The sequence below is a fragment of the Dama dama genome, chromosome 13, assembly GCF_033118175.1.
Source record: "Dama dama isolate Ldn47 chromosome 13, ASM3311817v1, whole genome shotgun sequence".
NCBI lineage: Eukaryota > Metazoa > Chordata > Mammalia > Artiodactyla > Cervidae > Dama > Dama dama.
The window spans coordinates 36,269,819-36,515,594 of record NC_083693.1 but is presented as its reverse complement, the minus strand read 5'-3'; the positions used below and the strand labels follow the sequence as shown (position 1 = coordinate 36,515,594).

At 46.6% G+C, this 245,776-nt stretch overlaps 1 protein-coding gene and 1 pseudogene across 1 annotated transcript; both read right to left on the bottom strand.

The window, feature by feature from the left end:
• Positions 1-2,302: 2,302 nt before the first annotated feature.
• APBA2 (amyloid beta precursor protein binding family A member 2) lies at positions 2,303-136,312 on the bottom strand. The gene is made up of 15 exons (XM_061159624.1): positions 136,219-136,312; positions 105,963-106,066; positions 60,258-60,311; positions 44,172-45,158; positions 30,778-30,858; positions 29,309-29,345; positions 21,884-22,029; positions 21,143-21,178; positions 19,125-19,211; positions 13,624-13,809; positions 9,632-9,811; positions 8,617-8,829; positions 7,254-7,373; positions 5,959-6,099; positions 2,303-3,403 (listed from the first exon to the last, which is right to left on the bottom strand). The coding sequence occupies exons 4-15, from the start codon at positions 45,129-45,131 to the stop codon at positions 3,332-3,334; spliced, it is 2,259 nt and encodes a 752-aa protein (XP_061015607.1). The 5' UTR covers positions 45,132-45,158; positions 60,258-60,311; positions 105,963-106,066; positions 136,219-136,312; the 3' UTR covers positions 2,303-3,331.
• Positions 136,313-208,423: 72,111 nt separating this feature from the next.
• Positions 208,424-209,050, bottom strand: LOC133068385 (translationally-controlled tumor protein-like; annotated as a pseudogene).
• Between the last annotated feature and the right edge of the window lie 36,726 nt (positions 209,051-245,776).

Sequence of the window (245,776 nt, the reverse complement as noted above, 5' to 3'; positions counted from 1 at the left end):
AGAGGGCCTCCCCTGAGCCTCCAGCCTGCACCTCTTCATCTGGGCCTCTGTGCGGTGGCAGCCAGAGCTTCACAGGCTGCAGGGGGCTCACCTGGGTGGGCAGAAGGGCCCACATCAGGCTTGGGGGCTCACACAGCACGTCCCCAGGCCAAACCTGCAGTCTCAGATGTGGCTGTGGCTCGAGTGAGGCTTGACCTTGTGGGCGTCGGAACTGTCACTGAGCAGCCGGACAGGTGACCCCCCAGGAGGCCTGGCCTGGTGCTCCATGTCCTCTGCGTCCCCCCCCCCCCCACGCATGGGGACACATCTCCTGCCTCTGGACACCTGATGCAGCCTGTGCCTCCACCTGGATGCAGGTGGGCACTCTGGCCCAAAGCCCGTTATCCAGGTGTTCTCAATGCTCAGTCCTCAGGCACGTTCTCACAGTGTTTGTGGATGAGGACTCTGCACTGAGTCCTGCTCCACTGCACTAGCACCTCCTGAGGGCCTGGCGACCACGTGGACTCCCACAGGGCCCGGCTCCCAGCTTCCAGGAAAGGTCCCGGGAAGAGAGCGGTGCCTGGCCGCGGGCTGGGGTCTGACTCCCCAGCCCCAGCACCTCCAACCCCACTCTGATCAGTGACATCTGGGAACCAGGGTCCCTGCATCGAGCACCCTGAGCCCAAGGCCATGTGGGTGCCTGGCCACAGGGAAAGCTGGTTCCCCCGTTACCTGCACCCGCGCCCACTCGGCCCTGTGCTGCCTGCCCTGGTTAACCGCTAACAGGCGGACCACCAGGGGCTATGCTGGAAGCCGAGGCACAGGATGCCCCCTGCATGGGGTCTGGTGCCGCTGCTCCCTCTGACTCCCGTCCTTCCCCGGGGGGCCGGCTTACCTCGGAGCCAGAGCCTGTCAGGACACTGCCATCAGACTCCCCCACCCCCAGGGGCCACAGGGATGCTGAGATGGGGGCATGCTGGACCCCAAATCTTTGTCAAACAGCAGGGAGCTTTTCCTTCCCCAGGGACCACAGGGATGCTGAGATGGGGGCCTGCTGGACCTCAAATCTTTGTCAAACAGCGGGGACCTTTCCTTCCCAAGGACTTATGGGCCCCTTCAGCTGGCAACAGCAATACAAATTAAATTCTTGTAACAAACCATGGAAAAGAAATCTCATTTTAAATGGATGTTTTTCTCCCCTTGGCTGTACCGATCCACAGATGCTGCTATGAAGGCAGAATTTATAGCAAATTGTTTTCAAGCCTGTTTGTACAACTGGCAGGCTGTATTTAATGTACCTCAAGGTGTTTTCATAATGATCCGTGTTTTAATAAAAGCTATTTCTGGCCTCTGTGTCTCTGAGGTCTGACTAGGACAGACAGACCCTGAGAACCATATGTCACTGCTGGTGACCAGATCCCGAACCAGGGTCAGGCTGGACAGCCAACAAGGGAGCGTGACCACCCCTGGCCCCCTGACATGCATTTCCTAACATGCTTCTGGAGACATCAGGGACAAGACAGGTACCTAGACACATGTAAGTCCCACAGATGCTGGCCTCTAGCTGTCCCTCCGTGGGATGCACCCTGGCTTCTGGGAGGGATTGAAGCTGGCTTAAAGCCCTCTTTAATTTTTTTTTTTTATGTGTTACCATTTGATGGGGCACCTGTCCCCATGTCATTTGCTAGCCATGGGTTTCCCCGCTGCAGCCTGTTCACCTACCTCATGCTGGGCACTGCAGGGCCGGCCCCCTGGGCCCTCTGACCTGAGGCCTCTGCCCTCCAGCTCTCACTGCATAGTGTGGTCCAGCCCTGGCTATTAGCTCACAGCATGGAGCCAGGACCCCAGCCAGAGAAGGGGCCCTGCTCATCCAGTGTCCCCAGCTAACATGCTGAACACAGATCAGTGCTTCTGACCAAAGCCCAGGCTCACCCCACCTCCCCATGCCACAGGACACCGGGCCCAGGACAATGACCATGAAGTGCAGTCAGTGATGGTCAGTCCTGTTGTTACGCTAGGTGGGCTGCAGAGCGGCCACAGGCAAGGAGCCAGTGCTGCGAGTGGGCCAGCTTCCTTCTCTATCCACGCACATGCCTCTACAGAGGTGATTCTAATCTAAGCCAGGAGAAGCCCAAGACCCCCCGTCCCTGCTCTCCCTTGACCAATTCATGCCCAAAGCCCTCACACTCAGCGAGAAGACCCCCTCCCAGAGCTGGACAGAGAGGCACAGAGTCAAAGGGAAGCTAGGCGGCTGCGTCCCTGTCAACAAACCAGCCGCAGGACAGCTTTCCATCGTGACCTCAGGTTTATTAGTGGTATTAGCGAGTCTTCCCAAGGTCAGCGGCATGCAACACATAGGTTCACCCTCGTCCAGTGGTCCTAGAGCTTAGTTACCGCATGGTAAGGCTTCTTAAGTCACAGTGTTTTCTTCAAGGCCTGGGCCCAAGAGAGACTTCCAGACAGAACGACATCGGTGATCGCTGAGCTCTGCAGGCGGGGCTAGACTACGCTGCACTTGATCTACACGCAAGGAACGCTGCTGCTAACAGCGAAGAGACCAGGCGTGGAGCCCCAGGGAGCACAGGTGTCCAGGTGTCCGGTGTGGGTCTGGTGTCCGAGGCGAGAGCGCACATGTGGATGCTTGTGTGCAGACGGAGATTGTGACGAGGCAGCTGGCCCACAGTGGTGTGAGGCTGCCCAGGGGCGTCCAGGGACCAGTGGACAGGTGAGCATGGACAGCAGGTGTGGTCACAGATCGTCAGAAAACCCTACTGTCTGAAGAGTGGCTTGTTGTCGGATAAGAGTCAAAACGGTGATATTGTCTATGTGTGGAGTCTTGAGGTTGTGGATATCACCCTTTATGTAACTCGGGGACGTCTCCTTTCTCAGAAACACAATCACCCAGCTTCAGTGACCGGTCACATCCTGAGAGCTGGCCGCCCATGCTCGGCCATTGGGCACCCTCCCCACAGGAGCCTGAGCTCCTGCAGAGGGTGGGGGCACTGCCACTGCCCCCCACCCTGAGGTCGCTGTCCCCCCAGGGCTCCCTGCACGGCCGTGGCCAGAGGTCCCCACGTCCGCCCTGCACACTGGCTCCGCACCACACGGAAGTACAGACAAGCCCTCGCCCATCGCGGTGAGAAAACTCGGGATGCAGCAAAACACTGGACTGTTCTACAGAGACTGCTTCCTGGGACCCTCCTTGAATACAGACATACCCCTTTCAGTCCAAAAAATAAAAGTGGGTGGTGAGGGCATGCCCTTCAGCAGAGCTGGTGTCCTCGGGTGCGCTGTGGGGTCAGGGGTCAGGTCCTGGGTCTGGCTCCCGCTCATCAAGGTAGAGGCAGGCAGCCTAGATGTACAGCGGGGTCTCTTGGCCCGTGAGCAGTCTGAACATGGCGGCAGGCATGGTCTTCATGTGGATCTGCCGATGACAGAGAGAGGTGGGGGGCTGACCCGGCCCTCCCTGCCTCCACCTCTCCCTCCCCTCCATGCACCCCCAAAAGCAAGCACCGCAAAGCCAGTGGTGCCCAAGCACCCTGAGCACATCCTGTGTAAATTGCCAGCAGCCAAGGAAAGGAAGAATGACCTGCCCGAGGTCACCAGCCTGGATGGCGACTCAGAAAGCGTTTACTCCCCCTGCAGACGGAGATCTGGGCCCCCATCCGGGTCTTTAGAGGGTTTTCCATGAGGTCAAGGGCTGGTCTTCCCTTCACCTCAACCTGACACCGGCTGGGTGAAAAGCTGGACTTTGCCCACGGGAAGGGCAGGCCAGGGTGCCCAGACCTTCTTAGATACTGCAAGGGGCGCGTTTTGCCTCAGCAGGAGAACCAGAGGCTCACACACACAAAGCACATGTGCTGGGGGCAGGAACCTGGCCTCAGTCGCTGGCACCAAGGAGACTGGGCCACCCGCAACACAAAGACGGCTGCCCAGGGAGGCCCACCATGCGGGACACACACCCCAACTCCCACCAGGGCCCCGGGCTCTGCTCCTACTTCCTCTGAGCATCCTACCCCCCAAGCCAGCCCGGACCCAGCCGTACTCAGGCCCCTGTGGGTGGCTGTGGCTCTAGGGGCTGGGCTGGCCAACCTCCAGGAGAGAGGCCGGGGGTGCAGTCCACCCCTAGGTTGGGCAAGCAGACCTCAGGACTCGTCCAAGTGACCCTGATGGGCCAACCTGGCTGATAGGTTTTCTGACCACAGACTCCCACCGGCACCCCCAGCACTAGGATCTGTGTGATCCAATTAGCTGTTCTGTACTTTGTCAGACTGTGAGGATTTTTCCCATCAGAAGGTTCATTCTCTGTATTTCCTTAATCAGAAAACCCCCCCCCCCCCTCAAGGCCCAGCAGAACACCAGCTCTAGCTGATCAGCAGCTCAATTCCCAAACATGTTCAGCAATGATGGGAAATGCAGACAGACACTGTCACTCCCAGAGCCAGCCAGTCCAGCAAGAGGTCCACCCAGGCTGAAGGGCTTCCCACCCCAGCCCGCATTCCAGCCTCCCTAATAACCATCACTTTGGGTCTGGAGAGGCGGAAGCATTTCTCCGACTGCCTGCCTGCCCCCAACCCCTACTCCCCAACCTGCTCCCCACCCCCAACTCTCCCACACTACTGATTCCCTGCGAAGCGCAAGGCTGATGACTGCCCCCAAGCATCTACTTAGGAAAATTGGATTCTACTTTCTCTGAAGTCATTTGTAAAAGGTGGCCAGCGATGCCTACCTGGTCCCTCCTTCCTGAGATTCAGCATCTGCCCCTACCTGGGAAGGGTAACTGCCCCCTACTCCAAGCCTTGTGTGCCTAGTCGCTCAATCATGTTCGACTCTTCGCGACCCCATGGATTATAGCCCATCAGGCTCCTCTGTCCATGGGATTCTCCAGGCAAGAATACTGGAGTAGGTTGCCATGCTCTCCTTCAGGGGATCTTCCTGACCCAGAGACTGAACCCACGTCTCCTGCACTGCAGGCTGATTCTTTACTGTCTGAGCCACCAAGGAAGCCTAAAGACGCCTAAAGCCTAAAGAAAGAGTGGGTAGCCTATCCCTTCTCCAGGGGAACTTCCTGACCCAAGAATCAAACCGAGGTCTCCTACATTGCAGGGAAAGACCCTGGTCTGATTGTTTGGATTGTTTACCAGCTGAGCTACCAGGGAAGCCCCCTCCCCCCAGCCCTGGGACTTTCACAAAACCTGGGTAGGTCCCTGTGGCCCCAGGAAATGTGTCCTGACCGATGCAATCTGAAGACCCCCCAGGAGAGAGCACCCCATCCACCCACTTACCCCCAGGCTGTGAAGAGGGAGCCATGCCCCCACACTGCCCCAGAGCCCTCCCTCTGCACATGGCCCCTGGGGTCCCCACCACCCTCAGAACCAAACCCAAACTCCCCGCCCAGCACCTGCCTTCAGACCCATCCCCTGTGCCACCCACCTCTCTGCTCTGTCTGGTCTGCTCCTTCTGTACTGTGATCACCCAGGTTTCTCCTGGGGAGACCCTCACCTGTTCACCCTGACACCCTGCTACACACAGCCCTATACCCCCTCCCATACTGGGGAGGCCTCTGTGCCAACACTGGGCTGGCACTTCCCCAGCACCTACATCTCCCCCGAGGCACCCTGAGCACCCCCTCCCTCCTAAGCTCTCCCTTGAACCCCCCACCCAGTGCCCATCCTCACACCAGCCTCGTGCCTATGCCAGAGAGCAGCAGAAAAAGGCAGGGAGGGCTGAAGCCAGCAGAGTGGGAGGGGGCAGTGCAGCAGGGCCAGCCTTCAAGTCTCCACCCAGTGCCCACCCATCCTGTTGGCCGCACAGGTAACCAGAGCGAGGAGAGGACACTGAACCCTGCCTGCCACGGGCTCCCCTGGGAGATACAGCGCAGCTCAGCTGCACCTACATGCCCTTGGGAATTTGATGTCAGGTCCTAGAGACCTTTGGGTCCCGAGAGCCCAGTTCTGGCTTCAGGCAGTGATCTCTCACCTCTCCCACCGAGTTGGACAGCGCCTGGACGATCTTCTCGTGCGCGGTGGCCACCACGCTCTGCCCATTGATCTCGATGATGCGGTGGCCGACGCGCACACCGCCCCGCTCCGCGATGCCCCCACGCATGAGGCTGCAGATCTAAGTGACATGGGGTTGGATTGGGGTGTCCTGTCAGTTAAGTGTCCCTGCCCTGCCTGCCAGCCTCCTCCTGCCCTCAAAGGTGGGGAGAATTAACCACTGGAAGGATGAAGCCCTCAGGACAGATACTCCTACAAATGCTCTGCTGACTCACAAACGGAGAGGTTAATGATTTAAAATATGCTTGGAAATGGCTGTGAGAGAACCTGCCCCTCCATCCTGGGGCCTCTGCTCCTGGATCACGGTGGTACACAAGTAAAGCCCGTTCTGGAAGATTCTCCAGCAGCCACTCTGCTCTTTCCCGTGAACACAGTCACTGCTACCCTGGCCAACAAATTTACCTCCCCACACTCCTGCACCAGATAGTGATGGGGGAAACTGTCTCCTTGGCAGTCCTGTTTCTGGGCCGCTCTCCTGTTGTGTTCCCAGGGGGAGGGGACATACACATCCCCCTCACCTGACACCATGCATCCTACAACCTCCTCCTGGGCTGGCCTAAGCAACATGGAAATGACCAGCCTCCTCTCTTCTGTCCTCTGTGGCGAAGTCCCAGCCTACTGGGACCTCTGCAGAAGGAACCACCCAGGAAACAGAACTGGTACAGATCAAAGAGAAGGTGGGACTCTGGAGGGAAGAGTCCTGGCTGAGGAACAGGCAGAGTTTCAGCCAGACCAACATTCACTCAACCTAGCGTCTCCTACTCCTGGAGGGTCTCCTGTCCTGCCTCCAGTGCCTGGGGTCACGGCTGGCACAGTGCCGGAAGTGCATGTGAAGCTCTGAATGGGTGAGTGAATGAATGAGTGAATGAATGAACACAGGAATGAGCAGGTGTCTTTTGAACACCTGACTCTGACGCTGCCATTGGCTGTGTGCGGGTCCCAAATGCAGAGGTAAGAGGGCTCTGGCCTCCACTCCAAAGCAGGGGGTCTGCAGAGAACACCACCACCAGGATGGGGTGCCCTGGGGGGCTGGAGGGACCCATTCCACCTGCACACTGGCCCATCCACCTTGCCTGGCCTGGCTGCTGGCCGGGACCTGCTCCATCAGAGCTGTTCTGGGGCAGGGGGTCAGGGGGCACGCAGACAGCTTCCCCCGCCCCCTGCACCAGCCATCCACAGGCACGGCAGAGGCTGCCAAGGGCTGAGCGGACTCACGATGCCATTCTGCACGCTGAAACCCAGCTGATATTTGAGGTCCGGCCGCTTGATGAGGACAGTGGTGACTGGCGGGCAGCTGACGATGTTGAGCTTCACCTGAGTCTGGTTCTTCAGACCCTGTGAGCAGGAACATGAGGGTCTGAGATGCTGCTAGAAAGACAAGCTCTGGGGCCCGGGCTGGGAGTAAGCTGGCTGCAAGGCAGAGCCCTAGGCACAGAGAATCCAAGGCAGGTCCCTCTGGGCACCCAGGTCCCCCTGTGCGTGGATGCAGGCCTCACCCTGACCCATCCCAGGTGGCAGTGTGTGTTGGGGCTCCCTCTGCTCTGGTGTGCCCTTTGACCTGGGCAAGAACAAGCTCCCCGCAGGGACAGAGGCCAGGCTCTGAGCACCCCTGTGCATAGCCAAGAAGCTGGCACCTGGTCACTCTCAGGGGCCCTCACCAGGCTGCATGCAGGGAAGTTCCTGTTTGCAAAGACAAGGAGGGCCCCATCCAGAAAACATCCAGAGAAGGACCCTTGTGCTGGAAGGAAATCTGCCCCCGGGAGACTCATGTCTGCACTGAGACAGGCCAGTTCAATCCAAGGGCCACCTCAGGCCCCAGGGGACAGTGAAAGCTGCGGCCACAGTCCTGGGACTCAGTGGAGGGAAGGGGAGGGCCTGGCCTGAACATGGCTGCAGGGAGCTCCTCCCCCATGTACATGCATGCACACACACATACGCATGCATACACACAAGCCTCCATTACAGCCCAGGTGAGAAACTGGCCCAGGAGCTTCAGCCTGCAGAGGGAGGGTCCTGGCCGGCCCAGCCTCAGCACCTCTGATGGAGGCCTCTTATATGTCTCTCTGCCTATCTAGCTACATGATACCCACTGGGTCCCCAGGTCCAGAAGCCAGCTCACAGAACTTCATCTGTGAGTGACAGTGGGGTGGGGGTCCATCCTCCAGCCCCGAGACCACAGTGTATCATTTGATGAGACACCTGCGGGTCCTCCAGTCAGATGGGGAGAGCAACACCCCAGCTCAGATCCAGGCTGGGGACCCACCTCCTCAGGTGCCCAAGAGGTGTGACTGTCAGTGAAAAGTCCCAGGCAAACCAGGACAACCTGGTCACCTGACAGCTACAGGTCCTCGGGCCTTTCCTGGGATCACTGTGGTTTAGGAGCCAGCTAAGTGAGAGCGGACAGCGCCTCCCTCAAGACCCCCACTGTGGGGGTGGAGGGCAGGTCCCTCTTTGATGTCAGGGATGTGGTGCAGTCTTGGGTTCAAAGTCGCTGGGTGGGTCTCTCTGGGCTCAGCCTCCCTGTGGGTCAGTGAGGATTACAAAACATCGAGGATAAAGTGAGGGGCCCTGTGCCCACCTTGATGATGCCCTGGCAGGTGGCGAGTGGCAGCCCTACCAGGCTGGTGCCGTTGATGGACATGATCTGATCGCCGATGCTCAGCTTCCCCGAGCGGGCGGCCGGGCCTCCATTCATCATGTTGGCCAAGATCACGGTGGGCAGGATGGAGCCCCAGCCCGACTCCACCACCACCACACCCAGGATTTCACCCTTGTGCTTCTCCAGCTGCAGCTGCAAGGGAATCGGCAGAGTAAGAGAGGCCTGCCTGAGACAGCGCTGGGGCAGGCCTTTGCCCAGCACCCACAGAAGGACCAGCCCCACCCAGGCCCTCCAAACCAAGGCCACAAATCCTGGCCCACCCACCATCCCCCTGGCCTCTACCAGCTCCAGCTCCCAAGCCCTCTCAGGGCCCACCCCACCATCCTGTGAACCCAGAGCACAGACCACCCCCTGTCCCAAGCTTGGCTTCAGTGTCCAGGCTCCCCTCACCCTCCCAGACCCACTGAGGCCACAGGCACATTTTCAGAATACAGACACAAACCCTGCCAGGCCTCCAAACTCATCCAGAAAAGTTCTTCATTTTCTCTCCGCCTCTCAGATCACTCTCAGAGAGCTGCCTGTCAAGCACTCCTTCACTCAGCAACAAGCCAGGATTGTTCACCCATGCACAAGCAGGCAGGGTACAGGGCACCCCGGGATTCGCTCCTCTGTCTCAGGAGAACTTTCTAGAGAGCCCTGAGCAAGCCCATGGGAGCCTGCCAAGGCCCTACTACAGGAGGCTTCCTAGCCCACTCCCACACGCCTTCCAGAAACAACACCAGGGGCTGAGCCCTCGGCTAAGAGCAGAAGTAAAGGGCACACGTTCAGGGTCATTAAGACGGACTGTCGGCAGCTCCTCTGCTGTAACAGCACCACACTCTTCACACACAAGTACTCGCTGCGAAGGTGGGAGCCAGAAGGACACTGGCCACACACCAGGAAGGCTCTCCCTGGCCACCCACCCAAGAGCCCCTGCCCGTCCCCGGTCGCCCACCTCCTTGCAGTTCTCCGAGTTGGAGAAGTGGATGAGGTCGTCATTGTACATCTCCTGGGTGTTGATGATGTCACTGTACTCCTTCTGGCTCAGGTCCTCAGGGTTGATGCCGTTGGCCCGCAGGAACTCCTGGTAGGCCACGCTGAAGGCCTGGCCGATGGACTGGGCGATGAGCTGGGCCTGCAGGAGAGGGGAGGGGATGGAAGAGGGTCGGCTATTGGAGACAGGCAGGCCCACAGGCCTGGACAGGGAGGGGGGCCCTGGCTGGGCTCCAAGGAGCTGCAGAGAAATGTGGCCCAGGTCTCTGTAGGGGGAGCCCTTCTGCTGCTGGGCACCCTGCCTGCCCCCACCCGAGCTGCCCTAAACCTCAGACATCCTAAGACAAAGCCTATGTCCAATAAAGTCTGAGGAGATTATGAATTATTTGCTAATGACCATAATTCTGTTGCTTTCCCTGGTGACCATGTTGTATTTTTTTTTCAGTCATCTTATTCCAAATGCAGCCTAGAGGTGCGTCCTGTTGGGGAGCATCACAGAGGCTGTCAGTCATCCACCCAGTATTTACTTCTCACAGCAGCAGGACCCAATCCATTGGGGCAGGAGTGGGGGCAGGATGTGTGCCAGTCACGCTCATGGGGGTGTAGATGTGCCAAAGTGAGGCCAACGAGAAGCCGGGCCCTTGGGGGCAGGGCACAGGGCAAAGCACAGAGGAACTCACTTCTTTCTACTTCTCTTTTTCTAATATATATATATATATATATATATATATATTTTTTTTTTTTTGGTCATGTCACACAGCATGTGGGATCTTAATTCCCTGCTCAGAGATCGAACCCATGCCCCCTGCATGGAAGCAGGGGAGTCTTAACCACTGAACCACCAGGGAAGTCCCCACACTTCTTTCTACATCAACAGGACCATTTCTATGGACTGGGTTGGACCCCTAACCCTGCAGAGGTCTGGACGCTGAGCAGCGCTGCACGGGCTGACATGCCACCTGCTGGTGTGCAGATGAAGGGCCTTGAGAGGCGAGGGTAAAGACCCAAAGAGCTGGGGAGCCAGGGGAGAACAGTGCGATCCTCGGCAAAACCTCAGGTCAACATGACCCAAAACACGTGGAATTGAGGGTCTGGCCCAAGTCCCATTCTTGCTCTACATGCTGCATGATTCTCAGGCTGCAAACAAATAAGCGTTTGTGAAAACCCAGACTGGGTCAGGTAACAGAGCCAGAGCTCGGAGCCCTCTGATGCTAGACCGCACGGCCTTCCCAAATTGGGCCCCGAACAGTCTGCAGAAGAGAAGCCCACGTCCACTCAACAGGACCCAGCCCTGCTTGCCCTTGGAGCTGCGTCCTGGCAGTTTGGCCGCTCTGCTCAGAGGGAGGACTGAGTGTGCTCAGTTGCAGGTGTGGAGCCCTGGGGCCACCAGGTGGCGCCACTGGCCCAGATGCGTGCAGAGCCCAGTGAACAGCGCTTGGCAGAGGCTCAGGCCAAGCAGAGGATCCTGGCCTCCAGGAGGAGGCTGGTCGGTGGGTGGAGGGTGAGAGCGCCCCGGAGGCCCAGACCTGCCCTGACCCGCTGGGGTCTCAGGTTTGCTGGCACCGACCACCCCAAGGCCTCTGACTGGGGTCCAATGACTAGGAAGGGGTTGAACATCACTCGTGCTCCCCTCGCCCACTGCCCTGAGCCTGCCCTTTGAGCTTTACCTGGATGGCCCCCCACAACCTGGGGAGCTTCTGGGGAATGAGGTGGTACATGCCCGAGTTCCATGGGGCTCACTCCGCGAACCTCAGCATCTTCCCACCACCTGCTGGCTGCAGTCTCCCATCCCCCGTCTGCCCTCATCCTGGCAGTCGTCCCCCTGAGTCCCAAGGGCTCTCCCTTGTCCCGTCCCCCAGGTCACAGCCAGGGCCATGAGCCCAGAAGGCAGGCAGGTGTCGTGGGCCTCCCCGGGGGGCAATGGAGGCTGGCACTCAGAGGGGCCTCCTGCAGGTGGGTGAAGGTGGAGGGAGGCTGCCCTGCCCCCAGCACTCTCACCTCTGTGGCTCATCTGTGCTGGTTTCCACTTAACAGAGGGGGAACAGAGACTCTGAGGGGGCTACCAGAGTTCTAGCAGCCATGTTCCATTTCCCCCTTCTGCTTGCACGGGACCCTTGGATACTTCACTCACCCTGGCAGCCCACCTGGTGGGGCCATCATCAGGGCCCAACTCTCCAGAGGGCTGCTCTCCTCTCATGCCCCTCCCAGTCCATCTTTCCCACACACGTTCAAGGGCCACTTGGAGCCCCACACACTCCTGCCCTTGCCCTCCTCTGCCAGTGAGAAACCAAGACCACAGCAGCACCAGGACATGGCAGCAGCTCGGACACTCCTCCTGCTCCCGGCACAGGCAGGCTGTTCACCTGTGTCCTGCCTCACCCCCCATCAACCATGGCCCTTCTCCAGGACCCATCACAAACCCCCATGCCAAGTCTCTGAGATGCGTCAAGCTATGAGCCACACAAACATGTCCATGCAGGAGTCCACAGACATCTGTGTAAGGTGAAAGGAACACAAGTGTGCACTAGTGTGTCTGTATGTAAACTTCCTCTCCTATCAACATCATTGCTTCAAAGCACTCACACTTGACTTCAACTTCTTAGCAGAAACATCACTGCCCCCAGCCACCCTGCTCAAACCTGAAAACACCGGGACCCTACTCCATTGCTCCAGGTCCTAGAAACACCCTCAAGTCCCTTGGTGACTGAGAATGCCCCTTCCAAGTGTCCATGGAGGAGAGAGAATTTATTAAAGTCATACCCTGGCAACAGCCACAAGAACAGCTCAGCACTGCCTCCGGGGTGGTCCTGAGTCAGATCTGCCCAGGGTGTCCCAGAGACCACTCTCACTTCCTGCCCTCCTCCTCCCTTCCCCTGTCCCTTTCTCCCTCTTCCAGGCTCAGAAATATGCTCTCATCCCACCCAACACAGGAGTCAGCAAGATCATGGTCTCTTAGTGAGTCTGTAGTATTTTAAACATCAAAATTAGAGTTGACCTCTGAACAAAACAAAGGTTACAGGCCTCTGTAACAAAGGTTAGTGACCCTCTGAACAGTCTAAAAAAATCCATGTCTAACTTTTCCAGTCAGCTGTCTGTACCCAACCAGTCAATCCTATAGGAAATCAACCCTTAATATTCATTGGACAGACTGAAGCTGAAGCTCCAATACTTAGGCCGCCTGAGGCAAAGAGCCGACTCATTGGGAAAGACCCTGATGCTGGGAAAGATTGAAGGCAGGAGGAGAAGGGGATGACAGAGAATGCAATGGTTGGATGGCATCACTGACTCAGTAAACATGAGTTTGAGCAAACTCCACGAGACAGTGGAGGACAGGGAAGCCTGGGGTGCTGCAATCCATGGGGTCACAAAGAGTCAGACATGACTGAGCAACTGAACAACAATTTATAATCAGCCCTCTATACCCACAATTTCCCTATGTCTGCAATTTGGGATCCGAGGATTCAAGCAAAACGGCTTGTGCAGCGCTGCAGCATCTACAGCTACAAAGGTCCAGGTAAGTGAGCCCATGTTGTGCAAGGGTCCCACTGGATTTTCCAGCTTCTTATGGCCTGAAACAGCCATGAGCAAAAACAGAGATGCCTTCCTGTTACCAACCCTCCCCATACAGGGGTATGATCCTCAACAGAAAAGTGAGTTGGAGCTACTGTATTTGGGAAGAACAAGATTTTGCTAAAGGACCTAGTCAGAAAGCTCCTCAGCCTACTTAACTAGGGTTCTTCTTACAAACTCCTCAAAAACTCATTTCACGAAGTGAAACAGAGCTGTGTCCATGGTCTCTGCAAATTCCAAGAGTGTTACAAAAATCACTGCTTCTGCTGGGAGTGTTGTGATGGTGCACAGGATCCCCACCAGATACAAGGTTTCCTGGGACACTTCGGAGCCTGTGGGGCCCAGGCCGCTGGAAGGGAACATCACGCCTGCATGTTTACTCACGTCCTCGGACTCGAACACGTGGCAGATCATCTTATACTGCTTCTTCCCCTCCTGGGCCCCAGGGGTGGTCTCGATACAGTCCTGGGAGGCAGAGCGTGGCATGCGGCGTCTGGCCATCAGCACCACAATGTTCCCGATGTCTGCGATGTAGGAGATGGTGCGCAGGGCATGGTCCATCATGGTCTCCTGCCGGGAGAAGGGGAGAGGGCTTGAGTTATGGGGAACGAGCCCTAGAAACACCCAAGGTTGGGGGTCCCATCATGGTCTCCTGACAAGAGAAGGAAGGAGGGCCTGGGTTACAGGGATTGAGCCCTAGAAACACCCGAGTTAGGGGTTCTCAGCCTCCACACTCCTGACATTTGGGGCTGGACCATCCTATATTTTGGGGCGTCCTGGGCCTTGTCAGGTGTTCAGTCACACCCCTGCCCACTCCACTAGACACCAGTGGCATCTCTGACCTTTGGGGCTGGACCATCCTGTATTGTGGGGTGTCCTGGGCACTGTAGGACAATCAGAAACATCCCTGCCCCCCCACCACCAGACACCAGTGGCATCTCCTCATCCCAAGCTGTGATGACCACCAAGATCTCCATCTGAAGCCACTGGTCCCTAAGTGAGAGAGTCTCCCTGGTGGAGAACCACTGACCCCATGGACAGAGCACTTTAGGGTGGTGATTCTTCACAGTCAAGGTGATCTGCCTTCACCTTAGCCTCATAGCTTCCAAAATGATGCTCATGCGGGCGAGATGTGGGTGGGAGTCCTATTCAGGGGAAGAGCAGCAGCTGAGGCCTGTCCCCACACAATCAGAGGCTGTCTCTGTCTGTTGAAGGGTCCTCTCCTTGAGAGGCGGGTGCCCAGCCTAGACTTCCTGCTGAGCTGAGGAGGAAGGCTTCAGGGCCAGTGTTGTCCAGGGACAGTCCCTTCCATGGAGCTGAGCAGCCCAGGCCAGGCGGGGACCCCGAGGCAGCCCGCCTGACACTGCTGGACACGCCTCTGCAGCCCTTCAACTCTCCTCAGGGCCCTGAAGGGTCCATTGCTCTTGATGGCCTTTGCCACCTGGCAGGAATCTCCATGTCTCAGCAAGGCTGCACACAGAAGCCCTGAGAATCTAACCACCTGGTCTTTTATGCCTTTGTTCTCTTTCCATAAAAGAAAACAGGGTCCTTCTGTAGCCTCCATGGCCTCTGACTTCCTCATAGAAGGCACTCTACATACCTGCTCCCCGGCGCCACTGTGATTTCTGGTCAAGGCTGTAGGGTGTAGGTTAAAACCATAGGAGCCCCCTTCCAGGAAGGGACGCTGCAAGGGTATAGGTGGGGGTGGTTCTCGGCATATCTTGATTTCTGGCCACTTTCAGAAACATCTGAATCAACCCCCAGGTGTCAGAAATGGGCACCCCCCAACTCTGAGTGCATGTCAGCAGCCACCAGAGGGTCCTGCCCGGTCCCTGGGGCAGGAGTGTGACCACGGGTGTCCCAGTCAGCCCTCTGCAGAGTGTGTGGACAGAGAACAGTGTGAGGTGAACTGGAGGACAGAAGTGACAAAGCCCATGCCCTCCAGACAGAGCCCCTCGCCCATGGGAGGAGAAGATGCCAGGAGGCCCACAGTGGCTGTGATGTGGCCAGAACACTAGAAGAGAACTTAAGGACCGACATGGAGAAAATGGGGCCTCGGGAAGAGCACAATGGGACCAACATCCAGCAAAGACAGACACTCAGAACCACAATATGGGCCTGCCCCTTACCCAGGAGGTGGGCCTGACCAACAGTGGTCTGGGCAGTGGCTGCACAGAGCATGGCCACGATGCTGTGGCCACTGGGATGGGGAGCCCATGTGTATTAAGGCCTGACCTTGAGCGAGAAGGCAAAGGAAATCACGACTTCTGACCAGTCCACTCTCGGGAGCTGACGCCCTGTCCCAGAGCCCCGTTCAGACACCAAAGACCCAGCAGGAGGGAAGACAAGAGGGATGAAAGGGAGTTCTGAGCCTCCCCATCTGTCCTCCATAGGACCCCACACCAAGCTCTCCTCTGAGAGTCAATAGGGCTCCGAGATGCTAGGAAACGTGTCCAACCCTCAAGTTCTCAGGGATAGGCCCCGCTCCCAGTCCCCGGGACTGCAGTCCCCCGCAGCAGCATCAGCGAGAGGAGGTGGTGCAAAGATGGGCTGACGCGGCAGGACTGACACCGTCTGCAGAAAGGCCTGCCCACAGCTGGCCCTTGGCTCATCTGGAAACCTGGACTTCAGGAGGGTACCCCACCCAACGTGGTAAGAGAGGCTCACCACACCTGAGGCATCTGGTCCAGTGAACTCCAGCCTGAACCCCACTGCTGTCTGGAGTCTGAGACTTTGGTGGGTGGCAGGCAGGACAGGTGGCCATGTGACCAGCCCCCATTGAGGACCCTGGGAGCCGATGCTCTCTAGCTTCCTGACAACCCACACTTGACTCCTGCGGTCAGAGCTTGTGGCCAGAAAGTTCGGCTCATCCTGAGTGACCCCACTGAGAAGGACTCAGGGTTTCCCTGGGCTCAGCCCCAGGCATCCTCCTCTTTGCTGGCTCTGCTCTGTGCCCTGGTGCTCAGTGAACCTCAGGCTTGAGTGTAACCATATGCCGGATCCTGGGAGGCCTCTTATCAACTTATGGACCCTGTGGTGGTCTTGAGGGCCCTGACAGGTGGGTGGATGAGGGATGGGGCCAGAAGGAGGAGCTAGCCCAGCCCATTTGCCCACGAAACATCAGGAAACAAAGTCCAAAGCAGTGAAGTGTCCTACACCTGACCCACTCAGGTAGCTCCCTGTTGTTGTTTAGTTGCTAAGTCATGTCTGACTCTTTGCAACCCCATGGACTGCAGCATGCCAGGTTCCTCTGTCCTTCACCATCTCCAGAGTTTGCTCAAACTCATGTCCATTGAGTCATGATGCTATCTAAACATCTCATCCTCTGTTGTCCCCTTCTTCTCCTGCCCTCAATCTTTCCCAGCATCAGGGGCTTTTCCAATGAGTCAGCTCTTCACACCAGGTGGCCAAAGGACTGGAGCTTCAGCTTCGGTTTCAGTCCTTCCAATGAATATTCAGGGTTGATTACCTTAAGTATTGACTGTTTTGATCTCCTTGCAGTCCAACGGACGGACTCTCAAGAGTCTTCTCCAGCACCACAATAAGACACTTGCTCCTTGGAAGGAAAGCTATGACAAATCTAGCTGCTGCTAAGTCTCTTCAGTTGTGTCTGACTCTTTGTGACCCCGTGGACTGTACCTCACCAGGCCCCTCAGTCCATGGGTTTCTCCAGGCAAGAACAACTGGAGTGGGTTACCACGCCCTCCTTCAATAGATCTTTCTGACCCAGAAATCGAACCCGAGTCTCTCATGTCTTCTGCATTGGCAGGCAGGTTCTTTACTACTAGGGCCACCTGAGAAGCCCATGACAAACCTGGACAGTGTATTAAAAAGCAGAGATATCACTTTGCTGACAAAGGTTCATCTAGTCAAAGGTATGATTTTTCCAGTAGTCATGTAAGGATGTGAGAGTTGGACATTAAAGAAGACTGAGCACCAAAGAATTGATGCTTTCTAATTGAGTTCTCGCCAACTCACTCCCTGAGTTCTCACCAGGTGGAAGGCCCCTTGAGGGAACCTGGACTCAAAGATCAGAGGGACAAGGCCCAGGTCTGGCCACCCGGGGACAGACCCATGAGGAGGAAGGGCCTCCACGATCAATCAGCAAGAGCCACATCACGGTGTCACTCCTGCTCCAAGACACACATGCTGCTGCTGTTTCTGTCCCCAGACATCCATCAGGTTGTCCCACCCACTGGGCCTTGAGAAGTTAAACTTAAACCAGCTCATCCGCTGTGTAAGAGCCATCCTACACCCCCCTCAGCTTCCCAGCATGGACATGGTCCACGCTAGGAGAGAACAAGGGAGGCAGCACACTGAGGGTGTCGGGAGCTGTGATCCACACTGTGGACTGAGTTGTGTGCAGAATCGGGAGCCAGTGAGCAGGACCCTATGGAGCTGGTCTCCAATACGAGGCACATGTATAAACTCCTGGCTTTTAAAAAGAGTATTTTCCAGCTCAGTTCATTTCCAGGGCCCAGGATCAATGGCCTCTCAGCATCGACAGGCTCAGCCAGCACCCAGGTCTCATTTCTGTATGTCACTCCCCAGGGACATGAACCAAGGTTCCTTGGAGAGTGGCCGGTTCCAGGCATGAAGTGGGAGCAAAAGGAGGCCTGAGAACATCTCAGTGCCTCAGGAATGCCATCCAAGACCGAGTGCAGGGCTCCAGGATGGCGCAGGCAAGCACCCAAGAGAACAATAATGGTAGGGTTATGTGAGGTGAAAGTGTTAGACACTAAGTTGTGTCCGACACTATGTGAACCCCATGGACTATAGCCCCCAGGCTCCTCTGTCCATGGGATTATCCAGACAAGAATACGGGAGAGAGTTGCCATTTCCTTCTCCATGGGATCTTCCCAACCCAGGGATAGAGGCTGGGTCTCCCACATTGCAGGCAGATTCTTTATCATCAGAGGCACCAGGGAAGCCCATGGGGGAGGGCGGTTATAACACAAGTTTAAGAAAAGCTCAGAAGTCCACAGTGAGAAGGAAGAAAAGAGGGGGAAAAGAAAAAGGAAGCTCTTATACACAGAGCACACTAGATAGCAAAACTCAGAACAGAGTGAGAAAATAACTAGTTTGTGTTTCCGACATTGTAACCGAGTCCAACAAGGTCGTCACTGGATCTGACACCACTGGCCAGAGGGAGCTGGGGAACTGGCTGCCCACACACCTGGTGTCACCACCCGGACCACTTGCCAAGGGCAAGAAGCAGGGGGCTGTCACCCTGGCATCTGGCCGGCCTTTCCCGCTCGTTCCCAGAGTGAGCCGGGCCCTCCACGTCTGTCCACAGCTGCCACTCTCTCTCCCTCCTTCCCTTAGGCTCCGCAAAGCTCATCCACCCATGGCCCAGCTCCCCCAGCTCCTGGCCCCCTCCATCTGGCTTTCCTGTTCCCACAACAGCAGGCTCATGCAAAGACCCAGGCACAGGAAGAGGAGCAGAATTTAGTCAGACACGAGCTGGGCACATGGTTCACAGGCAGGAAATATCAGGACCCTCCTCGCTGGAGCACCGCCACGCTGGGGACCAAGGGTGGCCCGGGTCTCCGCCCTCCAGCTCCATCTCCCAGCCTGGTGCAGAGTCCTCAAGAGGGCCGTTGGGAACCCCGAGGGTGAGCACAGGACTCCTGCTCCCCCACCCCCAGCTCCCCTTCATCATGTCTCTATTTCATGCCCGCTACTGCTACGCCTGATCACCAGCCTCACCCGCCTGCCCGAGGCTGCTGCCCACCCCGCAGAGCTCACTCTATATTCCATGGCAGGGGCTGGGGGACTGTCCCGGGGACGTGGTCTCAGCCCCGCAGAGGGGGTCTGCAGCTCAACCTGGTTCTCCTGGGAGTTCCTGAGCACGATTTTAAAGCCCCCCATCTCCCCAGGCTCACCTGTGTATCTGCATTTAACACCTTGATCCTCTGGGTGGAGATGAAGAGATCCACTTCCGTCAGCGTCTGGGCATCTCCCTCAGAATTCTAAGAAAGGATGGTGGAGACTGTTATAAACCTTAGAAAAAAAACTAACTCAGACAAAGGCCTGACAATCTCATGCAGGACCCCGAGCGCCCCTAGAGGGAGAAGCTCATCGGCAGAAGCAGCCATGGGAGTCTAAACGCGGGCTTCCGAGCCCATCTCCGCTAAGTGAGCTCTTGGGGCGGTTTGCACAGGATGGCGGGGGGACTGCTTCCAGGAGGCTGAACAGGAGGGGGCCGGATGCCGGAGAGCTTGTGTTGCAGCATCCAGAGCACAACCCCCCACTCCAGGAGAAGCGAGCCTGCCTGCCCAACCTCTGGAACACAGCAGAAACACCAAGTCTGGTACCAGGGCTACATTTCTTGGATTCTGGATTACAAGTATCGCCAGGAAAGTGGGGGGGGGGGGGGGGGGGTGGGTGGGTTTTCCACACTGGTGGATCAGCATATCTGCATTTTCTTCTGGTTTAAAGGCACAGTCGTGTCAATGACTGTGTCAACTTCCCCGCCCTTCCCCCGCCATCTTCCAAAAACCGTAAGGGGGCAAGATCTCTACTGGACCGGGCGCTGCCCTCACCGGACACTGGAGAAGCCACCCCACAAATGCCCGTCCTCTCCTGGGTATTCCCATTGTATGGCCGCTAGTGATGTGTAAAGGAATGTTCTGAAAGCTGAGTACATGCTCAGGGGTTGGCCGAACCAAGACAGCTGGTCACTGGGGATTCTTAACTACTCCTGTGCATGGCGATTGCACTGGCAAGCCCCTGGGGTAGGGACTCTCTGCCAGGGACCCTGCTTCCTCACGGGGACCTTCCCATCATTGTTGGCCTGGCCAGCTGCAGGAAGACCAGTGTAGGGGCCCTTGGCAATGACCCTGAGCATCTTCCTGGCTGAGAGAAAGAACAATCCTTCATGGAGGTCATCACTGGCCTTGGCTGACCACTGAGGTCTGCTGTGCCTATGCCCAACCCCTCTGGGTTCTCTGGACCCAAAGAGAAGGCTGGAGTCCACACTGACCATCCTACTCCAGCTGCCCGGGGCCAGGGGTGGGCATCTCCTCTGGGGGAGCACATCCCACTGCAGGTCTTCAAGGCCAGGCCTGCTCTGCTGTGTCCAGGGAGCACCCAGCACAAAGGCAGCTGCAGCAGAGGGGTGTGTGTGAGGTCCTGCCTTTCCTGCAGCTGAAGGAACCCAAGGAGGGGCCACTGGGCAGACAGCAGGCATCATGGGGCAGGAGGGACAATGTCTCACTGCAGTGGGAGGAAGGCCATGGCAGGGTCCTTGGCCATGTCACCAGAATCTGATGTCCAGGCGGGCACAGGGGACTGACTCTCCTGATGCCCAAGCAGAGCCAGTGCCCAGCCAGCCCCTTGGACACCAAGCATGGGACACTTCCTGAAGTGGGAGGATGGTTAAAATACACCCAGCATTTACTAACCAACCAGACTGCTGATCAAAGAACTGAAGGTCGACCCGAGATTTTTAAAAGCCTGCCCACGCTCCAGAAACTTTCTCCATAGAGAAAGGGTCCCCTGGGCAGACAGTGCTTCTCTTCATCCCGATTCAGTAAATTAAACTTAATGAGTCTTTAAATATCAGGGTGATTTAATTAACTCTGTACAGGGGGCCTAGGCACTGAACACATCACACGGTCACATCAGAGCCACACTTTACAATGTCTACACAAACCGGCCACATCACACATGGCAGTGACCATGCTCTAGCTCACGGAGACTCAAAAAAGGAAAATGAAAAAGGGCAACAATTAAACGCTTCTGTGAGTGTGTGGTTTTTCATTCAAATGTCTAGCACTGACCTACCAAGAGAATAGAAAATGGGTTTGCCACATCATTTCTGCTCCTAGGGCCCTCCCCGCCCCCTCCCAGTGCACAGGACAAGCCATAGACACACACGCAAACCCCACATCCTACACACCGCTTTCTTCTTGATTTTGGCAGCCTTTTGCATCCTCTGAGCAGCATGAAAGAGAGAGAAAAACAGGTGGGCGCAAAGTGAAGGGAAGCTGGGTTGCTCTGTCCCCTCCTGACCAGCACAGGGGGCTCACGTCTGGAGCCCCTTTCCCTCGGTTGAAGAGCATGACCAGGATGGGGGGTGAGCTGCAGGGGCACAGACGTCCACAGACCCCCGACTGCCCAGAGGGGCACGTCCTCAGAGCACCCCTCCTCTCTCCTGACCCTGTTATCTTTGTTGACGAGGTCCTGCCCTCCTGCCCCCGAGCCTGGCCACACCCACACTTCAAACCCAGGTGATCCAGTCGACGGCCACCCAGAGCTACAGGTATATCAGAGCTTTTCTTGAGGTCATAAACTTAAATAAAACATACGATTTTGTTTGTTTGTTCCCCTTTCTGCAAGGACTCTGGCACTATAGATACACAGACTCAAAAAGGAACTAGAGGCTCCACACACACGTGACTGGAACACTTCGGAACAATCACATTTTACAAATCGCATGTCCAGGGGGCCCAGTGGCAGGTCCTCATTAAGGAGCCTCTGTGCCCCCAGCCCCCATCTCCCTCAGCCCCGCCAGGCACCTCAGATGCTCCCGCTCTTGCACCCAGGGCTGGCGGGCGGGTCACAGCTGGATAGAGGCCCGTGTCGCCTGCCCCCTCCAATGCTCCCTGCAGGGAAGCCAGCTGTCCCGGGCCTCCCATACCTTGACCCGGCTGACAGCCTCCTGGGCCTGCATCATTCTGATGTTTTTGGATGGGTTCCGCTCCGAAAGCAGCTGCGTGGAGCCCAGGTAGTTGGCTGCAAAGATGATCCCATCGATGAGGTCTTCTGGCTCACAGGGCCCTGGAACTGAGTGGGGACAGCTGTCAACTTCTGAGAGGACGCAGGGGCAAGGTAGCAGGGCCAGGGGCCTTTGGGGGGGCAGGAGTCCTGCCCCCATCACAGGGAACTGAGGGGGGACAGTTGTCAGCTTCTAAGATCACACAGGAGCAAGGCAGCAGGGCCAGGGGCCTCCAGGGGGTGAGAGGGTGGGAGTCCTGCCCCCATCACCCCACAGCGCACAGAGCAAGTAACTACATCACAGCCAGGAAACCCTGTACGCCCCAGGAGGACAACGCCAGGCCAGGCAGCTGTACCTCAGACACTCAGGCCTCCAAGGGGATAGTGGTGTGCTACAAGCCCAGGGCGCCCTTTCCCAAACATCTCCTGATCAGCCCCAGAGCCCTGGGACTCCAGACGGCCCACCAGGTTTCAGTGATGGGAATGCCCACCAGGCTCCAGTTGTGTGCCCTAGGGCTCTCGCAAGCCTGCAGCCCCTCACAAGCCGGTCTGGCTCCTCCTCCTCCACGTGCCCCAGTCCAGGCTGGGTGACATGGTCTCTGTTCCACCGGCTGCCTCAAGACCAGAGCTATCAACAGCAAGATCTGGAATATTCCATCTCTGAGCTGTTTAATGTGGGAACTGGTGGCCTCACCTAGCTTTTGAGAACTTGACCATGTTGGCTAGTGTGACAGAAGAACTGAATTTTAAAATCTATATGCAATCCTAAGTAACTGACATGTCAACAGCCACAGGAAGCTGTGGCTTGCATCCTGGACAGGCCACTCCTAGAGGTGTTCCAGCTTCTGCCAGTGTCTCCACCCCAGATACCCGGGGGCTGTGGATGGAGTGGGGGAGCACTGAGCAGGTTGTCACCCGAGACGAAGGTGCCACTTCACTGACCCGACCTCAGGCCGACACTGGACTCAGGGCACGTCTCCACACTCACTCTCTGCAACGTTTGCTCTCTTTAAACCTCAGGAGAAGGGCCTGCATGCGTGTCTGGAGGAAACCTGTAAGCTTCACTCTCACTCCAACAAACCAGCTCCACGGGCTTGAGATCAAAGCTTCAAAACTGGTCACAGTGAGTGCCCACTGGCCTGAGGACCCATAACTAGGCTCACCCAGCAGACACACACACTGGGAAACCACGGATGAAAAAGGGACGACTGTCTCTTCACACCAGAGCAGCATCTCCTGCAATAAGGCTGATTCTACGATGCACTTCAGAACAAGGTGAGGGTTCTGAAGTCTGAGAGGAACTTAATGTTAATAGGGGGTTTTCTGGGTGGCGCTAGAGGTAAAGAACCTCCCTGCCAATGCAGGAGGTACCAGAGATGTGGGTTCGATCCCTGGTTCAGGAAGATCCCCTAGAGGAGGGCATGGCAACCCATTCCAATATTCTTGCCTGGAGCATCCCATGGACAGAAGAACCTGGTGGGCTACAGTCCATGGGTCGCAAAGAGTTGGACATGACTGAAGCAACTGTATGCAACTGTATGCAACATTAGCATGCATACATGCAATGCTATTAGGTCCTGACTCAGGAATGCCCCAGGTCAGTTTCCGTCCTGATGGCATAGAACTGGGGGCCCCGGCATCATGACACACCAGGGACCCCCTTTCTCCCACTGACCCTGACATCCTCCCCTCAACAGCCCCCAGAAGATGCACCTAGGGGCCCCTGTGGCTTCCTCCAGGAAGTTCTGATTGCCTTTGTGGAAGCCTCAACCAGACCCTCTGAGAGTGGCTCCACAACTGGGGGTCAAATCAGGCTGCTTGTTCCATCTCAGGTGCCTTGGGCTCTGCTCTGAAGTTGAACAACCTTCTCCCAGCTGGGCAGGACTGGGGGGTTCCAGGGGAGGGGTGATGGGAGGGGGAGGGGTGGTGGAAGGGAGTGATGGCAGAGGGATGAGGAGATGGGGGAGGGGTGATGGGAGAGGGAGGGGAAAGCACTGGGAGAGGACCCCTCCTTGTCCATCCATCAGGCACTATGGTCCTTGCTCTGCAGATGAACAACCTTCTCCCAGCTGGGCAGGGCTGGGGGCTCCAGGGGAGGGGTAATGGGAGGGAGGAGGCACAGGGGGGTGGGGAGCACTCTTCCCTGTCCATCCATCAGCCACCTGGTCCATACACAGGCACATCAGGCTTGTCACGACCCAGGCATAGGCAGAAGTCACTTCCAACAGAGGGAACAGGGCATCCAGCTCAGGCATTAATAGTAGCCTCTGCCCGGACCCTCAGTGCTCCTGACTGGGGCACTTCCGTTTTTACCACCTCATGCCTCCTGTGCCCCAGTGAGCATGGTCCCCAGGGTCCATCTTATGAGTGAGTGAAGTGAAAGTCACTCAGTTTTATCCGACTCTTTGTGACCCCATGGACTATACAGTCCATGGAATTCTCTAGGCCAGAATATTGGAGTGGATAGCTGTTCCTTTCTCCAGGGGATCTTCCCAACCCAGGGATCGAACCCAGGTCTCCTGTATTGCAGGCAGATTCTTTACCACCTGAGCCACAAGGGAAGCCCAAGAATACTGGAATAGGTAGCCTATCACTCCTTCTCCAGCGGGTCTTGCTGACACAGGAATCGAACCGGGGTCTCCTGCATTGCAGGTGGATTCTTTACCAACTGAGCTATCAGGGAAGCTGGTGACCCCTCCCAAGTCACTCATACTCCCTGCAGTGACCATTGAAAAGTGAAAGTGAAAGTTGCTCAGTCGTGTCGGACTCTTTGCGACCCCATGGACTATACAATCCATGGAATTCTCCAAGCCAGAATACTGGAGTGTGTAGCCTTTCCCTTCTCTGGGGGGTCTTCCCAACCCAGGGATCGAACCCAGGTCTCCCACATTGCAGGCAGATTCTTTACCAACTGAGCTATCAGGGAAGCCCATACTGACTAGTAGATGGCGTCACTCTGTTCTCAGGGGAAGTCCAGGTGGTCCCAGGAGCCCTGGGGTCATGCTTGCCCAACACCCTCAGAGAGTGCTCAGGGTCTGATCCTCAGTAAGTGTGGGGTGGGTGGGGGGATCACATGATACTCTGTGCCCCACCATCTCTGGGGATGGAGATAGACCTGAAGTCTCTGTCTTTAATGCTCCACTTGCCAGTTCCCCAGGGTGGTCAGCTCCTGGACCTTTTCTGTCTCACCCCACACCCCAGGAGTAGCCTTACTAAAGGCTTGCCCCATCTGGGTGCCCACCAGATCTGGGGCCCATCAGGGGGCACAGACTTCTGATGTGAAGGCACCCCATACCAGGCTGCAGGGTCCACCAGCCACACCCATGGACACCTGCTCCCCGGGAAAAGGCCAGTGAAGGACTAGGGCCTTTGTTACAAGGCCAGCAGACAGTCCCCTTCCATGGGGGGTGGGGGGCGGTCATGTCACTCCTGCCTTGGTCTTTCTTCAAATAGGAAACACTACACACAACAGTGCTTCCCACACCTGCCCGCCATTCAGACACCCACTTAGCCCCACACGCATTAGGAAGCACCAAGGAGTGGCCAGTAGAAGGGGCAGTATTTCAGCTTCACAGACACAGCTCTCAACTCCAATCACCAAACACAGGAGCAAGGATTAACCAGCTTCATTCTAAGGCTGAAGCAGCTGGCCCTGTGTGTTTGAGTATAAACTGTCATTTTGTTCAACTCCTGAACGAACCCACAGCTGAGCCCACTAGAGGGAGACAGAACAACACAGGACCAGACGGAATCTGTGTCCCCAGAGGGAATTTCTCCACTAACTCCCTTTGCATGACGCACACGTACACGTACACGCATGTATCAGAATGCTGCTGCTCAGCCTGGATATGAGAACAGGTGCCCATGTGCTCCCTGCTGGAGGGAGCCTTCGTGTGAAACACCTGCTGGGGACCCCAGTAGCTTCTCTGAACAGGGAAGGGGTGGGAGGTGCCCAGAGCCATGTCTTGGAGCACCCGGCCATGTTACCTTGGAGGGATTATCCTAAAGGGAGGGGGTGGACAAGGCTTCCAGGGGCATGGCCCCAAGTCGTCTCATTCAGCTGTGCCTGCTGCCCCCAGAGGTCGTGGAGGGGGTGGCTGGGGAGGCCAGAGCACAGCCTCAGATGGGAAAGGGGGTGTGAGTACAGAAAGCCGCCAAGTGCAGCCCCCAGCCCAACACACTAGATCGCCTGCCCCATCAAGCCCCCATCAAACCTGTGAAGCGGACTTCAGTGTTCTAGTTTTACAAAGAAGGACAGTCTACGTGGAGTCAAATATTTTGCCCAAGATCACTGTCACTGATGCGGGCACAAAGCATTTCTAAGCCCCTGTCCACAAAGCCCTGTGCTGTGACAGGAGACATGGAGCCGGTTCCACAGGCTGACAGTCACACAGTCACAGGCAGGTGCATCAGGATGGCCCAGAGGGTCTGAGACAGCTGTCCTCTGAGCCGAGTTCTGGAGCGGGGGCAGGAATCAACAAGCCACAGAGGGAGAGGAGAGAGCTCCTCAGGTTGAGGCAGGAGCAGGTGCAAAGGCCCTGAGGTAGCACAGAGATGTGCAAATTGCTGGAGCAGGGGGTGGGCTAATGGTTAGGACAAGCGGAGGTTGTAGAGCAAGTACCACCCAGATGTGAGAACTCTGGGGGCACGCTCAGGACTGTCACTACAGGGTATCATTCAGGAAACCTTTGCAGAGTAACTAAGGCAGCAGATAGGCAAACAGCAGAGGGGAAGGAGGGAGAAGAGCTGGGAGGTTACTGCAGGAGTCCTAGCAAGTAAGTGATGATAATGATGGTGATGATTATAGTGGTGATGGTGGTGCTGGTAGAATGAAGATGATGGTGGTGGTGGGGTGGTGACGATGATGGTGGTGTGGAATAGGACAAATGGACAGCAACAGACTGATTCACCCAGGAGGTTCAATCAGCAAGACCTGGAAGGGGCCTGGAGGAGGAAGGCTGGAAAGCTGGCTATAGACAAGGCTGGATGAATGGAGCTGCTATTAGTCCACTGAGGAGAGAGCCCTGGGAGAGGGCAGCAGGGCTTCTGAGGAAATTTAGTGGCAGGAGTCCAGAGGCCCCCGAAAGAAACTCAGGAGTCCTGGGGAAGTGCATGTAACGTGCTGGGGAAGTGCCAAGTAAAGCTGCAGGCACGCTCTGTCCAGAAGTCCTTCTCTGTCTCAAGTAACACACACTTGATCACCAGGACAAACCCACAAGGCTGCTCATTGCTGTGCCAACCATAAATCCAAAATTGAATAACCATCAATCCATTAATCCAGGGGTCCTGATTAATACCCCATCATACAGCCACATCATTGACCCTGTGTTGCCACCTGAATAAGCAGGTGGAGCTACAATTGCTGTCTCTGCCAAGAAATGAAATCTACAAAGAAGTGAGGGAAGAAGTGCAGATCCAGGTGGCCAGTGCAACATCTAATTTAAGGAAAAGGTCTAAAATCAACTACACTTCAATAAGATATTATTTAAAGTTCTATATATAGACTTACTGGGCATCCCTGGTGATGCTAGTAGTAAAGAACCTGCCTGCTAACGCAGGAGACATAAGAGATGTGGGTTCAATCCCTGGGTCGAGATGATCCTCTGGAGGAGGGCAAGGGAACCCACTCCAGTATTCTTGCCTGGAGAATCCCATGGACAGAAGAGTCTGGCAGGCTATAGTTCATCGGGTCGCAAAGATTCAGACATGTTTCAAGTGACTTAGCACATAGACTTACATACACCCTGAAAATTTCTGGCAAGATTCATAAGAAATTTGACAGTGGCTTCCAGCACAGAGAGGGATTAGGGCTCTGGGCCATACAGATAGAAACGGGGAAGGCACACAAGGATTTCCGGGGTAGAAATAATTTTGCATTCTTATGACACTTGGCATGGTCCAAGCGCTATTCAGAAAAAGCTTGACAAACCTCTACTAGTAAATAAATGCCCCAGTTTTAAAACATGTCCAAGCCCCATTCACACTGACCAAACTGGAGACAAGATCTAACATGGTTTTGTCTGTTTCTAACAAGGACAAGTCTTTTGGGGATGCTCTGATCCCCCCTGACTCCCATCTTTCAGCCAACAGCACCCTGGACCAACGGGGCCCCCGTGTCCACCCAGGCCTGCTCTGGGCTCGGCAGTATTGCCCTGTCAAAGGCTAATGGGGAGGTGAGCGCTGCCTTTGGCTTAGGAGTCTTATCTGGAAAGGTTCACCCCAATTACTTATTTTAAGAGCAAATCAAGGCTCAGATCTGAAGTGCCCACTCTATGAAAACACCCAAATGGCTTCATCACCACCGTGAGGACCCCTCAGGTAAGGAATTTGAGGACTTCAGTTTCCCAGGGTTTTTAGTTCTTTATTTAAAAAGAAAACCAGGATACCAAAGGTTTAAGTTATTTATTTCTGACTATCAATTAACCTTGCTCCCATAAACATTCATAAAAATCAATTACCAGCTTATTGAAAGAATTAATAAAATTGACACCATTGATTGTAACCCTCTAGCAAGAGCAGGAATAGGCCTCCAGGCAAAGAGAAAGATCGTATTTTTAAGAGGTTCTTCATGTGGTTGGTCAGAGGGTATCCTAAAGGTGTTGCCAGGGGTTCCCTGATGCCCTTCAGACAAGAGCCAAGCAGGTATGTTCCCCACATCAAAACTGACACAGAACAGATCAGCTGCGGGTTTTCATTGAATATTAAAATGCGATCGTAACCTCCTCAAAAGAGACAGGAGAGGAGAAGGGAATGAAGAGTCTTTAAAAAAAAAACAGCAGCTTGAATTTGGATGCAATTATATCCACCCTAATCAGAAGTGTTAGATCACAATTAGCTGCTTATAAAGACACATTTCAATCTATTAATTTAAACATCAGTGTCATGTGTGAGGCCATTACTGAAGGTGTAATTAAATGGGATGTTCTATGTGTGTGAGTGCTAAGTTGCTCAGTTGTGTCCAACTCTTTGCAACCCTATGAACCCTAGCCCGCCAGGCTCTTCTGTCCAGGAGGTGTTCTAGGCAAGAACACTGGAGCAGGTTGCCATGCCCTCCGCCAGAGGATCTTCCCAACCCAGGGATCGAATCCATGTTTCTTACATCTGCATTGACAGGTGGGTTCTCTACCACTAGTGCCACCTGGGAAGCCTGAGATGTTCTACTGTTTCCTAATCAGTTGGGCCTCCCACAGATGACATGAGACGTCGCACCTTGCCTTATTACAGAACTGCTCCCCTGGAAGGGGTGCTTTATGCACAATCTTTGTAGGAGAAAACCGGAAGTCAAAGTCCCATTCACATTGACATAAAAATGCAACTGCTCCCTCATAAAGAAAATTCAACCACTTACCAGCCACAAAACTGGGAAATGATGCCACCTTCTTTGTCTGTTAGGAAATATGAAAACACACACACACAACAGTTGTAAGCAGTTGGCCCATAAAATCTAAGCTGACACCATTATGTGACAAGTTTGACCCATGACCAGTGACCAGTCTCCCCAAGAAATCAGCTCCTTACAGCAAAGCAGTGTCTTTCAGGCTCTGCGATGTTTGAGTGGGGTGTATGTTAACAATTCTCAATGGAAAACCTGGGGTACAGAAGGCCATCAGCTGAGACCTAGGGACCCCCAGACTAGCACATCACTGCTGAAAGGAAAACACCTAGTGGTTCTCCAACTGGTGGGCACGAGAATTCCCAGACACGTTTGTTTATCTTTTGGCCATACCACACAGCATGTGGGATCTTAGTTCCCTGATCAGGGCTCAAGCTTGTGCCCTCTGCAGTGGAAGGTCAGAGTCTTTACCACTGAAGGGAAGTCCCCACAGGCACATCTTTAAAAGCAAGATGAAAGAGGGACTTCCCTGGAGATCCAGGTTAGGACTCCCCACTGGCATCAATGACTCAGTGACCAAGAGTTTGAGCAAACTCTGGGATAGTAAAGGACAGGGAAGCCTGGCGTGCTGCAGTCCATAGGGTCGCAAAGAGTCAGACATGACTTAGTGACTGAACAATAACAACTTCCATTGCAGGGGGCACATGTTGATTCTTGGTTGGGGAACTAAGATCCCACATGCCGGGCGGAGAAGCCATAAATAAATACATACATAAAATTTTTTTTTAATAAAAGCAAGATGAAGGAGATCAGACACCACTGCATGAGTGACCACAGTTACTTCATCCAAGTTACAAAACCTCATCCAAACCATGTTTTCCAGATAAGGGAAAGAACTTGCTTGAGGCCTCCCTCATTCTAACAACCTCCCCATCAGGGCAGTGGGAGTTTACATGGGATTGTTTTTAAAATCTACATAGTTGGTTTAAAACAGTGCTTATGGCAATTTCTGCAGACATTTCTGGTTCTCACAACCTGAGGAGGAGGGTTACTACCAGCACCGAGTTTGGAGAGGCCGGGAATGCATCTAAACATCCTGTGGTGCCAGGGATATCCCCCCACAACAAAGAAGGATCTGGCCCCAGATATCCATGGTGCTACTACCCTTGAGTAATCCTGCTTTAGAACATGATGGTCAGTGGGGTGGACTGAGCCTCCATCAAATTGGGGAGCACCAATGAGCCCCGTGCACCAGAAGCAACACAGGAGCGCATGGCGGTGGGGGCCTGAGTCAATAGAAAAGGGACTTCCCTTCCTTCCTCAGGGCCGCCCCCTCCTGCAGGGCCACCTGGCTTTGCTTGTCAGGACCCCCTTCTCCTAGGCACTGGGTGGGACGAGAGCCCTGTCCCACCCACATGGAATGGTAAGCCCTTGGGGACAGAGCAGGCAGCTCCCATGTCAAGGCCCTGGGTCAGAACTCTCACCTCTGGGATGTTGTTATTGTCAACCGGTCCATTGAGATCAGAGCGCTGTTGCTTTCTTGGCTGCTCCAAACCGTTGCAAACCTGGAAAACGGAAAGTTAAAGATACAGATGAGGTCTTCACATGTTAGAAAAAATTTTAAAATGACTTTAAAATTACTTTAAAATAAATAAAATAAAAAATTTTTAAAAGAAATCAAGATACAAAACTGGAGATATGATACAATTTTGTAAAATTTATGTGTACATAGGTATGTGTGGGCGCACACAGATATAATTTAACTTTTCTGTCAGTAACATGTAGACTTTCTTACACCTCAAAAGTTATGTGAATCATAGTTTCTAATTTTATTGTTTATTATTATTTTCAATTGTGGCAAAGCGCATATGACAGAAAATTTGTGACTGTAACCATCTAAGTGTCCCAGTTCAGGGGCAACTAAGTACTTTCACCTAAATGGGCAACATCACCATCCATCTCCAGAACTCTCATCATCTGAAAAAACTGAAACTCTGTCCCCATCAAACACTAACTTCCTATTCCTGCCTCCCCCAGCCCCAGGCACCCACCAGTTATCTCTATGAATGTACTCAAAGGAACTCATATAAGTGGACTCATATAAGATTTGTATTTTTCATGACTGGTTTGCTTCACTGAGCATCATGTCCTCAAGGTTCATTCCTACTGAAGCAGGTGTCAGAATGTCCTTCCTTTTAAAAGCTGAATAATATTCCACCTTTTATAAAGACCACATTTTGTTCATCCATTCATCTCTCCATAGACACCTGAATAGATTCCATCTTTTGATTATTGTGAATAATGCTGCTAAAAACATGGGTGTACAGCTACCTCTTAGCGTTCCTGCCTTCAGTTCTTTATGTGTGTGTATATATATATATATATATACACACACACTCAGAGGGGCTTCCCAGGTGGTGCTAGTGGTAAAGACTCTGCCTGTCAATGCAGGAGATGTAGGAGATGCAGAGACGCAGGTTCAATCCCTGGGTTGGGAAGACCCCCTAGAGAAGGAAGTGGCAACCCCCTCCAGTATTCTTGCCTGGAGAATCCCATGGACAGAGGAGCCTGGCGGGCTACAGTCCATGGGGCTACAAAGAGTCGGACATGACTGAGCCTGAGCATTAAATGTGACAGATTAGGTACCAGCAGTAGGACTACAGAATCATACCGCAATTTTACTTCTAATCTTCGGAGGAACTACCATACTGTTTTCCACAGCAGCTAAACCATTTTATATTCCCAGCAAGTGTCCAAAGGTTAAAATTATGTTTCTAAAAAAACCCTTAATTCTTAGTTCAATGCAAATTCTAAAATCCAAATTATTTAGTTAGAGCAAAATAATCTACTGCAAGAGGGGAAAAAATGCCCCACAGACACATCATAAATCTTCTCTTAAAGAAGACACCCATCCAAAATTCTACTTAGTTCAATAAACAAAATTTAAAGTTGAGTGATATTTTCTCTATTTAACACCCTATGTTTACATATGTGCTAAGTCGCTTCAGTAGTGTCCGACTCTTTGTGACCCCATGGACTGTAGCCCACCAGGCTTCTCTGTTGATGGGATTCTTCAGGCAAGACTATTGGAGTGGGCTGCCATTTCCTCCTCCAGGGGATCTTCCCGACCCAGGGACCAAACCTGCATCTCCTGCATTGGCAGGTGGATTCTTTACCACTAGCACTAACTTTGGAAGCCCTCAGTGCCCCATACCATCCAGAAAATCTCCCCAGATCCAAGAACTGAAACTGCTGTCCAAACCCCAAAGCATGCTCTGGTGAGCCAGCATCACAAGTCAAGTTCCAGAACTTTCTTGAAATAAATTATCAAGCATCACTTCCCTGGTGTCTTGGCAGTAAAGAATCTGCCTACCAATGCAGGGGACACAAGTTCAATTCCTGGTCTGGAAAGATCCCACATGCCATGGAGTAACTAAGGCCCGTGCACCACAACTACTCAGCCTGTGCTCCAGGGCCCGTGCTCCACAACAAGAGAAGTCACTACCATAAGAAGCCCACACACTGCAGTCAGAGAGTAGTCTCTGCTCGCCACAACTAGAGAAAAGCTTGCACGCAGCAACAAAGACCCAGTGCAGCCAAAAATAAATAAAGTATCAACCAGTAGCAATATGATCACAAGGCAGTAATAAGTTTTATTTACAAATAAATTTATACTATGAACATACACATACATTATACTTATATTTATTTATGAATAGCTATCTTTTTTTTTTTTTTTAAGGAAGATGGCTGTTTAGGAAAGTGGGTTCTCACCAGACACCTAGCCTGCCTGCATCTTCATCCTGGACTTATAGCCTCAGCCTCCAGATCTGACAGAAATAAATGCATGTTGTTTCTAAGTCCCCTGGTTTATGATACTCTGATTTAGCAGCCTCAAAGGACTAAAAGGTAACACTCTTTCCACAAATGTTACGGTTTGGTCTAGAACCTAATTTTTCTGGCAGGAAGAGGACCATCATGTGGGGTAATAGACTCTCATCGAGGTGTCAGATATATGGTGGGGAAAGAGTACCTCCAGGACTGCCACCCACCTTGTATCGGGTGCCTCTGAGAAATGAAAGAGGTCTTCATTCTGGGGGATGCAGTTTGGGCTTGGCCAGGGAGCTCAGGCTGGCTGGGCGTCAGTGCCTCACACCATCCCGCCTCCACCCCAACACCTTAGCATAGGGCCGCAGCATGTGGTGACCACAGGCGACACAAGATCTCAGGTCCATGTCTAAGAGCAACTTCTCCCCAAAGCTCCCACAGCCTGTACCCTTCCTTCTGGAGCAACATTTCCTTTAACTCCCTTGGACCTCTCATCACCATGGCAACCACATCTCATGAAAAACAGCCAGAGTTGTTTCCAGAGAGGCAGGGGGTGACTTCTGCTGCTTCTCCTTGGGAAAACCCATCTGGTGCTCCCGTCATCATCTCATGGCAGGGGTGTGGGGCTTGGCAGCAGGTGACACAGCGTCCGAAATGAGCATGGTCGCAGGCCCATGTGGATGTGGGGTCCTGGCATCTTAGAGGAAGATGCTATTCAATTCTTTGTGCCCTCCCCATGCCAGAGCAGCCAAGTGCACCTCAAAATAAAATGCCAGCCAGGGTTATCTCTGACTTTCACAGCCAACATGGACAGCTGGGCCATATCCCTCATTAAGTAACTCCAGCGGACATTCTTGGTGCCACCCACTGGCACCCCTACCAGCCATCGCTGGTGAGGAGGGGCAGATGAACTGAAACATGCTAATGCAGCAGGACCCCCAAACCTGCCCTTCATGGAGCCCTGAGAGCAGAACACTATCTGGTGGCACAGGCTGGGCACAAAAACTCCAGGACCAGGGCCAGCTGTTAGGGGCAGAGACGACTTGCCTATAAGAAGAATGCACTCATTTGAATAAATGAATAAATACACCCAGGCTTCCCGGGTGGCTCAGTGGTAAAGAATCTGCCTGCCAGTGCAGGAGACATAAGAGACGAGAGTTCTATCCCTAGGTGGGGAATATCCCCTGGAGAAGGAAACGGCAACTCAATCCAGTATTCTTGCCTGGACAACCCCGTGGACAGAGGAGCCTGGTGGGCTACAGTCCACGGGGTTGCTAAGAGTCGGACGTGACTGAGCACACATGCATGCAGACAAAAACATCCTGGCTCCAGTTGGTGAAACTAAAGCTAGAGCTTTTTAAGCGTGTCAATTCTGATTGTGCCTGCTGGATTAAACTGAAGATCCGGTGAAATAACCCACGTGGCTTCGGATGGAATAATGGCAAACAAGCATATGCCTACTCATTCTCGAGTCATCCGGAACAAAAGCCAAGTGTTTCCAAACGTGGTCCTGGATGACATGGGGATGAGAGACGTGGAGGGGAGCTCAGACAGGGACAGAGAGCATCGACATAAGGCCAAGGAAGCCACTGCTTCCCACTGGACTGTCCCATTTCCCCCCAGACAGGACTCAGTGTCAGAGAAACCCCAGTGCTGCACTCAGCAAAGGGAGAGCCTTCTCCAGGAATCCTTTCTTGTTTTCAAAGGCATCGGTCAACTGACTCATCAGTCATTCCATCCAAGATGTGCCCTCCTCCGTCCTGCTCAGGGGAGGTGGGGGGGTGTGCAGCTGGGACAGCGACACTGAAGATGCTCCCGTGGGGCCAAGCTGGGGGCATAACCCACAGGGCCGCTGATGGTCTGATCACTGATGGTCTCATCAGTGCCCTCCTCATCTTCTCTCAGAGGCCCTTCAATCCATCCCCTGACAAATGGTGACTCAGAAAAATAATCTGGTTCTGTTCCTCCCATTTCTGTCAGCATTCAGACCACTCCATGATCTTCACCTGGAGGAGGAGAAGCACTGGATAAAGTCTTCACTCTTATCTCACTTATCCCTCCGGGGCCGATCACATCTTCTCAAAGCCACCACGGCTACTGCTTAGTCGCTTCAGTCGTGACCAACTCTGTGCCACCCCAAGGACTGCAGCCTGCCAGGTTCCTCTGTCCATGGGATTCTCCAGGCAAGAATACTGGAGTGGGTTGCTATGCCCTCCTCCAGGGGATCTTCCTGACCCAGGGATCGAACCCAGGTCTCCTGCATTGCAGATGGATTCTTTACCATCTGAGCCACCAAGGAAGCCAAATCTCTGGCTTAAGAGAATCATGATGAGATCCACTGGGGAAGCCACTGGGGGCCTGGCCTTATTCTCTGTGACTTGTCTGATAAAACTTCCTCCACCACCAACACTGGGCCCCTCTGGCACTTCTCCACTCCATCATTCACTCTCCTTTCACAGGGCCCCCCAGGAAGGGGTGGAGGGTACATTGGGGACAAGACTTTCTGAGTAGAACCATGTTTTCCTAAACTGGCCTCTGTGTCTCCATCCTCATTACTGTTTCAAAAATACACTTTGTGAGGCTGCCATAGTGATTCCTCTGATTGATCTGGGCAAAGTAGATTGAAACATTCTGTAAAGGATTCACCATTCTAGACGCCATCAAGAACATTCATGATTCATAGGAAGAGGTCAGAACATCAACAATGACAGGAATTTAGAAGTTGATTCTGACCCTCATGGATGACTTTGAAGGATTCAGACCTGAGTGGAGGAAGTAACTACAGATGTGGTGGCAACAGTAGGAGAACTAGAATTAGAAGTGGAGCCTGAAGATGTTACTGAATTACCGCAATCTCATGATATAATTTAAACACATGAGGAATTTGCTTCTTATGGATGAACAAAGAAAGTGGTTTCTTGGGAAGGAATCTAATCCTGGTGAAGACACTGCGAAGATTGCTGAAATGACAACAAAGGATTTAAAATATTACATAAACTTAGTTGATGAAGCAGTGGCAGAGTTCCAAAGTTGGATTGGATTGACTCCAATTTTGAAAGAAATTCTACTGTGGGTAAAAATGCTCTCAAACTGCATTGCATGATACAGAGAAATTGTTTGTGAAAGGAAGAGTCCATCAATTGAGGTAAATTTCACTGTCATCTTATTTTAAGAAATTGCCATGGCCACCCCAGCCTTCAGCAACCACCAGGCCGACCAGTCACCAGCCATCCACACTGAGGCGAGGCCTTCTGCTTGCAAAAAAATGACAACCCCAGAAGGCTCAGATGACGCTTAGTATTTTTTTAGCAATAAAGTACTCCTTTATAAAATAATTTTTAAATTTTATTTATTTATTAATTTTGGCTATGCTGGGTCTTCGTTGCTATGTGGTTTGTTTCTAGTTGCAGCAAGCAGGGGCTACTCTCTAGCAGAGGTATTCGGGCTTCTCACTGCAGTAGTTTCTCCTGTTTCAGAGCAGAGGCTCTAGAGTGCCATCTCAGTAGTTGTGGCACACAGGTTTAGTTGCCCCGAGACATGTGGGATCTTCCTGGACCAGGGATCAAGCCTGCATTCACATGAGGATTCTTTTTTTTTATTATTCTTTTTTATTAGTTGGAGGCTAATTACTTTACAATATTGTAGTGGTTTTTGCCATACATTGACATGAATCAGCCATGGATTTACATGTGTTCCCCATCCCGATCCCCCCTCCCACCTCCCTCTCCACCCAATTCCTCTGGGTCTTCCCAGTGCACCAGGCCGGAGCACTTGTCTCATGCATCCCACCTGGGCTGGTGATCTGTTTCACCATAGATAATATACATGCTGTTCTTTCAAAACATCCCACCCTCACCTTCTCCCACAGAGTTCAAAAGTCTGTTCTGTACTTCTGTGTCTCTTTTTCTGTTTTGCATATAGGGTTATCGTTACCATCTTTCTAAATTCCATATATATGTGTTAGTATGCTGTAATGTTCTTTATCTTTCTGGCTTACTTCACTCTGTATAATGGGCTCCAGTTTCATCCATCTCATTAGGACTGATTCAAATGAATTCTTTTTAACGGCTGAGTAATATTCCATGGTGTATATGTACCACAGCTTCCTTATCCATTCATCTGCTGATGGGCATCTAGGTTGCTTCCATGTCCTGGCTATTATATCACATGAGGATTCTTATCCACTGGACCACCAGGTAAATCCTAAAGTACTCTTAAATTAAGGTATGCACATTGTTTTTTAAATGCTACTGCACACCTAATAGATGACAGTATAGTGTAAACATAACTTTGGATGCACCGAGACATCAAAAAATGTGTGTGACTCACTTCATTGAGATATTCACTTAACTGCAGTGGTCTGGCATCAAACCACAATATCTCAGGGGTCTGCTAACACAGAAAGAGAGCAGATTTGTCATTACCAGGGGCTACAGGGAGGGGAGATGGGGGACTGACTGCTTGGTCCAGTGGCTAAGACTACTCACTCCCAATGCAGAGGGCCTGGGTTCGATCCCTGGTCAGGGAACTAGATCCCAAATGTCCCAACGAAGACCCAGTACAGTCAATAAATACAAATGAATATTTAAAAAATAATAAGCATGGTCTCCTTTAGGGTTGAGGAAAATATTCTAGAACTGAGTAGTGGTGGTTGTACAACACTGCAGTCGATGTCACTGAATTGTACCCTCTAAAACGGTCAAATCAGTAAATTTCATGTTATGTGTCTATAGCTACACTTTTAAAGTAACAGGGAAAGAAGGAGTAAACAGAGCCCTCAAATGATCAAAAACACTGACTCCGCCTTTGACATCCCTTTCAACTCAGCACTAGATTCCTGCATGGTGGTCACGGCCAGCTGGTATAGGACTAACCCTCACCAGGGACACAAGGGCCAAGGGGAGGATGCAGGCAGCCCAGATACAGTGATAGGACCACAGACACTTCTCCCTCCCAGACACCCGCCCCCAACCCTGGATGTCACAGTTGGATTCAAGATTCCTTCCTGGGGAAGGAGGCGCCCCAACACTCCAGGCAGTTACAGGACCAGGGAGCATCACATGTGATTTAGCTCAATTCTCAAAGGAGAAAAAGCCCCATGACCCCTGGGGGCCAGCAGGCTGCTTCTCCCACAGGTTTCCTAAGTTTGCTACAAACACACGCCTCCCTGCCAGTAACTGTAAGGTAAGGAGCCCTGTGTGAGCAGTTTAAAGACAGCTTAATGACAGTAGTTTAATGACAATTTAATGACCCTCCAGGGTGAAGAGCAATCTTTTAGTATTACAGCAGGTTCAGGCTGGGGGCTCTCGTGAGCCCAGAGGCCCTCCATACTCTCCCAACCACTCCCCTCTCAGCATAGAGCCCCTCACACATTCTGGGAAAGTGAACACGGCATCAGATAAGTGGATGAAACCAAGGCACCCAGGTCAGAAGGAAACCAGGTGAAGAAGCTAAGTCAATGTTCAACTTCCAGCTCCAAGACACTTCCCATATTTAGCTTGTCTGAAGAGACTGCCATTCCCCACCTAGAACTGCCCAAACCAGCTCTCTGTTCTCTGGACACGAGAAGGAATTCTCTGTTCCAATCAATACTTTTAGTCCTGGACTTCCCTGGCGGCCTGTCAGTGTAGGAGATGTGAGTTTGAACCCTGGTCTGGGAAGATCGCACATGCCATGAGCAGGCCATGGAGCAGCTAAGCCCATGCACCCCAACTACTGAGCTTGTGCTCTAGTAGCTGAGTTGAAAGGGATGTCAAAGGCGGAGTCAGTGTTTTTGATCATTTGAGGGCTCTGTTTACTCCTTCTTTCCCTGTTACTTTAAAAGTGTAGCTATAGACACATAACATAACAAGTGAAGTCGCCAGGTGAGAAGCCCATGTACCATAACTAGAGAGCAGCCCCTCACTCACCACAACGACAGAAAAGCCTGAGCAGCAATGAAGACCCAGCACAGCCAAAAATAAACAAATAAGTCCTAAATAATACTATTGGCATGTTTGTGTTCAGTCGTGTCCAACTCTTTGCAACCCCATGGACTGGAGCATGCCAGGCTCCTCTGTCCATGGAATTTTCCAGACAAGAAATACTGGAGTGGGTTGCCATTTCCTTCTCCAAATAATACTACTAGTCCTAAATAATAAACAACTCAATGTAACTGCCTACAGCTACCAATACTAAATCCTATGACTCCTAATTTGAAGAGCAAGTTTAACCAGGAGATCCCAATGATCTAGTAAACTTCTATTAAATCTACTGTTATGAATGTGCTGTACAGAACATCTAGTTTTCTTAAAGTTGAGGATGAGGAGAGAGTGTTTTCATAGTAAATTTGATAACATATTTTTCTTTTAACAATACTAACAAGGTACGACCTCAATCATTTCATGTAACCCAGTGGTCTGCATGATCTATGTGAAAGCCAAGCAGGAATAATAATCTGGGGTTCACCCCTCCTCTGCCCTTCCACCCCTGCCAAGGTGGGATCACATCTGTTAATGGACAAGACCCCAGAAGGAGAGAAGGGAAGGTGCCCCCTTCTCACTCAGGATGTGGTTGTCTACTCATGGCTCATCTTAATCCTGAATATCCTGAAAACTTCCAGAGATGTGCAGATCCACCCAGTGTCCACAGGCCCACATGAGTGTGGTCAGCTATCTCTCCTGTAGCTCCACCGGTCCTTCGGATAGACAAATAATGTTTTGTTTGTATGATATGGGTTATAGGTGCTCAGATAGGCTCAACTTGGTTTCAGATGATTCAAGTTGGCTCAGGCCAGTGAATGGGACAAGAGCCTTTTCTTTTTAGATATACATAAAATAAAATGTATAATTTTAACCAATTTTAGGTGGACAATTAAGTGGCATTAGGTGCATGCACACCAATATACAATCATCACCACCATCCGGCCACAGAACTTTTCATCATCCCCAATGGAAGCTCTGTCTCCATTAAACACTAACCCCATCCCCCCCAAATCCCACCAACCCCCAGTCTGCCTCCATCTCTGTGGGTTTAATTAGTGTAGGTACCTCACTTGCGTGAAATCATACAGGATTTGACTTTTTGTGAGGCTATTTTCACTCAGCACAGTGGCCTCAAGGTTCATCCCTGTTGTAGCATTTCCTTTCTTTTTAGCGCTGATTAATATTCCATTGTATTGTATGTAAAAGTCTTTCTTAGGTAACTGTAACTGTGGCTCAGAAGAGAAATCAATCTTCCCACAAATACTGAAAAGAATGACCAAACTGAGATCTCTGAATTTGTGCCAAGCAGCCCATATTTTAGGTGACTTAGAATCCTTTGGTTTAATTCCCTGTTTCATTTTTCCTGGCATTTAGAAAGGGGGTTGTACATTATATAAGATATCGGACAAGAAAAATCTCGGGCAGCAAGTCCACTTCATGACATCTCCCGTGATTTGCAAATTCAACGTAACAAGAAAAACTCTAACCCACCACCACTCATGTCTGGAGTAGGTTTTGAGGACCAGTGAATGACTACATTACCCCTCATTTCTTGAAATTAACATTCACATTTCTAAAAGTGACAAGCATGCTGTGTTTTATATTCATGGGTCCCCATGAATGAACAAATGAATGAATGAATGCAGAAGGGAATAAACAGATCACAGCAAGGAAGAGCATCTATTCTCAATGGCTTGCCTGGTGGCTCAGATGGTAAAGAATCTGCCTGCAATGCAGGAGATCCAGGTTTGAGAAGATCTGGGTTGGGAAGATGCCCTGGAGGAGGAAATGGCAACCCACTCCAATATTCTTGCCTGGAGAATTCCACAGACAGAAGAGCCTGGGGGCAGGGGTGGTTACAGTCCATGGGGTCACCCAGTTGGACACGACTGAGCTGACACACACAGAGAAGGAAGAAGCAGCCTCAGTGGCCAGAATTCCCCAGAAGCACCCAGAGACCTGGCTCAGGTAGGAGTAGTCTGGGTCTGAGCCCATCTGAGGAAGGCCCTGGGGTGGGTGAGTCTTCAGCAGAGCATAACCATCCACAGTCAGAGATCCAGAGGCTCCAAGAGTCAAGATCAGGGACATGGGTCTCCCAGCCGGCACCCGGGTCTGCTTTGAGGGGAAGCTTGAGACCCAAAGACTAAGAGGGAAGGGTCAGGGGGTGGGGCAGGGCTGCACCAGTGGTCAAAGTGGGCAATGGAGGCAGAATCTGAGGCCATGTGCAAGTGTTCGGGCTGATGAAGAAAAGGATTGACCAAGGAGGGTAAACAGGCAATGCCCCCAACAGCAATGTCCCTCCAAGCTGATGTAGTGTCCCCCCAGCACCGTCCTGAGCCACAGACCCTCATCCAAAGTCTAGCTCAGGCTCTCTGACCTATCCAGCCTGGCTGCACCCAGCACAGAGCAAGTGGCCAGCAGAGGGACAGACCCCACATTTGTGTCAGCACCAAGGACAGTGGATGGCCAGTTCAGTCACCATTCCTGAAGGGGACCATCTGTTTGCTGCTGGAACCAACCAGAGGGACCCGACAAGCCCAGATCCAGGCATCCATTCACTCCAGCAGTCTGGGCCTGAGCTTGGTCTCAGGTGGAGAGACCAGCTTCTCTCCTGTGAAGGCTGATGGTGGTCCTGGCAGGGTCTGGAGTCCACTCTCGGTTCTGGGGCACCCTCCTGTGCAACACCCCTCTCTCAGCCTTTCTGAGCTGTGCTGAGTTCTCCTGAGTTGTCCATGGCATGCACTAATGCAGGACTGGGAACTATTCTTGGTTAGCTTCCTATCACCACAGGGCCGCGTCTTTTTTAGTCACTGATTAGCACTGACCACGATCTGAGTGCTTTGGGGTGCAAACCCCATGGCAAAGCCTCTGCCACACTGTTCCATCTCTGAATCTCATGCTCGGCAATGTGGTCTTTCTCCCTGAACAGAAGCTGTTGCTATATATTCTCCTGTGGAGCCCTGCACTTTCTGGGGAATGTCATGAGATTAATGGATACCCTGGGATGTGTCTCGAGTTCCTGGAACATGTAGGGGATTCTGATAGTGTTCAGGGATGGAAGATGCAAGGGGGCCAGTGCCCTGTGCCAGTCCTCCACCCAGTTCTCTCTTGCTGAAATCTGCCCTGGACACACACTGCTGGCATATCCATGCCATTCAAGTCAAAGCAGTGCAATTCCAGCTCTACACATGGTAGGCGCCCTCTTCCCTGGCACCTGTTCTTATAGATGCTGCCAAACCCATCACCTCTGTCCCTTACACAGGAGCATCTTCCCTGGCCATCCACCTGAGATGCTCAGGGCCTTCCCGACGTCCTGCCCCTTAGCCCCCTCGAGGTTCCCAGCCCCCTGATGGCCCAGCTCTGTCCCTCTCACATCACCATCCTCAAGCCAGGTCCTTCACTTCCACTTGTCCTCCTGGCCTCGTCACAATCCCCGACCCCACGGTATGCTAAGGATACCCATGACCTCCAGGTTCAGCCCTGCCTGGTCAGCTAATTTCCCAAAGCCCCCCTCTAAGTCCCAGGGCCACCCTGCTTATGACCTACAAGGTAACCTGTCCCCAGGAAGCTGCCTGGGACTCGTGGGCTGGGTGGGGCCTCTGCTAGGCTCCCAGTCCCACCCAGATGGACAGGGAGTCTCTCCCTCTAGAATGAGGTTCTCCATGCAAGCTCAAGCCACTTTCATCTCTGCACACCAGGGCCTAGCATGTGGCAAGGGCAATTTTCTTGTGCCACATGGGAGGGTTTGCAGATGCAGCCAGCCCAGGAGATCAGGAGTGGCCTTAGTGGGAGAGTAGGCTCAGAAGGAATGCCAGTTTGGAAACTCCAGAGCTGCCCCCCTCAATGGGGGGGAGCTCCCCCACATCCGCTAATGCAACAACAGTTTATATATACACACTATCTATATATCTACACTATATATACACATATATACACTATCATCTATAAGATGGATAGCTAGTGGGAAGCTGCTGTATAGCACAGGGAGCTCAGCTCAGTGCTCTGTGATGACCTAGAGGGGCGGGATGTGGGGGGTGGCGCTCAAGAGGGAGGGGATACATGTATTTGTATAGCTGATTCACTTTGCTGTACAGCTGAAACTAACACAACAATGTAAAGCAACTATCGGTTCAGTTCAGTTCAGTCACTCAGTTGTGTCCGACTCTTTGCGACCCCATGAACCGCAGCACGCCAGGCCTCCCTGTCCATCACCAACTCCCGGAGTTCACCCAAACCCATGTCCATTGAGTCGGTGATGCCATCCAACCATCTCATCCTCTGTTGTCCCCTTCTCCTCCTGCCTTCAATCCTTCCCAGCATCAGCAAGTACATCCCAATAAAAAATATATGAAAGCAATTCATTTTCATTTGTCCACAGAATTAGCCAAATAGAAGTTCCTTTACATGCATCTAATAATCATATCTTCTTTTTATATACACAAGGTTTTTTTGAAAGGCAGCTTTTCAAAAGTGTTTATTACAATATACACTTTACTTTGCTATAATTAAAAGAAAATATAGTTACACTTAAATCCACTGGCCTTATTAGCATGCATTTCTTCTCCATGTCTCTGTCAAACCTTCAAATAATTACTTGCAAAATGGTTATTTACAGCAAATTTCTGATTACACCAAGGCCCTCAGGCTTTCAGAGAAGTGTCACCAGATTCAACCGCCCCTGTGAAATGCTCTCGGGTTGCTGCCCGTTGCCACTGGGCTGTCCCAATCACTGGCCACAGCCATCTGCACTTGCCGGCAGTACTAGATCCCTGTGACTGACCAAAACCACCCAGGGAGGGGCAACAGTCTCAGTGACCACACCCACACAAGCAGATCCACAGCAAGCAGGGGAAGGAACCAAGCTCTGCTGGGGGCTGGGTGTCTGCTGGGAGCCCTGGCTTCCAATCAGCCTCAACAAGATTTCCTCGGCAATTGCTACAGCATCTGATGGGTGAACAGGAGTGGCTGGGAAGTCCATGCATAACTGAACACGTGGAGAGCTGGCTCGCATTCTGATCTGTGGGCTGCATGGACACCTTTGCTCTCAGCCCCTCCCTCTGCTTCCCCAGGGCTGGTCAGAATCTTACCTCCTCTTGGGGCCACTTGGGCCTCTCCTCCGGGGTCCTGGTCTTGGTCTTGAAGCTCCTCTGAGGGTCGGTGGGGTGCTTGGCCTCGGGAGGGAGGTTCAGCGACTTGGGCCTGCCCTCATGTCTGCTGGGGCCACGGCTAGCCTCGGCCTGCGGGCAGGCCTCGGGGGAGTCCCTGGGCCCCGGCTCAGGCCCCCGCGGCGTGTGCTCGGGGCTGGCCTCGCCACCACTGGTGATGCTGCTCATGCTCAGGCTCATCTTGATCTCGGCCACAATCTGGTCGATGTCCTCCTCCTGGTCCTCTGGGTCCCCATCCCTGCGCCTTGGGCGGTAGGGCGACGTGCTGCCTGCATTCCCATTGGCTTCGGCAGGGTAGTAGTCCTGGTAGGCCTCCTCGCCGGGACAGTAGTGGACGCCCTCTTCCTGGTCCCGGGAGTCCAGGACCGAGGCCTCGTCCTCGGGGACAGAGAGGTGGCTGTCCCGGTAGCCAGGGCTGCCCGGGTCACTGTGGCCATGTGCGTGCGGGCCCGTGGGCTCCGTCCACTCCTCCACCGCCTCCTGGCACTCGTCTGTCTCCAGGTGGCGCGTGTCGTGAGTCAGGTAGCCCTGCCCGTCACAGTCCGTGCCCTGCAGGTAGCTGTCGTCCTCCGGGCAGTAGCGAATGTAGTAGGTGATGCCCTCCTCCTCTTCGGGCAGCCCCTCGTCGTAGTCCTCCTCCTCCGAGGTGTTGTTCACATAGTCGGAGCTGGAGTCCCCATCAGGGCTCTGGTCGGGGCCGCCCTGCTCAGCAGGCACTGGGCTTTCAGGCCGCAGGGCCGCCAGCTCCAGGTCGGTGGGCACGTACTCCTCCAGGGCCAGCTCCGCGTCCTCACTCTCGGGCTCTGGGCCCGGCCTCGCCCTGTGGTCCAGCAGGCTGCTCGCCACGCTCTGACGCTTCCGGTGGGCCATGGTGGGGCTCATACGGCCATCGTCACCAGGAGGCAGCCACTGCAGGGAGGAAGGATGACAGGAGAGTCAGAACCTGGCCCGAGGAGCACGCCCAGGAGATGTAACTTGTGTCCATTCAGATGACAGGACACCCCACCTCAGCTGACTCCGGTGTCAGGATCATTGCAAGCCCTGCCAAAGAGACAGGAGGGCACCAGGGCTGGAGGAGGAAAAGGGGACCCTGGCGACTCCCCAGGACACCTGCTGCTTCCCCACAACTCGCCACTCACTCATGACTTCTCTGTTCTATATAATTGGAGTATAGCTGATTTACAATGTTGTGTTAGTTTCTGGTGTACAGAAAAGTGAATCAGTTATACATGCATAAACATACATTTTTTTCAGATCCTTTTCCATCATAGGTTATCACAAGGTATTGAATATAGTTCCCTGTGCTATACAGTAGGTCTTTGTTGATTATCTAGATTATATATAGTAGTGTGAATGTGTTAATTCCAAACTCCCAATTTATTCCTCTCCCAACCCTTTCCCCTTTGGTAACCATAGTTAATTTTCTATGTCTGTGAGTCTGTTTCTATTTTGTAAATAAATTAATTTACATCATTTTTTGGAGAAGGAAATGGCAACCCACTCTAGTATTCTTGCCTGGAGAATCCCACAGACAGAGGAGCCTGGCAGGTTACAGTCCATGGGGTCGCAAAGAGTCGGACAGGGCTGAGCGACTAAGCACAGCACAGCACATTTGCAAGACAGTTATGCGGCAATTAAAATATTTACAAAGAGTTATTGCATAAAATATGCTGCTGTAATTTATTCACCACCCAACAAACAGAATAAACTGTGAAGAAATGCATTTAAATCCCAGCAGAGGTTTGATTTGAGGGATGAGACAGTGTTATTCACTTCCCTCCTTTATTCAGTTTTGAATACGGTATTTCTGGGGCTTCCCAGGTGGCGCTAGTGGTAAATAACCCACCTGCCAATGCAGGAGACATGGGTTCAATCCCTGAGTCGGGAAGATCCCCTGGAGGAGGGCATGGCAGCCCACTCCAGTATTCTTGCCTAGGAAACCCCAGGGACAGAGAGCCTGGCAGACTATAGTCCACAGGGTCGAAAAGAGTTGGATACGACTGAGCAACTTTCACTTTCACTAAAGTGGCATTTACCTGTGTTGTGGGACACAGGAACACGTAAAGACCTTGCAAGCCCCCACCCCAGAGTCTCAACAAACCCAATGGAGGCACCACCCAGGTGATCATTCACACCATCAATCCTTCATTCGTACCATCCTTCCTGCAATTCTCCCTAGGCTGTCTGCCAGTCCTGCCTCCCACCCAGAACATTCTGTGACTTTCTGCGGGTGGAGGGGCCCACCCTCCAGTGACTCACCCTCCAGTGATGGCAGCTGGAAGGGTGTAAAGGAAACTCCAAAAGCTGAGATGAAACTCCTGAGATAAAGGGCAGGATGCTCCATCACTCTGTCAAATGATTATCTTCTGAATAAAAAATCTCTCTGGGGATTTCTTTGAATAGCCAGCCTCTCCTGGCTTATTCAAAATGATTTAACTCTACTTACATGTAACTTCCTTACAAACGTTTCCTCTGGGAGAAGCAGGAGCTCTGGGGTATTTAGTGGTGTGGTGGGGGTGGAGGAGGGATTACAAAAGAGAAGATGCAGGAGTCACCTGTGGCAGCCCCCCTCTGGAGCACACCTGGGTTTCTGTACCCCTGAATTCCCCACACACAGGCTCCCTCGTCCTTGGCTGGGGAAGGGCTAGCCCCTGCTGACGGGCAGCTCCCCACCACCCCTGGGCTCAGCTGTGTCCTCCCCACTGTTGCTAACAGCGTGCATGACGATTCTCCTGGCAGGAGACCTGGCTGTGTGCACACACGCATTCATACACACACACACACACACACACACACACACTCCCCTTTGCCCCCACCTCCCTGTCTCCTAGAAACCTAGAAACCTCTGACCCTAGAAAAAATCTGAGGAGGGGATACACTGCAGGTACTTAACAAATGAGGGCCCTGCCCTTGACTTCTCAAGACAAAAATTAAAAAGGATGCCCAGGCTGTCAGCTGGCAGTCGCTGATGTGTGGCTGGCAGCTGACGGAGAAGTGGGGGGCAGGGTCCCCCTGTGCAGACTGAGTGAGGGATGAGGGACTGGGCAGCCTCTGGCAAGGATCCCCGGGCACTTCTCTAGCCTCCTGGGTCCTCACCTGCCCCAGAGGGTGTTCAGTTCAGTCGCTCAGTCGTGTGGGGCCGGCACCAATTTGGGGGTGGGTTGGGGGTGCGGTCACCAGCAGTCTCTGGTCTTGGCCTCCAGTTGAGGACAGAGATCCCAGAGCTGTCTTGGGTCCGGGGCAGGGACCCGCTCAGGGCCCGGATGTTCATAGTCAGTCCCAAGGCCCTGGCCCTTTGTCCCCTTGTGGCATCTCTGGCTGGCTTTGCATCGGGCAGGTCCTTCACCAGTCAGTCCCCACACTTCAGAGCCTAGAGCTCAGAACTCCGGGCTCCGCCCTTGGAGCTTCTGATTCAGGACATCTGGGTGGGGCTGAGGTTGTGCTTTGCTTCTCTTTTTTCTGACCAGTTGTTTATTTTTTCTCATTTTTCTGAGCAATTGTCTGATTTTTTTTTTAATTGAGGTATAGCTGCTTTACAATGTTGCATTCATTTCTGTTGTACAATGTGAATCAGCTGTGAAAGTGTTAGTTGCTCAATTGTGTCCAACACCTTGTGACCCCATGGACTGTAGCCACCCAGGCTCCTCTGTCTATGGGGATTTCCCAGGCAAGAATATGGGGTCTTCCCAACCCAGGTCTTCTGCATTGCAGGTGGATTCTTAACTGTCTGAGCCACTGGGAAATCAGCTATATGTATACATATATCTCCTCCCTCTTGGACCTCTCCCCACCCCCTATCCTACCACTCTAGGTCATCACAGAGCACCCAGCTGAGCTCCCTGTGCTATACAATAGCTTCCCACTAGCTATCCATTTTACACATGGTAGTATATATATGTTGATCCCAATCTCTCAATTCATCCCACCCTCCCCTTCCCTCACTGTGTCCACTCATCCATTCTCTACATCTGTGACTCTAACAGGTGTCAGAATTGGGCTGATGCTGCTGGTCTGAGATCAAATGTAGACCACCACATTGGACAGGAAGCCAGCCACTTGCCCACCCTCCAGCCATCGTATCTTTGAAATCAAGAATAAAAGTCCCAGGACTTCTTGGAAAAACAGGTTTGCAGGTTTCAGATCTGAGAGTCTAAACACAATTCATCGTAGCTGCCTTGAGGCCCCCTGATGGCCGCCTCAGCTCAGTCTCCTTCCTGAACAGGGAAGAGAAAAGTGGATTTCAAGGCCAGATCAGAGCAGGACGGCTTGGATAAAGATGGAAAATGCTCCCTCCAGGAACAGGCAGGTCAGACCTCCTCATGGTCCCACCTCGTCACAGCAGCTGCAGAGTGCCCACTGCCTGTGTTATGGTCCGGCATCTCTCTGCGGGTGCTGTCTAACCTCTCTGCAAGGCCCACTGCAAGGTGGAGCGGGCTGCCAACCCAGGGTCCCTGACCTCGGGGCTCCAGATCTGGAGATGGAGCACGGAGAACAGAACAGTATTGTAGGTACTATCAATGGGAAGGCAGATTTTGTCTTGGGTAGCAGAGGGCTCCCTTTGGGATGAAGAGTCTAAAGAGACAGATGGCTGGTCTCTGAAAGTGAAGTTGTCCCAACACAACACTGTAAAGCAACTATACTCCAATAAAAATTTTCTTAACATGGCCATTATGAGCTGACAATGAGTTTGTGAAACTCACCATGTTTCCTCTCTGAGTAGGCATGTACAATGGTGGGCAAGGGAGACCTTAAAGAGATAGAATACACCTGAATTTCAACAAGACACATGACAAGTCTTTCCTAACTTTCCTGCGGCTCAAACTGAAGTATGCTGAGTTGGATACGGCAAAATGAGATGGATTAGTGGCCAACTGAGTGATCAGACTAAGAAGTCATCAATTCGTGGATAAGCATCCATCTGTGGGGGTTTTCCAATGATCTGGTTGTGTTCAACCAGAGATGATGATAACAAAGACTGCAGCTCTTCAGAACTGCAGTTGACAGAAACCTGGAAGACATGAAGTATAGGGGTGGCAGAGACAAGGTTTAGCTATATCACGCATGGAAGATCTTACATATCCTGCTCGATCCAGTTAAAGCTGTGCTTTCACAGCCAGACATGCTCACGTGAATCACAAACCTCAGCCCTGAAGCAGTGCTCTTCTGCAAGCCCACTCTTAAAAAGGCAGAGAGGCTTCATTTCTTCAAGGAAAAACCAAAATCTTGCACCAATAATTGGACTGGCCCTCTATCCCCAAGACTGAAAAGCCCATTTCACACAGTTCTCCCATCTGTTCCTTTCATCACAAGCTTATAATAAAGGCTATTTTCTTCCAAGATCATTATTTTTTCCCTTGCCTTGAAGAGGAGGTGGAAGACAATCCTTTTATAGCCCTTGTGACAAAGGATAAGAACGAAGGAAAAGCAAAGAATGATTTATGACATATAAAATATGCATTACAGGGACTTCCCTGGCAGTCCAGTGGTTAAGAGCTCATCATCCAATGCAGGGGGTACAGGTTCAATCCCTGGTAGGGGAGCTAAGATCCCACATGCCTCATGGCCAAAAAAAAAATAAAAATCCAAAACATAAAAATAGAAGCAATATTATAACAAATTCAATAAAGACTTCAAAAGTGGTCCACATCAAATAAATAAACCTCTTGAACAAATATAAATAGATAAATAAAATGTGATATCTGATGTATGGCTACAAAGCATGTTTCAAGATATCATCACCCATGACACAGTGGGGAGAATAAAAAATGTTGTGCCTGAGAAAGTCTACTTCTGATGATGGTGCACCAGCTTATACCAGTCTAATCCCCACACCAGTAAAAACTAGTAACTTTTAATGGTTTGTTGTTTTTTTTTTTAAGTTTCTGTGGAAGCATCAGAGAACTGCCAAAGCAGCTAGGACTTGAGGGGCTGAGATCCCAACAAGCAAGAAAAAACACTGAAATCATCTCAGCATCCTGTGTGGCTTTTCTCTTCAAGGCAGCTGTGCACCCATAAATGGTTGAAAACTAGCAGAAAATGGTGGTTGCCAGGCAACAAGACCAAGCACAAAAGATTGGGAATACATGTAAATCCATGGCTGATTCATATCAATGTATGACAAAACCCACTGGGAAAAAAAAATAATAATAATAAAAATTAAAAAAGAAAAAAAAAACAAAAAAAAAACAAACAAACAAACAAAAAAAAAAAAATAAAGGGAAAAAAAAAAAAAAAAAAAGAAAGTGAAAGTCGCTCAGTCATGTCCAGCTCTTTTTGAAACCCCATGGGTTGTAGCCTGCCAGGCTCCTCTGTTCATAGGGATTCTCTAGGCAAGAATACTGCAGTGGGTAGCCATTCCCCTCTCCAGGGAATCTTCCCAACTCAGGGATCAAACTTGGGTCTTCACTGCAGGCAAGCTTTTTGCCATCTGAGCCACCACAGAAGTCCTACTCCATGCTCTGTGGTGACCTAAATGGGAAGGAAATCCAAAAAAGAGGGGATATATGTATCTATACAGCTGATTCACTTTGCTGTATAGCAGAAACTAATGCAATGTTATCAAGCAACTATACCCCAATAAAAATTCATTAGGAAAAAAGAACTTGAGGTGCCAAATTCCTGGAGAAAGGAAATAAGACTCTGACATTTTATATTAGACAAGGGTGAAAGTTGAAACAATCTGAACAATAAATAAAATAGTACTGTATAAACCGAAGTATAAAATAAATATCCTTGAGTTCACACAATGTAAACAATAAACAAGAGAAAAGCAGAAAACCCCTGTGCAGAATTCCTCCATATATTTTGTGCAGACACTACCCCCTCCTGGAGACGAGGCAATAACTCCCAGGTGATCAGGTTAATATTAACAGTGGTCAGTTGCACCCTGATCTGATAGGAGAACAGTACTGCTCCCTATGCGGTCTCCTGACCCAAAGCTTATAAGCCCTGACTAACCAGAAGGAGAGTATCAGACAAACCTGAGCAGAAGGATAGTCTAAAATACCTGACGAGTACTTCTCAAAACTGTCAAAGTCATCAAAAACAAGGAAAGCCTAAGAAGCTACCACAATCTAAAAGCACACTATACTTAAAATGGATAACCAACAAGGACCTACTGAAGAGCACAGGGAACTCTGCTCAGTGTTATGTGGCAGCCTGGATGGGGGGGCAGTTTGGGGGAGAGTGGATACATGTATGTGTATGACTGAGTCTCTTCACTGTCTACACAATATTGTTAATTGGCTATACTCCAATACAAAATAAAAAGTTCAAAAAAATAAAATAAAAACTAGATAATAAAAAAAAAAAAAAAACTAGATAATCAACAAGGACATACTGAAGAGCACAGGGAACTCTGCTCGATGTTATGTGGCAGCCTGGATGGGAGGGGAATTTGGGGGAGAATGGATACATGCACATATATAGCTAAGTCTCTTCACTGTCCACCTGAAACCATCACAACATTGTTAATTAGCTATACCCCATTACAAAATAAAAAGTTTTTTTAAAAAGTACCTAAAGAGACATGAAGACTAAAATTCAATTTGGTATCTTAAATAATGGAACAGAAAAAGGACAGTAGGTAAAAATTAAGAAAAACTTAATGAAGTATAAACTGTGGCTAATAATTATGTATTGATACTGTTTCATTACTTGCTACAAATGTACCACGTGAATGTAAGATGTTAACAATAGGGAAAAATCAGAATAGGATATATGGGCACTCTCTCTACTATCTTTTCTACTTCACTGTAAACATAAAACTATTCTAAAGTAAAAAAATTTACCTAAAAAAGAAAACTGGTGTAGTTGCATTAATATTCACAGTAAGAAAAGAAGCATTATTAAAGGAAAAAAATTAAAAAATCTTGATTTAAGGGCAACCTGCTAGGAATAAATTGTAAGTTTAAATTTAAGTGTATGAAAAAAAATTTTAAGTGTATGCATACTAAGCTATATGCTCTCAAACTTTATAAAAGGAGAAAAAAACCAAACTCAAAAAGACAACTCTGAAATCACTATGGGATACTTTTTAATACACTTCTTTCAGTAAATGATTTAAAATAAGCAAACAAAAATCAGAGTAGAATTAGATTTGAACACCACAGTTGCCAAAAATGTCCTCATTAACAGATAAAACTTACTGCAATGAGGAAATACATACAAGTGCACATAGAAAATTGTGTCAAAATTAATCACATGGTAGACAAGACTAAAATGAATCTAAACAAATTTCAAAATGTTGAAATCATAAAGAATATGTTTCTGATTACAGTGTAATTACACCAGAAATAAATAAAAATATAACTAGAAAATATGCAGATATTTGGGGATGAACCACTTCAAAATAACCTATAAACAGAGCAGAACATAATAGATAGAACACAGGGAATGGCTACCCACTCCAGTATTCTTGCCTGAAGAATCCTCTGGACAGAGGAGCCTGGTGGGCTATAGTCCACAGGGCCACAAAGAGTCAGACATGAAAGAGCAACTAACTAAAAAAGAACATAAATACAAAACTTGAAAACATTTTGTACTGGTCAATAATGAAAATACCACACGTTAAAAAATAGTTACACACTCATATTCATAGCTGGACTATTCACAGTATTCAAAAGGTGGAAAGAACACCTGTCCATTGATAGATGAATGGACAAAGAAAATGTGGCATATCCTCACAATGGAATATTATTCAGCCTTTAAAAAGGAAGGAAATTCTGATCCAAGCTACAATATGGATGAATCTTGAGGACATCATGCTAAATGAAATAAGTCAATCACAAAAGGACAAATACTGTATGATTCCACTCATAGGAGGTTTCTAAAGTAGTCAAATTCATAGAAACACAAAGTAGAATGGTGGTTGCCAGTGACTGGGAGTAAGAGGGAAAGGGGGGAGTCATTTTTTAACAGGTACAGTGTTTCAGATCTGCAGGATGAAAAAGTCCTAGAGATAAAGTTTTCTAACAATGTGAATATAGTTTACCCTATTGAACTGTACACTTAAAAATTTTTAAGATGGTAAATATTAATGTTTTGTGTTTTACCACAATTTTTTAAAAAAATAGATTCTGTTAAAGGAGGCTTATAAGGGAATGCATAGCCTTAAATTCATTTATTAGAAAACAAAAAACACTGGAAAAATAAATAATCTAGATATCCATTTACTAGGGCTTCCCAGGTGGTGCAGTGGTAAAGAATCTTCCTGCCAATGAAGGAGATGCAAGAGATATGAGTTCGATCCCTGGGTCAGGAAGATTCCCCTGGAGAAGGAAATGGCAACCCACTTCAATATTCCTGCCTGGAAAATCCCATGGACAGGGGAGCCTGGCGGGCTGTAGTTCATGGGCCACAAAGAGTCAGATGCAACTGAGCAACTGAGCACACAGACACTTTGAAAAGACCAACAAATTAAACCTCAAATAAAGGTAAAGGAAGAAAACGAATGTAGGGCAGGTAAAAAATAAAATAGAAAACAAATGTGCAACAGAGAAAAATCAACCAAGCCCAAATGATGACTTTTGAGTGGGGAGATTAAATATATAAAGCCTTAGCTAGACTGATAAAAGGTGAGAGAGAGGGAAGGCACACAAATTACAGTATCAGGAATGAAAAGGTGGATACCACTTGTAAAATATAATAATGGATATTATGAACAACCCAATAACAATTTATATGAAACGAACAAGTTACTGAAACAGAACTTAGCAAATCTGACACTAGAAGAAACAAAAATCCAAATGGTCCAGTATTTACTAAAGAAATTGAATCTACAATTTAAAATCCTCTTTCCTCTTATCAAATAACTTCAGATCCCAGTGGATTCCCAATTGAATTCTTCCAAACAGTTATGCAAAAACAAAATCAAACAACAACAACAAAACACCAGCACTACCCAAAATCTTTCAGGGAACATAAAAGAAGATACACTTCCCAACTCACTTTAAATGGCCACCATGACCTTGATACCCAAACCTGAACTTGATGTTATATGAATACAAAATATAAGGCAAGTCACTTTGAAACAGTTTACAAAGAAACAATAAAAAAACTGTCAAATCAGTTTATATATAAAAATTATATGTCACAATTCAGTTGCATTTAGTCCAGAATGCAAGGCTGGTTTAATATTCAAAAATCAATCACAGAACTGAACACTGACACCACACACATATCAAGAAGGTGTGAACTCAGAGAACTCAAACAGTGGCTCTGTGTCAACCTAGAGGGGTGGGATGGGGAGGGAGATGGGAGGGAGGTTCAAGAGAGAGGGGACATATGTACACCTATGGCTGATTCATGTTGATATTTGACAGAAAACAACAAAATGCTGTAAAGCAATTATCCTTCAATTAAAAAGTAAATAAATTTTTTTTAAAAGGTGTGAACTAAAAACAGTTGCACACACACCTATACACACATACACACACACACACACACCTCCATCCTGGTAAAACTACCCTAGACAGCAGCTGGACCAGACTGGAAGAAGGACAGAGACAGTGACAATGACATTGGGGGAGATGAGCAAGAGAGGCCGGAAACCAAGTCCCAGAGAGGTGGGGGCGGAAACTCAGAGCATGAATTACAGGGAGAATCTATATGCACCGATGTCTCCATGGCCGGGCCTGTTCAGTGAGTGAGTGTTTACCAGCTACATGCTGTGTCCTTTCTCTCTCTTGTTTTTTAAACTGTGGTTAAATAAACACAACATAAACCTTACCATCCAGACCACTGTCAAGTGCACAGTTCAGTGCCATCAAGTGCATTCACACCACTGTGCTACCACCACCCCATACATCCCCCAAGCTCCCTTCATCTCGTACAAATGAACCCTGTACCCACTAAGCTTCCCCCCTGCCCTGCCCCAAGTCCTTTACAGAATGAGAAAACAAAAATGCTTCAGGGGGCAAAGCAACTTTCCATCAGAGCAGGACTGGGCCCCAGGATCTCTCCGGGCCCCCTCCCTCCTAGGAACAGTAACCGTGACCTTGGGCAACCACAGCTGCAGGTGGTGGGTGCCTCGGAACCCACCTGGGAGGCCTGCTGCAGGCTCCCCTCATGACGCCATGCCCGGGAGAGCCAGCTCAGCCCGAGGGTCTAAGACCTCATGTCCACGAGCCATCTTCCTCTCTGGAAAGCAGGAATCAAGACCTCCACTTACAGAACTGAAGAAGCTCTGATTAAGCCTACTTCTACGTCTGCCTGGCACAGAGCTCTGCCCAGGAGAAGGGTGCACTGGCTACCTCTGGACCAGCTGAGGGGAGGCGGGAGGAAGAAGCAGCAGAAAGAAGGGGAATCACAGGCAAGGGGGCTGCTCCCAGGCTGCTCTGTGCATGCATAGGACCTCACAGAGGAGACCATGGGGGCTTCCAGAGTCCAGCGGAGTCCTTGCAATTAACATGGGCACAGCTGGAATGCTGCAAACTCCAGCCCAATCTACAACCACCCCCCAACCCCCACAGAAGCTTGAGAGAAGGAGAGGAAGTCAGGATTTATCCCAAAGCTAACCAGTCTGCACAGCTGATGGATTTTTCTCAAGTGCAATCTCACAGTCTCCCAGGCGAGAGTTAATTTTCTTTGGCAAGGGACAGGTCTCAGGCTGGCAAGCTTCGCAGAGCTCCCATCACGCGATGCCTCTGCTTGGCTGCAGGACCCGAAGTGGGGCTGGCAAGACTGGGTATCGACAAACAAAAAACAGACACACTTCCCAAAGAGCGTCGCTCTTCCTCAGCCAGGACTTAGGGAGGTCGCACAGATACGCCGGCGTCTTGATGGCTGAAACTAATACTGGTGGTCATCTCTAGGGACGACTCTCACAAGCAACCCAAGGTGAATCACAGCACTGTCCCAAAGTGCCCTGGCCACGCCTGGAGACATTCATTCAAAAGAGGAATGCAGGTGCTGGATGTATTTGCATCTCAGGGATTCCTTTCTGCGGTCTTGGGCTTGGCTCTACTTCCCAGAGAGAGGCGAGATCACAGCTAGAAACCCCTGGATTCTCTCCTCACCAGTCCCCTCTCCCTCCACCCTCCTCGCTGCGTCCTTACACCCACCACTTCATCCCTGGACCACAATGAACATAATCTTCCATCCTCACTGAAGAATATCTTGTTCCCACTGTTCACACTCTCTCCTCTCCCCGGTTTCTTGGGCAGCTTCCATGCAGAAGAAAAAGTCTACATTCACCGTGTCTTTTATAATCCTCCTCGGTCTCCGGGCAGCCACCACCTGGCCACAGCCAGAGAGTCCAGAGGCCCCTCCTTCTTCCTGGTTTCCTTGCACTTTCTGGCTAGTCCCCTCAGGCTCTCACTGAGTCCACCCCCACTCGTGGCCTGACTCTCTGCTTCCACCCACTGTTCAAAAACTCCCCCATCCTTCCTGAAGCTGGAATCCAACAATCCTTTCCCACCTCCAAAGTGACCTGCTTTCCCTCGAGGTCCCATCTCCTACCCTCATTGACTACTCTTTCCCTAGGACCCTCTGCACATTCCTCCCCAAGAAGCTCCCCTCAGGCCCTTCCTCCACCCTACAGCCTTTCTTTCAGCCACATCGTCTCCCCCCGGAGCCACAAGAGGCGTCTCTAGGGCCCAATTCACCCTGGCTCCCATCTTCAACACTCATCCCAAGAGTTGGCCCCTGGTGAAACTCTGCCAGGTTCCATGTCCGTCTAAATAGGGCGGTCTGCCCTGCTATCTCACCTTCCCATTCCTCCGTCCTTGTCAGGCCAGGTGCTGCCCCACCTCCCTCCCTCTCTGTCGCAGGAATGTGCTCTCACCCTTCAAGATGAGCAATCAAGAGGAACTTCCTCCTACACAACCAGCTACACTGACTGGTCACCTCCCCTGGGGTCCCCTCTTCACCTCCCTAACACAAAGATGCGTGGCCACCAGAGCACCAGACACGTCCTAGCTGATCACCAGAGGGCAAGGGCTCCCTTTGCCTCTCCCAGAAGGACCTTCCCAGGAGGACCTCCCCAGGAGCTGAGTCCCAGCTCTGAGCCCCGAGGTCAGGACATGGTCAATGACATGGCCTTCCCTGGAAGTGAGGGTCTCTGCCACAGAGGGGCCCAAGCAGGAGGGAGGAGGCACATCCAAGAACTAATCTTCATCTTGACAGCCCCCCTGAAGGGCTGGCATGCCATCCCCACGTTTCCCTGCACTTGTGTACACGACTGAAGGACAGTACCTGATGGTCTCAGATGAGTCTGTGGCAACCACGACTATATGAAAACACAGCCCTTTGCAGGACAACCTGCCCCATGAGAAGACCCCAGCAGTGTTGCTTGGGGAGACTGAAGGGCTGGCTCCATAAACATACACACCCTGAGGACTTCCCTGGTGGTCTAGTGGTTAAGAGTCCTCCTTCCAGTGCAGGGGACAAGGGTTCGATCCCTGGTCGGGGAACTAAGATCCCACATGCCACGGGGCACCTAAGCCCTCATGACACAGTTAGAGAGCCCGTGTGCTCCAGAGCCTGTACATCACGAAAACAGAAGCCCGCAAATAGAGAAAGTCTGTTTACTGCAATGAAGACCCAACATAAAAAAAATTTTAAATATAAAATAAAAAACTTAAAAGGAAATTAAAACAAAACCCAAACAACATATAAGTTATCAAGCAGTCTGAGCCCAAGCTAGGGTATTAGAATTGTTCTGACTTTAAATAGCATTTTCTGGAGGATCTAGGCGTGCACGTGGTATAAATAAGTTTGGAAAATGATGCGTTATGCAGAATTTAATGAGTTGCTTTCTTGCAAGACTAGTCAAGGCTTTTAATATGGCTCTCTGGGACCCGGGGTGGGGGCAGGGTGGGGGTGGGGTCATGGTACACACAGTGTGTCCCCAGTCAGATCTGAACGTGGGCCACTATTTTAGGGACCATCTCCTGGGACTCCACTGAGCACAGTTAGAGAAGGCCAGTGCAAACACTCATGTAATTAATTAGAAGTGGATATAATTAGCTACATCTGAACATCATTAATAAAAATTACATAGAGAAATGGCTAACTTCCTTTCATTTAATCACATAAATTATGTTGGGCTCTGAGTAGCAGCTCAGAGTGCTATTTTCTTGAAACATTTTTCATCTTTTAAAAAAAGGTGTTGATGAATTTTTTCTCTCCTAACGTGCAACTTAAAAAAAAAGAAAAGTTGGTGTCAGAGCAGGCGTTTCCAAGTGCTTGAGAACACACACACCAAGGCAGGGAAGCAATCGTAGCAGCTGCTCTCTGCCTCCTCTGAGAAGGAAGTGGCGGCAAGGGGAGCTTTCATGGGCTATGCCCTCCCCATCTGTCATGTGGTTCTTTCTCAGGACCATGCCCCCGGGTCATGAGTCCTCACTGAACAGATGAGGACAATGAGATTCTGAAAGTGTCAGAAACATGCAATCACAGACTTCCTGACCATCTATGATCCACGAGAAACTGGGGTAGACATTGCCAAGGATCAGACCAAGGGTTACACTCTGCAGTGAACAAGCCCACAGAGAGACCAGCGGTCAGGCAGTAAAGCACAAGGCAGGCTTCAGTGTGGCTTAGGACTTCCCTGGTGGACCAGTGATTAAGAATTTGCCTGCCAATGCAGGGGACAATGGTTTGATCCCTGCTCTGGGAAGATCCCACATGCCTCAGAGCAGCTAAGCCCATGCACCACTACTATTGAGCCTGTGCTCTAGAGCCTGGGAGCCGCAACTACTGAAGCCCTTAAGTCTAGAGCCTGTGCCCTGCAACGAGAAGCCACCACAAAGAGAAGCCCTCGCACCACAATGGGAAAGTAGCCCCCACTTGCCTCAACTAGAGAAAGCCCTCTCAACAACAAAGACCCAGTGCAGTCAAAAATAAAACAAATAAATAAAGAAAAATTTTAAAAAGCTTCAGTGCCAATTCTCTTAAAGAAGTTGCTAATATTAATGGTCTTTTCTGACGGACCTGTGCACACGTGTGTCTTACCTTTTCCTACCTCAAGGGCCTGTTGTATAAGTATAGGAATAGTGAGGCTCAGAATGTAATTCTCCAGGAGAAAAAAAATAGAACACAGCCCCCAACTTCTATTTGAGTGGAAGAACATTCACAAAGATATCTGTGAAAAGACAACAGGCACGCTCTTGAGAAGTAGTATTCTGAAGTTACAGACAGGATGGTTCCCTTGCAGTAGAAAAGTAAATACATCCAAGTCTCTTCTCTCTGCAGATCTCCTCCGAGGTTCATTCTGGCATAACTATCAGTTAAAAATATCTATCTCGTTGTACTTTTCTCTTGAAGAAGAAATATACTTTTCTGCAAAGAACACTGATCAGTGTATTCACTTAAATGACTGTCCTGAACACTGCAGGTGGCGGAATGCAATCATTAAGGGAGCTCAGCTTCTTGTCAATTGTCAGTATCATTGATACTCTAATGATATTTCAAGATACATAAATATTCCACTAGGTCTTTTATTTTCTTCAGTTTTTCAGCGCTCAGAAGGCTGAGCACCGAAGAATTGATGCTTTCGAATTGTGATGCTGGAGAAGACTCTTGAGAGTCCCTTGGACAGCAAGGAGATCAAACCAGTCAATCCTAAAGGAAATTAGTCCTGACTATTCATTGGAAGGACTGATGCTGAAGCTCCAATACATCGGCCACCTGATTTGAAGAGCCAACTCATTGCAAAAGACCCTGATGCTGGGAAAGATAGAAGGCAGGAGGAGAAGGGGGGTGACAGAGGATGAGATGGTTGGATGGCATCATGGACTCAGTGGACATGAATTTGAGCAAACTCTGGGAGATGGTTGAAGGACAGAGGAGCCTGGTGGACTACAGTCTATGGGATCCCAAAGAGTCAGACCAGCTGAGGGACTAACACTTTCACACTTCACACACAGACCCAACGACCCAGGAAGTGAAGAACCGGAGGGCTGTACAGCCCCACCTGCAGCAACCCTCCAGTAAAATGACTCGGTTTCACACAGGTCAGAAGCCAAACCCCACACACACCATGCAAGGTAACCTCTCAATTCTTACCGAAAACAAGCAGTTTGGTAAGGTCCTGAAAACCCTCCTGGTGATGAAATCTTTCTGGAATAAAACAGAAGAAAAGAGAGGAAATTACTTTGGTTTCAGAAATGACATGGGTGCCCCTACAGAGCGCTCCTTTGGGTGTAGAAATTTAAATGAGTGAGAGGCTTTGAATACCTGGGAAAGTGAACTGATTCTAATTCTAATGAGATGATCAGAAATCACCCTGAAACAAATAATTAAAGTGTTTCTTTGGCCATTCATCACATGATCATTGCCTTAACATCGTGTTGGACAAATAAAGCGATGGCTTATGTATCACTCTGGCTGGAGAGGCTGTCAGCATTTCAATGAAGCTCCTCAAAGCCCTCATGAATATGTATTTTCCCACAACAAAGCTTGACCCCACTAGTTGGCAGAAGCAGTATTCTGGGACACTCTCAGAAGAGGTGGGTGTGCAAGTGGAGGCTGGAGGGGGATGAAAGGAGATTAAAGGAATGAGAGAGAAGGCAGGCCACCTCTCCTCTCCCCTGCCCGGCTTCCCAGCCCACCCTTCCTCCTAGGCAGCACAGTTTCAGGAAGAGAACAGAAAAGAGGACTTCAGGTTTCATGGTCTCCTTGAACAGAGGGTGCTTCGCAAGTGCGAGTTGGAGAAGAAAGCCAAAGAGTCAAAGGCGTCAGGACCACCAGGCCATGGGTTGGAAGGGAGTTCATGTGGGGCAGGAGATGACTCGGGATGGGGAGCCTGCGGTGGGGCAAGAGGATGGGTTTCCCGGTCTGAAATGTCACATCCAAATGCCTTTTCTCCTCATTTGGCTGAAGTCAGAGTAAGTAATAAAGGAATTTCTTTGTTCCTTCCAAAACCATGGCAATGGCGGCTTCCTCCCTGGCACCCCACCTCCTGGTAGCATCTCGTGAACAGTTGCACTGGTCAGGGAGTCTACCTTCGCCCTAGCCTCAGGTCTGCAGTCAGGGGATGGTGTCCTTCTTTGGGGAAAACAGGAGGTATGGCCAATGGCTAACTGGGGATACTGGGGGTCACCCAAAACTGATCCAGTGCAGATGCCTTGATCTAGATGTAAAAGAAAATGATGGGCCAGCCCTGAGAAGGTTGCAGATGCTCCAATTGTGACCAAGATCCACAATGTGACCAAGCCACAGGGTGATCAAGTCACATGACCGTAAGCTGCTACCCTCCACCCTGTGCATGCGTGTATGCTAAATCGCTTCAGTCGTGTCTGACTCTTTGCAATGCACAGTCCCTGGCGGGACTATAGCCCGCCAGGCTCCTCCATCCATGGGACTCTTCAGGCAAGAATACTGGAATGGGTTGCCATGCCTTCCTCCAGGGAATCAACCTGATCCAGGGATCGAACCTGCATCCCTTACATCTTGTGCATTGGCAGGCGCGTTCGTTACCACTAGCACCACCTGGGAAGCAAGGATGTTTGCCTCCCTTATCTGTTTCTTTCCAAGGGCAAGTGCTTCTGCTGCCTCTCAAGTCCCTTCACAGTGTCGGCCTCAGCTCCATCATGTATAAAATGGGGGCAGTGGGAACCACCTTACAGGAGGGATGAAGGTGAAACCCCACAAAACCTGGAGAACACCACCTGGGGCCATGGCAGCCTCAACAGCCTGCCCTTCCTTCTGCCAACCACACTGTCCAACCCCTCCAGGAGGAAGTGACTTGGTGGTTAGTGCTCGTACTAAAGGTCATGTCCAGGGACTTCCCCGGTGGTCCAGCGGTTAAGACTATGAGCTCCCAACACAGGGGCCCTGTGCTCAATCCCAAGCCAGAGAACTAAGATCTCATGTGGTGCATGGTATAGCCAGAAAAAAAAAAGTCACTATATATTATGTCCAGCAGCAAGAACCCTCCCTGGGAGACAGGAGAGGGGCTTCAATTCCTTGGTGTGTTCCAGGTTTGCTCTGTGACCTCAAGCAGGTCACTCAGAAAGGTCAACAGTCCTCCCTGGGCATCCCCACCCCAGCTCTGCCCAGTTGGGACCAAGGAGGGCAGAGAAGGGCCTAGAAGCCTCCATCACAGGCTGGAGTCTCTTGCACCCATCCCTCCCTCCCTTCCCTCCTCCAGCCACCACCACCCCTGACACCACCGTCCGTGGAAGGGCCCCTCACCCAGAAGTCCAGCATCCCCCATCCCTCCAGGCCCAGAAGTACCTGGGGGACTCCAGAGCCCAGCTCTCCCTCCCTTGAACCCCTGCCTCCCACCTGTGAGTCCCCTGAAAGAGCAGTGTCATCTACCTGTAGCCTGAGCACCCCACCTGCTCCCCAAGGTTCCCTACAAAGACACCCAACCGTCAAAGTACTTTGGAAGGACAGCCGGCGGCACTCAGCTCCTTACGTAAGGAAGCAGGCCCACATCTCAGCTCAATTTAGCATCCGGTTTTAAGTGTCTATTTATAGACCTCACGCGAGCACCCCTTGTGGATGGCGGGGTGTCAGGGCTCCGGGCTCCTGGCCACCACTATTCATTAGCATTCCTTTCGTGTTTGTCTTCTCTCATTTTCCCAGCAGCATTGTAACTCAGCAGCAAGGTCACCTACAGCTTGGATCCAGCGCCACTTCTCATCTTCTCTAAAGAAAATATGAATTTTCTTTCCCCTGCGGCAGTGCCCTCTCCCCAACCTCTAGGGGGCCCTGGCTTGCGCCAGCTATAGCAGAGCTGTGTTGTTTTCCTGACCTGCGTCTCCCGACAGATGGCTCATCTCAAAGACAAGTCCAGCAAAGTTGTGGGTGGGGGCATCCAGGAAGGCCTCGGGCATCCACTGTCGCCTCCCTGGTTTGCCCTTAGTCCACCCGTCCCCTGGCCAGGCACAGCGGCCAGAATGAACCCAGAGGTTTGGAACATTCAGGATCTCCTCAGCCATGTATGAGCCGGCCACTCCTCCTTGTACCAAACACATGTCCTTGGTCTCTACCCATCCCGTCGAGATGCAGCCAGCACGAGTCACCTGCTCTGTCCCTTTAGGTCACGCGTGACTGGACAGAAATACCAGAATCTGCTCTTTTGGTAATTCACAGCCATTCCCGGAATAACCCCCTCATCCTCTTATATCATCAACCTCCAGGCTGGGAACTCAGGACACAGTTCTGAGTTCACAGTTCTGGGAACTCCCCACAAGATTAAAACACGCAGCCACTGTCGACATGGTCAGTCCAGGCACAGGCTGGTGGGTGTTTACGTCATCCTGAGGCCAGCTTCCCTGGTGAGACTAGAGACAGGAAGTCCCAGGAGACCAGGAGACTCTGTGGAGCCACTTCCTGTCCACATGCTGATGACCAGATCCTCTGGGGCCCCCTGCCCTCAGAACCAGTGCAAAAGGAAAGGCAGGCCCTCTGCCTGCCAGCTCTAGGCCCACAGCAGAATTCAGGCACAGACAACACTGCCAACCAAAGCCCTTCAGCCTCCTGACTTCAAACACCACGAGATTTGATGCTCCCGTGAATACTGGGGCTACAGCCGTAGGTATCTGGTTTGAGAAATAATTAATTTTCTCACAGATGCCACCTCACTGCCCTGAGAAGGGTCCCCATGATTCCACATGCACACTTCCAGCAATAAATTGGATCTCTGATCAAACAGGGTGTATAAAATGTCACATTTCCAGACGCTTGGGAATAAACAAATTCTAAATATTCCTGAGGCTCGATGGTTCACAGATTTGCTGATAAAGGTGATCAGCTGCTTTTGATAATATGGCAGGGGAATCAGTGGGAGAGTCCAGGTCCAGAAAGATCCTGGAGGCCTGGTGGTGGCCCAGGCGATTGGGGAAGGGGATCTGGAAAATGGCCATGGCCCTAGACAGGCCTGCTCACAGGAGCCTCCCCACCACAGCAGGAGAGGCTGCCCTGGGAGCCCTGGAAAGGGCAGTGCTGGTGGGAGAAGGATCAGAACCAACCTTCATAAGCTTTTTCTCGCAAAGTTAATGCAAATTCCACAGTTTCACGGACTCCCAGACCTGGGAGTTGTCCTGAGGTTCACCTGGGGACAAGGAGCAGGAGACGGAGGTCACCTGTCCACGACAGAAATGGAAAGTTTGCCTGGAAACATCGGCACAGCAGAACCACCAACCCACTGCCCATAATAAAATTTCTTTCTCCAGCTGACCCATGAGCTATGGCTAAAGGAATTTCCTTGACTTAAACTGGCAACATTGGGCTTTGTAAGGGGCTGCAGCCTGGGCACCAAGGTGCAGGGAGACCTGGGACACTATGGGGAAGAACAGGTGGGATGTGATGAGCAGTAATAATCCAGGCTTCAGGAATCACTTGCTGACAAAGGACTCCGGCCACAGTGAGTAGAAGCCCTGGGCGGGGGTTTGGGAGGGGTGTGTGCAGTGCGCCATGGCCAAGGTCAGGTACATCAGAGGCAGACGTCAGCACACCACAGTCAGCTCAGGTGTGACTCCTGCGGTCCCAGCCTGGTGGCTGCTGCTGCTGCTGCTGCTGCTAAGTCGCTTCAGTCGTATCCGACTCTGTACGAACCATAGATGGAAGCCCACCAGGCTCCCCTGTCCCTGGGATTCTCCAGGCAAGAACACTGGAGTGGGTTGCCATTTCCTTCTCCAATGCATGAAAGTGAAAAGTGAAGAGAAGTCGCTCAGTCATGTCCGACTCTTAGCGATCCCATGGACTGCAGCCTACCAGGCTCCTCCGTCCATGGGATTTTCCAGGCAAGAGTACTGGAGTGGGGTGCCATTGCCTTCTCCACTGGTGACTGCAGCAGCCCTTAAACTCAGGTGTTCGTAAGACTAGAAGGACCTTTGCGTGAGGGAAAGCCTGGAATGGAGGTTCACACCTGCACTGCTGTCTCAGGCCAGCACACGTGGACACGGGACTTGGCTGTACTCTGCTTCCTCAAAGAGCAGACAGTCAGCTGGCAAAGGTGAGCATCTGGCAGGTAAGCCATGGCTCAAGGTGGCTTCTGGGACCTGGCTCTGTAGCTCAGCCAAGCTGCCCTGGGGTAAGCAGCGAGATGGCCCGTGTTCCCTTGGGTGTGACTGGAACCACAGGATGGAATTGGGAAGTGGGGCCTGGGTGGGGCCTGGGGGTCTGCTGCTTCCTGGGGGACAGTGTCAGTCAAGCACAGCAGTCTCATATAGGGCAGGGAAAGAACTGGGACCCCAAGAACTGGCCACAGACCAGTGACTGTGGGGAAATAGGGGATGACCTCAGAAAGGGGCTCCAGGTCCTCTGAGCCAGATGGACGCAGGGGACACAGCCCAGGTCATTGCATGAAGAGGACTCAGGGCTGGGAGAGAGCGATGGTAAAGTTGAGATGCTCCATGGATGGGCACCAATGGGATGTTCACAAGTTAAAAATCTTAAATTGTAAATAACAGAGTCCTCTAGCAAGATGCAAGGGAAGGTCTTCAAATGCTAATAATTTATTGATAGAAACACCCACAGGTATTATTTTGCTCCTTCTGGGCAAAAAGTTGTGTCTTTAGAATCAAAGTTCAAACCTTAAGATTCTCATTTGTACAAATGTCTGGGGAAGAGACTGGCTTTGAAATCCATCTTCAATGGTATCCAAGTTTGAAAAGCAATTGTTTTGTTTGAGAAAGTGGCTTCTAAACACCCTCTTAAAATACTGAATTAAGGATAACACACAAATCAATACCATTAAAATAGTCACACCCTCCACTCTTGAAAGTTTAGTTTTCAAAGCCTGAAGGTGGCAGGCATCACGGATGCTAACATTCTGTCCCCAGATTCCTCACTTCCTTCTCCAAATTCCAACACAGAGAATTTCTATGTGATGAGTTTACTGAGAAGGGACTGTTCTCTCAAGAGGGTTTTTTGTTTCCCCTCCTGGGGCCTGAGAGACCACCCTGAAGGCAGAGTCGGCAGCAAAGATGTGTGGTGATTCTATCTGTGTCAAACCCCAGAAATCTGCTACAAACCCAAACTGGCTGTGATGTTCAGTATCTCTTTCTCTATGTTTGCTTTATGTAAAATCCTCCCTCGGGGTTCTACTAAATAAACCTGGGAGCTCCTTATACAGTCTAGAGCTAAGTGATTAACATTGGGGTTGAATTAACATGTCCTGACCCAACAGCACCCTCATCTTCCATAAAGTTGACCTTAAGCAGGAGATGGTGACCCAAGGACTGAAGCACAGCTACCCCTGCTCTTTGTGGTAGGGGTGTTTACAACTCTGTAATCCTGACACATTTCCCTAGTGATGCTTGATATTAAACCAGTCCTGTGTCATGGACTCCTTGCCTGGCTTTGGGGAAGGAAAGGACAATTAGACACCAAGGTATAAAAGACCAGAACTCAGTGCCAAGGCAGAAAGCAGTCCACCAGGTCTGCACAGACTCTGGCTGGCGTAGGGCGGAAGCAGGGGATTGAAACGAGCCCTCCCAGCCTGGGTCAACCTGGCCCTCCTCACTACTATTCCTTCCTAAGCAAAAGAGGCTTCTATTTTTGCTGCAAGGCACTTGATGCCTTCCAATCCCCTGACAGCCGTCCCTGGAGGGATGCTGGGATTTCATTTTCTATTCAGGCAGCTCAAGGATGCTGGGTGGGTGGGGTGGGGGCAGTCATCCAGACGCCAGGAGTCAGAGAGAAGCACTGCCTGCAGTCATATCAGAGGAGGACACGGCGCTCTGGAGGGCTCCAGGCAAGATGCTGGGATCTCCACACGGTCCGTGGGGCCTGGCACAGCGAGGGTTATTCCATCCATCCTGTGCTCACCAGGACAGGCACTCAGGCTTCACAGGGGGGCACCTTTTAATCCTCCCAGCACCACTGCAAGGTAGCGAAGATGATCATCAGCCCCATTTTACAGGTGGGGAAACTGAGGCTCATAAAAATGATTGAGGTCACACAGGAAGTGCTGGGGCTGGGGTTTAACCCCGGCACTTAGCCCCTAAGTCCATGCTCTTAGCTCCCACATTATGTCACCAGGAAGAAAAGGGGAAGATATTTATAATACATAAACCAAAAGAGGGATCACTAAGAAATCAGTAAGAATCAAAAAATGGGGACTTCCTTGGTGGTCCACTGGTTAAGAATCTGCCTTCGAATGCAGCAGACCCAGGTTTGATCCCTGGTCAGGGAACTAAGATCCCACATGCCACAGGACAGCTAAGCCTGAGAGCTGCAACTACTGAGCCCATGTGCCACAACTAGAGAGAGGCCTGAATGCCACAACGAAGAGCACGTGCACTGCAACTAAGACCCAACACAAATAAATATCTTTAAAAGAATTTAGAAAATGAATAAATGACATGAATCAGTAATTCACAGAATAAAAATACATGAAACATATATATATAATTTCATATAAATAAATGAAAAGATGTTCAACCTTACTGGCAGGCAGAGAAATGTAAACTAAGACCCCTTAGAGATACCACTTTCCCCACCAGACTGACAAAAATTAAAAACATCTGACAATAGTAAGTGTTGCCAAGGAATAGGACAAGCGGGACGCGCACACACACACATGCAAAACTGGCAGGACTGCTCAACAGGAGACACTCTTCAGAAAACAAATTTTGCTGCTTTTGCAAAACAGGAAGACTCGTGTACTGTCTCCTGCAACAATTACCAGTCTCGCTAAATATTCTAGGCAAATCTGGCTCTTGTAGAGACACACTGGGTATTCCTAACAGCCTTGTCTGTAACAGTAACAACCTGGGAAGCACCTGAACATCCACCAATGGAGAACAGACAGGTTATATCACATTCCTACAATGAAACCCCACACACCATTGAGAAGGTCCGAAATGACAGCTACATGTTTTCCCAGGGATGAATCTCACACACATAAGATGCAGCAGAAAAGGCAAGCTACAGAAAAAAACACGCACTTTGATATCAGTTACATCATACTTCAAGACAAGAAAACTCACAGGCATGGCTGCGCTGACAAACGCAGTGAGTGTAAACATCTAACTCTCACAGCAGTTACCTCTATGTGGGGACAAGAGGGTGCCAGCAGGGAGGGGATCTAGTTGCACAGCTCATTGTGGTGGATTCAAACATTCCACAAGTTCTTGCACAATCCCCTCAAAAGGGGGATCCCACTTCACCTTCCCTGGGCCGTCTCTAGTGAACAGGTCCTGAAAGGGATGCACTATTCTTACATCATTCACTCAGGGGAAAACTGGCCACTATGCTGTGAGATCACCCACAGAGCACCACAGAGAGGGCCACACAGCAAGGAACTGAGGCTCCTACCAACAGTCACATGAATCCTCCAAGGACTGCAGCCCCAGGCCACATCTTGATCTTGACCCTGAGCCCAGGGAGCTGACCCTGGGGTCTGAACTGCTCCCAGATCCCTGACACACAGACTTTATGTAGAAGATACTAGATTGGGGGGGGGGGGAGGGGGTTGACATAGAAAAGTCACTTCATTGCTGTGCCAGGCAAAAGGGGACACAGCAGGTTCATGCCCTCAAAACTGTGTGTCCCAACCCAGGGAGGATCTGGTCAGGAGTTTTATAGCAATGTTTCAAGGACAAAGTTGCTAATAAGGAACAGGGTGTGTGCAGGACCTGTGTTCCTTCTTTTTTTAAAATTAATTTTTATTGGAGTATAGTTGCTTTACAACGTTGTGTTAGCTTCTACTGTATGGCAAAATGAATCAGCTATGCATATATATATATATGTGTGTGTATATATATATATATATATCCCCTCTTTTTTGCTTATTTTAAATTTATTTTTAATTGGAGGATAATGTCTCTACAATGTTGTGTTGGTTTCTGCCATGCAACAACATGAATCAGCTACATGTATACATATATCCCCTCCGCTAGAGCCTCCCTCCCACTCCCTCTAGGTCGTCCCCTTTTTTTGGATCTCCTTCCCATTTAGGTCACCACAGAGCACTGAGTAGAGTTCCCTGAGCTATACTGTAGGTTCTCATCAGTTATCTATGTTATACATAGTGAAGATAACAAATGTTTATTGTTTTACACCACTACATGTTGGCATGAATGTTAACAGAAATAGATAATCGATACAGTAATACTTTTCATCTTAAGTTAAGTAGGTTGTGGGTACACAGGTGTTCATCACATTATTCTTTTCACCTTTTTGTATGCTGAATGCTTTACAATAAAAATTTAATGCCAGAGACTTGAATTAAGTCAATGTTGGTTAATAATTGCAAATAATGAATCGTAAAAGACAGGAAACCATGACAGGCACACCCTTCTTCCTTTTGGGTGACTAAAGAAAGGGGTCTCTTCTGGGGACATAAGTGTTAGTTGCTCATCTCTGACTCTTTATGATAGCATGGACTGTAGTCCACGAGGCTCTTCTGCCCATGGGATTCCCCAGGCCAGAATACTGGAGTGGGTAGCCTTTCCCTTCTCCAAGGGCTCTTTCCAACCCAGGGATCCACCTGGGTCTCCTACATTGTAGGCAGATTCTTTACCATCTGAGCCACTAGGGAGCCCACTCTGGGGACATAAGGAACTTAAAAAGCCCCCTCGAAGGGGTGGAGAGTCACAGTAAGTCGTGCCTGGGCAGGGGAGGAAGGGGCTAAGGATGTGCTCTAGTAACATATTAAAATAGGGAGATGTTTTTAGCTAAGAGAGTATGAGCCTGAGCCTGAGAGATTACCCCAGTGGGAATGAAGGATCAGGGATGTCAGCAGCACTAGGGGTGGCCCACCCGCTCACCTGTTCTCCCCACACCTTTCGGCCATCAGAGAAGGACAGGGCTGCCAAAAGCCAGGATCTGGTCATCAACACACCTTCTCTCCCCTGTCGGTCCTAGATAGCAGGACACTTTACTTCTTAGACATGGTTGAGCTGGTCAAAATCAACTGGTCCAGTTAAATCAGCCAGACCAGTCATGTCCAGCAGACCCATTCTGTCCCTGAAGGACCACCATAGAACTACTTATTTTATTATAGACCACTTATTTTATTATTTAACTCATTAATTAATTTGGTCGCACCAGGTCTTAGCTGCAGCGTGTGGGATCTAGTTCCCTGATCAGTGATTGAACCTGGGCCCCCCGGATTGGGAACTCGGAGTCTTAACCACTGGACCACCACAGAAGTCCCAACACCATTTATTTTAATCTTAATTTTTAAGGGCTTAAATCCAAAATCTCACACATGTTCTCTTCCTCAATTTGCTCATTCAAAGAAGAACTATGTCCAAATCTATTTAAATTGAAACAACCACTTTTCCTGTCATAAAGTGACAGCGGAAGCAACAATAATGCCTCATATATCCTGAGCCTGCTTTCCTCTTTCGAGAAAACACTCAGTTGAGGTGACAGAGGAGGTTAAGCTATGCTTTTAATGTTCTCCTTTTGACCCTGACGTGTCAGGAAAATGACCCCTGAGAATTTGGATCATTTGTGTTTGCTCTCATCACTCACGCTCTCCGGGTGGCCCCTGAGAAGAGGAGGAAAAGCACAGGGTGAGAAATGCAAATAGTGAAGGGGACCATGTGCAACGTCGGGGCTCTGCGACAGCACCAGAGGTGGTGCAGGTGAGGCAGAAGCCCCGCCCCGGTGAGGCTCTGTCCTCACCTTGCAGGGCGGGGCCCAGACAACCACACTGGACCACTGGGGACCAGGATGCCTGACCTCAACCAGTCACTGTCTCCCAGCCAGTCAGGGCCCCCCTCAGACATGAACTCAAAGGACGTGATGTCCCCAGACTTGCCTGCTGTGGCCACCTCAAGCTCGGCCAAGGTAGGTCCTGGAGAGCCAGGGCAGGAGGCAGCATGAAGTTGGACAGTACCCCCCCACCCCCACCGGCAGTTCATCCAGCCCCAGAGATGGCGTATGCTAACAGAAATGCTGGGCTTCCCAGGTGGCTCAATGGTAAAGAACCCACCTGCCAATGCAGCAGACATGGGTTCGATCCATCAGTTGGGATGATCCCCTGGAGAGGAAACTGGCAACCCGCTGCAGTATTCTTGCCTGGGAAATCCCACAGACAAGGGAGCCTGGTGGGCTACAGTCCATGGGGTTGCAAACAGATAGACACAACTTAGCAACTAAACAACAACTAAAGCCAAAGAATGAGAATGGTAAACAATAGCCAAACTTACTTCTAAACAGATGCAAAACCCTAAATAACACATGAACCAAATGTACCCAGCAGTTTCTAAGCAAACACATCACGATGAAGTATGCGTTTATCCCAGGGATGTCAAGTTGGTGTCATAATAGAATAGCTATTAATGCAATTGTTTGTCAGCACATGAACAGATTATCTCAGTTGATGTGGAAGAATCACTTCATAAAATTCAACAGGACTCATAATTAAAGGGAGGGTGACTTGTGAATGGATCACAAAGGGATGCTTAACAGACAGTGGGCATCTACCAAAAAGCCTGCAGTTAACATCCTACCGTATGGGAGACCACTAGATACCCCACAGGAAGGAACAGACAAGAACTCAAAGCATGGCTGCTTCTGCCTGAAGCTGTCCTGTCACTCCTTGGCAAAGAAATCAGAAAACAAAAAGAAATCAAAGGATGATGATTGGAATCAACAAGGTCCAATGGACATTATTTGCAGGGGACACGCTGTCCACAGAGAAAATCCAAAAGATTCTACAAACAACCCAGCAAGAGATTAAGACACATTTTCAAAGAGACACCCCCTGAATGGTAGCTAAAAATAGACACCAAGAAATCAATCTAGTATAAAAAAAGCAAGACCTTTTCAGAAAAATACTCCATGTGGAAGATGCCATAAAAATCTCAAACATGTGGGGTTCCAAGAGCATCCATGTACCAGGAAGGTGATGTACCATCTCTACAAGAAAGGAAGCTCCTGCCCTCAGGATCCCTCATACCTCACCCTATGCATCCCTTCATCAGGTCATTCATCTGCATCCTACATCATATCCTTTAATACACTGGTAAATGTAAGGAAGTATTCTCCTGAGTTCTATGAGTGGTTCTAGTAAATTAACTAAACTCAAGAAGGGGATCATGAGAACCTCACATAAGAACCATCAGTCAGAAGCACAGGTGACAACCTGGACTTGGAGCTGGTGTCTAAAGTGGAGTAGGAACAGTCTTGTAGGACTGAGCCCTCACCCCATGGGATCTGATGCCCTCTCCAAGTAGATGGTGCCAGGACAGAATTAAATTGTAGGACACCCAGCTGGAGTAACACAGAGTGGTTTGGTGTGGGGACACTGCACACATCTGGTATCAGAAGTACAGTGAATGTGGCAACAGCGTGAAGGTAAAAGAGAAACCAGTTCAGCTATCGGTTGTCCCAAGATGGCTTTTTATTTTGTTTTACTTTTCTGCTGCACTGCACAGTATCTGAAATCTTAGCTCCTCAAGCAGGGATTGAACCTGCAACCCCTGCAATGGAAGCACGGAGTCTCAACCAATGGACCATTTTTTAAAAGGTTCTCCTTACTAACATCTTATTTAGGAATTTTCCATCACTCTTCCTCAGTGAGATTGGTGTGTAGGCTTCTTTTATTGAATAATCTTGATGTTTCCACCTTTTTCTATGCTCCACAGTAATTTAAGTAGCATTGAGAGTATACATTCTTTAAAGATTTGATGGAATTCTCCTGTGAAGCTATAGAGGCTTGGAGATTTTTCTATTTGTTTCCATGGAAATTGGTTTGTTTACACTTTATTTGTCCACTGCGGTCAGTTTGGGTAATAACATTTTCCTAGGAAAGTACCCCTTTTTAAATCCAGGTGCACATTTATTTGCACAGCAATGCAAAAGTGGCTTATAATGATTTTTCCAACAGGCTCTGTTTTGTTGCTTATTTCCCCATTGTCATGTTTTATTTTGTGTCTTTGGATTCTCTCTCTCTCTCTCATAATAAGGTTAGATAGTGGTTTGCCCACCTGATTTTTCTCCTAAGAATCAGGATTCATATGTTTTTTAATAAGTTTTTTAATGTGGACCATTTTTTAAGTCTTTATTGAATTTGTTACAATGTTGCCTTGTTTTATGTTTTGTTTTTTTGGCCCAAAGCATGTAGAATCTTAGCTCCCTGACCAGGAACTGAACTCACATCCTCTGCTTTGGAAGGCAAAATCTTAACCACTGGACTACCAGGGGAGTCTCGGGATTCATATATTTATCAGTTCTGTCACTTTGCTCTGTTCTAATTCATGCATTTCTGCCTCTGACCTCATTTCTTCAGTCTGCTCTCAGCCAGCTTACTGGGTTGTCTCGTCCAACATTTTGAGTTGGATGTTGAATTCATTCATTTATTTTTATTTCAAGGCCATAACCACAGCTGTATCAGCACCCCCTAGATGGATGTATTTATTTTCATTATCATCATATTCTAGAAATTATGCAATTTGCTTTTATGTATTTCCTTTCACCCAGGAACGTATTGAATAGACTTTAATGCTCTAATTTCCCAGGCTGAAGGGGCTTTGTGTTCTTTATCATATGTTAATGAGTTTCACTGCATTGTGGTGACAATATGTTGTTTGTACCATTCCGTGTTATGGAACCTATGGAGGCTCTCTTTGTAGAGGAATGCACGTCAACTTTCATAAACATTTCACATATTCTTGGGAACAAGGGCTTCCCAGGTGGCGCTAGTGGTAAAGAATCTGCCTGCAATGCAGGAGACGAAAGAGATGCATGTTCTATCCCTGGGTTGGGAAGATTCCCTGGAGGACAAAATGGCAACCCACTCCAGTATACTTGCCTGGAGAATCCTGTGGACAGAGGAGCCTGATGGGCCACAATGCTTGGGCCACACAAAGTTACAGAGTCTGATATGCTGAGGGCATATGTCACACATCTCCATGGTGTGTCTGGGGTGGAGAGTGACTGCCTGGCCTCTGGAAACAGTACATTTCTCTCCATGCCTCTTGCCCCATGTGGTCTCTGCTTCATGGACATTCTGTGAAGCCCTGTATCAAGGGCTTCCCTGGTGGTTCAGATGGTAAAGAACCTACCTGCAGTGCAGGAGACTGGGTTCAATCCCTGGGTCAGGAAGATCCCTGTGCCTGGAGAACCCCATGGACTGAGGAGCCTGGCGGGCTACAGTCCATGGGGTTGCAAAGAGTCAGACACGACTGAGTGACTAACACTTCCACTTTCACCAAGATCACAGGACAAAAATCTCTGAAATTGACCAAGCCCCATAGCAACTGTTGCAATGAGCCTCCTAAGCTAAGCTGGCCAGTTCCCTGACACCCTATTAGGTAAAATATCCATGCTAATAGCCACCTTCTAGCAACCTAACCAAAAATCACTAATGTTACCCTTCTGGTAGGAATTTTCCTTATTGTTTATTTCTAAATCTACTATTCATTTATTATAAATCTACTATTCATTTATATATGTGTATATATATATATATATATATATATTTTTTTTTTTTTTTTTTTTGGCCAGGCTGGGTCTTAGTTGTGGCATGTGGGATCTAGTTCCCTGACCAGGGATTGAACCCGGGCCCCCTGCATTGGGAATACGGAGTCTTAGACAGTGGACCAGCAGGGAAGTCTCCAAATCTACCATTTAAATGCAGGAATATGCAGTCCCACAGAAGGAGCCTGTTCATGAGAGCAGCTTGAATTATTTTGAACTTCCCTGAATGGTGGTGAACTTACTCTCCAGATATATGTGTACCTTAGTCTATATATATCGAAGATGACTGTGAAAATGGCAGTTATCCAAGTTCACTGCCCTGTGGGATGCTACGTTTGCTAAAGCATAAGTAAATGCTGGAGGAGGACCCAGAGAAGATGTGGCCACCAAGAGGCCCAAGAACTGACCTGGGGCAACCACCCAGCTCCGTACCCCTCCCCACTGTTTCCACCTGAGAGCTGTTTCAAGGACGCAGCCTTGAGATGGTGGTTTCTGTTGAGACCATCTGGTCCGTACCCTTGACTGAACTCCTCGAGGGCCCCCATACAAACTTGAAGGTTTTGGTGGGCGAGTGTGGAGATCTCCTGATTTTCAGCCACCCAGGACAAGCCTCCTGTGTCAATTCCCTCGTCGTTCGTTAAACCTGCCTCCTGCACACCTGGAGTGTTTGCCTCTTTCTTGGTCTCTCCCTGCACTTCCTGTGTGCGAGGCGAGGCTGCTTTCTCCTTACACCTGGGGAGCTCCCAAGGTTATGAACTAATCATTGTCATGTCAGCCAGGAGATGGAAGAAATGGATCTCAGGAAAGAGGCGTGAGCAGGTGGGAACCCCAAGGTGGGTATGTCCAAAGATCTCGAGGTCCAAGCCGAAGGCACTCCCACTGGCCAAAGGTAGAACCATTTGAATGTCAACGAGGATCATGACTACAATGGTTTGAAATCTATCAAGTTTGTTCAAGCCCCTGAGTTCACAGTGAGGGTTTAAATTTTAAAAATCATACTGGAGAAAAAAAAAAAATCATACTGGAGGATCATGGGAAACACATTCATCTTTGAAATTGATGAAGTAAATGAAGTAAAATAAGGATGTGTTTGCCTGCCTTTTCTCTGTGAAATGTTGCCCTGGGAAACCCTACAGGAGATGCAGAAGACATCCACAGAAGCATTCCAGTTGATAAGTGGAAAAAAGAAATGACAATCAGAATATCATTTCATTTTTTAAAACTTTAAAAAAATTAACATCTCGGGGAAAGAGAGTCACTCAGTCGTGTCTGACTCATTGTGACCCATTGACTATACAGTCCATGGAATTCTCCAGGCCAGAATACTGGAGTGGGTAGCCTTCCCCTTCTCCAAGGGATCTTCCCAACCCAGGGATTGAACCCAGGTCTCCCACACTGCAGGCGGATTCTTTACTATCTGAGCCACCAGGGAAGCCCAAGAATACTAGAGTGGGTAGCTTATTCCCTCTCCAAGGGGTGGAACAGATGGTCTCAACAGAAACCACCATCTCAAGGCTGCGTCCTTGAAACAGCTCTCAGGTGGGAACGGTGGGGAGGGGTATGGAGCTGGGCGATTACCCCAGGTTAGTTCTTGGGTCTCTTGTTGGCCACATCCTCTCAAGTGACCAGTATTTACTTATGCTTTGGTAAATGTCATGTCCCACTGGGCAGTGAACTTGAATAGAAAAGAGTGGGATAAATTGGGAGACTGGGACTGACCTTTATGTAAAATACCCAATGAGAACCTGCCGTATAGCAGAGGGGGACAAAAAATAGAAGGTACCATCTGTTTGCAGGACATACTTTGTTGTTGTTGTTTAGTAGCTCAGTCATGTCTGATTCTTTTGTGACCGCACGGACTGTAGCCCACCAGGCTCCTCTGCCCATGGGATTCTCCAGGCAAGAATACTGGAGTGGGTTGCCATTTCCTTCTCCAGGGGATCTTCCCAACCCAGGGATCAAACCTGCATTACCTGCATCTTATGCCTGGCAGGTGGATTCTTTACCACGGAGCCACCTGGGTAGCCCGGACACATATTAAGTCAACCTTAAAAATACATTCCAATATACAGTAGGTACAGATGAATACTGTTTGATTCCACTTATATGAGATACCTAGAATAGTCAAATTTATAAAGTCAGAAAGTACAGTGATAGATGTCAGGGGCAGAGAGGAGCAGGTGGTGGGGAGGGGGGCAGTTAGTGTTTAATAAGCATAGAGTTTCAGTTCAGGAAGGTGGAAAATTCAGATGGACGATGGTGAGAGTTGCACAGCAACATGAATGTACTTAGTGCCACTGAGCTGTACAGCTAAATATGGTTAAAATAGTATATTTTATATTATGTGACTTTTACCACAATAAAAAAACATTAAAAAATAAAATAAAAACATGTCTGAGATCTCCCCAAGACTAATTCTATTCAAGTCTTCAGGAATGGGTCGCAGGCATCTGTATTTTAGAAATGCTCTCCAAGAGGCAGGAATGTGCAACCAGGGTTGAGAATTAGTGAGTATTCCTTCAGTGTCCTTATGTTCTCACCTGCAACAATCTCCTTCCTTCCATCTCAGCCACCCACCCACCCCTCCCCTAGGACGGGGTTCCTCCAGTTAGAATCCCCTCCAGCTGGAATCCCCTCCAGGGTGGAAGCCCCTCCAGGGTGGTCCCTCCAAGGCGGTCCCTCCTTAACCAAAGGCACTCCATCCTTCACATCCAGCTCAGAGCCTACTTCCTCTGAGAAGACCCCCATGAATTTCCACAGTGCTGAAATGCATGTTTTTCTACAGCTTCGTGGAGGTATAATTTACATACCACACAATTCACCCATTATAAGCGGTGAGGATTTTCAGTGAATGCATTCAGATGCTCAGCCAGTGCCACAATGCAGTCTTAGAACATCTCCATCACCCACAAGCAACACTGCCCTCCCAGCCAATCCCCACTTCCATCCCCAACCCTGGGCGACCACGAATCTGCTCTCTCTCCCTATAATTAGGCCTTTTCTGGAAGAATCATATAAATGGAACTGTACAATATGTGTCCTTTTGTATCTGGCATCTTTCACTCAGCACAGTGTTTCTGAGCCAGCTGGGTATTTTTAAACGTACATGGGGATTTGGCATTTAAAGGAATGCTGGCTGAATCCAGCCATAAGCAAATGAATCACTTCTCAATGTGACTTCTCCTCCCCCTCACATCTTTATCTTATAAGAATGGTGTTTGCATCTTGGTCCTCTCCAGCCAGGCTTGCTTTAGAGGTGGCCTGACTCCCCAACTCCTATCCATGTGACAGGTGTAGCTTGACTCTACCATACTGCATTTTTTTGTATTTTTTTGTAGGTTTTTTTTTCCTATATGTCAGGTGCCATAAACACTCCCACCTTTTTAAAAGTACATTTACAACATCAGAAGAATTCAGATGAAATGTAAACCTTTCTATTTACAATTTTTATACACATAAACCAAATCACAAATACCACAAATAAATGTGGGCTTCCCTGGTGGCTCAGATGGTAAAGAATCTGCATGCAATGCAGGAGACCCGGGTTCAATTTCCTGGGTCAGGAAGATCCCCTGGAGAAGGAAATGGCTACCCACTTCAGTATTCTCACCTAGAGAATTTCATGGACAGAGAAGCCTGGTGGACTACAGTCCATGGAGTTGCAAAGAGTCAGACATGACTGACTGACTAACACTTTCACAAATAAATGTTGTAATAATACATTGAATAGACATTCAAATGCTTAATAAAATTTTACTTTATTGTTTTTAACTTACCATTATACTAAGTAATCTACATAGAGTTTTGGGGTACAATACCTCCATTTTCCTCCATTTACACAGACTATCTCATGCCTAATGCCTTGGACCCAAAACCAGGAACCCAGGGGCACAGAATGATCCAAGGCTCGGAGAAATCACCCACTTGCCCAGCACTGTTGGGAGACTGTGTTATGTTTCCAATAATGATGTGCACAGAAGCCCTGGGTCTTGTCAACACACAAGTCACCAACAGACAGAACCAGCACTCACAAGGTTCCGTCCCAAGAACGCCAAGCAGAACAGGAATGTGACCCATGCCCACCAGGGCCCCACCCTTGGGGCGCCAAGTGGGAGCTGACCCAGAGTCACTCAAGGACAAGCACCCTTCCCCAGGCACCTGGGGGTGCTTTGGTGAACACCTCTTCTAATTCAGATCATTCATAGGCCCCTGAAAATAGAACCAACTTCTTTATTTAACTTCATTGTTATCTACAGTTAAATCAGTGACTGTAAAACTGGCTTCTCAGACCTTCTTAATTACCCAGAAGAAATCCCACAAAAGATGCATTTCCGTGAATAGAGCAGGTGGGCAGCCAGAATAAAATTTCTCTAATAGAGGTGATGTTCCTCCTGGGGTAATTTAAATAAGCCGCAACGGTACAATCATTAAAATTAATTATGAGAGGTTTAAAAAAAGCCACAGGATGGGAATCAGAGGACCGAGTGCTCATCTTGGCCCTTTGGCGAGTTAACTGATGCGACCTTGGCTAGACCTGTAACCATCTACGGCCCAGGCTTCTCACCCGTAAGATGTCATTCATGTTGCAGAGAGCTGTGGCTTACCCACCGCTGGGGACTCACAGGCAGATCCTGATTGGGCAACAACCAGAATTTTAAAAACAAAGTAGAATACTATAAAGAAGGCTGAGTGCCGAAGAATTGATGCTTTCGAATTGCGGTGCTGGAGAAGACTCTTGAGGGTCCCTTGGACTACAAGGAGATCCACCCAGTCAATCCTAAAGAAATCAACCCTGAATATTCACTGGAAGGACTGATGGTGAAGGTGAAGCTCCAATACCCTGGCTACCTGATGTGAAGAGCCAATTCATTGGAAAAGACCCTGATACTTTGAAAGACTGAGGGCAGGAGGAGAAGGGAGCAACAGAGGATGAGATGGTTGGATGGCATCGCTGATTCAATGGACGTGACTTTGAGTAAACTCTGGGAGATAGTGAAGCTGACAGGGAAGCCTGGCATGCTGCAGTACATGGGTTTGCAAAGAGTTGGACATGACTGAGTGACTGAACAACAACAAAAATACTATACAGAATGCACCACCTCAAATGAGGTAAAAATTGTTTCCTGAAACTTCTGTTTGAGATTTATAATACATATGTGTGTGTGTGTGTGTGTGTGTGTGTGTGTGTGTGTGTGTCTTGAATGGTGACGTAAAATGCCTTTTTTACTGTGATTTAAAATCAAACCATCTGGACTTCCCTGGTGGTCCAGGGGTTAAAAATCCACCTGTCAATGCAGGGGACATGGATTTGATTCCTGGTCTGGGAAGATCCCCCATGCTGTGTACCAACTGAGCCTGCGAGTCGCAACTACTGAAGCCTGAGTGCCCTAGAGCTCCTGTTCTGCAACAAGAAAAGTCACCACAATGAGAAGCCCACACACCCCAGCTAGACAGTAGTCCTCACTCACTGCAACTAGAGAAAGCCTGTGTACAGCAACAAAGACCCACAGCAACCAAAAATAAATAAATTTTAAACATTTTTAATATTTTTAAAAAATAATAAAATTAAAAGGTCTGAGAAAGACCTACAAGTCTATGTTCTGGTCAATGCAACAAACATTCACAGAGAAGGACAGCGTGAGGAAGGCCTGGGGACCATGCCAACCGTTGGTGACGGGGTTGGTGGTGGGTGGCCATGCCTATGGCCTATCTGTCTGGAGGAAACCAAGCCCAGTTGCCAGTGTCCCATGCATACTACCCTGAAGCCAGAATGAGACCCTTTCCTGGTACAAACCCAGAGAGGTCAAGCCATCTAGAACTTGGCAAGGTCCTGGGGTCCTGAGGACATGGTGGGCATGTGTGACAGGAAGTTGCCTGATTTTGCTGCTGGTGGGGCCAGGACTTGAATCAGTTCTAAGCCGGCCGTCCACAGCAGTCTTACGGACAGAGGATGTGTGGATCAACCTGTGAAGCAGGTGATGATGTTGACCAGGTATGTTCCAAAGCAAAGAGTTTGAGGAAGTAAAGTCAGGTAAGAAACAGGGGAGGAGGGGCCTCTGACTTTACTCAATAAGATCGAGGCAAGGTGGGCAGGGCACTGGAGGGTTCTAAAATGAAGTCACATGATCTAATTTAAGTTTTAAAGCAGTCATTGTAAATCAACTATAGTCCAGTAAAATTTTTCAAAAAATAAAATAAAAGGATGAAGACAGAGATTATCATACTAAGTGAAGTAAGTCAGAGAAAGACAGATATCATATGGTATCACTCATATGTGGAGACTAATTTTTTTAAAAAAATGATACAAATGAACTTATTTGCAAAACAGAAACAGACTCACAGACACAGAAAACAAACTTATAGTTACCAAAGGGAAAAGGGGGCAGCAAGGGATAAATTAGAAGTTTGGTACTAATATAAACACACTACTATGCATAAAACAGATAACAAACAAGGACCTACTGTATAACACAGGGAACTATACTTGATATTCTGTGATAAATATGGGAAAAGAATCTTTAAAAAGAATGAATACATGTATATGTGTAACTGAATCACTTTGCTGTGCACTTGAAACCAATACAGCATTGTACATCAATTATACTTCAATAATTATTTTTTAAAATAACAGTAACCCAGCTACTATATGAACATAGACCTGGGTGGAAAGGTATGGGTCAAGGTAGAAAGGGGAAGCGTGGAGGTGGGAAACCAATCCAATGAGGAGATAACAGGGCAGTGTGGACGGTGACCAGGGAGGGGATTCTAGAACAGATTAGATGTAGGATTTGAGAGAAAGACAGGAGACAAGGCTGACTCTAAGGTTATGGTCCAGGCACCTGAAGGATGGAGCTGCCATTTACTATGATGAGAGATGGAGGTTGGGTGGGGCAGTGGGGAACAAGTTGGCACCTGTTGTGTGGGGTTCATTGGACCTCACGGGGAGATGACAGACAAGTCAGAAGGAAGATATGAGTTTGGAATTTTTCAGCATATGATGGGTTTAGTACCACAAGACTGGGTGAGGTCAATAGAGTGTGAGTATGGATCAAGCAGAGGAGAGGTCCAAAGGTGGATGTCAGGACCCTCCAGCACTCAGAGGTCAGCAGAGGGACTGAGTCAAGTGGGAGGAAAATCCCGAGCAGATGGCACTCTTGGAGCCAAGGGATGAAGCAGTTCCCAGGGGAGGGAGAGGACGAATGTGCGACAAGTCTAGGGAGAGGAGGACTTGGAGGTCTTTAGTGACTGTGATGGGCAGTTTCATCAGAGTATGTAGAGGCGTCAGCAGAGCTGGGAACGTTGACTGGGGCAGGTTTCAGAGAGAAAGGCAGGGGAGGAACTGGGAAAAGCCAGTGGAGATGACTCCTCCCAGAATTCTCCAGGAAAACAAAGCAGGAAAATAGGACAGAAGCAGGAAGAAGAAGTGGGAGCAGGAGATATGCCTCTTTTCTCAGATGGGTGATAAAAGCAGTGTGCGTGCATGTGCAGAAGAGGATCCAGTGGAGAGCAGGAAGCAGAGCTGGGGGGCAGGGGGAGTTCCAGAGATGGCATCTGGCACTAAAACAGGGAGGGGGTGGCTCAGAGCCGGATACGTTATTTCCAGTCTCAGGAGGAGTGTGAAGGATGCAGGCACAGATGCTGGCAGGGAGTGATGTGATGCTGGCGGGAAGTAATGTGAACTACGTGAGTCCTCCTTTCTTCAGAAATTCTGGAGCCTGCAAAACCTGAATGAGGGCTGGGATTCCAGGCTGATGAAGCGGTCAAGTCATCCAGGCCAAGGGAGGTAAGGGAGTCATGCAGTGACCAAGAAGACTAGTTCATCTCCCCTTTCCCAATGAACCTCAACATCTGCATCAGAAAAAGACCACAAACTTCAGCTCTGACAATAAAAATTGAGTCCTTATTTTTTAAAATTGATTTCCAATGTTGTGTTAATTTCTGCTGCATAGCAAAGTGATTTGGTTATACAGATAGGGCTTCCCTAGTGGCTCAGACAGTAAAGAATATGCCTTCAATTCAGGAGATCTGGGTTCAGTCCCTGGGTTAGGAAGATCCCCTGGAGAAGGAAATGGCAACCCACTCCAGTAAACTTGCTTGGAGAGTTCCATGGACAGAGGAACCTGGCAGGCTACAGTCCACGGGGTCGCAAAGAGTTGGACATGACTAAGTGACTAACACATACATTCTTTTTTAATATACTTTTCCACCAAGGTTTATCATAGGATATTGAATACAATTCTCTGTGCTATACAGTAGGAACTTATTGTTTTATTATCCATTTTAATATCCATTTTATTATCCATTCTCTACTTAAAAGCTTATGTCTGCTAACCCCAAAGACCCAGTCCATCCCATTTTTATTAGCTGCTTAAAGTTGGAAAACAAATCATATCATTGCTGCAAGTCCTCAGTTTCTCTATCTGAACACCACAAGGAGTTACTTTTGCATTTTCTATAATACATACAGAAGTTCTCAGCTAATGAAAATTCAAGTTTCAGGAACACCATAAAATATAATTTTTATAGAGTTAGACACCATGCAAAACAGAGTAAAAATACTAACACATGCCCCCAAATAATAAACAATAAGTTTACTTTGACAGGTTTTACCAGTATTATTGGGAAGCCCATTTATGGCAGGTTGAATCATGTTTTTAGATCTTATTTCTTAAACTGGGTGGTAATTACCCAGATTTTCCTCTTGTTGATGTTCTATGTATTTTCTGTATACCTTGATAATATTCTTTCACCTTTCTAAGTCTTTTGTTGCATCCTGCTCTACACACTCAAGTGTCCAGTTTTTCCTTTCTACCCTGGAACATGTAGGGCTGGCTCTCCTGAGTGATCAGGGGACTGTATCCAGGGCTTGGCTATCAGATGAGGTCACATTCAAAAACCAAGGAGATGGGGATTTCCCTGAGGGTCCAGTGACTAAGACTTTGCCTTCCAGTGCAGGGGCTTGCAGGTTCGATCCCATAAGCCTCCTGCCCCAAAAACCAAAACATAAAACAGAAGCAATATTGTAACAAATTCAATAAAGACTTAAAAAAAGGTCCATATTAAAAAAAAATCTTTTAAAAAATCAAGGGGAAGATACATAGTTGTACATGGTTAATATACACTCTGCTTCTTGAGTCCATCTCCTGAGGGTCTATCTAGAAGCGGTGCCACCTCAATCACAATAAGCACTCTCAGCACACAGACCTTGGTCTCTAAATACCATTCTCTAATAAAAAGAACCAGGGATTCTTGGAGAAACAGTAGATTCCAGGGCTAGGCAGGGAAAATCTAAGTTGAGCCTGGAGCATCTTGTTGTAACAGAAAGTAAGGAAATACTCAAAAGACTAAAGGCTGGGGGCAGGTCAAAGAAACACAGGAGCCAACTGAAAGAGCTTCCAATGATCAAAGCTCAACAATTTAGGCAGCAAAATAAATAATGTAGGACTGCATTATAAACCAAAGTATAAAATAAACATTCACGAGTCCATACTGATACAAATAAAATTTGAATAAATAAATCAGTGAGGGAAAACAGACAGAAAACTTTTCTGATACAGAAAAGTTCTATGTAACTCATGTAGATATTCTCCTGTCAAGGAGGTTGAACACGACTGCCCACTCCTTAATGTGGACTGTTCATCTGACTTCTTTCCAGAGCAGAGTATGGAAAAGGCAACCTTACAGAAGAGAAACCGGGCAAAGACTACTTCAGCCAGTGATCAAGGTCAAGGTCAACAGTGATCCATCATGGTGACAGCTATACCTATGCCATAGGTTGAGAATGGCTCTTAACTTCTGTGGTCTTTCTCCCCAAAACCCCAAATCCAGTCTAACCGTAAGTAAAACATCAGATAAGCTGAAATTGAGGGAAATTCTACAAAATACCAGGCCAGTCCTCCTCAAAACTATCACAGTCACCATAAACAAGGAGAGTCAGAAACTGTCCCAGTCCAGAGGAGATTAAGGAGGCAAGATGACTAAATGCAATGCAGGGACCGGCATGGGATCCTGAGACAGAAAGAGGACATTAGGTAAAAACTAAGGAACTAAGTGGGCTTCCCAAGTGACGCTAGTGATAAAGAGACCACCTGCCAATGCAGGAGATGTAAGAGACGCAGTTCGATCCCTGGGTTCGGGAAGATTCCCTGGAGGAGGGCAAGGCAACCCACTCCAGTGTTCTTGCCTGGAGAATCCCATGGACAGAAGAGCCTGGCGGGCTACAGTCTATAGAGTCGCAAAGAGTCAGACATGAATGAAGTGACTTAGCATGCATGCAAGAAGGACATAAGAGCACATGGGGGTGGCCTGCGTGATGTGTAGGGTCTCCGGGTAAATCTCTGAACCTCTGCAAGCCTCAGGCTCCTGCTGTGTTCAAACCAACCCAGGGCTGTTGTGAATATTAAGTGGATTTAACACTCAAACACCCCCAAACACAGGACAACACTACATATGGAAATCACCACGCTATCACCTCTCCCCAGCATGCAGAAACCCAGATTTCCATGCACCCATCCAGAGAACTGTGCTCCCTGGCACCTCATTTGGCTATGCAACTCATTATACTAATTATTCTTTAAATCTGTGGATGTTCCTTGAAAAGCTGCTTTATTTATAAACAAGTTGCCCAACAGCAAACCTTGGAGCAGAAGTATTAGCTTCAAAAGCCGCCAATTCAAACATCGGCAATTCAGAGGAAAAACCCATAAATGGCCTAGTGCCTAATCCCAGTGCTGAATAATACATCCATCATTAGCTCGCAGCAACATCTATGACCGAGCTTTCTAATCTCTGGAGGTGAGTTTCTAAGGCAAAAACAGCTCGGATTTTAAGCCAAATTTTATGACGCTATGGAGCCAGGAGGTCTGGTCCCAAGGTGGCTGTGAGGCCAAGTCGTTTCATCCTCGATGTTGGGCCAGGCTACCAGACACCTTGCTGCCCGGCCATGGAGGTGGAGCTGGTTGGAAGAGGTAGAGAAGCCTGCAGAGCCCAGGCTCAGGGCAGCTGGCTCCTCTCGAGGCTGGGGGGCAGTTCCAGAGGCCTGGGTCTGGTGCCGAGAGATAGCAGAGGGGGCTCGATGACCACTCCCTGATGCTCTAAGGAGAGAGCACAGCCCCTCAGGAACAGCCCGGTCCTCTCTGCCTCTGCACACACACACCGGGCCATGCCCTTAGGATGGATGGGCAGTCATATCTCCAGCAGGGCGAACACACCCCACACACAAATGGGGTGCCCACTCATCACTCCCTGGGGAGCTGCCGTGCATTTCAGCAGATGTTTCCTGCTAACAGCACCGTGTGGATCATTCCCGAAGAGCAGCAGGCAGAACACTCACCTCCCAAAAGCTGCCAGTGCACTGAGGCAGGGAAGAGAAGGTCTGGTGCCCCAAACAGGCTCCCATTATTCACCATAGCGTGCCCCCCACCAAGTGAGTGAGCGAGGCAGGCAGAGGAGGTCAGTGGATCCATAAAGAGCCCATGGGCTTGCCAAGCAAGACCTTCAGGTTTGGAGTGGGAAGCAAGAGAGATGGGTGGATGGAGTGAGGGGTGCAGTCACACCCAAGGAGGGGGTGACGGAGGTGGGGCAGCAGATGAGATCCTTGGAAAAGCTTCTGACTGGGATGGAGGGGGCTTCACCCTTATGCCCAGCCCACCACCAGATGGATGTTCTCGGGTCAGGATGTGGTGGGCTGTTTGCAGCGCTGGACGCTCACCTCCCAGCTGTGGCCCCCTCTGAACCTGGACTCCTAACCCATCAGACAGGACTGATGGTGCCGCCCCAAAGAGCTCATCTGGGGAATTCACCAGACACATGGTCCCTGTAGGACACTGGGACCAGCCACAAAGGAGGCTGAGGGGCACCTGAGCCAGAATGGAGCCCAGGGCACAAGAGGCGTTCCAGCCGCCGAGCATCCACCTGGCCACACGGGCAGGCCAGTAGTCAGGAGGACTCGACACTCTCGAGGCCCACATCCTTTGGAACTGAAACATCCCAAAACTCGAGAAGAAGTGTGAAGGAGCAGACGATGTATACATTCTTGATTCCATTAGCTCTGCACTGTAATTCTGGATGAGTCACAATATTTACAAATTTGAGAACTGAGAACAGTGCAGACACTCCAGCAGCAGCTCTGTGTGATGGGTCCGAGTGCCCCGTCCCCCTCCCCCACCACCAGCATTCTGGGTGGGTCCTTCAGCATCCCTGTGCTAGGCTGAGCCAATCCAGGCCCACTCAGCCATCCAGGGCCATGCAGCCAGGATCCCAACACAGCCACCTACACCATGACCCGGGGGAGTTCCTGAAAAACCTGACCGTGAGCAAAAGTCTACCGACCCACCCAAACCAGTTTCTCAGGGACTCATGCTCAAGTTGAGAATCCACAGCATGTCCAGGGAGCTGAGAACAGCAGGGACTTTGACACAGACCCCACCCTCCCTGGAAGACACAGGCCCTGCATGGGCAGCTCCAGGCAGCTTGGCCTTCCTTGTTTTGTTATTGTTGTTCAGTCACTCAGTTGGTTTAGACCTTTGCAACCCCATGGACAGCAGCATGCCAGGCTTCCCTGTCCTTCACCATCTCCCAGAATTTGCTCAGACTCACGTCCATTGGGTCGGTGATGCCATCCAACCATCTTGCCCTCTGCCTTCCTCAGGCTGCACCTGACGCGTCCTCCCATCCCCTCCCTCCGGTCTGACACTTTCCCTCCCCAGCTTCCTTGCAGGCTGCTCCCTCAATAAGGTCCACACATATTTAATCCTGCCTTAGGTCTGCTTCTCAGAGGATCTGACCTAACCCAGTTCCTTACAGGAAAGAAAACAGAATAAAACACACACACACACACACACACACACACACACACACACACACACAAACTCCAATACACCCTTTAGAAAGCACAGAGCCAAAGATACAAGTCAATTTATGGATAAATTTACAATAAAAGTTCTAAGAAAATATGAGAGACAGCGACTACTGCCGCAGGAAGGGGAGAAGCTTACACCCCTAGGCCCAGGCTGGTTGCTCACTCTCATGACTTCTACAACTTCTTTTAATTTTTTACTATCAAAATAACCTTCATGCAAAACAACAAAGCATAAGACAAATAATTTAGCCTAATACATGACTATTAAACACCCTGGTAACCCCACCTTGGTAAGAAGACAGACTGTGCCAGCCACCCCAGAGGCCTCCTCGATGCCACTCAGAGACCAAGCACCCACTGTGTGCACCCTGACCACCTCGACTGTGTGGTCATCACTGCCTCACTTCTCCTTAACCATTTTCCACTGAGCACCCAGCCCTCAACATTGAGTACGTCACCTTCAATCCATCGGCCTCTACTGTTCTTTTTGTGTGTGTTAGTCACTCGATCGTGTTCAACTCTTTGTGACCCCATGGACTGTAGCCCACCAGGCTCCTCTGTCCATGGGATTCACCAGGCAAGAACACTGGAGCGGGATGCCATTCTCTTCTCCAGGGGATCTTTCTGAGCCAGGGCTCAAACCCAGGTCTCCAGCACTGCAGGTGAATTCTTAACCGTCTGAGCCACCAAGGAAGCTTCTTTGTACCCTTGTAATTTATTCACTACAGACACTGAATCATTTGTTGGAGAGCATTTCCCCTGACTAAGATTTTGATGACTGTCCCTACAGCTGAGGAGAGCATCACCCTCTGTCCTCTGCACTCCAGCAGATTGGTGGTGGGAAATTGGATTCAGGTTAGAATTTGGAGGCAAAGTACTTCCCTGGCAAAGTGGTGCCCTTCCTCAAGAGGCAGGAGCTCCAGATGCCACTTTCTGCAACATCACCTGGCATCAGCACCCCACCCAGGGTGTCCGTTCATGCAGCCACATGCTGGACCCCTTCTGAACACACACCCCTTCTGAAACCCCCTCACCTGCCACTGGGCTGCCCTGCTGTAGCTCATACAGGGAAGCAAGGTAAACAATTGTCTTTTCTGTTATTTAACAAAGTTCAAAAAAATCATTCTCCAAAGGTGAGCAATTAGGTTGTTTTGTTTTTCTTAGTATCATTCAGAAGTCACAGAAAACTCTAATTAGAAAAGATACATGCACCCCAGTGTTCATTGCAGTGCCAGTTACAAAAACCAGGACATGGAAGCAACCTAAGTGTGCATCAACAGAGGACTGGATAATGAAGGTGTGGTACATACACAATGGAATATTACTTGGCCATAAAAAGAATGAATAAATGAGACTTGGGACAACATGAATGGACCTAGAGATGATCATACTGAGATCAGACAGAGAAAGAAAAACACCATTTGATATCACTTATATGTGAAATCTAACAAATGATTCAAACTTATTTACAAAACAGAAGCAGACTCAAAGACAGAAAACAAGCTTATGGTTACTAAAGGGGAAAGGGAAGAGGGATCAATTAGAAGTTTGGGATTACTATTTAGACACCACTAAATACAAAACGGATAATCAGCAAGGACTTCCTGTACCGCACAGGGAACTCTACTCAATATTCTGTCATAACCTATAATGGAAAAGAGTCTGAAAAAGAATAGACATATGTACATGCAGACCTGAATCACTGTGCTGTACATCTGGAACTAACCAACACTGTAAATCAACTATACTTCAGTTTTTTAAAACAAAGAACTCCAGATTTAAACATCTTAAATGCATTTCAATCTGCTGCAGCCTTTCCTCTTACTGATGTTCAAACTGTCCCATTGTGGTCTCTTCAAATCCCAGGTCCTTTTAATACCATCCCAGTGGGTCTGAAGGTTCCTCTGCTCTGACAAAAATGTTCCAGGTACAACTTGTACAGTTTCTATTCTTGACCAAGAATCTGCCTTTTGTCCAAGGAGTCCTAGTTTCTTTTAGTAGAAAATTGAATTTCAAGACCACCATCAGGGGCCTGGGTATCTTCCTGCTGTTGGTGAGGCCACCATTTCCAAGTCTCTCTGGGCAACACAGCTGGTTAGAGGAGCTAATGTTTAATGGGAAGAGAGTCCGGTTTCACAAGATGAAAAGAGTTCTGAACATGGATGGTTGTGATGGCTGCAAACAACATGAATGTCCTTAATGTCACAGAACTGAACACTTAAAAATGGTGAAAAGGGACAATTTTATGTTGTGTTTATTTTACCATAGTTTTTTAAAAAGCACTGAATATAACTGATTTATACAATTTTCACACAACAGTAGGATACAAATTCTATTCAAGTTCCCACAGGCCATAAACTAGGAGACACTGGAACATATCCAGGGACATAAGACAAAGTGCAAAAAAATTATGCTGAATTGGTTCATAGTGCTTTTCAGGTCTATTTTATCCTTCTACTTCTCTGTATATTCATTCTACTAATTATTGAGAGTTTGATACTGAAACCCCAGCTAAAAAAATCTTAATTTATCTACTTAAAAAATAATTGTATATATAGTAAAAACTATATGTAACTTTGCTCTATATTTTCCAAGTCTCCTGTAAATGTGTTATCATACTTTCATAATTTAAAAATTAAAAAGGAAAGAGAGAAAAATAAATAAAAAGCATTGAATATTTTTTTCAGTAATCAAGTCCCACACAAAAGACAACACTGACCAGGAAATCCGGATGGTACATAAACACTTCTAACAGAACTGCTCACAGTTCACTAGTGAGCAACTGTGGGTGAGGATGAATTAAACTTGTTTCAGTGTTACTTTTCAATCAACTTCAAAGATTTTAGGACATAAATACATCATTCAGCCCTAACTATTTAATATGCAGAGCTAGACACTGTGAAATTAAGGCAATATCAAGGGTGCTATGATCTGAGAAAGTTTTTAAACTTTTAAACTCTAAACTGGTGGATCCTAAGGAAGGTTCTGGTTTCTTCTAATCACAACTAACTCCACGTCTGTATAATCTAGCAATCCCACTCCTGGGCATATATCTGGAGAAAACCATTCTTCAAAAGGATCCATGCACCCCAATGTTCACAGCAGCACTATTCACAACAGCCAGGATATGAAAGCAACCTAGATGTCCACTGAGAGATAAATGGATAAAGACATGGTACATATACACAATGGAATATTAGCCATTAAAAAGAATGAAATAATGCCATTTGTAGCAACACAAGGCACCTAGAGATTATCATGCTAAGTGAAATAAGTTAGAGAAAGACAAATGCCACATTATATCACTTGCATGTGGAATCTAAAATATAACACAAATGAACTTATCTACAAAACAGAAAACAGACTCACAGACCTAGAGAACAAATTTGTGGTTGCCGAGGAGGAGGAGGAGGTAGGGAAGGGATGAAGTGGGAATTTGGGGTTAGCAGATGCACAGTATCATATATAGGATGGATAAACAGTAAGGTCCTACTATACAGCATAGGGAACTACATTCAATATCCTGTGATAAACCATAATGGAAAAGAACATGAAAATAATGTATTTGTATTAACATAACTGAGTCACTTTGCTGTACAGAGAAATTAAGACAACATTGTAAATCAAAAAATACATCAATAAAATTTAAAAATCTTAATAGTAATAACTCCCTATCCTCTGTGGTTTCAGGACCAGTGGCTCAGTTTTACTGAGATTTATGTGCGGGACCCAGGACGGTGTAGCTCCAGGACCTAGTGCAGTGCCCTCTGGGGAGCAGCCCTCCCGGGGCCCCAACACTCCATCCATCTAGCCAGCAGTGGGCAGAGCCAGGCAGCAAACCCACTGTGTGATGTGTGAGTCCAGCCATGGCGGTCACCTGGAGGGGCTGCCGTCCTGCGGAAGCCAGTGCACCTGAGCTTGACCATCTGGACGCAGCCTCAGACCCCAGCCCACGCAGCTGGGGAAGGAGACAGAATGTACCAGACAGACAGATCCCAGCTCAGGTCCCCCGTGTTGACCACACCGCTTCTGACACCCCTGCAGGCAGGACCCAGCTGTCCCCTTGGCCGGGCACACTGGGCACAGGCTCAGACGGCCTCGAGGCCAGCACCTGGCACACGCAGGTGTGACCTGTGCACACCGGAGCTTGCTCTCCTGCAGGCTCATCCAGGAGGAGCTGAATGGCACTTGGCCGTTGATCAACTGCTTCCTCTTTCTGCATAAACATCCTTGTCAGATGCACACTGCCGTCATGCCCATTTCACAGACAGGAAGGAGGGGAGACAGAGGTTCAGAGAGGTGGGGGCTCCCAGGGGTCACCAGAGTCAGCAGCCTGACAAGTCAGGATCTGTCTCCACCTCTGGTCCCCCCATCCTAGCTCTGCCACCAGCTCCCCACTCCCGCTGCTACCTGCCCTGACTCATCATCACCTGATCCCCAACCTGCCCCCATCCAGGTCCCTCTCTGCCTCTCTTTCACTCCCCTCGGATTCCACCCGCCAGCCCAAGGGTTCTGTGAACATTGGCCACTCCTGCCCCCTCTCCGCGCCCTGGCTCTCGTCCCCGGGCGCTGAGCTGTGAAGAGGAACTCAGGAGGCATCTGGTGCCTGGCATGTTCTGAGCCGTGGGTGTGATTACCTTGTGCCGGGAGCTGCCTGGGACCCCAGGGGACAAGGTGGCCTGTGCGCTGAGCCAGTCACCCACCGTGTTCACACAGTCCTGAGATCGGCTGGGGTGCCCTGCTCTGCAAGACTCAGGATCCTTCTCCTGCCAATGGTTTTGTGTCCCGAGGGAGGGGAACCCCAGCCCCCAGCCCCCAGCCCCCAGCACAGAGCCGACGTGGAAGGTAACAGAAGGCCAGCTGCCTGGGGCCCAGAGCCCATGGCTTCTACCTGAAGCATCTTCCTCAAGAAAAAACTGCGCAGGGGGGGTTGGCAGAAAGACAGCCATACGGCAAACCTGGAGGGGCCCGGTCAGGACACTGCATCCCCGTCATACACGGGGAGGCTCCAGCAGACCCATCAGGATGACTGCCAGAGATGCCGGGATCTCTGCAACACCAAGTTCTCTATTTCCAACTAGACTGAAACACCTCCCAGAAGGAAAGCACTTCCCTTCATTTCCCTACAGGCAATCAGATAAACAGACAGCAGGCCAATATCAAGACCTCCAAACTGACCTGAATGCATGCCATGCACAGCAGATCCTGGTCTGGGAACAGAGGCTCCAGCATCACATGGGGTTAACAGAGCCGTGCTCTGTGTGAACTAATGAAGCTTTAAGATTACACAGGCAACTTACTTACAAAACAGAAGCAGACTCAAAGACTTAGAGGATGAATTTATGGTCATCGTGGAGAAGGGTGGGGTGGAGGGATAGATTGAGAGTTTGGGACTGACATGTACACATGGCTTTATTTAAAATGGATAAACAACAGGGCCTATTGTATAACACGGGGAACTCTGCTCAATGTTATGTGGTGGCCTAGATGGGAAAAACATTTAAAAAAGAATAGATACATGTATATATAGAACTGAATCACTGTGCTATACACCTGAAACTAACACAACAGTGTCAATAACTATACTCCAATATTAAATAAATTTTTAAAAAATCCTATGACAAACCATAATGGAAAAGAATGTAATAAAAAAGAATACATATATGTAGAACTGAGTCACTTTGCTGTATGGCAGTAATTAATCCAACATTATGAATCAACTATCCTTCAATTAAAAATTTAAAAGCTATTAACATTTTTTTAAAAGCATATGATCTAACACTGTATCAAACTAAGCTAAACAGAAATTACTCTCTTCTCTTGGATAAGTGGGGAGACCTGAATAAGGAACACCTGGCCAGCTCCCACCATCAGCAAAGACCATCAGGGTCTCCTGTAGGGGCCTGTCCACACGGGAATCTACCTGAGCTGGACAGAGGCTGTGAGGACTGCTGACTCCCCCACATCTCCACCCCAGCTCCGTCTTCAAGACCCTGCACTGCAGCCTTGACCTTCTGCCCCCTCTGGTAATGAACCCCCGGGAAGGCCTCTGCCTGTGCCCAGAAAGGGTCACAGGTGGCCCTAAGCTTTGCTGGCCCTGGAATCCCTCAGGGGTGATTTTAAAGCCACCTGCCTGAACCCCAGGCTGCAGATTCCCAACCTGACTGTGCAAGCGAGATGTTATAGAGCCTACAACCAGCAGGGCTGGGCATCATCCACACCACACCTGCCAGAGTCCACAGATGAAGGAAGGCAGGCTAGGAGGGCAGCAGGACCACAAGGCGAGTCAGATGACAGAGGACCCAGGAGTCTAGGCCACCACACAGAGCTCTGCTTTCCTTAAGGAGACCTTGATGTAGGGAAACATCAACCAACATAAAGGGTTTCCCTGGTGGCTCAGACAGCAAAGAATCTGCCTGCGATGCAGGAGACACGGGTTAGATCTCTGGGTTGGGAAGATCCCCTGGAGAAGAGAATGGCAACCCACTCCAGTATTCTTGCCTGGAGAATTCCATGGACAGAGGAACCTGGTGGGTTACGCTTCATGGAGTCACAGAGTCAGATACAACTGAGTGACTCACACACACACACACACACACACACACACACACACACACACACACACACACACAAAACCAACATAAAAGTTCAAAGCAATACGGAGTTGGAGAACTAAGTCTTCCTCCTTCCAACTCAGCCTGCATGGGGGAATAGAGAAACACTGCTTTCTTCCTTGGTGATGACAGTACTGGGTCTGCGTGGAGCACAGCCCTGGATGACCCACTAGATGCCTGCCGTGCCCTGTTAGGACCTCACTGTGTGAGCAGCTGGTCAGCGCAACAAGGAGGTCACACCGCCGTCTTCAGCCTCCACCCCATTCAGAGGCCTGCCTCCCCGCCACCTGTTCTTCTGCTTGGGACACACCATGGACCAGCCACAGCAGCATCCATGTAGCAAAGCTAGCGTGAGCCAGGCCCGTGGGATCCGTGATTCCTCTTTGTCATATTCATCTGTGACTGCCATACCCAGCACGTGTCTGGGGAAGAGAAGGGGAGGAAGAAAGGCAAGCAAACAGGCAGGCTTGCTCCAGAACCCACAGCGCAGCCAGGCAGTCATTCTTGAAAGGACTATTATGGTGGGGACTGCCTCCCCATGTCCATCTCCATGATCTTCCTTAGAAACGGGACTTGGATTTTAAGGTGAACTACAGCTCCTCCCATTCACCTAACTGGGGCAGTGTAACTAGCTTCTGGCCAAAAAGATACAAACAAGACTCCCTAAAATAAGCCTTTAAGGCAGCTTGCTCAGCTTGGAGACAGACTCCTTTTGCTCACCTTTCCTCCTTCTGCTGCCTGGAACACAAATCTGATGGCTGGAGCTCCAGCAGCCATCTTGGGCCACAAGATACTTTGCAATGAAAGCCATGTCTTAAGACAGTGGAGCAAAAAGATACAAGAGGTCACTATCGATAATAATCTCATGAAGCTGCCCACCTCTGGGATTCTTTTAAGTGAAGCACTAACTTCTTTCTTGTTAAAGATACTGTTACTTTGTAACCAGATTTAATCCTAAGTGATATAACAGAACAAACCTCCTATTTCCCAGAAAAGGTCCTATTTCCCAGAAAAGCAGGTTAGGGCACTCTGCTTGGACATTCTTTTCCCTTTCCTCTGGCCTCACTCTCTGATAGCAACACTGTGACTGGACAGCCCTGGGCAGCTCAGCCACCAGGTGCAACTTGGGGCAGTCCTGCAGGTGTGACCATCTTCTACAGTTCTGGGGGTGCCTCTGAGGACAAAGCCCTGAGGCTGACAGGTGACAGCTCTGAGCCACCATGGGTCCCCACAACAAAAAGACTTCCAGTCAAGGATGAGCCCACACAGGTACCCAAGAGACCATGCCCATCTGCACCCTAGGGACTTCACTGGTCACTGCATGGCCTTTGTTTTGCCTCAGAAAAATTTCCCTCTTCCTTATCTCATCAAGATCAGCATTTCACCCACCAGTCCTCAACAATAGGGTCTACAGAGCAGACAAGGATGGCTGGACTCCAAGTATGTGGGCACCTGCTTTGCACAATTAGAGCCAATCACTAACCCCCGGTCTTCCCCCGTGCAGGGCTGTGCATGGCTTCCGGTACACCTCCTATCCCATGTGTGTTTCCCACACTCAGAATCAAAGGACAACCTTCGAACAGGTTTCCCTTGCCCAAATCCCTGCCAAGGCCCCACTGCCCCAGGACACAGTCCAAGCTCCTTACTTTCATCCCCAAAGCTGTAGAGAGCTGGCCACCTGCCTGTCCCACCCACCTCCACTCCCTCACTTTTCCCCAGCGCTGCCTCTCCCTGAGTTCACGGGCCCTGCCTGGTCCCAGCACACAGGCAGGTCTCTGCCCACACAGAAGCCACTGCGTCCTGCATCCCTCCAGGCTGGTCTCCTCCTGCACATGCCTCCGTGCATAACCAGTTCTTCCAGAAGAAGCTTCTCTAGTACCCTGTGCTGCAGCCCACATAGGACCCCCTCCTTGGGCTCCAGCATCAGATCCCAGGTTTTGGGCTCTCTGGGGGCAGGAAGTGTCTGTCAGTAGTACCTCCTCTGCAGAAGATGGGCTGATACACAGCTGGGAGGGGCAGGTGCGCTGGAGAAAAGGGCCCCACAGGCTGACTGTGTAACCTGTCAGCCCCACCACGGGCCCCAGGCCAGTGAGCTATGGGCTCACAGACTCCACCCAAGGTCAGCAGACATGAGGTCTTCACAGCTGAGGCTATGGGCAGGGCTTGCCTTGCTCCAGACATGGTTTCCCAGCAGACAGGGCCGCCCCAGGCATCCCCTCGCCATTCCCTCTCTTTCTTTGTCTGAAGAGGCTTCAATTTCATTCCTGCTGCAAGCAGGGGGTGCCTGGCCTTACTGTCCAGGACCGAAAGTCACAGCTCTGCCCCTCAAGCATGTCAGTCACTGCTGCTGGGATGTCCACTGCCCTCCAGCTCCAGGGAATTTTGATCCTCCTTCCACAGGCCCCTGCAAGAAGCTGAGACAGGTCTCCCCTGAGGGATAAGAGAGAATGTCACAAAGCCCAGGTGCAGTTCCATGGCCAAAGCGGCAGGTCCCAGACCTTCAAGGTCCCAGACAGGCCCTCTGCCCTCACCGCTGCACGCTGCATGGTCCAGCTGCTGTCACAGCTGCTCACCTGGGGTAGGAGCGCCTACGCTTTGAAACCACCTTCAGTGCGATGGGACTCTCGGCCTGCAGCAGGGAGGCAGGGGCCCCCGCTCCACACTCCATGACTCTCCAGCTCCCGCCTGAGAGCAGAGTCCGCCTGCCAGGCTCACTAGGCTCCAGACATGGGCAGGACCTCTGTGCCTGGCCCAGCTCAACCTAGATGGCCCGTAAGCCGAGGTGCATCCTCAGCGATGCTGCTCATCAGCATATCTGGTAAAACACCTTGTGCCCGGAAGTGCCACAGACAAACATCTACAAGCATCACTGTGAGTCCTGCCTGGGCCACCGCAGCCTCGGGAAGGATCGAGCAGGTCCTGCCTCAGGATCGGGCAGGGGTCTCCCCTCGGATGAGCTGCCCCCGCCCGGCGCTCTGCAGGATGGAAGGAGGAGGGACGAGCAGGGACAGCCCCCCCAGGATGGCCAGCTGGAAGTCAACAGGGACACTGGGGAGAGGCCCGCTAGGAGGCTGCAAAGGCCCTTAGGTCACTCCCCCACCACAGGACAGCAGGCCCGTTGCATGCTGGTCATGGCAGCCACTCTCCCTCATGCCTGCCCACAACTGGCAGGTACCCACATCCAAACCTAGCCCTGGGGGCTCGTTCTTTCTCCACCCAAATGACCCATCAGGGAGGCCCTGAACTTTCCGCTATTCCGAGGCAATAACATGTTCTCGGTGACTTTTAGCACTAGGAGCTGTCTCATTTCAGGAAGAAAAGGGAGTCATCTTGGGCCCTCTGGAGCATCTTCCATCTCTCCGGAGCCTGACCCATCGTGAGAGTGGGCGGTGCAGGGAGGGTTGTGTGTCCCCTTTCCACAGAACTGTTGCAGGAAGGGGACCCCTTCCAGGGCCTGAGAACGGACTCTTGTCCAACACTTGAAAGGCATCATCAGGAGGGTGGATCAGAAGAAGCATGGTACCTCTGCTCAGTGACACAGACCGAAAGGGGTGACCTCGCAGCCTTGTGTGGTCGGGTTCAGGTCATCACCAAACAGCAGCACTGTTGCTTCAGGAGATGACTGGAGAGACACCCTCACTTTGCAAAGTTGGACAATTAAGACAGCTTCTGGAGTTTGCTGAGGGAGCATCATGCATTCCAGGAGCTGTTTCTCCCTGTGAGAGGCCAGAGTGGTCATTTCTGGGGTCTGGTGGTGCCTAAGAGTTAATTGGGATGTTGTTGTCTAGGTTTGGCTTGGAGATGAGAAAGCTTTGTGTTTCTTCAAATTAGCACTAATTTAAAATTACAGTTTTAGTCTTAATTGTATGTATTTGGGGATCCCATTGAAGCCTCTGGAAATAATTGCAGGGTAATATTTTGGGAAGTCATATTAAAATGCACAGATGTTGTCTAGAGACAGGCCTCTGGGGGTGGGCACAGCCCTGGTAGAGAGGAGTCTGGGGCAGCTTTCACGGCTGGTCCACGTCCCCTCCCCCCCTCCCCAGTCTGGCTCTGGGAGGGGCTACAGGTAGAGCCCCTCTTAATGCAGCATGAACTGAATCCATTCCTCCTGACTGAATCTGGCACTGCCAGGACCCAGGAAGTCAAGGCCACAGCCTGAGCTGCTGGCATCAGGGTGGGGGGAAGGGCTGGAGGGATGGGCCGGCAAGGTCCTGGAGCATCCCCTGCCTGCAGGGTGCAGAGGTGGTGCTGGCAGGTGCGGGTGTCATATTTACCAGGAGCCCTTCCAAACCCTGGGGCTCTGGGTGGGCCCCATGTGAGCCTAGGCTCTGTGCCCAGGATCGGGTGCACGGTGAGGGGTCGACCCATCACAGAGGGGTTTATGATCTGAGAGTGGTCCTACCCAACCCCCCCCCACCCCTGGAATGTCTGGAAAGAGCCCAGAGGGCCTCTCCCCACTCTCGCAAAGGATGTGGGCACCTGCGAGCACTGCATTTGTCCTGAAGACATACCCTGAAAGCCCTTTTCCACCTGTGCTGGTGGGGCTGGAGGCTGGGCCCTCAGAGAGGTGGGGGACAGGGTCTTTGGGGCCACTGTAGCACTTCCTCCTCCTCCTAATTCCTTGTTCTACAGAATACAAGTGGGCCAATATTACCCTGTAAGTAAACAACTGAGACAAATGCTTCCATTTGAGCAAAGAAGCGACATCATCTTTAATGAGTGGGCGATGGAGCCAGGCTGCCTTGTACAAGAACTCTGGTCTTTAGGAATACATATTTTTCCCCTTCCCCTGATGCATTTAGGAAAATAATATTTTTTTACACTTGCAATTAAGAGCAGAACAGATGGCAACGGTTTAAAAATCTGTTCATGAGACTTGATACTTGGGCGGGGGGGGTTGTTGACAAGACATGGAGGATGGGGTGACTTTTTCTTGCTGCATGGAAGGCCCACTATTGTGATCCCCAAAACATAGTACTGGGGACTTAAAGAAAGGGGTGAGAAAGAAGGTTCATCCACAGTAAGAGGGCAAAACGGCTGGCGATTTAGAAGTGACAGCAGGAAAGCCCACCTGCTTCTGTGTGGCTGGGCCCGCCCTGCTGCCTGGCAAGGTTGCAACCCCAGGACCCCCACAAGCACCATCATCACCTCATGTTCCTCATGGCAGTGCTGGGCCATTTCCTCCATCCACTGAGGACTTTCAGAGCCTCCCGGACATGGGTTCCCTCGTCTGTGCTTCAAATTCACCAAGACCAAAACACAAGAGAGAAACCCTACAAACCAGCCATCACTGTGGCCAGGTGGCTTGGCCTCTTAATCACCTTTGGTTTATTCATTCAGAACCTGCTGAAACCAAACTGGATCCTGTGGGGCTCCTGGGCATGGAAGCCTTGCTCTGTCCCCCATTTCTTGATTATAGGAAATAAGTTTCATTCAGCCCCCATGACCTTCCCTGGGTTCCAATGGACAGGTTCAAGCAGTTGCTAATTAGGGATGGGAGGGGAACAGGAGACAAGGGAGAAACAGTCAAGAAACAATAGTGCAGGGACTTCTCTGGTGGCCCAGTGGCTAAGACTCTGTGCTCCCAAAGGAGGGGGCCCAGGTTTAATCCCTGGTCAGGGAACTAAGATCCCACAGGCCACAAGTATGAGTTCTCATGCCATGACTAAAAGATCCCGCATGCCACAGCAAAGATTGAAGATCCCCGTGCTGCAACTAAGACCAACGCAGCCAAATAAATATATTTTCTAAAAGAAGAAGAAAGCAGATATTAAAAAAAAAAATAAAAAAGAGCCAGTAGTGCAGCCTTGGGGCAGGGTCCTGGTTCCTCAGGGGATACACATAATATTACACCTTTGAGTTCTGTAAGAATTAAGTCACTCCCACCCAGATGGAGGATGGAATGAGGATATGGACCCTCATGACTTCAGTCAACTAAAGATGGACTCTGTTGATTTTTGACCCAGTTCTATGCTGGATTCTCCTCTGCTCAAGCTCCCTCATGGATATGCATGTACCCTTAGCTTAAAACTTCCCATTTTGCAGAGATGCTGCTTTGGGAAAGATCCCTGGTGTTCTCCTCACTTGCTGCAGGTAATAATAAATCCTTCCTTCTCTCGATCTTTGGCTTGGTTGTGTATATTGGCTCAAACCCACAAAGACGTGAACCTAGTTTTGGGGTGACACACCCCTCCCCCCACCTTCTCACCATACCAACAGGCTCCTGCTGATAACAGTGGGTTCCAGCTGAAAGAACTCCAAGACCAGACTCCCTCTGAGACTCAGGGCTGAGAGAAGTTCAGTGTCCAGAGGGGAGGTGAAACGTAGGCCTCTGTCAACCTACAACTTTAGGAGATATGACACACAGCCCAGCTCCTACTGCATCCTCAGTCACTAAGTCATGTCTGACTCTTTGCAGTCCTTTGGACTGTAGCCCATCAGCCTCCTCTATCCATGGGATTTCCCAACAAGAATATTGGAATGGGTTACCATTTCTGTCTCCAAGGGATCTTCCCGACCCAGGGACTGAACCTCCATCTCTTGCTCTCCTGTACTGCAGGCAGATTCTTTACTCACTGAGCCATCGGGGAAGCCCCACTTCCTAATGAGATTTACACAAACTCATACAAGAAAGTCCTTTTACCTCAGTTCCTATTTTCCATGATAACATATCTGACTTTCAACAACAAATTAGAAAGCATGTCAAAGGCAAAAAAAATAATTTTTAAAAACCCATACGCTAAAGAGATAAAGCAAGCATCCTAACCAGACTCAGATATGACACAGATTTTGGAATGAATAGACTGGAAATTTAAAGTAACTATGATTCATATGTTACAGGCTCTGATGGGAGAAGACAGCATACAAGAACAGATGGGTAATATGAGCGGAGTTATGGAGAGTTTAAGAAAGAATCCAAAGGAGATGCTAGAAATTTTTTGAAAACTGGTAATAGAAAGGAAGAATGTCTTTGATGGGCTCATCAGCAGACTTAATACAGCTGAGGGGAAAATCAGAAAGCTGGAAGACAGGCCAATAGAAACTTCCCAAATTGAAATTTTGCAAAATGAAGGTCAGTCCAGGGGTGAAAGCAGAGACAGAATAGAGCATCCAAGGACCATGGGACAATATTAAAAATATAACATGCATGTAACTGGAAGACCCAAAGGAAATAAATGAGGGAATGAGGAAGAAAACATATTTGAGGTAATAATGGCTAACAATTTTTCTAAAATTAACAACACATACCAAATCACGATCGGGAATCTCAAAGAACACCAAGCAGAATAAATACTTTTAAAAGAAAAACAACATGTGATTAACAGATGCAAACTATTATATATAGGATAGGTAAACAATAAGGTCCTACTGTGTAGCACAGAGATCTATATTCAATAGCCTGTGATAAACCATAATGGAAAAGAATATAAAAAAGAATACACATATAACTGATTTCACTTTGCTGTACAGTAGAAATTAACAAAACATTGTAAATCAACTATACTTCAATAAAATAAGTTTAAAAACAACAACAACAAAAACTACACCTAGGCATATCATACTCAAATTGTAGCAAACCACAGACAAAGAGAAAATCAATATATCAATACCCATTTTAGGAACTTCCCTAGTGGTCCAGTGGTTAAGAATCTGCATGCCAATGCAGGGGACATGGGAACTAAGTTCCTGGTCTGGAAACTAAAATTCCCCATGCCATGGAGCAACTAAGCCCATCCGCCACAGCTACTGAGCTGCATGCTGCAACTACCAAAGCCCAAGCACCCTCTAGCCCATGCTCTGCAACAAGAGAAGCCACTGCAATGAGAAGCCTGTGCACCACAACTAGAGAAAGCTTGAATGCAGCAACAAAGACCCATCGCAGCATAAGTACATAGATAGAATAAATAGAAGACAGAGTTTGTCAGAGTGGATAAAAACACAAGACCCAACTGGATGCTGTCTATAAGAAACCCATGTTAAATATAAAGACTCTGATAGGTTGAAAGTAAAGAGATGCTACATAGAAAACCCTAAAGACTCTACCAGAAAATTACTAGAGCTAATCAATGAATATAGTAAAGTTGCAGGATATAAAATTAACACACAGAAATCCCTTGCATTCCTATATACTAACAATGAAAAAACAGAAAGAGAAATTAAGGAAACAATACCATTCACCACTGCAACAAAAAGAATAAAATACTTAGGAGTATATCTACCTAAAGAAACAAAAGACCTATACATAGAAAACTATAAAACACTGATGAAAGAAATCAAAGAGGACACAAACAGATGGAGAAACATACCGTGTTCATGGATTGGAAGAATCAATATTGTCAAAATGGCTATTCTACCCAAAGCAATCTATAGATTCAATGCAATCCCTATCAAGCTACCAACGGTATTTTTCACAGAACTAGAACAAATAATTTCACAATTTGTATGGAAATACAAAAAACCTCGAATAGCCAAAGTAATCTTGAGAAAGAAGAATGGAACTGGAGGAATCAACCTGCCTGACTTCAGACTCTACTACAAAGCCACAGTCATCAAGACAGTATGGTACTGGCACAAAGACAGAAATATAGATCAATGGAACAGAATAGAAAGCCCAGAGATAAATCCACGAACCTATGGACACCTTATCTTTGACAAAGGAGGCAAGGATATACAATGGAAAAAAGACAACCTCTTTAACAAGTGGTGCTGGGAAAACTGGTCAACCACTTGTAAAAGAATGAAACTAGAACACTTTCTAACACCATACACAAAAATAAACTCAAAATGAATTAAAGATCTAAATGTAAGACCAGAAACTATAAAACTCCTAGAGGAGAACATAGGCAAAACACTCTCCGACATAAATCACAGCAAGATCCTCTATGACCCACCTCCCAGAATATTGGAAATAAAAGCAAAACTAAATAAATGGGACCTAATGAAACTTAAAAGCTTTTGCACTACAAAGGAAACTATAAGTAAGGTGAAAAGACAACCCTCAGATTGGGAGAAAATAACAGCAAATGAAGAAACAGACAAAGGATTAATCTCAAAAATATACAAGCAACTTCTGAAGCTCAAGTCCAGAAAAATAAATGACCCAATCAAAAAATGGGCCAAAGAACTAAACAGACATTTCTCCAAAGAAGACATACAGATGGCTAACAAACACATGAAAACATGCTCAACATCACTCATTATTAGAGAAATGCAAATCAAAACCACAATGAGGTACCATTACACGCCAGTCAGGATGGCTGCTATCCAAAAGTCTACAAGCAATAAATGCTGGAGAGGGTGTGGAGAAAAGGGAACCCTCTTACACTGTTGGTGGGAATGCAAACTAGTACAGCCGCTATGGAAAACAGTGTGGAGATTTCTTAAAAAACTGGAAATAGAACTGCCATATGACCCAGCAATACCACTTCTGGGCATACACACTGAGGAAACCAGATCTGAAAGAGACACGTGCACCCCAGTGTTCATCGCAGCACTGTTTATAATAGCCAGGTCATGGAAGCAACCTAGATGCCCATCAGCAGATGAATGGATAAGGAAGCTGTGGTACATATACACCATGGAATATTACTCAGCCATTAAAAAGAATTCATTTGAACCACTCCTAATGAGATGGATGAAGCTGGAGCCCCTTATACAGAGTGAAGTAAGCCAGAAAGATAAAGAACGTTACAGCATACTAACACATGTATATGGAATTTAGAAAGATGGTAACGATAACCCTATATGCAAAACAGAAAAAGAGACACAGAAATACAGAACAGACTTTTGAACCCTGTGGCAGAAGGTGAGGGTGGGATATTTCAAAAGAACAGCATGTATACTATCTATGGTGAAACAGATCACCAGCCCAGGTGGGATGCATGAGACAAGTGCTCCGGCCTGGTGCACTGGGAAGACCCAGAGGAATCGGGTGGAGAGGGAGGTGGGAGCAGGGATCGGGATGGGGAATACGTGTAAATCCATGGCTGATTCATATCAATGTATGACAAAACCCACTGAAATGTTGTGAAGTAATTAGCCTCCAACTAATAAAAAAAAAAAAATTAAAAAAAATAAAATAAAAAATAAAAAAAATAAATTATCTCCAAAAAAAAAAAAAAGAAAGTAAAGAGATGGAAAAAGATATACCATGCTAATTACAGTTGAAAGAAAACTGGAGTATCAATATTCATTTCAGACAAAGCAGACTTTAGAACAAGGAAAACCATCAGGGATAAAAAGGAGGCATTACAATGAGATGCATAATTCAATTCAGTTCTCCAATAAGAGATCAAAATTGTAAATGGCTATGCACCTAACAGAGCATCAAAATATATGAGGCAAAACTGATAGAACTGGGAATGGAGATGGGCAAATCCATTATTATAATTGGAGACATCCATATCCCTCCTCAGTAACCAAGAGAATAAGTAGGCAGAAAATCAACAAGGATTGTTCCCCTGGACAGCACTGCCCATCAGAATGGAATTAAACTAAAAATCGATAAAGGAAGATGGGTGAAATCCCCAAATATCTGGAAATTAAACAACATCATTCTAAGCAACACATGGGTCAATGAGGAAATACCAGAATAATTTTTTTTAGTTTTTTTAACTAAATGAAAATTAAAATACCACTTGTCAAAATTTCCATAGTGTAACAAAAGCTGTGCTTATCAGAAATATATAGTATTAAATGTACACATTAGAAAAGAAGAAAGTATAAAATCAATAACCCAGGCTTCTACCTCAGGAAACAAAATGAAGGGAAACTGATGCCTAAAATAAGCAGAGGAAATATCATAAAATTTAGAGCATAAATCAATTAAGTTGAAAACAAGGAGAAAAGAAAGAAAATCAATGAACCTGAAATCTATTTTATTGACCAGTTGCTCAGTCGCTCAGTCATGTCTGCTTCTTTGCAGCCCCAAGGACTGTAGTCTGCCAGTCTCCTCTGTCCATGTAATTTTCTAGGCAAGAATACTGGAGTGGGTTGCCATTTCCTACTCCAGGAGATCTCCCCGACCCAGGGATCGAACCCATATCTCTGACATCTCCTGCATTGGCAGGTGGGTTCTTTACCACTGTGCCACGGTATTGACCAGGCCAACTAAGGGATACAAGATACAAACTACCAGTACCAAAAAAGGAAGAGGAGTCATCAACACTGACCTCATAGAAAAGGATAACAATGTAACATTAAAAGGATGATTTGATTACATAAAAGAGTACTACAAAGAACTCTGTGCCCCCAGATTTGATAATCTAGATAAAACAGACTGATCCCTTAAAAGACATGTACTGGCAAAACTCACAAGAAGAGAAACAGACAAACAGAACAGCCATATGCATTTTTTAAATTGAATAAATAATTAATAACCTTCTTAAAAGAAATCGACAGGCCCAGATGGTTTCTCTGCTGAACTGTACCAAACGTTTAAGGAAGGGATGATACGATTCTCTACAATCTATTTCAGAAATCAGAAGAGGGAGAACGTGTCCTAACTCGTTCTCTGAGGCCAGCACTCCCCTAATATCACAACCTGGCCCATCACCACCCTAACAGTAAGGAGGCAACAGTGCCACTCAGACATCCCCACCAGCAGAAGAGGACCCAGTGGGTCTGAGAGGAGAGAGAACAGGTGACAGGACATGCATGTCTGCTCTGTGTGGCTTGTTCTCTGGGAACGCCCAGAACTCGTCTTTCTCATCAGTATGTCAAAACAAAATAGTGAGAAACAAGTGCTAGAAACTGTCCTAGAGCTTTTGCTGGAGAAAGATGGAAGGGAGGAGGCACCTGGGTGTCCCCCCTGCCCTCAACAGGCACATGAGCACAGACACTCAGATGCACTGGCACGTGGGACCTGGCAGGCAGCGTGGTGACCCTACTGGTCCTACTCACCGAGAAGCTACAGGCACCCCTGGACCCTGGGCCATCCGCAGGTCGGTCCTGGTCTCGCCGTGGGCTCCCCCCACAAGATGCAGAGATGATGGATCCTCTGGAGACTGAAATGGAAGAGCACATGGGCATCAAACAGCTGAGCACACACAGAGACTGCTCGGGTATAAACAGAAGGAAGTTCTCCAATGTGGGTGCCGATCATGATCACATACTCAATAAAGGTCCCTATTGTCGTTGTTGTTTAGTTGCTCTGTTGTGTCCAACTCTTTTCAACCCCATGGGCTGTAGCCCGCCGGGCTTCTCTGTCCACGGGATTTCTCAGGAGTGGGTTGCCATTTCCTTCTCCAGGGAATCTTTCCAACCCAAGAATCAAACCCATGTCACCTGCGTTGCGGGTGGATTCTTTACCACTGAGCCACCAGGGAAGTCCTCCAAAGGATTCCTTAAAACAGGAAGAAGCTAACCAGACATGGACACAACCAATGAACCAGTAAAATAAAAGGTTGGTAGTCTGTGTCATTATGCTTTGGTCAAGACCCATAGAATGTAAAATGCAGAAAGTGAACCTAACTCTAATTCAGTTAATAATAATAATAGTGCATCAATATTGGCTCATCAGTGGTAACTAATGCACCATACTAACATTAATATGTTAATAACAGGGGAGATGAGGTGGGTAGGGGTATCAGGCCACCTGGAAACTTTCTGCTCAATTTTTCTGTAAATCTAAAACTGCTGAAATGATTATGTCTCATTTTAAAAGATATGCTGGTTGATATTCAGAAGGCTGAATGGAAAGATGGATATAACTGAGCAGCCGATGGGTAAACTGGAAGATGGAGCTAAGAGATTTTCCCAGAATGCAGTGCAAATAGACCATGGGCAGCAATCCCAGGGCATGTTTCTCCTGACTTTGATGACAGCCACTGGGCTCCGGGAGCATCCTTCCCTACCCCCAAGGGCTCGCTCTCTCTCTCTCTCCCCAAATTGGGGAGCTTTAGCAAATTCTCAGGCTTTTGGTTGTTCATCTCATCTTTCCCCAAGACTGCTTTGGGGAAGGCGGGGGGACAGCACAGGAAACCTTAGAAACCACGTCAACCTTTGCCTGAGTCCTCAGCCTCTGCCAGGCTTCCCTAGTGACTCAGATGGTAAAGAGTATGCCTACAATGAAGGAGACCCGGGTTTGATCCCTTGGTCAAGAAGATCCCCTGGAGAAGAGAATGGCAACCCACTCCAGTATTCTTGCCTGGAGAATCCCAAGGACAGAAGAGTCAGGTGAGTTATAGCTCAGAAGGTTGCAAAGAGTCAGACATGACTGAAGGACCATTTTGACCTCTTCCAGACTGTGGTTTTCCCAGTTCATGGCCTGAGGGAGAACCACTCTCTCTTTATTTAGTTATTGGTGGTGAATTATTTCTTCGCTGGTTTTCACTTTTTTAAAAAAATTATTACTTTAGAAGGAGTCCTAGTAAAGTCTTTCAAAAAAGCAATTCTGCCTTCTCTATCAAAATTTAAATATGCATATCCTTTTACCCAACAATTGCATTTCCAAGAGGACTCACATATATATGAAATATGTGAGTATAGGGATTTTCCCTGCAGCAATCTTTTTAAAAACTGGAAGCAACCTAAGTGCCCATAAATAGGAGAATGGTTAAATAAATTAGAGCAGGGCCCACAAGCTGGAGTACTCAGACTTTTTTTTAAAGAGGTAGCCAACATGCACCTACCCAGAGAAATCTTAAAAGCCTAAAGCTGAGTGAAAATGGCAAGTTAACTAAAAAGTATGTGCTGTGTGTGTGTGTTTCTGTGTGTGTCTGTGTGTGTGGATTCCAGTTACAGATGCAGCAAGCCAGCTAGACAATGTATACACATCTGCAAGTCCAGGTATGGACACAAAGGCAAACAGAACAGCCCAAAAGGGCTTCCACCGATGCTCGCCAGCACTTCCTCCGTGGGCAGTGGCATGGACACAGAAGACAAGGCCACGTGGGCATCGCTTTTACTCTATTATACACATGCTTCCTGGTTGGGTCTTTCACCAAGACGCATTTCTCATCCAGCAGCATTCAGATGAAACCCACAGTCTGTGCACTTGAGAGTTTCATATTCTAGCTGGGAGGTGCTGGCACCAAGAAAACCGACCTTGGGGAAGGGCAGCCAGGAGGGAGGGAAGGAAGCAGGGCTTCCCAGGGGGATGGGGGAGGAGCACACAGACACCCAAGATTCCTCGGGAAGGAAGGTCACCCATGGGCAGCAAGGATGAGAACACACACAGCACAGAGGTGGGAACAGAAACACAGGGCAGGCAGGCAGGGACCAGAGATGGCAGCATCCTCTACCGCTCTAGATCCAAGCACCTGCAGCCCTCACACACCAGGCCCATCACCCTGCTGCCCTGCCCACCCTTCGGTGTTCCCCACAAAGGGCAGGGATGCTGTCCCAGGAGGGACAGCCGGGGTGGACCCATGGGATTTAAGCCTGGCCTCTGAGCAGGTGAGCAGAGCCCACCCCTATGTCTGGAAGGTCCTGCCTTCAGTCCTGGCCCATAACACAGCAAACTGCAGTGTGAAGCATCTAATTTATACGGGACAAAACTCAGCAGTCCTGCCCCCAACGGTGCTGATGTGCTGGGTACCAGAACACTAGCTCCATGGCACATGGCAGGTGGTGGCTCGGTCACTGTGGAGTGTGGCACGTGGTAGGTGTTTCAGAAGCACTTGTTGAATGATGGGTTAATGGATACATGGATGGATGTTACATGTCTTTGAAATCTTACAAAACACCTAACATACATTTTAAAAGTAAATGCACACACAAGATACTCAAGGTACCTGTGAGCAAAAAGCCCAGAAAACAATAGATAAAGATCCAGAGACACTGGACCGAGGGCCCATCCTCTGACATCCCTGCAAACTGGGAGGACTAGCCTGTAACTGTATGACGGTGCTCAGATGAAGTGAAGCCGCCCCCAAGTCCCCAGAAATCAGAAGAGTAAAGAGAAACAGCCTCCAGAGGGTGCCAGACGGGAGTACCCCACCCACCCAGCTACCCAGCCTCCTCACCCACGCCCACCTGGGTCACTAGCCGTCAGCTGGAACTTGGACTTCTTATGCGGCTTCACCTCTGCAATGCTGGGCGGTCTAGTTTTGGACGTGAGTTGTGAATGAAGCCGGGAGCCTGGCCCGCCCCCTCCCAGGTTCCAAATCCTCTTGTCCCTGAGGCCACAGCTTCTCCCTTCAGACTTCAAAGCGCAAAGGACAGATCTGTGCATAACCCATGCTTCCTAATCTGGGGATATTCTCAGAAATAGCAAGCCTCTTCTCTGGCCCTTCCTAAAAATAGCCTGGCTCTTACATGTGACAAAAGGATGCAAAGTGGTGTCTCCGTGAGCTGAATATGAACACTGGAAATACTTCCAGGTCTTCCAAATGGCAATGAAAAATATTTTAAATAATTTAATGTCAAGTCCATTTAACAGAATTCGAGATAGCTCAAGCAAATACACGAGGAGAGGAAAGAGATGAGCAATGAAAAATTCTAATGGATAGAGTGATATAAGTAGGACTGAGGGGAAAATCACTGCACAGAATTCCCAAAGACGACACTCTTGAAATCTCTTTTAAAACAGTATGATCCCAGCATCGCACAACTCCAAAACACTCTAGCAAGGCCTGTCTTCAGCAGCTTGCAGAAAACATGCATGCTCATTATCTTCCTTGGAATGGCAACAACAAGGGAGCTCTGATTCTATCTTTCCAGCACGGGAACTGCCAGGAATCTCCCATGCGCACCGCTGACAGCTCCCTTTTACATGAGAAGCAGTTGTTGTTGTTCAGTCGCTCAGTTGTGTCCGCCTCTTTGTGACCCCACGGATTGCAGCACGCCAGGCTTCCCTGCCCTCCACTATCTCCCAGAATTTACTCAAATTCATGTCCATTGAATTGATGATGCCAGCCAACCATCTCACCCTCTGCCACCCCCTTCTCTTCTTGCCTTCAATCTTCCCAGTATCAGAGTTTTTTCACAATGAGTCAGCTCCAATGGGAAGCAGACTCACATCCAGATGGGCTCAGGGCAGCAAGCAGACTGCCCACCAAGCTGCGACGGTGTGGGGTGGGCAAGGGGACCATCGTGGCAGCCACCTTTTGTTTTTTCAAGTGGGAAACATTTCTGAATGGCTTAAGCAGGATGTATTCTGACATTTAAAGCTCTATTAAATTGAAGAAAGAGAAAGAATCCATACCCGGCTCCATACGGAACCAGGGAATATCACTAGCCCCCAGAATGTCGATGAATTAAACTCCTTCCCTGATCCTGCAGAGCAGCCCTGGGTCTGGGTATCTTATCTCTGTCAAGCAGGCTGATGGGCAAGCCGCTGCCACACAGCCCCACGTGAGCTGCAGATGTCAGCAACGCACTATCTTCTTTGTTCAGGGGACACAAAGCAGTCCAGCACTGATGGCTGTGTTCTTTCTTCCCAACCGGACCTAATTGGCACTGTCCTTCTCTGGTGTCTGGTCTCCCTGGACAGAGCAGGAATGCAGCCAACAGAACCCAAACTACGCAGCTCACAGGCTCCTCCCTGGCTCAGTCAGGCCTCAGTGCACTAAGCTCCCAGCTCAGGATGCAGAACCCGGGCACAGAGGGTCTTCTGCATCTAAAGGTCTTCATATGAAGTCATAATTTTTATTTTTTGGCTGCGCCACATGGCATGTGGGATCTTAGCTCCCCAACCAAGGATCAAACTCACATCCCCTGCATTGGAAGGCAAAGTCTTAACCACTGGACCTCCAGGGAAGTCCCTGAAGTCAAAATTAAAATCACATCTTTTTACAGTCCTATTAAAAATAATCAATGCTTCTCACTGAAAAACCAGAAAATGCAAGTTATTGATTTAATGACTTCCTTTTTAGAAAAGAATCACATATATGAAACTTGAGACAGTCCCTAAAAATCAACATGTATGATCCTTGAAACTCTAAATATCTGAATTTGAAATCATTTCCTATCAAACCCATTCAATAGAATGCAAACTATCTCAAGCATATACACTATTGTTAGTGTATAATAGAAGGAATATAAAACTAAAATTTCAAATACATGCAGCTCTATAAAAATGAAAAGAGAAACATTGTTTCATTGCTATATGCAGAATCTCCAAAGATGATGTTTTGGAAACCAGCCATGGTTTTGACATTTATGTAAACAAATCAGTGACTTCTGTGGTGGTCCAGTGGTTAAGACTTCACACTCACAGTGCAGGGGGCTCAGGTTCGATACCTGGCCAGGGAACTAGATCCCACATACTGCAACTAAGAGTTCACACACTATGCTAAAAAGATCCTGCATGCTGCAGCTAAGACCTGGCACAGCCAAATAAATAAATAATTTTAAAAAAAGAAAACAAATCATTGTGATGTACTGGGACAAGGTCTATGAGAGGATAACGGTGGGGAAACACAAAACAGATAAATAAAGTTGGAAAACTCATGCTGCCTGGTTTCCAGAGTTACTGTGAAGCTACAATAATCAAAACAGTGTGGTGCTGGTGAAAGAATAGACAGATAGATCAATAGACTAGAGCAGGGAGCCCAGAAATTGGCCCACGTAATAATAATCTACTTATCTTTGACATATGAACAAAGGCAATATGATGGAGAAAAGATGTATTTTTTTCAACAGACAGCCACGTGCAAAAAAATGAACCCAGACACAGACTTCAGATCCTTCACAAAAATCAATGGATGCAAGACCTAAAAGTCAAAAACCAAAGCTATAAAAACTCCTGGAAGACAATGCAGCAGAAAAATCTAGATGAACTTGTGTTTAGCAATGACTTTTTTAGATATGACACCAAAGGCATGATCCATGAAAGAAGGAATTAATAAGCTTGACTTCATTAAAAGGTAAGGTTTCTGCTCTAGGAAAGACACTGTTAAGAGAATGAAAAACAAGCCACAGACTGAGAGAAAATATTTGCAAAAGACACATCTGATAAGGGATTTGTCATGCAAAATATACAAAGAACACTTAAAAGTCAACAATAAAAAAATAAACAACTCAATTATAAAATGAATAAAAAATGTGAAGACACCTCACCAAAGAAGGAAACAGCCAATAACCATATGAAAAGACGCTTTTAATTTGGGCAGTGCAAACTAAAACGGCAGTGAGAAGACATAGAGAACAAACTTGTGGGTGCCGGGGTCGGGGGTGGCGGGGGGGGGGGGGGGGCGGGCGGCGGGGATGCACTGAGAGTTTGGGATGAGCAGATGCAAACTTTTATCTATAGGATGGATAAACAAGGTCCTACTGTGTAGCACAGGGAACTGTACTCAGTATCCTGTGATAAATGATAATGGAGGGACTTCCCTGGTGGTGCGGTGGTTAAGAATCCACCTTTCAATGCAGGGGACATGGGTTTAATCCGTGGTCAGAGAACCCACATGCCACAAGGCAACAGCTTGCACGCCCCAACTACAAATCCTGCACACCAGAACTGGAGAGGAGCACGAGCAGCACAACAGAGATCCTGTGTGCCGCAACCAAGACCCGACACAGTCAACTAAAGAAACATTCTTTTAAAAAAAGAATGTGCATAAAAATAAATAAATAAATAAATTTTTAAAAAATAAATAATAAAAAAAAAAAAAAGAATGTGCGTGCCAATGCAGGAGACACGGGTTCGACCCCTTGTCTGGGAAGATCCCACATGTCACAGAGCAACTAAGCCCATGCACCACAACTACTGAGCTCGCACTCTAGAACCAGAGGACCGCAACTATTGAGCCCACATGCCACAACTATTGAACTGCGTGTGCCCTAGAGCCTGAGCTCCACAACAAGAGAAGCCACCACAGAGAGAAGCCCTTGCATCACAGCTAGAGAGGAGGCCCCTCTCGCCACAGCTAGAGAAAGCCCACACAGCAACAGAGACCCAGCACGGCCAAAAATAAATAAATAAATAAAATGATTTTAAAAGGAGACAAAAGCTGTTGTTAAATGAATAAATAACTTTTACCACCGCCATCAACAACAAAAAGCCAACAAAGAGATACTACTACATATCTAACAGAATGGCCAAATCCAGACACTGGCGACACCTCGTGCTGCTGAGCATGCAGAGCGACAGGAACTCTCGTTCCCTGCTGGGGGGGATGCACAGCGGTACAGCCACTGGGGAAGACAATTTGGCAGTTTCTTGAAAAGATAAACTCACTACTCTTACCACAGATCTAGCAATCTCACTCTTTGATATTCTACTTCCCAAAAGCTGAAGATGTGTGTTCACACAGAAACCTGCACGTGGTGGTTTACAGCAGTTTTATTCGTAACTGCCAAAGGTGAACATAAACAAGATACTTCAGTAGGTAAATGGATAAAGAAACTGAGGTCCACCCAAGGCAATGAAATATTATTCAGCACTAAAGAGAAATGAGCCAGCAAGACATCAAGAGCTTCCCTGGTGGTTCAGTGGTAAAGAATTCGCCTGCAATGCAGGAGACCTGGGTTCAATCCCTGGGTTGGGAAGATCTCCTGGAGAAGGGAATGGCAACCCATTCCAGTATTCTTGCCTGGAGAGTTCCATGGACAGAGGAGCCTGGCGGGCTAGAGTCCATGGGGGTCACAGAGAGTCAGACACAACTGAGGTCTGAGCACATAAGCACATAGCTCAATCACTGTACTACCTGAAACGAATACACTGTCAGTCAACTATACTTCAGCTGAAAAAATAAAATGATGTATGTGTTTTTCAAAGCCAGACCTGAAGGGAAAAAAAGACTGGTAACTCTCTTTTCCAACCAATGTGAGCGGTGTGCTGTCGAGGACTGGGGCACAGTCCAGGCGCCCCGGATGGAAAGTTCCTTCACAAGCAGCTCTGTGGACAAGAAACACCCCCCAATCCCCTTCCTTTTGACAGACTCTGACAGCTGCTGTTAAGATGCAAGTCACATAGGCCGAGGCAGCACTTTAATTTACTGCCTACCATTAAGGTTTCAGCAGGAATTACTGTGCCAGATACTGTTAACCCGCCAGTCCCTGAGCTCTTCTCATTTCCTGCCGGGTGTTGTTGGACACCTTCTGCTGCAGCTGCCACCCCGCCCCCTGCTCCCGTGAGGACAGACACCTCGGACCCCACCTATCACAGAACTACACGGATTGGTCAGTCACTGGCTGTTGCCAAGCCCTGAAGAAATGAGACAAGTCTTTCACTCAGACTGAGTAATACACTACTGCAGGGGCTTCAGATGAAAAGCCACATTCCCTGACCCCGACTTCCTCACGCCACTGCCCAATCTTTTCCCTTATTTCTGACTTTAATTCCTTGGGTGAGGACTTACCTGGTGGTCCAGTGGCTAAGAATCCACCTTGCAATGCATGGTATGTGAGTCCAACCCCTGCTCAGGGAACTAAGATCCCATGTGCTGCAGGGCAACTAAGCCCGTGCACCACAACAAGAGAAGCCACCACAATGAGAAGCCCGTGTGCCATAACTACTGAGCCTGCACACCACAGCTAGAGTCTGTGCACTGCAGCAAAAGATCCCACTGGATGAAATGAAGGTCCCCAAGTGCCACAATGACTCAACATTCTGTAATAATATATAAGGAGAAAAATCTGAAAACGATGGATTATATAGTATAACTGAATCACTGTGCTATCCACCTGAAACTAACACAACATTGTAAATCAACTATACTTGAATTAAAAAAAAAAAAAGACAAACCCTGTAGGATTATGCTTATATAAGGTCTCTAGAGTAGTCAAACTCAGAGACAGAATGTAGAACCCTGGATTCCAGGGGCTTGGGGTGGGGGAAATAGGAAGCTGGTGTTTATGGGAACAGGGTTTCAGTTTGGAAAGATGGGAGTAGTTTTGTATGTAGATGGTGGTGATAGCTATACAACAAAGTGAATGTACTTAATGTCACTAAACTGTACACATAAAATGACTGAAGTGGTACATTTATGTTGTGTATATTTTATCACAATATAAAAAACTAGAACAATAGATACCTTTGATGTCAGAAGACAGGAAGAGGCCCATCAGCCATCTCAACAGCTGATTCTCACAGGATGTTTCTTCTGCCCACAGAGAAGCCCCAGGCCTGGGGTAACCCAAAGAGAAGCCTCTGTCTAAACAATAACCTTGGTGGAATTGATATGGAGCAGGGCCCTGTGGGGCCCTTGGGCACAAAGACTTTGTGGCCCCCATTTCCTTGATTATAGGAAACAGCCTTCATTCAACCTCCATGACCTTCCCTGATTTCCAAGGGGCATATTCAAGCAGTTGTTAGTCAGGGAAGGAAGGGGATGCAGGACCAGGAAGAAACAAACAGTCAAGAAATAGTAGTGCAGCCTTGGAGTAAGGTCCTGATTCGCCATCAATGGATACACACAACAATAACTTTGAGCTATTCTGTAGATACTGAAATCCCTCCAGGTGGGAGAAGTTAACAATTAGTGATGGTACACTGCCCACAAAAGCATGTAGACTCCAGAACATTTGGGACCTGAAGGCCGATGATGCTGACTCCTGCTTACCTCACCACCAGCCCATCAGAAGAATGTCCAGGAGCTGATCACACCCTCTTTTACTATAAAACTTCTCACTCTCCTCTCCAAGTTGAGACACACGGTTTTGACAGCATGAGCCTGCACTATCCCCCTTTGCCTGGCAAAGCAATAAAGTTCTCCTTTTCTACTTCACCCAAAATTGTCTCCAAGACTCAATTCAGCACCGGTATTCAGAGAAGCTGAGTCAAGAAGCATCACTGTCAATGAACAAGCAGTCAGAGTCATTCCAGGAGGATGAGGTGGGAAGCAGAGCTCTGAATGGTGAGGAGCCAAATTTCTTGTCAAAATCAGGAAGAACTACAAGAATCTCACCGGAAGCACCATGCAGGGGGTTCTGGAAAATCCAGGAGCTCCAGCCTCATTCAGGAGCACAGTCCTGCACTCACAGGGCACCCGAGAGAGGCCAGAGGTATAATTTATTCATTTTTCATATTTATTTTTATTTACTTATTTATTTGATTGCTTTGGGTCTTAGCTGTGGCACGAAGGATCTTTAGTTGCAGCATGAGTGATCTAGTTCCCTAACCAGGGATCAAACCTGGGCCCTGCGTTGAGAGTGCAGAATCTTAGCCACTGGACCACCAGGGAGGTCCCCAGAGGCATAATTTATGAATGCACAGGAGGATATTTTTACCAGTAGTAAAGTGGATTTTTTAAACAACATTAAGACTTTATAACAGGCTTGGAAATGAAAGGGTTCTTGTCTGTATGGGTCAAGACAAGATTATCTTTCTGACACTTCTGAGGCTCCACCAGGATTGGTTCAAAGAGAAAACCCACTGTCTCCAGCATCTGCTCCTCAGGAAAGGCAGATTTTATGGCTGAAAGGGCCATCAAGCTCTCCTGAGTTGAGATACCACGCAGTTCATATACACTTTAACCCTGGAATATTTCACGAGCCAGCTATGGGGAGAGATGATGACCGTTGACCATGGGATCAACAGTTGACCGTGGGATCCCTATGCTCCAAAGTCAATGAAAGCAGTTTTGTTACAGAGAATGGCCAGGCCCTGCCAGCTTCTCTGGGACCTGTGCCTCTATCCCACCTGCCTCCGCATCCCCACCAGCATCTCTGGCCATCACAGCAGCCCATGAAATACCACTCTGCCTGGCCAAATCAAAACAACTTGGCCCTGCACACAAAATTTTTGTGGACAAAATGCAGCAAAATAGAAGCTGCACAGGTCCCAAGTCCAACCCAGGCCCCTCCTTCACCCTCCTTGCCTGGGCCACAGTAGGCCTTTCCCTTGGAGAACACAGGTGGCTTCAGACCTGAGCCAGGATATACCACGGGGCCAGAACCATGAAGCAGACTTCAGTGACACATCTTCCACTAAGCGAAAGAAAAGTGGGCAATTGTGAGCAGCCATATATGAATGTAGTGAAATGCTGTAACAGTCCAATCACTGGAAACAAAATCCATCCCATTTGGAGCACTGTCATTGCAGCCCATTGTGCTCCAGATAAGGCCGATGGTCAGAAGAAAAGGGCTCAAAATTGAAAATCAAAGAGCTGCTCCTCAATGATTCCCAGGAAACGGGGTGCACACAAGGTTTTACAGCCACCCACACAAAGACCTGTCCCCAACCCACACAGAGAATCCTAAAGTCACCTTAGATTTCAAACTTTCAAGTAACACACAACGATATAAGTAAGTCCTTAACAGTATTGCACTAGTTGAGTTGTTGTTGTTCAGTCGCCCAGTCGTGTCCAACTCTTTGCGACCCCATGGGCTGCAGCACGCCAGGCCTCCCTGTCCCTCACCATCTCCTGGAATTCACCCAAGTTCATGTCCACTGCATCAGTGATGCCATCCAGCCATCTCATCCTCTTACACCCTCCTCTCCTTCTGCCCTCAGTCTTTCCCAGCATCAGGGACTTTTCCAATGAGTCGGCCCTTGGCATCAGGTGACCAAAATACTGGAGCTTCAGCATGAGTCCTTCCAATGAATATTCAGGGTTGATTTCCTTTAAGATTGACTGGTGTGACTGAGTTACCACACTTTAAGGACCCCACCTCTCCAGGTCAGGGGGGGATCTGACAAAGCTAACCCCACCACCATGAAAAGCTGCCTGCCCCTTTCTATCACTCAGAGTACAAGTTCCAGGGACTTCCCTGGTGGTCCAGTGGGTTAGGGCTCTGCACTTTCACTGCAGGGGGCATGGGATAGATCCCTGCTCAGGGAACTAAGATCCTGTAAGCCAAGTGGTGCTGCCAAAAATAATAATAATAACAGCTAGAATACAAATTCCAGAACCCATCCTACATTGGAAGGATCCCAACAAAATAGAACTCCTATCACAATAATCAGGGAAACACACTGTTCTCAAATAACAGAGCCCACCAGCCCCCTGGTGTCACCTCACTCACACTTATCTCCCACCCAAGGCCTTGACTTGTCATCCATTCCCACATTCTAGGGGCCACTTTCTGTCTACAGCAGATGTCCCAGTCCTACCCCTTGCTATCCTTCCAACCAGAGTTGCTGATACCCCAGGGAAAGAGTGGGTCTTCTTGCTAGTTGCTCCCCCATGAAAATATGACATGGCTGGCCTGGTTCTGCCTCCTATGGCTCTGAAGACACCACAGAAAGCCCTGCCGATTCCTCCCACTGGACACCCTCCTGTGAGTGGAGGAAGTGATCCTGAACAAGGCCAGAAACAGGGTGTCAGGGACTATAGTGGGGGGCAGGTTCCTGGAAGATGGGGCAGCAAAACTCCAAACACTCACAGCTCCAGCAGGCTCTAGACATGCAAGATTGTTATTTGAAGGCAATATTTGAAAACCAGAGATGCTGTATCTCTATATTTTAATTATAAAATAATAGAAATAATAATGAAATAATACACAGAAACTGCAACTCAGAAAACAGCATGTAATCAAAGAAGGTTCAAAACCATTCCTGAATGTCAGAATTTTAGCAGTGGGGACTTCTCTGGTGGTCCAGTGGCTAAGCCTCTGAGCTCCCAATGCAGGGGGCCCAAGGTTCAATCGCTAGTCAGGGAGCTAGATCCAACATGCCATAACTAAAGATTCTACACTCCACAACTAAGACCCAGCACAGCCAAATAAATAAAATAAATGAAAACAAATAAATAAATGGAGAAAATAATTATTTTTAAAGAATCTTAGAAGTGACAGAGACATTCACGCTTGTTTACACAAAGTGCCGCAGACCTAGAGGAAGGGAACTGTGGCAGAGAACAGCAGGCTTCTCAGCCTCCCCCATTCGGACTGGACCTCCATCAGGCAACTTTCTTTCCGTCTTTTAAGACTCTCAGGATTTGAGAATGAGGCTGAGTACATGAGCACTTTAAAATTCATTACCAGGAGGTTCCCACAGACTTTGCTTTCATGCACAGGAAACGGTCCATTTTTCCAAGCCCTTGCCTAAAAGTCCAATTTGGGGGAACTGATGTAAATTGTTCCATTTTGGGTTCTTCAACCGGAGGAAATTTTAAAATTCTTCCTTCCAGCTCAACAGAGCGAATCCATGAGTCCGCTGCCTCTGAGAAAGGAGGACAAAGACCCCCATGGGGCCTCAGAATTGGGCAGCAGCTTCTCCCTGGATTCTCAGGGCGGCCAGCAGCATCCACGGGGACAGAACATCAGCCAAGCATCTCGCAGTGGTGACCACCCTGACCCATGCACTGGGGCAGTCCCAGATGGTTCAGGGAGAGGGTAATGCATCAAGCCAATTCTCCAAACCAACAGAAAAATAAGATTTTCTTTTTTAAATTTTTGGCCACATCCTGCAGCATTTGGGAACTTAGTCCCCAGACCATGGATCAAACTCACACTTCCAGCACTGGAAGTGCGGAGTCTTAACCACTGGACCATCAGGGAAGTCCCCAAAATAAGATATTTAAAACATAAATAATGACTGGTGGACACGGAACAACAGGCTAGTTCAAAATTGGGAAAGGAGTACATCAAAGCTGTATATTGTCACTCTGCTTATTTAACTTAATATGCAGAGTATATCATGAGAAATGCCAGGCTGGATGAATCCCAAGCTGGAATCAAAATTGCTGGGAAAAATAACAGCAACCTCAGATATGTAGATGTTACCATTCAAATGGCAGAAAATGAAGAGGAACTAAAGAGCCTCTTGATGAGGGTGAAAGAGGAGAGTGAAAAGCTGGCTTAAAAACTTAACATTTATAAAACTAATCAGAGCATCCATTCCCATCACTTCATGGCAAATAGAAGAGGAAAAAGTGGAAACAGTTATAGATTTTATTTTCTTGGGCTCCAAAATCACAGAGGATGGTGACTGCAAGCCATAAAATTAAAAGATGCTTGCTCCTTGAAAGGAAAGTTGTGACAATTCTAGACAGCGTATTTAAAAAGTGGAGATATCACTTTACCGACAAAGGTCTGTATAGTCAAAGTTATGGTTTTTCCAGCAGTTATGTACGGATGTGAGAGCTGGACCATTAAAGCAGGCTGAACACCAAAAAATCGATGCTTTCGAATCATGGTGTTGGAGAAGACTCTTGAGAGTCCCTTGGAGAACAAGGAGATCCAACCAGTCAATCCTAAAGGAAATCAACCCTGAATATTCATCGGAAGGACTGATGCTTAAGTCGAAGTTTCAATCCTTTGTCCACTTGATGCGAAGAGTTGACTCACTGGAAAAGACCCTGATGCTGAGAAAGATTGAGGGCAGGAGGAAAAGGGGTCCACAGAGGATGAGATGGTTGGATGGCATCATCAGCTCAATGGACATCCATTTGCGCAAACTCTAGGAGATAGAGAGGTCTTCCCTGTAGCTCAAATGGTAAAGAACATGCCTGCAACACAGGAGACCCGGGTTCAATCCCTGGGTTGGGAAGATCTCCTGGAGAAGGGAATGGCAATCCACTCCAGTATTCTTGCCTGAAGAATCCCATGGACAGAGGAGCTGGGTGGGCTACAGTCCATGGGGTGGCAAAGAGTCAGACACGACTGAGCGACTAACACTACTACTAGGAGACAGTGATGGACAGAGAAGCCTGGCGTGCTGCAGTCCATGGGGTCATAAAGAGACAGGACTTAGAGACTGAACAACTACAACAACAAATGGCTTGTAAGCCCAGGGGTTCCAGTCCCTGCCTATGGGGTCAGCATCCCAGCAACCCCTGCCTGGGGTGAGGAGCTCCCAGGGAAGGGATTTCTCTCTGGAAGAACATCATCACACCTCAGTATTGGCCTGTGTGTCCTGGGGAAACCTCTGAGGCTCTCCACAGGCTCCCCCATTGGTTCTTGGTTTCCTCTCAAAACCCACAAGCAAACCCTGGACAAGGGTCCCCAAGGAGCCTGTGAGCTGGGAGGTCCCAGACATGTAGCTGGAATGGTATTTGCTGGACGCTGCTCAATGGTGCAGCATCACAGGAGGGAGTAGGGATGGGGAGGAGCAGTGTGAGGGCAGGGGTGGGGGGAGAGGACAGGAAAGGGGGAGGGAAGGAAAGCAGGCCCCACACGCACACCGTCTGTGGGCATCCGAGCCTTTCTAGAGGTCAGTCTGCAGTCTTCACCTTCAGCCCAGCCATTCTACTTCTGGAAATGTATCATAAAGAAAGAATCAGGGGATCTGACAAAAGAGCAGAGCAGAGCTACAGGGTATTTATCTCAGCATCCTTCAGGGCAGAAAACACTCTAAACAATCCCAGTGTCCAAGTGAGGGGCTGGTCAGTGCCTGATGGACAAACTCCCATCACAGCAGGTGGAAGAACAGCCGAGAGGAGGCATGGGTGAAGAATGCACATGCCAAGCTCATGGAAGAATCCCTCCCTGCTCCCCGCCATTAAAGGCGCTGTCTAGCCCTCAGATTGGGAGAAAATAATAGCAAATGAAGAAACAGACAAAGGATTAATCTCAAAAATATACAAGCAACTCCTGAAGCTCAATTCCAGAAAAATAAATGACCCAATCAAAAAATGGGCCAAAGAACTAAACAGACATTTCTCCAAAGAAGACATACAGATGGCTAACAAACACATGAAAACATGCTCAACATCACTCATTATTAGAGAAATGCAAATCAAAACCACAATGAGGTACCATTACACGCCAGTCAGGATGGCTGCTATCCAAAAGTCTACAAGCAATAAATGCTGGAGAGGGTGTGGAGAAAAGGGAACCCTCTTACACTGTTGGTGGGAATGCAAACTAGTACAGCCACTATGGAAAACAGTGTGGAGCTTTCTTAAAAAACTGGAAATAGAACTGCCATATGACCCAGCAATCCCACTTCTGGGCATACACACTGAGGAAACCAGATCTGAAAGAGACACGTGCACCCCAATGTTCATCGCAGCACTGTTTATAATAGCCAGGTCATGGAAGCAACCTAGATGCCCATCAGCAGATGAATGGATAAGGAAGCTGTGGTACATATACACCATGGAATATTACTCAGCCATTAAAAAGAATTCATTTGAATCAGTCCTAATGAGATGGATGAAACTGGAGCCCATTATACAGAGTGAAGTAAGCCAGAAAGATAAAGAACATTACAGCATACTAACATATATATATGGAATTTAGAAAGATGGTAACGATAACCCTATATGCAAAACAGAAAAAGAGACACAAAAATACAGAACAGACTTTTGAACTCTGTGGGAGAAGGAGAGGGTGGGATGTTTCGAAAGAACAGCATGTATATTATTTATGGTGAAACAGATCACCAGCCCAGGTGGGATGCATGAAACAAGTGCTCCGGCCTGGTGCACTGGGAAGACCCAGAGGAATCGGGTGGAGAGGGAGGTGGGAGGGGGGATCGGGATGGGGAATACGTGTAAATCTATGGCTGATTCATATCAATGTATGACAAAACCCATTGAAATGTTGTGAAGTAATTAGCCTCCAACTAATAAAAATAAAATAAAATAATGAAAAAAATAAATAAATAAAGGTGCTGTCTATATCACAAACATCTGCCATGAGACCAGCGAGAGGCTGACTACAGCTGCAGAGCCTGCTGTGCCAGGCCAGCTCCCAATGGGCCCAGAGGGTGAGGGAAGCACCGATGCACCCATGCCCGGACCCCAGCCTCTGCCTGGACAAACACACCCCTCAGACCCCAGCCCTGATCCTCGTACCACACAGGAGAAGCCAGCATGCTATCCCAGCAGCAGGTCAGGGATGAGAGTCCATCCATGAGAGCCAGGAGCACGCCCAGAACCACTGAGGCCACACGGTGCTACCCCACCCATTTCGCATCTCCATGGACCACCTCGGAAGAGACCACTGTGCTGTGGATCTCGTCTATTTCAGATGGAGCAAGAGCAGAGACCACATGGGCCCAGTGCAGATGTGATGACCACACGCAGGATACAGCCCATGAAGCCAAGTGGTCACTGCATGGGCAGCTGATGGACAGTCTCCCAGCATAGCTGGAGGGGTATGAGGGGCCAGGGAAAGTTGTGGGCACAGACAGCAAGACCTCTAGGAACTTGGGCAGGGTGGCCTGGAAAGTGCCAGGCAGGGGGCCCACAGAACACCCAACTAAAATTTCTAGGCTGACCCAAAGAAGTTGTACACATACACACACACACCCCGCTGACCCAAAGGAGTTGTATACACACACACACACACACACACACACACACACACCTGGTCTCTCTCTGGTTTTCCACTCACCGCAGAGCACGTGATCCTCAAATGTTCAGGCTGTTTGTGTCTGGTTTTCCTTAAGGGCTCAGCTTCTTTGTGCATAAGGAAAACTTTCATGGAGAGAACGAATCTGTATCAATTACTTGAGCAGAGATCTCAGCATCCTACTTGGGTTTATGGACTCTGATTTCATTTTGAAAACACAGTGTGTATCTGCATATTAATAAGCACTTGTTGGAATGGCCTCATTTAATCATTTCACATTAAATTAAATATAATCTTGATTTTGATATTATTGTTCCAGCAGGAAAAGAAGCCATGAGTCAGTCAATTGGAAGTTCTCCTTGAAGATTCCAAGATGCTATACTGTTCTTTTTTTCCCCACTTTTCATTGAAGTTTAATATAGGTACTGAAAAGGTCCTTATCATAAATTTGAACCCACTCAGGCAAACCACATGCAGAACAAGAAATGAGACACTGTTTTTGCAGCAATACAGATGATCATACTAAGTGAAGTCAGAAAGAGGAAGACAAATACCATAAAATATCATACCACAAATACCATAAAATGGAATGTAAAATATGGCACACGTGAACCTACCTACAAAACAGAAACAGACTCACAGACATGGAGAACACACTTGTGGTTGCCAAGAGGGAGGGGTGATGGAGGGAAGGATTGGGAGATTAGAATTTGCAGATGCAAACTAGTATACAGAGGATGGATAAACAAGGCCCAACTGTATAGCACATGGAAATATATTTGATATCCTGTGATAACTGCTATATTTAAACTGGATAACCAACAAGGACCTACTGTACAGCACAGGGAACTCTGCTCAATGTTATGTGGCAGCCTGGGTGGGAGGGGAGTTATGGGGAGAATGGGTACATGTATATGTATGGCTGACTCCCTTTACTGTCCACCTGAAACTATCACAACATTGTCAACTGGCTATATCCCAATACAAAATAAAAAGTTTTAAAAAGATTTATATGTTCTCTTCATATGACCATAACTAAAAAAAAAAAAATCCTGCAATAAACCATAATGGAAAAAGAATATGAAAAAGAAATATATAATTGAATCACTCTGTTGTACAGAAGAAATTAACACATTTTCAATCAACTCTACTTCAATAAAATTTTCAAAAAAAAAACAAAGAAAAAAAGAAATGGGACGTTGTCAGCATCCCCTAGAAGCCCTCTGCCCTCCTGGTGCCCCTCTAATCACCATCTCCCAAAGGGCACCCCGACTTCCCACCCCACATGGATAAGAAGCCCGTTGTCCTTCCCATCAGTGGAGCCGTGCGGGAGGAACTAACGACTCTAATGTCTGGGGTTTTGGCTCAGCGTTATGTGACAGGACTCCTCCGGGCCACTGCACACGTGCAGGTCTTCAGGATGGCTTCGTGTGTGCAAGCCTCGGCACAAGGGAAGCAGCTGCTGGGGGACCTCAGACTGTCTGCAGCTTGGGGTGACAACTACCTGCCTTGGACGCCCTGGTGCGCACGTCCTGATGGCTCTGTTAGCCCCTGTGGCCCCTGGAACAAATAGGTCCCAGATACATGGCTTTAAACGACTCAAGTTCAGGGAACTGGGAGTCTGGAAGCAGGTTCAGTAGCTGAGGTCAAGGCATCAGCAGGGCTGCTCACCTCCTGGAGACTCCAGGGGTGATCACCTCTGCTGACAACCCTTGACATGTGGTCACAATCCTTGACAGTCTCTGCCTTCATCATCCTTGCCTTCTCCTCTGCTTTCACTCTCCTCTGCCTCTCTAAGGACCCTTGTGGGGAATTCCCTGGCAGTCTAGTGGTTAGGACTTGGTGCTCTCACTGACAGGACCCTGGGTTCTATCCCAGGTCAAGGAGCTAAGATCCCACAAGCAGAGTGTGGCACAGGCAAAAAAAAAAAAAAAAAAAAAAAAAAAATATATATATATATATATATAAAATACACACTATGTGTACTGGCAGTTTGGAAGTGAAGTGAAAGTTTAGTCAATTAGTCATATCCGACTCTTTATGACCCCGTGGATTGTAAACCGCCAGGATCCGCTGTCCACAGAAATCTCCCAGGCAAGAATACTGGAGTGGGTTGCCATTCCCTTCTCCAGGGGATCTTCCCAACTCAGGGATCGAACCTGGGTCCTCTACATTACAGGCAGATTCTTTACTGCCTGAGCCACAAGGGAAGCCCCAAGGTTCATACAGTCAAAGCTATGGTTTTTGCAGTAGTCATGCACAGATGTGAGAGTTGGATCATAAAGAAGGCTGAGCACCGAAGAATTGATGCTTTCAAACTCTAGTGCTGGAGAAGACTCTTGAGAGTCCCTTGGACAGCAAGAAGATCAAACCAGTCAATCCTAAAGGAAATCAACCCTGAACATTCATTGGAAGGACTGAAGCTGAAGCTCCAATCTTTTGGCCACCTGATGCGACGAGTTGACTCCGGAGACCTCATGACTGATACTGGGAAAGACTGAGGGCAGGAGGAGAAGGGGACAACAGAGGATGATATGGTTGGACGGCATTACCAACTCAATGGACATAAGTCTGAGCAAAGTCCGGGAGAAAGTAAAGGACAGGGAAGCCTGGCATGCTGCAATCCATGGGGTCACAGAGAGTAAGATACAACTCAGTGACTGAACAACAACAGACTATACACACACACTATTGGTTCTGGTTCTATGGAGAATCCTAACACAGTTACAGTTCATATACATTTCCCTCCTTGATGACTAATGGAGTTGAGGACCTTCTCATATGGTTATTGGGCCTTTTTAAAGGGTGAAATGTCTTTGGGACCTTTTTCTGTTTCTTTGTTTCATTTTTTCTGGACAGTGCATTCTTTTAAAATGAGTAATCTGTTAGAACATTTTCCACTAAACACGTCTATGGAGAGGAAATGTGTTTTTGGTGTCAGGCCATGAGACATGAGGTCCAGGTGGGTGCAAACAAGGAGCAGCCATGAATTCTGGACAGTGAACACCAACCACAGCCTCAAGGCCCATATCAGCCTGGACAGTTTCCAGAAAGAAAACACACGAGAGCCTGAAGACCACTGTCGGTAACCGGGATGAGCGAGACAAAATTCAGTCCCAAATTAATGTGCTATGCCTCCACTCACTCCCTTGAAACAAGAGCTAATGTCATTTCAAGGAAGTGCTCATTACTTGGGACATTCTATTTGTATTTATACAAATGCATGTGTTTATGGACTCTTCTGCATCAGTCAGCAGCAGCTGCTGACCAGGTCTGCACAGTGATGGCCCATCAATGGCTATGGGTATCCATGTGGGTACCATGGAGAGGCAGCCATGCTGCCAGCATCACCTCTGGCTTTCTGCCATGAAATACTGGATGTTAAATACGCCAGGGACTTCCCAGGGGGCTCAGTGGTAAAGAATCCACCCGCCAATACAGGAGACACAGGAGACGTGGGTTCGATCCTTGGATTGGGAAGATCCCTGGAGGAGGAAATGGCAACCCACTCCAGTATTACTGCCTGGGAAATCCCATGGACAGAGGAGCCTGGCGGGCTATGGTCCATGGGGGTCACGGAGTCAGACACAACTGAGTGATTGAGCACACACACACACAAATACACCTAAGTCTGACTTCTCTTTATCACTGTAAAGGAAGAAAGCTGGTTTGAGACATCAGTCAACACAAACTGCAGCATACTCTTTGTATTTGATGAAAACCACCAGGAGAGCTAGCCTGAGACCTGCTCCTCCTGCAGCAGCAGCCCCCACCTATAGCAGCCACATGCGCCTTGAAGGCAGAAAAGTCAGCGCACAGACAGCACCCCTCCCCAACAAATGTATCTTTCTCCCAACAAATCTTGACTCCTACAATAACTGCCCCGCAACTATCAGGCAGCTTCCACCGCTGGCGCAGGGCAGTAAGCCATGCAAGAGGCATTCACCAGCATCTCAGCCAGGTTCTCGGGAATGATACCTACCCCCACCTGTGCCAGAGCAAACAGCAGGCTGACTAGAAAGGGGAGCAGCTTTAAGACAAGTTTTCTTTCTTTCTTTATTTTTGGCTACACTGGGTCTTCGTTGCTGTGCGGCTTTTCTCTAGTTATGGTGAGCGGGGCCACTCTCCAGCTGTGGTGCACGGGCTTCTCACTGTGGTGGCTTCTCTTGTTGTGGAGCACAGGCTCAGGAGTTGTGGCACATGTGCTTAGTTGCTCCGCAGTATGTGGGATCTTCCCCGACCAGGGATCAAACCCGTGTCTCCTGCATTGGCAGGCATATTCTTTACCACTGAGCCACCAGGGAAGCGCTGAGACTTGTCTTCTGACCCTTGTCTTCTGACCCTTCATTACCCAGAGGATGAACAGCACATCAGAGCCCAAAAGAGGAAGAGAAGACAGGAGTTGTGAATGCCCAGGGTTTCAGGACCCCAGAGAGAAGCCCTTCAGGGCACCCTTCCAAAAGCTCACCAGCCTGCAGAGGCCCCTGGAGCTCAGCTTCCTGACCTGCAGCCTGGATCCCCTCTCCTTTCCCCATCCTAGCCCTCTGCACAGCTGGTGCAGGACTCGGTCCCCTCCCTACAGATGCCAGAAAGTCCCCAGGAGCCTTGGCAACGGGACGAGGACAGCCGCCTGCTGGGCAGGACAGCCCCGTTACCTCGACCTGGGTCCCTCTAGACTTTCACGCTTGCCAACAACTGGACAGAGGCCTCCCCGCCATCCATCCGTTGTCCTTCCAAATAAGTCAGCAGGGCCATGGAGTTTAACTCCATGTGAGCAAATTAATAACATGACTTATGGTTTGCCAGGGATTTTGTCGTTCTTATAGAGGAACAGTGGCAATTTAATCTAGAAAGTCTATAAATCTCTAAAGGGTAAAATTAAACATCCGAGATAGCAAGGCCAGGATGTGGACACGGCAGCCTCTGCCCACGTCAAGCAGGGAGCTCCATCCTTTCCCACTCCCCAAGCCTCCCCCACCTGCCCCAGCTCTCAGCACACCCCACTCCTCATCCTTAAGATCCCTCCCACGGTCCCCTGGGTCCCGAAGCTGAGTGATGGAAACACCTCCTAGATACATCACGGGCAGAGTACGTGTTACCCCCCTGTTCTGCCCCCAACCACAGTGAGATGCCCCCACATGTCCAAGGCTGCTCAAGACCCAGACAGCCAAGACCCACCATCTCCTGCTCTGACCTGCCCAAACCACATTATCCCACCACCAAACACTCAGCCCCCACCCCCATATTGGGTACCCTCTCCAGACTGGCCCCTCTGGCCTGAGCTCTAGATAGGCAAATCCACCCACTCTTTCAGGATGGGGTACCTAACCCAAGTCCCCCCCACCCCATGCTGGGTGCTCACACCTTCCAGCCTGGGCTACTCTGGGGGCACTCTGAGGCCAGAGTCACACTCGGCATCTGATCCCCCCACACCCTCCAGTAGTTCCCCTTCACTCCTCTCCTGACTATACCCAGCTCTAGACAGGGATCAGAACAGTGGAACAAAGCCAGCACTCAGGAAACACCTGTTGAATGGATGGATGGGTGGATGGGTAGGTGGATGGGTGGATGGATGGGTGGATGGGTGGGTGGATGGATGGATGGGTGGATGGATGGGTGGATGGATGGGTGGATGGGTGGATGGGTGGATGGATGGATGGGTGGATGGATGGATGGATGGGTGGATGGATGGGTGGATGGAGCCCCTGTCAAAGGGGCTCCGGGGCAACTAAAGAGAAGAGCACCTGCCCCTGGACTAACACTGCAGAGACCTCACAAATGAGAGGACTGGGAGGGAAATGCTAGGGGCTGCCATTTAAGTGCCTGGCACCCACTGTTTCCATTATCAGACAAGTCATCTCATAATGGATGAAAGGAGCAACACATGCAGAGTTAAGGAAGGGTTCCCAAAGCTAGGAGTGGAGAGAATGCTGCCATATCCAGGGACCCCCAGGGCAGCTCCCTCATGAAGTGGACGCAGCAAGAGATGTCTCTGCCTCGGGTGGGGGTGGGGGGTCACAGCCACTAAGGCAGCACTGTTCTCACTGCTGATTAAGCACAGACCAGCCTGTGATCAAGAAGAAAACCATTCCTTGAGGAAATGCAATTAATTGAAAAGCCGAAACCTGAGAAAGCCCAAAGGAGATACACAATCAAGAGTTCTCGGTCTGGAGGGGCTCCTGCTCTGAAGAGTTTCAGTTCAGGGACGTCCCCCCAAGAGCAGAGAGCTGACGGCATGTCCACCCTGCCACACGCCAGCTCCCTCCTGTTCGCCCCTCAAAGGGCAAGGAAAGGTCATGGGCAGAATCTTTGCTGCACACGGACATGGAGAAAGGCACGTCCAGGCAGGGCTGAGGTCAGACCTGCCGCAGGGACTCACACTCAAACGGTCAGGCCAGGCGGGCAGCACCAGGACCCACTCTCCAGTGGTCAGCCCCCAGGGCTCACTGCCACCAGAGGGGTCCAGCTAGAGACCCAAGGTAGCGCCTGGTGTCTAAGCCTGGCAGGCGAGCTGGGACACACACACACACACAGAGCACGCCCAGCGACTGGCACCAAGCGGGTGCTCTACTGGAACAGACGCTCACACACACACACACACACACACACACATCTGGTCTCGCTCCATCCTTGCTGCAGTGGCTGGCTGACAAGGAGGAAAGAGCAGACCTTGATGTGCCCCTCTCAGGAGGAGGCCCTCGCTGGCCAGCGGCTGCTGGAGGCTTCCTGGACCTCTCGACTCCCCAACCCTGACAGCTGTCAGAGGCTCTGGGTGACACGCACAGATGTCAGAGCACACAGCCCATCATCACACCAGAAGACCCAGGACCACAAACCGAGTTTCACTGAAGCAACTTACACACCTGCTGCCTGGTTGGGGAGGTGGGGTAAGAAATCCATCATCAATAAACACAGGCACCCACTCAGCAAACAGGTCTCCTAGTTTCCAAACAACGGATTTTTCCACGGATTTCTCCAAGACTCTGACAGACCAACAGGGGAAAACTAAACAACATTTCTTTTTCAAACTTTAAACTTCTTATTTTATATTGGGGTTAACAATGTTGTGATAGTTTCACGTGGACAGCAAAGGGACTCAGCCATACATATACATGTATCCACTCTCCCCCAAACTCCCTTCCCATCCAGGCTGCCACATAACATTGAGCAGAGTTCCTTGTGCTATATGGGAGGTCCTTGTTGGTTATTCATTTTAAACTACATTTTTTAAATGAAAATTAGCAATGCACATGACAGCTCAGAGAAATTCATGTTTAGAGCTGCCTTGCTGGAGAATGAATTCCACGAATGTAAAACCAAATCATGGAGAAATAAATAAACACATATTTTTAAAAAATACTATCATATATAGGGTTATGAACAAACTCAGACACAAGTGAGCAACTGGACAACAACAAATCACACACAGATACATATCTATCTCCCAAGTGAAAATTCTAAATGCCACTAGTGGTCTCCTACTCCCTGACTGTTGACTAACTAGAATTGTTGAGAACAAGTGCCTAAGTATTTCACAGCTGAGTATCTTTTAGCTGAGTTGAGTCCAGAGGCAGGAAGTGCAAAGAACCCATGGTACCTCTGAGTGCAAAGAGAAAAACACCTTACAAATCCAGCAACGACAGTTGCGCTGAGCGGCAAGCTCCCAGGCCCTCTTGCTGTCCCCATGAAGGCCCCTGGGTTACCCATGATGTGTCCATAACTCTCCAACCACCAGCCAGAGCTCAAGGTCCACAGTTCACCACCACCAGATTATCTAAGCACAGGCTGAAAATGAGCTCCTGAACTGTATCTATCACATAGGTTTCCCTGGTGGCTCAGCAGTAAATGCACCTGTCAGTGCAGGAGACACAAGTTCGATCCCTGGTTCGGGAAGATCCCCTGGAGAAGGGATGGCAACCTACTCCAGTATTCTTGCCTGGAGAATCCTATGGACAGATAAGCCTGGCAGGTTACAGTTCATGATGTTGCAAAGAGTGAGACACAACTGAGCGACTGAGCACACGTACACACCTATCACATAAGTGGTCCAAGTCCTAGTCATGCCCACCCAGTTTAAAAACAAATCTGATGCAAACTGGGCCCCAGTGAGATGTTGAGGGGGGGAGGTAGGAAGGATGCAGGTGATACAGGATTGTGGGGGAGGGGCATCATGGGCTCTGAAGGCTCACCAACCAATCTCAGCAATGCCTGAAACAGTAGCAGCCTCAAGCAAGTCTCCACTGCCTGGTCCTAGGTCACCTCGCTGCCAAGTGAAGATGTGCCTCTCATGCTTGGCGAGGAACTATTTAAACAGCACATACTAAGGAAGAGAAGGCAACACACAGAAGTGCCCAATGAGGGACTTTCCTGGAGGTCCCTTGATTAAGACTTCACCTTCCAATGCAGGGGGTGCAGGTTCAATTTCTGGTCAGAGAACTAGGATCCCACATGCTTTGCAGGCAAAAAACCAGAGCATAAACAACAGAAGCAATATTGTAACAAATTCAATAAAGACTTAAAAAAATATCTCCACAACAAAAGAATCTTTAAGAAAAATAAAAAGTGCCCAGTGATGTGTATTTCATCCCAGTTTCTCCATCCAAAACTACCTTCAAATGCCAGAGCACTTCCGTTTTCAGAAAACCCACAAGATGCAAATATCTGTGCGGTCAGGAGATGCCGGCATCTCAAGCTTGTATTTTTTCTCTTTAATTTTGATCCTTCATGCACAAAACCACAGATGAAACCCCTTATATCAGAACAGCACCTGAGAGTGTAGGAAGCATGACAGTCTCCCACTAGGCTGCATGTAAAGCCAGCAAAGCTGACCCTTCAAACTCCCAGTAAAACAGAAGAAGCCACAGCCAGCCTGTGGCCACCGGCATCCATGAAGCTCTGGCCGAGCACCAACCTCTCAACTCAGTTCAGTGCTGGACCTCTTCTGGGATCAAAACCAGCCTGGCAAGAGCTATCAGGCACCTGCGACGGAGGCTGAGAAAGGTGCCCAGGGCTGGTGGCTCACCCAAGGCCCCAGAGATCAGTGACAGAGTTTTCCTCCTTATAAAACCAGTGGCCCCCTCCGGTGGGGCCAGAACACAGGTAGGGAGAATCAGGCGGGGTGGGGAGGCTTCAGGAGGGGCAGGCTGGCACCCAAGGACAGGCGGAGTGGCCGGGAGCCTGGAGACACGAGGTCCGACGTAAGGGGAAAGACCAGTATAGAAACATCCAGGTGAAGAAGGTAGGGAACCTGAGCCAGAGGGGGTCTTGTTCCCAGCACATCCATGACCGACCGAAGTGAGCGCACGCACAGCCTGAGAGCCAACCATCCAAACAACCGAGAATCCCAAAGGAATTTCTGTGGAGGATCAGAATGCCCACTCCCGGGGCTGGATGGCCTTCCGGCCATGTGACATCTGGCTGCCCTGCCCACCCACCCCCCCTCCCACCTCTCCATCACTCTCTCCTGCCGCTCCAGTGCAGGCAAGTTTCTGCTGGAGGTCTGGGAGGGACCCAGCTGTGAATGCAGCTGTTTTTAGGTGTGGGGTCTGGGGAAGGGAGCAGCAGGGCACCAGGCTTGTACTGGAAGGAAGCACGATGCTCCTGGGATTTCATTCATTCATTCATCCATTTAACAAGTTGGGCTGAGGATCAACCAGGTGCCAAGCACTATTCTTGTTCCAGGGACACAGAAGTCAACACAGTCTCTATGCTGGAGTGGTAAGAGACAGAATAAACAAAGTATATAAATCATAAATTGTGTTAGGTCCTAAGAAGAAACACAAAGCAGGGTTAACATGAAAGGCAGAAATGATGTTAATTTATGTAGGGAGCTGAAATACAGACAGAGCAGTGAGTGAGAGAGCAAGCCAGGTGGACATCTGGAGGAGGCACATGCCAGGGAGATGGAAAGCAAGTGCAAAGGCCCTGAGGCAGGCAGGCGCTCAGCAAACTTGGCAACTGACAGAGAAGAAGGGAAAAGTCCATATTCATCTGGGATGATCAAGGATGGACGCGGGCCAAGGTGGCAGGTGGGGATGGGTTGGGGATGACACAAAGTAAGCCTGGGCAATGAGCCTGCCTGACGGCATGGCTGGGAGCGAGGAAAGGAACATGCAGAAATAAAAATCAGGCTGAGGGTGTGGAGAAGGCTCTGGGGAGCCACTGCAGGCTTGAGTGAGGGACACCAGCCCAGCCCAGCCCAGGACACCCTGCAGCTAGCACAGAAATCACAAGTCAGGCAGCAACAGCACCCGCCGAAATGGGGCCGGGGGGTTCCCAAGAAGACTCGTGAATCTCAGCCCCACCGAGATAGCCTGGCTGCATGACAACGAGGTCGCTGTCCCTGGCTCCCTTGTGCATCCAAGAGGACTGGGAGAGTGGAGGACTGCCCACAGGAAAGGCAGGGAAGAGGCGCCCACGACGGCTGAGTCAGCCTGTGCCTGCAGGCTGCTCTGAGGCATCAGCTGGAGCCAACCCAGGTGGTGGGGGGGCCTTGAAAGGGGCCAGAGAATCCCCCTGTGGGCACACAGCCAACTACCAACCACCAACTGGGCACCTGGGCCCCACTTGGTGAACAATCATCTCAGACATGACCAACGGGATGGAGCCACATAACCATCAGTGTCCACGTCACTCCTCATCCCAGCCAGGTCAGGGCTCAGGGACCCCAGCTCTCTGTAACTCTCTCAAGGCAGAACGCTGCTTTCTGCCACTTGTTCTGGAAGGAAGCCCTCCGTGCCAGCTCAGGGCCTCCCTCTGTGGCCACCTGCTCCCAGTCCTCCAAATTTCCCTGACACAAACGTCTCTCCAAGACTCCAGACCCCAGTGTAACCAGAGGCCCTGACCTGCTGAGTCCCTGATCAGGTGCTCAGGGCTTAGGATGGGGAGGAGTGCCCAGGCAGAGCTGAGGCCCTGGGCGGCTATGCTTGTGCCCTGGGCTCCTGTCCCTCCACAGGCCTCAGGGCAGCCCAAGTCAAACAAAGCCCAGCCCAAGGCAAACCTCCCATCACATGAGCTTTTCCTAGTTCCTCAGTTGTGTCTAGGAAACATTAAGGTGTTTTGGCACTCCCTCTCAGCTCCAGGGGTGCGACTGGTGTCTTTTACAATTATCTTTTATTTTTATCCCACATTTCTTAGCTCAGTTGGCAAATTGGATTATTTATGCGCCTCCATTTCACAATCCATCCCCACCAATTATCCCTGTGAAACTAATTTTTTTTTTTTAAGGGTTAGAAGTACCAAGGAAGAGCCAAGTTAGCAAACCACAAGTCCAGCCCGGAGAACACAAGCAAGAAGCCAAAGATTAAGAAACTGACCACACAGGCTTCGCCCACCTGCTAGCGCCCACCCCACCTCTCATGCTCACACACGCAGGCGTGCGCGCACACGCGCACACACACACACACACACACACACACACACACACACACCCCATCTGGTTCAGCCCACACTTCTCCCAGGCGGAGAAGCCCAGTACCCTGGAGATGGGAAGGCAGGCAATGGGGGAGGGGCCCGACCATGCTCCCCAACCAATGAGCAGAGGTCTGGAGAGCCAGGCCCCACAGCAGACTCTCAGGGCGCCTGTCACTAGGGCCACCACCCAGACCTAGTGCAGCTCTGGAGACCCATCCAAGGGTCTCTCTGCCAGGGCCATGGGGCCCACCCAGGAGGCGGCCCACTCAGCAAGCTGACTCCTCAGCAAGCTCCAACTCGCTCACTAACACCCTGGACACCATCCTGAGTGCCAGCAGGCTCCATGCCAGGGTCATTTGCTGCTCAGGAGCCACCAACCCCCTTTCCTGAGTGCAGATGGAGGAAGGACGGACAGCCCCCCAGCAGTGAGGGCACAGGTCAAGGCATCCCGGCTGGAGGACCCTCAGTGTCCCCTGAAGAATGGAAGCCCCCCAAGAGAAGGCAAGACCCTCCCCCTCACCTCACCTCACCAGAAGGCCCACTAAATCAGAGGCTTGAGAAAGGAGCCACCCACCAGGCTGTGGGTACCTATAGAGCAAACTAAACGTGCACCCCAGGAAAAGCTGTGTAGTTCCCATCCTGAAAGACTTCAGGTCATTATTCCCAAAACCACTGTTTTTCTCAGAGAGAAAGAAGGAGGGCAGGTGTGGGGGTGGGGGGGGCGGTATTCTCAGAAAGGGGACAGAGGCTGAAGAGGTCAGGGACAGCTCAGCCCACGGGATGAAGGGCACAAAGGAGATTTCCCACTATGGGGTTGACCGTCCCCACGGCCATTTATGAGTTGGCTTAACCACCAGATTTGAGGTTGGCCCCTATCAGGCCGGATCCAAACATATGTGAAAAAATTAAGTCTTCCTTCTGCAAGTAAATACTAAGTTGAGACAAGCAGGTACAATCTCAGTCTCCATGCTCAGCGAGGCTCGGGCAGGGTGGGCCCCTCGCGACCCTCCCTCAGCACCGGGTCCAGGGCAATTTCGACCCTCAAGCCCCCAGCCCCGCGGCCTTGGCACACCGAAGCCCGCTGCCCGGCTCGGGGGTGGGGGCCTCGCCCTTCGCATGGACCATCAATAGCAGCCAAGCCGAGGGGAAAGGGGCTGGGACGACGGGGCAGGTTCGCGCCGCGCCCCCAGCCCAGCGCCGGCCGCCCAGGGGAACCCGACTGTGTAATTTTTAACTGAGGAGTTTCTCCCTCTGGGCCTCGTTATAAAGGAAAAGGGGGGAGGGCTAGAAAACCGGGGCTCGGCTTCCCGGGTGACAGGGAACCCAGAAAAGACCCCAAACTCGGGAGTTGCCGCCCCTCACGGGGACTCAGTACCAGTGCCGAGAGGGGCCGCGGAACACTCCAGCGGCCGGAGCCAGCCCGGCGGGACCCGAGCGGGCAGCCGCCGTGGGTCTGCGTCCCTGGTCTGCGCCTTGTCGCCCCTCGCCGCCGCGCCCCCGCTTGGGATGCGCGAGCCACCAGCTCGGCCCCGCCGCGCCCGCCCGGTTCGTACCCCTGATCCCCGCGGCGCCCCCCGCCCGCAGCGCCGCCCGATCGCGCCCCCCGCGCCCTCCCCGGCGCCCCCAGGCTGATGCCGCTCTGGGGAAGGGTCGGGCGGCCGGGACCCCCGCTTACCTGGCCCGAGCTCCGGGCAGTGCGGGTGCACGGCCGCCGCCGCTGTGTCCCCGAGGCCGAGCGCCGGGCCGCCGCCGCAGCTCTTTGTGAGCCGCGCACCGAGATGCTGCCGAGCCCGGGAAGCTGGATAGCGGCGGGCGCGCCCCGGACGCGGCGTACGGCACGCAGGGCCGCCCCTGCCCGGCCCACGCCGCGGGGCCCGCGGGCTCACCCCGCACCGGCCTGCGGCTGGACGCCCGCGCCCCGCCCAGCCCTGGCCTCGCCAGCGCCCCTCGCCGGGCGAGAGCGCGCGGCGGGAAGATCGGAAGGAGGACAAAGATGCGTGCGCGCCCAGCCCCCTCCCCGAGCCCTCGCCCCGACTCTCGGCGGACTTGCACGGGGCGCACCTGGGGTCCGGGTCCTGCGGGGCCGGCCTTGGGGCCCTGGGAAGCACAGATTCCCCGGCGCCCCCCGGCACCTGAAGGATGAGGAGACGCGGGGGTCTAGTCCTCCGGCGGGTGGAACAGGTGACAGCGAGGTGCCCCTGCGCCCGCACCTGCCCCGGGCGCCACGCTGCCCCCTGGCGGGCTCCCGAGCGCCTGCGACGGAAGGTCCTGCTCACCGCGCCCTGTTCGGCCCTGCGCAGAAGTCGCAGGGAGATCGCGGCCTCTGAGAGACCCCTCTGGAGGGCAGGCCCCCAGCGTCTCCCCACCACAGATTACTGGCTGCGTGCCAGGCCCCTGGGAACCATCCCATCACCCCGTTCCCAATATCCTGTGCTGCCCTGGCCTGACCACTGACCTCCCCTCCCCCAGGGCCTCGCTCCAGCCCTTTCCCTCCTTGTCGTCCTAAACGGAGAAGGACCCAAATCTATAACACACTAAAAAAAAGAAAGAAAGAAAGAAAGAAAGAAAACTATAACACACTATACTCCAATAAAATTACAAAGAACTCAAGTGACTCGATTCTGCCCACCCATAGAATCTAGGAAAATCTGCCCAACTGCAGGCCCTTCCCCACATTTACGAAGACTCTTTTTCCTGTAAGGTGGATATTCAGTGTCCAGAGGTTAGGATGTGGGCATCTCGGGGGTCATTGTTCTGTCTAACAGACATCTAGAAACGTCTGTTCTGAGAAGCAGTGTGCATCGTGGCTGAGGATCCCAGCCAGGCCAGCACTCACCCGGGGCCTCTGACCTGAGCTGGTGTCTCTGCTCTGCACACTCAGTTTCCTCCACTGTTAAATGGAGAAATACCATGACTTGCCTTCAGGGATAGGCACAAGACTTGGTGGCACATGCACACCTCTGAACCCATGGTGTAAAATGCGCCAAATCATGCTGGTCACCGTTTCGATCGCAGGTGCTGTAAGATGTTGACGTTCTCCAGTGATGGCTTTTGTCTGCTTGGCATTCTCTGGAAATCTCCCACCTAACCCCAGCTCCATCCATATGGTTCAGGTGAGGCTGAGATGTCTCAACTGACAAACTGGATCCTTGCTTCTTCAGAAAGTGGTTGTGAGAACTGATTTCATCATTAATCATTTATCTTTAAAAAAAAAAAAATTCCTGTGCCAGACACTGAGAAAACTGTAATTCAATGCACCACAATGTTCATTGCAGCACTATTTGCAGTAGCCAGGAAAGGAAGACAACCTAAATGTCCAACAACAGAGGAATGGATAAAGAAGATGTAGTACACACACACAATGGAATATTACTCAACCATAAAAAAGGAACAAAATAGGGTCATTTGTAGAGATGTGATGGACCTAAAGTCTCTCATACAGAGTGCAGTAAGTCAAAAAGAGGAAAACAAACATCCTATATTAATACATATATGTGGAATCTAGGAAAATGGTACTGAAGGACCTATCTGCAGGACAGCAATAGAGACACAGACACAGAGACTGGACCTGTGGACACAGCAGGGGAAGGAGAGAGTGGGACAAAATGAGGGAATAGCTCTGACATAAATACATTACCATGTGTAAATTAGATAGCTAATGGGAAGCTGCTGCATAGCACAGGGAGCTCAGCTGGTTGCTTTGTGCTGACCTAGAGGGGTGGGATGGGAGGACTAGGGGGAAGGGAGGGAGGTCCAAGAGAGAGGGGATATATGTATACATATGGCTGATTCACTTTGCTGTACAACAGAAAATAACGCAACATTGTAAAGCAACTATATTCCAATTTTTTTTAAGTAAAAAGAAAACATTCCAGTGGCAGACGCTGACCTAGGCCCTGGGCTACAGTAATGGCAGACTGGCTGGATCCCCGCTCCTGGTTCGTAGGCAATAAAGGCTCTTGTGGGGCAGACAGAGGGGCAGCCTGCACTGTCAGGATCACTGGGGGAGCAGCCTGGGAGGGTGGGATGAGACTGGACTGAATGGGTGAGACATGCTAACACCAGTGCCCTCACCCAGGGCTTGGCCACAGCCACAGATATGATTTAACTGTCAGCTAGTTTGGCTCATTGAGTCCTCCGATCCTGCTGAAACAATTCTGTGTTTAAATCTCTCTGTTTGAAAACAGCCAGTGTGGATTGTTTCCCCACCTGGACCCTGATTCACACAGCAAAGGTACCAATCATGGTCCCTGGAAACAGACCCTCTTAGATAGATTCTGGGGTAAGTGCAATCATGTCCTGGGCCCTGGACACAGTGCTGAGCTCTTTTTATCTTTTTTCCCCCCCTTTTAAAGATTTTTCTGTTGTGGACATTTTAAAGTCTTTATTGAATTCATTACAATAATGTTTGTTTTATGTTTTGGTTTTTTGGCCACAAGCATGTGGGATTTTAGCTCCCTGACCAGGGATCAAACCCGCATCCCCTGCTCTGGAAGGCAAAGTTCTAACCACTGGACCACCAGGGAAGTCCCATGCTGAATTCTTGATGATGGGAAACAAGCTGCCAGTAATCCAGGCCACAGGGCTTCCCCAGTGGCTCAGCAAGGGAAGAATTCGCCTGCCAATGCAGGAGACGTGGGTTCAATCCCTGGGTCAGGATGATCCCCTGGAGGTGAGCATGGCAACCTACAGCAGTATTCTTGCCTTGGAAATCCCATGGACAGAGAAGCCTGGCGGACTACAGTCCTTGGGGTCGAAAAGTGTCGGACATGACTTAATGACTGAACAACGACAACAATCCAGGCCACGTTGGGCATTACAGCTGGTCAAACTGCCACCTGCAATTGCTTTGGACAACGTCCTTACTAAAGCCAGAACTCGGGGCAGGGCAGGGGATAAGGTGGGGAGGGAGGGGCAGGTGATGTCAGCCCTTAAGGTCAGTAAGGGTGACGTCAAGGACTGTGGGGTGGGTGGCCAGTTCTTACTACACCAGAGACCTGGCAGACAGAAAAATTTACATACTCCAGGTTAAAGCTTGGGGCTTACAGAAAACCAGAGAATTTTTATCACACCCCCTCAGACAATCTTTTATTTGCTGTAGCCATAGAGATAACCTTGCCAAAAGTCAAACACGGGCTTTGTGAATATGGCAGAATTACAATGTCATTTGAATTCAAAGGCTTTACAAGTGTCTTATGTGGACATGCTTTGGAAAGGAGCAGGACCCTGAGGTATGGGATTCACCATCTGAGTAGAGGCCAGTGGCATTAACCCTTGAGTCTGTCTGGAATGGGTTCTGTTTCTGGCTGATGGGAATGGCCAGCCGATCTGGGTCTCAGAAGACCAACAGCCTCTCTTGCTTAAAGATCCTGTGCACATTCTCCTCTGTGGACTGGGTCTGCCACTGGGAGAGGTCACTGTTGAGATGCCCCTGGTGTCCTTGGTGGTGGTGGGATTCCACAGTGGCAAAAACCAAGTGGCGTGTTTCACTGCCAAAGACAAGGGGGTGCCTGTGTTGTGATGAGCATGAAGACGGGTATAGCCAGAATGCTTTGATACACGTGACCTCTGGTGGTGGCTAATGGACCCCAAAGAATGAAATGAGCAGCAGTCACATTTCCAGACTGAAGTCAGTTTCCAGACCCAGAGGCCCTTGATGAAAAGGGAGGCGAGGTATCCTGAAGATGGGTCCTGCAGCATTGCTGCAAATACATGCTGTAAATCTTCCTTTGACTCCTCCCCAGAGGGGCCCTGGAAGGTCACATATGCTTTGGAAAAAAGGAAATGCCAAGACCTTTGAAGATGGCTGGACATTGTTTCTGAAGTGACATTCTTTCCTAGGAAATTTTTAGAAAACTCTTAAGAAGCAAAATATACCTGGGCTCTAGAATTAAAGTGGGGGCTCGTGGTCATCAGGAGAGGGAAGTCTGTGCCTGAATCTGACTGAGGTGGGTCTAACAGGCCTGCAGACCCACCCTGTGGCTCCTCCCAGTGGCACGGACACCCAGGGCCCCTCGCAGAGTCCCCAGATGGGCTCCCCTGACATGAGGGACGAGAACTGTCATCAGAGGAAAAGCTAAGGAACTGACCCTCCCTCCCAGGATGGTAATCGAGAACGGATGGTAATCGAGAACGGATGCTCCGTCCAGGGGGAGCTGTAGAGCCCGTGGCCCCCATCACAGCCTGGAGGAAGGTTGGGGGCACAGATGTGCCAGCCCCTTTTGACTTGCCTCTTGGGCCTGTGCAGGTGGCGTTTGAATCTTGGGAAGTGACAGCGGATTGTCATAAACTTAATCTGGTGGCAACTCCAATTGCAGCTGCTCCCCCAGATGTGGCTGAGAAATACTGCAGATGTGCATCCACACGGAGGCAAACAACACCCTGCTGGCATCTGGTGTGCTTCTCATTCACACACTCTCTCTCCCCAGTTTTCCCCAATTCTCACAGGAGCAAAGCCGGTTAACGTTTTCATTTCCAAGTGAGACTATGACTGAGTTGACATGATCCTGCACTACGCTGGCGGCCAACAAAGAACAGGAGGAGGAGACTGTGGGCAGTGTGGGATGAGCCCCATGTCCCCGTTCGCACCTCAACCCACTCTCCAGCCTCTCCCACTGGGCTCTGGGCCCAGGAGGCTGGTGTGTGTGGACCATGTCTGTGGGCTCCCTGGCTCCCGGTTCATTTGCCCAATGGGAGGTACTGGAAGGAGCCTGGAGGGATGAGGAGGGCAGTGCTGGTGGATCTTTCTGGGTCCCTTCCCCACACGATGCTAGGAATGGCCATGTCCTTCCAATGAAGCCCACAGCCTCTGCCTCCCAGCTCCCTCCCCCTGAGAGCTGCAGGTCTCACTGGATTCCAGCAGTCGTCCCTTGACTGGCCTGGAGGTGCTAACAGTCCTCCTACCCATGCTAGGCTGTCGATTTCCCCTCACTCTGCCCTACCTCTGTGAAGAGTCCTTTTCCCTGAACTCTCCTCCTTTACCTCTTTGGAAAATACCCTCTGGGTATTATATGCTGGGACCCTGACTAATTCGAGGAAAAGGATGACTTTATCCACCTACTCTGTATTGAGCAGTTACCATGTAATCAGTGTCTGGTGTTATGGAGAAACCAGGGAAGCAAAACCAGACATGCTCAGGTAGAAGCTGTCAGAGCTTCTGGGAGATGCAGGCATTTGACTATCAATCACACAAAGAGACTGGACAAAGGCTGCAAAAACTGCTAGTCGGGGAGGGAGCTGGGCTTCCCTTACATTCCAGCCAATGTTTCAGGTGGTGGGAACAGCATGTGTGGAGGCTTCAGAACTGGCTGGAGCCCTGTGTCTTTGGGGAACTTAAGAAAGGCTTGTGCAGAGCCTTTATCATAAATAGACATTGGATTTTGTCAAAAGCTTTACCTGCATTTATTGAGGTGATCATATAGTTTTTAATCTTCCATTTGCTGATGTGATCTATCACACTGATTGATTTGTGGATACTGAAAAATCCTTGCATTCCTGGGATAAAGCCCACTTCATCATGGTGTGTGATCCTTTCCATGTATTGTTCCAGCCAGTTTACTAGTACTTTGTTGAGGATTTTTACATCTGTGTTCATCAGTGATGTTGGCCTGGAATTTCCTTTTTTTGTGGTGTCTTTGTCTGGTTTATGTATCAGGGTGATGGTGACCTTATAGAATGAGTTTAGAAGTGTTCATTCCTCTGCATTTTTGGGGAATAGTTTCAGAAGGATAGGTGTTATCTCTTCTCTAAATGTTTGATAGAATTCTCCTGTGAAGCCAGCTCGTCCTGGACTTTTCTTTGTTGGGAGTTTTTTCATCACAGTGTCAGAAGATGTGGTACATATATACAGTGGAATTAATACCATTTGCAGCAACATGGATGGACCTGGAGATTGTCTCACTAAATGAAGTAAATCAGAAAGAGAAAGACAAATATCATATGATAGCACTTATATATGAAATCTAAAATATGACAGAAATGAACTTACAAAATCAAAACAGACTCATAGAAAACAAACTTATGGTTACCAAAGGGAAAAGGTGAGGGGGAGAAATAGATCGGGAGTTGGGGATTGACATATGTACTACTATATTTAAAATAGATAATCAGGGACTTACCTGGTGTTCCAGTGTTTAAGACTCCATGGTTCCAATGTAGGAAGTGTGAGTCCCCTAACTGGGGACCAAAGATCCCCCCTAAAATAGAAAATAAATAAAAATTTTAAATAAAGTAAAAAAATAAAATTTTCATTCAGCCAATAAATAGAGGAATTAAAATAATACAGAAATAAATAAAATTATTCCAAAATGAAATGTTTAAAAATAAAATAGATGATCAACAAGGACCTACAGTATAACACAGGGAACTCTGCTCAATATTCTGTAATAACCTAAATGGGAAAAGAATATGAAAAAGAATAGACACATGTATAACTAAATCACTTTGCTGTACCCTTGAAGCTAATACAACATTGTAAATCAACTATACGTGAACATAAAAAGAAAAAGTTATTTTAAAAAGAAAGGCCTGTGCAGAGGAGATTGGGGTAGTGTCCAGGAGGGGGTGATCAGGCTTCAGGCCAGCCCTATGGGGCCTTATCGGAAACTCTATTTAGGATGAAGAAAGGTGAAGCCGTTGGAGCGCATGCAGGTGGCCTCTCAGCCTAGGAGACACACACCTCCTAAGACTCACACCCACTGTGGTCGTGTCCCTTTGAGCGTGGACTGGATTGGCTGACTTGCTTCTGATGAATGGAACTCAGCAGCCATGATGAATCTCAGCTCCAAGACTGGAGCACAAAGACCGCGGCTTCCACCCCAGATGTCCTCTCTTGTTCTCTCTCTCACCTCGACAGCTGCCTGTGAAGTGGCCTGAGCGGTGAGGAACCAAGTCCACATTCAGGAGACCGCAGCAGGGGCCCCAGCCCCAGCCCAGCCTCTGGGGAACTGCAACCCCAAGAGTTCAGTGACAACCTCCAAAGAGGCCACAACGGGGGCCCACAGCTAAGCCATCTGCAGACTTCTGATCCATAGAAAGTCGAGGGAGGGGATAAATGTTTGTTATCTGAAGTCACCAAATTTTGGGGTAACTTGATCAAGCAACAGGTAACTAATTCAGAGTGTACATTTTAGGGGGCTGGCATATTTAATTTACTCAATAAAGAATAAGGAGGTACTATACGCCAGGTGTGTTGCAGGTGCTGACATAATGTACTTTATAAAGTTTTATGTAGTTATTTTTTGGGTGAGTAACACTGTAACATGATTTGAAACTATAGTTTCAAAATAGAGGATAGAGGGGAGAGCCCCTCCTCACAGACACCCAGTCCCTCACCAAGGGCTCAGAGTTCAGTTTGGGGGAGTGGTACAATTCCAGAGAGACCGTGAGGCTCATACAAACAATTGCACACAGATCCACAATACTGTTCTGCAACTGGTTTTTGTCACGTAATCATTTTCCTTAAAAAAAAAATCCGTGTCTGTACAGAGAATTTCCTGTTTTTCACAGTTATATACAATGTCATGATATGAATATACCCTTATCCATCTTAACCTGTCCCCTATTGAGAATCCTTTAAGTTATTTCCAATCCTTTGCTCTTGCTGACAATGGTGCAACAAACAATTATCATCTAACACTTGGCCCTCTAGGGTACATCTCTAAAAATTGGTCCCAAAGTATGCAAATGTACAACTTTGATAAACATTGTCAAACCACCATGACAAAGGTTACACAGACACTTCCTAATGTCGGCCATCAGTAACAGAGGAGAGCGCCTGCTTCCCCCGGAGCTGTCACCAAGTGGTATCAAATGTGTTTGTCTTCCAGGACAATCTGAGGCCTGGAGTTACCCTTCCCGTTTGATGCGTGTGCTTGTTAACATTTTTGACATGTTCAATGGCTGTTGACACAATTACAGGTGTGGTTGTAAAAGAAATAATAAAAATAAAAGTAAATGAACAAACACACCCTCTGGCTGCCAAGTGTTGAACGGACTGTGGAGATCAGAGACCAGAGCCCGGGCGAGAAGCACAGACGAAGGGGATGGAGCATTGCAGATGGTCCAGGGCTGTTTAAAAGACTCAATAAAAGGGCCTTTGTAAGGGCTGGAGCGCGCGCACGCGCACTGGGGAGCCCGCTAGGAGAGGGGGTGGGGTAGGAGGAGGTGTCAGGATTTGTCTTCAGGTTCCGGCTCCCGGCTCCGGCCCGGCTCAGGCAATTTGAGGAAGATGCTGCCCTTGGCCAGGACAGCGATGCTGAAGGAGGACCAGGTTAGTGCGAAAAGCACAAACGTGATTTTCACAGTTGCTAGCAGACCATTAACTTCTTGCGCTTACTCTACGCTGTGCCTTCCTCCCACACCTTACTGGAGTTTTACATTGTAACATGTATCTTGGATTTCACATATTTAAAATACCACGGTAGTAAATCGCACATGCAGAGAGCTCTGTCAGCCCATCTATGAAATGTTACTTCTTTCTCTGCGCGTCTGCAGCGTGTTGAGGGATCACGTGGGCCAGCAGGCAGCTGGGGTCCCGTGTTCAGGCTTGAACACGTGTTCCCTGAACGCGGCTGCAGGGAATGAGGGTGGACAGGGCTCCCGGAGACTGGCTTCCTTCCGTCTGTCAAGCCAGTGGAGGGGGGCCATCGGAAGTATTTCAACTTTCTGCTTCTGGGGGGGCCCTCTGATCCAGAGTGTGTCGTTTAAATGTTCTCCAGGTGGCTGTGGTCCCAATCGGTTCTCAGAGCCTCGCATAGAGAGGAAAGAACAACTATGATTCTTTACCACTAGCACCACCTGGGAAGCCCTAAGAAAGAGAAAAACGAGTGACTTTTGAAGTTATCTATGTGCATAGCTTCTTGGAGAGAAAAAGACTAGCACTTTAAGATACCAACGAAATAGACAATTTGCCTTCACCCGGTGACCCCGCCCTTCTCCCAGGCTACCGCGGTGACTCCTAGCTGAATTGTTCCCAAGCCAGCAAAGTCAGAGGAGAAGTCAGCCGAATTCCTGGCTTTGATACTTCAAAAGCAAGGTCTGGGGCAGGAGAGAAAGGGGAGCACAGCCCCTGCTCTCTGTCTGGGGCCATGACTCTCAAATTGTGGTCTCCCACCAGCCTGACCTGGTTAGAAGTGGAAACTCTCTGGGCCTCACCCAGACCTGCAGAATTGGGGTTTCTAGAGACAGAGCCAAGAAACCTATATTTTAATATTCTACAGGTGATCCCTTTTTAAAAAACTTTTAATTTTATATTGTAATGTAGCCAATTAACAATGTTGTGCACAGCAAAGGGATTCAGCCATACATAAACACATATCCATTGTCCCTCCCCCAAACTCCCCTACCATCCAGGCTGCAACATAACATTGGGCAGAGTTCCCCGTGCTATACAGTAGGTCCTTGTTGGTTATCCATTTTTAAACATAGTAGTATGTACATGTCCATCCCAAACTCCCTCTGTTTCTTCCTTGCTTTCCCCTTGGTAACCACAGTTCCTTTTCTAAGTCTGTGAGTCACTTTCTGTTTTGTAAATAACTAATTTGTATCTTTTCTGTGTATAAGGCTGTCATAGGATATTTCCCCTCTATTTTCCCTTCTCTGTCTGACTTACCTCACTCAATATGATGATCTCAATCTCCATCCAGGTCACCATCAGGTGATTCTGATGCACACAGAAGCTTGAGATCTGCCGGCTGAGGGGGTCCCCAGGCCTCGATGTGCAGCAGTGAAAGAAGGACAGGTGAGGGGCTTCCTAGGCTGAAGGGCTTCACAAAGCTCCCTGGGGGAGCAGGTCTAGGGGAGGCAGACAGTGCACCCAGCTAGGAGACCTGGGCCTAGGACAAACTGAGCTGAGGCCTGGAGGTTACCCAGCGATCCAGGAATCACAGGCCCCTCAGCAGACACCAGCTATGGGGAGTGGAGGGCTGAGCAAGTAGGTATGTACGAGAGGAGACCCTCAAGGTGCTTCCATCCTGAGACAGAGCTCCCCTGCCCCCATGAGGCCTGGCAGGCTCCAACACTGCCATCCCCACTGCTGTCTGCAGCCAGGTTTGACTCCTGGCCTCTGAAGTCTTACTACTTAGTGGGTTCAACAGACAAAAAAAAGTCTATTGTCAAGACAGCAGCTTGACCACATGCTGGAATCTCAGCTCTACCAGTTACAGGCCCACCAGCTGGATGTCTACCAGTACTGCGGCTGTAAAGGGTTCCCTGACACTTACTTTTCCAGCTCTCTCCCTTGAATAAAATCTTATGGAGTCTGACTGATCACATGCATGTGCCCTGGATGCAAAGGAGGCTGAAAATGTCTTTCTGATTTCTCCTTCGGGGAGACATGAGCTCAAAAGAGGAGAAGTTCCTCCAAACTTAAGAACTTAGGAAAGGTGTTAAGAAGATGCTGAATAGCACCCCCAAAGCATGAAAATGTTCTGCTATGGGCAGGAAAAGAAAATTTAAAAAGAAAAAGACAAAGTGGAATAGAAAACACAAAATAAGATATCAGAAGAAAGTTCAAACATAACTGTAATCACGGTAAATATGAATTTGTTAATCCACCTATTACTACATATCACAAAAAAGACATGCAAATATTAAAAAATATGAAAATATATTTCCAATTATATTAAAAATAAACAAGATATACACTAGGACTACAATAACATATTTATTCTTGAATAGCTACAATGTAAAAGATGTTTGCCAGGATGTGAATCCAAAGGAGCTCTCATACACTGTTGGTAGGAGTATAAACTTGTGCAGCAATTTTTGGAAACCTTTTGTCAATACCCACTAAAGCTGAAGATTCACCATGTAACTCAAAACCAAAAACCTGTGTAAGGATGTTCATGGTAGTACTATTTATAATAGATATTATCTGACAGAAACCTAAATGTCCGTCAGAAGTAGCACAGATAAATAAATTTTAACATATTTATACAATAAAATATAATAAAGAAATAAAACTAAACAAGTTATAGCTTAACCTGATAACATCCACAATTTATGGGAGATGAGCCCCACAGACATATTTATTACCAAATGAAGCCAGATCCAAAATGGTACATCCTGTATAATTTCATTCACATAAAGTTCAAATTTATGGAAATCTAACTATAAAGAAAGCTGAGCACCAAAGAATTGATGCTTTTGAACTGTGGTGTTGGAGAAGTCTCTTGAAAGTCTCTTGGATTACAAAGAGATCCAACCAGTCCATCCTAAAGGAAATCAGTCCTGAATATTCTTTAGAAGGACTGATGCTGAAACTGAAGCTCCAAAACTTCGGCCACCTGATGCGAAGAACTGACTGATTGGGAAAGACCCTGATGCTGGGAAAGATTGAAGGTGGAAGGAGAAGAGGATGACAGAGGATGAGATGGTTGGATGGCATCAACGACTTGATAGCCATGAATTTGCGCAAGCTCCAGGAGTTGGTGATGGACAGGGAAGCTTGGCATGCTGCAGTCCATGGGGGTCACAAAGAGTTGGACACAAATGAGCGACTGAACTGAACTGAGTGTTTTAAAACTGTAAGACAAAAAGCTGTCATTCATAGCCTGAGACTAAGTTTGGATCAGGACTGGGTTTTGTGGTCTCACTTTCGACCCACTTTAACCATACCTTCTGCTACAAAATCTTAGACAAATTCAGTTACTGGCCAGACTCAATCACTGGGTCACTGATGCCAGTCTCTGATGGTCTTTGAAACAATGCAAGAGGAAGAAATCAAGATCCTATCACCTTTGTTCCTCATCATGGACTCCTGACTGCGACCTCTTGCCTTATATAAACCCCTAGACTCCTCATGGAGGGTGGGCACAGTTCTTGAGGCATGAGCCTTCTGTGTTCCCCTCTGCTGACTGAGAATAAAAGCCACCTTTTATTTCCTCCTATTTTTTATTTGGCTTTGGTGGGCAAAGGGCAAGATTTTGACCAGTAGCAATTTGGGGGTCTCATCCGGGATCTGATCATGGGCAGGTGGCCGGCCCTGCAGGGACCCTTGGCTTGATGGAAAGTTCAGAGTCTCTCCCCATGCCAGCCTCCTTTGGGAGAGCAGAAGGTTGAGGGATTTCTCTAAGGCTGTGCCGCATCAGACCTGACCGCTGACTCAACTTTGGAACTCTGGGCTGTGACAGAGAATGGGAGAGAGGTTACTCTTTGCAGCTGCCAAAAATCTCTTTCACCTGGAGGACACCTTTTTCTTCTCTTGTCCTCACCAGCCTGAACTTCCACTCTGCTGCTGCTGCTGCTGCTACTGCTGCTAAGTCGCTTCAGTCGTATCCGACTCTGTGCGACCCCATAGATGGCAGCCCACCGGGCTCCCTCGTCCCTGGGATTCTCCAGGCAAGAACACTGGAGTGGGTTGCCATTTCCTTCTCCAGTGCATGAAAGTGAAAAGTGAAAGTGACGTTGCTCAGTCATGTCCCACTCTTTTCGACCCCATGGACTGCAGCCTACCAGGCTCCTCCATCCATGGGATTTTCCAGGCAAGAGTACTGGAGTGGGTTGCCATTGCCTTCTCTGCTTCCACTCTGAGAAACACTAAATACTGAAGGATCAGGAAGACGGCGGGCGTCTGGTATATCGTCTTGACACCTGTTACCATTTTGGTAAGTCCCCCGAGATGTACCTCGAGGTCTCGAGTTTTCCGTTTGGGGAACTGATGCAATTCCAGTTTGGGGGTTTCTCCCCTATGGAAGGGGTGGGCCAAGTTTGTAAGGTGCCGCTTTGGAGAAGTGTGCCAGGCTTGATAGTACTTGGAAGTCACTTCTGAGGCGGTCTTGCCCTTTGGTTTTTGGATTTCTGTGCATCTCTTTGCCATTTGCTTTGTTTTTGATGACTTCCCCCTAGCATGGTTTGATTTGGTTTGTTTACTTTGGTTTGTGCACACAGACTTCTGACCTAAGTGCTCAAGCTAGATGGAAAGTACTTCCTCTAAAGTTACATCTCAGAGTCCCCTAGGGAAAATCCTAGGTGACTGGTCAACCTATAATTATGACAAGTATCTCCTTAATTGGACGTTAAAGATGATCATATGTAAAATATATATATATATATGTATATGTATTTTTTCTTTCCAGAGAGCTCTATTTTGTTGCCTATGTAATTAATTACTGATGTGATGGACATGAGTTTGAGTAGGCTCTGGGAGTTGGTGATGGACAGGGAAGCCTGGCGTCCTGCAGTCCATAGGGTCGCAGAGTCAGACACGACTGAGCAACTGAACTGAACTGATGTAATTGATTATGGTGATGAGAAAAAACAAAAAAAAGCTGGCTTGGTAACTTTAAACAAAGACCTCCAAGGGGGAAATTTACATTTCTGTGTTTTTGAGATGTAAATGTTCTATCTGATCAACCTAAATTGTTCTATTGTGTGCTTGTTCGAGCTAGGCCTACAAGAGGTACTTTTGTAATTTATTAGTGGCCAAGTGATGGATCCTTCTAAAATTAGAGAAACTAAAAATTATTAAATCTAGAGCCTTCTCCCTGTAAACAACTGTTTTTTTCCCGTACCTATCAAACCAAAGTTAACCTGAGAACAAGAAAAACTGGTGTGGGAAGCCTCGCTGTGATCTTCCCCTCATGTCTCTTACAGATGCTAATAACAATTAACAATATCAGCAGAAAAAAATCTGGAAGGAAAATCTAGCTATTATTTTCATGAGGTAAGTTTTCTTAAAAAAAAGTAAAAGAATATATTTGCCTCAAATGTATAAATTTTTAAAAATCTTTGGATGGTTATTTGAAATGGGATAAATAGAAAGGACATTTATGTGATTAAAGTAAGATTTGACATTACTACACTACTTAAACTTAATGAGCCAAGAGGGACTCCCTTGGTCGTTCAGTCCCTCAGTCACCTCCCACTCTTTGTGACTGCATGAACTACAGCAAGCCAGGTTTAACTCTTACATCCGTATAGGACTACTGGAAAAACCATAGCTTTAACTATTTGGACCTTTGTTGGCCAAGTAACGTCTCTACTTTTTAATATGCTGTCTAGGTTTGCCATAGCTTTTCTTCCAAGCAGCAGACGTCTTTTAATTTCATGGCTATAGCCACCATCTGTGGTGATTTTGGAGCCTCCCCCCCAAAATAAAATCTGTCACTGTTTCCATTTTCCCCCCTCTATTTGCCATTAAATGATGGTGTTGCAGGAGGGGGGACCCCTTCCAGGGCCCGAAACTGGGCTCTTGTCTAACACTCGGAAATGAATTGTCCGAGGAGACACATGCTGACAAAGCAAGAGATTTTATTGGGAAAGGGCACCCGGGTGGAGAGCAGTAGGTAAGGGAACCCAGGAGAACTGCTCTGCCGCGTGGCTCGCAGTCTTGGGTTTTATGGTGATGGGATTCGTTTCCGGGTAGTCTTTGGCCAATCATTCTAATTCAGAGTCTTTCCTGGTGGTGCACGCATAGCTCAGCCAAGATGGATGTTAGCAAGAGGGATTCTGGGAAGTGGACAGACACGCGGTGTTTCCTTTTGACCTTTCCCGAACTCTTCCGGTTGGTGGTGTCTTATTAGTTCCGTATTCCTTATCAGGATCTCCTGTCATAGAACAACTCGTGCAAGTAGTTACTATGGTGCCTGGCCAGGGTGGGCGGTTTCAATCAGTGTGCGTCCCCTAACAACATCGTGTGACTTTTCTTAAAAGATGTGAGTTAAAGTTACCTGCTGAAATCGGCTCCCTGAACATCGCCCGGTTTTTAATCCTTTTTTGGTGACCACCCTTGGGGGACGTCTGGAGGGCAGTTGTTTGCTTCCAGCCCCAGGTCCTTGGAAATATAAAGTGCCAATCAATGCAGCTTTTATAGTTGCTGTAACAAAAAACAGCACAAGGAGGCAGCATTTCTTCATGTTCCACTTTCATTTTTCCTTTTTCTGGACATTTATTGTTATTTTACTCTGGAGTAGAATTGATTTCTGATATTGTGTTTGTTTCAGGTGTATGGGTGCTTGATTCACTTAGATGCAGATTTTTACTAGTTCTTTTTAGGGTTCTCTTTCTCATATAAATGATTAAAATGTGTTCCATAGACTGCCCTGTACTATTTAATGGATTTGTTGATTATATCAAACAACTGTATTAATGATATATATATTGTTTGATATATATTAATGAGCATATGTTATTAGCAAAATCTTAATATATCCCTCAATTCTAAGATTTTTTTTCATAATCATAAATTAGTTTCCTAAGTTTGGAAGTGTTTCTATCACGTAATATCCGACATTTGCATTCATTTCAAGAGTACAACTGTCAGTGATACCCTGTGATATTTGTCTTTCTCTCTCTGACTTCCTTTACATAGGAAGGTAATCACTCTGTCCATCCACACTGCTGTCAATGGCATTAGTCTGTTCTGATTCATGGCTGAGTAGTATCCCAGTGTAGAGGTATACCACTTGGTCCTCATTTTCCTGTCAATGGATATCTTGGTTGAATTTGTTGCAGTAAAAAAGAAAAAAGGAGGAATGAGGTTTTTTTTCTCTCTTTCTTAAGAACAAAGAAGATGAAGAAACAGTGAGCAGGCCTGAAAGTTCCTAGTTTTTTTACTTTAACTGTTCCTAACTCTGCATGTCTGTAACTAAGTTTGCTTTTCTGCCCCCTAACTCTGCAGGAGCTACACTTTGCACCTATTTTCCTTTGACTCCATGCTAAATACATCCCCTCTCTGGTGTTTACCCTTACAACACCCTTCCCCTTTTGGTTAGTTGCACATCAGAAAGAAGGCCACCAAACTGCCAGACTAAATTACTAGGTTATTGATGCCAATTTATGACTGTCTTTGAAACAATGCAAGAGGAAGAAATCAAGATCCTATCACCTTTGTTCCTCATCACTGACTGCCGAGCCCTCATCTTATATAAGCCCCTAAACTCCTCATGGGGGGCACAGTTCTTGAGGCACAAACCTACTGTGTTCCCCGCTTCACCAGCTGAGAATTAAAGCCACTTTCTATTTCCTCCAAACTCTGTTTCCATATTTTTTATTTGGCTTCACCTGGCAGAGAAAGCCAAGATTTTGGCCAGCAACAATTCTAGCTTTTGGCCATTGTCAACCATGCTGCCCTGAAAACAAGGGTGCGCCAGGGTGCACCGGTCATTGTGAATTCTGATCTTCTCTGGGTCTAAGCCCAGACGTGGGATTGTCAGACCTTACGGTTTCTGGATGTTTAGTTTATAAGGAAGCTCCTTGCTGGTTTTTATAGTTTCTATACCACTTTACATCCACACCAAGAGTGTAGGAGTGTTCCCTTTGGCCTCCATGCTCTGCCAGTCGGATTCTCTGTAGATGTTTTAGATGGTGGCCTTTCTGACCTGTGTGAGGGGATTTCTCATGGTAGTTTTGATTTGCCAGGGCTCAGTAGTTAGTGATGCTTTCTAAGGCCCACCTGACTTCACATTCCAGGATGTCTGGCTCTAGGTGAGTGATGACACCATCGTGATTATCTGGGTTGTGAAGATCTTTTTTGTACAGTTCTTCTGTGGATTCTTGCCACCTCTTCTTAATATCTCAGATATGCTGATGACACCATCCTTATGGCAGAAAGTGAAGAGGAACTAAAAAGCCTCTTGATGAAAGTGAAAGAGGAGAGTGAAAAAGTTGGCTTAAAGCTCAACATTCGGAAAACTAAGATCATGGCATCTGGTCCTATCACTTCACGGGAAATAGATCGGGAAACAGTGGAAGCAGTGTCAGACTTCATTTTTTGGGTTCCAAAATCACTGCAGATGGTGATTGCAGCCATGAAATTAAAAGACGCTTACTCCTTGGAAGGAAAGTTATGAGCAACCTGGATAGCATATTAAAAAGCAGAGACATTACTTTGCCAACAAAGGTCTGTCTAGTTAAGGCTATGGTTTTTCCAGTGGTCATGTATGGATGTGAGAGTTGGACTGTGAAGAAAGCTGAGCGCCAAAAAATTGATGCTTTTGAACTGTGGTGTTGGAGAAGACTCTTGCAAGTCTCTTGGACTGCAGGGAGATCCAACCAGTCCATCCTGAAGGAGGTAAGTCCTGGGTGTTCATTGGAAGGACTGATGCTGAAGCTAAAACTCCAATACTTTGGCCACCTGATGCAAAGAGTTGACTCATTGGAAAAGACCCTGATGCTGGGAGGAATTGGGGGCAGGAGGAGAAGGGGACAACCGAGGATCAGATGGCTGGATGGCATCACCGACTCAATGGACATGAGTTTGAGTAAACTCCGGGGGTTGGTGATGGACAGGGAGGCCTGGCGTGCTGCGATTCGTGGGGTTGCAAAGAGTCGGACACGACTGAGCGACTGAACTGAACTGAGTAGTTAGTGAGCAGAGACCCTTTCCCAGAGCTTTTTAATCTTGTGCAGTGTGAGTAGTTTGCCTCTTGAAATTGTCTTCTTGAAAGATGGTCCTGTTTGACTTCCTTACCCATGTCTTCCGATATAGGGCAGGTGACTAAAGGGCAGGTGTCATTTACAGACCTCCAAGCCTTTTGAATATTCAGAACCCAATAGCCCCTGTTTTTTGTTTTTTTTGTTTTTTCATTTATTTTTATTAGTTGGAGGCTAATTACTTTACAATATTGTAGTGGTTTTTGCCATACATTGACATGAATCAGCCATGGGTTTACACGTGTTCCCCATCCCAATCCCCCCTCCTGCCTCCCTCCCCATCCAATCCCTCTGGGTCTTCCCAGTGCACCAGCCCTGAGCACTTGTCTCATGCATCCAACCTGGGCTGGTGATCTGTTTCACCCTTGATTGTATACTTGTTTCAATGCTATTCTCTCAGAACATCCCACCCTCGCCTTCTCCCACAGAGTCCCAAAGTCTGTTCTATACATCTGTGTCTCTTTTTCTGTTTTGTATATAAGGTTATTGTTACCATCTTTTTAAATTCCATATATATGCATTAGTATACTGTATTGGTGTTTATCTTTCTGGCTTACTTCACTCTATAATAGGCTCCAGTTTCATCCATCTCATTAGAACTGATTCAAATGAATTCTTTTTAATGGCTGAGTAATATTCCATTGTGTATATGTACCATAGCTTCCTTATCCATTCATCTGCTGATGGGCCTCTAGGTTGCTTCCATGTCCTGGCAATTATAAACAGCAACAGCACCTGTTTTAAAGTTGTTCTGGAAAGCAGTCCTGAGGAAACAGTGTTACTTCCTGTACAACTCTGGTCCTCAGCCAATGAGTCTTATGGAAAACTCTGCTCCTGGATCGTCAACTAACGAGAATGTGCCTGAAGAAACACCCAAGGCTTACGTCTCCTTTTTCCTCCCCCTTACCCTTTATCTCCAGGATACATTCCAATTTTTGGAACACCAGTCTTCAGAGGATGCTATCATCTGTCAGTGGGGCAACCTTAAGGACAGAGACTGGGAAATCTGTCCAATCTGGAGTTGGGAAATCCAGCCTACGGGACATATGGTGCCCAGGGGACCGTGCAAAGCTTTTCCAGCCCAGAGGCTCCACCATTTTGGGGGTGAAGTAGGTGTGGTTTCTCTGCAAGTGGGCCCACCTGGATCTGGAGATTGGGTGCTCATGCAAATAGCTAGAGGTCCTCCAGGTCCATCGTAGGAAGCATATTTCCTGCCACATGCTCCCACCTCTGTCTGCCCGGAGACCCTCCAGTCTTGAGACCGAAGCCTGCTCAGTCTCCAGGGATGTGACTCCGTGCCAGGTTACTATAGCCTGAGGGCAAGAGTCACCATTCTTTATTTCTTTTCTTCTTTGTGTTTTTATTCCATAATTTGAATTGGAGTATATAGTGGAATGACAAGGTTGTGGGGTTGGGGTTGGTTTTTTTTTTTTTTTTCTTCCATTTTGGATCTACAGCAACTAGATTCATTGAGACATAGATGTACATATGTTCTTTTCCTTGTTCTTCTCCAGTGCAGGATATTACAGAGTGTTGAATAGGATTCCTGTGTTCACAGTGGTTTCCTGGTGGCTTCTTTTTATAATATAAGCCTCCCTATGTTAGACTGAAACAGCTCTCTTCTCCCTGACCCACACCTTTCTTTTCTGGGGACCATAGTTTGTGAGACTGATTCTCTTTGGTAAAGAAGTTCATTTATATCCATTTTTAGATTTCAACTAGAAGTAATATCATATACTAATATCTCTCCCTGTGTCCCTCACTTCACTTGATATGCTCATCTCTACTTTCTTCTCTAAGGCTGGACATAGCATTATGCTCTGCTTCTTTACGGCTGAGTGATGTTGCTTTGTGTCTGTGTACCCCCTCTTCCTTGTCCGTTCATCCGTACTTCTACACCTAGGTTGCTGTGTCTTTGCTATGGTACCTAGTGCTGCCATGATCACAGGGGAACCACTGTCTTTCAAAATTTTGACTTTCTCTGGATTGATGCCCAGGCGTAGGATTGCTATGTCCTCAGGTAATTTTATGTTTATATTTATTAAGAACCTCCATAGTGTTTTCCCTATTGCATGTAACATTTCACATTCCCAACAACAGTGTAGAAAGGGTCCCTTCTCTTCACACCGTCTCCAAACTTATTTTTGGAGATGTTTAGAGATGGCAAATCTCACCAGTGTAAGGTGATACTCGGACTTCTGATAGGCCTATCTGTAATAATTTGTGATGCTGAGCATCTTTTTATATGCCTAATAGCAATCTGTATGCCTTCCTGTAAGAAATAACCATTTTGATCTTTGGCCCATTGATTTGTTGGATTGTTTGTCTTTTTCATATTAAGCTACAAGGCTGTTTCTATGTTTTGGACACTAATTCCTTGTGGATATCTTCAATTACAAATATATTTTCCTATTCTGAGGGTTATCTTTCTCTTTTGTTTAGAGTTTCCTTTGCTGTGCAGATGTTTTTAAGATTAACTTGGCCTCATTTTCTTACTTTTTGGTTTATTTTTCATTATTCTGAGAGGTGGATCCTAAAAACACTTGGTGGAATTGATGTCACATCATGCCCTGCCTATAATTTCCTCAAGAATTTCATAATATCCATCCTTACACTTAGATATTTATCTTATTTGAAGTTTATTTCTGTTTATAGCTTGAGGAATGTTCTAATTTCATTCTCATTTTCATTGTTCAAGGAACCAGCAGGCTATCCTCCATATTGGCACGCACCTATTTTCATTTTTAGCATCAGAGGAGGAGGGTTCCCTTTTCTCCACAGCATTTAGTGGATTTAACCTTTGTAGAGTGCTTGATAATGTCCATTCTGACCGATTTGGGGTGATACCTCGTTGCAGGATTGAATACACTTCCCTAATACTTAGTGATGGTAAGTATCTTACCATCTTTTCACATGATTTTTTTTTTAAGATGTGAGTTAAGCATACCTGTTAAAATCGGCTTCTTGAAGGTCTACCCAGTTATGAATTCTTTTCAGTGACCAACCCTAGGAGACTCCTGGAAGGCAGTTGTTGTTTACTTACACCCTCCTCCCGCTCCCGGATGTTGTGACTATTAAGTACCAGTCGACACAACTTTTATAGTTGTAGTTGCCAATATGGCCACAAGGCGGCAGTATTTCTTCTTGCCCCACTTTGTCTTTTTTCTTCTTTTTTTTTTTAACCTTTTCCTGTACTTTCATTGTTACTTTATATTGGAATAGGGCTTCGCAGGTGGTGCTACTGGTAAGACCCTGCCTGCCAATGCACCTACATATATTTTTGTAGGTGTTTTGAGATGGCCATCCTGACCTGTGTGAGGTGATACCTTGTTGGATTTGCTTTGTATTTGTGTAAAAATGAGTGATGCTGAGCATGTTTTCATGTGCCTAATCACAATCTGTATGTCTTCCTCCAAGAAACACCCATTTCTGTGTTTGGCCCATTTGTGTCTTCGGTTGTTATGTTTTTGATATTGAGCTGTATGGGGCTCTTTGTATGTTTTGGAGATGAATTTCTTGTGGGTATCTTCATTTGCAAATATTTCTTCCCATTCCAGGTTGCGATTGTCTTTCATTTTGGGTTTCCTTTGTTGTGCAAATGCTTTTAGTGTTAATTAGGTACTGTTTTCTTTATTTTTTGTTTATTTTTCATTCATCTAAGTGAAAGTTAAAGTCTCTCAGTCGTGTCTGACACTTTGCGACCCCATGGACTATACAGTCTATGGAATTCTCCAGGCCAGAATACTGGAGTGGGTAGCCATTCGCTTCTTGAGGGGATCTTCCCAACCCAGGAATCAAACCCAGGTCTCCCACATTGCAGGCGGATTCTTTCCCAGCTGAGTCGCAAGGGAAGCCCAAGAATACTGGAGTGGGTAGCCTATCGCCTTCTCCAGTGGATCTTCCTGACCCAGGAATCCAACGGGGGTCTGCGGCATTGCAGGTGGATTCTTTACCAATTGAGCTATCAGAGGTATACCCAAAAAGACCTTCGTGCAATTTATGTTATCGGGTGTCCTCACTGTGTTTCCTCAAGACTGTCAAAGAATCCATCCTGACATTTAGATCTTTTGTTTGTAGTTTATTTTGTATATAATGTTAGGAAGTATTCTAACTTCATTCTCATTTTCTTTGTATCAGTATCCATCACACTATCCTTCACAGTGTCTGTTCCCAGTTTATATTCCCAGCATCAGTGGAGGAATGCTCCCTTTTCTTCACCAGTTGTTACAGTTGGTTAAGTTTCTAGAAATGGCCATTCTGACTGCTGTGAGGTGATACCTGGCTGTGGTTTTGATTTGCATTTCTCTGATATTTAGCCATGTTGATATTTTTTTGGTGAGATTTATTTTAAAGGGTGTGAGTTAAACTTACCTGTTGTGATGGGCTTCTTGTATGCCTGCCCTGTTTTGAATTATTTTTTGATGACCATCACGAGGACATTTCTTGAAGTTAGCTGGTTTTTACTTACGACAAAGGTCCAAGTAGTCAAATCTATGGTTTTTTCAGTTGTTATGTATGGATGTGAGAGTTGGATCATAAAGCATGCTGAGCGCTGAAGAACTGATGCTTTCCAATTGTAGTGCTGGAGAAGACTCTTGAGAATCCTTTCGACAGCAAGGAGATAAAACCAGTCGGTCCTTAAGGAAATCAAGCCTGAATATTCATTGGAAGGACTGAGCTGAAGCTGAAGCTCCAGTACTTTGTCCACCTGATGCAAGGAGCTTATCATTGGAAAAGACCCTGATGTTGAGAAAGATTAAGGGCAGGATGAGAAGGGGGTGATAGAGGATGAGATGGTTGGATGGCATCACTTACTCAATGAAAATGAGTTTTGGCAAATTCTCGGAGATAGTGAAAGACAGGGAAGCCTGACATGCTGCAGTCCATGGGGTTGCAGAGTGGGACACCACTGAGCGACTGAAAAACAATAAGGACCCGGTTGGTGAATATTAATTAACCATCAGCCCAGTTTTTCAAGTTGTTGTTACTGACAATGGTCACAAGGTAGCAGTATCGTTTCATGTCCAACTTTTTTTTTTTTTTTCTGTCCTGTAATTTTCTTATTTAGTATTGCAACAGAGGTGATTTCCGATGTGGTGTTTGTTTCAGGAGTAAAGGAACTTAATCCAGTTATATATATATATTTATCTATTCTCTTTCTGGTTCTTTTCCACATCTAGTTTATAACAGTCTGTTCAGTTAACTTCCTTGTGGTATTCAATAGGTACTTTTTGATAATCTATTGGATACGTATCAATGTGTATATCTTAATTCAAAACTCTTAATTTTCCCACCTTTATCTGGAGATTAGGGGCTCATGCAGAGGGCAAGAGGCACTCCAGGAACATCATGGGGCACCCTGCCTGCCATGTCCTCTCAGGACCCTGAGCCCCAACACAGTCCACCCTTGGGAGCCACGCCTGTCCAGTCTCGAGATGTGAAACCAGCCAAGGTAACCATGGGATGAGGGGAACAGAGCCAATTTTTGTTTTCTCTTTTCTTTTTTTGTTTTCATCCTCTGATTTGCACTGTAGTGTATAGCGGAACTGGGGCTTCCCTGGTGGCTCAGACAGTAAAAATCTACCTGCAGTGCAGGAGGCCTGGGGTGGAAAGATCCCCTGGAGGAGGGCATGGCAAGCCACTCCAGTATTCTTGCCAGGGACAGAGGAGTCTAGTGGGCTAGAGATGGCAGGTGTACCCGTGTCTTTTAAAATGTTGGTTTTCTCTGGATGTATATCCAGGCGTAGGATTGCTGGGTCTGAAGGTACTTCTCTATTTTGTTAAGAACCTCCATACTGTTCTCCCTAGTGGATCTCCATTGTACATTTCCAACCACAGTGCAGGATAATTCTCTTCTCTCCACACCATCTCTAGCATTTATTTTTGGACATATTTTGAGATGGCCGTTCTGACCTGTGTGAGGTAATACCTTGTTGGATTTCCTCTGTGTTTGTGTGAGAATTAGTGATGCTGAGAATGTCCTCAGGTGCTAATCACAGTGTGTATGTCTTCCTCCAAGAAACACCTGTTTCTGTGTTTGGCCCGTTTGTGTCTTGGGTTGTTTGTGTCTTTGATACTGAGCTGTATGAGCTGTCTGTATGTTTCAGACATGAATTCATTATGGGTATCTTCATTTGCAAACATTTTTTCCCATGCTGGGTTGCATTTATCTTCCATTTAGGGTTTCCTTTGCTATACAAATGTTTTATGGTTAATTAGATCCCTTTTTCGTACTTTTGATTTATTTTTCATTCATCTAAGAGGTGTATCCATAAAAACCTTGCTGTGATATATGTCTATGTGTGTCCTGCCTATGTTTTCCTTAAGCTTTCATAGTATCCATTTAGATCTTTATTTTCTTTGGAGTTTATTTTGTGTATGGTGTTAGGGAGTATTCTAACCTCATTTTCTTTGCCTCAGTAACCACCACACCATCCTCCACACATCCTCTATTACCAGTTTATATTCCCAACATCAGGGGAGGAACATTCCCTTTTCTCCACACCTTCACTGGCGGTTCGGAGAAGGCAATGGCATCCCACTCCAGTCCTCTTGCCTGGAAAATCCCATGGACGGAGGAGCCTGGTAGGCTGCAGTCCATGGGGTCGTGAAGAGTCGGACATGCCTGAAGCGATTTAGCAGCAGCAGCAGCAGCAGCAGCACTGGCGGTTATTGTTTGTAGAGTTTCTGAGAATGGCCACTCTGACTGGTGTGAGGGCATTACTTGCTGTGGTTTCATTTTGCATTTCTAATATTTAACAATGTTGACATCTTTTCATGTGATTCTTTTTAAAGGGTCAAAAATTACATTTGACATTCTGTGAAAAATGACAGAATGATTTCACTTCATTTTCAAGGCAAACCATTCAACATCACAGAAATCCAAATCTATGCCCCAACCACTGATGCCAAAGAAGCTGAACTTGGATGGTTCTGTGAAGACCTACAGGACTTTCTAGAACTAACACCAGAGAAAAGATGTCCTTTTCATCATAGGGGATTGTAATTAAAAAGTCAGAAGTCAAGAAATGCCTGGAGTAACAGGCAAGTTTAGCCTTGGAGTACAAAATGAAGCAGGGCAAAGGCTAACAGAGTTTTGTTAAGAAAACACACTGTCATAGCAAACATCCTCTTCCAACAACACAAGAGACAGCTCTACACATGGACATCATCAGATGGTCAATACCAAAATCAGATTGATTATATTCTTTGCAGACAAAGATGGAGAAGCTCTATACAGTCAGCAAAAACAAGACCATGAGCACCTTATTGCCAAATTCAGACTTAAATTGAAGAAAGTAGGGAAAACCACTAGGGCATTCAAGTAAGACCTAAATCAAAGCCCTTATGATTATACAGTGGAAATGACAAATAGATGCAAGGGATTAGAGCTGATAGGCAGAGTGCCTGAAGATCTATGCATGGAGGTTCGTAACACTGTACAAGAGGCAGTGATCAAAACCATCCCCAAGGAAAAAGAAATGCAACAAATCAACATGGTTGTCTGAGGAGGCCTTATGAATAGCTAAGAAACGAAGAGAAGTGAAAAGCAAAGGAGGAAGTGTAAGATACACTTAACTGAATGCAGAGTTCCAGAGAATAGCAAGGAAAGATAAGAAAGCCTTCATTAGTGAACAATGCAAAGAAATAGAGGAAAACAATAGAATGGGAAAGACTAGAGCTCTCTTTAAGAAAATTGGAGATGCCAAGGGAACATTTTATGCAAAGATGGGCACAATAAAGGAAAGAAATGTCAAGGACCTAACAGAAGCAAAAGATATTAAGAAGAGGTGGCAAGGATACACAAAAGAACTATAATACAAAAAAAATCTTAACGACTTGGATAACCATGATGGTCTTGTCACTCACCTAGAGCCAGACATCCTGGGATGTGAAGTCAAGGGGGTCTTAGGAAGGATTACTATGAACAAAGCTAGTGGAGTTGATGGAATTCCAGCTGAGCTACTTCAGATCCTAAAAGATGATGCTGTTAAAGTGTTGCACTCAACATACCATCGAATTTGGAAAACTCAGCAGTGGCCACAGGAGTGGAAAGGGTCAGTTTTCATTCTAATCCCAAAGAAAGGCAATGCTAAAGAAAGTTCAGACTACCACACAATTGCACTCATCCCCCACGCTAGGAAAGTAATGCTCAAAATCCATCAAGCTAGTCTTCAACAGTACATGAACCAAGAACTTCCAGATGTATATGCTGGGTTTAGAGAAGGCAGAGGAACTGGAGATTGCCAACATTCGTTGGACCATAAAGAAAACAAGGGAATTCCAGAAGAAAATCTACTTCTGCTTCACTGATAGCACTAAAGCTTTTGACTGTGTGGATCAAAATTGTGAAAAATTCTTAAAATAGTTGAGAATACCAGACTACCTTACCTGCCTCCTGAGAAACCTGTATACAGGTCAAAAGCAACAGTTAGAACTGGACATGGAGCAATGGACTGGTTCCAGATTGGGAAGGGAGTACTACGTCAAGGCTATATATTGTCACCCTGCTTATTTAACTTATATGCAGAGTACATTATGCAAAATGCTGGGCTGGATGACTCACAAGCTGGAATCAAGATTGTCAGAAGAAATATCAACAACCTCAGATATGCAGTCTCTAATGGCAGAAAGTGAAGAAGAACTAAAGAGCTTCCTGATGAGGGTAAAAAAGGAGAGTGAAAAGCTGGCTTAAACTCAACATTCGAAAAACTAAAATCATGGCATCTGGTTCCATAACTTCATGGCAAATAGATGGGGAAAAAGTGGAAACAGTGACAGACTTTATATTCTTGGGCTCCATAATTACTGCACATGATGACTGCAGCCATAAAATTAAAAGACACTTGCTCCTTGAAAGGCAAACTATGACAAATGTTTCTTCAGTTCAGTCATGTATGACTCTTTGCGAGCTCATGGACTGCGCATGCCAGGCTTCCCTTTCCTTCACCATCTCCCAGAGTTTGCTCAAACTCATGTCCTTTGAGTTGGTGATGTCATCTAACCATCTAATCCTCTGTCGTCCCCTTCTCCTCTCGTCCTCAGTCTTTCCTAGCATCACAGTCTTTTCCATTGAGTTGACTCTTTGCATCAGGTGGTCAAAATATTGGAGCTTATTTTCAGCATCAGCTCTTCCAATGAATATACAGGGTTGATTTCCTTTAATATTGACTGGTTCGATCTCCTTGCAGTCCAAAGGACTCTCAAGAGTCTTCTCTAGCACCACATTTCAAAAGCATCAATTCTTCACTGCTCAACCTTCTTTTTGGTCCAACTGTCACATCCATATATGACTGCTGGAAAAACAAGTAGCTTTTACTCTCACATATGGGATATCATATTTGTCTTCACACATTGTTTGCTATATTTAGACTCTTGGTTCATACTCCATGTAACCATATGCTGTGGTAATTAAATACAATTAGAAACAAAGCTTTATTTTAAGGATATGGTTTGCCTACCAGCAGCATAGGAATGTTCCATTTTCTCCAGCCCCTGTTACCCTAGTGTGACATCTCAAAACTCAGAAACTTACTTGTTGATATGATTATCAATTTCGCTTTAGCTCAGTTTGAACAGAAGAGCAAAAAAATGAGGGGGCCAGTTTTTTCAGGTTTCTTTAGGGAGAGAAAGGAATCTGTTAGAAGACAAAGTACATGCAGCCTGTGGGCTCTTTGAGTCACTCATTTTTTGCAGGAATTTTCTTGTATTTGTTTTCAAGTGTGATCTTTCATTCATATAATAACCAATAACAGAAGAAACTAATTTGAACCGATGGCTTGCTTCCACTCAGAAAATCTGAACACAAAGGAACCAATGTGAACTGCAAAGATCAGGGTGCCAGACTTTTAAGAGTATTTTAGGTTTGAAAATAATAACTAGTATGCTTGTTTTTTCAAGAGTATATTTTTACTTTAATAAATAATCTTTTCCAGAAAGCTTCTAGTGTCGCCACCTCCAGCTGGAGGCCTGGGATGCTGGAATCAGGCAACTTTCTGTATGTCTTTATAGGAAACTGGGCTGTACTCTAAGAATGTCTGGGCTCTCCCCAGGATCTGGACCATCACAGGGCCACAGAAATTGGTAACAGTTTTGTTTTGCCTGTTGAAACATTTAATGACAAAAGTTCTTTCAATTCCTGATGTGGCTGAAGTGTGGAGTCCAGTGATGATTTCTTTAAGAGATGTACATCCTAATTCCCACACGAGGGTGAGCCCTCAGTCCAATGATGAGAGACCCTGCATGTGCGTGGCCTGTGCCTCCTAGGAGAGCAGCTTTAAGCTAGTTTAAACCTGGCCAAGTTCTGTCTACATGGTAGATTGAGACCTCTCCAATTCCTATCTAGGGGTTCCCTTGTAGCTCAGATGGAAAAGAATCTGCCTGCAATGCAGGAGACCCAGGTTTGATCCCTGAGTTGGGAGGATCACCTGGAGAAGTGAATGGTTACCAACTACCAATGGACAGAAGAGGCTGGCAGGCTACAGTCCATGGGGTCACATGGACAGACATGATAACATTTTCATTTCACTTTCCAAGTCCTGTCTACACTGATTATGCTTAGACAAGACCATGTGGTTTCTGCAATGAGAACATTTAGACCTGACCCTGTTCTGTGTGCACTAGGACAAGGAGACCTGGGTACAGAGCTGGCCTGGCCTCTGTCCTGGAAAATTCTGTGCCTGTGTCTGAATGTCAGTGCTCAGGGGTCTGTGTTCCGGAGCTGAGGTGGGCTTCTCTGGGTAACTGTGCTCTTCTCTGAGTGGGGTTCCATGGCCCTCCCAGGGGTCAGTGCTGTGGTAGGGCTCCTAGTCTTTTCCTCTGCCAGGTTCACCTTCCCTGGGGCTCCTGGAGACTTCTCAGGTGGTATAACTAGTAATTATTCCAATATTCCAGCACATTCAGTCTGAGTAGGGAGGCAGGTTCACCTGGTGAATTGGTTCCAGGGCACAGGGATTGACAGGCAAAAAGTCAATGGGCAGCAGGTGAGGTGATCTGCTGTGATTCCCTTCCAGTTGACTCTCTCCTTGGAAGAGAACAGAGCTGCCCCTCGTCTTTCAGCCCACCTCTCCTGTTTTCTCAACACCTCAGAGGGACAAGAAAGGCAGAGCCTGCCAAAACCAAGGTAGTGTGTTCAACTCTAGCATGAGCTTTTAAACCAGCAAAAAAAATCACACAGAATAAAAGTGAAAACAGGAGAACCTAACTTCTCAGGGACACTTATGGGGAGAGGAGACAGTCACTACACTTCTTTCTAGGATTCCAGGGGGTCCCAGAGACCTGGCTTGTTTACCATTGGGGGCCCTCTGACCACAGCTATGGCTTCCTTGTCCTGACTGAGGGGACATGTGACCCCAGGAGGGGGGTCTGGGGACCGTGTGAGTCTCACCCCATCTGCATGGGTCAAGATCGCCTGTATGGGGAGACCACCCACACACAAAGCTAATAAAAAGGGAAGAATACATGACAGCTTCACTTGTGTGCAGGGAATATTACTTTATGGTATTCACTTTATACAGGCCTGTGCCTGTTTGCCTCTTTACCCCTGCGAAGTTCACCCTCCGTGGGGCTCCTGGGGCTCCCTCAGGTGGCCACCTGGTAATTATTCCAATTTTTCAGCACATTCAGATTTAGTAGGGAGGCAGTTTCACCTGGTGAATTGATTGTAGGGCACATGGATCAGGCAAAAAGCAACAGGTGAGGTTGCTGCTGTGATTTCCTTCTAGTCGACCGTCCATCCTGAGCAGAGAGCAGACCTGCCCCTCATCTCCCAGCCCTGTGTCTGGAGTGTTTTCTTAACGTCTCAGTGGAACAAGAAAGGACTGAGCCTGCCAGAACCAAGGTAGCGTGTTCAATATTATCATGACAGCTGTAAAAACAGTTAATATCACAGAGAACCAAAGGGAAGAGAGGAGGACTTCTCTGGGAAAAGCGTCGGGAGAGGAGACCAACCCCACACTTCTTTCTACCATCCTAAGAGATTAGAGGAACCCACTCGTTTCCACCTAAGGGGCCCAGCAGAGACATGGTGTCCTAACCAAGGGTCGTGGGACCCCAGGTTCAGGGTCTGGGGGGGTGGTGTCACCTTGGAGAGTGTGGAAGGGTGTCCCCAGGTGCAGGGTCTGGGGATTGTGTGGGTCTCACCCCATCCACGTGGGTCAGGATCCTGTGTACACAGAGACCACATATCTTCTCTTTACCTGCAGTATGTCCTGTCCCCTCGGAGATTCCCAGCATCTGAATTGAGGGTGTTGCCCTGATTAACCTGTGGTCCTTTTCCTTCTCTTCATCTTGTTGCCTTCACGTGAGGTCAGGTGGGTTGCTGCTCTGTGTTCTGCCGAGTGAAAACCTTTGGTGGTGTCATATTAATATCAGCATATCCCGTATCTAATCACAGGGGTCACCACTGTCTGGCATCCCCTAGACTGAGCTCAGGTAATTTAATTTGTAATTTAATTATTATTTTATATTGGAGCCTAGTTGATTTCTGGTGTTTGTTTTAGGTATATATGAACTTCATTCAGTTATACATAGACATATATCTATCGTTTTACTGTTTTTTCCCTCATATAGGATATTACCATCTTTTTCAGTAGAGTTGCCTGTTCTATTCCATAGGTTCTTTTTCATTATCAACTTGATATATATCAGTGTGTATATTTTCATTCCAAACTCTTAATTTATCCCTCCCTTCTAACTTTGTTTTGATAATCTTAATTTGGTTTTCTCAGTCTATGAGTCTGTTTCTGTTTTGTACACTAGTTTATTGGTATTAATTTATAGATCCCAGCTGTCTGTGAGATCTTAGGATATTTGTCTTTCTGCCTGACTTACCTTAGTTAGTATGATAATTTCTTGGTACATCTATCCTGTTGACAATATCATTATTTTTTCTGTTTTATGACTGAGTAGTATTCTAGTTTATAGATGTACTACATAGTCTTCATTTTTCTGTCACTGGACATTTTGGTTGGTTCCATATCTTGGCTATTGTAAATAGTGCTACCTTGAAAACTGGGGTTCACGTGTCATTTCTAATGATGAATATCTCCAGATCTAAGCCTGGGAAGGGATTGCAAGATCATATGATACATCTATGTTTAGTTTTTCAGAGAACCTCCATGCTGTTCTCCAAAGTGGCTTCACCATTTACATTGCTACTGAGACCGTAGGAGAATTCCCTTTTCTGTACATCCTCTGCAGTGTTTATTCTTTGTAGATCCTTTCGATGACGGCCATTGTGACCAGTGTGAGGTGATACCTCACTGTAGTTTGATTGACATTGATTTAATAATTACTGATGTGGAGTATCTTTCCTTGTGCTTTTATTATTTTATGCCTTATGAGTACAATTTACCTCTTGAAACTGACTTCTTGAAATTTGGCCCTGTTTGGAATTCTTTTCTCCTAACTTACCCCAGGACATTTCTTAAGGTCAGGTTTCATTTACAGCCCTGTCAGACTTGTGACTATTAAGAGCCCTTCAGCACCTGTTTTGTGGCTTCCCAGGTGGCTCAGTGGTAAAATATGCGCCTGCAATGCAGGAGACTTGCAGGAGACAAGGGTTCAACCCCTGGGTCAGGAAGATCCCCTGGAGCAGGAAATGGCAACCCACTCCAGTATTCTTGCCTGGGAAATCCCGTGGACAGAGTGGCCTGATGGGCTGCAGACCATGGGGTCACAAAGAGTTGGACACAACTGAGTGACTAAACAACCACAGCGCCTGTTTTAAGGTATATATACTGATCTGAACCAGCTAATTACTCTCTGCAACTCCCCCCTTTCCATTTTGGCAACCGTAACTTTCTTTCCTGAGTCTGTGAATCTGTTTCTCTTTTGTAATGAAGTTTATTTGTATCCATTTTTAGATTCCACCAGAAGGGATATTCTATGATATCTGTCTTTCCCTGTCTCATTCACTTCACTTAGTATGATCACCTCTGGTTTCTTCCCTGTAACTGGAAACAGCATTGTTTCATCCTTATATATGTCTGAGTAATACTGCACTGGGTATATGTACCCCATTTCCTGTATCCTCTCATCTGTCCTTGAGTTGCTTCCTTGTCGTGACTATTGTACCTAGTGCTGCCATGATCTTTGCAGTGCAGGTGTGTTTTTAAATTTTGGTTTTCTCTGTATCTAAGCCTAGGTATGAAATTGTTGCATCACTTGGTACTTCTATATTTAGTTTTCTAAGACCCTCCATAATGTATTCCCTAGTGGGTGTACCATTTTATATTCCTACCAACAGGGTAGGAGGGTTTCCTTCTCTTCATACCCTCTGCAGAATTTATTGCTGTAGGTTTTTTGATATGGCCATTCTGGTCAGTGTGAGGTGACACCTCGTTGTACATTTGTTTATCTCTAAGAACTCGTGATGGTGAGCATCTTTTGATGTGCTTTATGGCCATCTCTATGACCTCTCTGGAGAAATGTGCATTTAGATCTTTGGGCGATTTTTATTGAGTTTTGTTGTTGTTGTCTATGCTGGGCGGTACTAGTGATTTGTATGTGTTTGTTTCAGGTGTACAGGAACTTGGTTGAGTTATATTAATACATAATATATATCTATTCTCGTTTGGGATCTTTTTTCATACAGGTAATTAGAGTGTGTTCATTTAACTTCCCTATGCTATTCCATAGGTGCTTGATGAGCGTCTATTTGATGTGTGTTAATGTGTATAATTCCAATCCCTTAAATTATCCCGCCTGCATCTGGAGGACAACAGGCACTCCAGATCCACTGTGGAGGCACACGGCCTGCTACATGCTCCCAGCTCGCTCAGCACCAGGACACTCCAGTCTTGGGACCAAGCCAATGAGGCTCCAGGGATGTGACACTAGCCTTCTTAAAAAATTTTTTTTTACCCTTTCTTACTTAAAGTCTTTTTTTCCTTTTAAAAAATTTTTGTTATTTTAATTAATTAATTTCAGTTGGAGAATAAGTACTTCACAATATTGTGATGGCTTTTGCCATACAACAACATGAGTCTGAGTTCTCCCAGAGTACCAGCTTTGGGTGCCCTGCTTCATGCATCGAGCTTGTGCTCGTTTTCTGTTTTACTTGTGCTAATGTACATGTTTCAATGCTATTCTGTCTCTCAAATCATCCTACACTTGCCTTCTCCCTCTAAGTCCAAGTGTATTCTTTACATCGGTGTCTCTGATTAGAGTCAGCATTTCTTTTTTGTTTTTTCCATCATTTGAACTGGAGTATGTAGGTGAGTGACTATCTTGTGGGTGTTTTTTTTCCTTCTACCACAACTTGTTTCACTTCTATTAGTACATAAATGTGTATATATTTTGGGGGTTTTTCCCATATAGGTTATTGCAGAGTGTAGAGTAAGTTTCCTTGTATTATACAGTGGGTCCTGGTCATTTATTTTATAAACAGTATTGGGTATATATTAGTCTGAAGTTACTCATTTCTCCATGCCCCACATCTTTATATCTTTGTGACTGGGAATTTCTAAGTCTATGACGCAGTGTCTCCAGGCAAGAAATTCATTTTTATGCATTTTTAGCACCTAGGAGCAATATCATAGGATACTTGTCTCTCCCTGTCTGCCTTAATTCACTTGGAATGATCATCTCTACTTTCTCTCCTATGGCTGAATGTGGCATTATTTTCTACTTCTTTATTATTGAGAAATATTGTATTATGTATATGTACCCCATTGTCTTGGGTGGCCCCACACAGCATGGCTTAGTTTCACTGAGTTAGACACGACTGTGGTCCTGTGATCTGATTGGCTAGTTTTCTGTGATTATGGTTTCAGTGTGTCTGCCCTCTGATGCCCTCTCACAACACCTACCATCTTACTTAGGTTTCTCTTACCTTGGACGTGGGGTATCTCTTCACGGCTGCTCCAGCAAAGTGCTGCCGCTGCTCCTTACCTTGGACAAGCGGTCTCTCCTCACGGCTGCCCCTCCTGACCTTGAACCTGGAGTAGCTCCTCTCAGCCCTCCTGCGCCCCGCAGCAGCCGCTCCTTGGACGTGGTGTTGCTTCTCTTGGCCACCGCCCCTGACCTCGGGTGGGGCCAGGACGGACGGGTCATGGTGGAGAGGTCTGACAGAATGTGGTCCACTGGAGAAAGGAATGGCAAACCACTTCAGTATTCTTGCCTTGGGAACCCCATGAACAGTAGAAAAAGGCAAAATGATAGGATACTGAAAGAGGAACTCCCCAGGTCGGTAGGTGCCCAATATGCTACTGGAGATCAGTGGAGAAATAACTCCAGAAAGAATAAAGGGATGGAGCCAAAGCGAAAACAATACCCAGTTGTGGATGTGACTGGTGATAGAAGCAAGGTCCGATGCTGTAGAGAGCAATATTGCATAGGAACCTGGAATGTTAGGTCCATGAATCAAGGCAAATTGGAAGTGGTCAAACAGGAGATGTCAAGAGTGAACGTCGACATTCTAGAAATCAGCGAACTAAAATGGACTGGAATGGGTGAATTTAACTCAGATGACCATTATTTCTACTACTGTGGGCAGGAATCCCTTAGAAGAAATGGAGTAGCCATCATGGTCAACAAGAGTCCGAAATACAGTACTTGGATGCAATCTCAAAAACGACAGAATGATGATCTCTGTTCGTTTCCAAGGCAAACCATTCAATATAACGGTAATCCAAGCCTATGCCCCAACCAGTAACGCTGAGAAAGCTGAAGTTGAATGGTTCTATGAAGACCTACAAGACCTTTTAGAACTAACAGCCAAAAAAGATGTCCTTTTCATTATAGGGGACTGGAATGCAAAAGTAGGAAGTCAAGAAACACCTGGAATAACAGGCAAATTTGGCCTTGGAGCATGGAATGAAGCAGGGCAAAGGCTAAAAGAGTTTTGCCAAGAGAACGCACTGGTCATAGCAAACACCCTCTTCCAACAACACAAGAGAAGACTCTACACATGGACATCACTAGATGGTCAACACCAAAATCAGATTGATTACATTCTTTGCAGCCAAAGATGGAGAAGCTCTATACAGTCAGCAAAAACAAGACCGGGACCTGACTGTGGCTCAGATCATGAACTCCTTATTGCCAAATTCAGACTTAAATTGAAGAAAGTAAGGAAAACCACTAGACCGTTCAGGTATGACCTAAATCAAATCCCTTATGACTATACAGTGGAAGTGAGAAGTAGATTTAAGGGACTAGATCTGATAGAGTGCCTGATGAACTATGGATGGAGGTTCGTGACATTGTACAGGAGACAGGGATCAAGACCATCCCCATGGAAGAGAAATGCAAAAAGGCAAAATGGTTGTCTGAGGAGGCCTTACAAATAGCTGTGAAAAGAAGAGACGTGAAAAGCAAAGGAGAAAAGGAAAGATATTCCCATTTGAATGCAGAGTTCCAAAGAATAGCCAGGAGAGATAAGAAAGCCTTCCTCAGTGATCAAAGCAAAGAACTAGAGGAAAAAAACAGAATGGGAAAGACTAGACATCTCTTCAAGAAAATTAGAGATACCAAGGGAACATTTCATGCAAAGATCGGTTTGATAAAGGACAGAAATGGTATGGACCTAAGAGAAGCAGAAGCTATTAAGAAGAGGTGGCAAGAATACACAGAGGAACTGTGCAAAAAAGATCTCCACGACCCAGATAACCATGATGATGTGATCACTCACCTAGAGCCAGACATCCTGGAATGTGAAGTCAAGTGGGCCTTAGAAAGCATCACTACGAATAAAGCTAGTGGAGATGATGGAATTCTGGTTGAGCTATTTCAAATCCTGAAAGATGATGCTGTGAAAGTGCTGCACTCAATATGCCAGCAAATTTGGAAAACTCAGCAGTGGCCACAGGACTGGAAAAGGTCAGTTTTCATTACAATCCCTAAGAAAGGCAATCCCAAAGAATGCTCAAACTACTGCACAATTGCACTCATCTCACACGCTAGTAAAGTAATGCTCAAAATTCTCCAAGCCAGGCTTCAGCAATACGTTAACTGTGAACTTCCAGATGTTCAAGCTGGTTTTAGAAAAGGCAGAGGAACCAGAGATCAAATTGCCAACATCTGCTGGATCATCGAAAATGCAAGAGAGTTCCAGAAAAACATCTATTTCTGCTTTATTGACTATGCCAAAGCCTTCAACTGTGGATCACAATAAACTGTGGAAAATTCTGAAAGAGAATGGGAATACCAGACCACTGACCTGCCTCTTGAGAAACCTGAATGCAGGTCAGGAAGCAACGGTTAGAACTGGACATGGAACAACAGACTGGTTCCAAATAGGAAAAGGAGTATGTCAAGGCTGTATATTGTCACCCTGCTTATTTAACTTATATGCAGAGTACATCATGAGAAACCCTGGGCTGGTGGAAGCCCAAGCTGGAATCAAGATTGCCGGGAGAAATATCAATAACCTCAGATATGCACCCTTATGGCAGAAAGTGAAGAGGAACTAAAAAGCCTTTTGATGAAAGTGAAAGAGGAGAGTGAAAAAGTTGGCTTAAAGCTCAACATTCAGAAAACTAATATCATGGTATCTGGTCCCATCACTTCATGGCAAATAGATGGGGAAACAGTGGAAAGAGTGTCAGACTTTATTTTTGGGGGCTCCCAAATCACTGCAGATGGTGATTGCAGCCATGAAATTAAAAGACACTCCTTGGAAGGAAAGTTATGACCAACCTAGATAGCATATTAAAAAGCAGAGACATTACTTTGCTAACAAAGGTCCGTCTAGTCAAGGCTATGGTTTTTCCAGTGGTCATGTATGGATGTGAGAGTTGTACTGTGAAGAAAGCTGGTCGCCGAAAAATTGATGCTTTTGAACTGTGGTGTTGGAGAAGACTCTTGAGAGTCCCTTGGACTGCAAGGAGATCCAACCAGTCCATCCTAAAGGAGATCAGTCCTGGTTGTTCATTGGAAGGACTGATGCTGAAGCTGAAACTCCAATATTTTGGCCACCTGATGCGAAGAGCTGACTCATTGGAAAAGACCCCGATGCTGGGAGGAATTGGGGGCAGGAGGAGCAGGGGACGATTGAGGATCAGATGGCTGGATGGCATCACCGACTCAATGGACATGAGTTTGAGTGAACTCCGGGAGTTGGTGATAGACAGGGAGGCCTGGTGTGCTGCGATTCGTGGGGTTGCAAAGAGTCGGACACGACTGAGCGACTGAACTGAACTGAACCCCATTTTCTCTATCCATTTGTCTGTTCTTCTACAATTAACTTGATTCCCTGTCTCTTAGCTATTGTACATAGTGGGGCCAAAATCTCAGGGTTACCCATCTCTTTTAAAATTTTGATTGTTTCCACCTGGCTTTCTCGATGCCATCCCAGTCCAGACATGAGACACAGCCTGCTCAGGCTCCAGGGATGAGATAGCAGCCCAAGAGAGGGAGGTTGCAGGGAATAAAGTAGGCATTGCTTTTTTTCTTTTTCTTTTCCTCATGCTGATCCTATGTTGGAATATAGTCAGTTTGTAGTTTTGTGCTTACTGTCAGTGTAAAACACTTGATTCAGTATTGACATATACATAGAGGATGTCTATTCTTCTTTGGATTCTTTTTCCATAGAATTTACTGCAGAAGGTCGAATGAAGTTCTATGTGCTTACATGTACAACATCTTCTTTAAGCTTTAATCTGTCAGTGGACATTTTGATGGTTGTGTATCTTGGCTATTTTAAGTAGTGCTGCAGTGAACATTGGGGTGTGTGTGTCATTTTGTATGATGGTTTTATCAGGATACCAGGCCCAGGTGTGGGAATGTCAGATCCTAGGCGTAGTTCTCTTGAAAGTGTTCTTTTTTTTGGCATGTGACAACTGTCCCTTTCTAGTGACTATTGCCAATGTCCCTTCCCACCAATGGTGTAGGGAGGTTCCCTCTCCTCCTGGCCCTCTCCCCCATTTATTGTTTGTGGACTTTTGAGGGTGGTCATTCTGACTGATGGGATTTGATTTCTTGTTGTTGTTTTGATTGGCATTCCTCCTGTATTAATTCGGGATGCTGAGCATCTTGTCCTGTGAATGTATGGTTTTTTACTTTTCTTTTTTTTCTCCCTCATGGTTGTGCGGAAAATATACCTGTTGCAGTTAATGGTTTGATAGTGGGTTGTGTTTGTAATTTATTTCTGGAGCATTCTCCCTAGGACCTTTCCTGAGGGCAACTGTCATTAACAGCCCCTGAGGTCTTGTGAATTGGAGGTAAGCACAGGTCAGGCTTCCCTGGTGGCTCAGATGGTAAAGAATCTGCCTGCAATGCAGGAGACCCAGGTTCAGTCCCTGGGTCGGGAAGGTCCTCTGGTGAAGGGAATGGCAACCTTCTCCACTATTCTTGCCTAGAGAATCCCGTGGACAGAGGAGCCTGGCAGGTAAGCACAGGTGGTCAGGTTGTAGTTACAGAAAGTGTCCACACGGTGGCAGAAGTTTTCATTCCCAACACTGGTTCTTGGGGCAACCAGAACCTAAGGAGTTGGCTTCCTAGGCTGTAAACCAGAGCGCGATGTGCCTGAGCAAACACCCAAGGGCTTGTGTCTCGCTACTTATTCCCCCTAAAGCTTCACCCCTTTCCTCCAGACTCATCCCATCCGGGGCCACAGCACCCTGCTGAGGTGCTAGGAGGCTGCACTCTCAAGAAGGAGGTTTAAGCTGTGAATCCCAGCACCACGAGAACTGAAAGCTAGGTGGCATTTCCAAGGTCCCTGAGGCCAGACGGTCGTCACATCATTTGGGTGCTCTAGGGACTATGGTCCCTGTCAGAGCAAACCAGAAGTTACAAGTTTAAGAGGGGGCTCAATTAAAGGCACCCAGTCTGGCGGTTTCAATCCCACCACAATCCAGCCTTTGGACTGAAGCCTGCTCAGGCTGCAGCAATGGGATAGCAGCCAGGATCAGAAAAGTTGACAGGAATAAACTAGGCAAAGTTTTTCTTTTTTCTTTAATTTCATGCCTTTGGCATGCTAGAGTATAGTTGGTGTGCAATGTTGTGCCTGTTGTCAGTATCCAGCTACCTGATTGAGTTATGATATGTATGTAAAGCATATGTATTCTTTTTCATATTCATCTGCTGTAAAAGTTATTGCAGAAGGTGGAGTAAGTTCTTTGTGCTGAATATCATGTCCTTGTGGAGTATCTATTACATATACAGATTTCTGTGGATATGGTAGAGATATGGATTTCTGTCGAAGGAACAAAGGGGAAGGCGATAATCCTTGTGGATTATCTATTACATATATACATTTCTGTGTATATGTTAGTCCTGACTTCCTAATTCATCTTTGGCCCTTTGGGTTTTTTAAGTTGTAATTGAATTCCTTAGTATCTCTTTTTTTCTTTTGCCTAGAAGGGATATCACTTGCTATAGTCTTCCTCTGTCTGTCTGACTTCACTTAGTGTTTGATCCTCCAAGATATATCCCGGTAGCTACCAGTGGCATAATTTCCTGATTTCAGTAGTAGTTTTTCGTGGTTGAGTAATAGTTCATTTTCATCATTCTTTTTAAGCTTTAATCTGAAGGTGAACATTTTGCTGGTTCTGTGTTTAGGATATTTTAACTAGTGCTGAAGTTAACTTTGGGGTGCATATGACTTCTTGAAAGATGGTTTTCTTGGGATGTAGGTCAATGTATGGGAATGTCAGATGGTAGGCTTAGCTTGCATTTATTGTTTGTAGACTTTTGAGGATGGCCAATCTGGTGAGATTTGGTTTCTTGTTGGTGGGCAGTCCTCCTGTTATAATTAGGGATGCTCAGCATCCTCTCCTGTGGCAATAAGTTTTTTCTTTCTTTTTTTTTTTTTCTCCTTCATGGTTGTGAAGAAAATTTACCTCTTGTAGTTGATTTTTTGAAAGTTAGTTGGGTTTGTAATTTTTTCTGCAATACTCACCCCAGGACCTTTCATGAAGGCATGTGGTATGGAAGTCGCTCAGCTGTGTCTGATGCTTTGTGACCCCATGGACTGTAGCCTGCCAGGCTCCTCTGTCCCTAGAATTCCCCAGGCAAGAATACTGGGGTGGGTTGCCGTTCCCTTCTCCAGGGTGTCTTCCCTACCCAGGGATTGAACCCAGGTCTCCTGCATTGCAGGCGGATTCTTAACCATCTGAGCCACCAGGGAAGCCTTCCTGAAGGCAGCTGTCTTTAACAACCCCCGAGGTCTGTTGAATTGGAGGGAACAGTAAGCACGGGTGGCCAAGTTGCAGTTACAGAAAATGTCCACAAGGCGGCAGCACTTTTCCACACTCAACTCAGGCAACCAGCGCCTAAGTTTGGGCTTCCTAGGCTGTGAATTAGAGTGGAATGTGCCTGATCATGGAACAACAGACTGGTTCCAAATAGGAAAAGGAGTACGTCAAGGCTGTATATTGTCACCCTGCTTATTTAACTTATATGCAGACTACATCATGAGAAACACTGGGCTGGAAGAAGGACAAGCTGGAATCAAGATTGCCGGGAGAAATATCAATAACCTCAGATATGCAGATGCCACCACCCTTATGGCAGAAAGTGAAGAGGAACTAAAAAGCCTTTTGATGAAAGTGAAAGAGGAGAGTGAAAAAGTTGGCTTAAAGCTCAACACTCAGAAAACTAAGATCATGGTATCTGGTCCCATCACTTCATGGCAAATAGATGGGGAAACAGTGGAAAGAGTGTCAGACTTTATTTTTTGGGGCTCCCAAATCACTGCAGATGGTGATTGCAGCCATGAAATTAAAAGACGCTTACTCCTTGGAAGGAAAGTTATGGCCAACCTAGATAGCATATTGAAAAGCAGAGACATTACTTTGTCAATAAAGGTCCATCTAGTCAAGGCTGTGGTTTTTCCAGTAGTCATGTATGGGTGTGAGAGTTGGACTATAAAGAAAGCTGAGTGAAGGAGAATTGATGCTTTTGAACTGTGGTGTTGGAGAAGACTCTTGAGAGTCCCTTGGACTGCAAGGAGATCCAACCAGTCCATCCTAAAGGAGATCAGTCCTGGTTGTTCATTGGAAGGACTGATGCTGAAGCTGAAACTCCAATATTTTGGCCACCTGATGCGAAGAGCTGACTCATTGGAAAAGACCCTGATGCTGGGAAAGATTGAGGGCAGGAGGAGAAGGGAACGACAGAGGATGAGATGGTTGGAGAGCATCAGCGACTCAATGGACATGGGTTTGGGTGGACTCGAGGAGTTGGTGATGGACAGGGAGGCCTGGTGTGCTGCAGTTCATGGGGTCGCAAAGAGTTGGACATGACTGAGCAACTGAACTGAACAGAGAAGCAAAATATCAGGGGGCCTATGTTTTCTGTTTTCTTCATGGAGAAAAATGACACTGTTAGAAGAAAAAGTACCTGCAACTCATGTACTCTTTGAGTCACTAATTTTCTGAAGGAATTTTCTTTTATATATATATATATATATATATATATGTATATATATATATATATATTTTTTTTTTTTTTTTTAAGTGTGACCCTTGTAGCTCAGTTGGTAAAGAATCTGTCTGCAATGCTGGAGACCCAGGCTTGATTCCTGAGTTGGGAAGAAGGAAATGGCAACCCACTCCAGTATTCTTGCCTGGAAAATCCCACAGACAGAGGAGCTTGTCTGACTACAGTCCATGGGGTCACAAGAGTCAGACGGGACTTAGTGACTAAACCACCACTAAACCACTGTCATGTAGCTAATTACAATTTTGTGGGTGGTTGTTTTTTTCCTTTTCCTTCTATCACAACTTGTTTCACTTTTACATAGATGTATAAATGATTTGTTGAGGTTTTTTCTTTATAGGTTATTATAGAGTATGCAGGAAGTTTCCTTGTGTTACACAGTGGGTCCCGGTCACTTCCTTTATCAATAGTAGTGTGTATATATTAGTCTGAAGCAGCTCATTTCTCCATGCCGCACATCTTTATATCTTGGTGACCAGAAGCTTCCTTTCTCAGTCTGTGAGGCTGTGTCTCAGGCAGTAAGCTCATTTGTATCCATATTCAGTTTATACCTAGAAGTGATACCATAGGATACTTGTCTGCCCTTGTCTCCCTTACTTCACTTGGGATAATTCTCTCTACTTTCTTTCCTGAAGCTGTACTTGGCATTATTCATAAATAAGCTGTATTTATTCATGGTTGGAAATATTGCATTCTGTACATGTGCCCCATCCTTTGTTTCCATTCATGTGCTTCTGTAATTAGCTTGCTTCCCTGTCTTGGTTGTTGTACCTAGTGGGGTGAAAATCATAGGGTCACCCATCTCTGTTAAAATTTCCTTTGTCATAACCCAGCTGCCTGGACCCCAACCTAGTACAGATATGAGACCCAAGCCTGCTCAGGCTCCTGGAATGGGAGAGCAGCCCAAGTCAGGGAGGTCAGAGGAGATCAAACCAGTCAGTCCTAAAGGAAATCAATCTTGAATATTGATTGATCAGAAGGGCTGAAGGTGAAGCTCCAATACTTTGACCACCTGATGCGAAGAACTGACTCATTGGAAAAGACCCTGATGGTGGGAAAGATTGAAGGTGGGAGGAGAAGGGGATGACAGAGGATGAGATGGTTGGATGGCATCACCAACTCAATGGACATGAGTTTAAGCAAGCTCCAGGAGTTGGTGATGGACAGGAAGGCCTGGCGTGCTGCAGTCCATGGAGTCGCAAAGAGTCAGATATGACTGAGCGACTGAACTGAACTGATGTGGAAGGGAAGAAGGAAGGAGATAATCTTTCCAGATTATCTATTACAACTACATATTTCTGTGTATACATTAGTACTGACCTCTTAATTCATCCCTGGACCTTTCATTTTGGGGTGTTTTTTTTTTTTTTTTTTAATTCTTTGTGTTTGAATCTCAGAGTCTCTTTTTATGTTGTAAATTACTTCCTGTGTATCTCTTTTTTTTAAAAAATTTTTCCTAGAAGGGACATCATCTGCTATTTTCTTCCTCTGTTGCTGACTTAGCTTAATTTATGATCCTCCAAGTTCCTCCTTGTGGGAACCATTGGCATATTTTCTTGGCAGTTTTTCAAGTCGGACTAATAGTCCCCTGTATATATGTACCATATTTCTTTAAGATTTAGTCTTTCAATGGAATGTTTCTTTGGTCTGTGACTTGCCTATTGGAAGTAGCACTGAAGTGAACATTGGGGTGCATGTGTCATTTGAATGATGATTTTTCATAACACAGGCCCAGGTGTGGGTATTAAAATCCTAGGCTTAGTTCTCTTGAAATTTTTCACTGTTGCCTGTGGAGGCTGTCCTTTCTAGAGGCTGTTGCCAATGTCCATTCCCACAGAGCATGTAGGGGGATTCCATCATCTCCCAGCTCTTTCCCTCATTTACTGTTTGCATACAGTCAGGATAACCATTTTCTCAGATGGAATTTGATTTCTTGTTGTTGTTTTGATTGGTATTCCTCTTGTAATAAATAGGGATGCTGAGCATCTTGTCCCATGACGGGTTCAGTAGTTTTTCTTCCTTTTTTCCTTAAAGGGTGTGAGGAAAATTGACCTTTGAAATTGGCTTCTTGAAAGTCGGTTGTGTTTGGAATTTATGTCTGCAATACCTACCGTAGGACGTTTTCTGATGGCAGCTATCATTAACAGCGCCTTGCGCCTTGTGAATTGGAAATGCCAGTAAGCACCTGGGGTCAAGTTGTAGTTATAGAAAATGTCCACAAGGCGGCAGTACTTCTTCATGCCCAACTCTGGTTCCATCTGCAACCAGAGCGTTAGGGAAAGTAGGTTTCCCATTGGGTGAATTAGTGGAATGTGCCTGAGCAAACACTCAAGGGCCTGTATCTCACTCCTTCTTCCTCCTAAAGCTTCACCCCTCATCTCCAGACTCATCAGTACCTGGGGAACGGCTCCCTGGTGGCTGCCCTCTCAGGAAAGAGGCTTCAGCTGGGGACCCCAGCACCAGGGCCCTGGATACTTGGTGACTTTACCCTAGTCCTCAAGGCCAGAGGGTTAGGCCACCATCGTTGGGGTGCACTAGGGATTCTGGTCCCTGTCGGATCAAACCAGACAGTACAGGTTCAAGAGGAGTCTCTATGAAGGGCACTCTGCCAGGCTGTCTTGACCCCACCCCAGTCCAGCCCTGGGACTCAAGTCTACTCAAGAGTCCAGTGATGGGATAGCAGTCCAAGTCACGGTGGTCAAAGCAAATAAACCAGGCATTACTTTTCTTTCCTTTAATCTCATGCTGATGCTATGCTGAAGTACACTCGATTTGCAGTTTTGTGCTTGTCCTAAGTGTACAATGGACTGATTCAGTTATGACATATATATACAGCATATTTGTATTTTTAAAAAATCCTTTCACCATAGAGGTTATTGAACAAGGTCAATTGAGGTTCTCTGCTGAACATCAGGTGCTTGTGGAATATTAAAGCTTTTTTTGTTCATGTGCAAGGAATGAAGGAGATAATCCTTGTGGATTATCTATTACAGCAACAGATTTTTATGTATATGTTAGAGATAAGTATTTTTGTGTACATGTGCATGGAAGGAAGGATGGAAGGAAGGCAGGAGATAATTCTTGTGGATTACCTAATACAGATATTGACTTCTCTGGATATGTTAGAGACAAAGATTACTGTGCATATGTGGAAGGAAGGAGGTAATTATTTTGAATTATCTATTACAGATAGAGATTTCTCTGTATATGTTAGAGATACAAATTTCTGTGTATATTTGGAAGGAAGGAAAGAGATAATCCTTCTGGATTATCTATTACAAATACAGATTTCTGTGTATATGTTAGCATTGACCTCCTAATTCTTTTACTGTCACTTTTTCTTGGAGCCTTCTGATTGTGTTTGAATTGAGTCACTTAATGTGTTGTACTATGTTCATTTGTATCTTTTTTTAAATTTTTCTTAAAAGTGGCATTATATGGTATTTTTTTTCTCTGTCTGGCTGACTTCACTTAGTCTATAGTCATCCAAATTATGATAGTTGCATAATTTAATAATTTCAGCAGCCATTTTTCATGGCTGAATAAGAGTCCATTGTATATATGTACCACATCTTCTCTAACCTTTAATCTTTCAAAAGACATCTTGCTGGTTCTCTGTATCTGGACTATTGTAAGTAGTGCTGCAGTGAGCACTGGGGTACTTGTGAATTTTTGAATGATGGTTTTCTCAGGATATAGGCCTAGGTATGGGTATGTCATGGCTGAACTCTCATGGGCTAAACTCTCTTGAAATTTTATTTTCTGGCCTATGGAGGCTGTCCTTTCTATGGCTGTTGTCAATGTTCAATCCTACCGACCATTTAAGGGAGTTCCCTCTTCTCCCATCTCTCTCCCACATTTAATATTTTCAGACTTGTGAGGATGGGCATTCTGACAGGTAGGATGTGATTTCTTGTTGTCATTTTGATTGGCATTCCTCCTGTAATATTTAGGGATGTAAAGCATCTTGTCCTATGGCCATTTTTTTTTTTTTTCTTTTCATTAAAGGGTGTGAGGAAAATTTACCTGTTACAGTTGGCTTCTTGAAAGTCAGTTGTGTTTGAAATTTATTTCTGCAATACCCGCCCCAGGACCTTTGTAGTGGGCAGCTGTCATTAATAGCCCCACAGGCCTTATAAATTGGAGGTGTTAGTAAGCACCAGGGCTCAATTTGTAGTAATAGGGAATGTCCACAAGGTGGCAGCACTTTTTCATGCCCCATTCTGGTTCCTTGGGCGGTCTGATCCTTAAGGAAAGTCAGCTTCCTGTGCTGTGAATTAGAGTGGAATATGCCTGAGCAAACCCCCAAGGGTTTGTGTCTCACTATTTCTTCCCCCTAAAGCACCACACCTCCCTTCCAGACCCATCTATACCTGGGCCAGAGTACCTGGCAGAGGTGCCTAGGAGGCTGCACTCTCAGGAAGGACGCTTGAATTGAGATCCCCAGCACCAATAGACTTGGAGTTACTTTTCCAGGGTTCGAGGCCAGACGGTCAGGTGACCATCCTTCGGTTGAAATAGGGACTCTGGTCCCAGCCAGAGCAAACCAGACAGTACTCAATTAAGGACACCCTGCCCAGCTGTTTGACCCACTACAGGACAGTCATGGGTTTGAAGGCTGCTCAGACTCCAGGGATGGGATAGCAGTCCAAGTCAGGGAGGTGGGAGGAAATTAACTAGGCTTTGACTTTCTTTCCTTTTCTTTAATCTAATGCCAATGCTATATGGGAATATAGTTGATTTGTCATTTTTTGCTTGTCATCAGTATACAACCACCTGATTCTGTTATGACGTATGATTATATAAAGCACATCTGTTCTTTTTTTGGATTGTTTTGCCCTAAATGTTATTGCAGATTTTCAAGCAAAATTCCCTGTGCTGAACATCAGGTATTTGTGGTGTATCTGTTAGATATACAGATTTCTGTGTAAATGTGGATGGAATGAAGGAAGGAGATAATCTTTGCAAATTGTCTATTACAGATATAGATTTCTGTGTATGTGTTAGAGATGCAGATTTTGTGTTTATGTGGGAGGGACAAACAAGGAAGGAGATAGTCCTTGTGGATTATCTATCGAAGATACTGACTTACGTGTATATGAGGAAGGAAGGAAGGCAGAAAAGAAGAGATAATCCTTGTGGATTTTCTATTAAAGATACAGATTTCTGTGTATATGTTACAGATACAGATTTCTTTGTATGTATGGAAGAAAGGAATGAAGGTAGGAGATACTCCCTGTGGGTTATCTATTACAGATACATATAGCTGTGTATATGTTAGTCACAAATTTCTAATTCATCCCTGGCCCTTCACTTTTTTGTGGAGGGGCGGGGAACACTTTGTGTTTGAATTCTCAGAGTCTCCTTTTGTGTTGTAAATGAGTTCATTTGCATCTCTTTTATCATCTTGCATAGAAGAGAGAGTGTACTATTGTCTTCCCTTGACTGACTGATTTGGTTAGTGTAAGTCAGACCTTCTTCATCATCCATCCCTATGGCAACCAGGGGCATAGTTTCATAATTTCAGTGGCAGTTTTTCATGGCTGAGTAATAGTCCATTGTACGCATGTGCTGCATCTTCTTTAAGCTTTAATCTCTCAGTGGACATTTTCCTGGGTCTGTGTTTTGTTATTGTAAGTAGTGCTGCAGTGAATATTGCGGTGCATGAGTCTTTCTGAATGATGGTTTTTCAGAAATAAGCCCAGGTGTGGGTATGTCAGAATCTAGGCTTAGTTTTTTTTTTTTTTTTTTAAGATCTTTTTCTAGCATGTGGACTCTATACCTCTAGGGCTGTTGGTAATTTCCATTCCCACTGGCTGTGTTGGGTAGATTCCCTCACTACCTGATTCTCTCCCGCATGTATTGTTGCAGGCTTGTGAGGATGCCATTCTGATAGGTTGGATTTGATTTCTTGTTGTCATTTTGATTGGCATTTCTCCTGTAACAATTTGGGATGATGAGCATATTGTCCTGTGGCAGTTTGGGTGTTTTTTGTTTTTTGTTTTCTTAAAGGATGTGAGGAAAATTTACCTTTTCCAATTGTCTTGACAGTCGATTGTGTTTGAAATTTATTTCTGCAATTTCCGCTGCAGGACCATTTCTGAGGGTATGCATGAGTGCATGCTAAGTCACTTGCGTTGTGTCAGACTCTTTGCGACCCTATGGACCATAGCCCACCAGTCTCCTCTATCCATGGGATTCTCCAAGAAAGAATACTGGAGTGGGTTATCATGCCCTCCTCCAGGGGATCTTCCTGACCCAGGGATTGAACAAGCACCTTTATGTCTCCTGCACTGGCAGGCAGTTCTTTACCACTTTTGCCACCTAGGAAGCCCCAGTAGAATTGTAAAAAGTCATTAACAATTCACCTAGTCCTACAGAAAGAGGTCAAGCTGTATCCCCAGGGTAAACTGTTAAACTTCAAATGGAATGGTCAGACTGAAGCCTGAGATGTGGGAAGTATCCATTGACATGGTGGTCTCACCATGTGCCCCCTTGGCGATGACTGTATTGGCTCAAGGAACAACTTTTATTGGGTAGTGGACCTTGGTCCCACCACAAGCCTTCCCTTTGAAGGGAGCAGTGCATATCTTTAAAATGGCTCAAAGATGCAAAACTGAGTCCATCGCCTTGAGTAACATGATAGTGCATGTCCCTATAGTTAGACAAGAAGAAAGGGAATAACTAAATACTTAATAAATCCTTATCTGTGAAAAAATTGTGAAGTTGAGATGTTAAACCTAATTTACTTTACACATCTGAAAATTAAAGAATCATCCTATAATGCTCCTCATTGTTAATTGTTAGAGAAATGCATATCAAAACTTCAATGAGGTACTACCTCAAACTGGTCAGAAAGGCCATCATTTAAAAATCTCCAAATAACAAGTGTTGCAGAGGGTGTGGAGCAAAGGGAACCCTCCTACTCTGTTGGTGGGAATGTAAATTGGTGTAGTCACTGTAGAGAACAGTATGGCGGTTCCTCAAAAAACTAAAAAGAGAGTTAGCATATGATCCAGCAATCCCACTTCTAGCCATACATCCAGACAAAGCAATAATTTGAAAAGACAGAAGCAGTATTCTAAAAGAATTTGTGCATACCAGCTGCAGATCTGACAAGAAACCTTACTCTCACTTCTGAGATATGAAATTTGTGTTCATATATTGTCTACTATTTTTAGACTCTTGGTTTATACTCCATATAACTACATACTGTCATAATTAAATCCAATTTGAATTTTAGTTTTACTTTTCAGATGTGGTTTCCCTCCAGCAGCATAGGAGCACTCCCTTTTCTCCAGGTCCTGTTTCCCTGGTATGACATTTCAGACCTCAAAAACTGTTACTTGTTGAGAAGAATATTAATTTCATTGTAGTTCAATTTGAACAGAGAAGCAAAAAATCACGGGGCCTATTTTTTCTGTTTTCTTCTTGATCACAGGGCCTAATTTTTTCTGTTTTCTTCATCGAGAAAAATGAAACTGTTAGAAGAAAAAGTCCCAGTAGCTGATGTGCTTTTTGAGTCACTAATTGCTTGTAGGAATTTTATATTTTTTTTTCAAGTGTGACCTTTCATTCATCTAGCAACAAATAACAGAATTAGAAGAAAGTAGTTTGAAATGATGGCTTGCTCCTACCTAGAAATTCTGAACCAAAGAAACAAACAGAAATTACAAAATCAGGGTGCCAAACTTTTAAGAATATTTTAGGTTTTCAAATAACTAGTATGCTTGCAATTACAACAATATATTTTAATTCTGATAAAGAATAAACCTTTCCAGAACATTTCCAGTTTGATTACCTCCTGCTGGAAACCTGGGATGCAGGAACCAGGCCGATTCCCGTCTATCTTTACAGGACACTGGGCTGCACTCATCTCTCCTGGATCCTGACCATCATGTGGCCATAGAAATTTTTAACATTGTTGTTTTACCTGTTGAAATGTTTAAAGACACAGATTCTTTCAGTTTCCTGATGTGGGTGAAGTGTGGAGGCCAGTGATGATTTCTTCTTCAAGAAATGTAGATCCTAGTTCCCACACAAGGGTGAGCCCCCTGTCCAACAATGAGAGACCCTGGATGTGTGTGACCTGTGCCTCCTGGGAGACCAGCCTTAGACTAGTCTTAACCTGACTAAGTTCTGTCTCCATAGTAGATTTAGACCTCTCTAAGTCCCGTCTACACTGATGATGTTAAGACGAGATGTTTAAACGTGTGCTTTCTGCAATGAGAACATTTAGACCTTACCTTGTACTCTGTGCACTAGGACATGGAGACCTGGGTAGAGACCTGGCCTGGCCTCTGTCCTGGAAAACTCCATGCCTGCGTCTGAATGCGGGTGCTCAGATGTCTGGGGTCTGGGGCTGAGGTGGGCTTCTCTGGGTAACCGAGCTCTTCTCTGAGTGGGGTTCCATGGCCCTCCCGGGGTCAGTGCTGCGGTAGGGCTCCTAGTCTGTCCCCTGCCGGGTTCACCTTCCTGGGGCTCCTGGAGACCCCTCAGGTGGGCTACCTGGCAATCATTCCAATTTTCCAGCACATTCAGGTTGAGTAGGGAGGCAGGTTCACCTGGTGACTTGATTGCGGATTATAGGGATCGGGCGAAAAGTCAATGGGCAGCAGGTGAGGTTGCTGCCGTGCTCTCCTTCCCGTCGACTCTCTCCTCAGCAGACAGCAGAGCCGCGCCTCGTCTCCCAGCCCTGCGCTGGTGTATTTTCTCTATGCCTCAGTGGAACAAGAAAGGACCGAGCCTGCCAGACCCAAGGTAGTGTGGTCAACATTAGCATGACAGCTATAAAAACAGTTAATATCACAGCAGAACCAAGGGTTAAAAAAAAAAAAAGGAGGACTTCTCTGGGGCAAGTGTGGGGAGAGGAGACCAACCCTACACTTATTTCTCCCATCCAAGCAGTTACAGGAACCCATTTGTTTCCACCTCTGGGACCAACCAGCAGAGACACGGTGTCCTAACCAAGGGTTGTGGGCCCAGGTGGAGAGCCTGGGGATTGTGCGGGTCTCACCCCTTCCACGTGGGTCGGGATCCTGTGTACACAGAGACCACGTATCTGCTCTTTACCTGCAGCGTGTCTTGTCTCCTCTGAGATTCTCAGTGTCTGAGCTGAGGGTGTTGCCCTGATTAATCTGTGGTCGTTTTTCTGCTCTTTAACTTTGGCATTCACAGGAGGTCAGGCATCTTTGGGTGGGTTGCTACTCTGTGTTCTGCTGAGTGAAAACCTTTGGTGGTGTCATATTAATATCAGCATATCACATAGCTTATCACAGGTGTCACCGCTGTCTGCTGTCCCCTAGATGGAGCTCAAGTAATTCAATTTGCTATTCTATATTGGAAAAGAGTTGATTTCCGATGTTTTGTTTGTCTTAGGTGTATATGTTATACATAGACATATATCTATCCTTTTATCAATTTTGCCTCATAGGATATTACCATTTTTTTCAGTAGAGTTCCCTGTTCTATCCTATAGGTCCTTTTTCATTATCAACTTGATATATATTAGTGTGTATATTTTCACACCAAACTCATAATTTATCCCTCCCTTCTAACTTTGTTTTGATAATCTTAATTTGGTTTTCTCAGTCTATGAGTCTGTTTCTGTTTTGTTCATTAGTTCATTGGTATGAATTTATAGATCCCACCTGTCCGTGATGTCTTAGGATATTTGTCTTTCTGCCTGACTTACCTTACTTAGTGTGATAATGTCTTGGCACATCTGTGCTGCTGCCAATATCATTACTTTTTCTGCTTTATGACTGAGTAGTATTCCAGTTTATAGATGTATCACAAAGTCTTCATTTTTCTGTCACTGGACATTTTGTGGAGTCTATGTCTTGGCTGTTGTAAATGGTGCTATCTTGAAAACTGGGGTTCACGTGTCATTTCAAATGATTAATTTCTCCAGATTTAAGCCTGGGAAGGGATTGCAAGATCATGTGATACTTCTATGTTTAGTTTTTCAGAGAACCTCCATGCTGTTTTCCATAGTGGCTTCACCATTTACATTCCTACCGAGACTGTAGGAGGATTCCCTTTTCTGTACATCCTCTGCAGTGTTTATTCTTTGTAGATCTTTTCAATGAAGGACATTGTGACCAGTGTGAGGTGATACCTTATTGTAGCTTGATTAGCATTGATTTAATAATTACTGATGTGGAGGATCCTTCCATGTGCTTTTACTATTTTATGCCTTATGAGTACAATTTACCTCTTGAAACTGACTTCTTGAAATTTGGCCCTGTTTGGAATTCTTTTCTCCTAACTTACCCCAGGACATTTCTTAAGGTCAGGTTTCATTTACAGCCCTGTCAGACTTGTGACTATTAAGAACCCTTCAGCACCTGTTTTATGGCTTCCCTGCTGGTTCAATGGTAAAGAATGAGCCTGCAAAGCAGGAGACTTGCAAGAGACGTTGGTTCAATCCCTAGGTCAGGAAGACCCTCTGGGGAAGGAAATGGCAACCCACTCCAGTATTCTTGCCTGGGAAATCCCGTGGACAGAGTGGCCTGATGGGCTGCAGACCATGGGGTCACAAAGAGTTGGACACAACTGAGTGACTAAACAACCACAGCGCCTGTTTTAAGGTTTATATACTGATCTGAACCAGCTATTTGCTCCCTGCAACCCCTTTCCCTTTTGGCAACCATAACTTTCTTTCCTGAGTCTGTGAATCTGTTTCTCTTTTGTAATGAAGTTTATTTGTATCCATTTTTAGATTCCACCAGAAGGGATATTCTATGATATCTGTCTTTCCCTGTCTCACTTACTTCGCTTAGTATGATCATCTCTGGTTTCTTCCCCGTAAGTGCAAACGGCATTGTTTCATCCTTATATATGTCTGAGTAATACTGCACTGGGTATATGTGCCCCATTTCCTGTATCCTTTCATCTGTCCTATTATACTTAAGTAGCTTCTTTGTCTTGGCTATTGTACCTAGTGCTGCCATGATCTTTGGGGTGCAAGTGTTTTTTTTAAATTTTGGTTTTCTCTGCATCTAATCCTAGATATGAAATTGCTGCATTGCTTGGTACCTCTATGTTTAATTTTTTAAGACCCTCCATAATGTATCCCCTAGTGGGTGTACCATATTATATTCCTACCAACAGTGTAGGAGAGTTTCCTTCTCTTCACATCCTTTGCAGAATTTATTGCTGTAGGTCTTTTGATATGGCCATTCTGATCAGTGTTGGGTGACACCTTGTTGAACATTTGATTTGTCTTCTCTAAGAACTAGTGATACTGAGCATCTTTTGATGTGCTTCATGGCCATTTCTATGACCTCTCTGGAGAAATGTGCGTTTAGATCTTTGGACATTTTTTGTTGAGATTTTTATTGTGTATATTGGGCTGCACTAGTGATTTGTGTGTGTGTGTTTCAGGTGTGCAGGAACTCAGCTCAGTTATATTAATACATGATATTCATCTTTTGTTAGGGTGATCATTCTGATGATGGGATTTGATTTCTCATTGTCATTTTGATTGGCATTCCTCCTGTAATAATTAGGGATGCTGAGCATCTTGTCCTGTGAAGTTATTTTTTTTAATTGTTTTTCCTCTTTATTGTTGTGAGGAAACTATACCTATTGGACTTAACTTTTTGATAATGGGTTGTGCTTCCAATTTATTTCTGGAATATTCTCCCTAGGACCTTTCCTGAGGGCAACTGTCACTGATAGCCCCCAAGGTCTTGTGAATTGGAGGTATCAGTAAGCACAGGTTGGGCTTCCCTGGTGACTCAGATGGTAAAGAATCTGCCTGCAATGCAGGAGACCCGGGTTCAGTCCCTGGGTCGGGAAGATTCCCTGGAGAAAGGAATGGCAACCCACTCCAGTATTCTTGCCTGGAGAAGCCCATGTTCAGAGCAGCCTGGTGAGTAAGCACAGGTGGTCAAGTTGTAGTTACAGAAAATGTCCACACGGTGGCAGCAGTTTTCATTCACAACTCTGGTTCTTGGAGCAACCAGAACCTAAGGAAGACTTGGCTTCCTAGGCTGTGAACTGGAGTGGAATGTTCCTGAGCAAACTCCCAAGGGCTTGTGTCTCACTAGTTGTTCCCTCTACAGCTTTACCCCTTTCCTCCAGACTCACCCCAGCCGGGGACATCCCTGCTAAGGTGCTAGGGGGCTGAACTCTCAAGAAGGAGGCTTAAGCTCTGGACCCCAGCACCAGGAGAACTGAAAGCTAGGTGGCATTTCCAAGTTCTTGAAGCCCTATGATTGTCACATCCTTGGGTGCACTAGGGACTATGATCCATGTCAGAGCAAGCCAGAATATACAAGTTTAAGAGGGGCTCAATTAAGGGCACCCTGTCTGGTGGTTTCAACCCCACCCCGGTGCAGCCTTTGGACCAGAGCCTGCTCAGGCTGCAGCAGTGGGATAGCAGCTGGGGTCAGGAAGTCAGCAGGAATAAACTAAACAAGGCTTTTTTTATTCTTTTTTTTAATTTCATGCCTATGGTATGCTGTAGAATAGTTGTTATGTGCAGTGCTGTGCCTGTTGGCGGTATCCAGCCACCTGATTGAGTTATGACAAGTACATAAAGCTTATGCATTCTTTTTGGATTCATCTGCTGTAGAAGTTATTGCAGAAGGTGGAGCAAAGTTCCCTATGCTGAATACCATGTCCTTGTGGAGTATCTGTTACATATACAGAGTTCTGTGAATATGGTAGAGATGCAGATTTCTGTGGAAGGAAGATACAGATTTCTGTGGAAGGAGATAATCCTTGTGGGTTATCTACCACAGATACACATTTCTGTGTTTATGTTAATCCTGACTTCCTAATTCATCCCTGGCCCTTTGGTTTTATTTATTTACTTATTTATTTATTGGAATTCTTTGTTTGTATTGAATTCTCAGAGTCTCTTTTTATGTTGTAATTGAATTCCTTTGTATCTCTTTTTTATTTTGCCTAGAAGGGACATCATAGTCTTCTTCTGTCTGGCTCACTTGACTTAGTGTATGATCTTCCAAGATCTATCCCTGTGGCTACCAGTGGCATAATTTAATGATTTCAGTAGTAGTTCTTCATGGCTCAGTAATAGTTCATTTTCTGTATGTACCACACCATTCTTTTTGAACTTTAATCTGAAGGTGGACATTTCCCTGGGTCTGTGTTCAGGCTATTTTAGCTAGTGCTGAAGTGAACATTGGGGTGCACGTGGCTTCTTGAAAGATGGTTTTCTTGGGATATAGGCCAATGTGTGAGAATGTCAGATGGTAGGCTTAACTCACGTTTATTGTTTGTAGACTTGTGAGGGTGGCCAATCTGGTGAGATTTGGTTTCTCACTGTCATTTTGGTTGTCATTTTTCCTGTAATAATTAGGGATGCTCAGCATCTTGTCCTGTGGCAGTAAGTTTTTTTCTTTTTTTTTTTCTCCTTCATCGTTGTGAGGAAAATTTACCAGTTGTAGTTGACTTTTTTGAAAGTCAATCGGGTTTGTAATTTTTCTGCAATACTCACCCCAGGACTTTTCCTGAAGGCAGCTGTCAGTTAACAACAGCCCCGGAGGTCTGGTGAATCCGAGGTAATGGTAAGGGCAGGTGGACAAGTTGTAGTTACAGAAAATGTCCACAAGGCGGCAGCACTTTTCCACACCCAAATGATTCCTCAGGCAACCAGAGCCGAAGGAAGTGTTGGCTTCCTAGGCTGTGAATTAGAGTGGAATGTGCCTGAACAAATACCCAAGGGCTTAGTCTCAATACTCCTTCCCCCTAAAGCTTCACCCCTTTCCTGCAGACTAATCCCAACCTGACCACATCACCCTGATGAGATGCCTAGGAGGCTGCACTCTCAGGAAGAAGGCTTGACCTGGGGACCCCAGCACCAGAAGATGTGGAAACTAGGTGACTTCTCCAAGGTCATTGAGGCCAAAGTGTCAGGACACCATCGATTGTATGCCCTGGGGACTGTGGTCCCTGCCACATCAAACCAGAAAGTACAGATTTAAGAGGGGCCTTAGTGAAGTCTTACCAGCCTGGTCGATTCAACCCCACCACAGTCCAGCCATGAAAACAGCCTGCTGAGGCTCCAAGAATGGGATGGAAGCCCACATCAGGTGAATGTTTCATATCTGAGGACGAGATTGTCGGATGCAGCTAATATTCATAGAGAGAATGAGATGGTCGGATGGCAGCTAATATTCATAGAGAGAATGAGAGGATCGGATGGCAGCTGATATTCATAGAGAGAATGAGAGGGTCAGATGGCAGCTAATATTCATATAGAGAATGAGAGGGTCAGATGGCAGCTAATATTCATATAGAGGATGAGATGGTTGGATGGCATCACCGACTCAATGGACACGAGTTTGAGCAAGCTCCAGGAGAAGGTGAAGTACAGGGAAATCTAGTGTGCTGCAGTCCATAGGGTCACAAAGGGTCAGACATGACTGGGCAACTAAACAACAATATATCCTATATGAACACATAGGTGAAAATTTAATGAATGAAAATTCAATTTTCTCTATTTCATATATGAAAAATGTGTGCATATTTCATGTATGAAAATAGAATTTTCTGTATTTCTTATACCAAAGTATGCATGACTTTTCATGTATAAAAAGATGGGTGCATATTTCATGGATGAAAATGGAATTTTCAAAATTTTATGTATGAAAACATGAGTGTATATTTATGAAAATAGAATTTTCCATATTTCATATGTGAAAACATGGGTGCATATTTCACATTTGAAAATAGATTTTTTGTATTTCATGTATAAATTATCAGTGCATATTTTAAGGATGAAAATAGAACTTTATGTCATGTATGAAAACATGGGTACATATTTCATATATGAAAACATAATTTTTGATGTTTCATATATGAAGCTTTGGGTGTATATTTCATAGAAAAATAAGATTTTTTATACTTCATATATGACACTATGGGTGCATGTTTCATATATGAACATAGAAATTTTCCATATTTCTCACATGAAAATACAGGTGTATGTTATACATAGAAATAGAATTTTTTGTATTTCATAGATGAAAATATAGATGCATTTTTCATATATGAAAGCATTTTTCACATTTCACACAGCAAAATATATGTGTATATTTAATGTGTGAAAAGAGAATTTTCTATATTTCACAGATATACATATAGGTGCATATTTCATATATGAATAGAGAATTTCCTATATCATAGGTTAAAATATAGGTTCATATTTCATATGCAAAACAATTTTATATTTCATAAATGAAAAGATAGGTACAAATTTCATATGTGAAAATAGAATTTTCTATATATCATAGCTGAAAATAAAGTTATATATTTCATATAGGAAAGTAGAATTTTCTATGTTTCTGTAAGCCCAGCTCTGATAATGTCAGATCCTAGGATCAAGCTAGTGTCAAGCTAGTGTCTTGATGGCTTTTATTCAGGCATACCAACATTGTCCTTTATTGTGTTTGTTGCCAATGTACGTTCCCACTGACAGTGTAGGAGTTTGCCCCTTACTCCAAACTCACTCTTGCATTTATTGTTTGTAGACGTGAGTATGGCAATTCTGACTGGTGGGATTTGATTTTTCTTTGTCATTTTGATTGACATTCCTCCTGTAATAATTAGGGATGCTGAGCATCCTGTCCTAGGTAGAAGTATGGATTTGTTGGGTTTTTTACCCTTTGAGGGTATGAGGAAAATAGACCTGTGGCAGCTGGCTTCCTGAAAGTCGTTTGTGTTTGGAATTTATCTTGCAGTGCCCAACACAGGACATTTCCTTAGGGCAGCCATCAAGAACAGTCCCCCAGCCCTTGTGAATTAGAAGAGCGGGTAAGCACTGGTGGTCAGTTGTAGTTACAGGAAATGTCCACCAGGCGGCAGCACTTTTTGATGCCCACCTCTGGTTCCTGGGGCAAGCAGAGGCTTTGGGAAAGTAGGCTTCTCAGGCTGTGAAACAGAGTGGAATGTGCCTGAGCAACCACTGAAGGGCTTGTGTCTCACTGCTTTTTCCTCTTAAAGAGTCACACACACCTTTCATGATAGCATCACTTTTTCCACCTTAGCCCTCTTGATAGTTTTTTGTGAACATTCAGAGACGGTCCACATACTGGTTGTAGTCAGCTTATATTTCCACCTACAGCTTAGGGGATTCTTTTCCTTCCATGCTGTCTCCCGTATTTATAGTTTGTCAAATTTTGACAGTGGCCTTTGTGAGTGGTGGGATCTGATTTCCCATTGTCGTTTTGATTGGCATTCCTGCAGCCATTAGGGATTCTAAGCATCTTGTCTTGCAGTGAAGGTTTGATTTTGTTTCGTCTTTTGTTGTTTTTTCTTTAAAGGGTGTGAGGACAATTTACCTTTGGCAGTTGGCTTCCTGACAGTTAGCTGGTTTGGGACAGCCAATGCCTGCCCCATGGCATTTCCTGAGGGCAGCTATCATTAACAGAACCACAACCCTTGTGAATTGAGGTGCCTGTGTGTGCCCATGATCAAGTTGTAGTTACAGAAAATGTCCACAAGGCGGCAGCACTTTTGCCTGCCCAACATCGGTACCTGGGGCAACCAGATCCTTAGGGTCAGTTGGCTTCCTGGGCTGTGAAATAGAGGGGAATGTGCCTGAGCAAGCAGAAAAGGGCTTGAGACTCACTACTTTCCCCCTAAAGCCTCACACAGGCATCTTGTCCAGACTAATGCCTTCCAGGTCCAGAGCACACTGCTGAGGGTGCTTAGGTGCCTAGGAGGCTGCCCTCTCAGGAAGGAGGCTTGAGCTGGGAACCCCAATGCCAGGAAAGGTCAAGGTTAGCTGAATCTTGCCTTCAAATTCCTGGAGGCCTTCATGCCATATGGGACCCAGCCAGAACGTAGCAGACAGTGGGCCTTTAAAAATGGTTCAACAAAGGGCACCATGCCAGGCTGTGTCAACCCCACCCCAGTCTGGGAGTGGGACCCCAGCCTGCTCAGCCTCCAGGGGTGGGATTGCATCTCAAGTCAGGGAGGTAGATAAGAGAGCAAGCACTCCTTTTCTTTCCTTTGCTTTAACCTTTTGCCAGTGCTACTTTGCAGAATACTTGGATTTGCAGTGTTGTGACTGTTGTCAGTGTACAGCTGCCTGATTCAGTCTTATGAATCTGTGGAGTATCTCTATTTTTTTTTTTAACCTTTGCCATAGAAGTTCAAGCAAAGTGCTGAGTGTCAGGTCCTTATGGAATATCTATCTCAGATACACTTCTGTGATACAAAGAAGGAAGGCAGTAGATCATTTTTGTGAATTCTCTGTTAGAGATAACAATTTCTTTGTATAGGTTAGGGACACAGATCTGTGAATATGTGGAAGGAAGGAAAGTAGGAATAAAGAGGATAATCCTTGTGGGTTATCTGTTACAGATACAGATTTCTTGTCTATGTAGGTACCTACCTCCTAATTCATTCCTGACCCTTCAATTCTTTTTGTTTCTGGAAAGCTTTGTTTGACTTTGAATTCTCAGAGTCCCTCTTTGGGTTGTAAATTTGTTGCCTTCTATGTCTATTTTTATTTTTCCTGGATGGTATCTCATATTCCATCATCTTCCTTTGCCTGACTGACTTCCCTTGGTGCATGATCCATCCCTGTGGCTACCAGTGTCATAATTCCCTAATTTCAGTGGCGGTTTTTTAGGAGTGAGAAATAGTCTACCGTATATATGTATGACATCTTGCTCAAGCTTTAATCTCAGTGGAGATTTTGCTGGTTTTATGTCTTGGCTATTGGAAGTAGTCCTGCAGTGTTCGATGGGGTTCATGTGCCTTTTGACTGATGGTTTGCTCAGCATATAGGCCCAAGTGTGAGAACGTGAGATCCTAGGTTTAGCCTAGGTGATTACATTGTTCAGTAAACTTCATCTGCTATTCAGTAGGTCGTTTTCCCAGTCATCTGTTTGATACATATAAGTGTGTCTATGTTAATTCAAATCTCTTAATTTACTTCACCTGTATCTAGAGACTGAGAACTCCTGCAGAGGGCAAGAGGCACTCCAGGAACATTGTGGGGTCACCCTGCTGCCACATCCTCTCAGGACCCTGAGCCTCACAGCAATCCAGCCATGAGCCCCCAAGCCTGCCCAATCTCCAGAGATGTGATAATCACGGGATGATAGGAACAGTGTCTTCATGTTTCTATATGTATTCTGTTTATCCAGTTATTTGAACTTGAGCATATAGGTGAATTACAATTCAGTGGGCGTTTTTTTTAATTCATAACAACTTGATTTATTCATACATAGATGTGTACATGTTGCATTTTGGATTCTATTCCTGTATATGTTATCACAGAGAGTGAAGTATCATTCCTTTTGTTACCCAGTGGGTCCTTGTGATTTATTTTCTAAATAGTAGTATGCGTGTGTTAGTTCAAATAGCTCTTTTCTATGGGCCCAATACGTTTCTTCTCTGCTAACAATAAGTTCTTTTCTCTAAGTCTATTAACTGTGTATTTTTGCTCAAGCAGCTCAAACGTATCCATTGTTAGATTCCACCTAGAAGTGATATCATATTACATTTGTAATGTAATACACTGTCTCTCTTCAGCTGCTATGATCATCTCTACCTTCTTCCCTGTGCCTGAAGATGCCATTGCTTTTTATGGTGGAGTAATATAGCATTGTATGTTTATCCCATTTTCTTTATTCATTTCTGTGTCCTTACACACTTAGGTTGCAGCAGTGTCTTTGCTATGGAAACCAGTCCAGCAGGGATGGCATGGATACCCTTGTCTTTGAAAAGGTCGCTTTTCCCTGACTGTATGTCCAGGCACATGACTGCTGTTTCCAAGCACACTTCTATTTTTAGTTTTAAGAAACCTCCATGTTGTTTTTTTCTAGTGGATGAACCATGGACATTTTTAATAATCTCCAGATTAATTTCTAGATGGGATCTTTATTTTTAAAACTTTCCCATTTGAATTTTGCTAATGTTTCTTCTTGAATATGTTTTGTGTTTGAAGCTATCCATCCATTATTTCTTTTCAAATTGAACTACAGTTGATTGATACTACTATATTTGCTTTGGGTTACAACATAGTGATTCAGTATTTTAATGGAATATACTCCATTTAAATATATTGCAAAGTCATAGCTATATTTTCCTCTGCTGCATACTATATGCTATTAGTTTACTTACATTATCTATAGTGTTTTTCTCTCTTAACCTCTATCCCAGTCTGGCAACTCCCATAGACAAATCCCCACAGGCGTCAATTAGTTTCTATATTTGTGAGTCTCTTTCTGTTTCATAGGTAAGTTCATCTGTGTCATAATTTAGATCCAACATAAATATTATTTCATATGGTAGTTGCCTGTGTCTTTCTGAGAAATTTGGCTTAGTATGAGAATATGTAGTTTCATTTTCCTCAAAATAGCATTATTTCGATTAGAATTTTTCCATATTTCATACAGGAAATATGGTTGCAGATTTTCCTACAGGAAATATTAAAATTGCCATGTTTCATACAGAAAAACATGGATGGAGCTATTCCTGCATGGAATTTGGAGTTTTCCATATTTCCTACAAGAAAATCTGAGCACACATTTTCCTGCTTGGAATTTGGAGTTTTTCATATTTCATACAGGAAAATCTGGGCACATATAAAAATATGAGAGATACACTTTTCGAATGCACTCCTTTTGAATCATTCTCTAAAGAAAATAGTCCAAAAAAATTTATATCTTATAATGGTGCTAATTATCACAACATGGGCTTGGTAAAAGTGTGTTTATCCTGGCCTTCTGGCCATATTTGTTTTGTTGGTAAATTAATTGGATTGCTTTGAATAATTAGTTCTTTCTGAAGCAACAGTTAAAAGGGTCAATCTAGCTTCTGTCATTTTTAGTAATCTTATTCAAATTAATTTCTTGATTGGATCTTCTATTGTTAAGAATGTCCCACTTTCATTTTGCTACTTTTTTCTTCTTGATTTTCTTTTGTGTTTGTAGCTATCCATCAAGTATTTTTTTAATTGAAATCAGTTGATTAACATAACTCTATTTGTTTGCAGTTACAACATAATGATTCAATATTTTTATGGAATAAACTCCATTTGTGCGTGCGTGTGTGCCTGGAAACATGTGTATAAATATGCTATTGTTTAGTCGTTCAGTCCTGTCTGTCTCTTTGTGACGCTATGGTCTGTAGCCCACCAGGCTCCTCTGTCCATGGGATTCTGCAGGCAGAAATACTGAAGTGGATTGCAGTGCCCTCCTCCATGGGATTGTCCTGACCCAGGGATCGAACCCACTTCTCTTACATCTCCTGCATTGGCAGGTGGGTTCTTTACCACTAACACTACCTGGGAAGCCCTAAACTCTATTTAAATATTACAAAATTATGAGCTGTTTATTGGTTTTGGAGATGAATTCCTTGTGGGTATCTTGGTTTGCACATATTTCTTTCCATTCTGGATTGCTTTTGCTGGGCACCAGCTTTTAAATTGAAGTAGGTCACGTTTTCCTATTTTTGGTTTCTTTTTCATTGCTCTGTGAGATGGATTAAAAAAGACGTTGCAATTTTTATCATCACGTGTCCTGCCTCTGTTTTCCTTAAGACTCTCAGAATCTTTCCTGAACTTTAGATCTCTATTATTTGAAATTAATTTCATGTGTAGTGTAAGAAAAGTATTCTAACCTCATTCTCATTTTTTTATTTTAATAACCCTCACTCTACCCTTCACACTGTCTGTTACCAGTTTATATTTCTGGCATCAGGGGAGGAATATTCCCTTTTCTCCACACCTTCATCAGCAGTTATTGTTTGCTGAGTTTCTGACAATGCCATTCTGCCTTCTGTGAGGTGATACCTTCCTGGGGTTTCAATTTGCATTTTTAATATTTAGTGATATTGACCTCTTTTCAGGTGATTTGTTTTCAAGGGTGAATTCAACTTAACTCTCAAGATTGGCTTCTTATAACTCGGCCCTGTTTTGAATTCTTTTCCGAGGACCACCACTAGGATGTTTGTTGAGATCATCTGTTTTATATTTGTCACTCCCTGTCTCTCTTACTTCGCTTGCTATGATCATCTCTACTTTCTTCCCTGTGCCTGAACATGGTATTGTTTCATTCTTCCTTCTGGCTGATTAATATACCATTGTGTGTATATATCCCATTTTCTTTATTCATTTCTGTGTCCTTGAACATTTAGGTTGCAGCAGTGTCCTTGCTATGGGAACCGGTCTGGCAGGGATGGCATGGGTACCCTTGTCTTTGAAAATGTTGCTTCTCCCTGACTCTATGCCCAGGCATGTGACTGCTGTTTCCTAAGGCACTTCTGCGTTTCATTTCTTCAAGATCCTCCATGTTGTTCATTCTAGTGGATGAACCAATGGACATTTTTAATAATCTCATCCAAATTAATTTCTTGATGGGAATTTCTATTCATAAAATTTTCCCATTTTTATTTTGCTAACCTTCATTCTTAATTATTTTTTGTGTTTGTAGTGTTTCAATCCACTATTTTTCAATCCACTATGTTTCAATAGTGTTTCAATCCACTATTTCTTTTTCCACTGAAGTATGAGATACAACATAGTGATTCAGTATTTTAATGGAATATTCTCCACTTAAAGATATTATAAAATCATGGCTATATTTCTCTCTGCTGCATGCTATATCCTATTATTTTTCTTACATTTCAGATAGTGTTTTTGTCTCTTAACCTCTACCCCAGTCTGGGAACACCTACAACCAAATCCCCATGGCAACCACTAGCTCCTGGATTTGTCTGTTTCATGATGTGTGTGTGTGTTAGTTGCTCAGTCGTGTCCAACTCTTTGCGACCCATGGACTGTAGCCCACCAGCCTCCTCCATCCATGGAATTTTCCAGGCAAGAGTACTGGAGTAGGTTGCCATTTCCTTCTCCATCTCTGTTTCATAGGTAGGTTCATTTGTCTCGTATTTTAGATTCTACACAAATGTGATTTCTTATGGCCGTTTTCTGTGTGTTTCTGGCAACCTTGCCTTAGAATGTGTAGATTCATTTTCTTGAAAATAGTATAATTTCAATCAGAATTTTCCATATTTCATACAGGAAATTATGGGCAGAGATTTTCCTGCATGGAATATGAAATTTGCCATATTTCACAGAGGAAATTATGGGCATAGATTTTCCTGTATGAAGTATGAAATTTTCCTGCATGAAATATGAAATTTTCCATATTTCATGCAGGGAAATATTGGCACATATAAAATATGGAAATTACATCTTCAGAGTAAACTCCTTTTGATTCATTCTTTAAAGAAAATCATCAAAATTTTTCGGTATTTTTTAGTGGTTTTAATTATCACAATGTCATAAAATGTGTCTGGTAAAATGTCTTCACCTGCTTTCTTGTCCATATTTATCTTGTTGTTATCCTGTTGGTAGATTAATTGGCCTCATTTGACTAATTAGTTCTTTTTGAAATATAGATTAAAGCAGTAAATCTAGTTTCTGTTTTTTTAAATAATCTCATGCAAGGAACCTTCTCAATCAGATCTTCTATTGTAAGAAATAGCCCATTTTCATTTTGCTAGTTTTTTCTTCTTGATTTTCTATTGTGTTTGTAGCTATACATCAAGTATATGTTTTCAAATTGAAGTGCAGTGTTTAACATAACCACATGGTTTTTTCAGGATATAGGCTTTTCTCAAATCCTAGGCTTAGTTCCCTTGATAGTTTTTTTTCAGTCATTCAAAGACTGTGCATTATACTGGCTGATGCCATTATATCTTCCCACCAACAGCTTATGATGATTCTTTTTCCTCCAGGCTCTCTCCCGAATTTATTTTTTGTAGACTTGTGATGATGGCCATTGTGAATGGTGAAATTTGATTTTCCATTGTCATTTTGATTGACCTTCCTCCAGCATTTAGGGAATATTAGCATCATGTCCTGTGGTGGAGATTTGCATTTGTTTTGTTTGTGTTTTTTTTGCCTTAAAGGGTCTGATCACAATTTACCTTTGGCATTTGGTTTCCTGAAAGTCAGCTGTGTTTCAAATTTTTCTCCAGTTATCTGTCCCTGGACATTTCTTCAGGGCAGTTGTCATTCCACATTCCAGGCTCTGCCACACACCAGTCCAGGAGTCAGACAGAAGCCTGCTCAGCCTCCAGGGATGGGATACCATCCCAAGTCAGGGAGGTTGGGGATTATAGAGTAGAAACTGCAGTTCTTTCCTTTTCTTTAACATTTTCCAGACACTACCTTGCAGTATAGTCAATTTGAAGTGTTGCGTTTTTTGTCAGTATACAGCTCACTGGTCAGATATTTAATTATCATGCGGTATCTCTATTCTTTTTTTATTTTTGCCACAGAATGTCAAGCAAAATGCTGAGCATCAGGTCCTTGTGGATTATGTATTCCAGATACACTTTTTTTGTGTATACAAAGGAGGAAGACACTTAATTTTTGAGGTATGTCTCTTAGAGATTTCTGTGTATAGGTTGGAGATACAGATTCCTGTGTACATGAAGAATGGAGGAAGGATGAGGATAATCCTCATGCATTACCTATTACAGACAACATCTCTTGTCTGTGTAGGTACAGAACTCCTAATTCATTCAAGGCCCTTTACTTACTGTTTTTTTCTTAAACACTTTGACTTTGGATTCTCAGAGTCTCTTTTTGGATTGTAAATATGTTGCTTCGTATGTTTGTATTTGTTTTGCCTGGAATGTACCTCATATACCACGGTCTTCCTCTGCCTGACTGACTCCCCTTAGTGTATGATCCTTCAAGGTCCATCCATGTGGCTCCCAGTGTCCCAATTCCCTAATTTCTGTGGTGATTTTTAATGAGTGAGAAATAGTCTGCTGTATATATGTACACTTCTTGTTTAAGCTTTAACTTCTGGTTAGAGATTTTGTGGTTGTTTGTCTCGACTACTGGAAGTCATGCTGGAGGTTTGTTGGGGTGCTTGTGCCTTTTTTTTTTTTTTTGCTTGTGCCTTTTGATCAATGGTTTTCTCAGGATATAGGCCAAAGTGAGGGAATGTCAGATCCTCAGCTTTGTAGGACTTGATTGTTTTTTTTTTTTTTCAGGCATTCAGAGACTGGCTATGATACTGGCTGCTGCTGATGTATATTCCCACCGAGAGCTTAGGGCAATTCTTTGTCCCCCAGACTTCATCCCATATTAACTGTTGGCCATTGGGAGTGGTAGGATTTAATTTCCCATCGCCTTTTCAATTGGCATTTCTGCAGCAATTAGGAATGCTGAGCATCTTGTATGGTGGGGGAGGTTTGAGTTTATATGGTCTTTTTCATTTTTTTTTTCCCCTTAAAGGGTGTGAGGACAATTTAGCTTTGGTTCAGCTTCCTGAAAGTCGGCTGTGTTTGGAATTTATTTCTCTGGTGCCGCTGCAGGACATTTCCTGAGGGTGGCTGTCATTCACAGAACCCCAGGCCTTGGGAATTGAGGTGCCTGTGAGCAAGGGTGATCAAGTTGTAGTTCCAGAAAATGTCCACAAGGGGGCAGCACTTTTCAGACCCACCTTGGTTCCTGGGGGCAACCAGAGCCTTTGGGCAAGTTTGCTTCCTGGGCTGTGAGATGGAGTGGAATGTGCCTAAGCAAACAGGAAAGGGCTTGAGTCTTACTACTTTCCCCGCTAAAGCATCACACAAACACTGTGTCCAGACTAATCCCTGCAGGCTCCACAGTACACTGCTGAGGGTGCTTGGGTGCTAGGAGGCTGCACTCAGGAAGGAAGCTTGGGCTGGGATCCCAGCACCAGGGGAGGTTAAGGCTAGCTGAATTTTGCCTTGAAATTCCTCAGGGCTTAGATGCCACGTGGACTCTTGTCCTAGCCAGACAGAGCACACAGTAGACCTTTCAAAAGGGTTCAGTGAAGGGTTCCCTGCCAGGCTGTATCGACCCCACCGTGATTCAGCAGTGGGACTCAAGCCTGCTCAGCCTCCAGGGATGGGATACCATCCCAAGTCAGGGAGGCCGGGGAGTCATAGAGTAGGAACTGCTATTCTTTCTCTTTCTTTAACATTTTCAGATGCTACCTTGCAGTATAGTCAATTTGAAGTGTTGTGATTTTTGTCAGAATACAGCTCCTGATTAGGTATTTAATCATCATGTGGAATCTCTATTCTTTTTTGATTTTTGCTGTAGAATGTCAAGCAGAGTGCTGAGCATCAGGTCCTCGTGGATTATGTATCCCAGATACACTTTTTTGTGTATACAAAGAAGGAAGATAGTTAATTTTTGAGGTATATCTCTTAGAGAAAGATTTCTGTGTATATGTAGAATGAAGGAAGGACGAGGCTAATCCTCATGGATTATCTGTTACAGACACACATTTCTTTTCTGTGTAGACGGAACTTCTAATTCATTCAAGGCCCTTCACTTGTTTTTTTCTTGAACACTGTGCTTGACTTTGGATTCTGAGTCTCTTTTTGAATTGTAAGTATGTTGCCTCGTATGTTTATATTTGTTTTTCTTGGCACATACCTCATATACCATAGTTTTCTTCTGCCTGACTGACTTCCCTTTGTGTATGGTCCTTCCAGATCCATCCTTGTGGCTCTCAGTGTCCTAATTCCCTAATTTCAGTGTCTGTTTTTGATAAATGAGAAATAGTCTACCAGATATACATACCACATCATGTTTAAGCTTTAACCTCTGGTTGGAGATTTTGATGGTTGTGTGTCTTGGTTACTGGAAGTAGTACTGCAGTGTTCCTTAGGTTGCATGTGCCTTTTGATCAGTGGTTCTCTCAGGATCTAGGCCCAGGTATGGGAATGTCAGATCCTATACTTAACCTCTTTGGAGAGTTCTTTCCAGGCGTTCGAGACTGTCTATTTTCCAGACTGTTGCCATCTTACTTATCCACAGACACCTTAGGGGCATTCCTTTTCCTCCAGGCTCTCTCCCGAATTTATTGCTTGTAGATTTGTGGTGATCGTGATTGTGACATTTGATTTACCATTGTCGTTTTGACTGACATTCCTTCAGCCATTAGGGATCCTTAGCACCTTGTCCTGCTGTGGAGGTTTGTTTTTTTTTTTTTTTCTTAACAGGTGTCAGGACAATTTGCCTCTGACAATTGGGTTCCTGAAAGTTGGGTGTGTTTAGAAATGATTTTTCCAGTACTGCCCCAGGACATTTTCTCAGAGCATCTGTCATTAACATAACCCCAGTCCCTGTGATGGATAAGGCAATGGCACCCCACTCCAGTACTCTTGCCTGGAAAATCCCATGGACGGAGGAGCCTGGTAGGCTGCAGTCCATGGGGTTGCTAAGAGTCGGACACGACTGAGCGACTTCCCTTTCACTTTTCACTTTCATGCATTGGAGAAGGAAAGGGCAACCCACTCCAGTGTTCCTGCCTGGAGAATCCCAGGGACGGGCGAGCCTGGTGGGCTGCCGTCTATGGGGTCGCATAGAGTTGGACATGAATGAAGCGACTTAGCAGCAGCAGCAGCATCCTTGTGAACTGAGGTGCCAGTGAACTCTGGAGATAAAATAGTAGTTACTGAAATCATCTACAAGAAGATAGCACTATTCAGGCCTCCATTTGGTTCCTGAGTAACCAGAGCCTTAGGGAAAGTTGGTTTCCTGGGCAGTGAAATAAAGTGGAATGTGCCTGAGCAAACAGGAAAGGGCTTGAGTCTCAGGACTTTTCCCCTCTAAAGCATCACACAGACACCCGGTCCAGGCTCATCCCTTCAGGGTCCACAGCACACTGCTGAGGGTGTTTGGCTGCTAGGAGGCTGCACTGTCAGGAACGAGCCTTGAGCTGGAACCCCAGCATCATGCAAGGACTAAGCTTGCTGAGGCTTGCCTGCAATTGCTTGAGGCCTTGATGCCACACACAACCCTGACCCCAGCCAGAGTGTAGGAGACAGTAGACATTTCAATAGGGTTCAACACAGGGCACTGTGCCAGGCTGTGTCAACCACCCTCAGAGCCGAAGTGGGACCCAAGCCTCCTCAGCCTCCAGGGATGGGATAGCATCCCATGTCAGGGAGGTTGGAGATCATAGAAAAGGCACTGATTTACTTACCTTTCTTTAACATCTTGTCGATGCTACAGCACAGCATTGTCGATTTGCAATGTTGTGACCGTTGTCAGTATACATCATGGGATTCAGGTATCACATTTCTATGGGGTATGTCTATGGTTGTTTGGGTTTTTGCCATAGAATAATGAGCAGAGTGCTGAGCATAGGGGCCTTTGAAATTATCTATCTCAGATATACTTTTCTGTGGATACAAAGAAGGAAGATAGTTAATTTTTGTGTTATATCTCTTCAAGAAAGAGATTTCTGTATAAAGGTTCAAAATACATATTTCTGTGTATAGGTGGAAGGAAGAAGGAAGGAAGAGGATCATCCCTGTGGATTACCTACTGCAGATATACCTTTGCTGTCTGTGTAGGTACAGACCTCCGATTTCATTCACAACCCTTCAGTTATTTATTTATTTTTTTTTCTGGAACCCCATGTTTGATTTTGAATCCTCAGAGTCTCTTTTTGGGTTGTAAATTTGTTGACTTGCATGTCTATTTTTATTTTGCCTGGAATGTACCTCTGCCTGATCCCCGTTAGTGTATGATCCTTCAAGGTCTATGCCTGTGGCTCCCAGTGTCCTAATTCCCTAATTTCAGTGGTGATTTTTAATAAGTGAGAAATAGTCTGCTGTATATATGTACACTTCTTGTTTAAGCTTTAACTTCTTGTTGGAGATTTTGGTGGTTGTGTGTCTCGGCTTCTGGAAGTCATGCTGTTACAGCCACACATTCTGGGAAACAAACTCATTCAGAAGGACAATGAAGATTGTGGAGTGCAGTTTTTTACACCTGCGGGCCCAAGGCAGTCTCCTCTTAGCCAAGGACCCCGACCAGCATTTGTGAAAATCTTTTATACCCCTTATGTACATGTCCGAACTCACCACCCCAAATTCCTTGAGACTTACATAAACAAAGGAAGGGTAAATACAACCACAATAACCCCATCATTCATGTGTTATGTGTTCAAACAGTTAATAATCAATAAGCCTGTGGTTACATTCCAAACAGTTAATAATCAATAAGCCTGTGGTTACATTCCAAACAGTTAATAATCAATAAGCCTGCAGTTACATTCCAACCCACTAATAATCAATAAGCCTGTGGTTACATTCTTATAGATATGGAAAAAATTTATGACCTGTCCGGAGGCAGGGGTGATTAGGGTATGTTTCCTCTTAGGCGATGAGTAACCTAGATAGATCTTCAAGGTTCCCCTGTCCGGAGGGGGGATTCTTATCCTTCTGTTATAGTGTCCATGGGCACTAAGCGCAGAGTTCAGAGTCCATTGGAGAGGTGGCCGAGCATGATCAGCATGAACAGGCCTCAGATGGAGTCCAGGCCCTATGAATTCCTTCTTCATTCCCCGCTCTTGATGCTCTTAGTTTCTGTAACAAGCATCATTCGTTGAGATATATTGTACCTTAGTCCTCCAGCCACCCACATGAGAGAACGGTATCAGCCTCTGGGTTACAAAATTCACAAGGCATTCTAAGAAGCAGGGCCCACAAAGCAGTATGATTAAGATTACTATAACAACAGTTACAATAGTTTCCCACCAGTCTCCCTTTACCCAGGACAGGACCGAAGTCCAAAAGGGAATATTTTCGTTAGACATGGCTTCCACTTGATTTTGCATATCCTCCAAGGCAGTAGATGCATTTCCAGACAGGTCAGGGATGTATACACAACATTTGACTTTAATTACAGTGCAAGTCCCCCCTTGGGCTGCTGTGAGTATGTCTAATGCCATCTTATTTTGAATTATTGCCTTCCTCATCTGAATTTATTCTTTGTTCAAGGCTTGAATGGCTTTTGTACTGTCTAAGAGGGCTTGTTTAGTGAAATTAATTAAGGCCTCTACCTTAACCATGATATCTGTTGTCCCTATAGAGGGTACAAACAAGGCAGCAAGATAGTCATATTGGAACATGGATCATGTCCATCTTGCATGCAGATAGGGCAGGTTTACTGGAGGCTGGTGTAGGCTAGGCTTAACAAAAGCAAATCCTAGTGTGCAACTCCCTACCCAGCCAACTAGTAACCATGGCCATAAGTTAAGCCCACAGAGCCACTGGGTCCCGTTGGGGGCTACCCAACAGATTCGGGATTATGTTTCCAGTCGGAACCAGGCCACTGAACAGACCGATTGGGGCGATAGGTAACTTCCAAGATTTGTTTACGTTGTTCAGGGGACAAATAACCCATATATTTTAATTCTTTTGGGTCTAGGGGGCGGCCTCCAAATCCAACTTTGTCTTCTTTTTGTTCCCAGCAAATAGTAGCGGGTGCAATCAACTGTCCTTTCTCAGGAGTCATCCAGAAATATTCATCCCAGACTGGTAGTATTGCTCAAGGTACCAGGAGGCCTGTCCCCCTTTTGTAAGAGAGCCCTTCTCCATTTTATTTTTCATATATGAGGTATAAGCTCTTGTTACCTCTGTAAGACTAGTGTTCATGTTAAATGTAACCCTATGTCCCCAGCCCATTGATGGCTTTTTCTTATACCAGGAGAGCAAAGAAAGGTTATGATTGGTGAGAGAAAGGAAAGTTCCTTTCTGTTGTTCCAAGAAGGAGCTCAGTGGTATAAAGTCTCCATAACAAAGTGGCGATACCCACCAGGGGAGTCCATCCATTACTGACAGGGGCATAGCCCCACATACGCAACAACTGGAGAAGTTGTGGAAGTTCATGTAAGAATGTGTCCACGAGATGAAGACGTTGTCCTGTGCAGGAACAGTGGTCAGGTTCAGAATTGTGTTGGTGAGGCCAAGTAGCAGGAGTTGTTTACCCAGCTCCATCCTATGGAGGGCTTGTCTGGGACCTCGTTTTCTTCTTCCTCTTCAGAATGATCTTGGTTTCCCGTGGGCCAGTGGGGTCCTTCTGGATGGTCCAGTCAGCATCTTCTGGGTCAGCGTGGTATGCCTTCTTTGCTCTGGTGTGATGGATCCAAGGGGCAATGTCTGCAACTTTAACTGCAGTAGGGGTGGTTAAAACACAGTATAAGGACCTTTCCATCGGGGGGCTAGTGAGTCACGTTTCCAGTCTTTCACCCATACCTGGTCCCCTGGTATAAACTCATGCATTTGCTCCCCCAAGGGGAACGGTATTCTTTCTTGCACAAACTTAGTTACTTGGTTAATTACCTTACCTAGTTGTTCCATCTGCTGTGATATCCTGTCTCCTCTTACCTGAAGTACATCAGTTGTTACCTGTCTTATTATAGGAGGAGGCCTCCCATATACAATTTTGTAGGGAGAGTAGCCATGGGACCGTGGGGTCATCCTGAGTTTGAGCAAGGCCATGGGAAGTAAATCCACCCAGAAACAGTGAGTCTCTATAATCCATTTAGAAAGTGTCCCCTTTAGTGTCTGGTTAGTTCGTTCTACCATTCCGGAGCTCTGAGGCCAGTAGGCAGTGTGTAACTTCCATTTTATATTCAAGTAAGGCTTTACTTACTTGTTGTATCAGATCTGATATGAAGACTGGGCCGTTATCTGATCCTATGCTGGTGGGGAATCCAAATCGAGGAACTATCTCCCTAAGCAGGCTCCAAGCCACTTCTGATGCTCTTTCAGTTCGGGTGGGGAAGTCCTCCACTCATCCCGAGAATGTACATACCAAGACCAACAGGTAAGGAAAATGGCGATATGGTTTCATCTCAGCGAAGGCCACTTCCAGATGTTCAAAAGGAAGGGTACCTTTTAACTGGATGCCTGGGGGGTTTGGTCTGCACCCTGGAGCGGCATTAATCTGAGAGCAGGCGTTACAATTTTGGGATTCCGTTCTACATAGAGAGGAGAGGCGAGGAACCAGAAAATACCTTCGGATCAATTCCTCCCATTTGTCATGTCCTAGATGAGTCATATGATGAGCTTGGCTCACCAGATGGGGGCCATCTTTTCAGGCACTAGTAGCTTACCACCTGGCAGTTCCCACCATCCCTTCTCTGTTTTGGTGGCTCCCTCCGCTTCAGTTAGTTGGTTTTTTGTTTTTTTTTTTTTCCCAATGAGTTTAAACGTGTTTTATTTTTAGACAACCAACATGACACATTTTCTCAAAAACAATGCCTCCACTCCAAATAAATCAACGTTCAAAACAAATGAAGAGCTCGAGATGATGTCAGTCCCATCTGTCTAAGTCCTGGTGTTGTGTGGATGAAAAGCAGTGGCCAGCCAGTTATGACGACAGGTGATTGATCCAAAGTAACTGCCAACTTTGTTAACATTTTTCCATCTCTAAACCATCCTTAAAGAAAATCATATATGGGGTTACACCATCCTCACGGTAGTCCAGCAGAGCAACCATGCCATCCGGATTCATGTTTTCACCAATAAAGAACTGATAGTTTTTGAAATTAGCAAGGATGTGCTTGATTTGTTCTGCAGCCCCTGTCATAAAAGGTTTTACTCTTCTGGTCTCTGTTCTTCAAGTTTCCCTTTGATTGACTTCATGTAATCTTTGATGTCTTTCTTGTAGGCGTCTTTTGTGAAGCTGGTTTCCTGCAAGTGATGGTTCATGATGACATCGACACTAGTGATTATGTGCTTTCGGTACCTTCGCCCTCGGGGCCTTCAGCTGAGGCGTTTCCACCAGTGAGCGAGTCATCGATGTTACCCTCTGTCCTACTGACCATCTTCCCCTCCACCTCCAAACACAGCCCGTCCGCGACCTCCCGGATCTTAATAGATGTTGGGGAACATCTCGTCATGGCTAATGAGGTCCCGGTAGACGATCATGATGGCGGCTGGAGGGAGGCGACAGCGGCGCTGGCTTAGCAGGAGTCCGGAGCTAGGACAAATGTTCCCATGGGGATTCCCCCGGATTCCTTTCTGTCCTTGGCTGCTCGTCTGGTGGTCTCATCAGCCAGCCTATTTCCTTGAGTCTGTGGGGTGTCTTCCTTCTGGTGCCCATGGCAGTGCATGACTGCTACCTCCGTGGGGCTCCAGACAGTGTCTAGCAGGGTCAGGATCTCCTCCTTATTCTTATTGTCCTTTCCATTGGCTGTTAGAAGGCCTCTCTCCCGGTATAGCGCCCCATGTACATGGAGTGTAGCGAAAGCATATGGGGAGTCGGTGTAGACATTCACTCTCTTACCGTTTGACAACTGCAGTGCCTGGACTAAGGCCCATAACTCTGCTTCTTGGGCTGCCCAGTGCTGTGGTAAGGAGCCGGCCTCGATAACAGTCCTCTGTAACTACAGCATAGCTTGACAGTTGCTGTCCTAGCTTCATCATACTGGTGCCATCAGTATACAGAGTCCAGTCAGGATTTGAAATTGGCCTGTCTCGAAGGTTTGGACAGCTAGCATAGACCTCCTCTAAGACTTCCTTGCAATCGTGGGTAGGCCCACCTTCTCCCTTTGGGAGAAGCGTTGCTAGGTTTAAACCCTGGCAAAGCTCGATACGGAGGTTGGGGTTTTCACATAGCAGTCCCTGGTATTGAATAATCCGGGAACTTGACAGCCATTTGTGGGGGTCTCCTAGAAGGAGGGTGTTGACTTCATGTGGGGATTTTACGATCAGGTCCTGGCCAAAAGTCAGCTTTGTGGCTTCACGTACCAGTAGGGCGGCCACGGCCACCGCCTGCAGAGAGCCAGGCCAACCGGTGGCAAAGTTATCAAGTCGCTTTGAAAGGTAAGCTACTGGCCTGTCCCACGTTCCCAAAGTCTGAGTCAAAACCCCCATGGCTGTTTTATCTTTCTCGGCCACATATAAGGTGAATGGTTTGGTGAGGTCTGGCAATCCCAAGGCAGGGGCGGAGGTGATTGCTAGTCTTAGCTCCTCAAAGGCTTCCTGCTGTTTCTCAGACCAACTTACTGAATTTTCTTCAGGTCCTGTCAGGAGCTCAAATAGGGGCTGGGCTATTTGAGAATACCTTGGAATCCAAATCCTGCAGAATCCAGTGGCCCCTAGGAACTCCCTGACTTGCCGCCAAGTCTTAGGCTTGAGGATTCTCAGAATTACTTCCTTTCTAGATTGGTCTAGTAACCTTGTGCCTTCCTTTAAGACAAACCCCAAATACCTTACCTCCTCCTTGCAGATTTGTGCCTTTTTCCTCGACACTCGGTATCCTGCCTCTGCCAGCAATTGGAGGAGCGCTTGGGTCCCTTCCCAGCATTCCTCCCAGGTCTCAGCGGCAAGCAACAGGTCGTCCACATATTGCAGGAGCCAACATCCTTACCTTTCAGGCTGGAAAGGTTCCAGGTCCGAGGCTAAGGCTTCTCCAAAGATGGTTGGTGCGCTTTTGAATCCTTGCGGGAGGCGAGTCCAAGTGAAATGCTGCTTATTGCCTCTGATGGGGTCCTCCCATTCAAAGGCAAAGATGGGTTGTGATGCAGGTGCTAGGCATATACAGAAAAAGGCATCTTTGAGGTCCTAGCAAGTTTAGATCCTTGTCTTAGGTGGGAGGAGGCTAAGCAAGGTATAGGGGTTTGGGACAGTCGAGTGCAGAGTTACAGTGGCCTGACTGACCAAGCTGAGATCCTGTACAGGCCTATAGACTTATCCTCCTTCCTTCTTTACCGGCAAGATTGGTGTGTTCCAGGCTGATTGACATTCCACCAGGATGCCTGCCTGTTTTAGCCTGCTGATGTGAGGCAGAATCCTGATTCAGGCTTCTGTGGGTATTGCATATTGACGCTTTCTCACTGGGGTGGCGCCAGGTTTGAATTCTATTATCACAGGGGCTTGGTGTCTAGCTAGCCCAGGGGGTTGTCTTCGGCCCAGACCTCAGGGAACAGCTGAGTCAGCCTTCTCTCCAACTCTGTTGCCTGGTCTTGTTTGTCTCCAGGAGGCTTATGTAGCCTCCATTCATCTTGAGGGGGCACAGAGAGGGAGAGTAAGTCGGTAGTTGTGCCCACCCGAAAAGTGAGCCTTTCTTCAGGAGAGAAAGTCACTTGTGCTCCCAGTTTGGAGAGTAAGTCTCTCCCCAGCAGGGGTGCTGGGCACTCGGGGATATAGAGGAACTCATGAGTCACTTGGTGACACCCCCATCTGACATTTCCTGGGCTGGCAAAACGGCTTAACCATTTCTTCTCCCAAAACCCCAGTTACGGCAGTGGCCCTTTTAGACAGTGGCGCCACGGGTTTAATTACCACGGACCATTCTTCCCCAGTGTCCACCATAATGTCAATGTCTTGGTCCCCAATTTTTAAAGTTACCATGGGTGCTCGGGGACCTGATGTTTTTGAGCCCTAGCATCCCTATTCAGTCTCTATGTTAGTGAGTTCTGCAACCAGGAGGGGTTTATCCTCCCTTCTTCCTTCTGGGCACTCATTCTTCCAATGACCGAACCCATGGCATTGGGCGCATTGATTTGGCTGTAATGGAGCCGTGGCCTCCGTTGGGACCAGTTGGAGGGCTGTCCTGACCTCGAAGCTAGGGGGGTTTCTTTCCTTTGGCAGTGGAAAAGTCTTTGGAAGAATTTCCAAGCGCAGCAGCCAACATTGCAAACCTCTCATCTGTTCTCCTCTGCTCGTCTTTATACCTTTTCTCCTATTTCTTTTCTATTTCTGTGTCCCTATTCTGGAACACCTTATCTGCTATTTCAATCAGGTGAGAACTAGTCATGGATAGAACTCCCTCGGTCTTTTGAAGCTTTCTTTTTTTTGTCAGGAAATGCTTGCAAGATAAATGCCCAATTGATAACAATCTGGGAGCCCGTAGCTTCTGGATCTATGGGTGTATAGAGTCTGTAGGCCTCACAAAGTCTCTCATAAAATTCGAAAGGTGACTCGTTTCCCTTCTGAACCATTCCGGCCAGTTTAGACATGTCCATCGGCCTCCGGGCTCCCCTTTTAAGTCCTTGTATAATCTCTGTCCAGTATCTATCTAATTGGATTTTTCCTTCCTCTGTATTGTAGTCCCAGTTAGGTCTGTCAGCGGGGAAGGCTTACTCTATCCACCTCTCTGGGTTAGCAGTACCCTCAGGAACCATCTCCTGTAACTATTTCCTTACCTCAGTGTTCATCCTATATCTCTCTTCTGAAGAGAGATGCTAGTAATTGCATTATATCATCCCAGGTTGGTCAATGAGTGTGAAAAATAGTCTCCATTAATCTAGTCATGCCCTGGGGTTCCACCGAGTAAGATGGGGTGTGTTTTTGCCAGTTCAGTAATATCAGTTGATGAAAAGGGCTGATGGTAATAGGTTACAGGAGCTTGGTGATGATTACCATCCTCCCCTATCATTGGGGGTTGCTGAACTTCTCTGAGAGGCATCTGCAAGGGTATTCTTTCCTCTGGCTCTTTGGCAGAGCAGAGCCTTTGTTTAATTCCATTGGTTCCTCCCCCTTGTCCGGAAGTACCTATCGGGAGTGGAGGGTAGAGTTTAGGGAACATAGTGGCAGCATCTGGGGTGGTAGAGTCCGGTGGGCTCATGGTCCCTCCAGTTGAGGCTGGAGCCTGCCGGGGGAGGGGGGGGGGGGGGAGCAGCTCTACAACCTGTGGAGCTCTCAGGACCGCTGAGGAGTCCGGGAGGCTTACCTGTCTCGGGATGGTTCCTCCGGTTGGGCCTCCGGTGGCCGCGGCGTTACTAGCTGGCGGAACCATCATCCAATATGGCAGTGGGGGAAGCTCATCTCCTTCAGGGTCCTGTAAAATTTCCTCCTCATCCTTGGTTACCTTTTGGGCCATCAAGATTTTTCCTTCCCCGCCATGAGCGTAAAAACGGACCCATTTGGGGGGGAGGTCTTGGGCTATTCCCAGCCAAGAGTCTATGTACGGGAACTGGTCGGGGTGTCTGGGCTTTCCTGTAACTATAGCATAGACTGCCTTTATGAGATTTAAGTCCATAGTTCCCTCTGGTGGCCGGTCAGCTCCCATCGAAGGCCATTCGACTTCACAAAGGGTACGGAGCCAGCTGGGCGTCATTTTCCTCCCATAGTCTCCATCGAATCCTTTCTTAAAATTCTTTATCATATTCTCCAATACAGTGGCCTTAGATCCACTTCCTCCCATTTTCTTACCTCTGGATTCCCACGTCCCAGGGCCTTCCCGAGAAGCCAATCTACCTGCCTCCACTGGCAGGGGAGATGATGGGTCACACAGCAGATGGGTACCTCCTGGGGGAGGGCAGAATACAAGCGCGCAGAAATCGATATCCTCTTTCTAAAACCCTGTGGCGACAGCTCGGCACGTCCCCTAAGACGGCGTGGACACACCTCCTAACTGGATTTCTTAAACCCTAAGTTCCCTTTCTTTATCCCTGGCACGGCCGTCGACTTGAGTGCCGAGCAGCTATTGTCGCCAACCTAAACCAGTTTCCTATGCATCTCCCTTGTGGTCCCTCCCGGGAGGTGATCAGGCCCCCTCTTCCACCCTGCCGAGTGGGCTCCTCCCCACCTGAGCGCTCGTTCCCCTGCTGCTGTCCACTACCTGCCAAAGCGAAGAAACCGGGCGTTGAAAGGCCGAATTCTTCCAGAGTGGCAAGGCGCCTGCCCCCCTCTAGGAGATTCAAGCTACAAAGCCTCGGGGTGGCCTCAAATGAGACCTGTCTTCTCAAAGTGAGGAGTTTCCCGGCCCATGCACCAAATGTTATAGCTTCGCGTTCCGGGAAACAAACTCACTCAGAAGGACAATGCAGATAGTGGAGTGCAGTTTATTATACCAGTGGGCCTAAGGCAGAGTCTTCTCTTAGCCAAGGACTCCGACCAGCATTTGTGAAAATCTTTTATAACCCATGTGTACGTGTCCGAACCCACCACCCCAAATTCCTTGAGACTTACATAAACAAAGGAAGGGTAAATACAACCACAGTAACCCCATCATTCATGTGTTGTGTGTTCAAACAGTTAATAATCAATAAGCCCACGGTTACATTCCAACCAGTTAATAACTGATAAGCCTGTGGTTACATTCCGATAGATACTGTGGAGGCAGGGGTGATTCGAGTATGTTTCCTCTTAGGCGAGGAGTAACCTGGATATGATCTTCAGGAGTCCCCTGTCCGGAGAGGGTCTCATCCTTCTGTTGTTCCCACAGGCACTAAGCAGAGCTCAGAGTCCACTGGAGAGGTGGCCGGGCATGATCAGCATGAACAGGCCTGAGGTGGAGTCCAGGCCCTATGAATTCCTGTTTCAGTTCTGGAGGTTTGTTGCGGTGCTTGTGCCTTTTGATTGCTGGCTTTCTCAGGATACAGGTGAAAGTGGGGCGATGTCGGATCCTCAGCTTAGAAGGACTTGATCGTTTTGTTTCAGGCATTCAGAGACTGGCATGATACTGGCTGCTGCCGATGTATATTCCCACTGAGAGTTTAGGGCGATTTTTTTCTCCCCCAGACTCCATCCCATATTTATTTTTGCAGATTTGTGACGTTGGCCATTGTGAGTGGTGGGATTTGATTTCCCATGGTCTTTTTGATTGGCATTTCTGCAGCAATTAGGAATGCTGAGCATCTTGTTTGGTGGGGGAGGTTTGAGTTTGTGTTTTCTTTTTTTTTTTTTTTCCTTAAAGGGTGTGAGGACAATTTAGCTTCAGGCATTGGCTTCCCTGAAAGTTGGCTGTGTTTGGAATTTATTTCTCTAGTGCTAGCCGTAGGACATTTCCTGAGGGCAGCTGTTATTGTCCTTTGTGGGTATCTTTCTTTGCAAATATTTCTTCCTAGTTTGAGGGTTGTCCTCCTTCATTTAGGGTTTCCTTTGGTACACAGATGTTTTATGGTTACTTTGGTCCCATTTTCTGCTTTGTGGTTTATTTTCCATTATTTTAAGAGGTGGATCCACAAAGAATTTGCTGCCTGTATGTTAAATCATGTCCTGTTTATATTTTTTCTCAATAATTTCATATTTGCATTTAGGTACTTATACTATTTGGGGTTTATTTTGTGTATAGTGTTAAGAAGGAGTTTTCTAATTTCATTCTCCTCATGGTTGAAGGAACCCTCACAGAGTCCTTCATAAAGACTGTTACCAATTTCCATCCCAAGCATGGGTGGAGGAGTGTTCCTTTTATCTCCGCACCCTCTCCAGCACTTATTGTTTGTACAGATTTTGACAGTGGTCATTCTGACTGGTGTGATGTGATACCTTGGCATAGTTTAGATTTGCTTTTATCTAATGTTTAGCAATGTTGACATCATTTCATTAAGATTTTCTTTTAAAGGGTGTGAGTTAAATTTACGTCTTAAAATTGACTTCTTTAATGCCTGCCTTGTTTTGATTTCTTTTTCGATGATAACCCCTAGGACCTTTCCTTAGGGCAGCTGTTTTTTATTACCCTCCTGGATCCTTGTGAATACTGAACGCCCAGCAGCACAACTCTTCATAGTGTTCCTACAGAAATGGCCCCACGGAGGCAGCACTACATCATGCCACCCGGCCCCCCCCCCCCCCACCCCCGGCCCGTAATTTCCTTGTTATTTCCTATTGGAATAGAGTGGATTTCAGATATTGTGTATGTTTCAGGTGTAGAAGAACTCTATTTAAAGTTATACATAGACATTTATCTATTCAGTCTAGCATTCTGTTCCACATATGGGTGATTACAGTGTGTTCAATAAACTTCTCTATGCTATTCAGTAGGTACTTTTTATCAACTACTTGATGTATATTAATGTGTATATGTTAATTCCAGTCTCTTAATTTATCCCGAATGTATCTGGAGGTTGCGGGCTCTCCAGATGGTCCCCAGCCAGGTCCTTTTAGGAGACACACTGCCAGCTACGTGCTCCCAGCATCCTCGCCCCAGGACACTCCAGCCTTGGGAACCAGACCAGTCCAGCTCCAGGGATGTGACACCCCCCAGCTCAGTATGTCGCGAGAAGAACAGAGTCAGAATGTCTTTTTTTTGTTCTGTTTTCATCCCATCATTTGAACTGGAGTATGCAGTGAATTACAATCTTCTGGGTGTTTTGTTTTTTCCTTTTCCTTCTACTACAACTTGTTTCATTTCTACATAGATGTATATGTATTGTTGGGGCTTTTTTCTTTATAGGTTATTACAGAGCATGCAGGAAGTTTCCTTGTGTTACACAGTGGGTCCTGGTCACTTATTTTATCAACAGTAGTGTTGCAGGAAGGGGGACCCCTTCCAGGGCCCGAAACTGGGCTCTTGTCTAACACTCGGAAATGAATTGTCCGAGGAGACACATGCTGACAAAGCAAGAGATTTTATTGGGAAAGGGCACCCGGGTGGAGAGAGGAGGGTAAGGGAACCCAGGAGAACTGCTCTGCCGCGTGGCTCGCAGTCTTGGGTTTTATGGTGATGGGATTCGTTTCCGGGTAGTCTTTGGCCAATCATTCTAATTCAGAGTCTTTCCTGGTGGTGCACGCATAGCTCAGCCAAGACGGATGCTAGCAAGAGGGATTCTGGGAAGTGGACGGACACGCGGTGTTTCCTTTTGACCTTTCCCGAACTCTTCCGGTTGGTGGTGGCTTATTAGTTCCGTATTCCTTATCAGGATCTCCTGTCATAAAACAACTCATGCAAATGGTTACTATGGTGCCTGGCCAGGGTGGGCGGTTTCAATCAGTGTGTGTCCCCTAACAGTAGTGTGGTACTGCATGCCCCACATCTTTGTATCTTGGTGACCGGAAGTTTCCTTTCTAAGTCTGTAAGGCTGTGTCTCGGGCAATGGGCTCATTTGCATCCAACTTTAATTTATACCTAGAAGTGATATCATAGTGTCAGGGGAGTGTAATCTCCTCAGTTCTGTCTTGTCTCAACAAAAACTTGAAGCGATGGAAGTTAAAGCCCTTGACAGGTCACAGCACTCAGACAGACCGTGTTTCAGCTCTTGGACAGATCAGTGTTACAGCTCTGTGTTACAGCTCACTTTTATTTATAAAATAACAGGAAAATACATCCTTGAGGCGTGAGGGCATGCTGACCCAAAGATGCAAAAACAAGAGAGACCTGGCCCTTTGGCTCCTCTTTTTATGTTTTTTCCTCCCCCTGGGCCTGCCCTATGTAAATTGGACTAGCCAGGAGTGCTGTTTGTCCCACCTGAGGTCCTCACTCCGGTCCTCGGACCTTCCTTTGTTCTATTTTCATGGGCTTTTCCGTTCCTTGTCTTTTAGCCACAACCATTCTGGACTCCTGTTTCCTATTCTACCTACCTAACAATAGGATACTTGTCTGTCCTTGTCTCCCTTACGTCACTTGGGATGATTCTCTCTACTTTCATTCCTGAAGCTGTACTTGGCATTATTTCTTACTTATCATGGTTGGAAATATTGCATTGTGTACATGTGCCCCATCCTCTGTTTCCGTTCAGGTGTTTCCATAATTAGCTTGCTTCCCTATCTTTGTCGTTGTACCTCATGAGGTGAAAATCATAGGGTTACCAATCTCTATAAAAATTTTGGTTGTCATGACCCGGCTGCCTGGACCCCAGCCCAGTCCAGACATGAGACCCAAGCCTGCTCAGGCTCCAGGAATGGGAGAGCAGCCCAAGTCAGGGAGGCTGGAGGGAATAACATAGCCATTACTTTTCTTTCCCTTTCTTTTCTTTAATCTCATGCCCATGCTCTTTTGAAGTATAGCCGACTTGCAGTTCTGTGCTTCTCAGTGTACAGCCAACTGATTAAGTTATGAAATATACATACAGCATATTTGTACTCTTTTTTATTGTTTTGACATATACTATTGAACAAGGTTGAGTAAAATTCTCTGTGCTGAACTTGTAGAATATCTATTACAGCTACAGATTTCTTTGTATATTGGAGAAAAATATTTCTGTGAATATGTGCATGAAAGGAAGGCTGAGGAAAGAAGGAAGGAGTTAATCCTTGTGGGTTATCTAAATCAGACGTACATGTGTGTTTGAATCTCAGAGTCTCTCTTCGTGCTGTAATTTGGTTCCCCTGTGTCTCTCTTTTTCCTCGAAAGGACATCATCTGCTATTTTTTCACTGTTGCTGACTTCAGTTAGTGTATGATCCTTGAAGGTCCATCCTTGTGGAAAAAATTGGCATAATTTTATAATTTCAGGGGTGGTTTTTTGTGTCTGAGTAATAGCCCATTTTACATATGTACCACATTTCTTGAAGATTTAACCTGTCAATGGACTTCTTGGATCTGTGTCTTGAGTATTGGAAGTAGCACTGCAGTGAAGGTTGAGGTACATATGTGTGTCATTTTGAATGATGTTTTTTCATAATATAGACCAGGTGTGGGTATTAAAATCTTAGGTTTAGCTCTCTTGAAGTTTTTTGTTCTGGCCTGTGGAGCCTGTCCCTTCAAGGGGCTTTTTCTAATGTCTGAATACTCCCATAGAGCCTGTAGGGGTATTCCATCATCTCCCTGCTTTCTCCCCCCATTAACTGTCTGCAGACAGGATAGCCATTCTGTCAGATGGAATATGATTTCTTGTTATCATTTTGATTGGCATTCCTCCTGTAATAATTAGGGATGCTGAGCATCTTGTCCTGTGGCCTTTTGAGTTTGAAAGTTGGCTGTTTCTGGAATTTATATCTGCCAAATTCACTGCAGGACCTTTCCTGAGGGCAGTTGTCATTAACAGCCCCACAGGCCTTGTAAATTGGAGTGGAGATTCCAGTAAGCACCGGTGGTCAAGTTGCAGTTATAGGAAATGACCACAACTCTGGTTGAAGTAGCCACAGCCTTAGGAATAGTTGGCTTCCTGGGCTGTGAATTAGAGTGGAATGTGCCTGGGCAAACACCTGAGGGCTTAAATATCACTACTTCTTCCCCCCAAAGCTTTACCCCTCCCCTCCAGACTCATTCTTACCTGGGGCACCGCTCCCTGCTGAGGTGCCTAGGAGGCTGCACTCTCAGTAAGGAGCCCTCAGCTGGGGTCCCAGCGCCAGGGCCCTGGATACCTGGTGACTTTAGCCTGGTCCTCGAGGTCAGAGGGTCAGGCCACCATCGTTGAGGCACACTAGGGATTCTGGTCCCAGCCAGAGAAAACTCAACAGTACAGGTTTAAGAGAGGTCTCAGTGAAGGGCCCCCTGCCTGGTTGTGTCAGCCCCACCCTAGTCCAGCCCTGGGACTCAAGCCTACTCAGGTTCCACAGATCAGAGAGCATCCCAAGTCAGGGAGGTTGGAGGGAATAAACTAGGTATTATTTTTCTTTCCTTTAATCTCAAGCTGATTGTATACTGAAGTATAGTTGATTTGCAGTTTTGTGCTTGTCCTCAGTGTACAATGGACTGATTCAGTTATGACATATACATGTAGCATCTTTGTACTTAAAATTTTTTTGCCATAGAGGTTATTGAACAAGGTGGACTAAGTTTCTCAGTGCTGAAAATCAAATCCTTGTGGAGTATCTATTAGAGATACAGACATTTTGTACATGTGCAAGAAATGAAGGAAAGAGAGATAGTCCTTTTGGATTATCTGTTACTGCTACAGATTTCTATGTGTATGTTAGAGATAAAGATTTCTTTGTATATGTGCATGGAAGGAAAGAAGAAAGAAAAGAAGGAAGGAGGAAGACAGGAGATAATCCTTGTGAATTACCTAGTAAAGATTTCTGAAGGTAGGTTAGAGATACAGATTTCAGTGCATATGTGGAAGGAAGGAAGGAAAGAGAGAACTCTTGTGGATTATGTATTACAGATACTGATTTCTGTCTATACATTAATACCGACCTCCTAATTCATATCTGACTCATTCCTTTCCTTTTTTTTCAAAAGCTTTTGTGTTTGAAAGTTAGGGTCTCCTGTGTAGTAAATTACTTCCCCTGTATGTCTTCTTTTTGTGGAGAAGGGCATCATCTGTTATGTTTTTTCTATATTGCTGACTACACTACATATATGATCCTCTAACATCCATCCTTGTTTGGACCAGTGGCATAATTTCATGGCAGTTTTTCATGTCTGAGTAAAAGCCTAAGGTATGTATGAACCACATTTCTTTAAGATTTAATTTTTCAATGGAACGTTTCTTTGGTCTGTGTCTTGGCTGTTGGAAGTAGCACTGCAGTGAACGTTGGGGTGCATGTGTCATTTGAATGGTGGTTTTTCTTGTAATATAGGCTCAAGTGTGGGTATTAAAATCCTAGACTTAGCTCTATTGAAATTTTTTTTGTCGGCTGTGGAGGCTGACCTTTCTAGGGGCTGTTGCCAATATCCATTCCCATGGAGCATGTAGGAGGTTCCATTATTTCCAGCTTTCTCCCCCATTTATTGTTTGCATATAGTCAGGGTGGCTATTCTGTCAGAGGGTATTTGATTACTTGTCGTTTTGATTAGGATTCCTATGGTAATCATAGAATGATTGTCTTGTCCTGGGCCATTTGGGGTCTTTTATTTTACATTTTTTTTTTTTTTGAAGGGTGTGAGAAAAATTTTATCTGTTCCAATTGGCTTCTTTCCAGTCGGTTGTGTTTGGAATTTATTTCTACAATACTGGCCGCAGGACTTTTCCTGAGGCCCCGCAAGTCTTGTGAGTTGGAGGTGCTAGGAGGCAATCATGGTCAACATGTAGTTACAGGAGCTGTCCACAAGGAGGCAGCACTTATTCATGCTCAACTGTGATACGACACGCAACCAGAGCCTTGGGGAAAGTTGGCTTCCTGGGCTCTGAATTAGAGTGGACTGTGCCTGAGCAAATACCCAAGGGTTTAAGTCTCACTATTTCTTCCCCAAAGCTCCAACCCCCTCCAGACTCATGCCAACCTGGGGCACCGCTCCCTGCGGAGGGGCCTAGGAGGCTGCACACTCAGGAAGGAGGTCAGCTGGGGACGCCAGCACCAGAGGACCTGAATACTTGGTGACTTCACCTTGGTCCCCAGGCCTGATTGTCGAGCCACCATCTTTTGGGTGCACTCTGAATTCTGGTCACAGCCAAGGAAAACCAGGCAAAACAGGTTTAAGAGGTGTCTCATGAAGGGCACTCTGCTGTCCCCAGTCCAGCCATGGGACTCAACACTACCCACGTTCCAGGGATCGGATACTGTCCCAAATTATGAAGGTCAGTGGGCATAAACTAGGCTTTACTTATCATTCTTGTTCTTTTCTTTACTCTCATGCTGATGCTATTTTGAAGTATAGCTGATTTGCCTTTTTGTGCTTGTCCCCAGTGTCCAATGGACTGATTCAGTTATGACATATACATAGAGCATAATTGTACTTTTTTGGATTCTTTTGCTGTATAGGTTATTGAACAAGGTTGAGTAAAGTTCTCTGTGCTGAACATCAGTTCCCTGTGAAATATCTATTAGAGATACAGATTGTTTTACACATGTGTAAGGAACCAAGGAAGGAAAGTCCTTGTGGATTATCCATTGCAGTTACAGATTTCTGTAACTGTATATGTTATATATATATATATATATATACTGTATATACATATATAACTGTATATGTATATGTTAGAGATAAATGTTCCTGCATATATGTGTATGGTAGGAAGGAAAGAGGCTGGACAAACCTTGTAGATTACCTAATACAGATACATATTTCTGTGGGTATGTTAGAGATACAGTGTTTAGTGCTTATGTAGAAGGAAAGAAGGAGATAATTTTTCCAAATTATCTATTACAACTACAGATTTCTGTCTATATGTTAGTACTGACCTCCTGATTCATCCCTGGCTCTTTCCTTTTTTTTTTTTTTTTAATGCTTTGTTTGAATCTCAGAGTCTCTTTTTATATTGTAAAATACTACCTGTGGATCTCTCTAAAATTTTACCTAGAAGGGACATCATCTGCTATTTTCTTCCTCTGTTGCTGATTCTGCTTAGTTTATGATTCTCCAAGGTTCTTCCTCACGGGAACCATTGGGATAATTTCATGGGGTTTTTTGAGTCTGAGTAATAGCCCATTGTATATATGTACAATATTTCTTCAAGATTTAATCTGTCAATGGAGTGTTTCTTTGGGCTGTGTCTTGGCTATTGGAAGTAGCACTGCAGTGAACGTTGGGGTGCATGTGTCATTTGAATGATGGATTTTCATAATATAGGCCCAGGTGTGGGTATTAAAATCCTAGGCTTAGCTCTCTTGAAATGTTTCATTGCCTATGGAGGCTGTCCTTTCTAGAGCCTGTTGCCAATATCCATTCATTCCCATGGAGTGTGAAGTGGGATTCCATCATCTCTCAGCTCTCTCCCCCATTTACCATTTGCATACAGTTAGGATACTATTCTCTCAGATGGAATTTGATTGCTTGTTGTCATTTTGATTGGTACTCCTCCTGTAATAAATAGGGATGTTGAATATCTTGTCCCATGACCATTTGGTGTTTTTTCCTTTTTTTTTTTCCTTAAAGGGTATGAGGAAAATTTACCTGTCACAATTGGATTTTTGAAAGTCAGTTGTGTTTGGAATTTATGTCTGCAATATCTACAGGCCCTACAGGTAGGGCCTTTTCTGGCGGCAGCTATCATTAACAGCCCCTTGCGCCTTGAGAATTGGAGATGCCAGTAAGCACCTGTGGTCAAGTTGTAGTTATAAAAAATGTCCACAAGGCGGCAGTACTTCTTCATGTCCAATTCTGGTTCCGCGTGCAACCAGAGTCTTAGGGAAAGACGGCTTCCTGGACAGTGAATTAAGAGTGGAATGTGCCTGAGCAAACACCCAAGGGCCTGTGTCTTACTACTTCTTCCCCCTGAAGCTTCACCCCTCCCCTCCAGACTCATGCTTACCTGGGGCATCGCTCCCTGCTGAGGTAGGTGCCTAGGAGACTGAACTCTCAGGAAGGAGGCTTGGTTTGGGGAACCCAGCACCAATAGACCTGAAATCTAGATTACTTTTCCAGGGTTTGAGGCCAGATGGTCAACCATCCTTTTGTTGTACTAGGGACTCTGGTCCCAGTCAGAGCAAACCAGAGAGTACTCAGTTAAGGACACCCTGCCCAGCTGTTTGACACTTCAGGGCAGTCGTGGGTTCCAAGGCTGCTCAGACTCCAGGGATGGGATAGCAGCCTGTCAGGGAGGTGGAAGGAAATTAACTAGGGTTTGACTTCCTTTCCTTTAATCTAATGCCAATGCTATATGGGAATATAGTTGATTTGTCATTTTTTGCTTGTCATCAGTATACAACCACCTGATTCTGTTATGACATATGATTATATACAGTATATCTGTTCTTTTTTGGATTGTTTTGCCCTAGACATTATTACAGAATTTCGAGCAAAGTTCCTTGTGCTGAACATCAGGTGTTTGTGGAGTATCTGATAGATATACAAATTTCTGTGTAAATGTGGAAAGAATGAAGGAAGGAGATAATCCTTGCAAACTGTCTATTAATAGATATAGATTTCTCTATATATGTTAGAGATGCAGATTTTGTGTTTATGTGGGAGGGAGGAGCAAGGAAGGAGATAGTCCTTGTGGATTATCTATTGAAGATACTGGTTTATGTGCATATGAGGAAGGAAGGAAATAATCCTTGTGGATTTTCTATTACAGATTTCTGTATATGTTAGATCTTTGTATATGTGGAAGGAACAGAGGAGGGAAGGTAGGAGATACTTCTTGTGGATTATCTATTAAAGATACATATTCCTGTGTATATGTTTGTCCCGAGTTTCTAATTCATCCCTGGCCCTTCACTTTTCTTTTAGGGGGGGACGCACTTTCTGTTTGAGTTCTCAGAGTCTCTTTTTGTGTTGTAAATTAGTTCCTTTGCATCTCTCTTTTCATCTTGCATAGAAGGGAGACAGGATACTATTGTCTTCCTTGACTGGCTGACTTGGTTGGTGTAAGATTCTTCAGGGTCCAGCCCTGTGGCACCCGGGGGCGCAGTTCCATGATTTCAGCGGCGGTGTCTCGTGGTCCATGTGTGCTGCGTCTTCTTTAGCTTCAGTCTGTCAGTGCACATTTTCCTGGGTCTGTGTTCTGCTGTTGTAAGTAGGGCTGCAGCGAATGTTGGGGTGCACGTGTGTTTTTGAATGGTGATTTTTCAGATATAAGCCCATGTGGAGGTATGTCGGATTCTAGGCTTAGTTTTTCTGAAGATCTTTTTCTAGCATGTGGAGGCTGTACTTTCCAGGGCTGTTGGCAGTCTCCATTCCCACTGACTGTGTCAAGTAGGTTCCGTCACTACCCAGCTCTCTCCTGCATGTATTGTTGCAGACTTGTGAGGATGGCCATTCTGATAGGTTGGATTTGATTTCTTATTGTCATTTTGATTGGCATTTCTCCTGTAATATTAGGAATACAGAGCATATTATTCTGTGGCAGTTTGGGGTTTTTTTATTCTTAAGGGAATGAGGAAAATTTACCTTTTGCCATTGGCTTCTTGAAAGTTGGTTGTGTTTGCAATTTATTTCTCCAGTATCTGCTGCAGGACCTTTCCTGAGGGTGTGCATGTCTGTGTGCTAAGTCACTTCAATCATGTCCAACTCTTTGTGACTCTATGAACCATAGACCACCAGTCTCTTCTGTCCATGGAATTCTCCAGGCAAGAATACTAGAGTGGGTTGCCATGCCCTCCTCCAAGGGATCTTCCTGACCCAGGGACTGAACCAGCATCTTTATGTCTCCTGCATTGGCAGGCAGTTCTTTACCACTAGTGCCACCTGTGAAGCCCCAGTAGAATCATAAAAAGTCATTAACAACTCAGCTAGTCATACAGAAAGAGGTCAAGCTGTATCACCAGGGTAAACTGTTAAACCTCAAATGGAATGGTCACACTGAGGCCTGAGATGTGGGAAGGGTCAGTAGACATGGTGGTCTCACCATGTGCCCCCTTGGTAGTAACTGTATTTGCTCAAGGAACAGCTTTTATTGGATGATGGAACTTGGTCCCACCAAAACTAAACCTTCCCTTTGAAGGGAGCAGTGTACATCTTTAAAACAGCTAAAAGATGCAAAATTGAGCACAACACCGTGAGTAACATGATGTTGCGTGTCCCTATCATTAGACTAGAAAGGAAATAATTAAATATTTAATAAATTCTTATCTGTAAGAAAACTGTCAAGTTGAGATGTCAAACCTAATTTATTTTACATCTGAAAATTAAAGAATCATCCTATAATGCTCCTCATTGTTAATTATTTGAGAAATTCAAATCAAAACTTCAGTGAGGTACCACCTCAAAATGGTCAGAAAGGCCATCATTTAAAAATCTCCAAATAACAAGTGTTGCAGAGGGTGTGGAGAAAAGGGAACCCTCCTACTCTGTTAGTGGGAATGTAAATTGGTGTAGTCACTGTAGAAAACAGTATGGTGGTTCCTCAAAAAAACTAAAAACAGAGTTACAATATGATCCAGCAATCCCACTTCTAGCCATACATCCAGACAAAGCTATAATTTGAAAAGATACATGAAGTATGTGCATATGAGCTGCAGATCTGACAAGAAACCTTACTCTCACATCCCAGATATCAAATTTGTTCTCACATATTGTCTGCCATTTTTAGTCTCTTGGTTCATACTCCATGTAACCACATACTGTCATAATTAAATCCAATTTGAATTTTACCTTATTTTTAGGATGTGGTTTCTCTCCAGCAGTGTAGGAAGATTCCATTTTCCCCAGGGCAGCACTTCTTCATGCCCAACTCTGGTTCCACCTGCAACCAGAACCTTAGGGGAGTCAGCTTCCTGGGTTCTACATACGTGCATGATGGAGAGGAGGCAGGTAGGCAGACAGAGGAGAATCCTTGTGGGTTAGCTAATAGAGATACATATTTCTGTGGGTGTTAGAGATATACTGGAGAAGGAAATGGCAACCCACTCCAATAGTCTTTCCTGGGAAATCCCATGGTCAGAGGAGCCTGGTGGGCTACAGTCCATGGGATCACAAAGTGTCAGACATGACTAGCGACCAAACAACAACAAGCATGTTAGAGATTTTAGTGCATACATGAAGGAAGGAAGGAAGGAGATAATCTTTGTGGTTTATCTATTGCAAGTACAGATTTCTGTGTATGGTTAGTAGCAACTTCTTAATTCATCCCTGGTAGTTTCCTGTTATTTATTTATTTTTGGCAGGGAGGAATCCTTTGTGTTATAATGTCAGACTCTTTTTGTGTTGTACATTACTTCCCCTGTACCTCTTCATTATTTTGCCTTGGAGGGACATCATCTGCCATTTTCTTCGTCCATTGCTGGCTTCGCTTAGTGTATGATGCTCCAAAGAGCATCCTGTGGGGATCATTGGCCTGATTTCATACTTTCAGTGGTGGTTTTTCAAGTCTGAGTAATAGCCCATTAATATACCACATTTCTTTAAGATTTCATCTGGGGATGAACCTATTCTCATGTCTGTCTCTTGGCATTTGGAGGTCCCACTGCAGTGAACGTTGGGGTGCACGAATCATTCTCAGTGGTGGTTTTTCGTAACAAAGGCCCAAATGTGGATTTTAAATTCCTAGGCTTAGTTCTCTTGAAATTTTTAGTTCTGGCCTGGAGAGGCTGTCTTTTCTCGGGGCTGCTGCCAATGTCCATTCCCATGGCACTTGTCGGGGGTTTCCATCGTCTCCCTGCTCTCTCCACTATTTACTGTTTGCAGACAGTCAGGATGGTCGTTCTGTCAGATGGGATTTGATTTCTTGTTGTCAATTTGATTGCCATTCTTCCTGTCATAATTAGGGTTGCTGAGCATCTTGTCTTCTGGCTGATTGGATTTTTTTTTTTCCCCCTTAAAGGGTATGAGGAGAATTTACCTGTTGCTATTGGCTTGTTGAAAGCTGGCTGGCTTTGGAATTTATTTCTGCAAAACCTGCTGAAAGACCTTTCTTGAGGGCAGCCGTTGCTAAGGGCACCAGAGACCTTGTGAACTCAAAGTGCAGATAGAACCAGGGTCACGTTGTGGTTACAGGAATGTCCACAAGGCGGCAGCACTTCTTCACGCCCATGTTTGGTTCCTCCTGCAACCAGAACCTTAGGGGAGTAGGCTTCCTGGGCGGTGAATTAGAGCGGAATGTGACTGAGCAAACACCCAAGGGTTTGCGTCTCACTACTTCTTCCCCCTAAAGCTTTACCCCTCCCCTCCAGACTCATGCCTACCTGGGGCACTGCTCCCTGCTGAGGTGCCTAGGAGGCTGCACTCTCAGGGAGGAGGCTTCAGCAGGCGTCCCCAGTGCCCAGACCCTGGACACTTGGTGACTTTAGTCTGTATCCTCGAGGCCAGAGGGTCAGGCCACCATCGTTGGGGTGCACTAGGGATTCTGGTCTCAGTCAGAATAAAAACAGTACAGGTTTAAGAGGCGTCTCTATGAAGGGCACCCTGCCGGGCCATCTTGACCCCACCATAGGCCAGCCCTTGGACTCAAGTTTCCTAAGGTTCAGGGATGGGATAAGAGCCCAAGTCTCGGAGGTCATAGGGAATAGTGTAGGCATTACTCTTTTTTTCTTTCCTTTTCCTTAGTCTCATGCCGATGCTCTGTTGAAGTCTAGCCGATTTGCAGTTTTGTGCTTGTCCTCAGTGTACAATGAACTGATTCAGTTATGACAGATACATTCTGCATATGTGTAGTTGTTTTTGTTTTGATTTTTCCCATGGAGTTTATTGAACAAGGTCCGGTAAAGTTCTCTATTCTGATCATCAGGTCCCTGTGGACTATTAGAGATACAGATTGTTTGTACATGTGCAAGGAACCAAGGAAGGAAATAGTCCTTGTACATTATATATTCCAGCGACAGATTTCTATGTCTATGTTAGAGATAAATACTTCTGTGTATATGTGCAAGGAAGGAAGAAATCAAGGAAAGGAGGCCAGAGATAAGCCTTGTGGATTAGCTCATACAGTAGCAGATTTCTGGATATATGTTGGATATACAGATTTCAGTGCCTGTGTGAAAGGAAGAATGGAGGGAAGGATGGGAGGAGGAGATAATCCTTGTGGATTATCTATTACAGACACAGATTTCCATGTATACCTTAGTACTGACCTCCTAATCCACCCCTGGCTCTTTCCCCTTTTATTCCCCCCTCTTTGGAATTCTGGGTTTGTGTTTGCATCTCAGAGTGTCTATGTTGTAAACGCTTCCTCTGTCTTTTTTTCAATTTCTCCTTCCACGACATCTGCTATTTTCTTCCCTTGTTGCTGATTTCTCTTAGAATACTTTCCACCAAGGTCCATCCCTGTGGGGACCATTGGCCTAATTTCATAATTTCAGTGTTGGTTTTTCAAGTCCATTTTAATAATATATATTATTATAATAATATAAAAATAGCCCATTTTATATATGTACCACATTTAAGATTTTATCTGTCATTGGCTCTTATCTTGGTTCTGTGTCTTGGCAATTGGAGGTACCACTGCAGTGAACGCTGGGGTGCATTTTTCATTTTGAATGACCATTTTCGTAATATAGGCCCAGGTGTGGGTATTAGAATCCTAGGTTTAGCTATCTTCAAATTTTTTCTTCTTGCCTGTGGAGGCTATCCCTTCAAGGGGTTGTTGCCCATGTCTGTTCCCAGGGAACATGAAAATGGGTTCCTTTATTTTGTTGCAGGGAGAAAGTCAATTCTGACTCCATATTGAAAACTGTTTTTTTGACTTGCTTTTCATTCTTTAATTATTATAATCATACTCAATGGCTTGCCTAGAGGTCCCTACCCCCCTGCTTGACTATAAACTAAATTGTCTTTGTTCAGCTCAGGGAGAGATACTTTGTCCTTGCCCACCTGGAAATAGAAGAGATTAGCACACCCCTTCTGAAGGCTTTTCATTCCCTTTTGCAAGACTGAAGACCTTCTCACTTTACTTCCCCACTGCATCTCCCTCTCCTTCTGCCTTTTGACTTTAGTTACTCATTGCTTCTTTCTCTCTGATCTATAAAACAACCTGGCATCCAGACCCCAGAAGATGGTTAATTTGAGGCACTAGCCTGCCATCCTTTCCATCTGCTGGCTCCCCAATTAAAGTCCCTTCCTTGCCTCAACACCTCATCTCTTGGATTCATTGGCCTATCATGCGGTGAGCAGAACGAGCTTGGACTCAGGAACAATTTGGCTTAGCCAGCCAGGAGCCTTGGTGCTTGTGGCTAGCCAGCCCTGATCAGGGAATATTGGGGCAAGAGCCTAGCAGTGGCTGGGACCATTTGTTGTCCTGAAGTTCTTTCCTTTAAGATTCCCTGAAGTGGCACCAGCTACCCCCAGCACTTGGCAGTTGAGACAAGGAACTGAAAAACTTCTAGAGTCCAGGGACTCAATTTGATTTGTAGGGTAAGTAGATGCAATTCGATAGCTGGTTCAGCCAGTATGATGTTTTGTGTGTCCTTTTGTGTTAAAAGCCAACAGGCTCGATTTTGGGAGGGTAAGTCACTCTGGTGAGCACATGGGAACATATTTTTCCCTCAATCTGGGCTTTTCCTTTACGGGATAAGCAAATTTTGTTGGGTACCCATTTGCAGAGAGGAGGTGTTGTTGGACTCTATCCTGAACCAGTTCATTGAGAACTAGTCCTCGTGGGGCATGCCCACTCTACTTGCAATTAGCTCAATTGTAGGGTAAATTGTAGAGTAAATGGGCTTCCCTTGTGGCTCAGCTGGTAAAGACTCCTCCTGCAATGTTGGAGACCTGGGTTTGATCCCTAGGCTAGAAAGATCCCCTGGAGAAGGGAAAGGCTACCCACTCCAATATTGGACTGTATAGTCCATGGGGTTGCAAAGAGTCGGACACAACTGAGCGACTTTGACTCCACTTCACAGGGTAAATTTATTTACCTGATTTGGGAAGTGGTCTAGTTGGAATGGGTTCATTTGGGAAGTAACTCTTGTGGGGGTGAGTAGCCTAGTTAGAATTCATTCATTTGCTTTATAGGGTAAATTGATTTACCCAATCTGGGAATCAGTTCATCTGGATGCATCAATGCTGAAATCTGTTTGTGCCGCTTTTGTTGAAATCTGTTTGGGTCTTCTGTGTTTGGCATTATACAGCTGATAACAGTGGGAAAATAGATATGTTAAGATCAGAAGAACAAAGTCCTTGAAAGGCTCAGAATTAAACAATCTGGCTTCATAGTCACCCACGAGCTGAGCATCTGCCTAGAGGCCTCATCTCCACACAAGCCGAGCATCTCTCCAGAGGCCCAATATACACACATGAGCTGAGCGTCTGCCTAGAGGTGTTTAGACATACACAAGCTTAGCATCTATATAGTCAGCAAAAACAAGACCAGGAGCTGACTGTGGCTCAGATCATGAACTCCTTATTGCCAAATTCAGACTTAAACTGAAGAAAGTAAGGAAAACCACTAGACCATTGAGGTATGACCTAAATCAAATCCCTATGACTATACAGTGGAAGTGAGAAATAGATTTAAGGGACTAGATCTGATAGAGTGCCTGATGAACTATGGATGGAGGTTCATGACATTGTACAGAAGACAGGGATTAAGACCATCCCCACGGAAAAGAAATGCAAAAAGGCAAAATGGTTGTCTGAGGAGGCCTTACAAATAGCTGTGAAAAGAAAAGAAGCGAAAAGCAAAGGAGAAAAGGAAAGATTCCTATTTGAATGCAGAGTTCCAAAGAATAGCCAGGAGAGATAAGAAAGCCTTCCTCAGCAATCAGTGAAAAGAAATAGAGGAAAACAACAGAATGGGAAAGACTAGAGATCTCTCCAAGAAAATTAGAGATACCAAGGGAACATTTCATGCAAAGATGGGCACAATAAAGGACAGAAATGGCATGGACCTAACAGAAGCAGAAGCTATTAAGAAGAGGTGGCAAGAATACACAGAAGAACTGTACAAAAAAAGATCTTCACGACCCAGATAATCACGATGGTGTGATCACTCACCTAGAGCCAGACATCCTGGAATGTGAAGTCAAGTGAGCCTTAGAAAGCATCACATGAACAAAGCTAGTGGAGGTGATGGAATTCCAGTTGAGCTATTTCAAATCCTGAAAGATGATGCTGTGAAAGTGCTGCACTCAATATGCCAGCAAATTTGGAAAACTCAGCAGTGGTCATAGGGCTGGAAAAGGTCAGTTTTCATTCTAGTCCCTAAGAAAGGCAGTCCCAAAGAATGCTCAAACTACTGTACAATTGCACTCATCTCACACGCTAGTAAAGTAATGCTCAAAATTCTCCAAGCCAGGCTTCAGCAATACGTGAACCATGAACTTCCAGATGTTCAAGCTGGTTTGAGAAAAGGCAGAGGAACAAGAGATCAAATTGCCAATATCCGCTGGATCATCGAAAAAGCAAGAGAGTTCCAGAAAAACATCTGTTTTATTGACTATGCCAAAATCTTTGACTGTGTGGATCACAATAAACTGTGGAAAATTCTGAAAGAGATAGGAATACCAGACCACCTGATCTGCCTCTTGAGAAACCTGTATGCAGGTCAGGAAGCAACAGTTAGAACTGGACGTGGAACAACAGACTGGTTCCAAATAGGAAAAGGAGTATGTCAAGGCTGTATATTGTCACCCTGCTTATTTAACTTATATGCAGACTACATCATGAGAAACGCTGGGCTGGAAGAAGCACAAGGTGGAATCAAGATTGCCGGGAGAAATATCAATAACCTCAGATATGCAGATGACACCACCCTTATGGCAGAAAGTGAAGAGGAACTAAAAAGCCTCTTGATGAAAGTGAAAGAGGAGAGTGAAAATGTTGGCTTAAAGCTCAACATTCAGAAAACTAAGATCATGGCATCTGGTCCCATCACCTCATGGGAAATAGATGGGGAGACAGTGGAAACAGTGTCAGACTTTATTTTTGGGGGCTCCAAAATCACTGCAGATGGTGATTGCAGCCATGAAATTAAAAGACGCTTACTCCTTGGAAGGAAAGTTATGACCAACTTAGATAGCATATTTAAAAGCAGAGACATTACTTTGCCAACAAAGGTCTGCCTGGTGAAGGCTATGGTTTTTCCAGTGGTCATGTATGGATATGAGAGTTGGACTGTGAAGAAAGCTGAGTGCCGAAGAATTGATGCTTTTGAACTGTGGTGTTGGAGAAGACTCTTGAGAGTCCCTTGAACTGCAAGGAGATCCAACCAGTCCATCCTAAAGGAGATCAGTCCTGGGTGTTCATTGGAAGGACTGATGCTGAAGCTAAAACTCCAGTACTTTGGCCACCTGATGCAAAGAGCTGACTCACTGGAAAAGCCCCTGATGCTGGGAGGGATTGGGGGCAGGAGGAGAAGGGGACGACAGAGGATGAGATGGCTGGATGGCATCACTGACTCGATGGGCATGAGTTTGAGTAAAGTCCAGGAGTTGGTGATGGACAGGGAGGCCTGGCATGCTGCGATTCATGGGGTCGCAAAGAGCCGGACACGACTGAGCGACTGAACTGATCATCTGTTAGAGGCCTCAAAGACACATGGGAGCTGAGTCTCTGCCTAGAGTCCTCTTAGATACACAGGAGCTGAGCATCTGCCTGAAAGTGTAAAGTGAAAGTGAAATTCGCTCAGTCGTGTCCAACTCTTTCCGACCCCATGGACTATACAGTCCATGGAATTCTCTAGGCCAGAATACTGGAGTGGGTAGCCTTTCCTTTCTCCAAGGGATCTTCCCAACCCAGGGATTGAGCCCAGGTCTCCCACATTGCAGGTGGATTCTTTGCCAACTGAGCTATCAGGGAGCGTCTGCCTAGCAGCCCGACACACAGGAGATGAGTGTCTGACTAGAGACCTCATAAACATGTGAGCTGAGCGACTGCCTAGCAGCCCCAGAGAGGCTGAGCATCTGCTTGGAGGCCTCATAGACATACACACGCTGAGTGCATAGCCAGAGGCCTCATAGACACAAACGAGCTGAGCATCTGTCTAGAGACCTTCTAGTCACACAGGACCTAAGCATCAGCCCAGAGGTGTTTAGATATACACAAGCTCAGCATCTGTTTGCGGCCTCAAAGACACACAGGAGCTGAGCATCTGCCTAGAGGCCTCCTAGACCCATAAAAGATGAAGCACTGCCCCTAGAGGTCATATCCTGTCACAGCAGCCCTCAGGAAAGGTTCTGCCACACATACTACAGAAATGAATTCCAAACACAACCAACTTTCAAGAAGCCAATTGCAAAGGTCAATTTTCCTCATACCCTTTAAGGGAAAAAAAAAAAAAGAAAATAGAAAAAGAGAACCCAAATGGCCAAGGACAAGATGCTAGTGTCCCAAATTATTACAGGACAGATGCTGATCAAAATGACAATAAGAAATCAAATCCCGTCTAACCAAACAGCCATCATAACTGTCTGCCAACAGTACATGGAGGAGAGCCAGGAGATGACGGAATTCTCCTTTATGTTCCCAGCAAACAGACATTGGCAACAGTTGCTTGAAGGAACAGCCTGCACAGGTCATAACAAAAAAACATCAAGAGCGCTAGGACTCTGATACCCACACCTGGACCTATATTATGTAAAACCATCATCCAAAATGACAATATGTACCCCAACCTTCACTGCAGTGGTACCTCCAACTGCCAAGACACAGAACAAAGAAAAGGTCAACTGACAGATTAAATCTAAAAGAAATATGGTACATATATTCAAGGTGCTATTACTCAGACTTCAAATATCGCCATGGAAATAATGAAATTATGCCAATGGTCTGAACAAAGATGGACCTTGGAGGAAAATACACTAAGTGAAGTAAGCAACAGAGGAAGAAAATAGTAGGTGATGCCGCTTGAGGGTGAAATTAAAAGAAAGAAGTAATTTACAATAGAAAAAGTGACTCTGAGATACAAAGAATTTAAAAAAAAAAAGTGCCAGGGATGAATTAGGAGGTTGTTACTAACCTATAACAGAAATCTGTAATAGATAATCCACAAGGATTATCTCCTTCCTTCCTTCCCCATATGCACTGAAATGTATATCTCTAACATTATTGTTTGGTTGCTAAGTTGTGTACAACACTGTGAACCCCATGGACTATAGCCTGGCAGGCTCTTCCGCCCATTGCATTTCCCAGGAAAGTGTACTGGACTGAGCTGCCATTTCCTTCTCCAGGATCTGAACATACACACTGAAATATGTATCAGTATTAGCTAGTACACAAGGAGTATCTTCTACCTTCCTTCCATCTTTCCTCCCTTCCATGCACATATACAGAAAAATATTTGTCTTGAACATATACAATGAAATCTGTAGCTGTAATAGATAATCCACAAGGATTATCTCCTTCCCTCGTTCCTTGCACATGTACAAAGAAATTGTATCTCTAATAAATATCCCATAGGAATCTGAGGTTCAGCAGAGAACTTTACTTGACCTTGTTCAATAACCTCAATGGCAAAAGAATCAATAAAGAGTATTAAAGCCTGTATGCGTATGTCACAGCTGAATCAGCCAATTGTACTCTGTGGACAAGGACAGAACTGCAGATTGACTAGATTTCAACATAGAATTGCCATGAAATTAAAGGAAAGAATAGTAATCCCTAGTGTATTCCCTTCAACTGCTTGACTTGGGATCCTATCCATATCCTGGAACCTGATAGGCTTGAGTTTCAGGGCTGGATTGGGGTGGGGTCGAGACAGCCAAGCAGGGTGTCCTTCATAGGAGCCCTCTTAAACCTATAGTCTGGTTTGCCCTGGCTGGGGCCAGAATCCCTAGTGAACCCCAATCTTAATGGCCTGACCCTCTGACTTGGAGGAACATGGAAAATCACCCAGACCCCAGGTCTCCTGGTGCTGGGGACCCCAGCTGAAGCCTCCTTCCTGAGAGTGCAGCCTCCTAGGCACCTCATCAGGGAGCGGTGCCCCAGGCAGGCATGAGGCTAGAGGGGAGGGAGGGGTGAAGCTTCAGGGGAGCAGTAGTGAGAAACAGCCCTTGGGTGTTTCCTCATTCACATTCCACTCAACAGTTCACAGCCCAGGCTCTGGTTGCAGGTAGAACCAGAGCTGGGTATGAGGAGGTGCTGCCACCTTGTGGAAAATTTCTGTAACAACAACTGACTGGCACCTCCAATTCAAAAAAGCCTGCGGGGCAGTTAATGACAGATACCCTCAGAAAGGACCTGCAGCAGGTACTGCAGAAATGAATTCCAAACACCACTGAGTTTCAAGAAGCCAATTTCAAAGGTCAATTTTCTCACACCCTTTAAGAAAAGAAAAAAGAACCCAGACCACCACAGGACAAGATGCTCAGCATCCTGAATTATTACAGGAGTGATGCTGATTGAAAAGACAAGAAATGAAATCCTGCCAGAATGGCCATCTTAACTGTCTACAAACAGTACACGAAGGAGAGTCCTGGGAGATGATGGACCTCACCCCCATCATGTTCCCTGGGAACAGACATTGGCAACAACCCCTTGAAGGGACAGCCTGCACAGGCCAGAACCAAAAGAGTCAAGAGAGCTAAACCTAGGATTCTAATACCCACACCTGGGCCTACATTACAAAAAGCCATCATTGAAAATGACACATGAGCCCCAACCTTCACTGCAGTAGTACTGCCAAGACACAGCCCTAAGAAAAGGCCCACTGACAGATTAAATGTGGTGCATATATAGAAGGGGCTGTTACTCAGACTTGAAATATTGCCACTGAAATAATGAAATTATGCCAATGGTCCCCACAAGGATGGCCCTTGGAGGAAAGTATAGTTAAGTGAAGTCAGCAACAGAAGAAAACAGCAGATGATGTTCCATTGAGAAAGTCAATTCCCAGGCAGGTTGATAAGAAGTCCAGGGTCCCCGAGGAGGAGAAAGCATCTGGGGTTCTCAAGGAGAAAGAAAGGACAAACTTTTTTCCTACATTCCTTAGTAAGGATTATATAACAATAATGTATCCTGCTTGAGGATATATTTCTCCTTCCTGAAAACCTTCTGACTAATCCTGTTATCTTGAAGAAGGTGAAAGTTGCTCAGTCGTGTCCAACTCTTTGCAACCCCAAAGTGAAAGTTGCTCAGTCATGTCTGACTCTTTGCAACCCCATGGACTATACAAGTCCATGGAATTCTTCAGGCCAGAATACTGGAGTGGGTAGCCTTTCCCTTCTCCAGGGGATCTTCCCAACCCAGGGATCAAGCGTAGGTCTCCCTCATTGCAGGCGGTTTCTTTACCAGCTGAGCCACAAGCGAAGCCAAATGTATATTATGGGAGTGAGTCTAGTTAGATCTTTACAACCTTGAGACATTCTTTTGATTTATTGTAATGACTAATTAAAAAGTATATAATTCCTTTGCTAAGACTAGGGATTGGGGCACTCTCCATCCCCCTTCTGATGTCTATGTGAGAAGCTTTCTCTGTCCCTTTTCATACTTCAATAAAACTCTGCTACACAAAAGCTCTGAGTGATCAAGCCTCATCACTGGCCCCAGATTGAATTACTCTCCTCCAGAGGCCAAGAATCCTGGTGTCTTTCATGGCTTAGCAACAACCTATCACCTTGAGGGCAAAACTGAAAAAAGAAAAGAGCGAGATACAGAGGAAGTAATTTACAACATAAAAAGAAACTCTGAGATCCAAACACAACGAATTCCAAAAAGAAAGCAAAGTGCCAGGGATGAATTAGGAGGTTGTTACTACCCTATACACAGAAATCTGTATCTGTAATAGAAATCCACAAGGATTTTCTCCTTTCTTCTACATATGTACTGAAATGTCTATCTCTGTCATTGTTTTTTGGCCTCTAAGTCATGTACAACACTTTGCAAACCCCATGGACTATAGCCCGCCAGGCTCCTCTGCCCATGACATTTCCCAGGCAAGAATACTGGAGTGGGTTGCCTTTTCCTTCTCTGATGTCTCTAACATACCCACAGACATATGTATCCCTATTAACTAATCCATAAGGATTATCTTTTGCCTTCCATACTTCCTTCCTTTGTTCCAGACACATCTACGGAGAAATATTTCTAACATACACAATGAAATCTGTAGCTGTAACAGATAATCCACAAGGATTATCGCCTTTGCTTCTTGCTTATGTACAAGAAAACTATACCTCTAATAAATGTCCCATAGGGATCTGATATTCAGCACAGTGAACTTTCCTCGACCTTGTTCAGTAATCTCGATGGCAAAAGAATCAACAAAAATACTAAAGCCTATTTGTATATGTCATAGCTGAATCAGTCCATTGTACCCTGTGGACAAGGACAAAGGCGCAAATCAACTAGATATCAACATAGCATTGGCATGAAATTAAAGGAAAGAAAAGTAATGCCTTGCTTGTTCCCTGCGACTGGCTTGACTTAGGATGCTATCCAAATCCTGGAACCTGAGTAGGCTTGAGTTCCAGGGCTGGATTGGGGTGGGTCAAGACTGCTGAGCAGGGTGCCCATCGTGATAGCCCTCTTAAACCTGTACTGTCTGGTTTGCCCTGGCTGGGGCCAGAATCCCTAGTGAACACAAATCCTAATAGCAGGACCCACTGACTTGGAGGAATATGGAAAATCACCCAGACCCCAGGTCTCCTGGTGCTGGGATCCCCAGCTGAAGCCTCCTTCCTGAGAGTGCAGCCTCCTAGGCACCTCATCAGAGAGCAGTGCCCCAGGCAGGCATGAGGCTGGAGGGGAGAGAGAGGTGAAGCTTCATGGGGGAAGGAGTCCTCAGATACAAGCCTTTGGGTGTATCCATTCCACCCTAATTCACAGCCCAGGAAGCTGACTTTCCCTAAGGCGCTGGTTGCAGGTGGAATCAGAGTTGGGCATGAAGAGATGCTGCTGCCTTGTGGAAATTTCCTGTAACTACAACTTGCCCACCAGGGCTGCCTGGCACCTCCAATTCAGACGAGATTGGGCGCGTTCAGGGTGGTATGGCTGTAGACTGCACCTCCAATTCAAAAGGCCTGTGGGGCAGTGAATGGCAGCTGCCCTCAGGAAAGGTGCTGCCACAGGTATTGCAGAAATGAATTCCAAACACAACTGACTTTCAAGAAGCCAGTTTCAGAGGTCAATTTTCCTCATACCCTTTAAGGAAAGAAAAAAAGAAAAGAGAGAAAAAGAACCCAAACGGCCACAGGACAAGATGTAGACAAGAGCTGAGAGTCTTTCTAGACGTCCACAGTCTCACACAAATTGAGCAAGAGCCTTGAAGCCTCTAGACAGACAGGAGCTGAGCGTCCACCTAGAGGCCTCACAGACACACACAAAAGGAGCATCCGTCTGGAGCCCTCAAGATAGACACGAACTGAGTGTCTTCATACAAGCCTTATAGTCAAACACAAGGTGAGGATCTGCTTAGAGGCCTCATACACACAAATGATCTGAGCAAGAGGCTTGAGGCCTCTACATGAATACGAGCTGAGTGTCTGCCTAGAGGTCTCATAGACACAGTGAGCTGAGCTTCTGACTAGATGCCTCGTAGACACACACAAGCTGAGCGAGAGCCTTGAGGCCATAGACATGAGCTGAGCATCTGCTTAGAAGCCTGATAGTCAAACACTAGGTAAGTATTTGCTCTGAGGCCACTTAGTCACACATGAGCTGAGCATCAGCCTTAAGGCCTCTAGAGAGACCCAGCTGAGCATCTGCCTGGAGGTGTCATAGACACAAGGAGCTGAAAGTCTGCCTTGAGGCCTCAAGGTCACACACGAGCTGAGCCTCTGCTTAGAGGCCTCATAGACGCAACGAGCCGAGTGTCTACCTAGAGGCCTGTTCTTGCCTGGAGAATTCATGGAAAGAGGATCCCAGTGGGCTTCAGTCCTTGGGGTCCCATAGAGTCAGAACAGATTCTTCAGAAGGACATAATGTTCAGCACAGGGAGTTTACTGGACCTTGTTGAATAACCTCTCTGGCAAATAATTGAAAAAAGAACAGATATGCTGCATGTATATGGCATAACAGAATAAGGAGCCTGTATACTGACAATCAGAGCAAAACTGCAAATCAAATATAGGGCTACATTGTATCAGCATGAGATTAAAGAACAGAAAAGAGTGATGCCTATTTTATTCCCTCTGATTTCCCAGACATGTGCTGTTTGCCATACCTGGAACCTGAGCAGACTTGGGGACCATGACTGGACTAGAGAGGATTTGAGACAGTAGGGCCAGGTATCCTTAATTTTGAGCCCTCTATTAAACCTGTACTATCTGGTTTTCCCTAGCTTGGACAATGGACCCTAGTGCATCGAAAGAATGGTAGCCTGAGCCTCTGACCACAAGAACTTTTGAAAAGTCACCTGGCCTCCAGGTCCTCTGGTGCTGGGGTCTCTAGCTGAAGCCTCTTTTCTGAGAGTGCAGCCTCATAGGCATTTCAGCAGGCAGCAGTGCCCCAGGTTGGGATGAGTCTGAAAGGGAGGGGTGAAGCCTTACGGGGAAGAAGTAGTGAGACACAAGGCACTGAGTGTTTGCTCAGGCGAGTTCCAGTCTAATTCTCAGCCCAGGAAGCCAGCTTTCCAAAAGGCTCAGTTTGCCTGAAGAACCAGTTGGACATGAAACAGTGCTGCTGCCTTGTGGCCATTTTCTGTAATAACACCATGAAGAGCTGTGCTACTGGACATTTAATATTCACAAGGATCTAAGTAAGGGCTGTAAAAAAATAAAGAAAACACATGCTCTCAAGAAGTGTCCTAGGGGTAGTCATGAACAAAGAACTCAAAACAAGGCAGGCATTAAAGAAGCCAATTTCAAGATGTACGCTTAACTTACACCCTTAAAAAAAAAAACACCACATGAAATGATGTCAACATCACTAAACATTAGAGAAATGCAAATCTAAACTACAGCAAGGCATCACATCACACTGGTCAGAATGGCCATTACCAAGCATTCTACAAACAATAAGTGCTGGAGAGGATGTGCAGACAAGGGAACCCTTCTCCACTGATGCTTGGGGTGGAAACTGGTAACAGCCACTATGGAGGACACAGTGAGGGTTCCTTCAGACATAACAATGAGAATGGAATTAGAAAACTTCCTAAGACCAAACACAAAATAAACTCCAAATAGTATAAATGTCTAAAGGTAATGATGGATACTATGAAATTCTTGAGAAAAATATAAACAGGACATGATTTGACATAAAATACAGCCAAGTTTGCTGTGGATCTATCTCTCAGAATAATGAAATATAAACCCTCATTAACCTTAAAACCATTTGTCTACCAAAGGAAACCCTAACCATGAGACAAGCACAACCCTCAGAACAGGAAGAAAGATTTGCAATGAAGATACCCACAGGGAATTCATCTCCAAAATATACAAGCAGCTCATGCAACTCAATATCAAAAATAAATACAACCCAAGAACAAAGTGAGCCAAGACTGAAATTGGTATTTCTCCAAGGAAGGCCTACAGATTGCAGTTAAGCACATGAAAAGATGCTCAGCATCACTAATTATCAGAAAGACACAAATTAAAAGTCCAATGAGCTAAGCACTCACATTGGTCAGAATGGCCATTTCAAAACATCTTAAAGAATAAATGCTAGGATTTCCCTGGTGGTATAGTGGAATCAGCCTGCAAGTGCAGGAGACGCGGGTTTGATCCCTGGTCTGGGATGATTCCACACACGTGAAACAACGAAGCCAATGGGCCAAAACTGTTGAGCCTGTGCTCTAGAAGCCGTTGAACTATAACTGTTGAGCCCTTGTGATGCAACTATTGAAGCCTGACACTCTAAAGCCCACATTCTGCAACCAGAAGCCACCACAGGAGAAGTTGCACCATGAAACTAGAGAGTAGCCCCCGCTTGCTGCAGATAGAGAAAACCTATGCTCAGCAACCAAGACTCAGTGCAACCAAAGATAAATGAATAAATAAAATTATTTTAAAAAGAATAAATGCTAGATGGGGTTGGAGACAAGGGAACCCTCCTGCACCGTTGACTGCAATGTACATAGGTTCATCCAGTAGGGAGAACACATGGAGGTTCATTTAAAAAATATCACAGAAGTACTTCAGGATCCAGCAATCCCACATCTAGGCATAAATCTGGAGAAAAAAAAATTTTTTAAAGATATGGGAACCCCAGGAATCTCAGCTCCACAAGGTACAATAGCCACATCTGGGTAGCAAGCTAACTGATGAAATTACAGATAAATGTATACACGATAGGGTATATATACACAATGCAATATTTCTCAACCATAAAGAAATAGGAAATAATTCCAAGTCCAGCCACAGAAAACAAAGTCAAGGTGATCATTCCAAGTGAAGGAACAGAGACAGGTACAGACAAGTATCATATGATATCACTCCTAGGTGTAATTTTAAAATGGATGCAGGAGAAGGAAATGGCAACCCACTCCAGTATTCTTGCCTGAAAAATCCCATGGACAGAGGAGTCTGTGGGTTATAGTCCATGGGGTCGCAAAGAATTGGACACAGCCGAGTAGCTGAGCATGTTAGATGAGGACCCCTAAACTTCCCTCTCCCATTACTGGGTGGGAGTTCACCTGTTTCTGCACCTTCCAGCATGGACCTGGCACAAGAGAGAATGCTTCAGACCCAGAGTGCCCATCTGCTTCCCTGCAGATGTGTGGAAGCCTGGGGCTTCTTGGGGAGGAAGTGATGCTCTTGGTTATGGAGTTGGTGCTGCCTTAAGTCAAGGATGGTTAGGGAGGGGAAGTGTAGCATCAAATTAAGGGTGCAATGGCTGGCTAATAGCTTTATTATAGATCAGTAATCAACAATTACAATTAAAAACCTAGAAACAAAAAGAAGGAAACAAATAACATTAAAAACCCAATACCATTTACATTAGCACCAAGAAAGAAGAAAGGAAACAAATATTTAGGTATAAATCTAACAAAATATGTACAAGATATCTGTGAGGGAAAACTACAAAGCTCTAGATCTATATGTACAATGGAACATTATTCAGCCTTTAAAAAAAATTCTGAAACATGCTACAACATAAGTGAATCTTGAAGACACTAAGCTATATGAAATAATCCTGGGGCAAAGGACAAATGCTGTAGGATTCCATGTATATGAGATACCAAGAGTAGTCAGATTCAGAGAGACAGAAAGTAGAATGGTTATTGCCAAGGATGAGGAAGGAGGGAATGGGAAGTTATTGTCTAATAGGTTGAGAGTTTCAGTTTGAGAAGGCGAAGTTCTGGACGTGAACGGTGGTGATGGTGGTACAATAAGGTGAATGTCTGTAATACTACTGAACTGTATATTTTAAAACACTAAATTTCATCTTCTGTATATTTTCACACGATAAAAAAAGGACCAAAAAAAGGATGCAAATGAACTTCTTTACAAAAGAGAAACAGATTCAGACTTAGAAAAGAAACTTATGGTTACCAAAAAAGAAATGTGGAGGGGCAGGGAGTAATTAGCTGGTTCAGATCAATATATACACATTAAAACAGGTGCTATTGTTGTTTAGTCACTCAATCATGTCTGACTCTGTGTGACCCCATGGAGGCCTGCCAGGCTCCTCTGTCCATGGGATTTCCCAGGCAAGAATATTGGAGTGGGTTGCCATTTCCTGTACCAGGGGCTCTTCCTGACCCAGGGATGAAACCCGTGTCTCCTGCAAGTCTCCTGCATTGCAGGTGGACTGAGCTAGCAGGGAAGTCATAAAACAGGTGCTGAAGGGCTCCTAATAGTCACAAGTCCAACAGAGCTTTAATATGACACCTGCTGTCAAGAAATGTCCTGGGGAAAATCATTGCAAAAGAATTCCAAACAGGGCCAAGTTTCAAGAAGCCAGTTTCAAGAGGTAAATTGTATTCACAAAGTGTAAAATAATAAAAGCACATGGGAAGATACTCCACATCAATAATTATTAAATCAATGTCAATCAAAACTTCAATAAGCTATCACCTTACACTAGTCACAGTGGCCATCATCGAAAATATCTGCAAAGAATAAATACTGTATAGAACGTACAGAAAATGGAATCTTCCTATAGTCTTGGTGGGACTGTAACTGGTGAAGCCATGATAGAAAACAGCATGGAGGTTCCTTGAAACATTAAACATAGAGGTATCATATGATCCTGCAATCCCATTCCTGGGCTTCGATCCAAAGAAAATCATCATTCAAAATGACAGGTTCACCTCGATTTTCAGGGCAGCACTATTTACAATAGCCAAGACATAAAACCCACCAAAATGTCCACTGACACAAATATGAAGACTGCATCATACATTTGTACACTAAAATACTACTCAGCCACAAAACAGAATGAAATAATCATATTGGCAGCAGCATGGATGAACCAAGAAATTATAATTCTATGTGAGGTAAGTCAGAGACAAAAAGACAAATATCTTAAGATATCACATACAGGTGAGATCTACAAATTCATACCAATGAACTAATGCACAAAACAGAGACAGCCTGAGAAAACCAAATTCTGATTATCAAAAGAAAGTTAGAAAGGAAGGGTAAATTAAGAATTTAGGATGAAAACATACACATGAAATATATATCAAGTTGATAGTGAAAAAGGAAACTACTGACTAGAACAGGGAACTCTCTTGAACAAATGTAATAGACTATATCAGAAAAAAACAGAAAAAGAATATATGTACATCCATGTATAACTGAATCAAGTTCATGTACACGTAAAAATAAACATTGGAAATCAACTCTACTCCAATATAAAATAATAATTCAATAACAAACTAAATTACCTGAGCTTGGTCTAGGAGAAACCAGACAGCCGTGACCCTATGAATTATATATGTGATATGCTATGATATTAATATGACACCTTCAAAGGTTTTCACTCAGCAGAACACAGAGCAGCAACCCACTCAAAGGTGCCTGACTTCATGTGAAGGTGACAGGTGAAGAGAAGATAAAGGACCACAGGTTAATCAGGGCAACACCCTCAATTCAGATGCTGGGAATCTCCGAGGGGACAGGACACACTGCAGGTAAAGAGCAGACATGTGGTCTCTGTGTACACAGGATCCTGACCCACGTGGATGGGGTGAGACCCACACAATCCCCAGACCCTGCACCTGGGGACACGCTTCCACACTCTTCAAATTGACACCACCTCCCTAGAATCTGCACCTGGGGTAGCAGGACCCTTGGTGTGGACACCAGGTCTCTGCTGGTTGGGGCCCTAAGGTGGAAACGAGTGGGTTCCTGTAATCTCCCAGGATGGTAGAAAGAAGTGGAGGGTCTGTCTCCTCTCCCCAGACTTGTCTTAGAGAAGTCCTCCTCTTTTCCCTTTGGTTCTGTGTGACTGTTTTGCTGGTTTGAAAGTTCATGCCAGAGGTGAACACACTACCTTGGTTCTGGCAGGCTCTGTCCCGCTGAGGTGCTGAGAAACAATGGAGAGCCAGGCTGAAAGACGCGGGGCAGGTCTGTTCTCTCCAGAGGAGAGAGTCGACGGGAAGGAGACCACAGCAGCAAACTCACCTGCTGCCCATTGACTTTTTGCAGGATCCCTGTGCCCTGGAATCAATTTACCAGGTGAACCTGCCTCCCTACTCAACCTGAATATGCTGGAAAATTGGAATGATTACCAGGTAGCCCACCTGAGGGGTCTCTCCAGGAGCCCCAGGGAGGTGAACCTGGCAGGGGACAGACTAGGAGCCCTACCGCAGCACTGACCCCGGGAGGGCCATGGAACCCCACTCAGAGGAGAGCACGGTTACCCAGAGAAGCCCACCTCAGCCCCAGACCCCAGACATCTGAGCACTGACGTTCAGATGCAGACATGGAGTTTTCCAGGACAGAGGCCAGGCCAGGTCTCTACCCAGGTCTCCATGTCCTAGTGCGCAGAGTACAAGGTCAGGTCTAAGTGTTCTCACTGAAGAAAGCACACGGTTTCATCTAAACATAATCAGTATAGGCAGGACTTTGTTCAGTCGCTCTATTTTCATATATGAAGTAAGGAAATTCTACCACTTTCATAGATGAAATATGCAGCTCTTCTTTCATATATAAAATACAGAAAATTTTACCACTTTTCAATATGTGCATCTACTGTCATATATGAAATACAGAAAATTCTACCATTTTCATATATATGGTCCTCTATTTTCATATATGAAATATAGAAAACTCCCTTTTCAGAGGTGAAATGTGCACATATAATTTCACATATGAAATATAGAAAATATTAATATAATTCCATTTTCAGCAACATAAACCTAGAGATTATTCTACCAAGTGAAGTAGGCCAGAAAGACAATGACAAATATCATATGATTTCACATATATGTGGAATCTAATATATGATGCAAATGAATTTATCTATGAAACAGAAACCAACTCACTGATATAGAGACCTAATGGTTACTAGTGTAGAGACAGGAGTGGGAGGGACAAGACAGGGATAGGGGAATAAGTGATACACACTACTATCTGTAAAATATATAAGCTACTAAAACATAGTTTACAGCACAGTGTAATAAAGCCATTATTTTCTGATACCTTTAAATAGAGTACATTCCATAAAAATAATGAATCACTATGTTGTACACCCAAAACAGATATAGGAATAAAAATCAATTGTACTTCAGTTTAAAAATACAGTTGGTGGTCAGCTACAAACACACAAAATAATAAAAAAAAAAGTTAGGAAAATAAAACTGGGGTATTTTTAAAAATAGAAGATTCCATCCATCAAGAAGTTATTTTAATGATATTTTAAATAATTATATAAAGTCCTTTTAGTCTTTTAAAATTTGCTTCACAGTTCAGTTCAGTCGCTCAGTCGTGTCTGACTCTTTGCGACCCCATGAATCGCAGCATGCCAGGCCTCCCTGTCCATCACCAACTCCCAGAGTCCACCCAAACCCATGTCCATCCAATCGGTGATGCCATCCAACAATCTCATCTTCTGTT

Bases quoted from the DNA above. Each gene is read 5' to 3' on its own strand.
- APBA2 (XM_061159624.1), bottom strand. From the start codon at position 45,131: ATGAGCCCCACCATGGCCCACCGGAAGCGTCAGAGCGTGGCGAGCAGC. The intron at 9,812-13,623 runs GTGAGTAAACAT...CCTCTCCTGCAG, and splicing joins ACGTGTTCGAGTCCGAGGAC to GCCCAGCTCATCGCCCAGTC. The intron at 3,404-5,958 runs GTGAGAGATCAC...TGTCATCGGCAG, and splicing joins TGTCCAACTCGGTGGGAGAG to ATCCACATGAAGACCATGCC.